We start from the raw sequence: 267,687 nt of genomic DNA on the forward strand, positions 1-267,687 counted from the left end.
TATATATTCCACAGTCACCTGTATTATATGAAAATGGTGAAATATATAAACACTTATATTAAAGTGTTTGGGAACTACAGTAACTCAGCCATGAAGTGGTAGGCCACGTAATCTAACAGAGCAGGGTCAGCAGATGCTGAAGCACATAGTGCAAAGAGGTCGCCAACTTTCTGCAGAATCAATCACTACAGACATACAAACTTCATGTAGCCTTCAGAGTAGCTCAAGAACAGTGCGCAGAGAGCTTCATGGAATGGGTTTCCATGGTCGAGCAGCTGCATCCAAGCCATCTATCAGCAAATGCAATGCAAAGCATCGGATGTAGTGGTGTAAAGTACACTGCCACTGGACTCTAGAGCAGTGGAGATGCATTCTCTGGAGTGACAGAATCGTGCTTCTCCATCTGGCAATCTGATGGATGAGTCTGGGTTTGGCGGTTGCTAGGAGAACGGTACTTGTCTGACTGCATTGTGCCAAGTGTAAAGTTTGGTGGAGGGGGGATTATGGTGTGGGGTTGTTTTTCAGGAGCTGGGCTTGGCCTCTTAGTTTCAGTGAAAGTTTCTGCTTCTGGAAGAATGGATGGTTGAAAAAATTTTATGCGTTGCGAATGGTCAGATACCTGAGGAATAGCTAACAGTTATAGGAACAGTTATTTTTTATTATAGAAGTGCAGACAGTAAGCCAAAAGAGACCTACAGCCATAATAGAAAAGACCATAAAAGAATCACAAACCAGAATGACAAAAGGGAGAAACACAAGTCATCAAAATCCAGAGGACGAGTCTCAAATAACAAACCCAGAAAGGTAAGCAATAAAGTCAATACACAGGAAGACATAAGAAAATGCTCAGTAAACACAAGAAAATTAAGTGACAAAAATTTGCAACAGAATAGTAAACAAAATAATGTGCTTTCGGATAAGAAACGGGCAAGTCCCCTCAGTATGCAGGGGAGGACAATCTGACATAATGGATTCCTGGGGATTCTGGGATGTGGAGTCATGCTCTGCAGCGTTTTGCATACCAGGCAGACATGTCACAGTTCACTTGTACAAGCCAAGTTTTACAATACAACTGAAAAATACGATACAAGGAAAAAAGAACTGGGGTGCAGAACAATGGCAACAAGTGTTCTGGAGTGATGAATCAGAACTTGTAACTAAAGGCAGTTTGTTTGCCAAAGGGCTGGAGAGCGGTGCAATAATGAGTGTCTGCAAGCAACAGTGAAGCGCAGTGAAGGTTCAACAATGAAGCATGATGGAGGTTCAACAGTGAAGCACGGTGGAGGTTCAACAGTGAAACATGGTGGAGGTTTAACAGTGAAACATGGTGGAGGTTTAACAGTAAAGCATGGTGGAGGTTCAACAGTGAAGCACGGTGAAGGTTCAATAGTAAAGCATGGTGGAGTTTCAATAGTAAAGCATGGTGGAGGTTCAACAGTGAAACGTGGTGGAGGTTCAACAGTGAAGCATGGTGGAGGTTCAACAGTGAAGCGCGGTGGAGGTTCAATAGTGAAGCATGGTGGAGGTTCAACAGTGAAGCACAGTGAAGGTTCAACAGTGAAGCATGGTGGAGGTTCAACAGTGAAGCGTGGTGGCGGTTCAATAGTGAAGCATGGTGGAGGTTCAGCAGTGAAGCAGGGTGGAGGTTCAATAGTGAAGCACGGTGAAGGTTCAGCAGTGAAGCATGGTGGAGGTTCAGCAGTGAAGCACGGTAAAGGTTCCCTGCAAGTTTGGGATTGCATTGCAGCAAATGGAATTGGGGTTTTGGTCAGGATTAATGATTTCCTCATTACTGAGAAATATAGGCAGATCATTATCAAACAATATCATCAGGGAGGTGCCTGATTAGCTCCAGATTTATTCGACAGCAGGTCAACAACGCCAAACATACAGCCAGTGACATTAATAACCAAACGTTTGATTTGATTTAGTGTTTTGTTCATTCACTTTTTTGTTCATTCAATTGGCATTTTGTTAGTTGACAAAAATAAACTATTCACACTTCTTAGCATTTTTAGAATTCTTAGAGAAAGCGTTTTCTTTATTTTTTCCACTTTTGCACAATAATAATTGTGTGTATGCTTGTGTCTGTGCATGTGTGTCTGTGTGTGCGTGTGTGTGTGTGTGTGTGTGCATGGAAATAACCGTGGTTAAAGATGTTCGAGATGATCAAAAGAAGCAGCAGGCATCCAGGCACCTGTGCTGAGTCACCTGGAAACTTGAACGTAATGGGAGTATGGGTTCACATTAGGCAGACATACACACTTAGGACTGCATAGAGTTGAATTACCTGTGCCTGGATTACACACCATGCAAGCCTTGATGTGTGGATTAAGGCCCCTACATGGATGAATCCCATTATTAGGACTGATTGTTTGAAATTGACTTTAGGCCCTTGTATGCTAGTGTTTTTGCACTATGCTGTCATGGTAGTCTGAAAGCAAAACCCCCTGTTGGATATCCTGCGTGTGTGTTTATGGGCTATTTTGCCGACTGCATTATTTAGGAGCCTTTTGGCACATCTTCTACCTTTTTCATGATACGTAGTGATAGATAGCAACAGCAGTCTCATTTAAATGAAAGACAATGCGCAACCCAGTTTGATAGCCAAGCATACTCATCTCTGTAATTACAATTCATAGCAATTGTATAATGGATTACAAAGTGAAAGTAATTTTAATACCATGAAAGGATTTTGCTGGTGACAGTTCGCATGTTATGTTAGCCTGCTGTCTGACTGTTTCCAGTGAGGATCAACCTAACCCTTAATGAAGGCCAGTCACTTCAACCATCTGAACACCTTGCAACTTCAGGTTTTGCCATTCACAACAATCATGGTTTAATTTTTTTGGTTACGATGCTAGCATACGTCTTCTCAAGCCCAGAAATTCCCCAACTCCCGGGGCATGAATATACATGCAATAAACTTTATCTTCCGAGGCAAGCCGTGATGAATGTAGGTGCTCAACCCTGAAAACAAGGAATATCAGGAAAAGCAATCTTCTTGCAACCAAGTGTCCAGTCAGATCGAAAAGCCCCAGAGGCCCTTGTCTATTGCTATACTACTTTTTAATGGGCAGTATTGTGTATCTTGTGCTTCCTTGTTGTTTGTGTACTTAGATAATGAGATTGTGTAGCACAGCAGGTATGTATATAAAGGGATTGAGGAACTAACCACATATTGAGCACAAAACCCAAAGGGGTCTTATTGTGCTGTGACTTGTAGTGCTTCATGTTTGGATGAATTATGCAAGATTTGCTCAGTATTGCTCCACGAAACAGAGCAACATACAACTGCTAATGAACTACAGTTACAGTTTGTTAGCAAGAGATCATCTCAGAGGCTGAGTTTCCACAAATGTTACATGCTAATCTAAAATGGTGGCAGATAAAAATATCAATGGATGCATGTGCTCATCAAATAAAGTAATGTGGAAAACCCTCATGATAATGTATAGTGGTCACAGTTAAAATTCTGGAAGTACCTGCCAGTCGTTGATTTGTGAATGGGAAGTAGGAACAAGCTGCATGATTCAACCTTTTACCTTGTGTTTGCTCTTAGCAGAGCGGTGTAGTTCATATTTAGGTGGAACAGAATCATCATTTTTTTTGCCTTATTCAAGAAAATTAAATATTTTCACACTTGTTTTTGACATTCTGATGTCCAAGCATCTCATCCAAGCATAACATCTTTTTTTATTTTATTTATTGATTTTTGCAATATTCCTAGACGTGGATGGAAAATCCAGAGTCTTAGGAATGATGCAGAAAAACAAACAAAAGCCCAAGGAGAATATAACCCCAATCGCCTTTGATCGTGAGCTGATGTTGGTTCTGCAGAGTGCTGCTTTCTGCAGAACTGCACTCCAAAATCTCTGGACCGAAATTGGTTTTTGGGTAAAGGTCCATCACTTAAGCCTGCCTACTTTGAAACAAATATCCTTTTCTTAAAAAAAAAAGATTCTTCTGAACGGTGGACCACACCAACATTGAGAGTTGGGTGTTGTCACATACAGCCTAAAGGCCAGCTGGGGGCACAGTAGTAAGTCATAAAGAAAAAAACAAAAATATGTTGTGGGTCTATTTTGGTTCTTTTGGTCAATATTGGATGTGACATACCAGCAGGATTTTGTTCAAAAGACAGTAAAGTATTTCTGCTATCATGCAATATAGCCTCCTAATGAAAACAAAAAAACTATATTTTTACTCAACAGTGTCAGTGCAAACCTTAAGAGAGGTCTAGACTACAGAGCTACACACAAATTAGTCTCTCCATCATTTGACCAATCCTGACATCCCTACCAGCAACCAACCCTGACATCCCCACCAGCAACCCACCCTGACATACCCACCAGCAACCAACCCCACCCTGACATCCCTACCAACAACTCACCCTGACATCCCCACCAGCAACCAGCCCTGACATCCCTACCAACAACAAACCTTGACATCCCTACCTGCAACCAACCCTGACATCCATACCAGCAACCCACCCTGACATCCCCACCAGCAACCCACCCTGACATCCCTACCAACATCCCTACCCTATCTCCATGTGCCTCAACCCTGTCCCTATTGTATCTCTTAGCCCCAATGGTCAAAATGTTTTATCATAAAAATGTAAATTATATTAATATATTGTTGCTCATTTGCCAGACTTTAGTGATGTAAAATATTTTTAAGAAACTTGTTTGGTGGCCACATAACTTTTTGCAGTGACACCGATATCATGAATTATGTGGAGGACTCTGAGGCAGTCCCATAGATAATGGAGGGGAGATTTTGCGAGCCACACCAGAACAGTGTAAATGCACAGTGAGAGCACCAGCGATGGGTTGAGTGGAGTCCAGCAGTGGCTGATTACCACCTTCACAACCTCCCTGGTGCTGCCCGCCTCTTTTGCTGGGTTGCAGACGAAACAAAGTGGGTGTGCTGCTGAAAATGTCACCCGCCTGCTCCTATGCTGCATGCCAGGATCCAATTAGCTGCGTCATGACTGCTCCTGCTGCTGGTCCCCCCCCCCCCCTCCACAGGCTGATGGAGGTAACGAGGCCCCCTCCACACAATCTGCAGGATTACTGTGCAGCCCTTCAGAGAGGGGCTAGCAGTAAAGGGTCAGGAAAACAAACATCATTAGTGCAATGTGACTTGTTAGCAAGTGCAAACCCCAGCTAATGTGTGGGCCGCCCCAGCTGGCACCCTGGTGGCAGCCTCGGAGATGAGTGGAGTTAGGAGGTGTGAGCTCCACTGGACCCAAGCCTCATGCACCACTTCCTGAACACTGGCCTCACATGTGCAAATGCAATGAGGTGGCAAGCACTGGATTTCAGGGTGTTGTAGGTGAGGCAGACCATAGACCATAGAGGCAGCGCTGACTGGATATGCTTAGTGAAAATTCTTGACAAAAAATCAGTTCCTACATAAAGTGAGTGGAGATGGAGCTGCAGGTTTGGAAGGGAATGATAAAGTAGACGTCCCTGATGCAATATTTACCGAGGTTACTGAGGCAAGGAGGCCTTGTGTGGCGTGCATGGGTTTTATACAGCTTGACTTTAGACATCAAAAACACACTTTGAACTGGACAGATGAGCTCATTTCATACAGTAGACCTGTTGAAAATATTAGAGGAGTAGAAATATTACATTTGAAAGAAGACTAAAGAAGACTAGCAACTTCACTTAACTGTAGAAAAGCGATTACAGGTCACACAGTGTATATGTAATTTTATAGTTCATTTTATTCATTCTAGTCAATTTGGTTTTGCTGAAATTGTGCTATAAAATCAGGAAATGGTGGTTTAATGACTCAAATGTGGGCCATCTCATGCAGTGGGGGTCCATTGGAATGAGACCTGGGGGGCTATGAAGGCCATTGCTGTAAACGCAAATCATGGCCTTGTTTGGTGGAACCAGTTTGGCTGCATGTTTGTGCAACATGGTGCATTATTCAGCAGGATGTGTCTGTTTGACAAAGAGCTGGGGGGCCATGAGGGGGTCTGCATGCTCAGAGCCAGTGCTCAAATACACTTCTGCTTGGTGCCAAAAATTATTCCCCACATCATAACATCGGCAGAGGTGGCCTGTACCTTTGATACAAGACCCAAGGTTTGATGTGCTGTGTGTTGTGGGAGTTTTACTGCCATACAGGGCTGTTATTTGAGTTTTTGTGGCCTGTTAGCTTGAATGGGCCTTGCTAGTCTCATCTGACTGCTCTCATCAGCAAAGCCTTTTCAGCTATAGAACCACTTCTCACTGTTCATTTCTTCCTCCCATTATTATTGTCTGTAAGCTCCAGGACATGAAATCCCTGGGTCAGCAGCTGTCTCTGAGATGCTGGAACCACCACAAACGATCACTTCACATCTGAACTCCAGTCCTGGATATGTATTGCCCTGCAAAGTATTCCTCCAACACACCTGGTTCTCAAATCCTGATGGTGCTGCATGCTTTGATTAACTGGGTCAACAATGCTGGATTGGGGTTGGATCTGAACTCCTCGAGGTGGTAAATCTCCAAGACTGGAGATGAGCACCATGGCTTTATAGACCCTGCTGCAGTCACATGATTGGCTGCTAGTAAGAGCAGCTTATTGGTGTTAAAGAGCAGTACCCACAAAAGGCTACTAAAAAGATTCCCCAGCAGGGTTGTTGCAAAGTTCATTCTGAAGAGTTCTGGACATGAGATCAAAAGACATCATTTTAGCAATTTAATCAAACATACCTAGGTAAATTAAATGTTTGAATTAAAATGAACTCGGCCAGTCCCTTAAGTTACTTCAGCCTTACCAGCTAGTATCACAACAACAGAGCCAAGCATCAGATACATTGGTTCAGTAAATCTGATTAATAATAGCTATGCCCTATCACTGTTTGTCTTTAAAATTGCACACCTGCAAACCTAGTGTTCCCAGGTGTTCATACGGGTTTGTACTTAACAAAATCCTTCCTTTATTATGAGATTGCTTTAATGCATAGTAACAGTGCAAACTTTGTTTGTTTTGTTATCTCTGGAACTTAAATAATAACTTTAGAGCTGCTGTATAATCCTTTGAAGTGTAATCGTTTATGACTTCTAATGTTTTATCTTTGGCTCCACGCTGCCTGTTGTTTATAATTGCTTGAGTCGATCGGAGTGATGTGGCTGTTTGGCTTCGATTGCTTTGATGATTGGACACCCCTATGAGTGCTGAAGGGTACACGCGTGAATCATAAACGTAGTGCCAGTTAATCATCTCAATGGCTTCTGTTTTCTTTAATCCAATCAAACTGCATCACAATCAAACCTCTGCATTCTTATTTTGTTTTGTCTGCAGCACTCAAAAGGGCTGCTCATGAAATATTCATAAGGGTTTAAATAATTTATCTTTCATAAATTATCTTATTTTGTTGTAGGACACTCACTAGAATGACTGGTAAACATCTAAATGAGTGCTGTATATGTAAATGAGGTTAATGCTCTCGACTGCAGGAACAACGGCCTGTTCATATCTGGCAAATCTTTCAAGTGGAGTTAATCATGCACTGAGTGTCGTATGGACACTGTTTCCATCATCTTCAGGCCATGTCACCCCCCAGGCCTACTCACCATTCCTGATTCTACCTGCCAATTTTCTAATTGATTGCGTGAAACTGCAGTAGCGGTTTGATTGTGCAACTTTGTCCATGAGCTGCAAAGTGCTGCACTTGCCAGGCTGGAGTGTTAATCTCAGAAAATCGGACTTGTAAATCTGCTGTGTGAGAGTCTCTCCTACAGAACCCTAGATATCCTGCATAATGCATGATGCTCTTGGTTATCAATACATGCTGCCAGAGGAGAGATAAATTTGACCTGCCCATCCTGAGGCTGCATCTCCCACTGTTACCCCAACAGGTTAACCACGATGAAGTTTGCCCTTTACCTCTTGTTCGGAAAGGACAAGCACAATACGCCTCCTGGTTACCAACAGCACTGATCGCAAACAATCTGAAAAGGTCAGCGCTTAATCTGCTGCTGGAGCGTTTAAAGCTACCGTGAAGTGAAGAACTCTTTCACGTAAAAAGGGTGTGTGCTCAGTTAGTCCAGTGCTTGTTTTTGTTGTGTGCTAGTTTTTTTTTTATGTTGTGTGCTAAGTGCTGTAATTCAGCACTGAAAAGGAAGCTACAAATTAGAATGTTAAAAACACAACAATGCAAGACGATAAAGTGGGGAAAAGTGGGATAAAGTTTGATCAGCTGTGAAGAGTAAACACATCTTGAAAATGTGTACCTAGTAGTGATTCATAAAGTTGTTTTTCATGAATGAGCTGGTAACAGAAGAGTTAACGCCTCAGACTTTAACCATTTAATGGAATGCTTCACTGGATCACTCAAAGAGCTTAAGTAGTTTTGTTTGCTGTTTGGCAGCACGATACTAGCTAAAGGCTTAGCATTCCACCAGCGGTCCTGGACCCAGGGTTAAAGCAGATGCTGCCTCCAGAATTACAGAATTTTAAACAATACATTTCTTATAAATCCTGGCCAGGAAGACTTATTGCCAGACATGATAAAAGCAGGAATCATGGGGGTTCTGTGACTGTCCATAACCACCGGGAGCCAGCGTCAGTATCCTTAAACCCACAAAACAGAAACAGCCCAATGTCCTTTCAGAACCCATTTAAGGGACAACTATTCATATTCTGAATATATCAGTATATGGCTGTATTTCTGCAGGCAGTGTGTTCTACAGACAGGTGTTCAGACTATCAGTACAAGCAATTGTGGTAAAGAGGCAGTTTCAGTATGAATGTATGTCTACAGTATCCACAGTATTTGTGCAGTAATGGATTGTGGTTTATGTGGGTGATGAAACCTACAAACAGTACACACACACACACACACACACATACACACACACACACACACACACACACACACACACACACACACACACACACACACACACACACACACTCTTTTGTATTACTTTTCTGTGACTTTGTATCTCTTCAAATCCACAGTGTTACACTTTCTCCACAAGCACCTAAACACTCCATTACATTTATTCCTGTGTATTATTTGTCTTTTATAGTGTATTTGTCCTCCAATGCGCTCAAAAGCCACCTAACTCGGAGCCATACGTCTGTGACACGCAACCATTTTTACAGCAGTAGTGACAACTTCCTGTGACAGCTGTTTGTCTGAGCCGGTCTCTGTCTCTAATAAGGCCTCCCGTACAGTAGTGCTGCTGCTATATCCCAGAAGCAGACAGAATTGTGCTCCATGAACACACTTCACTAGGCCCCTGCTGGCATTTGGATGCTTCCAGTCCAGAGAGCGCTCCAGAGATTCTTTTAACTGTGCTAGCTGATTAATTACTTGTGTTTTTTTTTCTTTTACTTTCCATAAACGTGAACCTGAGGGAGCCATTGCAGCCCAAATTAATTGAGTCGGATTCATAAAACGAAATGGAGTCATGATCCAGATCCAGAATGGCATGTGGGAAATGATCAGGCAGTCTGGCGATGGGCAGTTGGCTCCCCGCCAGCTGTGGACCAGGGTACTGGGGTTCATCCTTGTGCAAGACAGGGTTAGGACTGCACTGAGACTGGAGACAAGTCAAAGTCACATTTATTTATATAGTGCTTTTTACAACACATGTTGTCACAAAGCATCTTTACAAGTGAATGGGTCCAGATCCCTCATGAGCAAGCCAGGGGTGACAGTGGCAAGGAAAAACTCCCTAGGTGAGAATTAGGAAGAAATCTTGGGAGGACCAAAACTCAAAAGGGAATCTCCTCCATTGGGCGGCCCAGCTAGTAGAAGTCCATATTTATAGTTCTATTTCTAGGCCAAGCAGTCACGGTCCCTCCCATCCGTGGTATCGGCACACCTACTGGCAATCTTCTAGTTGCTTTTATGGAATTGTCTCGGTAGAAGGCATGTAACCAAGATACACAATAAGACAAATGGTTAAGTATGCATTCTCAGATGCATTGCGATCTCAGACTGCATTGAGACTGGAGGCAGGGTTTCGACTGCACTGAGAATGGAGTATAAGACAGGGTCAGGACTGTTACCACAGGAAACAATACAGTCCTCCTCATCTTCTCATTAGCATTCCAAATCATTTCAGTTCTCAATCTCTATAAGAGACATGGGCTGATTCTTCATTTACACTCCCTCTGTGTGTGTGGTGCCTGTGTGTGTGTGTGTGTGTGTGTGTGTGTGTGTGTGTGTGTGTGTGTGTGTGTGTGTGTGTGTGTGTGTGTGTGTGTGTGTGTGTGTGTGCGCACGCAGGTTTCCACCCGTCAGTGAGAACGCTCCCGTGGGAAGGGTGGTGGGAGTGATTCTGGCGGCTGCCATAAATCAAAGCATCGTCTACTCCATCATCGAGGGCAACGAAGGAGGTGGGTGGGCACATCGCCGTGGCGATGCAAAGCGCGTCTAGCTCAGCTCCTCCCCACCCTGGGTGGCGTTACCTCAGCATTAGCAGTCTGCAGAACAGGAAATGCCCGTTGCTCCTAACCTTGGCACTGCCGGTTCTGCACAAGTGTCTGGGCTTAGTAGCCACAAAAATGCAACAATCCCATACTGTACAGTCCTTACCTTCGCAGGTTATAATCTAGTGACATCTCATTTACTTGCTGAATAAGTTATTTTTAAGTTTGATTAAGATCACAGAATAAGATTTGTTATACTTTTGTCAGGAAAGAGAGAGAACAGAGGAGAGAGAGAGAGAGACAGAATAGGGAAGACAGTACAGACGACAGAGAAAGAAAGAAGGCGGAGATGGAGAGACAGAAGAGGGAGACTGAGAGAAGGGGGAGAGGGATAGAGTGAGGAGAGAGACAGAGAGAATGGGGAAAGGGAAAGATAGGAGAGAGATAGAAAGAAGGGGGAGAGGGAGAGAGAGAGGAGAGATGCAGACAGAAAGTGACACGTCACCAGTATGATTAAACCTCATGTTCTGAGTGTGCTCCGATGAAATTGCCTGCCATATTGGAAGTTGCATTTGAATGCATCTGGAGCCTTTCAGAAACAAAAAGGAATTGGTTTTGATTCTTTCTCATCAGGGGGAAATCAGAAAACACAGGTAATCAAAGTGCTGTTTTCATTAGAAAGCATAAAAGCTTCAGCATAAGGTAATCAGCATCAGCCTTCAAAATTGCTGAATCCAAGGTGTTTGACATCATCTAAGCAGGAATAATCCTTCATGAGCACTAATGAGCTTTCTAATTTTACCCAAAGCAGTGCAGAGGGCTTTTAGTCCCAGAAAAAAATAAAATACTTATTTGTCTGGGACTAAATGACAGTTTAGTTAATGACACTGAATACCATTAATATTCCTAATTCTTAATGAAATGTACTTGGGTGCGGTTAGCACTGCACATATTAGCCGGTGAGATCTGGTTCCTGGTTCCATTCATTTATTCTTAGCTCAGTTAGAGCTTGTGTCAGACCTTTGGGTTTGCGCCAAGGCCCGTTTCATTGGATTGGCAACGTGCTGTAGAACCGAGCCGAGTGCTCAGGCCCGACAGCGCCAACATGGACTGTTTTGTTCATGCGCCTCTTCCCCGTTTTCCCCACAGGCGAGTTCGCCCTGGACAACCAGACGGGTCTGATTACCACCGCCAGGCCACTGGACTACGAGACCAACTGCAGCTTCGTGCTCCGTGTGGAGGCCGACTCCATGCGAGTGGTCTCCTCCAACCTGCGAGCACCGTCGAAAAGTGAGTCAGCCAGCGTAGAGTCCTGCTCCACATCTCGAACAGAAGAATCCGGATTAACACGGCAGCCCCAGCAGGGCCCTCGGATTGGGCTCAGCGGGCAGTCCGACTAATTGGAGTGTCCTGTCGCGTTAGTGTGTGCCGGAGTTATGACTGTAAGAGGATTATTTGTCATTGCGTGCGGGACGGTGAGTTGTTTGCTCTCATGCTTCACACGGATTTGACCAAGAGGAGCCGCGTCATCTGAAGACGAAAATCTCAACTAATGCTCTCAGGCTGCTGGAGGCATTGATTCAACTCATTCATGCCAGTTGGATAAAAGTCCAAGCTGTGAGGGTGTTTCTTTTATTTTTGTGGTTTCTTTCTTTCATTGTTTTGATCATCGGTTGTTAGATCTCATGAGATGAAAACTGCACAATCTTCAAATAGCACCTCTGCTGGTGAATTGTGACACCACGTCTTCTGACGGCAGTCACCATCGATCTGCACTTCTCTTCAGTGCCCCAGCAACTGATGCGGTCCCCCGGCAACAGCGGGCAAACGTCCATCTTGAAAGGTTGAGTGGCCTTCAGGGACCAAGCAATGGTTCATCCGGCCAGGGTGAGCACACACGTGTCAGCATGACCTCCGGGGCCTGGAGGATGGAAGGTCCATGGCTCGGGTAAAGCGAATGTTTCCAGAAACAGCCCAGATGACCCCGCAAAGAGGGCACAGTGCTCTTCAGCTTGGGTGGGCCATGGACAAACAATATTCCAGATGACCCCCACTCTCCTCCGAGCAACATCGAGACGTATGGGCAGACGACGAATAACACTGTTGTCTACATCATTCTTCTCTCCAACATGACATGACTCAGCAATGGACTGTGCGATGGAATAGGGGAACAGCCAGTCCTCAGTTCAGAAGCATTAGGCTTTCAGATTCTCATATCAAGGATTGAAAAAAACTTCAATTCATAGTCGTCAATCAGTGCTGTTTCAGTCCGTTAAGTAACACCTAATGACGAGATACAACGGTCCACAGAATGCCGTGATTTAAGCATTGTCAAAGAGAATGTGTGTTTGTTTGCAGGTAACACAGCCAAAGTGTTCATCGACGTGCAGGACGAGAATGACCACCCTCCTGTTTTCACCAAACTGCTCTACCTGGCCGGGGTTGCAGAGGACGCCAAGACCTTCACGTCCGTCCTCCAGGTCCAGGTACAGAGAGAGCAGCTCTCCATAGGAAGCTCCTGGAATGTGTGGCGTCCTGACCGTGCGCTGTCTGTCTAGACAGAAAACTGCCTCCGATGCAGGAGAATGGGCGTTGCTCTTGTTTGTTGACGGTTCCGGTGTGGTCGGTTTTTTTGGCGGCGGTAGACGTGGGTGTGCGTTGTCTTCAGAAGCAGCCTTTCAGTGTGCGGGGCTGAGACTCATCCCTCTCAAAGCTACGCTACCCCAAGCCCTCCTTATACGGCTCTCCCCCAATGATCCTCATAAATCCACTAGGCTCAGGACATCTTCATTAAAGATCTCTCCATCATTATTTCTCTCTCACACATACGCTCGCTCCATCTTCTCTCCACCATCCCAGTCTCATAGGCTGGTATCTTGTGCCATGTATGAACATTACTTCTGGCTGTTCCAGCTCTGGAGATGAGGGGGAGATCCAGCCATGCTCAAGGTCAACCCTGATAATGAACCTCATGCATCTGAAGGTATCTTCACTGTCAGTGCTGTCTCCCCTCACTCTGAGCATGTATTGTCCAACTCAACAGAGGTCGCTGTGTACACAACATGATCAGTGGAATGGCAGGATGACATTTGAAACCACTTCCCTGTATTTGTTTCCTAATTTGTGAAGATTTCAGCAAGCGATAATCCACAGAGTATGAGTTGCCAGTGCTAGTAAATCATAGGCCTGCCACCTGTCACAGAGGGGTTTCTAATAGTTGTGAAGGATTCTTATAAGCAACAACAGTGTGTGATACAGTGTTTTAACTGCTAGTGGTAGTTTCATGCCCCCGTGTTGGGAACTTTGCCTGGTTTTGTAGCTTGTTTTGCACTGGGTTTGTTCTACAGCCTTAGAAAAGATGAGAGGAAGTCGGAATCAGGCTTTACTGAGGTCTCTAATCTCTGCATCTTCTGTTTGTTAGAGAGAAATAGAGTGTGTATGTATGTGTATGCATGTGTATGCATGTGTGTGCATGTGTGTGTGTGCTCAGCCTGTGAACAGTACCAAGACTCAGGAAAAATCGAGTAAATCAGAAAGCTCGAAACATTTGCGTAGAAAATATTGATTGATGCCCTAACAACTCCTGAAAGGCCCTGTCACGTTAATGTGAAATAAATGATTTATAAACATTTGGACTCTGACAGGAAATTGTTTTGTACATTTGTACAATCTAGAAGCCTTATGAATTACGATCTCATATCAATGACACGGGATGAAAATGTGCTCTGGATCCAGTGGCCAAACTTGTCCCTCTCGAAATGCTGTTTATATTTCAGTTGACTATGTTGCAGTTGTGTGAGATGTGCAGTATTTGCAGCCTTAGACACAGAATTTGCGTCAGACATCGAGCTCCTACCTGGAGTTTTTTGTCTTTTCTCCTTTTCTTGTCTCTTTATTTTCAAATGAATTTTGTGTATCACGCAACTAAAGCAGGATACAGCAAATAGTGAGATGGGAGTGTGGCAGCAATGGCTGAATATTGGAACATGCACAGATGCAAATAAAAAAAGTCAGAGCAAGTAAGCAACAGTTAGCTATAATTCTAGTGAAAGCATAGTGTAATTAGAATTTAGTTCTGTGGTGGGAAACGGACACTTGATTGAGTCAGTCTGTGGGGGCCTTGTTACCAGGGCTCCAGCAATGCCTTGATATATGCACAGACACAGCTGTGTGTGTGGGTGTGTGGGTGTGGGGGTGTGTGACTGACGCTGAAGTCTTTCTTTCTCTCGCACACACACCTGAGAGTTGGTGCAGTGGGGGGTTGCTGAAGCACCTGTGTAGATTGTAGATTGTCGCACAATTGTAGATTGTCACAATAATCTATTTTTGAATCCTTTTTTTTCTGGATGGGAGACATATGCTGCTTGTTCTGTTAATTGTGAAACGAGATTGAGATTTAAAAACAAGGCGTGTTTAAAAACAATGCGTGCCTTACGAATTGTTCTGCTCCGCTCCACTAATTATCATGGACGTGATCCGCCTCTCTGAAGCTAAAATGAGGTCTCCTCATGGCTTTGCCTTTCCTCAGTGCTCCCTCTACTGCAGCAGTGGGACGAAGCAGGAGAATGCGGAGCAAGTGAGGTGTAGCACGAGGACGGCTCATGGCCACTTTGTTTCCCAGGCATCCCCAAGACCGACCGAGGAGGTCAAAGGTTTCCAGGTGCAAGCTGTATGTGGAGAACCCAGTGGGTTCTGGGATGTTCGTCCCAGTGACACCACTGGAAGTCCTGGAGAAACCTTCCATTTGCTGTAGAAGGAGCTTCAGAACAGAGCATGTGAATATGTGGTGGAGGGTCTCATTTGCATGGCCATCTCAGAGGCCCTCCCACAATGACACACCCATAAAGGGCAATCAGCTTCTTCGAGCAACCTTGAGAATGTGCTGGCATTAGTGGAATTCTGGAACTCCCCGATTTAAAGTCACCCTAAAGGCCAAAGTGGGAATCGCAGGTGTGCTTCAAGGAGTGTTGCATGAAGCTCATGGTTGGTGCTCTGTGTGTGTGTGTGTGTGTGTGTGTGTGTGTGTGTGTGTGTGTGTGTGTGTGTGTGTGTGCATTGCAGGCACTGGACAAAGACACAGGGAATTACAGCGCCATGCACTACAGGCTCACGCTCCCCCCGAGGGCTGATGGGAAGGACAGCTTCGTGATTGAGCCCTACACCGGCATCATTAAGACAGCCATCATGTACCGGAACATGCGACGCTACTACTTCAAATTTGACGTCGTTGCCACCGACAACTACGGACAGGGCTTGAGCAGTAGTGCGCAAGTGGTGGTGAGTGTGGGAATGAGTGCTTGAGAGAGAGAGAGAGAGAGAGAGAGAGAGAGAGAGAGAGAGAGGGAGAGAGAGACTCAGAGAGAGAAAGAGAGAGAGAAAGAGACTCAGAGAAGCAGAGAGCAGGGAGAGAGACTGTACAGACCTGAAGTTTTTAATTCTTTTCACTGTTCACAGTTCCTTGAATATCTATAACGATTAAATAAGGATAAAATCAGCCAGTTCTCTAGCCAAATGAATTCTAATTCTAAAATGACATATTCAACACCACTGGCCACTAGAAACTATTTTTAATCTAATTCATTTTTAATTAGACTTGATCCTTTTCCCTAGAACTCTGGACATGTGCCATATTCTTTACACAGCATGCATCTTATCTTTGAGGGCAGCTTAGACCCTAAACCTGTCAAATGCTCTTACTAAGCATCCTGCCAGGAAGTGCTCAAAACACCCAGGTAGGCAGCTCCACACGATCAGCACTGATTGAACCCAAAGGGGCAGGGAGGACTGTTCATGACTCCCTCATCTGCTGGAGCCTCAGCCCGTCACTCTTACACACACTCATGCCCGGAACATCACACCACTCTTAACACACACTCACACCCGGAAGATCACACCACTCTTACACATGCTCACGCCCGGAACATCACACCACTCTTACACACACTCATGGCCGGAACATCACGCCCGGAACATCACGCCACTCTTAACACACACTCACGCCTGAAACGTCAAGCCACTCTAACTCACGCTCACGCCCAGAAGATCACGCCATTCTAGCACATGCTCATGCCTGGAAGATCACACCACTTTTAACACACTCACGCCCAGAAGATCACGCCACTCTTAACACACTCACGCCCAGAAGATCATGCCACTCTTAACACACTCACGCCCAGAAGATCACGCCACTCTTAACACACTCATGCCGTAAGATCACACTACTCTAACACACACTCATGCCCGGAACATCACACCACTCTTAACACGCTCACGCCCGGAACATCACGCCACTCTTACACACGCCCGGAAGATCATGTGGGCAAGCAATGGAGCTCCGGGTGACGGGATCTGCTAACAGCATTTTAATGGCGCCGTAGAGTCCAAAGCAGCGGGGCTTGGCACTAAATGTGAACACCCGCACTCAAGCCAGATCTAAAACTGCAGACGCCTCGTTTTGTGCTGCGCACACACACACACACACACACACACACACACACACACACACACACACACACACACACTCACTGCCCGTATGGCTTGTCACACCACCTAAATTACTGGCCATTAAAAGGTGCACACACACATGAACAGAATTGTGGGCTTTGGACCAGGGAAAGGCACTAAAGAAGCCATTCACTTTTCTGGGTGGTTTACATTCACGCATCAGTCACTTTATTAGAAATAGCTACCTAGTACCTGCACTAACTGTCTACTTTATTAGGAGCCTTTTATAACGCTAGAATGGAAGGCTATAGCCAGTTCCATCATTTGTTATTTCGATATAGTCACATGTACACTACAGTACCAGCTGCCTTGTTAAACGATTTCATCACTGGCCAGTTGCAAACCAGATGTCCGCTGTTGGGCAGGAACATTCTCAATATAGCATCAATACTGCCACGTGGGGTCCTCCTCAACCAGAGCTGGAGTCCTGTGTCCAGAGACTGTCCACTGGTGCAACACTAGAGGAGGGCCCATGTGAGCAAGAGACGGGTGCTAGACTATTGCTCCAAGGTGCTTCTAATGAAGTGTGGTTGGTATGGTGTAGAGAGTAGCCGTGGGGGGGTTGGGGGGTTGGTGGGGTTCCGTCCTCCATCTGGGCTAGTCTTCCATGCCTGTCCTTGGGGAAGACTCTTAACACTACATTCGCCTAACTCTGTAACATGACTAAAATTGGAGGTCGCACTGAGTCAATCCAAATGTAAATGGAAAGTTACTGATAAAATGGCTGGTGAGTATTTACAGCATGGAGTGCGTGACTAGCAAGTGCATCCTACGTGGGCAGAATACATGAAAGCACTAGCAACATACTTGCCTAATAACGTGGACAGTGGAAGTATATCAGTTGTTTTACTCCTTCATTTAAAATGAGTAAATGAATTTAGTGAATTGATTGAGTCTTCCCTCCAGGTGTCTGTGGTCAACCAGCTAGACATGCAGGTGGTGGTCTCCAACGTGCCCCCCACTGTGGTGGAGGAGAACAAGGAGCAGCTGATTGGGTAACGTAGCTCCAACCCCTCACCTCATCCTAGCACCACCCTAACACCACCCCAGCACCACGACTGCCATCAGATCATTCAAACAATGCAGAGTATCCAGTGAATGGTATTGATCGAACGAAGCCGTTGCATTGGAATGTTGTAGAATCGTAGAGTTACGGGGGTCAGAGTCCTTTCGCTCTGGGATGGATGGGTGAGAGATGGGGCACAAGTGTTTGCGTGTGAGAGTGAATCGATGGACCGTTTGATTCCGTTGGCCACCTTCGCTCCTGAACCGTGCCTCCTGCCGTGGGCCACTGAGGAGACATGTGGAGAGCAGCTCTCCACTTCAAAGACAGCTGCCCGGGAATCTCTCTGTTCTGCTAACGGCGAGAGTCGAGACACTTAGCACCCACCGCCGTGATCAGAATGATTCTCGGCTTTGACGGTCATCCAGACTCCGGGAGGCTTGTCTGTCAGTGGTGTTCAGAGAACAGCGAGGCGTGTTGGAGACGTGTCTTTCAAAAGACAGCAATAATAAATGAGAGTGGCACACACACCCAGACACGCAGACAGAGTCTCGCCCTCGATGAGGCCCGTGTGACAGACTCTCTGGTATCTCGGGGATGGAGCTGTAGCACTCCCAGACGTTCTCGCGCTTTTGTCTGAGGGACGTCTCACTTGGGAGTGAGGAAGCCCGTTTGCTGCTGTTCTCCGAGGGGAAACCCATCGATCCACCTACTGTCCCAGTACACTAAGCCTCCAACACCACACACAGACAACAACCCCAGGATAAGTGGGTATTCAGAGGATCAATCCAAACACCAACCAAACACACACATACACACAAACGTCAACCCCCCATACACTCTCACACACACAGATATAGACACCCACAAGGACATCAGATTTGAAGTGGTAGCATGTGTACCATCTCTCCTTCGCAGCACACATGTGAGGAGTGACCTTTTGAGATGAGATGTGTGTCTGACCTACCAGACTGACGGGGGTAATTGTTGCTCAGACTGCTACTGTCTGTGTTTGGGGTAATTAACACTTTGTCCTGCATGTTATTGATGACCTAGTGTCCCTGAGATGCTTCTGCTACAGCCTTTTTCTCCAGATAGCTACAGCAGGGTTGCAATTACTTACTTTCTGAGGTGTATGCAAACATACTATCGACGCCCCCCGAACGAAAGTTGTTGAGCGGGGGGGGTGTGGCAAACGTAAGATGGACACAAATTCAGTATTATATCTCATCGATTTGGCGCCCCCTCTAGTGCAGCGCCCCTATGCGTCGCATACGCTGCATACCCCCTTTTTGCGCCACTGAGCTACAGGATGGCATTGGAAGTGAACTTTGGGAAAGACGTGGCCCCAATACACTACACTTTCTTTCTTTCTTTCTTTCTTTCTTTCTTTCTTTTACTTTTGCACCATAGTCAGTCTGTCAAACACTCTTATTTTGTTTTTGCTCAGTGCATGAAGCTGTAAGGAACTTGGGGCTGGATGGCAATAATAATGATTCTCCAATGAGAAGTTACTCGAGATGAAATACCTCTCGTCTGTGTCTGTGTCATACACCTCTCTCCATCTATCTCTCTGTCTCTATTGCTTTCTCTTGCCTCAGGATTCTAGAGCAGTATGTGCAGGACCAGGTCCCGGGTGCCAAAGTGATGGTGGAGTCTGTTGGGCCACGCCGGTACGGAGACACCTACAGTCAAGACGACTATTCCAAATCGGACCTCACGGTCTACGCCATCGACCCCATGACCAATCGTGCTCTCTCCAGACAGGAGCTGTTCAAGTGAGCCCCCTGATCCCCCATCACCCCCACCCTCTTCGAGTATCACCCGCCTCTTCCCGCCGGATCTGACTCCGGCAGGCTGGGGGCTGCCGTCACTCTCCGGATGAGCCCTGCGGGGCTCGTCGGTGCCCCCTTGTGACAGCAGCCCCAGTTATGCCACTCAGTCATCCGAGAGTGTAAGATCTTTCCTGAAGGCCCAGCCCCCGACCTTCACACGCACGCCTAGCAGCACTCGTCTCACACAGTAAAGCTCTTTCTCTCCAAAGCTGTGCTATAGAGCTTCCTAATAGGAATGGGGATCTGACTAAAATGTCCCTGGGCTGATGTAAGTGAATTATGGGGTTTTATTATCCCTGCCACAGTGCGTTTTACTGACGTTTTGTGTGTTCTTTATTACACTTGTTTGTTTTACTGAAGGGATGCAAGCATTGAGAAGTGTGTTTTCTCATGTAAATGCTCTATAAGGACTTGTGATTTAATCCATATAAACTTATAGCTTATGTTGGTTTCTTAACTGTCTGTGAGCTCGGGGTCTCCAAATGCACCGGCCTTTTGCTGACGTAGCCCGTCCTCTGACAGGTTCCTGGACGGGAAGCTGCTGGATATCAACAAAGCGTTCCAGCCATACCTGGGCCGAGGCGGCCGCATCCTGGAGATCCGCACTCCTGACGTGGTGCAAAGCGTGAAGAAGGCCGTACAGGCCGTGGGCTACACGGAGGGAGCCCTGCTGGCCCTGGCCGTCATCATCATCCTCTGCTGCGTCCCCGCCATCCTCATTGTCATCTTCACCTACCGACAGTGAGTATCCACCGGGCAGACTGACGGTCTTCACCGGCGTTGGCCATTGCATAATATTTGGGCAAGCAAAAAGCTGTATGTAAACAAACAATTAGCGATTTTTCCTATTAAAGTCATCCTGGATCTGCTTAAACAGCCTTGGTGATGCTTCAGTGACTAGATGATGCTGCCTGATTTCATAGGGTAGCGTTTAGCGTGTGTCTAAGGGACCCTGCTCTATGAGGCCCTGGTCTAAGGGACCCTGCTCTATGAGGCCCTGGTCTAAGGGGTCCTGCTCTATGAGGCCCTGGTCTAAGGGACCCTGCTCTATGAGGCCCTGGTCTAAGGGGCCCTGCTCTATGAGGCCCTGGTCTAAGGGGCCCTGCTCTATGAGGCCCTGGTCTAAGGGACCCTGCTCTATGGGGCCCTGGTCTAAGGGGCCCTGCTCTATGGGGCCCTGGTCTAAGGGGCCCTGCTCTATGAGGCCCTGGTCTCTCTGTGAGGGAGCAGTATGAAATATCCTAACCGCAGGAAGCGTAGAGAAGAAATTGCCCATGGTCTGCTGCAGCTGTGTCACTAAAATATACAGCAGTCAGGCACCACATTCTGCCAAGAGCCTTATTTTGTTTCAATGTGGTTGATCTATTTTCTGTTTATTTTTTTAACTTTCTGTTGTTGTTTGTCTTCCTTTGCACCAATGCATTTTCTGCAGATTTAAAGAGTAAGTACTTAACAGTGCATGCATGCATCACTATGTTTCCTCTCTCTTTACTCACCAAACAATGCAGTGGCTCACCATTAAACACAAGTATAGACTCCACCTCATCCACTGGCTATCAGAGGCACCAGCGTACCTGCTCAACATTGCCCATAAATAATATATGGATAATAATAAAATATGAAATATGTCCACCAAGCAGGTTCTTTAAAACCATGTCCACAGTGTGCATGGTGCATTACGAGTGCGTGGCTAATTTGCTGGTCTCTGTGAAGATGAGTCAGTGCTGTAACTGTGTTGGTCTTGTGTCGACCCCCCCCGACCCAAGGCGTCAGACGGAGTGTGCCAAAACTGCCAGGATCCAAATGGCCCTCCCAGCTGGAAAACCCGGAGGTGCTGCTACCAGCAACCTGTACGAGGAGCTCGGCGACGGCACCATGTAAGTTTTTCTGACATTAACCGCTTTCCCAAAAGTCGCTGACGCGTTCGATCCAGGTCTCGGCCGGTTGGTTCGGATGGAAAACAAACAGCTGTTTTCCCCCCTACGTCCCTAAAAGTGCTATTGCAGATGCGTGCGCTGCAGTTCTTGTAGTGATGTAAATATACTTCTTTTGTTGTAAGACCTTTTATTCAAGAACCAAAGTGTTCTAAATAGTTTTAATGGCCGCACTGTCAAACGTGCTCTTAAGTCATCTAAAACGCTGCCATTTTAACTACCTTCCACCCAGGTTACCGAGCAGGAGATGGGCCTTCATTAACATAATGGGATTTCGTATTCAGAGAAAACACAATCTCATGTTTAAAAATTTAATTTCCAATTAAAATAAAATGTCAGTGTTTAAAATTATGGGTAACTTAAAACACATCAACCTGGTTTCCAAAGATATAGCGTGAAGTGAATGCAAAAGTTAAGTAATTGAAATGCAATGAAAATAGCTGTTAGAAAGCCTAATTAATTTTGTTGATATGCTTCTGAGTGGCACTGCAGTAGAACGGAGTTAATTTAAAATAGGACTGTTAATGACTACATATGTCTGAATGTTTTGATTTTTTGTGTCCCAGTTTTTCAAATTGAATGTAATGTTTGTTAGACAGAAACTTCACCCACCTGACTGCGACAGACAGCAACTGCCTTGTACTAAAATCAATACATCTTTAGCTCGCGTTAGCCAGCGTGTCGTTAGCAGGGGCTGAAGGTAAAAAGGAAAGTAAATAGTCTCCTCACAAGATGGACCCAAAAGTACTGCATAGGTACTGCAAAGACAACAATGAAGGAGCCAAGTCCTGAGAACATCACAGATTGTTCCAGAAACACAATTTTATCTTTGTTGTGGTTAGCTCTTATCTACAGCACTGCAAATACAGCACCAGTGCCATTTTAGACTGGCTGTACCCTGCCTTTTCTGAACATCTCATTCTTCCTTTTCTTTCTGTCATTCCTTCTCTATATTGGATATCAGGCCTAAGTAAGTGAACCTTACTGTTGTTTGCTAGCTGTGGATCCTGCCTTAGTACTGCTATCTGATTGGTCCCTTGTTGCTTCTGAGTAGGCTGATAGTTAATAGATAAGATACATCCTCTCTTCAAAAAAGCAGTAATTTGTTACATAGTATAGATCAAATTCTGCCATATTAGGACTTGTTTGATTGTGAATGAACATGATTTGTCAGTATATGATTTAGACACCTCCCTGATATGCTGTAGTGCGTTTCAAGTAGTGCATTATGGGTACGCAGTGACTGTGGTTCATTTGGCTGTAGCTGGATCCCCCTTGGTCTCCGCGGGGCCTGTAGTGGTGCTCAGGGCGCCTGTGTGTGTCTGCCATTGTGCTGAGTGCAGGGGTCAAAGGTGCGTCGTGGAGGAGGGCGACCATCGCCGCCTCATCGGCTCGTTGGCCTCACGAGCCATCGCTGCCCACAAGCATACGGCGGCCAACGGCGTCCTGCTCAACAACCTGCCGCGCTCCGAGAGCAGCATCACCTTCCTGTCTGATGAGAACCCACTGACCACCATGAACCCTCTTTACCACGATGATGACGACGGAGACGGCAGCCCCGAGCGCTTGGCAAAGGTTTCAGGCAGCAGCAGGGGCTCTGTCCCGCTCTGCTCCGCCCACCGGCCGAGACACTCGTGGACTCTGCCGTCCAGGCTGCACAGGCGGGAGGCGGGAGGTGGGCGGAGCCGGCGGGTGGTGATGGACCCCGTGCAGCAGGAGCTGCAGCTGCTCGGGGAGCTGACGGAAGGCTTGGGTGAGCGGTGGCTCTGCAGGCCCAAGTTGACGGTGAGGGAGCAGGCCAAGAACTTCGAGGCCATGCAGGAGATGATGCAGAGGAAAGGGCGCGACTCGCAGGGCTCGCTCTCGCCGGACCTCGCGCCCTCAGCCCCCGACGAGACGCCGCGGCCTGTCAGGGCAGGATCAGGAGACAACACCTTCCCTCCAGCCATTGTCATCTCCCAGAGCGACTGCACACCTCCACCCAGCCGCAGGCCGACCCCTCCGGCCACGTGCAACTACAGATTGGCTGCCTACCTCGAGGAGGAGGCCTATGAGGTTAACTTGGAGATCATTCCCGACCCTCCCGATGGTCCGGCACCTCCACCGCCTACGGACGCAACCCTACCTGCCACTCCCACTCCCCCACCTCATCCTTCCAGCCCTCCTCCTCTATCACCACCCACTCCACCTCTCCCAAGCCCTCCACCCCCTCCCCCTCTCCCACCCTCCTCCTCACCTGCCCCCTCCCTGCTCATCCTCCCATCCCTGCCTCGGGTGACGTCTCTCCGGCCCGTGTCCCAACGACTTCCTCCACCGCCCCCCCCAGCCGAGACCGAGCCTCCCACAAGAGAGCTCAAGGGGATCCTCAGAACCATCCGGAACATAGCAGACATCGAAAAATCCGTCGCCAACATGTACAGTCAAATAGACAGAAAGCAGCAGCCACCCAAGGTGGCACCAAAGCCACCAGCGCCCATAAAAACACAGACAGGCGGATCAGAGACAGAGACGGTGCTGAAGGCGGAACCTGTCCAGGAGGCAGGGACCATGCAGGAGAAGGAGACCATGCTGGAGGCGGAGCCTGTGCAAGAAGCACAGAATCAGAAGAACCCAAACCTGTCTGTCTTGGAAGAACTGGAGTCGAACTTTCCCTCTCAGTCCACTATGTTATGACTCCGCCTTCACTCCAACATTGCTTTCTTCTTTTTTTTACCTGTCTCTCTCTATCTCTCTCTCTCTCTATCTCTCCCTCTCTCTCTATTCTGCCATCTCTCTCAGAGACCCCTAATTTGATATTGTTATTTTTACTATCTCTTGTCATGTGTTCACACTCCCTGTAATACTGTAAATCTGTAGCTTAGAATGTCCTTGGTTTTTGGGAGCAGACTAAGAGAAGTGAAGCTCAGTTTTTCTGTTTCATGGTTTAGATTTGAATAGAATTATAAAAGCTGAATTAGTTTGAACTCATTCAACTTTTTTCTTTGAATCAGTTCTTTATCCATTGGGCTTCTTTTATTGGGCAATACATTCTGACACAGAATAAAGCTTTGCACTGGGTTCACTGCATGCTCTCTTCCCTGACCCCTTCTCCTCCTTCCGTCTCTCTCTTTTCCTCTGTCTCTTTCGTTCTCACTTTTCCTCTCTGTCCCTCTTTCTCTTTACTGTTGGCACAGCATGTACAGGTTTGCTCCTTCATCCATTATGGAAAAGCCTACCAAACAAAGTCGTACATCTCTCACATACAGGCCAGAAGAACCTCAGGCGCGCAGCCCCCGTTGCTGCCGACAGGAAAGTGGGGAAGCGTCCCGTCATTTTGAATGGCAGAGTAGCCCCCATCGGCTGGAGCTGCGGTGGAGAGGCTGCCAGTCACGCACATTACCCTGCCCTGGCTTTGATTTACCTCTCTAGTGCAGCCATTACAGAACACGGCAACTGTCTCACAGACACGCCTCGTCTCCCACTGGGAACGTCTGCTCAGGAGCAGAAGTGTGAGGTGATTGGGCGAGGTGATGGAGTAGGCTCGCCTCCCACGCCGAGTGCTCCGTGTCTCGGTACGGCTTAATGCTTTTGCAGGTGCTGCCGGCTTCAGCGCGTCTGCTCGCGCAGAGTTTTAATCGCAGACCCCATCGATTGTGCGTAAGGTGCGTAGGGTGCTTGCGTGCGCGCTTGTGTGTGGATGCGTGCGTGTGTTGTGTGTTGTGCGTGGGTGTATGCGTTTGGCCCCACGACCCCTAACTCGGAGTTCGAAAGGAAACGTGTTGCTTTCGATTCAGCTGGTTTCCTCTTAATCCCAGCTGTGATTATCGCTTTGTTAATGACAGAATCCCACATTATGGCGACCAGTTGTTGTCATCTCGCATGAATATGCCTCCTCGCCTGACAGAAGCGCATTGTGCGTTTCGAGGTGGCAACGTTAGGATCTCCTGGACGACCGCGTTGACTGAAATGGAAAGGGCGGGGCTTGCACAGCAAGGTGTTTGAGTGATGTTCTGTGTATTGTAATCTTTCTGACTCAGTGGTCTCTCTTTGTTTGGTGCACAGATTCAGTCATCCTGCAGCTCCCTGAGCTCTCGTCTCTGTGCTCTCTCATCATTCTTTTATAGGTCATCTAGAGCTCTGTTCTCAAATACGAATCAGGCAGAGCTGCTGTCATAACATATCTGTGGCTCGAAGGAATAAACGCCATCTTTATTGCATTCTAAACAATGCGGGCATGTCTTCATCACGTTTAAAACAAAAGGGCGTGAAGACAACCGGACTAAACTAGGCACTTACGCATCCGCCAGGAAGCTGTGGTTAGTCATCCGAGTTTGAATGTGCAGAGGCACCTAAGCTTCAGAGAGTTTTACAACAGGCCAAGTCTATAGCCCAGTTTTTCTCCATATGTTGTATAGACTTATATACTGAAATGATGGGCATTTTGGACGCGATTTACACTCTTTACAGCACTGGAGAAAAGCCCGTTTCATAGCCAGACTAGCAGTCTAACTTTGTTTGGGCTGACCCAACTAAGCCGAATGGGGAAATGGATCCCACTGCTCCAACGTGTGGGCTGTGGGTTTACACACACACTTGCGCACACACACACACACCTACTCATGCGCACACACACCCAGACACACATGGAAATCACCCATGAAGACCCTTGAAATCCATGGATAATTATCTAGTGGCGAGTCCTCAAATCAATCCTTCACTACTCTCCCATTGTATAGCGATTATGGTGATTGGCTACCCACAGTCAGCTGACCAGAAAGGGTTCCAATCTGTGGCCTCCCCTTTCGTCTGCACCCCCACCCATTCCCCTCTCCTCCCGTCCGGAATTGAGCATATTTCCAACCCTATTTCCCCCTTTCTGCAAGGCTAAAGAGAGCACAGACCCCCTCCATCCTCCACCTCATCTGGACGGGCATGTGCCGGGCATAGGTGCAGCTTGGCAGCTCTTTCACAGATGCGGCGGGCACGTGCTCCTCCAGTTCACAGTGTGAAGTGGTGCTAATTGAAAGCGGCCGGCCTTCAGCCTTCAGGCACGGCTCCCCCGGGCAGCTGGTGCCTTTCGACTCCAAACCCAGCACTCGGGCCCCAACTACAACCAGACTTCCATTAGCCACCGACGGCGAGCCGCACGATGAATCATAGAAAACAGCACTTAATCATTTAAACACAAGCTGACGTGCTCCTGAAATTAATTTTAGAACTTTGGTAAAATTTTGGCCTGTGATTAAAATCTACCCTTTAGTAATGGACTTTTAAATCCAGCTCTATCCACACTGCCTTTTTGTTTTCTGTCTCTGTAACACTTCCTCACCGCATTTTTGCTGCGTTTGATTCCTCTCACTCACACATACACACCCACACACACATGCACACACACACACACACACACACACACACACACACACACACACACACACATCCACAAGCGCACATTTCCTTGTATCTCCATTATTAAACAGAGTGAAAAAGCCATAAAAAATGTAGGCCAATAAGAATTATTCTTGTCTCTACCACGTAGTTTTATAAGTGATCTCAACCTCATGAATTTAAATTGGAAAAAAACGCCACGTCGTTCCAGAGCAATACCTCAGCTTCAGATGCAGAATGAGGAAATAGTTTTCAGACGTTACACAGAAGTGGTTTGTCGTGATGATCTGACTGATGTGTTGTTATCTCCTCACAGGAGAGGGTACGGACATCAAGAGGTATGTACTTCCATTCCTTTCATTTAAATTACGCTGAATGTGTGGCCCACCTCCACACAGTTTTGTTGACACTCATTTTTATCTGTTGATGGGCTGATTCTGAAGACAAGCATTTACTTTTAAATGTGCTTTGTCATTTTTTCGCTGTTTAAAACTGCTGGCAGATGAATCTGTCCATCCTCAACTTACACTCAAAAAACCACCTATTGTTATTGTTAGTCGTGACATTTCTTTTTGGAACTTCCAGGCTCAGAAGAGCAATGTACTTTAGCATGTAGCCACCTCACAAATAAATTCAGTTGTTCTTTTAACAAAGCACTGCCTAAACAGTAATGATTTTTAGCACTGCGTCTACCCTCTTCTCTGTCTTGTCTTCCCTGCTCCTGAAGTCTGATATTTCCTCTTTGTCTTCCGCCCCTCCATTCCACCCTGATTTTCCCCCAATTTTACCCTGATTTCACCCTAATTTTACCCTGATCCTGCCCTGGTTCATGCCTGATTCTGCTGCCTGCCTGCAGCTGCAGATGCTCCGGCCCTCTCTCCTGCGGCCTGAGGTACCGCACCCCCTCCTCTCCTCCTTTGTGGGCTCCATCTTCTTTACCAAGCTTCTCCAGACGTGTTCAATTTCATCCTAATGCATGCTTACAAACACCGGTCTGGGTCACAGAGCGTCATTTTATAGCAACATTAAAGAGAGCTTTGATATCATATTTGCCTAACGTATCAGCCTGAACGGATGTTTATGTTCACCTGGGAGGGTGAGTTAGACATTTTAGAGACCTCACTTACTATAAATGCTGCTCAGTGCTGCTTGAAGTGAAAGTTGCCTTTCAGATTACTGCACACAATGGCGTGAAGGCTTGCCGCTTAAGTCTCGCCGCTGACCCGTCTTCCTCCTCAAGGATCTCTGCGCACTGCCTGAATAATGACTCTCACTCTGACCGCAGGAGCTGTCTATGGAGTCCGGTATCGACCCAGGCCAGGACTATTACACGCAGGATTACTATAATTATGACCACGGGTGAGTGTGTGCGTTCATCACGCTCCTACGCACAGCTGCCCCACACCCGTGTGGGGTAGGGGACCGTGTGGGGTGGGGACCCGTGCCCATCCCCAGGCCTCCACAGCTGTCACAGACACCCCTCCTCCTCCACCCACACACCTCCTCCGCCTCCCCCTTACCTGTCTCCGCTACGGAGCTGCAGTAGAAGTGCTCCCACACTGGAGCTCCGAGCAGCGCAGCCAGTATTATTGACAAGGCTGCTCCACCTCACCCAGGAATTATGGATCCTGTCATTTTACCTCAGAGGGCTGCAGCAGGCGTCTTCTGTGATAACAGGCGAGCTAATTATTCACCGAGCCGCTCGCCGTGAGAACTGCCAGATGGCGTCGTGCTGAAGAAGAGGAAGAGTGCCGATGCAGATTAATTCATACGCTATGAATTAAGGGCTGGTCCGTTCCCAGTAGCTCCCTGAAGGGAAGGATAATGGCTTTTGGAATCTGGAAGATATGTTTTTTTTTTTTTTTTTTTTTTTTTTTTTTTTTTTTTTTTTTTATACACACAGTTACCTTAAATGAAACTGAATACCCTGTTTTTTTATTTTGATTGTGCGTTTCCACCATTATTATTTCATGTCCTTCATCTTGAGGCGTAACCAAATGTGTAACCGGTGTCCTTGACATTACCTCTGGGATGATTGCTCTCTGGAGACGCAGTTCACCGAGTCTCTGCTAGCTTGCGGGTGTCATTATGCACAGTAAATCCTTCCTGTTTCTCCAATGAGGCCACGCTGCCTCTGCTAATCTGCGCAAAACTTGAGTTCAGTTGGCTTGGAGCTCCCCAGGATCACACGGGTCCTTTAATCAGAGCCTGATGTTACACTGGCCCATACAACACACATCTTATTGGGAAGGAAGACGAGTGAGAGTGAAACCGTACAGAGGATTTAGCCTAAAAAAAGATCATAACTAATCAGTTTAGTAACTACCACAACCTAGAAACATGGCCCCTCCCTAAGCTGTTTATCAGTTCTGTGCCCCATTTACACATTAGCAATTCAAATGTCAAGGGCTGTGGTGTCTAGAGGGGGGTAAAAATACAAAATGCCATTGTTTTCTGTGTGTGCCAGGAGGCATGATTGTCACTGCTGTTGTGAGTGTTTGTGTGTGTGTGTGTGTGTGTATGTGTGTGTGTGTGTGCACGCATTTGCAATAAGTGTAAAATTCCTCCATTTATGCTTTTCAGGTATGAGCTGCCTCAGTACGGTAGCCGGAGGAAGCTGATCTCCCCGGCCGGAGCCTACGATGAGTATGGGGAGGTGATTGTGGAGGATGATGGCAGCTACTACTACAGCCCCCATGAGTCTGAGGGAGAGGTAGCCACCTGTTCTCACCATTTCCAAATGAATATCGAGCACTTCAGTGGGAGTTTGTTACCAGTTTATGCATGTGTATTGATGTGTCTCTACAATGTGCACTCCATATTCAACATGTGCTGTTAAAGCGCCCACATTTCCCTCAAGGATCAATAAAGTACTTTCTGTCTAAGTTATTAAGCCTATAATAGAGATGACATTAGCAGTAAAGCTAAATGACAAATGGGTGAATTGATACATATAACAATCAAAATGTATTGCTTTGCAATCAAAGTAATAGAAATTTGGACTATAACAGGTTTCCAGACATGGTATAAGGCTGGCCCCACCTCCTCCCAACCCTCCCAAACTTGTTCTAAGTGATGAGCTTCCCAGGCCAGTGCAGTCCCAGCCTGGTCCAGCAGAGTGCGCAACGCCTCCTCGCCACTCAAAAGCTGTGACCAAACTCAAAGCCGTGATGCAGCTGAGTAAACTGCTTGCCATTGGCAAAATGGGGTCACTAGCGCCCCGGCACGCTCCATGGAAGAAAGCTCGGATCTATCCAGCGGTGTTCTCCAATGAAAAGACTGAGGATGCCAACGGCCCAAAACTAACCCGAGACCACAGTACCGACAGGCTGCATAACGGCGTGGTTGATGGCAGCTACTTCCAGTTCAGGGAAGGAAAGGGCACAAAAATGAGTCTTGGGAAAATGCGTAGGCGGGCCTCCATCTCCAGGAAGATACACGCCCGCAGGAAGTCTCTGGGCAGCACTAGCAAAAGCGCCAGATCAAGTAATTCAACCAGTTCAAGCAATGGGATTGATTCGGTTTCCCAGGCAACGAGTGATTCGGAGAGGGATTTAGAGTTACAGACTATTCCCAGTGACTTTCTGGAGATGGGGCACAAGGAGCAGCTTCGCAGAGGAGCTGCTGTTTGCAAAATCTCCTCCGACAGAATCAGTGACATGTCCACACATATGTATCCACAGAGACACCAGGAGAGCTCCTATATGAGTAGCTTAGACTCTGATGAGGAACAGGGAACGCCTAAGGACTCTGGCAGAATAAGCCGTTCGAAGGCTAAACAGGATTCCTCCGGAGGTGAACCACAGCCAGATGGAGAGTCTGATATGGACCGGGACTCTGAGACGGAGATGGAAACGGAGCAAGAGACAGAGGCCGAGAAGGAGTCTGACAGCGATAGAGAGTCTGAGATTGAGAAACAGTCCGAGTCAGAGAGAGAGACAGAGACCCCACAGGAAACTAACTCAGAGACTGAAGGAGAGACAGGAGCATCTGAAGAGACCAAAGCGGACATGAGCGAAGAGGAGGATGAAACATTTGAAGAGAACAAGCAGGAGGTGAGTGAAGAGGAGGATGAAGAGAAGGACAAAGACTCAAGCAAGGAAGAGTCGGAGGAGGACAGTGACTCTGCCTCATCTACTGACTTTGTCTCAGCTGGTGTGAAACGGTCCCTGTATTCTAAGAGGGGTGAGAGCTCTAGAAGCCAAAGCAAGAGCAGTTCCTTTGAATTAAGCCTAGATGGCGCCAAACTCTCACCTATATCTGAGGATGAAGAGGAGCATGTGTCAGACAAAACTCGCAGTAGGCCTTTTAGTGACAAATGTCAAGTCTCTACAGATGGAACAGGAGAACCCAGAAGTCTAAAAGAAAGTGCAGAAGAAGATGGGAGCTGATCCAGGTTCTGATGAATCTTCATGAGCTTCAGGCCGACTGTAAGCTGTAACAACCCTATGTTTTTGGTCTTCATACGAGTGTATTCAATGTCTTTCCCCACAACGTTTGCTTTGAACTTCCTGGCTTTCCTGTGTGCATACACTATCCTCTGTCAGCCATGATCGTTTTGCTTCTCTCTGGTCAGTCTGTCCAACTGAGGTTTTGTTCATTAAGCTGGAAAGAAACTATTGAGAAATGGCACTTATTTATTGTTATGAGAAATTGCACTTATTATTTATTTAGATGGCATCATGAACCTGCATATTCATGGGCACAAAAATGAGCTATTGCTGTGTTGTCTAGCAGCAGTTTTAAGAAATTACACCAGCACCACCTGCTGACCAAAATCTCCCCTGGGCACCGGTCTCCCCTCTCAGCACTGGTCTATTTCCTGGTTTTCAGTTAAGAAAACCTGAATCCTGGTTTCCTGGTTTTCAGTTTAGAAATCACCTGACAATGACACTGCATGACATCCATTCAGAAATTATAAACACTAGATTGATGCTGCAGTGTTTCTGAAACCGTTTCTCAAGATTGTGTGCTGTGTGTTGTGAAAGGTGCTATATCTCCCAGCACAAAGTAAACAAAATTTTGAATCAATTTTGAGTTAAGCTTTGTAAACGAGCCCCAGGTGGTGTCCATCACGTCTCTGCCTTTTATGTCTATACTGTTTTCCCTCCAGTATGCCAGAAAGAAGAGGATCAAGTTGGTAGTGGACCGGGAGTACGAGACCAGCTCTACGGGGGAGGACAGTGCTCCAGAGCCTCACCGCAACCGGCTGTCCAGTGTGAGCGCCCACGGCAACATCAACGGGAGTGTGTACCTCGCCCAGAACGGCTCCATCTTCCGCACGCGGCGTGCCGCCCACGGCAACAACGTCAAGCTCAGCTCCCCCATCCGGCTGGGGAAGCACTTCAAGAAACTGGACAAACTAGCCGTGACTCAAGAGGAAAGGGTTCCTCTCAACAGCCCGGCAGCCACGGGAACCGCCACCAGGGGGCAGCACACTGACCCTAGGCCCTCTGGTGGGTCCCAGGCCTCCGGCACCGCAGGCCCAGAGGACGTAGGATCCAGTGCGAGTGTTGCGCAAGAGCGGGAGCAGGCACAGGAGGCAGAAGAGCGAGAGTCCACAGTGGACAACGAGGAGGTGAGGGATGGGCTGGGCTCGCACAGCGAACGCACGCAGTCTGACGAGGAGGAACTCTGGATGGGGCCGTGGAACAGCCTGCACATACCAATGACCAAACTGTGACCTGCCTTGTTATGTAATCCAACACATTCAGTTCTATTGTCTTAATAACAAAACCACATACACAGAGAGGGACTAAATTTGCCACATTACAATTAAAAATTGCACTTTTACATTCTTGCTTTTTCTCAGCCTTCTGAAAGTCATTGGTGAGCTTTGCTCATTCACTCCAAAGTTCATAAGAACACTTGGCTTCTTGCCTGACTGATTAATATCCATGAACAGTTTTTGACAGTTGCTGAAAAACTGTATATGCAAATATTTATTGTTTTTAAAGTTTCTATAGCAAAAATCAAACATATCCACTGAAATGTTATTTTTTTGTAAATGTTTACCAATGAGTGTACTCAGTCATGTATGTACTTTGTGCCACATTAATTTGATGGAGAAAGAGGTGAACATGTTTTTCTTACACAGCGCTGGGAATACTCTAATGTATGCCAATGTTTTGCTGATTTTGTTTTCTGTCTGATAGGATGCAAATGTCAACAAAGCTTTGGTTTATTTCTTCAGGTCAGAAAAAAGGCACATCAATAAACATTCCTGGTCAAGAATGACATTTTCTGGCCTTGTGTGTGTGACAAAGAGAAGCTTCTGTCTTTAGAAAGATCTTAAATTGAGTTATAGCCTACTATTCTTTATTATGAGGTCTGATAACACAGGACTTTATCAGACAAATACCTAAGGGCATATCAATTCAAATTTGTGTGATGACATGCAGTGGTTGATTTATGATCTTAATATTTCTGCAACCAAGGCTTTATTACCGTGATCTTGGGAATCAATGTGGATTTGATCAAATGAATTCCAGTTTTGTCTCATCTACATTTGTGTATCTGTAGGTGATTGCTTCTCAAATCATTTGTTGTATTTAATCCAGGAGATAAATCCTTGTAATATAGGCTTCCAAAGTTTTGACCTTACACAGAGGGTTTGTTTGTTTGTTTGTTTGTTTGTTGTTAGTAGACATGCACACAGGCGCTGCTATGTCTGCATCAGTCTCCAATATTCGATATCTCACCAGAGGGGATATGGCCTGAACCAAGGAGCCATGTTTTCAACAGTCATTCCCCATAATGTGGGTAGCCCCGCTCCAACGCCGCCTCCACCGCTGGTTCTCTGAGCACCACTCAGCTACTCAAATGAGTTTAATCTGGCTGGAGTGCACTGCACTCTATTCCTTTAGTTATTTCTTACATTCATATCACGCCTTGCTCATGGTCACTTAAGACGAATGTTCATATGAATTCAAAAGTGCTTCTATTCTTTATTCCCTGTAATCACACTAAATCTACATTTGCCTAAGATATCCACAAAGATATCACCATCTGTTCATTTGTGGTTGTAAAAAATTACTGATTTAATGTGGACTGTACAGAACAGCTGTTCCTATATTTTCCACTAGGTGGCATGTTCTTTCTTTGCTTCCTTTATTTTTACATTCTCTGTTCTTGTCTTCACAGGTTGTGGCCATCGACTCTAATCTCAACATTTTCAAAAGAGGCCTCCAATCGAGACATGATGAACTTCAAATTAACTATTTAGGAAGATAACATTTTCTTTTCTCTTTCTTTTTTTTTTACATAGCCTAAACCAACTCATGGTAGTCAAATCTTTTTGAATCTGAAATTTTGAAGGTGGAAAGGTAGTTAATTACATGTTAGAAATGACATGGTTACCATCCCTGATGAGCAAAAAAAAAAAAAAAAAAACTTCTGATCTTCAGATGAAGGTACCACTGAAATATTTCAAACAAACATGTCAAAAGTAAACAACCGAGTACATGGTTACAGTACAGTGATTACAGGTATCCTAGCATCGTGGTAATTTTAAATTCTATAATTAACTGGCAGAGCAGAGAGAGAGACGCAATTCAAAGTGCCAGAATGCACATCCTGGAGCTATTGTGCAGTGTTAGGGTGTTAGCGCCTCTTTTAGAAAGGCAGCCACGCATACACACGTTAACTTCTGCCTTCCTGGCCCACGTCCAAGAAAGTCAACACAGCCTTCATGGCTTCAGGTGAATAATAGGTTTGTGGTCATGTCTTCAACTCATTTAAGCCCACTGCTTACAAATGTAGAAAGTTGTCTCAGGCAAAAAGTCTCAAAAAGAAAAATGTTTTTGACTGGAGAAAAAATAATAATAATAATAATTTGATGTGTTTTGATATTACAGGCAGAAAAGTGAATACATAATCCTACCAATCCTCATAGCTCTCTAAGAATACAGAAACGAGTTATTTGAATACAGAAACAAGTAATTTGGTCATTTTGAAGAACTGTAATATGAAAGCTGTATCTTTTTTGGTGTATATTTGCAGCTCTGTTTGATTTCTATGCTGAATGTTCCACATGCTGTGTGATTTATGTCCATAGAGCACAAATTAGTATTTGAAAGATATTTGTGTGATCCTCCTTACAAAAAAAAACACAGAATCAGACGCTTACAACATACCACATGCGTACAGGGTAAATAATACCAATGGCATCCCACCCCAGTATTCGGCTCTTTCTGAAAAGCAGTCCAAATAGAAAACTACAAGCCTGGTAGTCTGGCCCTCATAATGAGGGGTTGCACCAGGCTCTGCTCCAGGGCAGACATCTGAAGATACGCCTGGGCCATCAGGCCACCAGAACCAGTAATATGGCATGTCACAGGGAAACAGAAATGGCCGGCATAATCCCTCATTTGCTGCGGAGCGTGTGTTTTTGTACCTGTGTGTGTGTGAGAGACGTTCATGATGTGAAGCTGGTGCACTCTCAACACGAACTGCTTGGCAGCCAAAGCAGGTTTTTTTTCCTCCTCTAAAAGGAAAAACCTCACTAGGCTTCATGCATCGTGCATGTTTTTTATTAAATGGTACATTAAACATCTCTGCTTCTTGTATATGGTTATTCATTATGTTTTTGTGGGTTGTAACAAACCCGCTGGTTTTGAAGAGGCCGGCTGAAGGAGACTCTGGTCATTACTCCAGTTTTGTTTTCCATGGGTTCGTGTTAGCATAAAAGCTTCTGTGCATGTTCAGATTTGATGAAAGTCATTTGAATCCACAAGCTACCGGGTGTTCCCTGTAGTAAGTCAATCAATGGCTTTGACACAACCATTCCAGCCTGCTGGAGAACATTTTGGCCAGTGTTCCTGTGGGCTTTAATACACAACATGGCATCGGTGGGGCTTCTTGTTAAAGCTGAGAGGAGCGGCATGATCTGTGGTCGCAGCGCCTGCTGGACTGAGGCTGCTGGACTGAAGTGTTGGACTGAGGTTGCAGGATTGAGGCTACTGAATTGAGGCTGCTGGACTGAGGTTGCTCAGTGGGAATGTGGCTGTGTGCTCTCATTAGGCCAAGGACGCGAGAAAACCACGGCATCTCACTCTCCGCACGCTCTATGAAACCTAACAGATCTCTGCCAGGTCTCAGCTGGCTCTGCTTCTCTTGTGCTCTTTCTCCCCAGCACTGAATTTATCCATGAGAAACTGTTACAGCGCCACTATTGCCATTCTGATCTTACAGTACAGAAACCAGACAGACAAGGCAGCACGGCTCAGTAGAAACCATCTGTAGATTCGCCGCTACACTGCAAAATTATGCCAGCTTTGCTCTTTTCAAGCATACATGCCACTGTACATTCACTGCCCAGCATTTGAATCAGGTGTAAAGGTTCGGACCTCCCACAAGCTGTCATTTCTGAGATTTTGAGAAAGATGGGATTTGGGCAGTCTTACTTAGAGGTCTGTGTGTGCCAGTACGATGTGGTGGATCCTAAACTGTACAACACCAGTTAAACACAGAGCGGTCAGTGTGTGGTGGACCATGGGCCTGTTCTGGTGCATGAATCCATATCCTTTCCTTCCCATGGCCCTAATGAGCCTGGCGCCATGAGGCTTTTAAAAGGACATTGGTTACATGACTGTACCATCTCTGTTTCTGAGGTTTAAACTCTGGTTTTAGGTATGTTGGTGTGTTTTGGGATTTTGTCAGCTGATCTGGGATCAGGCCTTTTCCCAGAGAAGAAGCTCCACTGAGGGTGTGCAATGATGGAAAGCACTGCGAATGTTCAGATGTCTTCTGTGAAATGTCATTTTCCATGACAACCGGGACAGGGGCAATGATGTTTTCTTCTGGTAGATGGTGACTTCATCCAGAAATAGATTATATGCTGAACCCACCAGCATTATGCGGGTTATAAAGCATTATAAAATGAAAAGACCCAGAGGAAGCCCCCTTGCTCAGTGATATTGTTATGAGACCCAAGAGCAACACCTCTGCCTTCTAATCCTCAGTTTTCCAAAGAAACATCACATCAGCTCTGGCCTGCACTGGTTTCCGTCAGTGACCAAAGTATTTCCAGCAACAGTGAGCCCCATCCATCAACCCGCTGATGGGCCAAACAAGTGTGGGTTGTGCTGGCCATCATCAGCCGTGCTTTGATCTCTCTGTCATGCTAATGAAGTCATCTCTTAGTCCTAACAGATCCATAGCCACTTCAGTGCATATTAAACCAGCAAACGTGTTTCAAAGCAGCCTTCTTGCTTCACTTCAGAAGCAGTTGCACGTGACTGATTTTGTTAAAGGTACGGCTGGGAAGTGATCACCTGTAGGCCAGCCGGAGTTGGCACACAGTGTGTACACCGTCAGTCCTCCACCAGCACTCAGTCAGAGCTCCGTCTGGGCTCTGGGAGGGGCACGGCGCCAGCGGGGTGGGAGTTCCTTTCATTGGTGACCTCTCCCAGGTTAATTATAAAGAACACGTCCATTCGCTGTAATAATGCTGCTTTCTTCTTCTTATCTTCTTCTTTATGCCATTCTCAATTATTTCTCAGCCATTTCTCAACCATTTACCATCTCAACTATTTCGCATGGCGTTGTTTTTGGCCAAACATACTCTGTGTCAGACAGACAGGCTTTTCTGATGCGCGCTGGGGTTAACGGATGGCTCTGTGGTGTCAGGGTTGGGTTAAGTGCTATTACTTTCCCATTTTCCTCTTACTTTTACCTTCTAGTGGTCAGTCTGCACTGACAGGACCAGCCTATCTGTTAAACGTCTTTCATCATGAGACTAAAGGGAGGTGAAAGAAGTGTAAGTTATAGTTTACAAAGATCATGTCGAACATATGAAATACCTGAAAATGTAAATTATGTAATAGAAAAATATTTAGTATAAAGCATTTTAGATGTTTTCAAAGACAGACAGACTATTATTATCCTGCTTGACTGATGACTTTAATATAAATTTGCTAAATGATTAAATCAATGGGGTGGGCGTGGGGGTGGGGGGTTTGGTATGTAGATATTTGTGTTTTCATGACAAGACTTAGATACATCACCAGACATTATCCACAAGCACAGTTCTCATGGTAACTTAAACTTGTTATTCAAGTCTTCCTCTTGCTATTTGTATTTCATCTCTAGCTTCAAAAGTCCCTAATGGATGTGTAATTACACACTTTGTCATTTATTTTGTCAACTAAACCTCATTTCCCGCCATTAGTCCCTCCCAAAAGATGCCGTCACGATGCCATCATGCTCCTCATCCTGCAAAACTCCCACCTGTTTAAAAAGATCCGCCAGCGTTCCACCCCAGACTGTGAACAGGCGCTCGACGTGTGGGTGGTGGGGGCAGCAGCGGCATGTTAGCAAGCACAGCTGTGTTTGGAGTGCCTCTCCATCCACTCACCGCTGCATGAACAGAACCCATGTCTGCACCAGGACATTCGCCTTGGCCCAAACGTTCATCATGAATCCACGTTCAGGTCATTTCTGCCGATTACTCACCCGCCTGCACATGCCGGGACCCTGTAATGCAGAATGAATGCCAGGCATTTTAAACATAGTTTTGGGAGAAGGTGGTTGCGTTTGTGGTTTGAGACTCATGTAAACTGAACTATGTCCGTCTGGCATTCCACAAAGACGTATCGAGATAAGAGACGTGTTTGAGAGTGCCCTAAACACAGCTCCATTTAACAGAGCCTGGCACTGCGATTGCTGGGTTACACAAGACTGGACTCAGGCTCTGATAGGCTCAGAGCAGATGTGGAGCCTTGAGAAGACTCTTCTGTCACCATGAGGCTCTGACCCCGATATACAGGAGTCCCAGCAGAGTCATAGTCAAGTAGATGCCGACAGATTTATTTAAGTTTCCATATTGCCAATTGTGATTCTGTGGTACACACACACACACACACACACACACACACACACACACACACTAGTGATCACCATGGTGTTGCTGGAACCTTGCAGTACATGCTTTATGAGACGAGCTACAGAAGATCCCACCCACAAGCCTGTGTGGGGCCCAGCCTGGCCAAAATCAGTCAGACTTGCTTATGCCATAGCACTTCTTGCATGTGCTGCAGGACCTAATAATAAGAGAAATTGCATGGAGGGCCCAAAAAGTGGCGACGCTGCTGACAAGACACTCCAGCTGACACTCCAGCTGACACTCCAGCTGACACTCCAGAGTGCAGCTCATACAACAGCAGCATGGAACCTTGTCATTACCCTCTTTACACACACACACACACACACACACACACACACACACACACACACACACACACAGAGCAGCCACTACTCTTACGGGAAAAATTCTGACTGCACAGTCACTCCTTGAGCTGTTGTGCAACCATTTTTGTTTTGTATGAGCCATTAGTGTCTCTGTGCCTAAGTATTGTGAATCACCAGTGTGTGATAGAGATTTTAGGGATTCCTAACTATTATAAGAAGTGTTTTCTGTGACCAGCATGACTAGCAAGATATATATGTCCATGACTAAACAGTCCTGCACCTTCCATCAGTTCAAAAGTATCTCAAATATTGAGGTGGAATTCCTAGAATGGTGCTTGCTTGGAAGTTCTCTGCAGGGAGACAGCTTTTGAGGGAAGAGGGGCTAAATTACAAGGCAGCAGCCAGGAGTGTAATGAGTCTGAGGGAGCCTGGCTGACCCTGGGCGGCGTGGAGGACAGGGAGAAGGGGAGGGAGGGGGAAGGCAGAGCAAGGTGTGAGGCTGGGCCCCAGCCATGATTAATTGCGCTGTTTAGAAGTCAGCTCTCCTAATGGCAGGCGTGTCCAGCGGCGCTACCCACTCCGGTGCCAGAAGGTCTGCCACCACACGCAGACTGGCTCCGGCTCCAGTCCCAGCACAGCCGCACCACTCGCAGGCCCTGGACCACTCGCACCAGCCAGGCCCGCTTTTTACAGTGCGAACAGACATCTTTTGTTGTCCGGATGTCAGGGTGGGAAAAGAAGCTGTCATGTTTACATCATCATTACATTTTTGGCATGTAGAATCTCGGCTGTTTTTAGCAACTGTATTATTATGAGACTATTATGGACATATTATGGATCATGATTATATATTATATGGTGAGTGGTGGATGTTTTTAGACAAACCTTAATCTCCTTGTTGTGAACATATTATTTTCCAGTAAATCCCAGTCTCCTTTAACATTCCATCATGTCTACCTGATTCGCTACTGCAAAGTGTGAGTTTTGGATCAGTGAACGACGACCCAAACAGTTTTCCACGCTCTAGATTCGCAGGCCCTGCCTGGTCCCTGAACTCATAGCTTTTTAACACAGTGATGAGATCTGGAGATGCATGGCCTTGATTTGTAATCGTAGATAAACTCATTAACATTCATTCAAGTGAATGGACCGGAGTCCGAAAGATGCAGGAAGCATTAAAACTTAAAAAACTGCGGGCTTCACCGCTAAATTCCCATGACATTTAATTAATGCCAGGTCTACATACTGTAATCCCTCGTTAATCTCTGTGCTTTTATCATCGGTCACAAAAGGACTATGAATTACCCGAAGACACCGATGTGGAAGTCAGGCAGCGGGGCCGAATAAATCTGGCTTTCTTCCTTAAACTTGCATCTCCGCGAGATGCCGCAGGAAGCATCTGATATCAATTATCATTAACATTGCGGTCAGAGAGTCTGGAACCATACTCTAGGAACAACCATTATCATCCTGTCGCTCTCTTTTAAGTAACACAGATTGTCTAGGCTATCAGACATGCTTTCATGGTTATCTTTCACGGGGGGGAAAAAAAATTCAGTGACTAAACCCAGTTGTCTATTTGAATGCCACAAGTGGACTGTCGTTTTGCACTATCAAAGAATTCATTGAGTTCATAAAAAGGAAATGTGATATGTTAGTGATGACGAATCATCACTGAAATGTGCTGTGGTATGAGCCATTTCAGCTAGAGTGCTCACCTGTTCCACAACTGTCCCAACGTGTTATGAATATTGTAACATAACCCTGGTGTGACTGGTGCACGCCATCTTCAGCCCAGTTGCTTCTTAGTGTCTGCAAAATGTCTGATCCTTTTTGTATTTGTGAGGCCCGGATGTCTTTTTACATGTTTATTTTACTTTTTTTTATTTAAAGCCATTAAAAGTTATGTTTGTATCCTTTAGATGGCAGGTTGAAGGTAGCTGGGAGTTATAGGCAGGTTTGCAGATAATTGTCCTGGTCAAATTCTCGATGGTTCTTCCAGCTCTTTCAAATAGCCAGCCATCAAAGATGATGACAATTGTATGAATGCAAGTGAGCAGAATGTCTGTCAATACAGATTACTGAGTGTATAAATGGGAAATGTGCATGTCTGCTGTGTGCAGCATTGTCAACAGAAAATTGCAAATAGGTCATACTGTCATTCTGACATCATGAACTTAATCAATCCAGCTATAATAATATTTTACCTCACCCTAAAATAATCAGTAAAATAATTCTTTATATTATCCAAAAAAAGCCAAAAGGAAACATAGAGTTCTAATAAGATAACTTGATGTGCTGTAAGTTGCTGTAATGTTTCTTCTTCTCTATAGCTATATCTGACAGACTGCCTGCCATATGACTAATTATTTCTATCTATCTATCTATCTATCTATCTATCTATCTATCTATCTATCTATCTATCTATCTATCTATCTATCTATCTATAAATAGCACATGCAGTGATCTTAACTACGTGTCATTTTGGTGCATTGCGGATCATCTACAAAACCTCACTTATAGTAATTGAATAGGATGGCTTGGTTCCACCACTTCAACATTCTGAAGAAAAGCTCGTCTGTATACCTCCTCCAGGGAACACAGAAACCACAGGAGCTTTCCTTTGTTGGCACACAGGCTTGGAGTCTCCTGAAGCCTTTGGCAGCTTGGCCCTGCCTGTTTGGTCTGCTCCGTGGCACTGTGGTTTTACCAGTCATGCTCTGTCGCCCCTGGGCAATGCCGCGGCGTTCCTGATTGCCCCTTAATTGGCCCTTAAGCAGCACGAGTGCCCCAGTTTGGCGGCCCATGGGTCGGGGAGCTGATGAAGTGATGATGGGAGCTGCAGAATTACCATAGCGACTGTGGAGTGGGTAATGTGCACTGAGCTGCCATAAATACTGCTCATAATGACCAATGACAACTGCCTGGTGAGCTTAAGAAACTTGTAATCCTGCCAAAGTTCTGCACTTATTCTTGAATAATGTCAGAAATCCTGGTTTCAGCAGTTACTGCGCCGGCAACACTGTGTGCTGTAGCCTCATAATGCTTTTAAAATTATGTATTTAAAATTTATGCATTAAAATAACAAATGAAGCGAAATGAAACTAGCATGTACAGCTATGGTATGTTAAATCACATTAATATACAATATTAAAATGTATTTTATTTAATTTCCTCTACCTCTAACCCACGTCTTTGGTAAAGTATTATTTCAGCGGATATTCTTCACTCAAAGTCGTTTTTGCCTAGAACAAATGTAATATGTCGGGGGGGAGCTTATACGTCGGCCAATTTACCCAAGTGAGTCAATTATCAAGTAATTCAGATCAGTCATTCAGTTTGCTGTATGTTGTTCAAGCTGCTTGTCGGCTCACAAACTCCGTCTGGAATCCACATCGGTCGCCGTTAACCTTCTCTTGTCTCCGGGAAGATCCTCCTTTAAAGTCCACTCTTTGTAAACAAGCTTGTTTGGATGGGAAACACCTGTGCTTGGAGAGGAGATTAGGATGCCTCGAGAGGCCTGTTTTGGCCTGATAAGTGAATGTGTAGCGACGCCGTCACCTGTGCGCGGTCTCTGCTCTTCACCGGCGCCACGCCCGGCCGCTCGTCCACCGCTAATAAACAGAGATTATGTGCCTCCCTTAAGGCTACGGATACCTCAGACACGTATCCTACGTTTAACTCAGCCACCACCCTTATATCTATATTGTTGTGGCCTGCATAGTTGGCGCAGCGCCCTCACCACGGGAAAAGGCTCGTTCCCGGGTTTAATGCACTCAAAGAATTGCTACTTGTGAAAGTAGCATTAGCTAACATAAGAGAGTGTTTGTGTGTGTGCATGCATGTGTGTTTTTGTGAGAGATTGTAGTTTTTGAGATAAATTAGGTAGGCTATACTATCTGTTATCAGAATGATGTTGTAATGGAAGTGCTACATCTAATACATCTGTACCCATCGCTAATGATGCTTATGATCAGCAGAAATGTTTAGTAATACCGTTCACTTGTAAAACAGCAGGCTTTTAGTTGGCTTGGCATTTTTCATTCTTTATTTCTGGCTCATTCACTGAAGTGTGTAGAAATGATTTAGGACTACTTTCTATTGTGTATATAGTGAAGTAGGCTACACCACTTTTCCAGAGGAACAGAGTGCTTCTGAATTTGTAGGAGGAGGAATCAGTTTATATTAGAAAAAGTAAAGGTTTAAATCACAGCATTCATGGTGTTCTAAGTTAAGTCAAAGTCAAATTTATTTATATAGTGCTTTTCACAACACACGTTGTCACAAAGCAGCTTTACAATCATATGGGTCCAGATCCCTAATGAGCAAGCCAAAGGCGACAGTGGCGAGGAAAAACTCCCTATAGGGTGGGGATTAGGAAGAAACATCAGGAGGACCTAGACTCAAAAGGGAACCCATCCTCCATTGGGCGGCCCTTTAGCACAAGTCCGTGGTCGCTGGGTGGTTCCACAGTTCCATAGCAACAGTCAAGGCTCCTGTTCCCCGGCCAAGCAGTCTCAGTCCCCTCGGTGCAGGCGGTGGGCCTCAGGCAGGAGCCAGCACCAGCACGACCCTCCATGGCAACAGCACATCCACCGACAAGCCAGACCATCCCCCAGGTGCCTGCAGGTGCCTGTATCCAATCGTCTTGGGTAGAGGCATGCAAAAAGATGGACAATACAGACTGAGTGGACATCAGTTTAAACCACCATTGATATAAATGTACATAGCTCACGTGCCAGTGATCAGCATGTGGCTCCGGCAGGCTAATCTATAGCAGCAAAACTAAAGGGAGGGGTTCAGAGGTGACCACAGGCATGAGGGCTCACTGAGACATTGCTTTCCAGTCAACTCATTGTCATAACTAGAGTGATGCCACGACACAGCTGGATGACAGCATCAACATCTCAGATTACCAGAAATCTCAACGTCTGGGGCCCTCCGAGCCCCTACACCTTACAAGGGGAATATTAGCTGAAGGCTTGATTAAATAGGTGAGTCTTAAGTCTAGATTTAAAGATTGTAACTGTGTCAGAATCTCGGATTGGAGCTGGAAGGCTATTCCATAATTGAGGGGCTTTAAAGCTCTGCCTCCGGCTGTAGTCTTACAAATTTTTGGAACTAGGAGAAATCCAGCATTTTGGGAGCGCAAAGGGCGAAATGGGTTGTAGTAAGCAATGAGTTCACTCAGATATTGTGGGACAAGACCATTTAACGCCTTATAGGTTAACAGAAGAATTTAAAATTCAATGCGATATTTAATCGGAAGCCAGTGTAATGCCGCGAGAGTGGGACTAATATGATCGAATTTCCTAGCCTTAGTTAGGACTCTAGCTGCAGCATTTTGTACAAGTTGTAGCTTCTTTATGGACTGTTTAGAGCATCCAATTGGAAAACTATTACAATCTTGATGAGAGAAAAGCATGGACCAGCCTCTCTGCATCAGCTAATGAAAGTAAGTGTCTCAGCTTGGCGATATTACGTAAATGGAAAAAGGCAGCCTTAGAGACATTGCATATACTGTATGTGTGTCAAATGAAAGATCCGAATCAATAGTGACACCTAAACTTTTTGCAGTAGATTTAACCATCTAGGGTAAGGGGAATATCAGCCCAATTGCTCCTAGCAGCTTTAGGCCCAAGAATCAGCACCTCAGTCTTATCAGAATTTAGTTGAAGAAAATTTGATGCCATCCAGTTTTTAATGTCCTGGACGCAGTTCTCAATCTTGAGAGTTGTAGTGATATCACCTGGATTAGAAGATATATACAACTGAGTATCTGCGTAGCAATGGAAGCTAATACCATGCCTACAAATGATGGTGCCCAGTGGTAGCATATATAATGAGAATAATATGGGGCCCAGCACAGATCCTTGTGGGACACCATACTTTACCTTAGAATGCTCTGACCATTCGTTATTTACTAGTATAAATTGGTAACGATCTGTCAGGTAGGACCTGAACCAGGAGAGTGCTTGACCTCTTATGCCAATGAGTGTCTCCAGCCTATTAAGTAGAATATTATGATCAATGGTGTCAAAAGCAGCACTGAGGTCTAGCAGTATGCGAAAAGAAATGTGTCCTTTATTAGATGAAATTAAGAGATTGTTCAGTACTTTAGTCAGTGCCGTTTCAGTGCTGTGATGAGCTCTAAATCCAGACTAAAATACCTCTAAGACATGTTCTATCTGTAAGAAGGAAGAGAGTTGTGAAGAAACCACTTTCTCTAAAATTTTGGATATGAATGACAGATTAGAAATTGGCCTATAGTTGGACAGTTCCTGGGGGTTAAGACCAGGTTTTTTAATTAGCGACTTGATGACTACAAGTTTAAATGAACTCAGAATGTAGCCCAGTCTGAGAGAATAGTTAATTATAGTAAGCAAAGGTTCTACATTGCTATGCAGTAATTCTTTAAGTAGATGGGTTGGTACGGCATCTAGTGTGCATGTGGAGGGTCTAGCAGATTTCACCAGTGAAATAAGCTCCTCACGACCAATTGGGGAGAAGGACTCTAACAGGGCATCAGAGCTGACCCGACAGCTGTCAAAGTACATTGGCATGTTGACAGGCTCTGAGATAGCACTACACATTTTATCCCTAATTTTATCAATCTTATCATTAAAGAATTTCATAAAATTATTACTGCTACACTCTAGTGGAATTAGAGAATTGATTTGTTCATGACTCCTCTTAAGGCTGGAAACAGTTTTAAAAAGGAGTCCTGAATTGTTTTTATGTTTTTCTATTAAAGCTGATAAGTATGAGGACTTTGCCATATGGAGGGCATGCTTATATTCAATAAGGCTGCTTTTCCATGATAGTCTAAGTTCAAAGAGTGTTCACTTTTCCCCCTAATTACATTACACTTGGCATTGCAAATAGACATGCCATTAATGCTATGTTCATTAGTATTAACCCATATGTGCAGTTAGAACACACACACACACACACACACACTAGTGATTACTAGGGGGCTGTGGATCACACGTGCCCAGAGCGGTGGGAAGCCCTAGCCCGGCGCCCGGGGAGCAGTTGGGGTTAGGTGCCTTGCTCAAGGGCACCTCAGTCATGGCCTCACTAATGGCCTGGTCTGACTAATAAAGTCATTATCCGTAATAAAGAAGGTTTGAAGGTTTTAAGGCATTTTCTTGATGCATGACATTAGATTCCTCCCACAGATTTTTTTTTTGACTCAAAGACTGTTTACCTGTTCAGACAATAGTCAAACTGACCTATAACTCTACTGTTGAGAGAAGACAAAATCCTTTGCTGCTCACATATTATGTTATATTTCAAAACTTCAAAAATCTACCAGGACGAAGCAGAGACCACACCCCTTATTATGGATCCTCCTCCAATCAGTGAAGACAAAAACATCAAGACTTGAGATAAATGACCATTCAGGTATTTAACTGTGGTACTGTAGCCTGTTTGTTGGACCATCCGAATTAAGGTTTGTCATTTCCAGTGGCAATGCATTTTAAAAGCGAGGACAAATTTCGATTGCGGTGTAAAAATCACAATTGACAAAATATGGCACATTTACATTTACATTTAAAAACATTTTTTTTTGTATTTTTTCTAAAGTCTAATTGTACCATAGCCAAAATGCAGTGTACACATTTCTAGTAAAAGTGTAGTTAGTTTTCATATTGTGTTTTTATAATGTTATGGAATGTTCTTCTAAACTTGTCTAATAACAAAGTACAAATACTTACATTACTTAAGTAGAGGCTTTGGTTATCTATACTTTTCTGAAGTAATTAGATTTTTACTTCTACTCCTTACGTTTTCATACAATTATCTGTACATACTGTATCTATACTTTCTAGTAGTGCTGTAGTGACTGCACTGTTCAGCCTTTTTAAAATTTGAAGTCATTACTTTATTATTGAAAAAATTCAGATCTTCTATGCTGAATTAAACATAATGATTAAGACATAATAGTTTCTATTACATACATCCTTTTATTTTAAATGATAAATATTACTTTGTCATCTTACTTCAGAAAAAAACTCAGCAGAACAATAATTAAGCCTTCTGAACACTCAAAACAAGCTAAAAATGTATTTCAAATATGAACAGATTGTTGAAAATTAGGCTTAAATCTGTATTGATGAACAGTTTACATTTTCAACGATTGCATGCCCTTTTTATACATATGCTGACAATTTCTGCACTAATGTATTCTGTCTCATCTCCAATTTAGATTTTCACACACTGCTATGAACACACTTGGCCCGTAGTTGTATTTTTTGCAAATGGTGCATAACTGTGTTGTGAAAGAGAAGGATTTTTTAAATATGAGCATGTTTATATTTAAAAAATATAATGTTTTTGTATAGCATGTTTTTGTTCTTGGGAACACTTTGATGTCAACTTCAGTCTCAACCTCAGTTTCCTATATTGTTTCTTTTATTTTCTGCACTGATGTTTGTGACTTTCTGTAAACACACCTCTCTCGTGTGTCACGTTGAGGACCCCGGCCCCTCCCTTTTGGGCGTGTGTTTACATAGTCTACGTGCATCGTCTGCGTCTGTGGATATCCGTGGTTATGGCTCTGTCATGTGATAATCTGTCTCACCTGTGAATCGTCTCGTAATCACGTGGGGCTAATGTGGTTTGTCTATTGAATGTGCGCTCGCGCAGTGTCCTGTGCTCATCGTTGTCTAGAGTCTACACGTTTCTGTGTGTATGTCAAGTGTTCCTCGTGCGCTATTGCGCAATCTCTGTGTGGAGATATTAAAAGTGACGTCTGTAGCAAGGATTCTGTGTCTCGTTTTTCGCTCCACCCCGTTCGTCACATCGTGCACCTCTCGATTTTTGTAATTTCGCGCGTTCCGCTCTTCAGTGCTATGTTTTGCGAACCCTGTGTTTGCAGGGTTCATACACCTTTATAAGGTGGAATTCAAGCACTTGTAAGGCACTTTCAGGGTTCATTTTCAATATTTTCCAGCACTTTCATCTTAATTAAGTTACATATTTATACAAATACACATATGGGCGAAATTATTTCAAATAATTAGCCTTTCATTACATTAATAATAATAATACTGTCTCCCCGTCTACTCGTCTACCGTCTAACATTTGGCCACTGTTATTATTTATTTGTTAACATTTTTTTATTTAAAATTAAAGATATTTGGGACTTTTTAGTACAATACAACTATTGTCAAAGAGCCTTGTCTACTTTATGTCTAAATACCTCTTATTTGTTATTAACAAACTGGTGTGCAATTTATATTACGTGTAGCTGGTTCACATAAGTTGTATAAACCTTATGTAAAGTGTCTGAAAAAAAAAGGTTTCGCATTTTTACTGTAACTGTCATGCTATATGATTCATTCACTACTTTAGTGCTACCATTTGAAAACTGATCATGTGGGGCCATGCAAATCTGTATTACATGTAATACTTAGGTGGAGACATTTTTCTAATAGTGGAATAGGGTACTCTTAACCACTCTACTGCAGTAATTCTTTTCGCAATCAATGCAGTTAACACATCATGCTGTCAAAGGGAAAAACTGTCAAATACCATGAAACTGATATAATATCGAAAAATACCGTGATATAGAATCTTGGTCATACCGCCCAGCACTACTGCCGCTGCTGACGAAGGCGGCCAACAGGGGGCTCCGTACCGCAATGTTTCCTTCTTCCTTTTGTTTCTTCTTTCTCATTCCTTTCTTAAGTAATCTTCATACCTCGCTGGGTCGTTTCTCCATCTTTCTTTGTATTGAACAGTTTTACACACATAACATCATACTATTTTTCATTATAAGAAAAACAATATTTTATTGGAGAAAATATGTGTTTGGTAGTGACAAAGTTACATCCTGAATTTTAAGATTTTACAACATATTTCCTTAAAAACGATGAGAAGCAACTTCTCACCACCTCATCATGAAGGACATGTATGCTGTTTCACTTGTTTCAGGGGTGTGGCCAAATCAAAGGTCTGCCTTTGATCTGAAATGCTTTGTGTTTTGGTGGTGACATTAAAAAGTGGGACAGCATTTTAAATATAAATTTTAATTATTTAAATATAAATGGTTTAAATAGAGCATGCTAACCATGGAGTGATGTCAGAGCTGTTCTGCATCCAAAATGTCATATTAAAAAGCTGTGCGATGGCTTCCATTTTGTGATGGTATTTTCTCCATGCAACAGCAGGGCTTTTACATCTTTTACAGGTATTAATAAAATTATGTTTGAAATTCTCCTGTAGACCACAAAAACCCTTTCTGCTGAAACCCAAAATTGTTTCTGCTGTCCAGTAAGAATAGGTTCAGATATATATGTAGAAGTCCAGGTTTCCAGTAGTACCAGAATATGTATGATGTATCCTGACCATCTTTAATAAATTTAATGTAGATATACTGGAAAAGTTTTTAGTGTCAGTAATGGACTTAAATTTTTGAGTACTTGGGGCTACAGATCTTAGACCTTTTGATAGTGCAGATTGCTCCAGAGAATTTAATTTCATATGAGTAGGAATAATGAACCTTTCTGCAGTTTAAATAGGAAGGAGTAATCACAGAAGTAGAAATATATTACTTTCACCAACTGCAGTGAAATACACAAGACTTCCAGTTCAATTTATTTGTATGTGTGTGTGTGTGTGTGTGTGTGTGTGTGTGTGTGTGTGTGTGTGTGTGTGTGTGTGTGTGTGTGTGTGTGTGTGTGTTACGATGCAATCCATTCTTCCAGTTATGAAGGATTCACTCAAATTATTTTGGATAATGTCTATTTTAAAATGTACGGTTTGTCTGCTTTCTATCAAAGTTCTTAACATGTTTTTCAACCATGGCAAACCACTGTGCTGCCCCAAAAAATGCCACAAACAATTTTAAAGGCAGTATACTGGCACAGTGCACTGTAAGGGTGGCATACGCATAATTGCTTGCATCCATAATGACTGTCATTTGCTTACCAGAAGCAAAAATGTCTGCATCTCGGTAATGAAAATAATCGCTCAGCAGAAAGGGTTCTTGTGGTCTATCTGTCATATTTCTCTGTTTGACGTAATTGCATTTGCCAGTAAATTAATCGCTGAGTTAGTTGTTTCATGCTATTATGTTCTTACAGTAAAGCTGTAGCTCTGTTGCTGTATGTTTGGAATCTCACTATGCATTTTTCTACATATTTCATGTTTAATAACTAAGAACATATTTGTAAACTGGTGAACATAGTAAAGTTGCAACTTGAATCCAGTTTAGTGCAGTAAAGCATCAAAGGCACATTTTAATTTTCATACATTTTCAAATGAAAGAAAACAACATCAGTAACAATAGTGAATTAGTGGGTTTTTTAACCATCAGCTATTTTGACTTGCAGATCAAATACAAAACAGAGAAAAATGAGGCTTTCCTCATCAGTGTCTTCTCTTTGTATCTCACCTGTGTCACATTTCAGACATGTGAAATGAAACATGTTTAATCAACAAACACTCAATCTGATAAGGTGTGATGGTAAGAGCAAAAGATTGTCTGGCACCACAAACAAATGTGACTGATGGCATAGTTGTCATAGATACCATCTGTTATTTCAAAGGACTGAAGATCAAAACAGTCTAGTGGGTCACTTCACTGGCCCTAGTCTGCATGTGCTGCTCTGCATAGACGTGATGGTGGCACTACTACAGTGCATATTACATAAACAAATAAACATATACACTACATTTGATTCCGCAAAATGTGTATTTCCTATATTAGTCACTATAAACTAATTAAAGTAACATTTTGGCAGCAATAAAATAACATTGCTGTTGCTTCATTGCCTTTGATTTGAGAGCACACAGTTGTTTTTATGATGTCATCTATACCTCTGTGCGAGCGTGTGACTTTCTTACAACTGTGAAGCAGGTTAATTGATACGGTCTACAGGATGATGTGAAGTCACCCCTGGCCCTAAAACCTCCTGCCTGTCAGTCTCAAGTTTTGTTTTGGCCCTCTCGTTGTCTTCGGAGGAAGCCACTCAAGTGTGCTCAGGTATCGCTGAATGACGTGTCCATGGGTCTCTTTCTCTCTCCCAATCCCCCTCTCTACTCTCTCTCTCTCTTTCTCTCTCTGCACATGAGTGAGCTCCTTGAACATAAGCGTGGGGTTCTGGCTCTTTGGGGGAAGACTGAGGGTGGACCTTTGAAGTGCTGTAATGTACACCCGCCACTCCCACTGCCTCTTTACTTTATTTATGGTATTTGTTTCAAGAGCAGTTAAGAAAAAAAAACCCATTGCCCTCTGCTCTACTGCCAAGTCACTGTTTTCATATTTAGAATGATAGGAACCTCAGCAATAAGACAGTGGTGATTCGCAAGGCTCCTCGTATGAGATAGGCAACATTGGGGCGAAAGAAAGTGTGAGGACGAGGTCGCCGAATAACTCATGCCAACATCGTGACCCCTTCAAGTCTGTCTGAGGGCCTTGTTTGTCGTTACCAACAGGCACCGATGTGCTAAATGTTGTTTGTTTTTAGATAGCAGCCAGCCTTGTGAAAGCAAGGCCTCTCATTTTGAAGTGCCTCACCCGAGGCTAGCAGAGGGCCTTGTTGGCAATTGGAGATAAACCCCAAGGATTTGGGGGCATCTGTCCTGAGCCCTACCCCCTAACCCCACCCCCAACAACCCCTCCCAAATAACACATATATTCTTTGCCCCCTAAACACTTGTGCAAATGAGCAAACACACTGATAATCATGTGTGGGTAATGGCTAGAATCAGAGCTGCCATTGTTTCTGGCCAGCTCCTCACACCGTTCCACTGCGACCTGTGGGTCCTCTGAATCCAGCACATTTACACCTGACTAAGATCAAAGGGTCCTGGGTCTCTTTCTGGGGATGCAATCACTTAGGCAAATGAGATTTTGTGCAAACTCTCTTTTGTGTCAGCTAAGTCAGGCTTTTGTGTAGAACAAATGGGGGTGTTATGGGTCTTGGCGAAGGAAGAGCCACTATCAAAGCAAAGAGACCAGGGCCTTATTAAGTCCCGGCAGACTGTACTAGGCACAAAGGAAACAATTGGGAAGGATAAAATGCTTTGGGCTTCTCTGGAGGGGAGAAAACGAATGTGACATGATGGCCTTTTAGAATGGGCATCAGTGGATTGAGTGCTCTGGTGGAATGACATCGTCCCTTTTCAGAGGCAAAAAAGAGCGTTGCCTCGTGTGAAGCTGTGCACAGAATCAGGGTGTTATCTGGTTTCAACTCTCCCTGACCCACAGAGCTCAAAGACAAGGAAGAGAGACAGAAAGAGAGAGACAGAGAGAGAGCGAGAGAGAGAGAGAGCAAAATGCAGCTTCTCTTTTTGACAAAGGTCAAGTCCAGTTTCAGAAAAAAATTACACATTGCATTGCTGACCTTCTCTTGATTTGTTTACTCACTACACCATGTATGGAGCACATGTTTTCTCCTATGTACACCATGGTCATTTCTATTGTGTGTGTCTGCATGTGTGTGTGTGTGTGTGTATGTGTGTGTGTGTGTGTGTGTGTGTGAGAGAGAGAGAGAGAGAGAGAGAGAGAGAGAGAGAGAGAGAGAGGAAGCAGTCTGACAGATCGGAAACCCTGATGATTAAACACAGCGCCATGGTGACGACAGAAGGACTACTGCTGGTTGTCAGATGACATGACCCTGCATTCCCCCAGAGCCACAGCAGTGTTTTACAGTGTTCTACCTCCCACCCATCACTGCACAGTGGTGTGTGTGTATATATATATATATATATATAGATAGATAGATAGATAGATAGATAGATAGATAGATAGATAGATAGATAGATAGATAGATAGATAGATAGATAGATAGATAGATAGATAGATAGATAGATTAGATGTAGACATAAGGATATATATAGATATAGATATATAGATAGTCAGTGCAGGACAGTCAAGTATAGAATACATTTGATACATAGTAACACTGTGACAGTGTGTTATTACATTCTATATAGCGTATAAAGCAGGTGTTCACTGCTGTAGGCATGTTGTCCTGTGTGTGCATAATCAGCTCGATGCCCAAGTGCTTTCAGTTGCATCATAAATAATAAGGTCATATTTGTAGAAAAGCCCATGAACATGGCTCTGTAGGCCCAAGGAGAGTTTCTTAATACATGAGGTCAGTGATCAATTTGGAAGCTTTGAACTTTTAACTTCTTCAAACAAATTGTATTATAAACATGTTGTTTGGACAGCGAGATGTATGAGCTTTGGTTATTTAAATTGTGGTCAAATGAATGGCCTTGCTTCACAGCCATGAGATGTTCATAACCCATTGGCATTTACATCCCCTGCAGCTAAGTAAGGCTGCAGTTCAATGCCCAAGATAAAACCAATTGAAAAAAAAACAAACATGTGTTTGTGTCTTCAGTGTCATCCTCCTGAAGACACAGCCAGCACCTCCATTCTCCGGTTTGTGTGACAGAGTTTTGTCATTGTCCTTGATGAATCAGACACACCATCTCTGTATTGAACTACTCAGTCGAAATAGTTACAGCCAGAGTGATGAGAACATGTCCATACATATCACAGCCAATTTCCCACGAGGTGTAAAAGCCACATCGAATTGTTCATCAAGCAGTAAATGTGGCAAATGTGCTCAGTGATGTCATTCTTCATGAATCACATTGGAAGACACTCGTAAGAATCCAGAGCTTCTCAACTGCGTTCGGAATTTCCATGATATGTGGAAAACATTTGGTTTGATTATAGTGTAAACATTGAGATGACATGTCAAAGTGATGTCTAAATGGATTATCACATCAACTTGACAAAAACGGGGAAGTGACATCATTTGTAACATCTGAAGTAGATCAAAGTGTGTGTGATTCAGTTAGTCGCTGATTGGGCCATGTCACTACACCTTTAGCATTTTCCTCTGGAGTTTGTTTGTCTGTGTATTTGTTTGTTTGTGTATTTGTCTGTTTGTGTATTTGTTATGTTTGTTGTATTTGCTCTATCCTCTTTTTCATCTGTATTTGGTATTTCTAATTCTAAATTAATCCAACAGCTATCTAGAGTTTCATTCTTCCGTGCCTAGACTACCCACCTATGCTAATTCTGTAACAAGAATGCTCTCATGATATGTATATGCTACACTTGAAAGAGTTTGTAGGGAAATGTATGTAGTACATTGTACTTTGTACATTGTACACAGTTCTTTGGTGTCCATGTTAAAACATTTTCATTTCCATATTACATTTTGTTGCTTTCACTGCAAATATCAGCTTCCCTACCAAAAAATGCTGTTGAACACGATTGCTTGCATTGATGCTGCTAACTGACCATTTCTTGTCTTGGTTTGTGACTGGGTAAATGGAGCCTCACTGAAGCTGGTATGCAGTTCTCCACAGCTCTGGGTCTTCTCACACTGCTGATCCCCCACCCAACCTGCCGTGCCGGCACGACTCACCTCTGCGACGCCTGCCGTCATTACCGTCTCCTCTTCCTGTCTGTAATTTTCCCCAGCATGGCCGTTAGACAGATAGCAAAGCAACTTGGGTAACAGTGCATGTTCATTCTGTGTGAATGCACGATGTTCCCTGACCCACATACCTCTGCTCTGTGAAAAAATATATACTTATCTCACCATTAATGTCTATGAATGAAAAATAAACTCAGCTGTTTAGGGTCTGTTTAGTGTGAATGCATTCTTTTCAAGATGTACCTAGAAATGTACTTAGACATTTTGATTTGGAAATCTTGCATGTCTACAGTAGAAGAAAGGTATTTGTTGCCTGTTTAGGTATAAGGCTTGTAAGCTCTTGGGATTACATGGGAGGACTCTAATTAGAAATTGTGGCTATCTCCTGTGTTTATCATAGTGTCAATATTTTCACCCCTTTGATGGCAACATCTAAGAGAAACTCTTGTGATAGTTAACCTCTCACCAGCAATTACATCCAGTCTCCAAATTAAAGACACATACACTAACGTCCCTGTTTATACCAAGCTACTTACTGCTAAAAGGGCATCTCCATTGAATAGCTATTTAGTTTTGTATCTGCAGATGTCTGTCCTCCACCTGCATAAGGTTAATTGAAATGAGCTAATTAGAAGCTTAGTCATTTCTTAAATGAAAACCACTTAAATGGAAGTAGGAACTAGTGGAAAGACATCTGGAAACAGAAAAGGTTTTGATAAGGAGAAGGGCTGTGGACTAACAGGTGGAGAAACAGACTGCACCCTTTTAGACTGATAGGGACATGCTTCATCTGTTTTCCTCTGTCCGTTCTGCCTGATGTTTCACAGAACATATGTCACTGGACTTTTGACCAACATTTGAAATGGAAACCCCTTTCAGGCTGGTTTGTTTTCAAACATGTTCTGCAGTAAGACTGTGAAATCACCAAACCTATCCTTCACAAAGTCCTCATAATTATATGTCAGTCACATTTAGCCATTCAGACTGCTGGACTGTCCTCTGATGGGAAAATAACATGCTTAGCATGCTTTAAAATATATAAATATAACCCTCACATTAATGCGTTCAGTCTCCTTCTAAGACCCTCAGATGGCCTCCCTTCCTTACCTATTTGTCGCAAAATAGCTTTGTGCCACAAAGCTGTTGACTGATCTCAACTTCAAAGTAAGTTAGGAGCTGGCCTGCAGACACTCACACCGCCTCCTTCCAGGTTCTTCAAATGCTGTTTTATTGTACCCAGCACAAAACCAGGAGGAAATCCACTCTTCCGCAGATCAACACTCTTCGGCGTTTGCAGATTAATTCTGACTGCATGTCAGAGACATCCTTTAATGGCCTCTTATTCCCTTAAGCTAAGAGCAGATCGAATGGCCATGACTTGCCAAGAATTCACCACCTTACAGTATGCCTTGCTTGGAGGTTTGAGTTTCCCTTTGCACCATTGTGAAGCCTCTGACTCCACGCACAGATGTTTCTGCTGGCTAAGCTGTTGATGGTATTGACTAAAGCTGGGGGCAGGTCTCTCCAGCAGTGGCCCGAGCACACGGATGGGACAATTGCCACATGTATATCCTGTGCTTTGAAATGCCTACCCCAACGCTTTGTCTCCTTTGACAGCTCAGAGTAAAGACGTCAAGCCTTTAGTTTCCAGTTACTCTGGAGGAAATGCAGACACTGTGTTTAAAGATGGGAGAGTTCTCAAAGGAGCCTGTGTTTTGAGTGGCAGGATTTTCTGCTTTTGTGACACTGTCACATTCTCTTTGAACATACCACCACTACCTTAGCCCCCAATCCATGAGATTCTGTCAAGTACTCCTAACTGTATAAAAACTGATTTGACATGCACTGCTCGATTCATCTTTAAAGCTTAGTAAAAACACATATTTCATGTTTTGCACTTGTTACCAACATAAGATTTTTTTGGATCCTTGAACTTTGAAGAGTTTAGTTTTCCATATGCTGGACCATATGGATTCACCAGAGGATGAAACACTACATCTAAATCAATGCTGAAATATGCAAGAACTCTCACCTAGCAAGGATCTCTCTAGTATAGTTGCTTTGCAAAGCAGATAAATGGGGAGAGATGGAAAAAGACAGAGAGCTAGAGATAAATGGAGAGAGAGAGAGAGAGAGAGAGCGCACATAAATAGCATGTGTCTACTAGATATCTATTTGCCTTTTTTGTAATGTGCTACATATTATTAAAGAGACACTATTGTTGAGAATATTGTTGAGAATATTGTTGAGAATACTGGAAAAACAGACATGTTCTATTCTTAGCACAAACCATGTGGTTTTAGCCTACATTACTGCTTACAAAACGAGTCCATTTTCTGTGGCATTTTTTTCCTGTCACAATTTTATTTTATAGCATTTGGTTGACCAGCAGCTCATAAGCTCTTACTTTGAAATATATTTATATATGATTATTACTTATTATAATAAATTACCCTTAAAGTTTTAGTTGGTATTTGTAATAAATCTCAACATATAAACCGTCATAGCAAAGACTAATAGAAAGTGTTTTTAACAGTACATCAAATATCATTATCTCTTTATTTAAAATAAAAATAGACATATATGACTGAAAATCTGTATATACATTTACAATTAAGTGGTAAAGATGTGAGGCATCCTCAAAATCATTGTGTTGACAACAAGCTGCCAACTTCCTTATAGTATCTACAAGACAGTAATGTACTGCAACCATCGTATGCCTAGTTCCATAGAGAAACATTTACACTCTGCAAGAATGACACACGAAGTAGAGACAGAAACAAATGAAAACAGAATCTCATCCGATTCTGCCCCTTTTCCTTCGCTCTGATTGGTCGCACTCCCCAGGAGCTTCCCGAAACCAAACCAAACCATAGCAACAGCAAGAAAACAATCTTCGTTAGGAGTGTGTCCTTCAGTGTCTCTGGCAAGTGTGGAGACTTCGAGAGGACTTGCTGTGTTCTCCCCTTTGCATCTTGCAGGACAGGCCTTCTCCGCAGTCACACCGCTGGAAGATCTCCAGCGCGTGCGTTCCCTTGCGCTTGTGCTTGGTGCAGACCTGGCCCTCCTTTAGGACAGGTTTGCAGATCTTTGACCAAAAATGACGGGCGCAGCACAGACCATCTGCACAGTCTGAAGACCTTAGACAGTTCTCCCCCTCAAGACCTGTGATGGTGACACAAAGTTAGAGTAATTAACTTGAATAAATTAATTAAAATGAAAGATTAATGGATGAATGGGAGATTAGTTAAATGAGCACAAAGCCCATTTATTAAACACTGATTAGTAGCTTCAGTAAGCGTTCATTAAGAGAAGGTTAGTTACCTTTCATGTTTTGAGCTGCTTCTGGCTGCTGTACCACAGTGATGTTATCGTCTTGCGGGTTGCTGACAAGCACGTGTCCTTCAACTTGTAGAACAAAGTCATTTGGTTGGCACACTCCTGTCGAAAGAGAAATGTTTAAGCCACGATTCAGCTGCGTTGTCAGTTTAACACATTCTTCTATAAACCATATTTTGATAAACTGATTTACTCCAGTTGTCACTTACCATTGTTGCAGTGGTTGCCAGTGCAGCACATAGCATCCCGGATGCAGCGCTTTCTGCGCTTCTTGCACTGGAGACAGGCGCCGCGGGACAGGAAACAGAACCCGTCGTCCCCGCAGTCCTGATCAGCCACGCAAACGAAAGGCTGTAATACATGCAGATTGTGAATAAGAGAAACATAAAACATTCTTCACTCAAATAACCTAAATTGTAAAAAAAAAAAAAAACAATGAAACACACATAAAATTAACTATTAAGTAAGCTTACCTGCATCGTATCAATTGCAAAATTCTGAATCCCGCTGTCAATGAGTAATTCGACAGGGCTAGCGCTGACTGCGTGATCGTAGCTCGCCACAGCTGGACCAAACTTAATAGCGTTTGAATTTGGCAACATAGTGTCTGCTGTGGTAAGTTCAATGCGTCTCACCACTGCGAGGCACACGGTGAAAAATAAGAGAATCATAACAGCGCGTCAAAATTAAGCGTAGCTACAGCAGACTGATATTCCTCAAGGCGATATTCCTTGCCAACTTTCCGAGGCGACTCGATCGCTTTTTAGCAGTCATGAGCCCCTGTCGCTCCATTTATACAGGAGGAGAAGTTTGTATTCCCGCCCCTCGCTGTAAGCAACAAAGGGAGGGATGAGATTTCAAAGCGCTGCGTCACGACGCGGCCCACACCGGTCCCGTGTTGGCAACTCTGCCTTAAGCCCCGCGATGTTTGTGTGCAATTGTCAGCGAGACATCATGAGCTGACATCAAACACAAACCGAAAGAGTCTATTAAGTGAGCTGTTATCCCCGCTTTAACTGGAATCAGGAAAATGTGTATTGGAAAGGCTCCATAATCAGGCAGGGTTATTATGGAAGTTACGCAGAAACACTCGTTGTCTTTTTCGGTATCAGTGTACTAATTTGATTTTGATTGAGTTTTTCTAAGTGCTCCGTTACCTCGCTGCAAATTAGGTCTCCTTTAGTTTAATGTTAAAATAAACAATCCAGTAATAGATACTTGAATATACTCTAACCATTGTATTTAAGATGTGTTCACCTGCCTCTCCTTGCACCAGCCCAATAATATTTGGTGTAACGCATCTCCACCCGTTTTTGTTGTTGTAGCCCTGTACATATCCTTACACGCCGCTGTCGCTCCATTAGCTAGACGTATTTGATTATCTGGACCTAATTGTAATGGAAGGACTTTGAAATGCAGTTCATAAAACAAGTGGTAAAGATCAAAGGGAACATGCAAATTAGAAGGCGGGAAATGTTTACCGAATTAATTATCATGCAGTCTATGCTGTCGGGTAAATAGTGGCCGATTAACACTACGGTAAGTAAGTGACATAGGCCCTTGTGAAGCACGGGGTGCCGGTCCTTATTCCCATTAGCTCTGCTGATGTTATCTTTCACAGAAAGAAAGAAGAAAGGTGGGGGGGGAAACCTAAACGCCATCTTCTATACATTCTGGCTTAGAACTATTTCACATCTATATTTTGTGAGACGGAATATTTGCAAAGCAATTGTTGCATTGTAAATCATTACATTACAATGCATTTTCACATTTGCATGCTTTGTACGAAGTGGTGTTCCTCATAATACATTTTCTACCGACCTAATGCGTTCAACAAGTGAGGACCGTTTTTTACGCGCCTTTATGGAAAGATTATTATTTCATACCAAACATTAAAGTAATGCACAAGAGAAACGTTACTTGACAGTTTGGAAATAGTTTTATTATGTTGTTGCGTAAAACTTGTTCCGCTTTTTTAGAATTCGGCTCTTTTGGTTGTATACGGATCATATGCTTTTGAGCGTAAAATTTATTTACGATTTAACAGTTTCAAAGTGTCTCTCAGTACTTCGGGATAAGCTTCCAAACGAGAGCCTTTGATGTTGTTAACAGAGGTTAGTTATAACAGGCGACAACAGGACAAACGCTCAGTTCACTTCATTAAACGTGAATTGGCAGCATTCTTTGGTGGTTTGCCTTTGTTTTAATTGTACACCCAAAGCCTACAGTGGTGTAAAATGAAGCCTGCGCAAAGCGCCCTTTGATGAGGACACATCAAACAGGACGGGACCCTCGCGTCTTAATCAGACTTCATCAGGCACAGCGCTCCGCAAACGATCCATTTGCTCTGCTTTTAGCAGACATTGTGCTTAGCAAATTCATTTAGCGCTCGGACAGGTAATCCTGTTTTTAAATGCCTGAACGAGGTTTAGCGTAGTCTCTCCAAAGGCATGACTACTGCCCGTGCCACCATTCACGTCCCTTTAGTCGAACTGAATAATTCCCGCCGTCATAGAACAAGCAGTTAATGTAAACTTTATCTCAAGTTCGCCCTATGAGGTTATGGATGCATAAAACTCCGCTTATATTTTCAGGACATCTGTCCCGATTTTTGTAAGTGTGCTCGGCCCGAGCAGGGGTCAAGATTTCTCACCCTTCTTTGTTGATACGAAGGTGTGCAGCAGGACTTCGTGTTCGCAGCGCAACGAAGAAAGGGCGCTTGTTTCTCAAATGGGCCCCATACATTTTGGTTAACACGAACTGACTTGCGTATCACAATTTAGGCACAAAACGACACTTTCCAATGTACCGAATTAAGATTAGATCATATATGTGGATTAAGTCCAGTTGTTTGAAAGGGAAAAAGAAAGATCAAACCATTGGGATATGGCAAAGGAATTGTTTCTTAGGAAAATGTGGTTACACAAATTCTCAGCAAGGATATTATTATCAATAATGTATTTAAATAATAATGTATTTAAAATGTATATAAGCACAGAACACCCAGAAATAATACTGTACTTTATGCACTGTATCTTTTTTCTTTTCCTCTCTATTATTGATATATAACCGACAACTATATATTTGAGTTATGGGTCAATGATGTAATCTGCACTGAAATGATGCCTTCTTGATTTCGCATTGTGTTTGGTGAGGAGCAGGCAATTTTTTCTAGCAGCCAAGTTTATCTGTTGAAAAAGGGAAGAGACCTGTTTACAAAACATTATCGCCAACTGACGTGTCTCAGTACGTTATCAGAGCACAAACCCAACACTTGGGATCATTATGAGTGGAATATTTAGAAGTGGTCATGAATCATTAGCATAAATAATTTGGATCACAGCAAAAACACTGGAAAACTGGACATGCCTGTTAATACACTTTTAAACATCGAGAACACTGGACATGACTGTAAACATACATCAATTTGTTTGGCGCTTTTATTGTAAGAAAAGGGCATATAAATTGCTGAACCTTAAAAAAAGCCACAAATGACTAAGGAACATTTTTGAGGCGTTTGACCTGTTTATGCAGCTTCAAAACAAAGGTGGGGTCTGTGTTGAATGCCGTTGAGTTAAGGCACTTCCAATGACTCCAGAGATACAGGGGCACAGTCTCCACCACGGAGAAGAGGGGGCAAAAGAAATCAACCAATGCTACAAAAGACCATACATAAACATATTTCAAACAAATTAAATAACAGATCTGGGTTTTCTCTCACACAAAGTTTTTTTCCCCATCTACGAGTATCACAAAATATTAGCACTGAATATATACACAAATATTTATCTCTGGTCCTACAATAAATAACAATCCATAATTGGTTTTCCAGCACAGTTGTTTCTGTTCAAGCCATCACTGGCCCTCAGGAGGCAGTCTTCTAGTCATTGTTTATGTGGATAGGGCTGGAACTGTGATTCTGTTTTAGGTCAAAGGTCATGATAAAAAAAATGCATGACCAGCAATGACAGGGTGGGCAATATAGCAGAGTGCACAACATACTCGATTGTTTTGTGTTTCTCTGTTCTCTCTTCCAACTGCCACCCTGACGCTGACATACTAGATCACTTGTGGTTATCACAGCCTGCCCCCTGGTGGTGTGAATTGTGTAGGCAGGAACTTGCCTAAGTATAACACTAAAGTGTTAATGAATGCATTGTGTTTGCATTGTGTTGCTGTTTCTTTAAATCCATTTGTAAAAAGAACGAAGTGTGATCTGAAGCATTACAAAGTGTCTAACTGTTAAAGGAAATTGATTTAAATAAATATCAAATAGTATGTCTTCAAGAACAACAAAAAAGGATGAACATGGAAAGGCATTTCATCATATTAAGGAACTTTACCTTCACAATGCATTGTGTACAGTGCCTCTTTGTGTATTATCTGATACAGCTTGGGGGATCTTAAATTCCAAAAGTCATAACCACATATACATCATATATTATTACAATGGCCAAACTAAAATTCAAATAGGCTAATGAGCATGGACCTTTATCGGAACCAGATTTATAGTAGGAAACTGGACATTTCCACTTCTTACTCATTTAAGTGCAGATCAAGCTCTAACTGATTTCACTGCTTGTGCAATCAGTTAAAAAGTATGTGAAATGTATGGGAAAGGGCACAGTAACTCAAGAGAATGAGAAGTAAAGCTATGTTTTATGAAACTAGCAAGCAGTCTGCCTCTAGCCCTGTGCGGGAGACCTAGAGTACAGCGCACAGCAGGGAGTGGGGCTGGGGTGGTTATGTGGGGGGGGTGAGCTGAGCACTGCAGGGAGCACGAACATCCAATGGCAGCTCCAGGAGGGGGAGCAGCGTTGGGGAAGGCATCACGGTGACCCAGAGCTGGGCTGTCTCTTTTTTAAATATATTTTCCACCTCCTTTGAGCAGCAGTCACTTCGAACTGAAGGGTGTCCTGAAGACCCTGCCCATGCCCTGATGGGCCAGTCGGACCAGAACACGGGCAGGCACACGACCCGAGATTAGAAATCATTGTCCCATCCTGAGTTATCGTCAGGTGGTGGGTCCTCATTTTCCTCAGGGAAACTGTCAAAGTTACTGGTGTCGGTGGGAGATGACACCTAAGGAGACAAAGGCACAAACAGCTCAGTGCTGGTTTCAATATATGACTGATGAGTGTGAAATCATCGTCATTAATCCAGGCTGCCAATGACAGATTACTGAACTTACATCAGGGATGATTGGGGGGGTGAGGGTACCTTTGCGCAGTCCTTCCCAGTTAAAGCCCTCAAACCATCTGGAGTACAGAGATTCAGGATAAGCACAGCTGAAAAGTAAACTGTACTTTTTGCAGCAATCTTTACATATTTTAACACCACCTACTTGTGCTTTTGAATATCCTTCACCCCGTTTTTCAAGTTGCCTAGTCTCTCTGATGGATTGTCCCTGTACAGTGAGGTCACATTTATGTTTAGGAAATCATTGACTGATTTGCTGTTATATGGAATAATATGTTGAGGAACATTTACCTGCATAGTTTCTTTATTAGGTTGGCAGCATTTTTGGTGATCTTCTTTGGGAATTCTATCATATCAATACCTCTTAAGATTATATTATATGTCTTCATTGGGTCCGGCCCTGAGAACGGTGGGCTGGAAGAGTAGTAGATCTGTTTGAGCAGACTCCTTAAAACTCCTGTGTCTGATACAGTAATAATTCAGTTTAAAAGAGCTAAAATGTCTTCTCAAAAATCTTTCTCAATAGTTGTAAAACGCTCCAAAAAGGTGTCATTACCTGCCAGTTAGGAGTTCGTACATCAGTATACCCAGTGACCAATAGTCTGCAGAGATGTCATGGCCCTTGTTAAGAATTATCTCTGGTGCTACATACTCCGGCGTTCCACAGAAGGTCCATGTCTTCTTCCCAAATCCAATCTTTTTGGCAAAGCCAAAGTCCACCTGAATCGAAACCAATATATGAGATCAGGCTCCTACATAAAAGGTCCTGAAGTCACCACACAAATTTAGTGCACCAGTGAAAAAGAAGAAAATCAAGGTATCTGATGACTGCGACCTCACCAGCTTGGCATAGCCTCTGTGATCTAGAATGAGGTTTTCTGGCTTAAGATCCCGGTAGATGATCCCTTTGGAATGCAGGTATGCGAAGGCTTCCACCACACAGGCTGTGTAAAACCGTGTAGTGGAGTCTTCAAAAGAGCCTCTGTGGGCAAACCACTATGTCAGAATCTATGGCCATTTTAGACAGAATATCAGCTGCAGCAATGTCACAGAGTCATTACCTGTCTCTAAGAATGGTCCACAATTCTCCCCCCAAACAAGCTTCCATCAGCATATACAGGTATTTGCTGTCTTTGAATGTCCTGTACAACCTGTATCAGCACACAGCACAGGAACTTGTGAGAATCTTGATTTGTTGAAAGCAATTGTCTCTTTAGTTATCAGTTTTGCCTTTGATAACATACATGTGTGTGGGGCAGTCATGATCTGGTGGTAGGGAACTTGTCTTATGACCGGAGGGTTGTGGGTTCAATTCCCAGGCCTGAGGCCATGACTGAGGTGCCCTTGAGCAAGGCACCTAACCCCAAATAATCCCTGGGTGCTGGGCTAGGGCTGCCCACCGCTCTGGGCACGTGTGCACCACAGCACCCTAGTAATCACTAGTGTGTGTGTTCTAACTGCACAGATAGGTAAATGCGGAGGACAAATTTCGATTGGGGTGAAAATCACAATTGACAAATATGGCACATCTACATTACGGGAATGTTAGTATTGCTATTAAGGAGTGAACACTTATCCAAATCAAGCTAACTGGCTTTCAAACATTTCATGTACTATTTTTGTGTGAACCAATCATGTGGATGCTTGTGGTGGAGTCTGGAAACTACCTCACTATGAAGTCTGAATGGGCTTCCTGCATGATCTGCTTCTCCGAGCGGATGTGTTCCTGCTGCCTTGTGTCCACAATGTGCCGTTTTTTCAGGATCTTCATGGCAAACGTTTTGGTCTCCTCACTTTTGAGCTGCACCTGTGGTGAGAACCAAGAAGACTTGGAACACGAGCGCAGACGTGTAAACGCTGTGCAGCACAAACAAACCGCATTTACACGCTCGCAGTGGTGTGTGCCGTGTGCTAATTCTAGAGTATGACACACAGTTTATTCGTGGCTCTGGTAACCTGAATATAGATTGCGAGAGGGCAGAGATTCTTCACATATTGGAGGGAGCACTTGCTCTACTGGAGAACCTGCTGCAGTCCACCTAAAGGCCAGTGTCATTACCACAGCCTAAAATAGCCCAAGGACATGGGGATTCCTCTTTAGGCCAGACTACCAGTGTTTTTCCTCACAGCACTGATGTACCTCAGGATTTTCAGGTTTTAATTGTTTATTCAAGCCACTGCAAATCCCCTTAATGGGTTTTATGTCTTAATAATAGCTTATAAATCAAGATTAAGATTTAATTTAGATTTAATGTTGAGGGGTGCGTAGCTAAAATAAAAACAGAGTGAGGGTAATTCAAGTCAGGTAATGGACATCTATACTGATATGGAGCTCTATACCGATAGTGGAAAATTACCCTGACTAGCGCAGCTGCATACTTAGACCCTGACCAGCACATTACCCCAGCATCTGCTACAGATGCCACATAGCGCAAACTCATAAAATCTTTCTCATTAAAATGAAAAGAGCATGTTAGTAGTTATAGAACACTGTGTATAAATAAAGATGTTTATTCATGTTTTATTCATTGTCAGAAGTAAAACTATATAACAGTGGCACTGAAATCCATTATCAATTGGTCAGCAGTTGGTGTCAGTAAGATCTGGTGATAATAGTAGATAAGCTGAAACGTTAGATTATTATGAAAAGTATAGAATGCGTTTGGTGGTTGAAATGAGAAATAAAGCATGCGCATGTAGCCATCCTACCAGCTCAACTCGTCCAAATCCTCCCACCCCTAAGGTGTCAATGATGTTGAAGTCCACCAGCTTCAGGCTGGAGAAGAAGGCGTTTTCCGCCTCGTATCTGCATTTTTTGAAGTGAAAAAAGGGGAACTTCTTAGAGGTGTGAAGGGAATACAAGACAGGCAATGTCAGCGGAGTGGGAATGGAGATGGGCAGGCTGTTGACGCGGCCCCTCTCTCTCCGCTCCCGGGCCGGGGCAAGGAGTAGCTCACGCATCCGCCCTCCTGTCGCTCAGACCAGGTAATGGAGCACAGTCCAGTAGAGCCTTCTTAAAAAAGCAGAGCGACACTGCAATGAGGGTCTTGCAAAATATGGCATGCAGAGCACCTTCGACTCCCCGTTTCAAGAGCACGTTCGACAGAGTGTTCGTGACAGGCCCCGCTCAAAGGTGGAATTAAGGCGCCATTTCTGGTTTACATTTCGAGCGCTGTACCGCTGAGGAGTGGAGTGGTCTGGCTCCTGGGGGTATCTCTGCATGGAGTTCACCCTCGGATAACCCTCACTCGCCAGATCTGCACCGGGGTGGCGAAACGCAAGAGTGATGCGAGACTCCCTAGATGGACATCTTTCTTGGTTAGACAACCCCCAAGCAGACGGAAACACAGCAAAAGCAAAGGTAGGTTTGGGAAGTTCCTCCCCTGAAGAACGCTCGAGGGCAGGAAACCTTCACTGAGTTGGAGCTTCAGCCTAAGCAGAGGTGAGAGTGCTCTGAGTGCTGTCTCTGCTTGTGTGCTGTGAGACCAGCGGCATCCTGGTGATTAAACGTCAGTCACATGCCACGTAGGCGGGTGAGTGTCCCCCCCGTGCTTAGGGCAGTATTTTTAGCCCATGAACATGGGTCATGGTTCCCCCAGTTAGTGTCATTCACACCTTGGGCTTGCTGCAGACAACTAGTGTCAATCATCAGCTCTGATTTCCCCTCTGTGCTATACCACTTATGAGACTGGTCATGGGTATTCAGGTAGGTACACATATCCTTCATGATCACCTTTAGCCAAATAGATATAAAATGGCTAACATGCTGGTACGGTCATGGTACGGCTGGTACGGACAGTTTGCTGTCAGATAATTATTGTGATCCTGAATGCACATTTCTAATCGAGGGTCTGTAAATAAGCTTCCCTTCCTCTCCAGACTCTCAAGAATAATTGTGTAAAAGTTGTTAATAAAGCACAGCAGTTAAGCGGTGTGTAGCAGTGAAGTACTCTGTCTTCCAGTAGGTCCAGATTTGCCTAAGGTACGCTGCACCAGGGCACATATAAGGACACAGAACACTCCCACCACACTTCAGGCCGCAGAAACCACCCTGAAATCAGATCCATCTGAAATCAGACCCAGCAAGGTTATGACATCAGCAACACAGGCCTGATGCTCGAGTGGGACAAACATCACCACACATGTAAAAGCCCATGCTCTCTGCTTTGGGCAGTGGCGGTCAGGATGTGTAGAGACACTGACACATGCAGGCAGTAAGAAAGAGAGTAGTAGGTGGTCAGGGAAGGAGGCCCTGTCCACTGTGCAAGTCCATTCTGGGGCAGCCGCGTCCTGCTTGCTCTGCCTCTGTCAGAATGGAGGGTTTGGACAGACTTGCCCCTTGAATATCCTGACAAACTGTCAAACTCACACTTTCTTGTGCATTTTTCTGTCAGGTCACAATTCACGTATCCCCCACAGGCTATGGATACTTAGTTTAGCAGTCCCAGACTCGCTGGCTGGACTGAACCTTTTTAGCGCTCCATTGGCACAAAATGTAGAAATATTCTGTGGTCTGAGGCTTCTGATACCATCAGTGCTTCTAAACTCATAGAGGTGGACTGTGGGATACTCTCTGCTATGCTGCATTCCATAAAGGACTGCACATCCACTTATCACTGTCCCATTTCAACTGCATATAATAAATATTTGTGTGTATATAATAAATACTAATGTATATTACATTATGAATAAATTTAAGTCAACCATACCAAGTTGTTCAGATAATCTAATATAAACAAATCAATATGATTTGCTTAGACCCATTCATAAATCTTTATAAGTCTTAGTAATGCCACATAGGCAATTCCTCATATTAGTCACCATTCTACGGTCGTTTGCTAGGCTGGTTAGCCATGTTTACCGTCACCATGGAAACCACAGCCACAATACCTTGAAAGGTGACAGCTTGAATGTGGATTCTCTGAAGTCCGTAAGAGGGAAGAGGATCACATGGCGCAGGCTTTGAGCTGATGACAGCTGATCTGCAAGGCGAGGGCTTTGAACAGAGCTGCTGATGGCTGGCGTCGTGATTTTCCACTGAGTTTGAGGACAGCACGGCAACACCTCCCCTGGGAGGCTGGCACCCCAGCGACACTTTAACACACCAGTAAACAAGTCTAGCACACTGAGGCAGGGGCCCGCACCAGTGCCATCTGGACAAGTGTTTGAATCCAGCTAAGGCCACATATTTACTATCAGCTCCCAGCACACCTTGGTCGGCTAATCAACCCATACCCATACCATGACTATAGTTTATAGTGTTTTTAAAATATTTATTTTATTTTTCTTAATGCACACTGCTCTTACTGATTGATCAGGAGAGTGCAGGTATATTGCAGAAGATGCTGAGAAGAATTATGTAATGTTCTGTGTCCTTAGATTCACTCTGCCGACAGGCTTTACGCAACACTAAAACAAAACAGCTCATGTTAAACCCCAAACACAATACTCTCCAGAGGAAAGTTCCTTACGTGGCCTCTAAAACTCAGATAGAGCCGAGGAACATTTGAAGAGCTGTGTGAGGGGACCATACCTGGGCACGTTCCTTCGTCCCCAAGTGTCCACCTCTGAGAGCACAGCTGTAAAAACAAGGCCTGGGTCCTGCCCCATGTCCTGGTCCTAGCCTGGTGAGGCCAGCTTTCTTGCGGCTCAGTGAGTAGATAAGCCTGGCTTTGGCACCCACTCAGCTATGAGAAGATGCATTAAATGGCTGAAGATATCATGCAGCTACAGGCAGCATGGCTAGGTTTCCTTCAACCTGGGATGACAGCCTAGGTCAGCACATAGTGGGTTAGGCCTTGTCACATTAGGTTTTAGTTGAAGCGTTTGGAATTGCGTTGAGATGGAGTAGCCGTAACACTTTGTGCCAGGAATAAATGTTTGAAATGTAAATTTGACACCAAGCACTACATGAACAGTGTATGCTACTAATTAGCATCAATATTAGCACTTTTATCAAAGGGGCTTTGAAGCCACTTTTCACTGAGTGGCATGTTCATCTTGTACCTTCATGTAGGTTCATGGAGTTTAACAGTGTGGATTTGCTGTTTGATATCTTGTCAGCAAATATTGTGCTCCACCCTGATTTTCACTTTGCTTCTGTAAATATCTTCTCAATCACTGCACAACATCCACACGTCCACACATCCAGCATCTTTAACATCCAGCACATACAGCAAATACAGCATCTTTAACATCCAGCACATACAGCATCTTTAATGTACTGCACATACAGCACATATAGCATCTTTAACGTACTGCACATACAGCATCTTTAACGTACTGCACATACAGCAGCAGACGATGACGGCGAGGATCATTAACATGCTAATTCAGTGCCCATAAAATGACCTTTTCTTTACAGTTGGACTGAATTAGTTGGGGGTTACTCTTCAAAGATGTCTTTCAAAAATTGTAGTAAGCTGAAAAAAAAACATTGCTAAATCTGAGCATCAGACCTTTAGAACATTAATGCCCTGACATTGTACAGACATTCCACCAGTTTTAGCTTTGCTGTCTCTGCGTGGTACTGTTATTCTGGTCATACCTTTTGCCATTGGACCACTGCACATAGTTGAGCTGGATTTGGGCTTTAAACAATACAGACGACTAGACTTGCATACTCATCCAGTCCTGCTACACAGGTAGAACTGAAATCTTGAAGCTGTTACTCTGAATTACACACACGAGGCTATTGATTTCAGTCTGTCACTTATAGTCAGTTGGCTGTGAGTACATGCTTAAAGACGTACTGCCTTTCTTTGATCTCTATATAACAACACTAAAGTACAAGCATAAAACGTGGGATTTCCTGTCCACTGCTTAAAAACACAATTGACCTTGTGAAGAGTCTGTGTGAGATGAGCTGAGTGGTCAAATGGATTTCACTTGAGCAGCTAAGGTCAGGCACAAAAATAAAGTTTACATAACATGCCGAGAGGATTGTGTTTCTACTGTCAATAGATTCTGGGGGCTTAGAGATCTCAAACAAGGCAGTGGCATTATTGTCAGCACTTCCATGAATTATGGTGGCAGAATACTCTGCTGAATAATGCTGAACTAACTAAGTCAATATCCATTGCTGTCCTTGCAACATAACTTGTGCAGGTAACCAATAACCTAAATGCGTGCAGAGATGTTAAAATGTCGAGGGAACACGCCTTTGCGTGCCAAGAACACTAAACATGAGTATGTTGTTTATGTCTCCAGGGAGTGCACCTGTGGCCAGCCAACCACAAAACAGCATTTGGGTCACATGGTTTGTAAGGTTGGCTCACTTTTGGAGGTGTCCTCTGTTGCTGCATATAGAAGGTGTTTATGCTTGGTGATTCCGGGAAGGAATGGCCTCTCGCATGCCCGTCCCTCTTCATTTTAAAATCATATCTCTCACTCTTAAGCTTTAGCCTTCACTACTTAATCCTTCAGGATAACTCCTTTTCGCTGTCAAGCAGAAAAATTCCCAAGAACATTCCTAACTTTTAAACTGTTTCACCTTAAAGAACCGCTCAGATGAACACCTTTCTAAAATGTAAGCCAAAACTGGCAACTTCTTCAGACCACAAAGGAACGCTTGATGAAGCACGAGGATTTTTTGGAAGCAAAAAGTTCCTCTGTGTTTAACTGGCCCATCAGCAAGAAAAACCCAGGCAGGCTTGTTTCTCTAAGGCCATGTTCTTCTGCAGGGTCAGGATCGAGGTAAGCCCCTAGACCGAGGCCTGGCACTCAGAGGGCAGGGTACAGTACAAGGTCTCTCCCCTGTCTGCATGGATCCTGGACAGAATGTCTCCGTGTCTCTGCTGGCACTCACAGGGTGATGTGATACGGGCCTCTGCAGAGTGCTCAGCTACTTCTGCGCAGGGCCAGTCAGAGGTAACAGGAAGTCACTGACAGGATTCACCAGAGAGCTTTTCTCATAAGGATCCACCATGGAGCTTCTTCACAGAAATGCCACGCTGGTTAGGTGATCACGCCTGTGTGGAAATATTTAGAGGTGTCAATTCCAGGTTCAGAGATTAAAAGTCCTCACCAGGATTTTGCTCAGGCTTCCTGGATTGTGTTGATTCCACTAATTTTACCTGGATTGCTAATTAGAAAATCTAGCAAGCTTGAGCAAAATCCTGGTGAGGACTTTTAATCTCTGAACCTGCAATTGACGCCACTAGAAATATTCAAAATAAATCTGCTGAAAGCCGCTCCCCAATTTGGAAGCATAACATACATAGCTTCTCTGAGTCAGTGGGAGATAAAATTCTAAAATTGACACCTAAAAAAAAATCAACAATAACAAAATTAATAAATAAGCATGTAATAGGCCAATAGGCTGGTATCCTAGTAACTAAGCTAGGAAATTGGTCAGATGTGCTCTTGAGCCCTGTTTAGCTAGCTTAATGGGTGCAGGGTGTTTTATGAACGCTGTTCTCATCTCCTGCGTGATGCAAGCCCCCTCGAGACGACGGGAGCTGATCTCAGACAACTGCGGGCCCGGCTCATACGACTGATCGGCCGCCATGGCAACGGGACTCACCCTTGGACCAAGATAGTTAAAGTGAAAGAGGCTGCTTTGGGAAGACTGCATAGAGCTGTGAGTGGCTTCATCACAGACACAGGATGCTTAAAGACTGTCCACACAGCTGGTAAGAAAGGAGGAGAGGAGAGAGGAGTAGAGGAGAGAGGCCAGAAGAGAAGGCAGTGTGTAAGAGGTAACTCCCCTGAGCGTCAGCATGAGCCATGCCGTTCACAGAAAGTATATGTGTATAATATATTCAATAATTCATACACCTAAACTACAGCATTACCATAACAACCGAATGATAGTAAAACAGAGAGTGATAGTGCACATGCTAAGACATTATTAAAGATCACAGGCAGTTTCAACATACCACTGCACTATACCACTATGTATATAAATGGCCTCTCATGCCATTACATCATAAGTAACCAAGGAAGGTATTTTGGTTACACAAGGAAAGTCTATATTTACTGGGCCATCACTATACATAAATATCTGAAACCACAAGGTGGGGCTCTTGTACCAGCATCACTGGTTTTAGTCACAAGTTGGAGCTCTTCAACTTGTTCTAGGTGCATATTAAAAAAGCAACACAAAGTGAAATGTGTATGATTTGCCATCAGCAGCACCATGGATCCATGCAGAAGGATGAAGACTCAACCTCAGCCCTGGGCCACCACAGATGGTTGAAGGTCTCCTGGACACCACTGCCTTTCTCACACTGCTCTGTGGTGGCGAACAATTAGTCTTTGTATATCTAGGACGTCTGTGTGTTTATAGGATTACATTGCTCAAGTTTATAAGAAAAATAACAGAAGCTGGATCATTCTACAACCTCAGGGACTTTTGCTTGATTTTTTGCAGATTTCATGGCCCAAAAATATGCAACAAAAACCTCTCAGATTTTATGATCATCTGCATGGAAGAAAATTCAAATATAAAATCTCTCTACACAGCAGACAGTCTGGTGTTAACACGGACAGAGCACTCTCCTGTGGTGCGTGATCATAATAATGTAGAAGTTCTCTTCACTCACAGAAAAACTGTAGCAACTCAGCACTGACAAATGTATTGTTCCACTCCAGATGAGACCTGTCTCCGACTGATCAGAAAAAGAAACATTTTATTTCTCCGCACTCTGCTCAGAGGCTTAAGAAAAAGGTTCATGAAGCACGCAGTCAGATTGTGTTACTCCTTCCCGAAAGCCTCCGACCAACAGATAATTATAACCATGAGCAGGTCAGAGACTTAGCCAGACACGCAAATCAAATGAGAAATGCAGACCAATTAACTCATGCCTTGTCTAGAAACTTAAGCATATGCCTCACAGACAAACTCATTAAAGGAAAATTATTAATAGTCTGATAACAGGGGAAACAGGTGATCTTGTATTCTGGTAATGAGATGAATGCATGTAAGTGCACATTGTGTCTGTATATTTGGCTGTATGGTTATAAATGTGCAGGGGGCAGCTAGTGAACATGAATGGGTTGGGGTGTATGGTGGCTCTGTGGAAGAGAGCTGGGTGAAAGGATCTTACTTTGCTTTGACTCCAGCGTCCTCGTAGCCTTTGTTTGAGACGTCTTCCAAACCTCCAATCAGATGCTTAAAAGAACTGCAAAATTCAGAGCAGACAGAATTACTCCAGCACAAGAGTTCCTTTTTGTTAAAAAAAAAACACTCAGGTCAAATTCTTGACTGCAATAATAATACAGTACATGCCAATGCTGACAAGTGTTACAAATACAAGGTTGTTTATCTGCCGGTGCCCTTTCAGAAGGTTTTAGGGAAGATTTACGTGATTTGAGCCCACCGCCGTTAGTCTTGGCGAATATGGCTGCTTGTATAGTGGAGATGGCCTGACTTCCCCACTTTAACACAAACCTGTACAAGTCCTGCGCTTGCATAATACATCTGTTAAACATTTGTACATTCGTCGTTTTCAGACTCAAATGTTCTTATTTGCCTGGGCTTTTCATACCAACTATTTAGGAGGCATACCATGATATTCCGTGATATATTAAACAGGTGTGGGTGGCTGTTATATCAATGCCTTCTCGTAAAACTCTAAGTCAGGTTGGGCATCCTTCAGAATTACACACTGTGTTCTGGCTTAAGTCCCCTGCTATCAAACATCACAATATAACGTTTGTTGGTTTGTTATTTATTTAAAGAGGAAAACACTTTGGGCACCGACATCATTGCAGATTCTTTAATTGCGATATTTGGTTTTTCCGCTGATTTGTCTTTGCTCAGCAGAGCTCAGTCTGATATTTTAGTATTCACCTCTCTATTGGCGAGACGGTGCATAGTGCTACTGTGGAAATCCTCAAAACCCCCTTCCATTTCAAGGTGGCTCCATGATGTGATGCACTTCCTTACTATGGAACAGGTACGATCTACCTTAAAAGGCAGTACTGTAACATTTTTTTTTTTTTTTTACATATTTTAAATCTCTTCAGGTTATACCAGCTGACTGGGGGCTTTGTTGTTTTTTTATATATTTTTTTATTATTTATATTTATTTATATCTTTGAAACTGCTAATTTAATTGCACTGCATTTTACTGTCATCATATTTGTATAATTTTTAGTTACTGTGACGGGCAGGGTGTGCAAACTAAAAAGGAAGCGATCACGCCAAGTCTTAGGGAAAAAGGATGGTTTAATAGAAAGTGTGCAAACCAAAACCCGTGCAATAGATCCAAATTAAGGATACAATGACCAGCGGTCAACTGGTACAAAGACAAGACATATATAGGCAAACAAACGACCCTCAGGTGAGACGGATCACGGGCTCCGCCCACCTGAGGGATGCACACGACGTCACAAAACAACAACAACAACAACAACAACAACAACAACAACAACAACAGCTGCTGTGGAAGGAGGCGACCAGTAGGGGGCCGCCTCACCGTGACAGTTACAACTTGTTTTTGTGTGTGTGTGTGTGTGTGTATGTGAATGTGAGAGAGATTTGAGGGTTTTTGTTTGTTTTTGATTGAAAATAATCAAAAATTGTTTGAGGAAAAGTTTGTATCTGTAATGATATATGCACATTTCAATTTTTCTCCTCAATAAGAATAAATAAATAAATAAATAAAATAAAGAGGAAAACTCGCGTGATGCTGGTGTAGAGATTAAGATTATTGGACAAACATTGGCATGTAGATAATAATCTTTGCTTCCTTGCTTAATTAAGATGGACTAGACTGTATTTTTAAACTGAGATATAGACCAGACCATTTAAGCTGCCATATTTTAAATAGCGTTGATTATCTTAACAGGACTAAAATTCCTGAGGTTATTGCATCATAGACGCTGAAAAGGTAAAAGACGGATGGAGTTTTTAATTTGCTTTCCCAGTTAAGATGAACTTGGCCCCTAATTTCATCAGACTTTTTCAGTCTAGTCTTTTGGCCTCAATACCAATGGTCTTGTAGTTTGCAAGGGTCGCTGTCAAGGGAGTCCTCTCTCATATTATAACAAATATCAATATGTCAGGTATAACAGGGGGCAGGTAACACCATTATATTTCACCGTTCACTGATGACATATTATTGTATTTGTCAAATCCACAGATGTCCAACCACAGCCATTTTAGATATGACTTTCTCAATGCAGGAAATTTCAGGTTACACCAACTGACCCGCACAAATCCCCAGTTTATATTACTTTAAATGAACAAAATTTAAAATTAATTCATGATATTCTCCAACACTTCTAATTTATGCTTCAGCTGCAAGGTTAAGAGAATCTTTGTAATGCATACATTTTGAAAATGTGAAAAGATTCACGCTGTTTTAAAGGGCTTTTAACGGTGCCACCCTCATCTGTGCCACCCCCTCTGTTCTCCTTTATTGTGGTAGTCACATGCTCTCTGTGGTCCTTCTCTTCTGCCAATCCCCAGCCTCATCTGTCCATAAATATATATATATTTGCATCAAACATTTTGTACATTTTTAAACACCTGGAGTCCTTTCAGACTACACTTACTGTGACGCTTGGGGCAGGGCGAAGGACGAGGCACGAGTCCCACGGTTTCACGAATGTCACTTTTAATAGTACACAAAATAGCGCAGACAGCGCACGAAGAACACGTATACATAAAGTCAGGTGAGACAAAGATGATCACGGGACACTGCGCAAACGCACATTAAATAGACAGACTACATAATCCCCGAGTGATGACGAGACATGCCACAGGTGAGACTGATGAACACACGCGGACACATCCACACCCATGAAGATCCACAGACACAGACGACTAGACGTAGACAACGTAAACTCATGCCCAAAGGTCAGGGCTGTACTGTGACACTTACAAAATGTAGTGTTCATGTATTTATGGTTATTTATGATATGACCTATGATATGATCCCAATTACATAACCCAGATTTGCTCTTAATGTTTGTTGTATTTGTCTTCCCTCCCGTGGGCTCTGCTGTGTTCCTGTGTGTGGAATCAAATCTATACTAACTGAGATTACAAATGAGCCATATACTACACAACACACACAGATATACACACAGTACTTACTGTACTACCCAATATAAAAGATAGCAGTGACATGCTCTTCGTTTTGTTTTACACTCACCATCTGAAAATATACAGACATCTGGAACATTTTTTTCCCTCCAACTGTCCTCCTGTGTAAAATACTGGTGATGTTTCCTGTTTTAGTTTGTGTTAGTAATGCCACATCTCAGATTGTAGGGAAGGTAACCTGACTCCTGTTCAGCCAGTGGTTAGACTTTGTTTATTTTTAAGGCATTCTTGTTTTAGTAGCGCAGAGGCTAAGTGGCATTCACATTCAAGACCTAGTACATAAACATGAAATGTAATGACATATCTGAGATTTTCACTTCAGTATTGAATACGAATTAGATCAGATCATATTATAAATATATTTCCCCAATTTCTCAAACACAGAGTACCGCACTCAATGAGTAACTGGCTAAAATAGGTCCCCTCCTGAGGGCAGTAGTGCCCCACAGGACCCATGTGTGAGTGTGTGAAGATGAGTGAGTGTGTGAGGATGAGTGTGTGTGTGAGGATGAGTATGTGTGTGTGTGTAGATGAGTGAGTGTGTGAGGATGAGTGTGTGTGTGTGTGTGTGTGTAGATGAATGAGTGCGTAAGGACGAGGGAGTATGTGAGGACGAGTGAGTGTGTGAGGATCAGTACACACTATGAACATACATTTATGTATAAACATACATTTATACCACCATAAATACTCTTTATACCATATATACTATATCTGGTGAACACTTACTGAAATTTGTTACTAACAACACGACTGGTTTGCCTAGCAATGCAAGTCTAATACTGCAATGCAACCTCACTGCCTTCTGACTAATAACACCAATCCACAGTTTCCTGAGACTCAGGCATAGGGTTAGACACCAGGCATGTCATTATTAGCTTTCACTACTGCTGGGCTTGATTTACATTTACATTTACATTTAGGGCATGTAGCAGACGCTCTTATCCAGAGCAACTTACAAAGTGCTTTGCATCTGTTCACAGATGTTGATTCCACTACACATACAGTCCAGCTAAATTACTGAAACATTCCAGAAACGTTTTTAAGGTATAAAAGGTTAACTGCACTACAAGCATTTCATCATTAATGAGCATTACTTTGTGGATGACACATTTCATGAGACCATTTAAAGCTCTTTTCTTAGCTCCTGAAGCTACATGTGAAATGCTGATGGGCATTTAAAGGGCTACTTTACAGCAAGTCCCGCCCACCCAGTGGCATTCTTAGTAGAACTTCTCAATCAGCCACTGGTTCTGGAGCAGAACCACATGACAGGCAGCTGAAATGTCCAGTGAACATTTACCCTCGTCTTCTGAACGTGCTGGCCAATAGCAAAATCTATTTTGGAAAGCAAGCTTGCTCAGGTCTGATTCCTTAAACAATCCACAGATGTGAGACTGGAGAATTGAGCCATGCATATAGACATCTGGCTGTTTTATATCAGTGCACTGTGGACATGTGTAGACATGCATAAGCTGTTGGACTTTATCTGTCCTTTCCAAAGCCTGGTGTCAGGCTGGAGGTACTTCACGAGAAGTGCTGAGAAGTAGACAGAATCAGACACATGTCTGTGGTACTGGGAAGCAAACCGAATCAGACATGCGTCTATGTGCTGGTTTCCTGTTGTCACAGAATACACATGGCATGGACACTAGCATGGACACAGTCTTTACTGTGCTGCTGTGATGTCATTACAAATTGGAGAGAGCAACTTGGCATAAACGGACAAACACTGGTAGGACAAAAGTTTTATCACGTTTTTTTTTTGGCATTGGCAACCCAGAACCAAAGCCAAACAGACAGACACACAGACAAGACATGAGGAACTCACTCTCTGTCGATGACGAGGCAGGTGACAGCTTCAGCTGCGATGACATTGGCTGTCCTGACGTCTTCTCTGTGGACAAACAAAACAACAGTGCATCAGTTGCTCCGAGCCAAATCCTTTTGGCATTCCTGATGAATTTCAGAAGGGCGGTACCAGGTGGGCATTTCATCATGGCATGAAGAAACCAAAGGGCTTTCAACATGCCTGAGGACACTGGCTGTGGTCAATAAGCAATATTGCAAAAAAACAGAATAAGAATTGTTAACAATAAAACAAATAAAAAATTACAACACTACATCTAACAACAAATAATAATCTCAGTATTTACTAAGAACCTTAGCTTATTAATGTTATTATTGTTTCTACATCAGGAACCTTCTATTTCAGCATGCATACAAGTACCGAACACTTTGCAGTCTCACGCAGAGCCTTGATTGACACAATATAAACAAGTGATCAATTGATCTCCAACTGTGTGGAAAGTGAACCAGTTGCAATAGTTGTAACTGTGAAATTACTCTGTGAAGCTCTCGTCTGCGCCCCTGTCTCCCCTGCTGCAATCAGATGAAGAGTCGCAGGAGCTGAATTGGGGTTTGAACAGATGCCCCACAGATCACGGGAAAGAGCGACCAGCCTCCCAGGCTGATCTAGAGCATGCCATCAGTCTGTGTACCGCAGCCTGCTGTGAGCTGAGCTGAGTTGGGCTGGGTTCTTGAATAGGAGCTGGTGGCCTCTCTGGTCCGGATGAAGTTTCACCGCACCAGAGCACCACTCAACCAGGTGGGTATGCAGGGTACGCTCAGATAAACAGTGCTGGGGGGCGGCAGGCTGATGCCGAGACAGGCTGGACCACCAGCAGTGCAAACGCGGGACCGTGGGGGGCATTCCGTGTAATAAGATAGCGGGGACTGACTCCCAGTAATGAATCAGTTCAGAACATGTACACATGTTCGTCAAATTGAGTCAACAGCAAGCAAGACGTCAACCAAAGTCTGTGATGAGTTTAAGTAATGACTGCACTTGTGATGAAATAACTGCACTTGTGATGCAATGCTATCACAGATATTTAGTTGGCTGTTGGACTGTTGCTAGCACTTGTGTCAGTACAGATGTCACGGTGACAGCTCCGGACCCTTCCCTGTGGGTGTGTCATGACGTCGTCTGCGTGCTGCTATGTCCATGTTTGTACTTCCGTGGGTGTGGGTTGTTTGTGAGCGTGTTCGTTTGTTACACCTGTGCCTTGTCTCGAGGTCACGTGGGTCTGTGTAACTCACTTATTTAATGTGCGTTCGCGCAGTGTCGTGTGCTCGTCTTTGTCTAAGTTTCATGCCAGTGTGAGTGTCACTTGGTTGTGCTTGCGCCACCGCAGTGAAGCTACGTGTTCAGTGTCAAAGTAAAGTTCGTGTTTGCACCTTCTGCTACGTGTCGTGTCCGTTCCTCCGCACGTCACAACAGAAGCAACTGCTCTATTGGGAAGGATGAAAATTCATTCTTTGTTGGGAAGACACATAGACAAGTGGCAATTGTATATATTTGTTTATATAAAACAGGATATATAAGAGTAAAAACATTATACAGACATAATGTAGAGAGCCATTAAAATGTCTGAATGTATTTGTAACTTTTCATTGATACTGTAATAGCCTTCATAATATTCATAATATCTTGCTACCTTTGGTAAATTGGTATATTCTGATGGTCACTTCACCTCCTTTTGTACTTCAGGTTTGTTAATGGAGAGTGGTGGAGAGCTGATGCCCCAGAGAGCCTCATGCTCCTGTTACCTTCTGGCCCCGCCCTTTAGCTGCGCTACCTTCTGGCCCCACCCTTTAGCTGTGCTGCCTTCTGGCCCCGCCCTTTAGCTGTGCTGCCTTCTGGCTCTGCCCTTTAGCTTCGCTGCCTTCTGGCCCTGCTGCCTTCTGGCTCTGCCCTTTAGCTGTGCTGCCTTCTGGCTCCGCCCTTTAGCTGTGTTGCCTTCTGGCCCCACCCTTTAGCTGTGCTGCCTTCTGGCTCTGCCCTTTAGCTGTGCAGCCTTCTGGCTCCGCCCTTTAACTGTGCTGCCATTGCTAGACCTGCCATTGCTAGATCTGAGTCCAGCTTTGCACACTACAGTCCTTTAGTTTACACTTCTCTGTATTTAGACTAATTTTGTATTTAGATTAGACTATGTCTAATCATATTTCTCTCTTTCTGCTGAGGTAAATTTACTCCTGATGTCCTCTGTTCCTGAGTCTCAACCTGTCTCAGCTCCTATGGCACCTCCCATCACCCCCGATGCCCCCCGCTGTGACCCCCTCCTTCACCTCACCTCCACTGCCCTGGTCAGATGTTCATGTGCCAGATGGGATTTGCACAAACCTACACCCTGTGAACCATGACCAGGACTTATAGAAAACTAAGACTGGACTCATACTGGACTCAGATCAGATCTGTTCTTCTGGGATTTGTAAACGTGGACATTGTTAACACTTAACATCATGTAAGATTAAAGGAACCTGGAGACACATCCTTGTTGCCCTCCATGTCAAAGATCACCCCCTCCAGTGTTTAGTTCCTGCTTCAACTACACACAAAGCAGATTTTATAACCTGGATTCTTTGGGTTTAGGATTTTTGTGTTGAAATTGATCCTGGCAGGGAAATGCATTTCACATAGTCTAATCTTCTACAAGGTCTTCACAGCTCTAGGGAAAGCTCTACAAACATCTAAGCTGAAGCTTAGCTGACTTGGGAGGCAATTATGAAATTGCTACTATTTTCAGACATATCCTCTGTGACCTTGATGCCCAAATGGGAAGTAATCCTCATTGCCCGTGTGAAGGCAGGGGAACCTCATAAGAGCATTCTGATAAGCATGAATTAATCGCCCAGTGGTCAGATGTCAAGAGAGCAAGGAATGTGGCGTGGTGAAGCGGCCCAGGGAGAGGCGGGGCCAAGCTGCACATGTCCCGTCCTGCATGCAGCACACGGGCCTCCAACGCAAGAAGTGGAGAGAGCAGCTGTCTTCCCCGAGTTGCCTCAGCTAGGGCCCTCTGTCCGCAGACGCATCTTCACGGGGTGCCGTAGTGAGCTCCACTGCCTCACGTTGCACCTCCTGGGATATCACGTTTCCTCGGGCGCGCAGGGTGCGACGGCAGTGGTGTGAAAACAGATAGCTTCCCGCAAGGAGGTTGCGCTAATGTCAACACCCCCCCCCTAATGGGGTGCAATCAGTGTCACCTGCCAGGAGCATGGCGTTATGCGCATGGTCGACAAGCAGCCCCCCCACAACGCACATCAAGCGGCACGGACAAACGACCCCTCCAACCTTTCAGTATGGAAGCTTTTGGAAGAGAATGAAAGACTGCAGCTCCATGGCCCTGTGCCTCAGAACATGCCCGCCTTCCTGGATATGGAGTTGAGAGCAGAGGAAGAGGTTTCAGAGGCAGCTGATGAGGAGAGAGGAGCTGTTGAGTGAACCTGACCTGAACAGAAGCACCCACTGGCCATCAGTTAAACGCACCCGCACAGCGGTTCAGAGCTGTCTATAAAGAAAAGGTCAAACCTGCCAGTCTGGCTGAAAAAAAAGCGTGTGTGGAGAGAGAACAGAGGTTGAAGACAGAAGTAACACAGTAACACAGTAACAGATACTTTAAGCAGTCAGAGATTAAGTCTTGAATGTGCACAAAAGGAAGATATGCCAGGTTTGAACTGACCTTGATGTTATTCATATCCATGGATAGAGGAAGTGGAATGTTAATCGAGTAATAGAGTTAGGCCAAGAGCTCAAATTACTTTCCCTCTCTCTCACTCTCTCTCTCTCTTTCTCTCTGTGCGTATATGTGTGTCTAGGTTCTGACTGACAACTTAATTGCCAACAATTAAATCAATATGACTGTACAAAGTGTTTCACCATAAACCTTTACATTGTATAGAAAGATGTTTAACATCAAAGGGCTGGGAAACCTTTTATACACAACATTAGCTTTTCTTATGTCTGCTTCTTCTTAGCAGACATAAGCGAGTCTGAATAACCCCCAAAACACAAGTCAAACACAGGTCAAACAGAGCTGCATTTAATATTCTTGTGATGGTCTTCATGAGATTTGGTGCTGGCCCTTCACATTTTGACAAAGCCGTAGTATTTGCAAAAACCTTGTGGCATGGTCAGGTGCGATCTCTGAGTGGCAAGACACAGCCACTATCAGCTGCATACTACAGCCATGTACTACAACTGTGTACTACAGCTGCATACGACAGCTGCATACTACAGCCACATATTACAATCATTTACTGCAGGTGCATAATACAGCCACTACAGCAGTGTACTAAAGCTGCATATTACATCCACGTATTACAATCGTTTACTACAGCTGCATGCTACAGTTACATACTATAGCTGCATACTACAACCACGTACTACAACTGTTTACTACAGCCACATCCTACAGCTGTGTACTATAGGGGATCCAGCTCTTCACATATGGAAGCCCCTCCAGGACTGGATTACGGATCCTGGGTTCATGTTAAGTTTTATTATTTGACATATCACATAGAATTTCCAGGCTTGTATAGAACTTCTGGATAACTTTGTAATGAAGACAATCTTGCATTTCATGTATTGTTATTATTAGTAGTAGCAGCAATAGTACTAATAGTAGATTCAGTCATATTACTGGTGGTGGTGAGAAAATGAAAAACTAACTTGGACAAACAGAATGGAGACCTGATTGATCTACTAAACGCAGGACCACAAACAAACAAATTAAATGTGCCAATTAAAACACAGAGTGAAAGGTGAAGATCAAAGGGAAGGAGATCAAGAACACACGTCCAGGAGAGCAGTGCCCCTTCAGCCCAAAACTAACACACCACACAGCGTATTACTGTTTCCTCATCATCAATGGGGCTGAGGTCCACATCAAAGGGCTAGAGCCATTACAGGAGAGACAGCAGCTCGCACTCAAACGCCCGTCAGCTGTGTGACGGGAACAGTGGTGCCTACAAGTGCTGTCAGAAATATTGTAATTACACGTTACGAGTGTATGGATGCGTCTCAACGGTTGTAATTATCCCTGCAAGATTCGTACGTAATTACCATGCGTGCTTTAGAAACACGTGGTGTTTCACAACAGAAAAAAAGATGAAAACACGGACCGACGGCAGGAACTCCTGGCAAACGTCTGCACGCTGACAGTACTCCACTTATTTATAATTTGGCACCCATGCTAGTCTGCATGCCCTTCAGGAGCAGCCCAGTTTATCAGAAAACCAAATAAATGTGTTTAGTTAAGCTTGCCTAATCACTCATTTAGCCAGTCTGCTATGGCAATAAAACATGCAGACTTTGATGGTGAAATTGTACTTTGTACATGGTGAAAGACCACAACCCTAACTCAATTTCACCTGGTGTGAGTGCCTGAGGTTTCAAGAGCACAATAACAACTGTCATAGTGCATTAAGGTAGCCTTTTAAAAGTAGCATTATTAAAGTACATTATTAAAGTAGCATTATTAAGGTAGCATTTTTAAAGTAGCATTATTGAATCAGCATTATTAAAGTAGTATTATTAAGCTAGCATTATTAAGGGAACATTATCAAAGTAGCATTAGTAAAGTACCATTATGGGGTTTTGGCTAAAAATTGGTCTAATTAATAACTCCAGTGTGGCCACCAAATATCACTTTGGGTAATTATCCAATTTTATTACTTTTATTTTATTATTTCCCATTGCTTATCACTAGTAAAAATTATTACCATCACTGCTGATAGCAGGTCTGAAACTCTGCCTGGCTGTATGCAGTGGACAACGACACACTACTCCACAAACACAATCTCTTCTCATAAAGAGTTCTCAGCCAGTCCCTGGCGACGGTGTGGTGAAATCGACATGGTGCTGCGCAACGTGCCAGGCATCCATGCCTGATGCTATCGTGTTCCCTGGGTGCGGCTCGCAAGACGAGCACACTTCGCTGGAGTGCACACACATTCCGCTGCCTCATTGCTCTCGTTGGATCTTAGCAGGTAAAGAGGGGCTTGAAACGTATCTTAGGTGAACGCATTCACACACACACACACACACACACACACACACACACACACACACACACACACACACACACACACACACACACACACACACACACACACACACACACACACACACACACACGCACTTCTTATCTTCTCAGATTGCTGTCTGCTAACACAATCGCTTGATCTAGAGGGATTATAGTGCACTAGTAACATAGAGTGCTTTCTTTTGGGAAGAAAAATTATATTGGGTTTGTGCTCAAAGTAACCGATTCCACTCTTCTCTTTTGTCTTGAGTCAACGACAACAAAATGTAGTACCTGAAGGAATTAGAGAGCTGTAATTTAAAAGTTTAGTTATTTAGTTATTCAAGTAATTAAATAGCTAATTTTGACCACTAGTGCTCTCTGTAGAACACCAAGCCTGACCAAACAGTGAAGGTAAATTTGGGTGTCTTCCTACTAACTTGGATTAAGAGCCCTTAGAAATGAGAGTGATCTCTTCTCGAAGGGTCCACGGGGCTGACGGCTGTATTGGCTCTCTGACTGCTGCTTTTATCCCAAATTACTTCTCATCCTGCCTGTCCACTAGATGCCACTCAGAAATCAATATGGCTCCTACAATGACCAGAGGCCTAGTATCTTTTTCATTCAAAGAATTGCTCAGAATTAAACCTGTGTGTGTGTGTGTGTGTATGTATGTGTGTGTGTGTGTGTGTGTGTGTGTGTGTGTGTGTGTGTGTGTGTGTGTGTGTGTGTGTGTGTGTGTGTGTGTATGTAAGAGAGAGAGAGAGAGAGAGAGAGAGAGAGAGAGCGAGAGAGAGAGAGAGCATGTGCATGTGTACATGTCTGTATCCTTTTTGCTCCACTTAACTGCATTAAAAGGCTTGTCCTTTAGGGTCACTGATTTGTTGAATCACAACAGAGCAATGCAACATCACTCAGGTGCATTACTGGATAATTAAAAGAATGTTAAAAGCCTTCATCACCCATGTTGACCAGAACACAAGTCCATGGAATTCATGTAATGGGGTCAAAACCAACACTAAAGTCACTGTTGCTGCCATCAGTATTTGCATACACCACTGCTATCTTCCACTAGGTGTCTCTACACATCCGCTATCTCATGCAGTACATTTTACATGCAACACAAACCCAAAGAAAAACCACCGTACATATACATGGCAGCCTTCCCTGGACATTGAGACTAATCCTTGGGCTAATGGAACGCCTTCGGCTGCATGAGACGTCTGTGCACCAGCTGAAAGCAGCATAACTTTGTGACGAAGGTCACTTTCAGAACTGGTCTGGTGAGGAGATAGACAGGGTGATGATTCTACTGCACTTGTGGACACCTGCATCACCCAGCAAAGGAAGCTGCTGCTCTTAAATATTTAAAATGTCTAACTGTAATGCTACAAACAGCAGACAGATGCTCAAACATACAATTGAATGATGGGGTTCAATTGAACGGTAACTGTAGTCAAAACAAAAAAACATGTGGGTCAACAACCAGAGAGATCACAAACAAAACATAAGAGTTAGGCCACGGTGTAAACGAGGGAAATGTCCAAAACTTACAAAAACCAAGAATCAGTTCCAGAAGGCAAAGGGTTTGCGACAGAGATGGTAATCAATGCACAAAACAGGAAGTTAACCAGAAAAACTGGCAGAGAGGATGCATGAGATAAGACTGCCAATACCTCACAAAGACAGAGTGCAAACAGACTAGTATAAGTAGGGGAATAATAATAGGAAACAAGTGAAAGTGATCAATAATCAAAAGATGCGGAGGCGAGGAGATTGAGGTGATTGGTGGAACTGGATGGAGTGACAGATGAATTGTTGGAGGGTGAGTGGAGATTGTGGTCTGGACCAGGAAACGTGACGCTGGTCTTCTTCTGTTTGATCCCAGGTTGAATCTCTTGCTGCCAGGACCAGGGATCTTTAAAAGAAGCTGCTTCATTTAGTGATGCATATGATGGTCTCCACTTAACAGGCCATTATGCTTGCACCAAGAGTTCAGGTCTATTGAACATATTGATGGCCCAGCCTTCCAGTGAGAGATACGTATTCTAACCATCTCAGTGTTTCAAGGGGTCGATGAAGCTCTGGGTGGGTGAAGGTTTACACAAGGAATCATATATCAATCAATAATTGCACTCCACATCTGAGGTGTTTCATTGAGTCGGTAGATCACAGGCAAGCATTTAGACACAAATAGCACTACTCAAAGGAGCATTCTGGTAACCTACAGAATCCTTCATGTTTGTCTGTTTTTTTAGAGCACTGACAGGTCCAAGACAACCTCCTGCCCCATAAGGTGCTAGCAAATCACTCACAGGTGTTCGCCCCGTAAATGCTCCAACAAATTATGGGAGTTCATCACAGCTGTTTCTGCAGAGAGTTTTGTGAAGAGGTATGGACATCCATCTAAACATTCTTAATTTGCAGTTAAGTTAATTAGTGAACTTAATTGCAATCTCGGAAAATACTAGCACTTTTAAATTTAGTCACAATCCCATCTCTGTGAGCAGGGCTTTTTTCAGTGCACACTAACTTACCCTTGAAGGGCTTTCTCCCCGAACCAATCACCTTTTCCCAAGGCTCGAAGATAAACAGGGGTGTCATTGCGTGAATCCTCCTGGGTAACGTTCACCTGTCAGCACAACAGCATCACATATCACAGGAAGTTCTAGAGTAGAGTGCTTTTTAAGTCTAAGTGAGCGAACAAAATTTGAAAATGGTGTTCTCAGTCGATATAAAAAAGTATTTTATATGATCAGTGATAGTTTTCTGGAAGAACAGCAGGGTTATACATGCAGCACTGTCAAAGTCTGTGACAGGAAGCTTACTTTTCCTTTACTGATGATGAAGAAGGTGTCTCCTCTAGCCCCCTGTCTGACGATGTATTCTCCATCGCTGTAATGGGTCTGAGAAGAACGAGAGAGAGAGAAAGAGAGAGAGAAAGAAAGAGAGAGAGAGAGAGAGAGAGAGAGAGAGAGAGAGAGAGAGAGACCAAGGTAGGGAAGAGACAACGGAGGCAGAGAAACAGATTGTGAGAGGCAGAGAGGAAGAGGGAAAGATTGGACAGAGAGAGGGTGGGAAACAGGAAGGATTGAGAGTGGGAGAGAAAGGAATACATAGAGAAAGTTGGAGAAGGTATAGTGAGAAAGGTGACAGAGGGAGAGAAGGAGTGAGAGTGGGACAGAGAGAGAGAGGGAAAGTGGGATAGAGAGAGAATGAGAGAAAGATAGAGCGAGCACAAGTCACCATACAGGGCCTCTTGAGGTCGATTCATGCCCATGTAAAGGCACAATGACTCTCCATTGCAAACAATCCATTGTTAAAACCCATAAACTGCTAAACAGCCAAACATAAACCAATCCATTAACAGGAAAAACCAAATGGAATGCTGATAAATTGACTCCAATGAATTCCTAAAGGTCCTAGCATTGGACAATTGAGTTCAGGACTATCATTGAGCATCTTTTGCTGCTGGTGCTCTAGTTGAAGCCAACCCTCAGCCCTTCTGTACCACACATTAAACAATGCCCTTTATTAAGCAATGCCCTTCATTATACTGAAAAAGCCAGAAAACTCCTAGCTCTCTTGGCTTGCTACTGTCAACCTCAGTGATGATTCCAGTCATGCTTTGGAATGAGTATTTGGAGGGATTGTCTGCACACAGTCTAATTTGATTGTTAGAAGCTAAGAGTACTGAAGCATCACAGGGAGTAATCACTGAGTAATTTGGCAGATGCACAACACCTTGTCATAAATGCAGAGCCTCCAAATCTTACCTAAAACCCTTCCTCAGGTCACCATTAGATATGGAAATGGATTGAAAAGAGAAAATACCTAACTGCTCTTCAGCACATTAACGTACGCTGAATGGGTATCTGGGAAAACAAGTGTTTATGCTGTACAGACAACATGAGGCCATAACTGGTACTATCCCTTCACCAGCACTGTACGATCACTTCACCAGCACTGTACGATCACTTCACCAGCACTGTATGATCACTTCACCAGCACTGTACGATCACTTCACCAGCACTGTACGATCCCTTCACCAGCACTGTATGATCACTTCACCAGCACTGTATGATCACTTCACCAGCACTGTATGATCACTTCACCAGCACTGTACGATCCCTTCACCAGCACTGTATGATCACTTCACCAGCACTGTACGATCACTTCACCAGCACTGTACGATCACTTCACCAGCACTGTATGATCACTTCACCAGCACTGTATGATCCCTTCACCAGCACTGTATGATCACTTCACCAGCACTGTACGATCACTTCACCAGCACTGTATGATCACTTCACCAGCACTGTATGACCACTTCACCAGCACGGTATGATCACTTCACCAGCACTGTACGATCACTTCACCAGCACTGTACCAGCACAGAACTGAAAACCAGAGCAGGTAAGAGCCAAGGCCTAAATCTCTTGTTTGTGGGCCCTGCCAATGTATCTCTTTTTTGTCTGTGTCCTGTTTCACTGGCTTAAAATTTTCTTGTGTAGGTGGCATGCAAACAATACCATTGGAAACAGCAGACAGTAGAAAGCAATCAAGCCTACTGGGGATGAGTCTATGCCAAAAGAAATGTATCAAATTTTGCAAAGGCTACAGAGCCCCTGTAACACGTTACACCTAAAACACTCTATGCACCCATAGGAGAACAACAAATGACAATGGGCTGAAGTGTTGTACAACACAGTAAATAACCACAGCAACTCCTCCACACATGAGACTTTTCATAAAACAAGAGAAAACTTTTATTTCAGCATCTAAATAACCCCAAATGGAATATACAATCTCATTCTTACTTGAAATAGGCTATTTCAAGACAATGGCTGGAAGAATGTGTCTCTCAGGGTGAGATTCCTCTGTTAAACACGGACACCTGGTGTCATCTACCCAGTACGTTGTCGGTCCTCCATTACTCAGTGGTCCAGGCCCATCTGCTGGGGTCAGTAAGGGGTCATGCTCTCCAACCGACAGAGTCACTGCTGGGAACGCGGCCCAGCCATCTGAATTACCACCCCTCTTATCATCATTATGACTAATCAGTGACCCTCCCCACCATTACCGACACAGCACATGTAAATGGCCTAGGGCCTCCTTCACAGATGTTTGGTGTGAAAAATTCCTTCAGAGGAACCAATAAGCCATTGGTTGCTTAACTAGCAAATCCCCAGTTAATTCCCTCTCACGCACATCTCTCTCTCTCTCTCTCTCTGATTACTGTCGCTCTTATTCCCTTATCTCCCCCCCCTTGCCTTGCCCGCACTGCACAATCATTCCTCACACATCAGATGGAAAATGCAGACCTGACCTGCACTGCTCTTAGCTGGTTAGGTCAGTGTGGGAATGCCTGCCCACTCCGACCCACTGCCCGCCCACTCCCATGAGCGTGCGCATATGCTAGGGATCACGACTAAAGATCTCACCATCGCTACGCAGCACGGTGCAAACAGCAAGCCCTGTTTCAGAGCATGATTTATTTGACACGGCTCGGGCAGCCAGACGTAAACCCTCATGTTTATACTAGCTGACCCGACGTCCTGCAGTTTTCTGTCTTCAGTGCTAGAGTGGGTGAAACTGCCCAGATGCTTCAGTTTTAGTGGGTGCAAGTTTATGTCAGGCAGCATTTACCGCACAGGCTTGAAGCACAGGGCCAAACACAAATGTTAAATGTCATTTAAACAGCTTTCATCTGCTTCTCTTCATTTGGTGGCGCTCTTGTACTCTCAGTGATTGACAACATTGCTGCCATTTTGGGGGGAAAAACTAAACAATTAAGAGAGTGGAGAGAGAAAACATGAAAGACTCCTCCCAGGTCATTGCAAAGGCACTGAGATAAATGGAGGTAAGCTTGCCACTGAAATATATGTAGCTAACTGGCATTTGGCAGGATGCATGTCACATGTGTATATATAGGATATAGGTTTTTATATAGGTATTTATAGGACATAGGTTTCTCCATCTTTGCTCTTTCTAGTGTCCTTGTACCTGCTGGTATTCGTAAAACTTCATAATTACGTGTCCATTTTGCTTCATTTATTAAAAGTGACAAAGCAATTTTGTTGCAATTTCCCTCTCTCCCTGGGTGTTGGTGATGTCATCTTGAAAATCAAATGTGTTTATACAACACCATACAAAAAGTGGCTAGCCACAACCTCGAAAAACACAAGTCTAAGTAGTCTTAGTCTACTTCGTAGCAGCAACACAGTTCCATGTATAGCTTGGCACAAACTGCAAAAACATCTTCACCAACATTCTCTTCAGACATCACACACAGCAGCACCATCAGCTATGTTGGACCCACCAGTGTTCTTCCGTTTACTATCCTAGAATATTCCCTCACTGGTACAGCACAGCGGTAGTACTCTGGATTTTTTCTGATGGTTCTATCATACCTGGCTCAGCTCTTGTTTTTTTTAACATACCATTGTTTTGTAGAATAACCACAGATTTTAAGCAATGACTCTTTCACTGCACATTGATATTTAATAGTGCAAAACTGGAACCCACATGGCAAAGGCAGACATGGCCCATGGTGAAACGAAACCTGCATTGAAAGGGCCAATGACAATGTGATAAATGTCAGACAAATCTTATGTTGGCTTTCTGAAAAGGTTCATGTCCTGTCATTTGTGAAAGGTTTAATGTCCTAAGACCACCTGTTGCTCTCAGACACTGACTGAGGTGTATTCCAAGTGAGTAGACCTCAACTTGAGTCTTCTGTGATTTATATGGAACTTCACCTAAAACATTTTTCAAAAAGATGGTAACCCCAAGGAACAAAGCACATTATGTTTCAAATGCTGCATGCACAATATAAAATTCATATTAGGAATTAAGTTAAACAATATCCCAGAGTCTGTTTTGTTATGACCATTGTTAAAGGGTGTTTTCCCAAAGATATTCCTGTCAGATTTCAGGTGTTTGTGATTACACCACACATACTCCAAATGCCACAGGACAACTTATGAAAACCCAGGCTCAGGAGATATACTATAGGACTTCATGCTTGGCAGTAAGCATTATCATTACCACACATTAGAGGTCACGTTATTTATAGTCAGTTGATGGTTGAAAATGTACTAGTCCATCATAAAAATAGTGTGTATGAATGTGTAGAGTATTTAAGTTTATTAAAATTTTACATGTTGATAGATGTATTTTTCTACATCCATTAATGTATGGAATTCCAGCATTTATTCACAGACCACATAAAGTCTGTGACTTCTGTGAAGGTGGATTTCAGAAAAAAGCTGACCCTGAATTCATATATATATATACATTGAGGAGCCTTCCAGTGTAAAGGATCAAGACAAAGAGAGGGAGAGGGAGAGAGAGAGAGAGAGAGAGGGGGGGAAACAGAGGGAGAGAGAGAGAGAGAGAGAGAGAGAAACTAACGTGAGAGTATGTGAGAAAGAGAGAAGGAGATAGAGTAAGAAAGAGATAGTAAGAGAGAAAGAGAGTAAGAGAGAGGGAGAGAGGAACTAACAGAAGTGTCCATGAGTACAGGAGACACCAGACTACAGGTGACTCACATGGCCCTCCACAGCTCCCATTAATCATTCCTACTTCAGTCACTTTTCAGGCCACCCCAATGGCTTCATATTCCTTCAATACATCACAGGTTTAGAAACTCATTTTCCAAGCTTAAGTAATCTGGATTCAAGAAAACCTGAGCACATGTCACAGGAAAAGGCTGAGCGTGAAGGCTAGTCCTGATTCAGCGTTCATACAACATGTGACGTTTTAGTCACAGGACTCTGTAATTAAGGTCTAATATAAAAAAAAAACATTCCTGCTATTTCACAACTTTTTTGAAGTGGCTTTCTCAAAACCTCAGAAAACTTCCATCACCCTATCCGACGGCAATCCTGCCTGAGAGGTGAGCAGGAGAGAGCACAGAACACACACCCGCAGTGTGCAAGCCGCTGGGGAGCCGTCACAGAAGATTAGCCATCAGGATCATGTTTTGGTTGTATTGGTGCAATAGTAACAATTTTTCAGAAAGTATTTCTGGAATTTTGAATTCCTTTCTAATTGCAAAACAGTCCCGGCCGGTTAATCTGTCATAATAAATTTTTAATCCTCTAGGCTATTAATCACATTTTCGTAGCACATCACACAATTATCATTATTAAACAAACCACTAGTTTATTTTATCTCAATTCTGTGAGGGTAGATGTGCAATTTGTGAAAGAAATGAGCATATTGTTCTACTGCAGAAAAGGAAGATATGCATCCTCAAGGATACAATAGTATTATTAACACCCTTGTTCTGTGCACATGGACTCGCAAGGCATTTTATGTGGTTTATGGAGACTTTTCATCTAAATGAGTTGCTGAAGAAGCTCAATGTCTAGGTTCGTTGTTTGAACCCCGTTCCTCGGCCTCCAACCGTCTGCTGAATATAACAGCCACTACCCATCAGTCTACAGTCTGCAGACTACAGTCTAGTCTGCAGTCTGTGGTCTACAGTCTGCAATAATTTCTGTGTAATTTGCATTAGTATATTACTAATATTACTTCATTAGTGACTGTGTGAAGTAATATTCAGTTAATCCATATTCCTGGATAGACATATCCCACAGATACAGTATTTAATATACAGTATTTAATCTGAATCTTATTCAGCATTTCGTATTTAAAAACCACGTCAAATAAAGAAGATCTCCAGCACGGGCAGTAGGCATTCTGAAATCAGTTCTGAACAAAGACTACATAAAAGACTGTTTAAAAGTCTGCTTAAGTGCTTTTTTGTTCTCACCAGTCGCTTTATTACAAGCCCGTGCCTCGCACCTACACCCACCACCTACGTTTCTAGGTCCATTATTTTACAGGTGCTTTTTCTACAGGCCCAGCTGCAGACTACAGCCCATCTGTTGGCTTTCACAATTCGTCAGCCACCATCTGGCTCATATATTACTGTGCGGTTTCTGACCACATGATCATTGCTGTCCTATTTAGGCTCCAGACATTTCTCAGCACAGCGCTGGGACTGACGTGGGGCCGGCGCAGCTGTGGGCGTTGAGCTGGTGCAGGTATATCTGGCACAGCGGTGAGGCTGAGCTTTTATACCACTGTCACTCCTGAGACAGCAAAACAATCCAGTCAACAGCTGCCCTGTGGTCAGGAGCTGATCATTACTGAAGGACGAGATGGACAACTACAAATTATGCATGATAGCAGATGGGATGGAGAACATTTCGCTAATGAAGGCTGTGGTGGAGAGAAGCCCTCATGCTGGAGAGCTTAGTTCCACACCAGATCCAGCTCGGCAGAATCTTCCCAAAGCTACTGATTAGCTGCACTAGGTGGGTTAGATTAGGGCTGGATTAGGACATTTAATCTACCAAGAAGTCATTTTGGTATTCAAGTCTTGTGGTTACAGACTACAATACCACCTCAACTAGTTCAACTTCTCGTTGTTTAAATTGTTTTGCTATCATTCCTGTACACATGTGAAAAAATAACAAGGAAAACAGGTTTGCACAGGCTCCTCTTAGACAGCCTACAACTCCATCACAGCTCCTCAGCTAACTGTGTGCAAACCTTAACAGCCCAAAATAGCAGCTTCCTGAACAGCCCTGATTGGACCTTATAAGATCCATGTCAGTCTCTCCTCTGCTCTGCAAGCACCAGTGACACTAGCAGGCCCTGTTATGACAGGCTGCGTCAGCATGACTCTACCTAAACATGGGGTCTGTGCGCTACGACTAGGAAAACGCATTTCACCATGTCAACTTTATCTAAATGCACAGAACATGGGAAATATTATTAAATATGAAATGGTGGCAATCGTCGTGCTTTTGATGAAGTGAAAAAGCTAGAGGCAGTGATGTGGTTCATCACTGGGAACAGTAGGAAAATTGCTGCAATTGCTCACAGTTGCTTTCTAATGGACTGGAAATGCATGGCACTGCACATGTTTTACAGCCTTTTATGAGATGAATGCGTCCCCCAGATGCCAAGAGTGTGCAGAATAATCCGTGTGGCCTACAAAAGATAGCACACTAGCATCATTGTGTCAAAGCGATGAAATGCAAGCTAATACACTTAAAAAGCTTCCCAAAGAGCATGTTCTGTTCTTATTAAGAAGCATTATTCAACTTTAAGAACTGCATGTTAAAATTAATTATTTTAATGGCATTCAACCAAGACGATCCTTCGTTTTTTATCAAACATATCAAGCAAGCACTTTGCCTTCTGTCTGTCGAGCAGGAAGAGCTTTAAAAACCCCTACCTCTTCCAGCACATCTGCCAGTTTGCTGAGTATTTCTTCTGGAAGACTCTGGAATGTTGGAACACTGTGGGACAGAGAACAGAGCAGGTGTGAGCTCTCTGGCCGAAACACTGTGCTACGCTTGCTGAGTGGCACTGTTCCACTAGGCACTGAACTCACACATACCCCAGCATTCATTTCAGACCTGTGGTTTCATACTTAAGCAGTCGTCATTTCCAAGCACATTTTGCAGCTACGAAATCGGTCTGTTTTACACGCACGGATTACTAAGACAGAGCGATCGTAAATGCACAGCAGTACCATTTTTCAGGTGTGAGGTGATGATTCCGAGATATTAAGGGTGGTTACATGGAGATAACCCAAGACAAGGAGGGAGGAGGGAACATGCGGCTTCTGTGTTCACAGGAAGAACACCGCCATGCTGTTTAAGGCACTCTTCAGTTCAACAGCACCTGCCAATCGTCCTTAACAGCCAGGGCTGTCAGAGAGACGTTCCTTTGGCAGGGTCCTATTTACATGCCACAGAGATTTAAAAATATCTCTCAGCAACAACTACATGAATTATTGTCTGCCAGTTTACCCTGAACAAATGGTGACACTGAGAATATTTCCTAATTACAGGAGAAAAGCAAAGTCAAAGAAGATATTGTATATCTATTCATGTTTGCTTTTCTGCTCTAATTAAGAGAATGTTCTTATTGTCCCTTTTTTCTTCATGGTTGGGATTACACTGAGGAGGACTCTTATTCTATGTAGCTGGAAGCTACATACAGGGTTTATAACCCCATAAACCAACAGGTTATAAGATCCATTTGTAAAACTTAAAACACGATAGAATATTAACCAATAGAGGACATTCAAATATTAAACCAATAAAACAACTACACAATATTAAAAGATTACCGTCTTAAAATGCAAATACAAAATCATAACATAAACAGGAAATAATAAAAAATAAAAAAGAAACATTCAACAGAACAGCAGTTGCAAACAGAACTTAAATAATCAAAAAATAGTCTGAACCTCACAGGAGGAATAGGTGAGTGCTTTAAGTACTTTGTGTTGTGTTCCAGCTCACTGCTACACCACTGCTCAAAGCAGCCTCAACCACCCAGTAAAAGCTCAGGGATCCTTGGGGGTAATAAGATCACTTGATTGGGTTTGATAGAGTTCATCTTTCACACTGAGCACAAAGGTAATATACTGGCACCTGACCAAACAAGAGTGCCAGAATGAAAATGAAAAGTAACTAGAGTGATTCCCTTCTGGAGAGGCCCAACCCGCTCTCTCCTATAAAATGCAGTGATGAACACTGCACAGATCTCCAGTAATAAAACCCAGCGCTTTCCAGGGCTCACATAGGCATTTGTGTACAGGACAGAACAAACAACACAGCTGGCTCTACCAGCACTGTCCTGGTGTCTAGAGGGAAACAGGAGTCATTTCTGTGATAGAAGCTTTTGCTTGTTTTCGTTGGTTAGCGTGCTTCCAAGTCCTGTTGTGTACACCTGTGGGCACTTAGGAAAATTCATGCTCTATGAGAGTAAGTTATGAGTGAGTTGTATTTATGAAGACTCTTCAAAGAACATGATGCAGCATATTTCAAAACAAGGCATGCAGCATATGTCTGTAACCAGGTCAACACAATGCAGTATCTGAGGATCACGGTAAAGCCTAACTGGACTGAAATGCATTATGGGGGAAATGCTACTGCCTTTCAGTAAAACTATTCAGAGATTCTGAGAGGCATATATTTTAATCCCAATGGTCCTATTATGTTATGAAGCTGCAATCTTATATCAACCTAATGTCTGAATTGATTTCAAATGATTGAGTATTCAATTTAATGAGACACAGAATCGAGTCGATACTCACTAGCAGGCATAATCCTGGAATCAGCGAATCACAGTGATTCACAAGAGAACACAAGTGATGTTCATTTTTTTATTCAAATGAAAAGAAATATACTAGAAAGAGAAGAACAAAACCACCGGATGTTGGTCCCACAAAGACTTGGAAAACTGCTGAGAAGCTCTGAAGAATGAAGAATGGAGCATAGCAAATCAGAGCTAATGTTAACATGAAGCAGCTAAATGGAGAAAAGGAGGGGTTTAAATATAGGAAGCGGAGCTGAGCAGCCAGTGATGGAGATTAGTGCTCAGAAGATGACACCAGGAGGTGGTGAGTGTGTGTGTGTGTGTGTGTGTGTGTGTGTGTGTGTGTGTGTGTGTGTGTACGAGGAAGACATGTCTGAGATATGGTTGGAGAGGGATCCTGGAAAGGTGAATTCATGGATATGGCCTTGTGTGGTGTAACCAAACCAAACAAAACAACAGAATGAATCACTGCACACAAGAATTTATACAAAGACTCACACTTTGTGTTATATGATCAACTTGTACACCACATGAGTGAGAACCACAGGCATCAAGAAGAAAATTGGCCCACTTTCTAAATTGTTATTATAAATAACTAGATATCAATATTTACTAACTCAGTGAGTGGTTAATGTGACTCAGATGAGTAGAGTGAATGTGTGGCTATCACTGCACTGACAACAATCATCACCTGCTGTGTGAAGGTCTAACACACGTACAGTGGTCCCCCCCCCCCCCCCCCAACAGTGAATGCAGTTATAAATACAGCAGAAATCATCATGATGACAATCAAACAATAAAAATACATGTACAGCACAGGCTTAACTACTTTCAAAGGTCTAAACGTTGAACCTCGGATCTCAGAAACACCAGCAAAAAAAAAAAAAACAGCAGGGCTGTCCAATTCTTTGGCTTCTAGTGTTGGTGGACACCTGGTCTGTGAGACATGAGGAAAACTCACCTCTTCAGGAACTCCATGTACTCGGCGTGTTTGATGAGACCGGTCCTCATCATGATGGTCTGGAAACACTGGCGATCGATGGCCCATAACTTCACATTAGTAAGAGCTGAGAGAAAGATTTAGACAAGAAAACACATACTGAACAAGAAAATACGTAACTCAGGAGAACATCCCTGACTTATAGTATTTATATAGCCAGTATTATACCATATTAGATATCTATATATAATCTATGATTAATGACTCAATGTATTTTAATGTTTTTAAAAAAACATCATATCATTCTAGAAAACAGAAGCTGTGTGTGTGTGTGTGTGTGTGTGTGTGTGTGTGTGTGTGGGTGTGTGTGTGTGTGTTTTGCCTCACAAACTTCAAAAGTCCTCTCTCCCACTTCAGCCAGCCTGAACTCTTAGTCACCTGCTTTTACAGCCCTTGTAATTCACTTAGATTCAGCTGAATTCATTCTGCTGTCTGGGATGTTAACGGAGCTCTAGGAATTTGATGGACTTGTCTCAGATGCCATGAAAGTGAGTCACAAATGAGCTGTCTCCATTCAGCATTATTGTGAGACCCTAATGGACCACTCAGATGTGCTTTTTTGGAATTAATTATTTACCAGATTTTTAGATGAACACCACTTGGGTCCCTGCTAGTCTCTTGACATGACGATTGCAAGACAGAAATTCCGTCAGAACCCCCGCGTTGGCTTTCAGCTCACCCATGAGGTCTTGATCTTTGACCAAAAATATCACCTTTGTACACCCCTACTGTCATTTATGAATGATTAACTGCTTAAGGATAAACAACAACGGTATCTGAACACAATTCCTAAAGCTCTGTTTACACACTATGCTTATTTTAATCCATTTCTATTCAATATGCTAATAAAGCTAATGTTGATTAATAAATAATGATGATCTAATAAAGTTCATTTATTTACTTGTATATATTTCTGCATTCATTTTTTATTTGTTTATAATAGAAATTTTCCCATTTCTTCACTATCAAATCTTTTTGTAGTACTATATTTATAGTATTTTCACTTATGTGCAGCACATATACCTGATAAACCTAACATACACAGAAACACGTTAATAAAGACCACTGCTGTTCAGGACTAGGCTGAAGTTTCTAAAAGACAGCTTTAAGCCATATAGCCTCATAGAGGTTCTGACTGCTCAAATCTGAGATTGTCTTGAAAGTTAGTGGGAGGGTCCATAGAGAAAACGGTTTCATAATGGCTGTCAAGTGTTGATACTTTTTGAGGGAAAACAGGGGCTCCGTGTAATGGCTCCTTTGATGGGAACATGTTGGATAAAGGCAGGTGTGGCGCTGGTGAAATACTGCAGTACTGAGCCAGCACATGCCATTGAGGTTGACCTCTGAGGTTGACTTCTACACTGAGGATGACCACTTCTACACTGAGGATGACCACTTCTACACTGAGGCTGACCACTTTTACACTGAGGATGACCACTTCTACACTGAGGCTGACCACTTCTACACTGAGGATGACCACTTCTACACTGAGGATGACCACTTCTACACTGAGGCTGACCACTTTTACACTGAGGATGACCACTTCTACACTGAGGCTGACCACTTCTACACTGAGGATGACCACTTCTACACTGAGGATGACCACTTCTACACTGAGGCTGACCACTTTTACACTGAGGATGACCACTTCTACACTGAGGTTGACCACTTCTACACTGAGGATAACCATTTCTATAACTATAACTATATATAACTCGTCACCCCAACATCCCCCCCCCCCCATCCCCGTCCGCCACGCCCTCTCGTTTTTTTCACAGCCCTCGTTCTTAGATTTCAGATGTTTCTAGTTTGTTTGTTTCATATATTGTTCCTTGTTTCCAGTGTTTCTTAGTGGGTTGTGTATGCGAGTGTGTTTCTCTTACTGTTTGATAGTGTGCTCACCAATGCTATGTATATGGTTTATTCTTCATTTAATAAGTACGCTTTGTGCTTTAATGTTCATTGGTGTTAGACGTACCTTTCAGTCGATGGTAATTGTATGGTTTTGTGTGTCTCTGACAATATCTCAGTGGCTCTATGTTTTGCAGAGGTGTCAATTCCAGGTTCAGAAAGTAAAAGTCCTCACCAGGATTTTGCTCAAGCTTGCTAGATTTTCTAATTAGTGCAATCCAGGTAAAATTAGTGGAATCAACACAATCCAGGAAGCCTGAGCAAAATCCTGGTGAGGACTTTTACTTTCTGAACCTGGAATTGACACCTCCGATGTTTTGTGTTTCTCAGTTCTGTCGATGTTTGTTTATGAATGTAAGTCATATGTTCTGTATGTTTAGTTCGCCTGTCTACTTGCTTCTGTGTTCATTTGAGTTCAACATGTGTTTCTCTATCCTGAGTCTATTAGCCCTGCCTTTTGTTTTCCTGTTCCATAGCTCGTTATTTATTTATTTGTTTGTTGTGTGTATATCTCGTTGTGTATATATCTCGTGGTGTGTTTGGTCGTTGTGTGTATATTCTATTGTGTGTTTGGTCATTGTGTGTATATCTTGTGGTGTGTTTGGTTGTTGTGTGTATATCTCGTGGTGTGTTTGGTCATTGTGTGTATATTTCGTTGTGTATTTGGTCATTGTGCCTCGCCATCCTTGTGCTCTACGTGTTCGTTCTCTTATGGTAAAAGAGAGGGTAAATGGAATGTGTCACCCATGTAAATAAACTCAGCTCCCTTTTGCAAGTGTATCCACACCCTTGTCTTGGTTTAACCTCCATGTTATATCTGATAAGTAAACCAATGGTAATTATCTCGATATACACTATAGCTCAGTGTCAAAAACCCTGATTTCCATTAGATGTGTCCTTTTTTGATGTGGATGTTCAGTTAATACTGAGTGAGCATACTCAACTCAGAAGTTTATGCATCTGAAGGAGAGAAAGGCTAAGGCATTATCTCCAGACTCAGTCTGGAGATTATTCTGATAGTGCTTCCAGACAAGATTAATCTGTGAGAAGATGATATCTCTTGTCAGCTCATACCTCATCTCTGGACAGTGAAACCCCTTCAGAAACAGTCACACACATTCTGAATCCTTAAGACTTTCTGTGAGGTGAAAGGTCATTTACAGGACATTAATATAAAAGATGTAAGGAAATAACAGCACTAAGCTAGCACAACAGGTCAGATACACTTTCAGGTAGCCCACAGTATGATGCCATTTTGATGGATGTGAAGTTCAGTTCTGGTCAGTGTCAGCCTGATTTTGAAACAAAGTTCACTTCTTTGATAGAGAGCAGCTATGCTAGTGCTTAACCCACATCATCACTCAGTAAATCAACTGCCAATTCACTCTTACGCTTACAGAAAAACACAGAAAAGAACCTGATCAAGCATGCTCTCTGTGGAACAGGAAAAGCTAGAACAACATTAACAAAATAATAATAAAAATCTATCTTTAATGTCTAATTTATGTTTCTGAAACATTATTCATCTCAAGATGAATCATTTCAGGAATATTTCTTCAGTGTTTATTAATTGAATAGTTTCAGATGTGAAGGCATGTTTTTATTGTTTAATTTCTCCAGAGCAGGGGTTTGATTTCTCAACAGCAGAGGTGTGATTTCTCCAGAGCAGGAGTTTGATATCACCAGAGCAGGGGTTTGATTTCTCCAGAGCAGGGGTTTGATTTCTCCAGAGCAGGGATTTGATTTCTCCAGAGCAGGGGTTTGATATCACCAGAGCAGGGGTTTGATATCACCAGAGCAGGGGTTTGATATCACCAGAGCAGGGGTTTGAAAGATTGAATGTGCACTCTCCTCTTTTCAGGTCTGTATTCATGCTTGTTTAAAACAGACTACCATGACAGCGGAGGCAGCCATGGATTTTGAAACCAAAGGTCAACTAAAGTGTACTTTACATTTACAGTAATATGTTAAATGGGTTCAACAGAGATCAAACTCTAAGAAGTACAGCCAAAGAGATCAACTTGTTTTAAGATTTGTTGGTGAGTGATGGTCATTTAACATTTACAACATATGAATGCTAAATAATGATCAATAACACAACATTTGTCTTAAATACAGATGTGAGTCCAAAATAAATTAGATGTATCCATGTTTAAAAAAGGAATATATTCATATTGCATGAAAAAAAATCATATTTAGAGCTGGTTGTGTTAATACCACCCTCTACTCTGCAACTCTTTAAACCAGCAACAAAAGCAAATCAATTATTTATACACTTTAGCATGGCAAATTAATACCATAGAAGATTTGCTTGATCTTTTCATGCTAATTTCTATGATTGTGCCACAAAATTGATGGGGGCTGTGCCATTTCATATTGGTGATTCAAATGGCAGGAGACAAAAATATTGATCAAAGTAATGAAATTGGTATCGACTGGTATTCTTCTTCTGCTGGAACACTGACATTGCAATGTGAGAAAGTGTTTAACAGTACAGATTACATTTTACTGATATGTAAATAATCACAGCTGTTGATATCCAGCAGATCTATGGCATAGTCACAGCATCTACTCTACAGTAGTGAATAATCTATTAATTAGAAGAGATGAAGCCAACTTCAATACCCCCTCATACTTTAACAAAACATTCTGCCTGGAAAAATGATACGAGACCCTGTCACAGTTTGACATCATTCAATATAGCTAAGCTGTCAATAGCGACCACACTATCTTCAATGGTTCCCGCTTCATGGGTAGGCTATCAGAAAGGCCCGGTCCCACCGCGGCTGCCGACCGAGTCATCAGGCCCTTAATGTAGCTTACTGACTCTGTCCTGATGCAGGTTAAGTCCCACTCCTGTGCTCACGGAGGAAGCACTGTGGGACATGTGGCTGGCCCTGCCTATCCCGCAGGCTTTATGAAAGTGTGATGTCTGTCTCGCTGAGGCTAAGAGAGAACAGTGCTGATTTAATGATGACCACATAAATGGAGACAAAGAGAGACAGACCTAAAAAGAAAGAAAGAAAGGTGGTAACAGAGGGATGAAAGAGAAAGAGAGAGACATGGAGAGGTGGTAACTGAGAGATAAGAGACAGAGATAGGAGAGATGGTAACAGATAAGAGAGAGATAGAGAGGTGGTAATTGACGAATGGGGAAAGGTATATGTCTAAATCGCCAAATAATGTTTTTATTCCCAATAAATAAATTCCCAAATAATGTTTTTATTCCCAAATAATTGAGAAAGGTTTTGTGATACCAGATTAAACTGAATTCAGTAGCTTGTCAATTATAATTGTAATTGTAATAATTCTGCTTAACTTTTAGCTTTGATCACAGCTATTTAATTAAGAAAGCCAATTTGAGCCTTAATTTGTTTTTGCAAAAATAGAAGCCTGACAGTATAAGGCAAAAAGTCACACTTCCACTGGTATGACACAAAGTGTCACCTTGGCTTGTTGTAATCTGCCATCATACCTTTCAGCCATGAAGTCATTAACGTCACATAAAAAAAATAAAATAAAATAACGTCACATAAGCATACATGGTACAGAGATTTTCTTAGAAACCAAACTCCAAAAACTTGAATCAAGCCATCCAATCAGCAAGCCTGACAAAACAATATGTGGAACTGTCAGATGTATGTTACTAAACAACTGCTAATCAAGATCATTGTTACAGGGTAAAAATCACTTTGAGCAATCTCGCTGCCAATACAACAATGATTTTAAATGCCGGAAAGTGCTTGGGGAATGCAGCCCTGGTTAGTTATCATGCAGCTAATTTTCTATAATTAACCTGGCACAGGGTTTCCTACAATTAACCTGGCATAGGGTTTGCTATAATTACCCAGGCACAGGGTTTACTATAATTACCCTGACACAGGGTTTACTATAATTACCATGACACAGGGTTTACTATAATTAACCTGGCATAGGGTTTGCTATAATTACCCTGACACAGGGTTTACTATAATTACCATGACACAGGGTTTACTATAATTACCCTGGCACAGGGCAAAGGGCAACGTCTCCACAAGCTTAGCTTATGCACGATCTCTGTTCTACTGCCACACGCTCACAATGCTTCTACTGGGCCTCCGGTCCCATATCACATAGGAATCCAGCTGTAGTGGCTGGCATAACTCAGAGCCTTTGTATTAGAATTGTTTTCCAAAGAAACATCTTGGCAAGCTGTTCCTACAAAAAAAAGGCCTGTCCATGAAGCATACTTCTAATGAAGCTGGGCAAGCTGGTGCAGTGGAGAAACGCATGAAGGCACCTGATTCGTTCACTGTTAGAATTTGCCTAATTAGTCTGCAGGGCATGAGAAGCCTAGAGCCAGACAATGAGCACCCAAACTGCCCTGGGAACAGCAGAGATGGGAGTGTTCATGTAGAGCTTTCCAGAACTAGTCAGTGCAATTTCCTGCCAAATATCAACTCAGATCTTAGCCCTGATGATATAAATACCCTGGTGGATTTTAATTGTGTCTAAATCCATTGATAGTCACCGAGCTATCATAGAATAAGAAATCTGTTTAAATGCAATTCTAAAGTGAGGAATGGTTGAGGAAGTAAGGTTAAGGTTAAGTGGGCTTCAGGAATCCTAGCACTAGTGACTGTGATTCTCTTTCAGTCATTTAAGTCTCACATACTGCAGCTATCTGTGAGTTACATCACATTTGCACGAGATCAAGAAACACCCAAAGTGAGTGGTAATATTAGCATGCTGACTACACTACACCGTACGTTAAGACTAGCCAGTCGTTTTGGTGAATAAGACTGCAAGATGCAGTGAATGTGCAACAGGCACAACGCCCATATCTTGACCACACCCACGAAACATTCCCTCCAATTTTGACCACGCCCACAAACCATTCCTTCCACTCGACCATGGCCATGTAATATTCCCTCCACTCTTGACCACACCCATGAAATATTCCCTCCGCTCTTGACCACACCCACAAAACATTCCCTCCGCTCTTCCGAAATCCAATTTGCCAATAATTACTACAGTCTTGTGAAAGATTTAATGACTAGATCCTGAATGATAAACATGTTTACCAAGACAATAATACAGCTGGTATCATGCCACTGCTAAGCAGATGCTCTCCACTGTCACAAACACCAATCCAAGCTAATGAATATTCAGTGTTGATAGTGAAACGAGGTAATCTTAAAATTGCCATCGAGAGATTACTGCGCCGCCACTGGGTTACAGCACGTAGCAGTGGCGACTGGGGGTGTGGGGAACACTTCACATTTACTCAGTTGTGCTAGCTAAGGATACTCTGAGCAGACAACTAAAGCACGTTTGTAAGCCGATCTTGATAGGCACGTCTGATAAATGCCATAAATATAGATGAAAATGGATATGACCACCCCAGGCTGAACCATTCGATGCACAACGAGAAAGAGACAGCATGCTGAAAAAAGCAGGGCTGCATGGAACAAAGAAAGTGATCAGTCAAATTCAATCAAGTCTCATCCCATTATTGATTAGCCCATTTAATATTATTGAAAGATGCCTTGGCACACACTTGGCATGCCTTGGTGTGTGTGTGTGTGTGTGTGTGTGTGTGTGTGTGTGTGTGTGTGTGTGTGTGTGTGTGTGTGTGTGTGTGTGTGTGTGTGTGTGTGTGTGTTTGGATGGATGGGGAATGAGTGGGTGAGGAAAGAGACTTACATGAGAGGTAATTAGTTGATTAGTCAATTAGAGGTATTAGTTGATTCCAGTTTGGAAGTTGTTAGAACACTGATTTTTTTTTTCATAACTTGTGCATCTGTTATTCTCTGCCAGCTGTGTAGTGGATGCTATGGACGTCTCGCAAGAATATGAACATGGTGAGAAGCTAAGCAGGATCTCAGGAGGATTTTTAGAGATTTAAGAGGAACCTAAAGTGAACAGTAGGTTTCGCTGTTTCATGTTGCCTTGATCTACATGAATTTATTTGGCAAAGGTTACTCTTGTAAAAAATCTGCATTTGAGCCTATTTTTGCACATTTTAATGTGATGAAAGAATGGATTATCATGTTGTACTTTGCCTTTCTTGGTGAGCAGAGTGCAATGTGGGATTATTTATTCATTATGTTTACTTAGTTTGGTAATTTCATGCTTAAAGTCTCATGGACGACTTGCAGAGTACTTAAATTACCACAGAGACTGACACTAACACTGCAAATATGGAACTTAGCACTGCACAGTAAAACACCTGCACTTATATTTTGTATTGTTGTCACTGTACTTTCCATTGCATGATATAGTACCTATGTTCATTTGCCCTTCTAGGTGTCGGTTTTAATTCCTGTAGTTTTGCTTTTGTCATTGTGCTTTTCATTGTCTCATATTGATAATATGTTTCTTTGCACAAGTTGTGTAATTTGAAGTTTGCTAAACTTTATTCACATTTGAACTGTGATGAATTTGTGAAAGTTAAAGGTTTGTGCTTGTATGTCTTGATATAGCTTTCACAGTGCTGAAATACATTGTGAACAAAAAATAAAAGAGGCGAACGTAAAATGTTACCGGAGGGGTTTAAAATGGACACAGCGAGACAAAAAACTGATTTAAAGTGTGCAGAAACAGTCTGAATCGTGGTTTGAACTAACCCAATTTTTTTGGTTAATTAGGTTCATCGCTGGTGGTGGAAATGACCCATTCGCATAGAGGACTAAGCTAAGATGGAGTATAATAGGAGCATCTAATTCTCACTCGGATGGGTGGGGATTAAAGTCAATCATAGTGAACACAGAGTTATGGTGAATGTTATGAAATAAGAAGTTGGCAATGAAGCATTCAAAAATATAACAATCACTATAAATGTTGCATGGAGATTGTAATTAACAGGAGCGATGGAGGGTCAGCCCGAGTATGCTTGGTTCATACCTCACAGCAGTGTATAACATCCAAGGAGACTTGACAAATTAAGAGCTGTCTTTAACTGTGCAGCTAAATTATGTGGCACACGTAACAAGGTATCTCTGTTGACAGTTCCTGACCTGAATAATTCCTTAGTAGTCATGGTAGAGTCCTCTGCCTTTTTAGAGAAGCAGCTGTGGTCATTATCTTAATGGATATTCCCCCTTTTAGGCCATCCATGAACTATGTAACTAACTATGGATGTAAAATTGGACCAGGAGCAATAACCGTCACCAGAGATCAGTTCCTACATTGAGATGAATTCAAGGAAACCAGAAAGCTGATTGTGGAGGCTAAGGATGTACTGTATGTAGAAGAGGAGACTTACACAATGCAACTTGTAAAGTCTTTTGTGATGTGGACTCTGCAAAATGAGTGACAAGTGTCAAATGCCTTGACACTAATCCAGACTTTACATCAGTAGATCCTGCACTTTGCATTCAGAGGAATATAGAAATATATAAAAGGCCAGCATGATACACATCAGGGCATTATTTCAATCATATACTCCTTGTATGATCCACTAGGGTTTTTATGATATGAAGTTTCACTTATATAGCACCTTTCTTGGTAGGTGAGGACACTATACAATCAACACAGAAGTGAAACGCAGCATGCTCTCAGCTAGAAGCAGCAGTTGCCTGGGGGACTGCACTAGGCAAAGAAGGGAAAAGAAGACAAAACACAGGACAGAGTGCCATCCATCACTGGGCATTCAGGCATACAGTCATTCCCACACACACACATGCTTTTTACCTAACCTCCACGTTTTTAAACTGTTTGAAGAAGACAGAGACCCTGGGAGAAACCACCTAGACACAGGGAGAACATGGAAAATCCACCCAGACACATGAAGAACATGGATACTCCACCCAGACACATGGAGAACATGGACACTCCACCCAGACACAGGGAGAACATGGACACTCCACCCAGACATGGAGAACATGGACACTCCACCCAGACATGAAGAACATGGACACTCCACCCAGACACATGAAGAACATGGATACTCCACCCAGACACATGGAGAACATGGACACTCCACCCAGACACAGGGAGAACATGGACACTCCACCCAGACATGGAGAACATGGACACTCCACCCAGACACATGAAGAACATGGATACTCCACCCAGACACATGGAGAACATGGATACTCCACCCAGACACATGGAGAACATGGACACTCCACCCAGACACAGGGAGAACATGGACACTCCACCCAGACATGGAGAACATGGACACTCCACCCAGACATGGAGAACATGGACACTCCACCCAGACACATGAAGAACATGGATACTCCACCCAGACACATGGAGAACATGGACACTCCACCCAGACACAGGGAGAACATGGACACTCCACCCAGACACAGGGAGAACATGGACACTCCACCCAGACATGGAGAACATGGACACTCCACCCAGACACATGAAGAACATGGATACTCCACCCAGACACATGGAGAACATGGACACTCCACCCAGACATGGAGAACATGGACACTCCACCCAGACATGGAGAACATGGACACTCCACCCAGACACATGAAGAACATGGATACTCCACCCAGACACATGGAGAACATGGACACTCCACCCAGACACAGGGAGAACATGGACACTCCACCCAGACACAGGGAGAACATGGACACTCCACCCAGACATGGAGAACATGGACACTCCACCCAGACACATGAAGAACATGGATACTCCACCCAGACACATGGAGAACATGGACACTCCACCCAGACACAGGGAGAACATGGACACTCCACCCAGATAGGAAGACAAACCCAAGACCCTGTGTGATACCCAGGTACAAACTCGACAGCAATGAAGCAGCCTTGTCATGGCTATGGCTGTGGTTGTGCCATCAATTATTCCAAGTCTCTGTTTAGAACTCTCAGTTGAATTGATTGTTTTGCTGACGGCTGAGCTCAATATGAAAATTGACGAGGCGTTAATGGACATATTAACGGAGGACATGTTCTCACATCACTCTATTATACTTTAACAATGACACACTAACATTTCATGTATTTGCAGAAAAGCATGTCCAATTGATGAGAAAAAACACCAATTGCAGCCAGTGGTATTACACTTATACAACTAAATATCCAGCTGATCACATCTCCAGACACTTAAACAATATGCCCTTAAATGGTGCTCTTCTCAGTGAATGTTTCCGCCTCATGCTCACTCCACACCACAGCTGACACCTCTTTCCACACTCTAAAGACACGTTAAAAACATATACATAGAACTGCATCCTAATTTTAGTTGGAGAAAAGGCAGGAATGTGAGAATATTATTTGTTGTCAAATATTATTTATATCTGTCTTGTCTTCCTGTCTATTGACAGTATGGTTTTCCTGCCTTGTGTCTCAGTTCTTTTCCTTGCCATTTTTACGGAACAGCTCCGGACCCTTCCCTGTGGGCATGTCGCTACGTTGTCTGCATGTCGTTTTGTCCATGCTTGTACTTCTGTGGGTGTGGGTTGTCTGTGAGCGTGTTCGTTAGTTTCACCTGTGCCTTGTCTCGAGGTCACGTGGGTCTGTGTAATTCACCCATTTAATGTGCGTTCGCGCAGTGTCGTGTGCTCGTCTTTGTCTAAAGTTCCGTGTCAGCGTGAGAGGTGTTTGTGATGCTCGCGCTCCGCTCGGAGCTTACACGTGTGAGTCCACAATAAATGTTAATTGTTCACATACAACGTCGTGGTGCCTGCCTCCTACACCCGCCGTTACATAAAGACGAGTCTAATACAAGAGGACGTATGCCAGGATACGCCACCCGGGCACCGAAGGGGAGAAGAAAGAGCCGGCGTCACCACGGCTCTTCCCCAGTCCGGCGCCGCGAAGTCTCCGTCACCGAGCAGGAGATGAAGCAGGACCCTTTCTGCACTTACCTGCTCTGTGCAGCTCGCGAGACGGAGGACGCAGAGGCGGCGGAACATTTCCGCCGATCCGCGGTACGCGCATGGGAGGAGAGACACCCCCACGCGTCCCTGGAGCTGCCGCCCATGGCAGTGGGCAGCAGTGTCGAGGAGGAAGACAGCGCTCCGCTCCTGGTCTTCTCCGAGGAGGAGGAGACCAGTGAGCCTCTGGTGGTGAGCGTAGGCGCCCTTGCCCTCACTCCTGAAGAAGAGTTCGGGAGTGAGAAATCCGGAGAGGAAGAGAGTCCCCCCCCCCCCTCCGTGTTTTCCGACGAGGAGAGTGAGGGCGAGGTCAGCTGCCCTTCCCCCACGTCAGCGGCTCCCCAGGCGTCGGACGAGGAGCAAGAGACCAGCCTCACTCCACCGGGCTGCCCCGACGCCAACGAGCGCCCCGAGAAGGCAGAGGACGACATCAGCCCTCCCCCATCCGTACACTCCGAGTCTACGGTGTACTACGGAGAGGGGGAAAACGTCAGTCTCCCTCCGTCCCTGTACTCCAAGACAACGGTGTACTACGGGGAGGGAGGGAGCGCCAGCCCACCTCCGTCCGTTGGTTCGACCCCGTCCGGGTTCGACAGCAGGAGCGAGTGAGAGGATAGCGCCTCGGTGGGTTCGGCAGACACCGTGCGAGGAGAGAAAAGGTGTCTGCTAGGCAGAGAAGCCTCTCGGGCTCCGTCGGAGAGGAGCAGCATGAGCTGGTCACGCTACCCAGCCTCGGACGAACCCATGTCCCTGGACCAGAGTGTCTCAGACGAGGAGGAGGAGCCCATGTCCCTGGATCGGTGTGTCTCGGAAGGGGAGGGGGAGCCCATGGACACATCGAGGGACAAAGCGCTGGTGACCCCGGTAGCGCGGAAGGGATCCGGCGTGGTCGGCGGTCCAAGGTTGGGGTTCCGCTCGCCTCAGGAGAGGCCACGGCGGTTCGCCGGCGCGCGGCGCCGAGTCCCGGTTCCAGTGGCGCCCAGGAGGAAAGCCAAGGCTCCGCAGGGGAAGCTCTCGGGCGCAAGGACCAAGGGCGCACCGGGAGGAGCTGCGCACGCCGGAGGCGCGGCGCCGAAGACCGAAGGGACTCCGCCGCCTGTTCCGCCTTCTGCGCCCGCTCAGCCTGCTTTCCCTGGAGGGACAGCGCCACCACTTGCGCTTTGGCAGGCAGCCCAAACACTGTTGTGGTTGCCTGTTCCTGTTTGTATGTCTGCCTCTGTGTTTCTCCCGAACCCCCTGTTCCCTTTTGTGCCCTTTATGTTCTGTGTTCCAGTGTGCGTGTTTGTGCTTGTGCCTTTGTTTAATGTATTTTCCCCTGTCTTCCCAGGGAGGGTGTGCTAGAGCTGGTCGCGGCGGTTCCTGCCGTCGGGGGTGACGGCTCTCAGAGGCTCGTGATCCCAGCGGCTCCGGACCTCCCCGTCGGTGTTGGTTTGGGGCTTTCCAGCTGTGCGGGACGCTCCGGGAGTAGCGAGCCCCTGGCGGGGGGTTCTGTTACGGAACAGCTCCGGACCCTTCCCTGTGGGCGTGTCGCTACGTTGTCTGCGTGTCGTTTTGTCCATGCTTGTACTTCCGTGGGTGTGGGTTGTCTGTGAGCGTGTTCGTTAGTTTCACCTGTGCCTTGTCTCGAGGTCACGTGGGTCTGTGTAATTCACCCATTTAATGTGCGTTTGCGCAGTGTCGTGTGCTCGTCTTTGTCTAAAATTCCGTGTCAGCGTGAGAGGTGTTTGTGATGCTCGTGCTCCATTCGGAGCTTACACGTGTGAGTCCACATTAAATGTTAATTGTTCACTATTCACATGATGGATGGGTGAGATGGATGGATAAGGTGGATAGGTGAGATGGATGGGTGAGATGGATGGATGAGATGGGTGAGATGGATGGATAAGGTGGATAGGTGAGATGTATGGGTGAGATGGATGGGTGAGATGGATGAGTGAGATGGGTGAGGTGAGATGGATGGGTGAGATGGATGGTGAGATGAATGGTGAGATGCATGGTGAGATGGATGGTTGAGATGGATGAGTGAGATGGATGGATGAGATGGATGGGTGAGATGGATGAGTGAGATGGATGGGTGAGATGGGTGAGATGGATGGATAAGGTAGATAGGTGAGATGGATGAGTGAGATGGATGGGTGAGATGTGTGAGGTGAGATGGATGAGTGAGATGGGTGAGATGGATGGGTGAGATGGGTGAGATGGATGGGTGAGATGGATGGTGAGATGGATGGTGAGATGGATGGGTGAGATGGGTGAGATGGATGAGGTGAGATGGATGGGTACAGAGTGCTGCAGATGGGGGTCAGATGGGAGGGGGTTTGGGCACCTCATCATCTTTATATCTGTATGACTCTTCTGTGACGTCATGGGTGCTTAACCCTTCAATATCTAGTGATGGCATGAAGGATCAAACTCAATCGAGCCTTTAACATCTGATTTTATTGAAGTCGAAAGTTGCCTTTGTGATTGTACACTGTGATTGTACATTGTGACTGTACATTATCGTGACCAGAGGTTAAAAAAGAACATCACAGCACCAGCTGAGGCCTTCATCTCAGACCTCGAGTGCTGCTACAGGCCCATCACCATGCGTACGCAACAGGCATTTCAAATTAGACAAACTGGGAAGGTATTCAGTGGCCAATATTAGTAAGATTTTGGAATGTGCTTTCTTCCCACCGCAACACATTTTTCAATTAGTAGAGAGGAGCTGAAAATATTCGTGCTAGATTAGAGCTATCACTCAAGAGCGGCTGCCTCAGGAACAATAAGCTATGTTCTGTGAGGTGTGACAGAAACTCTGCAGTTACTGCTCCTGTGTCAGGGAAACTGGTAACCTCCCTTACGGCACAGAAACATGATCCCACCGGCAAATGGGTAACATTTACCTGAATGTGACAAGAAAAGCTCTGATATAGTGCGTTGTGTATATTCTGACCGCAATACACGGTGGCGTGCCATTGAACAACAGGAGAGAAACAGTGAAAGGATCCACTACTGCTCCCCAAGCACTGGTTGTCTGTGAAAATGGTCAGTTTTACAGTTTAGTGGTCCATTATCCAAAAATAACATGCGTCTGAATGCCTCGGCTGAACAATCAGAGGTGAATATTCTACAGAGCCTTAAAATGAAGTGCAATATGTTACCTCTTAATCAGTTAAAATGACTCCTACATGTGCAGCCCCCTGAGAGCTGTCTTTGTTAGTGTTTATTAGGACTCTTTCATTTACTGCATATCCTATAAAGGTTCTGTTTTTATTTTATTTATTTATTTTTCTTTCTTTTTACTATCTATTTGGTATTCATTTAATTTTAGCTTGCTTTAATTTTACATGTTCATTTTATTTCTAAAAGTTCTAAAAGAAACAAATGTTAAAAATGTGAACAAATGTTACATTTAAATCACTAAAACTAATTAGTTATAAAAAAGCATGCAAAAGTAAGTATGAACTTATGTCTGAAAATGTCCTGTTCCTATTCCCAAATATGTCCGGTTCCCAAAGTGCTACTGGCCTGTTTCTAATACATTCTCACTCCTACCAAGTCCATAAAGCCATTTGGTTGGCCAGAAGCACAGTTAAGTCACCTGGCAACAGCATAAGGTGCGTTATACATGAAGACTCACACCTCCTGGGCCAGAAGTCAACAAGTATTGCTATTCTATTAATAATGTAAATGCATTGTATGTTTAGGAAGAGTCTCTGTTGTTTTGCTTTCCTTCATATTCATATTCACATATATAACGAGCTGAGGAAATAATTACAAGTTAGGGACTTTGTTACTCTATGGTTCTGTACTAATTGAAATGAGTGTATGTGAGCTCCACAAGACTGAGGTTTTCCCTCCTGAAATGCTCGTTTGAGGCTCCCTGCAGCACACGCGGGAGCTATAAGTGAGATATATTTAGTAGCGCGTGAAACCCCGGCAGCTGGATGGTATGTGACACGGGTGACGAGCAGATATGTCAGTGTTCTGCTGCTGCCAGGGGAGAAAATTATTATTATTATTATTCTTGACAAGGAATGATCGTCTCATAATAACATATATTCTGTATAAGATCGTTGTGGTTGAATTTTAGCAGATGAAGTAAATGGGAACATGTCCAGGGGACATGAGGACAGCGGAGGGTCGAGTGGGGACATCAGATCCCTGCTATTCATTTCAGCCCTCACTGGATCACTTCATTACGCACAGCCCTCCACCGCAATGCATTCACATCAGAGCAAGAAGCAACTTAACCTTAGTAATTCAGTTTATGCTGCCAGATTGGTGCTAGCACAACTTAAAGCAAGGTAAAGAGTATAACACGGCAGAGTATAAACCAGCCATCCAAAGTCACAAAAAGTTGTGATTTGATCAGAGTGGAGCACCTGTGCAACCTGCCCAAAGAAACGGCGGGATGCCATGAGGTCGTAAAGCGCTTTCACTGCAAGACTCCCTGTAAATCTGGCTCTCAAACTAAGTGGTCGGGTCCCAGGTGCAGCTCTCCCAGACTCGCCGCTTCCAGAGCAGCACTGACCCAAACCCCTTCCAATCTGTTCTTTGGTAAAGGCAACTCCATCCCACTATGAGTCAAGCATCCCTGCTGTAAAATGGTGCCTGATCTCTGCCCAACACCTGTGTCCAGAGAAAGAGGTAAAGAAGGCCAGTCAAAGACTAGTAGCAGGGCAAATGGCAATTACATCTGTGTTGTTACTCATGAATGGGTGAAAAACAGAGAATGTGTTATAATCAGATTGAACTCTCCATGTCTCCAACCCATCAAAGGAAAACCTCCATGCCTTTCATCTCTCTCAGGCCCAACAACAGCATACAGGTCACCATGGAGACTAATTGACACATAAGGGGGTTTTCTGTGCCACCGGTTGGCTTCATTCAATTGGCTCTCAAAAAGAGATATTATTAAACCGCTAGTAAACATGACAAAGGCCTAGCGGTATATATGTCAATGCAGAAATCAGCAAATCAGGTGTGCTGCACCAGCACGGTGGCTGGGTTAATAGGATAAAGGGGATTCACAGATAAACAGCGAGTGCAGGCTGAACAGTGTCTTGAGGACACTGGGCACAAAAAGAACAGAGACATTCCAAAGGTCAGACGCTGTAAGCAGAACGTCTCCTGCTGGCAGAGGTGTCGTAAATCATGACCCAGAGAGAGCACATCTAATGGAGATTTAGAGACACGTGTCTGTGGGAGTCATGTTTGTGTGTGCACATGGGCAGATATTGAGAACAGGTCCTGACTCTGCCCTGGAATGTGAGGACGTAGAATACAGTTAGCTCATATCCAAGCAGAGATCTTTTTACCTCTGGCTTCATGAGAGCCATGATCACCTGATGGAGAATGCCAACCACAGGATAAGCTCTCCAGGTTCTGATTTATACCAGCAGGGGTGAGGTGTACCTAGTCTCCAGAGTTAAAAACAATTAAGTTGGTACTTTCTCTGTGTAGATGCAACTTACAAAAAGGAAGAAGTCTGTCAAATGTTATTGCGTTAGGCCATGACGAGGCCCCTGGGCTGTCTTCACCAAAACCATCCACTCAGCATCCTCCGCTGAATCCCAGTTACCACATAAAAAGTGCAAAGTGCAGAGTTAAGACTACGATTGGCACCCATATGACTATTGCAGTGGAGTGAACAATAGCACTAGCAAGGTGTGCCCTCCTCAGAGAGACATTCCTAGCTACAGACACTCCTACCTTGTCTGTTAATGTTGCTTAAGGCTGTTTATGAATACCATCATAAGAATGCTACATGATCCACACCTGCTCACGTTCCTGCTCATGCCAAGGTGACGTCTCATCTGTGTCACGCTCCATTTTAATATAGCTCTCACAAGTAATTGTGTCAGAAGAACAAAGGCGTCTCTGCTGTGTGGGTCCATCCATAACTACAGCTGGAGGCCATGTCTCCAATGTGTGCGCTTGCAGGGGCGGTGAACAATTATGAAAACAGACCAGCACTAACCCTTCACAGTAGTCTGTGCTGGAAATGTGTCTGCACAGACCTGATATTCTTCACAACCCAAGTCTGCACTTTATGACCATGTAGGAAAATACTGAAGCAGCAATGTATCCAGAGTATAAAGACTGAAAGCAGTCAGTAATGATACACAGTTTCTTACATATTAACATTAATACTGACTACATTAAAAGCACCAAGAGCTGAAGGTGTCAATTAGTTTGTGTTGTTTTTAGCATTAGCAGAAATGGGTGGCTACAGAGAGAGAAGATTTTGTTACATTCCAGGTGTTTAATCATAAAACAAAATGCAATGCTGGTTGGCTATATTTCTAGGTCATGTTTGCAACTGGAGGCAAACGTTGTTGCTATTATTTGGCGACAAAAGGAGGATGGGTCCATACTTTGAGTCTTGGTTCCTCTCAAGGTTTCTTCCTCAGGCCCTTATGGTGTTTTTCCTCACCACTGTCAACTTTGCAGCTTGCTCACTAGGTACTTAGACATGTGTAAAGATGCTTTGTGACAATGGCTGTTGTAAAAAGTGCTATATAAATAAATTTGACTTGACTTGACTATTAGTGACATTAGTGGCAGGTAAACACTGATCACCATCAGCGTTAGCTAAGAACTCTGTCAATGCACTGCGCCCAGCCATAAATGACAGCATCGTTGCTTAACAAACACAGGAACAAGTTTACTAAAGAGTCATCTACATGAAGCAGGCAGCCCAGAAGGGATGTAAAAGAAATGTCCTGTATGCCTGAAAGTCTTTGCGCCTGATGCAGGGGGAAGCCGAATTGGAGACAGGAGCTTTTCCCAGAGCGAGTACACCCTTCACTGAGCCCTTAAAAATGCCTTCTCAGTCCCACAACCACCCCCCCCCCCCCCCCCCCCACCACCACCACCCCTCAACACCCTGCCGGGCCCTGACTGTCACTCACTCTGTTTGAGCGCTCTGTGTTCTCCCTGTTCAGACCCTCTCAGCTGGGCTCCAGCTGCCTGTGTTTACACATGCCGTGACCTGGGGAGGCGGAGCCGGTCTGCCCTCTGTTGCAGGCAGGTGGGGCGGCGTAACAGGGCCCCAGCTGCTACCCAAACATTACCGCCTGCCCAACGAGTTGACCTAAAAAAAACACGTCGGGCCACGTCGCACGCGTGTGCTTACTGTAACACAGGTGAGGTGGCCGACGAGGGGGAAGCAGAAGGTGTAATTACCATGGCACCGTCAGCGGCCGCCGTGGCACACGTCCCTAACGAGGACAATGCTACACCTGTGAACCTGCTGAATGTGGGTGCTGCCTGGTCTACTGCCAGCTCACTGTTACATGGCGTCAGCTGACAGTTTGCGCAGAGAGGAGACAGGGTTACAACACATTCATGGAGCATCTGCATTTTGGAGGAAAATGAATTATTCTGAGTTGGAGTTCAGAAGGAGCTTTGTCTCTGGTACCTACTGTGGAGTCTCATTAGGTTGTTTCTACGGGAAGGTTCAAATGAAGCCATGCATAGTTAATGTTGCTGTCTGTGCTGTACCAAAGTAAACCATCGTGCTGTGTGATTCACCTGTGATGTGGGGGACTGCTTTTGTCTCCTCTGACAGCAGGGAGAAGGGGTGTCAAGACAGCGGAGGGGTGTGTGTGTGTGTGTGTGTGTGTGTGTGTGTGTGTGTGTGTGTGTGTGTGTGTGTGTGTGTGTGTGTGTCTTAAAGTGTCGGCCCGATGCAGAGAGAGAAGCTTCAGGCAGTGAGCTTCAGCAGAAAAGCCAGTCAGGACATCCCAGCAGAACGTGGCTTATGGTTTATTTTTCCATGTTCAGTAAACACGCTCATTTGGTACCTTCCTCAAGTAAGGGCCACTGTCACAGGCTCACAGTCAGCTGCAGACCTCAAAGCAGGTTCAGGTGGCACCGGTGACACTGTGTGGGTGCAGTCAGGATGGGGGGTGTAGCTCATTTTCCGAGCACCAACGTGGAGGGACGGGGATCAGGACATATTGGCTTGACTCAGGCACAACACTGGCCGGTGTGAAGAGGAGGTGTGAAGCAGCTCAGGGCCATGAAGGCGGACAGCGGCGAGGGGGGCGTGTGCCATAGAACTGATTCTGTGGTGTCTGTCATGCCATAATGCTCGTTAGGAAACAGGTGGTTCCAGTAACATGCTGGTTTCAAGATTTCTGAGGTGGACACAGTGCTCTGTGCCTTTAGAGGAGGATGGTCCTTGGAGACACTGGTGATGGATGTCCGACTGACAAGGACATCCCTTGTTAGCCTTTGATTAGCCTGGAATCCCAGCTCAAAAGTACTTTTAGGTGACTGAGCTGAGCTGAGTTGTTATAGACTGAGAAAATCTACAATGAGCGAGGAAGGTGGTTTTCAAAGCTGTTTATGGGGAATGCGATCAAAACACATTTTCCAAGAGCCCAATTAGACTGTGGTCTGTTTCGTGAGGGAGTGTCTGGTTCCTCGTGCAGATTTGTAGTAAAAAAATTTACAGGAAATTACATGTAAATCTGGGACAGTAGTAGGATGCCTCATTAAATCAATGGCTGACAGTAGAAAAAGGGAGAAAAAAGGAGAAAAGGCTTTGCAAGCTACAGATGAACTCAAAGACAAACTTCTGAAAGCTCGTGTTGCACTAGAGCAGAGCAGGAAAGCGCCTAATGTGCGTGTGAGTGGAGAGACAGCACAGCTGGGAACACGCGCTCGTGGTCATGATCCACTACAGTGATGTACAACAAAACAAAGCAGCTGAGGTTTAGAGAGCCCTTCTCTTATTAGCTATTAGGAAGTGCACGCAGCTTTGGAATGAAGAGGCAGATGGTTTCAACAATGCTTTCTGATATTACAGTCATAATTATGCCCCAGTGGATGGTTTCATTTGGGGGTGAACATAAGGAGAACCAGTTCAGAGGCAGGATCCCAACAACACACTCCAGTGGAGATAATGGGAGAACATTCCCCTGCCCAGATAAACCCTAAATAAATAAACCATTTTCTCTCTTAAATTACTTTGCATTTAAAAGGCAAAACTCAAAATTCTTGCTTGAGTGGCAGCCGTAGTTTTTAAAAAAGGTGGCATTTATTGAAGTAATATTTACCGTGAAAAAATGGACTCCATGGAAGGGCACTGTGTGAAAGTGGGGGCATTCATTCTCCCCTGAGAATTTCAAAATGCTCTGGTCTCTATGGCAACAAGGCACTTGCAGCACTTAATATGTGAATGGGTGCCAGCAGGTGCCGATGCCTCTCTCTGTCTGTCTGTCCCTCTCTGTCTCACTGTTCCTCTGTCTGTCTGTCTGTCCCCCTCTGTCTCACTGTCCCTCTCTCTGTCTGTCTGTCTCACTGTCCCTCTCTCTGTCTGTCTGCCCATCTATCTGTCCCTCTGTCTCACTGTCCCTCTCACTGTCACTCTCCCTGTCTCTGCCTGTCCCTCTATCCCTTTGTCTGTTCCTCTGTCTCTCTGCCTTTCTGTCCATGTCTGTCCCTTTCTGTCTCTATGTCCTTCTCTCTGTCTCTCTATCCCTCTGTCTGTCCTTCTCTGTCTCTCTGTCCCTCTACGTCTCCCTGTCCTTCTCTGTTCCCCTCAGTCTGGAACAGCTATCCCTCTTTGTCTCTCTCTGTCTTTGTCTCCGTCTCTCTCTCTCTCTCTCTTTCTCTCTCTCTCTCTCTCTCTCTCTCTCTCTCTCTCAACTTCACTTCCTAATGCCTGTAATGAGTGGCAGGGTGGAAATCAGAGAGACACAGATAGCGCAGCTGCTCCTGCACTGCTCAGTGACGCTGAACGGCCTCCCTCATGTCCCAGACGTAGGAGGACCTGGTCTGACAGGGGAACTCCAGGGCAGGCAGAAGCCTTGTCTAGGGTCTAATCACTGTCTCCATAGCCAGGTATTCTTTCTCACTTGGTTAACCTGCTGGGTTCATTCATTTAAACAACAGAGACCCAGAGTGTAAGTTCTCCTTCTGCAATTAACCTGCCACACAGGAGCTTCATCTTGGCTGGCTTGTTTTTGAACAGCCAAGCTAAGACACTGCTGAGGTTTGTCAGTGTTGCACAGTTATCAGAGTAAGCATCTGACTGTCATCCGAGTGACAGTATAACGAAAGCGCAATTATGACAAGCGCGCGAGTATGACGAACTCACGACTTCGCAGACAGCCACACATGCAAACTGAAACAAAACACAAAGAAAATCCCTCAGCACCAGCCAGTTAACCGCTGTTAATGCTAATAACACCTATGCACACTCAGCCTACAAAAGGATTAATGAGGGATTGTAGTATGGGTGTTTTTAGCATGTATGTAGGTTATCATAATGCCTCTCAGATTATAAGGGCTCTTCTCTTCTGCACATCTTCACTTTTCTAACAGGAGCCACACTATTCACTTGCATGTGCTTTAAAAAGCAGCGCCCTTGATACAAAACTGCACTGAGAGACCTGGTAACTGTTCAACTAATGCAAAACAAAATCCCAACAGGCATCTCTCCTCTTGCGTCGTGCCTAGTTTAATGTCTGTGTCATGCTGATCCGTTTCTCTCCCTCTCTTTCTCTTTCACTTCCCCCATGTTTCTCCATCTCTCTCTCTCTCCTCCTAAGACTTATGACTTGCTGAAAGCATGTGCAAATGTATATATAGTGTGTGCATTTTTACAGTGTTTCAAGTATTTTTTTGAAAAGGTGAAATAAAAAACGGATTTCTTTAAAATGCAAAAACAAGCAGGTCATAAAATAGTTTGATCACATTTCCATAAAGTAACAGCTACGACACAAAGGGAGAGAGAGAGAGAGAGAGAGAGAGAGAATAGCAAGCAGAATGAATTGCCTTAGCAGTGATGCGTCGAATGACAAAAACAATGAGATTTGTCTGTCGGAGCACTCTTCCAGAGGAAGAAGGGTGGGGCACTGGCTCTGGGCCATAACAGAGTGTCCTGGGAACACAGAGGGTCCCTGGGAAGACGGGGGGTCTCTGGGAAGAGGGGGGGGTCTCTGGGAAGATGGGGGGTCCATTTCTCTAGTCGTGTTTAGGAGCTTTCACTATCATTCACAACTGTTCAGAATAAGTGCTGCAATGGATCGAAATTAATTGGCAAAACAGAGGCTCAGATAATAGGCTGAGCTCAGTCGCAGTTCTAATCTCTGTCTAGAGCTCAGTTATGTTTATGTCTGGTGTAACGCGAGAGGGATCAGAGCCGTTCTACATTGTGATTTTTAATAATTGATTTAAACAATGCTGGTAAATTAATGCTCTTGGCTAACGTGCATACAAATCAGCTGATCACGTTTTACGGGTGAATCCACGACTCTGTGGTACTTGTTTCAACATCTGAAGCACGGAAAGCACTAAGAGGAAAAGCCCTTTGAATTATTTATTGCTCTTTCCCCATATATGTTCAATTTAAAGACAGATTTGCATTCATGTTTGGCAAATAAGCAGTATTTGTATCTTCCTGAAATATTTATGTCACTGAGATCAATTTGGATCAGTAGTTCATTCTTCTCATAGCTTGTCCTGGGGAATTTGTAACCTTTTAGGTTATATATTGTTATAATAGGATTATCTGTCTGTGCGAGTCTGCGCGCGCATGTGGGTGTGTGTGTGTGTGCGCGTGTGCATGCACATATGTGTGAGCATGAGTACATGTGTTTCCACGGTTACTACTTACTCTTGAGAGTAGCTGCCCTACCTACATTAGCAAAAGAATACCAAAAGAAAATCTGTGTGTTTCCATGGTTACCCTTTCTTGACAGAAGCTACTGTATTCAGGAAGTTGTAGGGGGTTTCCAATACATGTGTGTGTGTGTGTGTGTGTGTGTGTGTGTGTGTGTGCATGATTGTGTGTATGTAATTGTGTGTGCGTATGTGATTGTGTGTATGTAATTGTGTGTGTGTGTGTGTGTGTGTGATTGTGTGTTTGTGTATGTGTGAGTGCATATTTGTGTGTGCGTATGTGATTGTGTGTATGTAATTATGTGTGCGTATGTGATTGTGTATATGTAATTGTGTGTGTGTGTGTGTGTGTGTGTGTGTGTGTGTGTGTTCATCTTGGCGATGAACACTTACCTTTTCTGAGCTGTAAGTCAAAGCTGCACCTCTGCCTGTAAGGATGATACCATGCCCTTCAGGCTGCCACGCTCCAGCGGCCACACGCCTACATGGCTACTGAACAGGAGTTTGAGAAGAGACAGTCACTCACTCTGCACAGTGGCGGTCCTGGTGCAGTTGTAGAGGATGGCCAGCTCCCCGAACACCTTGCCTGGTCCCATGGTGCACAGCTTCATCCCCTCTTTGGTCACCTCCACTTTGCCATCTGAAAGTAACCAGAGGACACCATGCTTGAGGCGGCTGTGGAACCCCGGGCTGTGACAGCCAGCACAACAGGCTGGGATCGGCTATCCTGCGGATCGGGACACGCTGGGCTAATGCATCCAAACAAAAGTCTCCTGTCATTAGTCCAGCTGCCATCAGCAGGGGCTGTGCGGGTGGGGGAGGGGGAGGAAGGGCAGGATGAGTGTGCAGTGTGAAAGCGCACACTGACACAGGTGAGCAGCAGACAGCGCACTTACACTAGGCAGTCCTAAAACAGAAAGCAGATATGTTTTTTGTTTTTTAAACAAAAAGTTCAAGCTGATTGTTTACCTTTAGGGTTTAAGGAGTCCAGTCACAAATCAATGATCATGTAAAAACTGAAAAAATACTTTGATTCCTCAGGAAGAGTCACTACACTGTCTTCCCTGTAAACCGTCTTTGCTGAAGCAGTCTCTTGGACACTGTTGGACCTCTCAGCTGTCAGCCAGCCAACGATGAAACAGGAAACACTGTTTTCTTGACAGTGCCACTCTAACCAGCCACCTGCAAGCTGTCCTCCCATCAACACCCAGCAGGTAAATACAATAAATGCATCATCTTTAAAGCGCAAAATAAACATTGCTATAGCAAACTGTGGCGATAATAGAGCTCATCCATCAAAATGTCACGACCCTCTTTTTCCCCCACCTGCCAACCACCTTCAGTGCCAAACACATTTATTACATTTCTGTCATCAGCTGAGCGCTGACAACTTTATCTCTGAAAGAGTTGACAGGATAATATGAGGTGCAGGACAGACCACAAAAGAAGCAGGTGACTTCATCATGCAGATCTGGTTATCGGCCCGATGCAGTCAAGTCCGGTTCCTCTCGCTCCAACGCGTGTATTCAGACCAAAAGACACAAGTATTGTGACACGTGTCCTTTTGATTTTGTCCTTCTCCAAAAAGCCAGGAGGTGATGCGTGCACAAACACGTGAACACATCAGTTATTATGCAGTTCAATATTGGGGAAGAGCAGCTGCCAGCTAACAGCGTAGTCACTATGGCACAAATTGTGTGTGCTCCGTGAGAGCCTTTTTAAGAGTATGTTCATCCATCTCATGCTTTTCTTCTGCCTAAAAAGAAATGGCAAAATGCTTCCTGAACAGCATCAGTTCGAGACTGGCATGTTCGTATTTTGTAACACAAGTGTGCCTCAACAGACTGCTAGAGCTGAAAGGCACCATCTACTATCCCCCATCCTACAGCAACCACCATTCAGCCGGACACGTGTGCTGGTGACACGTGCTGCATGGGAGTCGTGTGGAAGACCATCAATGTTTACATGTGGTGTGCGGTGAGGCCGAAGTTGCCACGGCACCTCCTGGGCCTCCCATAGAGCTCCCTGTCACCACCACGATTTAGAGCAGCCTGCGTAAGTTCAGGAGGAGCGACTGTGGTAGTTGAAGCAGCCTCTCACATTCACTGTGTGAACTCAATTTCGGCTCCCCAGAGTATGATGAACTCACAGCATATAAACTGCCTTGCAAACATGCGCACACAAACACCCATGCGTGAATGCACAAAATTCACACCAGCGAGCACCCTCCTGGTTCCTGTAGCAGTAGGGTGGCACTGCTTTGGGGAGAATTGAAAAGACGTGGAGAAGCTACCAACCTGCCTGTGCAGAGAAGACATGAACCTGCGTGCATGGGTCAGTCATGGAACCATCACGCCAGGGACAGGCCTGTGCTCCTAGGCCAGGACACATGGCCTTTCAGCATGAATAGGAGAATAATCACTGAAGAAACCCCAAGCACAGTCAAAGTCATCCTCCTTTTCAAAACACCCTTTCACCACAAACATGACATCTGCAAGTTAATGTCACACATTAGACAGGTTGTGTGGTGAAGGCTTCATTGTGTCCCCAAGGTGGCGCAACATGTCTGGTTCAGACAGCGAAATGAAGAGCAGTCATGCAGACTCATGTGGTATGAGCCCCTAACACCTCTGCTAATTCCAAATGGTTCTGAACTGAAGTTCACTGCATTTTTTGTGTAATGTTATTATTTCACTACAAGGCAATTTTATGTGAAGGAGAGCTTTTGATTCTTAGTGGAATGCATTGTACAGTTTACATATTTACCAACAGAATGTAATATCAGAAAATATTTCAAGGTGCCAGTGGGATTAAGTAATTTTGCATACTGATTAATGGCAGAGATAACTGGACGTGCCCCAATTGAACTACTGCAGCCTCCTGGAGTCCCAGATCACGGCAGCATGATCAAATCACATGACTGGGGTCCCAGATCACGGCAGCATGATCAAATCACATGACTGGCATCCCTGATCACGGCACCATGATCAAATCACATGACTGGAGTCCTTGATAAGAGCAGCATGATCAAATCACATGCCTGGAGTCCCAGAACACGGCAGAATGATCAAATCACATGACTGGAGTCCCTGATCACGGCAGCATGATCAAATCACATGTCAAGTTGCACAGTTAAGTTGAACATTGCTGTCAACCTGCAAAATGAATTCCAGTCTAGTTTTTGTTTGCTGCAAACAAACCAATTAGAAACTACAATATATACAATGAAATAGATGTATAAGGTTTGGTTTTATCTCATTATACATTTACAAATTCGCATTTGGGCAGTCATGGTCCTGTGGTAGAGAACTGGTCTTGTGACCGGAGGGTCGTGGTTTAGATTCCCAGGCCTGAGGCCATGACTGAGGTGCCCTTGAGCAAGGCACCTGCTCCCTGGGCGCCAGGCTAGGGCTGCCCACGGCTCTGGGCATGTGTGCACCACAGCCCCCTAGTAATCACTAGTGTGTGTGTGTGTGTGTGTGTGTGTGTGTGAGTGTGTGTGTGTCTGTGTATGTGTATGTGTTTGTCTGTGCATCCTTTGTTTTCATTCATACATCATTGAGGATTTCTGTGCTCTTTAAAGTAAAATAACAATTTTTCAAATCTGATTTTTGTGTTTTGTATTTTTTTTATCTTATCATATAGCTAATGATGTACTGTAAAAATATACTTAACACTAGCATAGTGAACATTATTTGTTTGAATAGTTTGGTTTGAATAGTGTGCTATCAATTGGGTTTGCTACACTGATCACTATGGTACTGATATTCTGTTGATCGTCTGTTGTTTGTTCATCATTACCATGTCCAGTTTGTTAGCCATGACCATTTCTCTCAGTAAATGCTACAGCAGGGGTGCTCATTACGTCGATCGCGATCGACCGGTCGATCGCGAAGGAAGTGTGGGTCGATCGCGAAGGAATGTGCGTAGATCGCGTCACATAAAATAGTAGTAGATGAATCGCACATCTGCACTGACGGTTGTATTTTGATTGACATTCACGGTAGCCAATCTGCAATCCACTCAACAAATTACGTTCGCCACCCCCCCCCCCCCCCCCCCCCCCCCCCCTCCGGCTCAACATTCGCCACACACACCCCCCCCCCCCCTCCGCTCAACAAATTACGTTCGCCGCCACCCCCGGTAGATCTTTCTGACTTGGTCATCTTATAAGTAGCTCGCAAGCTGAAAACTGTGGGCACCCCTGTGCTACAGAATCTTAGCTTGGCCACACTCTTCCATGTTTGGGGGTGTATCCCCTTTGACACCAGAACTTCCATCCCATGCTCGGCATAGATGTTCTGGAATTCTATACCAGCCACTTGGTCATGGCATTCCATGTACCCCCGTATCAGTTAGCATTTTGCACCCCCCTGTAATGTGTTGGATTGTCTCAGGTGCATCTCTGCACAGCCTCTATTGGTGTGGTGTGGTAGATCCCAGCCTCTATTGGTGTGGTGTGGTAGATCCCAGCCTCTATTGGTGTGGTGTGGTAGATCACAGCCTCTATTGGTGTGGTGTGGTAGATCCCAGCCTCTATTGGTGTGGTGTGGTAGATCACAGCCTCTATTGGTGTGGTGTGGTAGATCCCAGCCTCTATTGGTGTGGTGTGGTAGATCACAGCCTCTATTGGTGTGGTGTGGTAGATCCCAGCCTCTATTGGTGTGGTGTGGTAGATCCCAGCCTCTACTGATCTAATATTATGAGCTTTTTCCTGTGCTGCCTTGATTGGTGCATTTGTGTTGCTTTCCAATCAAGCCTTCTCCAGCCAGTAGAAGGAATTTTCTATATCATCCATTTCCATTTGCCTTTGGGGTTTATGCTCCCATGACAGTTCCTGCTCCTCCACATGGGTTTCTACTGTGTGAGTTATTCACTAAGCATTTTCCTGATGTACTCCTGGATCTTGGTTGTTTCATCCTGGATAGTGGCACTGATGCTCACTAGACTTCTTCATCATTTCCATTTGCCTGTGGTATTTCAAGTGCTGCCCTCAACATCTGTGATGTTACCTTCTGTCAGTATGATCTTCTCAGTACTAACCACCTTTCCTCTCCTTGTAACCATCTGATTACACTTATCCAGTCCGAAATATATTCTATACCTACAGCTCCAGACTCTGACATGGTCCACACCTATTGGTTGAAGAATCTAACTGCATTCTATCAGTGCCTAACAGCACAAATGAACCAGCTGCTAACGGATGAAACCCACGCACATGCACACTGAATAATCTGCAATGGAAACCAAACATAACATACTGCAGCTACCTAGGGTCAAAAAGGGTTCATGCTTCTTGTGTCATCTGGTCAAGCTTAATTACTGAGATAGAGGCTATGTCCTCCCCAAATGTTTGATCTCAAAAACCCAGCCAGGAGATTCAGGTATATATGTGTGCCACTGCACAAGCTGGCCCTCAGCCACCAGGTCACGAGTCCCAGCTCTTTTCTAGGAGTCAGCTCCCCACTGGAGTCAGCTGGAATCAGCTCCACACTGGAGTCAGCTGGAATCAGCTCCCCACTGGAATCAGCTGGAGTCAGCTCCCCACTGGAGTCAGCTGGAGTCAGCTCCCTACTGGAGTCAGCACCCCACTGGAGTCAGCTCCCTACTGGAGTAAGCACCCCACTGGAGTCAGCTGGAGTCCGCTCCCCACTGGAGTCAGCTCCCCACTGGAGTCAGCACCCCACTGGAGTCAGCTGGAGTCAGCTCCCCACTGGAGTCAGCATCCCACTGGAGTCAGCTCCCCACTGGAGTCAGCAACCCACTGGAGTCAGCTCCCCACTGGAGTCAGCACCCTCTGACAGGCTTTGCATGCTTTCCTGACCAACTGCCAGTCATAACACTGGTGTCATCCTTGGCATGGCAGCCATGTTCACCTCAAGTCAGCTTAGATACAGGAACAAATCCTGTATCTGCGGGTGTCAATCAGATCTCCTATCAATCAGATCTCCTATCAGACCTCCTATCCCTGGTCCTAGACAACATTCCATATACAAGTAATTTTTATAAAACCATGTTAATTTTGCATGAAAAAAAAAACCTTATAGATTTGAAAATAGATCTACTTGAGCAATCCCATTGCCATTTTGACAATATGACAGTTTACATGTCTTGTTGGTTTGCTAAAGAAATTAATTCCGATTGGATAGAACTAATGTATGCCACTAGTGAAGAATTTCCTTAGCGCTCTTACTAAAAAGGCTCCTCAGCATAGAACACATACCATCAACATACCAACATATAATCAACTCTAGTGGAACATTAAGTGGTTGAGTAGATTTGGTTAGACATTCTAATGAAGGTGACAAAAATATGGTGCATATGCTCACTATCATCCAACTCTTCTTTACAGTTTCTGATTACAAGAATGATGTGGAATTGCTGAGACTTTAGAGGCAGATCACTGTTAACTTTCATAGATGAGATGGTCCATTTTGTCACGGTACAGCTCTGACTCCTCCCCTCATGTGATAATACCACTGTCACGGTACAGCCCCTGACTCCTCCCCTCGTGTGATAATAACACTGTCACGGTACAGCTCCTGACTCCTCCCCTCATGTGATAATAACACTGTCACGGTACAGCCCCTGACTCCTCCCCTCATGTGATAATAACACTGTCACGGTACAGCTCCTGACTCCTCCCCTCATGTGATAATACCACTGTCACGGTACAGCCCCTGACTCCTCCCCTCGTGTGATAATAACACTGTCACGGTACAGCTCCTGACTCCTCCCCTCATGTGATAATAACACTGTCATGGTACAGCCCCTGACTCCTCCCCTCGTGTGATAATAACACTGTCACGGTACAGCCCCTGACTCCTCCCCTCGTGTGATAATAACACTGTCACGGTACAGCTCCTGACTCCTCCCCTCATGTGATAATAACACTGTCATGGTACAGCCCCTGACTCCTCCCCTCGTGTGATAATAACACTGTCACGGTACAGCCCCTGACTCCTCCCCTCGTGTGATAATAACACTGTCACGGTACAGCTCCTGAATCCTCCCCTCATGTGATAATAACACTGTCATGGTACAGCCCCTGACTCCTCCCCTCGTGTGATAATAACACTGTCACGGTACAGCCCCTGACTCCTCCCCTCGTGTGATAATAACACTGTCACGGTACAGCCCCTGACTCCTCCCCTCATGTGATAATAACACTGTCACGGTACAGCCCCTGACTCCTCCCCTCATGTGATAATACCACTGTCACGGTACAGCCCCTGACTCCTCCCCTCGTGTGATAATACCACTGTCACGGTACAGCCCCTGACTCCTCCCCTCATGTGATAATAACACTGTCACGGTACAGCCCCTGACTCCTCCCCTCATGTGATAATACCACTGTCACGGTACAGCCCCTGACTCCTCCCCTCGTGTGATAATAACACTGTCACGGTACAGCCCCTGACTCCTCCCCTCGTGTGATAATAACACTGTCACGGTACAGCCCCTGACTCCTACCCTCATGTGATAATACCACTGTCATGGTACAGCCCCTGACTCCTACCCTCGTGTGATAATAACACTGTCACGGTACAGCCCCTGACTCCTCCCCTCGTGTGATAATAACACTGTCATGGTACAGCCCCTGACTCCTCCCCTCATGTGTTAATAACACGGTCACGGTACAGCCCCTGACTCCTCCCCTCATGTGATAATAACACTGTCACGGTACAGCCCCTGACTCCTCCCTTCGGGCGTGTCCGTGTGTTTGTTGTTGCATCTATACCTGTCCATATATGTACCCCTGTGTGTGTGTGTGTGTGTGTTATTCGTGTTATCTGTCCCTTATTGTCAACTTGGTATTTAGGTTTGTGTCTCGTCATCATCAGTTGTCGGTTTGTTTTGACTTGCGTGAGTATTGTGTGTTTAAGTGATAATGCGCTAATAAGCTAATAAACACGGCAAGCTGCTCTCGCCTGGAATCCTGTTCTCCGCACCTCCACATAACACTTCTATGTTAAACATATAATATGTTTAGTGATGGGTAGATGTTTCTTAAATAGATAGATGTTTCTTGGGGACTAACTTAAAATGGCACCAGACCAGCACTGGGAGGCTTCCAGCTGAACACAAGCTTCAGTTCTTATGATGTTGGGTACACAGTGAAGACGTTATCGTGAGATAGATAGATACTTTATTGATCCCAGAGGGAAATTCCTGAATTCCAGTAACAAGGTACATGACAAATTACAGCAGCAAAAAAGGTACATGACAAAAATTACAGCAGCCAAAATTAGTAGTGGAACAATGTGCAATAATGTGTGGAAGTGGAAGTATTGCAATAATACAATAGTACAAGTAATCGTGATAAGTTGGACACCTGTCTCTTTCAGACAGCACTCCAGCTCTTCCCTTCCATTTCACTATCTTGCATTTATTAAGGCTTGTTGCATGATTCGCACGGCATGGCTTTTCAAGGTAATGAGGACTCTGCACTTCCTCATAGACCCGGGGAGTTGAAGGATGGCCAGTCAGGCAAAGCCTCGCGGGGTCCATTTGCACATTATCTGATCTGCTAAGAAAGAAGCTGAAGCTGATCCACTGTGCCATTGTCTTGCGTTGGTAAATCATTACCCAGACGCTGTGACACGCCCCCTCCTGTGCCTTTTACTATTGCAATGTGCAAAACGTGTGATCAAAATGATGGCAAGACAGTCTGCAGCAGTCTTACCTTCCTCACATCACAGCTTTTAGGGCCACGATTCCTGAAATCATCATAGTGTTAAGATCTTAAATGAGAGAGAGGATGTTGGGTAATACTCGCTCTACTACTGAAAGATGATCTTTGTTTTATGACGCTTTGGGGAAAACCAGCCGTGAGCAATTGGGCAGTGGGAAACGTATGCTGAACAGATGAAACAGCTATCATATCGACAGATGAATATAACAGAAACAGTAAATGCATACTGTAATATGCCTGTTTGTATGCTGCGGTTTTTTTTTCCATTTCAATGCCCACGTATAAATTACAAACTGCATCTCATTCAAGAAATGATAAATGACAAAATAAGGAGTAATAATTCTTCACACAAACCCAAACATATTTCATCTTTCTGGTTCCTTTATATGAAATGGGATTCTTTCCTTGCCTCAATAAGGTTCTCCAGAGCATGTTGTCATGACAAAACATTTATTACTTTGTTACCACAAAGCAATATGCATAGCATCTTACAAGAGGCCAAAACAATAGTGAATGCACATGAATAGACAAAACGCAAATGGGACGTGGCTCGGAACATTCATCTAAAGATAAAACATTACTTTGATGGGTCTCTCTATTCAGTAATCAAAACCTTCATTCATAATGCGTTGACGACACATAGGAAATGAATATTATCATGAGGCTCTTTTATCAATTTATCTGAAAGCTTAACTTAGCAAAAGCATCAAGAGATTAATGTCAGTACTAAATTGCACAGCTGCTACAAATTATGAGCATAACTGGTGACATTAAATAGGCTTTGTTTTCGTAATAATCAGTCTATCTTACTAAAATGTCTTCCTCCGTGGTGCTGAGATATTGCACTGGACACAAATCTATGGTAAACTATGTAATTCAATCTAATGCATTGCTGCAATGGCACGCCAAGGTCAAACATTTGCATGATTTTATTGATTTGTAGTGTGCTGAATGTCTGGATCCTTTACAACTACAGGCTGTTTGCTAACACCATTATAGTCTTGCTTCCAGATTTTACATATACCATTGAAACTAGGTAGACACTGCAACAGCACACCTTCACACTGTATCTCGCTAGTGAATGACAGCACTTGCGTACAAGCAAATGGTATACAACCAGCACAGATAACCCATACATACTACCAATACATACAACCAGTACATTCAATCAATACATACAATCAATACAGATAACCCATACATACTACCTATACATACAACCAATACATACAATCAATACATGCAACCAACAGATGACCAATACATACTACCAATACATATAACCACTGCATACAACCAACACAGATAACCCATGCATACTACCAATACATACAACCAATACATATAACCAATACAGCTAAACTATACATACTAACAGTACATACAACCAATACATACCACCAATACATACAACCCATACACAACCCATATATAGCTACAATCAATACAAATAACCCATACATACAACCAACACAAATAACACATACATACTACCAGTACATACAACCAATACAAATAACACATACATACTACCAGTACATATAAACAATACATGCAACAGATGCATACAACCCATACATACAAACAACACATACAACCAATACAGACAACCCGTACATACCACCAATACATACAACCCATATTTGTCTTATATTATTTTAGCCACTATCACACAGGTGGGTTTAATATGTATAATTTGTTGCCATTTTGTATGTTATCCTCTACCCTGTTCATCACTGGTCAGTTTCTGATCACAAAACCACTGTATATTATTTGTACTACCAACTTTTGCAATGACACTAAGCATTGGCTCAGTTTAAAAGGAGTGTGAGTGATTGCACCCAGCTACCGAAATCATATGAATGTATTAGGCACAGCAGTGCTGCTGGAGTTTTCATAAGTGCCAGTGTCCCCTATAGACTGATAAGCTATCCAGACAATAGTCCCCTGTTCAGAAACTGACCAGTGAGTTGGAGGATGGCTAATACAAATTGTATATGACAGAATGATATAGCACCTATGTCAGCACCCAAGGACACGTTACTATCATCACACCACACGGCCAGTTGTGCATAGTGCAGTCTCAACCAGGAACCACAGCCCCGTGGAGGACCGCCTCAGGGAGAGGGGACTGCTGCCAGCACAGCACAGAGCGCAGTGGCCACTCATTCACACCAGAATATTTTGAGGGGAATTTTTCTAGCCAATTCACCTAACCTCTATGTTTTTGGACTGTGGGTGGAAACTAGAGACCCGGGAGGAAACCGACACAAACAAAGGGTGCACATGAAAACTCCAGCAGGACCCTAGCGCTGACACGCAGCCACGCTAACCACCACACCACCGTGCCCCCCAGGCCAGAAGATTGGCAACCATCCCTATTATTAAAGCAGGCAGTGGTGGTATATGATCATGACTGCCACCTGCGATGGTATTCTAACTCTAGACATTCTACACGTACACTTCCTCACAGGTTAGACTACCAAACGAGGTTCTTTCTCATTCTAAAGCTGTTTTCTCAGTGGATTGGACCCCTAGGTTGGAGAGGCATATTTTTACTGTAGACAATCTAACATTAAAGATTTAAGTAAGAATGTTGAGCACATTGGACCCAAGTAATTAAGTGAGACCCGGTGATTGGAGTGGCGAAGCACTGGACCAGGTCCAGAAACAGAAGTGGAACAGAAGTCTATCTAACTCCTACACTTAACTCACACCGCATGCCAAACACTGGCCATGAACACATTTCAAACCCAGTATCACTGGGTTCGCGCTTTGCAGCTACGGAAATCGCATGTGAATCACTTTCACATCAATTCTAACATACAGGAATTCAGTGCTTCTTTAAAACTTTCATAAGCATTTGGGTATTATTTGGGAATTACAATAAAGCCATGTTGAAATAATAAGCAAAAACACCAGTGTTGAAGTAGCCCCTAATAGTAGTGAGTAATGTAAAGTAACGTGTGTATGCACTCAGATAAATGCACATGAAAACTGTAAGAGTTAATTGAGGCTTTAGTTGGGCAAGTGCACATCCGTACACAAAGGCCTAATCTGGAGATTTTCACACATCTCATGTGTGAATGTAATATATAGCTTGGCTTCTCATTAGCCTTTTTTTGTAACTCCCTTAATTAAAGCTCCATATCAGATTTGTCTGACTGAGCTCATTATCGTGTTATCTGAGCCGAGACACTGTGTCCAGACGGAGTCGTTTCAGAGTCCAAAGTCACATTTATGAAACTGTGGGCATTTTTCTTTTGGAAAGTTAGCACTGTATTCACACCGGGGCGACGCTCTGATTAGCAGCACAGGGAGATGCAACGCCTTGGACCTGAGAACTTCCACAAGACCCTGAAGCTTCAATGGCCAAAGGCCAAGTGAACGGAAGAATTTCACCTGTGCACCTGTCTTCACCCAGACTGACTCCCAGTAACAGATTGTCATGGCAATCCTGATGTAGGACAACGTCTCTGTATAACTTTAAAAAGACAAATATTGATATGATGGAAAGTGAAGCTGAGATTTGTGCTGGTTCTGCTGAGGGGGTGGAAGCAGCCTTGCTGGGCACGAGCTTTACTTTATCCCCTGACTGATCCAGCTTTCACATGGTCAGAAAAACAGCTCTCTGTTCCAGACTGGATTCATGGAACAGGACAAAGTAGAAGCTCATGATATAGAGGCTGTTTTTGAGCAGGCCAGTGTTTGTTTGCTTGCTTGCTTATTTGTTTCGTGAGGTTTGTTTGGGCAGACAGGCATAGTCACTGGCCCAGCTGTCCTCAGTCTAATGTTGCTTCTACTCTTCTATTACCACAAACAAACCCTTATACGATATATTAGTAGAACAAGAACAAGAGTTTTTTGTGGCAGCTGTGTAATGACTGTGGCATGTAATTTGCATCATGTTAATTGCAGCCTGTTAGCTTTCACTTCTTGTTAGCACTGTTAGCATTGTAACTGGAATAAACAGGGATGAGACGTTGAAGGACCTCTGAATATGTTTTGGTTGATCAGATAAACATTCTTTATCAAAACATTAATAAAAAGATCATTCAACAGCTTCAGTGTTAACTCCTAGAACTTCAGAAGTGCTTTGCTTTTCTTTTATTACAGCTCAAAAGTGCAGAACACATATCCAGAAAAGCAGAATGTTTTGGTACAAAGGTCCAGAGTTGCTTATCGTAATGTGAAAATGATGATCCAGTGATAATGATAATGATCCAATGTCTTTTTCTGAGAGGGGATGCTATATATATAATTTGATGTAAATAAGTTACCAAGGATGAGCATTCAGCAGGTTGCTATGCAACCATCAGCATGCAGAGACAGTGGCAGTTTGGCAAATGAGCTGTTTGAACTGTTACACTCTTCCAGAGCTCAGATCCAACGCATCTGTGCTTTTCCAAAAAGAAAATCCAACGACTCTCACATTGGCCTATTTAAAACTCTCACGCGGGTTAAACGTAGCCCAGTTTCATCATTAGAACAGCAGATGGGGACACTGGGGGAGGATCTTCTTCTGTTTAGATCACACAATCTAAAAGCATGCAATAAAAGGATCCTCCTGTGATTGAGGTCTAACAGTATTTTGTCACCATTTTACCACATTATCTAATTCTGTCTCCAATCAGCAGTGTCAGCGGAAGCACTTAATTAGACAGGCACGGAATGATGTCAGGATTGTACATTTTACACAATTCTTCCCCCCCCCCCCCCCCCCCCATACAATTTCAATCAACTGCGCGCAAACACAATTGTCAGTTCATCCGTGTCAGTATTAAACCTGGCGCTGCTAACCTGTATGGTGCTGCCTGTTTTGTCAACAGCATTCTTCGAGTCACAGAAAAACTGAATTCCTGTTGTTACCAAAAAGTCTGAGCTGCAGCACCACAGATGTGGTTCAGACTGACGGCTGTCAGATTCCCTAGTTTCTCAGAACTTAATTAGAATGCGTGCAGAGCTGCCAACAATTTGGTGCAGGCGAAATGCCCTAATTGCATATCCAATAAGTCAAGCGAAAAAGCCAGAAAGGGGGACAGTGTGAGCAAAACAGGCTCATTAGACAGTGTGCTCACTTTCCCACACATGCCCCTCTTCCTCCCCCCAAACGCTCAAACTGAAGCACCCCGTTAACACCACACATGAGAGCAGCTAGCGGCTACAGTCTGCTGCCTCCACCTGTCAAAGCCAGGGCACGACACAGAGGAGGGAGAGGAATCAAACACAACAGCACAACGGCCCGTTATGGCCACGGAGGTACAAAAAGCCTTTTCTGACAGGCAGGAAAACTAGCCTGGGTGTGTGTGTGTGTGTGTGTGTGTGTGTGTGTGTGTGTGTGTGTGTGTATGTGTGTGTGCGCGTGCGTGTGCGTGGGGTAGGGGGGGGGGGGGGGGGGGGGGTGTCGTCTGACACAGCAGTACGGGTCTGTCAATTTGAGTCCATAACACAGTAGTGGCTGGGACGATAATCTTACAGGCTTAAACAATAGATGGGGTGGGGAATAAGGAGCTGCTTGGAAGAGGGCTCGTGCGGGGACGCCCTGGCTGCTATGGGAAGGCAGGCAGAAGGAGTCTGCCGCGTCTCTAGGGCTCCTGCGCACCTCCCCAGCACCCCGAGCTGGGACGTCTCCTCCGCCGCAGGCCCAGACGCTCCGCAGGATGCAGAGACTGCGTCTCACTTGGTATTTCGTCACGCAGCTCCTTGCACTGCCCTCTGGAGCTTCAGAGCTGTGTATATTTCAGACTGCCACAGCAGTGTGGAGGGGGAGGATGCCTCAGTAAGAACCAATTTCTGTCCTGTGCCAACTCCCTCCAAGTGACCCTATAGGGACCTCCAGGCACAAGCAGTGGAGGACAGAGGACAGAGGAGCTGAGGTGATACCTGAGCTTCAATTGTTTGGCTTGCTTGTGCGCAACCCATGACAGAGCAAAACCAGACAGACAATAATGAAATCAGCACAAGGATGTGCTCCTGGTCCTACTCCGAGCTCAGACCACAACAAGGAATGCTAATAAGTCAAAAACAAAAATAATATCCCGTTGATTATTTCTTGCATTTAAAGACCTTTAGATTCCAGACACGGCTGTGTATTTCAAGCACAAACTGCAATAATGTGAAATGTTACGACTTGGCAAGCGCCGGTTGTGAGCGTGAGCGCAGGGCCACACGGACGGCACCTGTGGCACAGAGGAGGCTCGTGGTGAATTTGAAGTTCTTTGCAGTCAAACGTTTGTGCACATCTGAAAGTCTTTCCAAACCTGCAGGGAAGTGCTCGCTATCAGCCCAGCTTATGCAGAACAAAAAAAACAACCTGGAAATGCTTTTTGAAAAAAGGACAGCTTTTTTTTTTTACCTCAGCCCACTCAAAATCCGATTGAACAGCATGAAAAAGGAAATGTGAATGATATTTCTGCCACAAACAGGAGCAACAGAAAATAGTTTGCTGTGTAATTGTGTCCAGGGTCACCATTCAATAGCAGCATTCAAGCCTGGCATCTGAAAATGACATGTTGGGCTGAAAGCGTCGTAAGACAGGGCGCAAAAAGATTTTATAAATAACACTGAAATGAATTGCAATGAAACATAATACTCAGCAATCAATAGTATTACAGATTGAATCTAACAATTATTGATTAACCATGGTAGAAAGATTTCAATACCGAAATCAGTTTGTAAATGCCCATTACCTTAAACTTCTGTGTCTATAATGCATGACAGATGAATACTGAGTACTGACTTCTGAAAACATGTAAGGAAATCACTGATATTCCCTCAGTAGTGGACCATGTCTGGCATTACCCTTAAATAACTTAGAATGTCGGTAGTGCAGTTTCCAATAGCCATGACTATGCCAGGATTAATTCGTGCCAGGGACACCAGACCTTAGTATTATAAAACTAATAACTGGAGACTGAAAAAGGTATTTGAAGGAAGTACTAATAATTTTGTTTTATTTTTTATTTATAAATCTATGTTACAGTGCCTGCATGTAAACGTTTACCTTCCATGACGTAAACGAGAGATCCCACATCGCCCTCTTTAATAATGCAACTCTCCTTGTCATACTCCACAGGGTACATGCAGTCCACGATCTCCTGGATCTGAGAAATCTCCAGGTTCTTCATGAAGTCATTGTCCAGAATAGCCTCCTTGATTAACTCCTTGGACCTGTAGATGAAAAAGGTCTTAAGTGCTGGAAACACACCAAGTATATCATTATATAATTATATATTATTGTTGTGGTTATAGATGTTGATAACAACAATATAATTAATACATGAGAAATAAGGAATATAATAAATAATAGAAATACATACAAAGACAATAGAGTACATTTACATCGAGGAAAAAACAAATGCAACCCTTATGGTTTAGCGCAGCACATATGGTCCCTCTGATGATATTCAAGCCTTCTTCTCAGACAACCAGCAACACAGCTCATGGCACAGATCCTCAGAAAGGAGGCTCTCATTCAAAAGACACTAAAAGCGGCTCTGTGCAGCAGATTCAGACCGAAACCGTCTCAAGGCTGGGAGACAAGCTGACCAAAGTGGCCGTTTAAGGGAGAGCCATCACCCTAGACTGTGAATGCACTCAGAGAGGCCAGTGGCAACACCGCAATGTTTCTGACCACGCTGCCGATTCTGTTGGGCATAAGAGGCCTTCCCATTACCACGGCCGAACGTCATTCAGAAGCACCATTTAGGAAGCTGTTATTCCTGTCCATGCTACGGCTGACTTTAATTATCTTATTACACTGATAACGCAGGCGAGAGACATTCTGTCTCCTTGAGAGGAATCAAACCACTCTCCTTCCATGGTAAGGAACGAGTAAACTTGTCACCCCATGGTGGGTGTGTGGTGTGTGGGTAAGTCCTACATCCCTCACATTAGGATATTTCCACCCTCATACTGGGCATCAGTGCGTGCTGAACGGTACAGATGAGAGGGAAATGTTCCAAGACACAAGGCTAAGTGCTCTTGTGTCTCTCTTTCCCTTTTTGTTTTTATTTTTTAATTTTTTTATGACCTCAAGCTGAACTTTACACCATCAATGCAAAATTAGAAAAGCCACCATGTGTTAACTGTCAACGCTGAACTGCAGTTCTCCAACCACAGATCTAATGAATAGGCCAGTAATGAGTCTGTTCGTGTCATACCTCAGCCTGCAGTGCCAGTGAAGCACAGTGTGATTTCATACAAATTTCCATGAGATATACTCATAATAAAGATGTGATTAAGACAACATACAATTGACTAAAAGGATGATAATCGCACCTTTGTAGACCGATTGTGTTACCTTAAAATGATATTTTAAGCCCAGCAGTTCCTTTGCTAATATAAGTAGGTGAATTTGAAATATGAAATGCATTACCCTCCAGTTGTTCTAGATAAAGATCACATTCAAACAACCTGCTGTTTCCTCACAGAGATGTGCAAATAACAACAGGAGCCATGAAAAGAAGATCAAATCCAAAGGACAAGGATTCATGAAGAGCTTCCTCTAGAACCTTATATAGGGCCACTGTGCGACAAGAATTTAATCACATTTTCACTTTCATTGAGCCACTGCACTGGGGGCCACTCCAGTGTCTCTGCTGGTGGTATTACAACATCTCATCTACAGTTTCCAGCATGGATCTGAAAGGTTTTAAAGCAAATCTGTTTGAGTCACCTGTAATAGTTCTCACTACGCAGCAAAGTAAGTTCTAGTAATAAATATAGTACCAAGTCAATACTCTTTTGTGGATGTTGAGGACTGCTGTGACCTCCTGTTCATTAGTGAGATCAGAAAGGCCATCACAGCTGAGTGTCAAAGTTCCTCTTTGAGCCGTCAACCACAGGTGACAGCTAGCATTTCACGACCAGCTCCCTCCAAGGGTGTCCAAACCACACACTGCTTTGAAGGGGGGGTCACCATGGTGACAACAAATGAAATGCCACCTTTTGTCAGGCTTCACAAATTGAATCTCTGAGTCTCTGATATGAGGGACAACAGGCTGGCAGGACTTAGAGGAATGTTGGTGTGATATTTAGCCAGATGGAGCTTGGCTTTGTTAAGCTTTGTTAAGACAAGCTGAATTTTCTCAAGACAATCTGGCATACAGTGTAGGTCAGGACTCTTGTTGTAGTGCGTGTTGCAAGTGTCCTCAGCCAGGTCGTTACCTCTCTCCCAGTCCATGGTTTACAGTGTGTTTCTTAGCCCCCCCAACCTACCCCCACCCCACACTCTTTTGTTTAAAAAGATTTATGTCTTCGAGGCCTTGGAGACCAACGCCGCACAACTGCCTTAAAAGGATAAAGTATGCTCATGCTGATGGATACATTCCGGGAAAAAGGAGCCTTCATGGGGGCCTTGCGCAGAATATGTGCAGTTAATATTCATTTGCAAAACCTCAATGCAAGCCATTCTTTTTGCTGCCGTTTGAATAGCGTGTTGCTGAAAGTCAGCAGAAGGACATTTTACAGTCCATTGACAAACAGAAATGGAGGAAATATATGAAAAGTTCAGCATGTGACAACACCCTGAGGTACTTTGAGAAGTCTGTCTGGGACAAACAGTCGTCTCTGAAATGCTTAACAGTTCTGCCCTGTGTGTAGCAGTTGAACGCTCTGACGTTAGCCAAAGAACATATTTTGACAGCTTTCAACCCACATGGTTTTAAAAATAGTTTCTAAGACAGACCATGGCTGGACATACAACAACCTGTATGAGGACCGCTATGTAGAAATAGAAGCCCAGTGACAACTGAACAGTACCAGTTACCATACAGACATCTAAAGCCCTCACTCTGGATACAAGCACTGCTAAATGCCAGTAATGTAAAAATGTAAATATACAATAAAGTCATGCATACATGTGCCTATTGCTATATATAGTACATTTTATAACATGGACATCCCCCATGTCTTCCGAAGTAAACTACATTAACCAATGAAATCTCTTAAGAGCAGAAGATCCAATACATTTCTGTTAGTAACAAAGTAGCGTCATCTTCTACCACATCATGACAGCACCAGTTTCTGCACATTCAAGTCCTCACTCTAGACTGAGAATTCCCTTCCTCTATGCAGTACCCTAGCTGTGTGGGTACCTTGTAATAATACAGACTCTTGTCAACTTTTGTCAAATTAATATGGCTAATATTTGCTTTCTTTTCACCATCCGTATTCACAACCTGGAGAATGAATGGAAATACAGAAGTAAATACAGAATACTTGTGATGCACACACATGCAGGCAAAAAGTATAATTCTCTAGGCAACACACACACACATACACACACACACACACAGAACAGGGAGTGAGAAGGTGAGAGAGACAGACAGACACAGAGACTGAGACAGAGATGGAGAGAACAAAGATGGTGGAATGAGGAAAGCACAGGTGGAAACCAGTAAAACTGTTCCAGGAAAAGGGACTCCCTTCCAGTGTAAAAACACTCCTCACATTTTATTCTGAATATACTCTAGGTAAAAGTTTCCCAGGGAAAATTGTTTCAATATTTACCAATTTATTGAAAAGGCCACTTTTTAATTAATCAAAAAGGCTAGGATTATGTTCCATGGACAGTTATCCATGATGATACAGTACCATAGAGAGTCTATCACATGAGGTGGCACTTAAGACCTGTGTTTAGACATTCATTCTGGGTTGACTGTGCTACTTAGCCATGAGCAGAAGCAACAAGTGTGAGTAAGATACGTGCTGGTATCAGTGCTTTAAGGGCTACCCCATGCTTCGTCGTGTTATGTAAAGGTGTGCTATCCACACTGGGTCACAATCGCTAGCAATGACTGTCAAGTATGCTGCTACTATCCAGTGACCAAGTGTGGAAAGACTACAGAATTAGTGATATGTAAAAGAATGTTTTGATTTTTTGTACCATGCCAATCTCTCTAAACTCCTTCAGGCATGTTAACACGCCAACTAATTAAATCTCTGTAATATTAGTAAGAATTGTGCTGCTATAATAACTTGTGCATTGCCATTTATTAAGTGTCACATTGGAGACCTATGTCGAAACGACAAAATATAAATATACACATCTGGAAACCTACTGTGGGCTCTTTGGGTAGAAAGGAAGGGTAACTTGGTTAAGATCCTGGATGTCTAGGGCTGTGGGCTCAGCTGATATCGCCTGCCTCTTGGTCCGGTGATGCTCTTGTAGCACGCTATGCGTGTGGACTTGTTGAGTTGCCGGTCTTATTACCGAACGGTATTTGTCCAACTCGTTCTGAAGCTTTTGGATCAGCTCGTCTTTTTGGTCCAGTTCTAACTCCAGCTCGTCGATAAGCGCGTCCCTCTGTCTTAATTCCTCAATCTTTTCTTGTAACGCATACTGAAGATCACGCAAAGTACCCATACCTCAGCGGAGACGGATCGCAACGTCGCGACAAACTTACAGAACAATTAGTCATGAAATGAACAGAGATCGTGTTTGTCCCAGTCCTCCGGATGGTGCGGGTAAATAAAGCCGCAAAGCCTAACCCACTTACTGTTGGCCAAACAAGAAAATTATTAAAACAAATAAACAAAAAAAGCCTCAAGCGCATACGAATTTCTGACACATCACAGCCGGAAAGCGAAGTTTTTACAGAGGACGCATTTTCTTCTCCAGAGACGCCAGTCAGCGCTGAGTGTGTGGCGCGCCTGCAGGATGCCAGACCAGTCGCTCCTCGCCGTGGGAGTAAGAAGTTCGCGGCTCTCCTCCGCGCGGGGAGCAGCCAATGGCAGCGCATCAGCGCACACCTTCACATTGGTCAACCACTCAGAGCGCTCAAGCGGTTTAACCTGCCAGAAAACCTGTTAGAATTCATATCCTCCTTACATCTCTTCTCGCAGCAGCTGCTAAAAATCCTGAAGTTGGCACTGTGCAGCAACTGGCTGTTATAGGAAGCCTATTAATTACAAAGGCTATAGATTTGTTGTCTTGCTTTGTGTTTCTGGGTTTTTTTTTCTGAAATACCTTCATTATGTTATTCTAGGACTTAAACTCTCTTATATGAGTTTTATACTCTACCAGAACTAATATGAATGGCGAGGAAGGCCAAATAGTATTTTGCGAGCACTCTGATTATATAGATTGGGTTTGATATGTTGCTTACTGATTAGTGTTAATTAAAGTGTCAAAACATGATGTAATGTGACATACAGTTCAATACTTCTACACTACATATGGCAAAAAAAAATTTCTTCCAAAGACTACTTCTTGTGATAAATCAGTGTTGTAAAAAGTACTAAGTTACCTATTAGCGTACGATGCTAAATCAGGGCAAGTAATTCGAAAAAAGGACCAAATGCTCCCTCTTGTGGTAAGACTGCAGAATTACAGCTCCAACCTACTGAGATCATTAGTAGAGGGCAGTTAAATACTGTTTACCTTCAAACCAACTAAACCAAATCCAATGTAGAGTAGATTAATCTTGTTCAAAATGTCCACATTAAAACTTTTATTTTTCCCACGCCTCATTTTCACAAAAGGTGAATTCGAATTTATTCTATTTGTCCTTTCGAACAGATCCAATTAAGGGGCCCTGTCGTCTTCGCCAAAGAGTTACAAGATACGGGGGAGCGGGTGGACATCAAAGCGCCCGAGTGAGCGTGAGGAGCAAGAGACATGATGCTAATGCGGGAGAGACGACGCGTAAGCCAGTCGGGGGCACGAGGCACGGAGAACCAAGAGCCTTTTATCTGTCCGAGCAAGATAACACACTTTCCATGCTCAAGTGTTTTTCAAGGAGGTTGTTGATTATATAGTGAGTTCTAAATTAGACCAAGCAAGCCAGGTGTGGGAGGCTGAGTTTGTCAAAGCACAGGATTAGATATTCATAGATATGCAAGCATGACTCTTTTCCCCAGGGCAAAGTATGTGTTTACATGTGAAATTGTATTATTTATACTTATTAAGAATACAAACCCAAATGACATTTGAACTTTATTTATGATGTCTTTTACTGGGGACGCCGCATGTAAAGAAAGCTAAGCTGTTCAATCTACAATTTAGATTTTCACTATCATGGTATTTTAGCGGCATCTAGTGGAAGAAATGTTAACGTTTATAAGTTCATATATATATATGATGAGGAAGGTGAGGGAGAGATAGAGGAGAGATGAGGAAGGTGAAGGCAACAGTAGCATTTCGGAGCACAAAGTGGGAGAAAACCCCCTACATCTACATGCGCTAATAACCTTTTAATGTATCACGTGCATTATTTTCATAATACATAATATTCAATACCATAGCCATGCCTTTGACAAGCTATTTTTAAAACACAATGAAAGTGACATGAGACAAGATTTTTATCAACTGAAAGTAAAACCTGGAAAATTGCATGTCTGCGTGCGCCCTAAATGTCACTGTAAGTTCCTGTGAAATAAAATATTTTGTAATCGTTAAATATTCAACAAGGTTGGGATAGAGCGTTTCGGGGCAGTGAAGAAAGGGTAGGACTGCACACGTGCTTTATAAACAGGACCGTGTAAGGACAATTTATCAAGTATTCCGCTGTAAATATGCTCCCTTGTCTAATTATATATCCAATTGACCCATTTAATTTATTCAGACTAAAAAAAGAGGGGGGAATGGGAAAATCACCCCAAAGCACTTAAGTGTGAACGCAAAGTGACAGAAATCAAAGACAGATTAGTATTCTTCACCACGTTCATTCACTAAAATGCTGGGTAACCACTTCATCCCCACCCAAATTCCAGGGCTTAAACGGTTCTGACAACGAAAACAAGCATGCCTGATTGTCTTATATCTTTCCGTTGTTGACAAATTCACCAGCCGGCGCAGAAAGTAACCGCGCAAGAGAAACTGTCGTCTTCTCTAATACCTCTGCAACACTCACAGAGTAAGACTTTTCTAAACTACAAATGTCAAAAAGCTAGATGTGGACACGTACATATAAGAGAATAAAACAGATTTTACTTGCCTGTCAGACTTGGTATGTTTCCGTAAAGCTTCTCTTGTCAAGTCCTGGAAGGATCTGAACGTCTGAGGTTCTGCCGAGATGCCTTGAGCTCGTCTCGTCCTGGGTCCAATGATCTGCGCGCTCGGCAACACCGATTGGCACTTGTGTAGTTTTCTCTTAAGATCATCTATCTCCTCTTCCTTCTCGACAAGCCGCCTCTCCATTTCTTTAATCCTCTCCTCTTTTAGCAGAAGAATCTTGGCGAAGTCTTCATCTAAATCGTTCATTTTGCCACACAAGAGAACTTTGACCTTGCTCTCGAGTGATGCTGGTGAAGTTCTGAGTAGATAGTTCGAACACGATTCTCTGATTTCCGGTGTGTCCAGATTAATTTTAACGGTAACTCAACAGGAAATGAAACAGCTCAATGGTAACCCTCCCAGGCTAATGGTTATATCTCATTCAGAAGGCACCTAGGCTCGCCTCTCTTCCCGTAGAGGGACGTCGCCACTCTGCTCCACAGCAGCACGCGCAGTGCGCAGCGTTCAGTCTTGAAACAGTTGGCGAGTGGGTAAGGTCTGAATGAACTGACCGGAGACGAAAACTACTTGAAAAGCATTTTCTAAAACCAGACAGGACGCCTAAAATAGCGTCATTTACCATATGATGTGATTGGTGACGTAGATTCATGTAACCTGAGCCAGTGCTTCAAGACAATGCTGTAGGTCTGATGGTATAGCCTCTTCATACGCATAACAGAGTCGATAGAAGGTTTATCGCAGAGCGCTGAAGCACCCAGCACATGAGTGCAATCAGTGCAAAAATATCTACTGCCTCTTAGATACCATTGAAAGCAAATATTACTCATGGACAACTGTTACATAAATAAATACACATTCATTCATTTGAACCTAATTCAGTGATGGTCTGAGTGTTATAGAGCAGCCATTACTGTTTTACAGTTTACATTATCTGGTAACCCACAATGATTTTGTGTTTCAACAAACTGTCTTTGTTCAAGTAATTGAATGGTAATGTATCACATTTCATACAGTGACTGCTGAGGGCTTATGAGAGTCCTATGGCCATCCAACTCCAGTTAATCTTTAAAAACCCACTGGCCTGGAATATGGAAAAACTTCTCTCTTCTTGTTCCATTTCAGTGCTCACTAACAGTCCAACACAAAACCTGAAGCTTGGGCTTGCAACACCCAGGACTTCAGCTATCAGTTCCTCTACCCATCATGCCATTTGCATGTGGCTGCCTGTCATTGGAGGAATGACCTGATGTTGCCTGATGACTACATGTCCCACAGAGCAGGTCACCTTGACGCCACCTGATGGGTTACCTCAAGATGATGCTGTGAGACAATGCAGTTCTCAAAATCTGTGTGGATTGTGGATTGGATTGTGTCTCGCATCCCAGTGATTGTGTGTGTGTGTGTGTGTGTGTGTGTGTGTGTGCGCGCCATCCACTGCTCTCCAGGGAGAGCTCGGCTTTCGCTGGAGCCCTGGCAGACATTAGTCACCAGCCTTCCTGTAATGCACACAATTTCTCTCATCGAAACTGTAGAGGGCCTCTAATATGAAGACAGGATGTTGCAAAATCAATAATGTTTATCTCATATGCCTGTCCAGCAAAAAAGGAGGGGGGGAGGGGCCATTAGCTGGTCTGATGCAGCAGAGAGATTGATAGAGGGGTATTTTTTGAGTAAAGCTTTAGAGCTTTGGTTCAATACCATGAATGGAGTGGAAATACCGTACATGGTCATGGCCATACATTAGACAGGAAGAGAGGGAGAGACAGGGATGTGTAGACAAACGCACATATTTATTATTATTATTATTATTATTATTATTAAAAATAATAATAATATATAATCTTTATTTTATTTATATTCCATTTGTAGAAACTGCTCTAGTTTGTCAGGATATGACAGCGATTATGCGCATCATACACCTGGGTGTGTGTGGTAGACATGGACATTGCAGTCTTTCAAAGACAGGTGTTTATTTTTAAGGCCACAGCCCCCCCCCCCCCCCGTGTAATAGATTACTTCTGCACTTGCTCTAATTACCATGGGAGCACCCTCCTATTTTCCACACCTCTTTCATTCATAAGATCCACATACTGGATTTGACACGTGCCTGACTGCCGCTCCCAGGAGCCCTCCTAGTTAACGCCCAGCGATGGGGTGCTGCTGGCGGATCACCCAGGGAATGACACCGCGCCGTCTGTTTGGAGTCAAGCCATGTAAACACTCCACTCCACTACTTGACGTGGGCTGTGTTTCTGAAAAAAATTGCCAGAGCTGAAAAAGTATGTGCAGAACACAGACAGCACACCAGATGTCTCCAGTAACCCAAACTCCTCGAGGACTAGCTGTAACACAATGTAAACCAACCCATCAAACCTTTCTTCAGTGAATTATTTCTGTATAGACTTTGTACAGAGTCTGACTCCTCCTATATTGTTAGGTCTCCCTCTTTGTTCTCTCAGCTCTCTCAGCTATCTGTTCTCTTTCTCTCTCTCTCAGTTCTCTCTCCCTTTGTCTGTCTCTCCTCTCTCTCTTGCACTGAATGTCCCTCTCTCTTGTTCGATTTCTCCTGTTGTACTCCCCTTTTCCTGTTGTCTGAACTCATGTGAGTCCTGGCGCAAGCATGAAAACTCACAGAGCTCATGTCCTTCTCTTTTTTAAACACTGCAGTATAAACGTGTCCAAAGCATTAATCTGTTACTCTGGGGCAGACAAGCCAGGCTGAGACAGAAGGCAACCCTCGTCACGGTGTGTTTGATGGAATTTTGGATGTCTGTGTACATTTCTCAGAGAGACAGAAACAGAATGGAATAATTGGAGTTGGTTTTGGATTTTACATAATGTACCTTTCATGGATTATATTTTCAGAAAATCTCATGACAAATTGAGGAGTGCATCCGAGTGAAGTCATCTATTGCTGATTCTTATTGATTTGTTCTTTAATCGTTGGCAGATATCATATGGCAGGAAATGTATTTGATGTTTGTCTTTTAGGAAATACTGTTTGCGTTTCTGAGGACAATGCTGGGTCTGGTCCTCCATGAGGTTGCAATGGTTCTCCAGGTAGATTTTTGAGCACATGAGGTATGATAAATATCATTTTCTGCTAAGAAAAACAATGTTAAATGGTTGTTCAGACTGTCAAAACAGAAAGCTGAATTTGTAATCTTGTTGTCAGAAAGCAGGCTTGCCACCTGAAGATCTTGGATTGAGGCTGGGTATAAGTCATATATAACAAGATATTTTTGAAAAATAAAGGAAAAAATATACAGCTTTCTTACATAATGTTTTTCAGATAGATTTGATTATTTATGTCTGTTACAGTAGTCTAAATGTAAATGTGCCATATTTGTCAATTGTAATTATTTTTCTCCACAATCGAAATTTGTCCTCCGCTTTTTACCTATCTGTACAATTAGAACACACACACACACACACACACACACACTAGTGATTACTAGGGGGCTGTGGTGCACACGTGGCCAGAGCGATGGGCAGCCAGGCGCCCGGGGAGCAGTTGGGGTTAGGTGCCTTGCTCAAGGGCACCTCAGTCATGGCCTCAGGTCTGGGAATCAAACCCTCGACCCTCCTGTCACAAGACCAGTTCCCTACCACAGGACCATGACTGCCCCTAAACAACTTTAAACAAAAAAATATCCTAATAACATCATCTTGTAAAGATTTATGGTTTAAATAAATATATTTGTATCACCAATGTGAGGAATCCAAAGTCATGCCTGTTATCAAGTTATAAACAAGGTCTTATTTAGTCTAGTAATTTTTCGTGAGCGTTAAATGACACACCAAAATCTAAGTATGTTACTGTTCAGAGTAGAATATATATATTTTAGAATAGAATAGCTTATTTCCCTAGAAATAAGAGTTAAATAACTTTTTAAAGATGACTTTATTGCATCTGAATTTTCTGTTGTGCTCTCATCCCCAGGTGCAGAAGCCCAATGTAAGGATGTGGAAGGTTAACACCAAGGTCACCCCAGTGTTGATGGGGCACTGGGAGCCCTATGCTGGAGGAGTGGCTCCAACAAATCCCAGGAATCACCATGTCAATCTCAGTCCAGCAGGCAGCAATCCCAGGAACCTCAGCAAACCCTCAAGCTCTCAGCCTCTGGTAGTATGAGCAAATAGATATGACCTCCCCTGGAAAGGTGAGACAGGAACTTGACCTTGACCTTCCAAAGTGACCTGTTCTTCCACAACAGCAGCCATTCTGGTTTCTTGTGATTGACTATTTCTCGCCAAGAATTAATGTTAGTTGGAAACATTATTTACCATTGTTTTAAGAATACCACAAATATTGATCAAGATACATCATATGTACCATATGTACCAGAGCCACTTCCATATATGCTGTGCACTGTAAATATATCACTGATCATTGTTTAAACATCAATATAAATTTTATTTATATAGCTGTGCACTTTGTTTGCAGAGCTTATGAAGGACCTCTGTCTGTCTGACCATCCTATTTCTCTGGAAATGTTGTGTACTACACTACAATTTTGAGTCTCTGTGCACTGCTGTGACTCACCTGCTGTGACTCATCAATTTTCTTTGGATGAATGGATGGATGCACGGACGTAATTTGGGGGGGGGTACGGGGGGGACATGTCCCCCCCACTTTTTCAAAAGCCGGTGTTGGTCCCCCCCAGTTTTTACGGTTAAAACCAAATATTTAAATAGCGACGAATCCATGTCCCCCCCACTTTTTATCACAAATTACAAAATTACGTTCATGGATGAATGGATGGATGGATGGAATCAAACGTGCAATGAAATATACAAATGGAAATTTATTTGGATGCAATGTGTACTTTGTATAGAACATTTTAAAATCTCTTTTAATGTATCTCCCTACATATCTTTTTAAAGCTTACTCACCAGGAATCTTCTTTGGATGTATGTCACCTTCCCCCCAAGCACCTGTTTGTAGTGGTCTGATCCACCACGTGTGTTTGTTGTGTTTGTTATATGTTGCCACACCCCCTTGTTAGCCTGCCCTCTGTCAGTCTGTTTCACCTGTCACTAGTTACCCCTCATTAATGTTAGTGCATTTAACACCTCATGCTCTGCCCTCCATTGTCAGTCATTGTATCTGTATAGTGTCAGTTGTCATGGTGTCTGTGTATATGTTAAATGTAATAAACGTCTGATTGTGTACCGCTCTTGCTCTCTCTCATTTATGACATGCACCTTGCATAACTTAGATATTATATATTTATAGGAATAAACTACCATTGAATTTAACTGAACTGAACTGACAGAGAGACAGAAAAAGACAGAGAGAGAGATAAGGTGGGGTAAAAAGAGGTTTTATCATCGAGTCACATCCTCTCATCCAATCAATACACACAGCATGAAGGACCTGTTTTTCCATTCTGACACATTAATATTCTTTGCTGCCTGACACTACAGCAGTAGGGCAAGAATGGTTATTGGAATTCCTTTTACAGCTACATTTATTTCCAGATTTGACTTATTTTTCCCAATAACACAATTTTAACATGATCAAAAATCTAAATTGCTTGTATGCAAAGATTTACATTTAGTATTAGCACCAATTAGCATTACTTTGAGCATTACTCAGGGTTAACTTATGCCACATGGCACTGCTTAGCTCAGAAAAACACACGTCTGAATAAAAGACAATGGTGAATGTCTTCTCCATTACACAGCAGGGTAATACTGAAGGTCAGTTCTATTTGTGATCTCTGAATGACATGCAATATAACTACAGCACCATATCTTATCAGTGGAGCCTCTTATGTAAGGAGCTTTCCTCTTGGAGACCACAGCGCTTGGTCAAATACCACCTTCAACAGGATGGAGACATTGTGGTGGTGACACACCAAACTTCCTCCTGTAAAGATATTTTTAAAACCCTTGTGAGAAACAGGCGCTTTTTTAAAGGAAAGGTTGAGCAGGCTGTTCTCACACTGTGCATATCACAGGTGGAAACCCAGGCTGTCCCTAGACTTGGGCCTAAGGCTTTGACCTAACAATCACCCACTGATCTGAGAATAAGAAATAGTAAATATATGAGTAAACCTCTTATTTGTTCTAATGTAAGATTATGTCTTGTACTCTCAGTGATGAAGCAGTGGTATGAGTCTCTTGACTTTCCAATGTTATCTGTAAGGAAACAGGTCACACAATTCCCTAAAGTGCTCATATTTATTAATGTGTTATTCTAGATTTCAAACAAAAACAGTCTAATAACAATAAGTCTGATGTTGTCTTCATACTTAGAGAAGTTATACGATGTGCCATGTGGACAGTGGACACCTGGTCAGTTAAACATGACCTACTCACATAAGTACTCACATATGTTTAAGTGTGTGTGTGTGTGTGTGTGTGTGTGTGTGTGTGTGTGTGTGTGTGTGTGTGTGTGCGTGCGTGTGTGTGTGCGTGCGTGCGTGGTTATCAGTGATACTGTTTTGGAATGCCCAAATTATTATTAATATGCTACAGCTATCCACCAATCCCCCACCTCCCTCCATTTACATATGAAAAGGCTCAACACTGTATCACTAAGTGAATTACTGATTAGCGAGCTCATCCTTAGTAATAAATGTAATATCAAAACTGATTGTAACCCACTCTTCAAACATTCCCAAGCAAGAAACCTACTCAACAGCTGGGGGCGCTAGATTCCACAGCAAGCGCCCCATCCTTGCCATGTCCACTTGAAGAGAATCACTACAGTCCATTAGCCTAAAATCCTGACCCTTAACCGACATCCCATCACACACTGTACACAAGCATTTCATCTGCAGGTCTCCCGATACCTGTTGATACACTTTTAACAGACCCTTGATCTGCCTCTGTGTGGGGTAAGGCAGCAGCTTTACTGCTGGTGGTCTACCTGAATTTGCACAACAGGGCTTGAAGACCAGAGATCAGCAGAGCTCAGGTACCCTCTGGCCATATCTAACTCAAACAAACAAGGAGGGGGAACAGCAGAGTTTGCCTGGTCAATAAAATGGCTAATGGTATAGAGTGGAAAATACAATGGCATTATACCAAAAATATCATATGCTGCAGGTTTGCTGCATTTCTGTCTGTGTGAAGAGGATGAAGGGGGGGGGGGTCTAGTAGAATTAAAGCTGTAACAATGCAGAATTTGACCCTTGATCTAATTATGGGAAAATATGTCATTTTCAGCATTATCAGCATGACAGGATATTAACTCTTTCACCAACTCAAAGGCACAGAGCTCATTTCACTTTATTACTAGCAAGGAATCAGAACTCCAGTTCATAGGAAATCTAGCTATGAAGGCTGCAACTGAATGCATCAAGACCAAAGAAAAGCCCTTGGTTGATGTTGCTAAGCCACACACACTATATCATGATAAAATATGTGTAGGGAGAACTGTAATGCCTTTGGTGGCTTTTCTTCAAAGTGATTGGGCTGCTAGTTGGAGGCACCATGTTCGTGCTGTTCCTGGTCAAAGGGCTTCTGCCTGGAGAGGGAGAGAGAGAGAGAGAGAGAGAGAGAGAGAGAGAGAGAGAGAGAGAGAGGCAGGGAGATAGGGCTGGTTAACGATTAACCCTCCCAGCTTGTAAAGCTGCTCCAGGACAGTGAACCTTTGGAGTTTGATATGATGTGATTATAGAATCACCCCCAGTGACACGTTGCCCAGTTTGCCAGAATGAAGGTCTGAGTCTTCCGGGTGGTGATCTCTGAAATTGCTCAGGTAAGTTCCCCTCTTTTTCACTCTCGGGCCTGAAGCCTCATGCTGAAGGGGCTGATGTGTAATCAGACATCACTGCCGCTGCTCCAGACATCACTCTATTTATTTACATTTCCTCAACTGTGATGATGGTCTGTTAACAGCAATATGATACTGCAGACACCATCAAGGCAGGACATCAGAAAAGAAGGCATTTTGATGACTCACATGCTTAATCACCCTGAGTGACAATAACAGATGTGATGTTGAGAAAAAGAAATGAAAACTCTGTAGGAGAAATAATTGGTCTGCTTTTCACGCAAACTGATGCTGGTGAACACATACTACTTTGCCTATTTGACTCGCTTCAGCTGATAAAGGAAAACTGAGCCACTCGTCACAAACTGCTGCTCGTTGGATTCTGAAATGTGTGTAGCTACCATATGTATGCTGTCACCATATGTTCTCAGAGACATCGGTTAATAGTGCTAATAGCTGTTGTTAGATGCAATAATGATGGGGTATGGCTGGCAACATATGGTGCACTTCACAACTGTGGCGCCAAGACGTCATTTCTGGCACTGTCATATTCAGGCAATCATAACATGCCATGAGGTCTGTGTTTTACATCGAAAATCGATATTTGCAGGTAATAAATACACTGCAGAGGTGAGAAATGCATTTTTCCTTATGTCGCTACGATTACCAACTGGAGACGTTGGAGGCAGTACAGGCCAGCAAGACGGCCTTCACTCCCGTGTGTATTTAAGCTTCAGTCAACAAAGCCCCAAAACGCAGGTACAGATCCGGGCCAGATAAGCCGCAGTCTAGTTATCTTGTTTATGCAAACGGTAACCAGGTCGGCCAGGAGTGTGCGTCCCGAGAGCCAGGAACTTACTAATGGACCTCCCTCCCTTATGGATCTGCCTATATAGTTTTACAGCAGTCTCCATAATGGACTTGCCTATACTGTATTACAGCAGTCTCCATAATGGACTTGCCTATACTGTATTACAGCAGTCTCCATAATGGACTTGCCTATACTGTATTACAGCAGTCTCCATAATGGACCTACCCATACTGTATTACAGCAGTCTCCATAATGGACCTACCCATACTGTATTACAGCAGTCTCCATAATGGACTTGCCTATACTGTATTACAGTAGTTTCCATAATGGACCTACCCATACTGTATTACAGTAGTTTCCATAATGGACCTACCCATACTGTGTTACAGTAGTTTCCATAATGGACTTGCCTATACTGTATTACAGCAGTCTTCATAATGGACCTACCCATACTGTATTACAGCAGTCTCCATAATGGACCTACCCATACTGTATTACAGCAGTCTTCATAATTGACATACGAATGCTCAGCCACAGAAAAGACGGTCTGTTCTATCTCACGTTTGCCTACATTTCTTTCTCCAAACATAATGACATGATGGCAACAGCTGTAAGGAGTTTTCTATCACTTCTTGTGAGACATTGAATAAATAAGATGATTCGGAAAGCTTAAACTAATGGATAATTTCTTTGCAAGTTATATCATAGTCAATCATTTTCTGATGTGAAACTTGGATGTCGCTGCCCTTTGTGGGCAAATGCCCCGTGGTTGCAGAGGGCAGGGCAGTCACCCGATTCATTGTTGGCAGGATGAGCAGATGTATGGCATTACAGAACCAACATGAAATATGCTCTGTTCCCTGAGCTCTGTGCAGGCTCCTGAAAGGACACCCGTGTGTGCTGAAAGGCCCCCTCTCATGAGACTCACCACTGTAAACTAGTCAACCTGCACCCAGATGGCTTGGGGCCTCAGGAGGCTGTTATACTGGGCCTATGTGAACCTCAATAAGGTAGCAGTGGCAAGATTTTCCACGGAGTGCCATGCAACCATTTTGGACACTCACAGCAAAAAGACAATAGGTGTGAGATTCCCTGTTCCATTGTGACTGAAGATGGGGCTTAAGTCTGATTGAAGATGAACGGTAGTCTTGTCCCATTTGACCTCTGCTTTAAGAAGTGTGGTTCTGTTTTCATGTCCCCTCCTTTGATCAAGTGAAGTTTAAAAGAGACAAAGACAGATGCCCATTGATTATTTGAAGAGCCCAGAGCTTCTGGTCATCTATCTTTTTTTTTCTTTTTCTTTTTTTTTTTTTAACAGTGATTCAATCAAGCTTGTTGCACAATAGCCTCATCATCTGCAGGATTGGTGGGTGAGGTTTGGACTGATTTGCTGAGTGAGCACTTCTATCACTGATTTCAAGGCTGTTTTGCAGCAGGGGGGTAGATGCACTTGTGTGATGTTGATTGGAGGGTCTGGGTGAATCGGGGTGTGCTTTTGCTCAAATTTAAGCAAATACAGTTGCCTGCCGCCCTGGATCCCTTCAGTTAATAATTACACAGTGGTCCTTGACCTGGAACTGAGAGAAATTACTTTTTCTTTTTTTGTCTGTCTGTCTCACTCTCTCGCTGTATGCATTCATATTGATGAAACTACCCATTATGGAAAAAGAGGCACATAACAGACAGGTTTTGTATATCTTCCAAAGAGAGAGGTGGCTTAAAGCAGATATCAAACAATGTCAATTATTTTTGGCAAAGATGAGAAGTTCAGACGTTGACAACGTAACATAATTGGGATATACTTTGTAAGGTGATTCAGCGATATGTGTTGAAAACGTGAGACAGACAGAAAACACTGGTAGTGAAAACACTGGTGAAGTTTTTTTTCCCTAAGTGCTTAACTGTGTAACACAGTCACCTCTCTTCACCACCTGACGAGGCGAAACAGAGCAGCCATGGCCTCTTAGAATGAATCAGCTGCCCTGCCTCCTCATTCACGTGTGTTTGAACTTTGATTTAATTTCAGTGAGCACCCCTAATTTTGCTGATTTATTGCTGATAATCACTCACAATGGAAACCAATCAAAAATGCGGGGATGGACTGACTGGCATGCAGAAAGAGGCTCCACTGCGTGCTCTCATCCAGCGCACAGGATATCAAATACACCAGGTAGGAGGCATCATCCACAGCAGACTGAAAATCCCAGCATTACCCAGCACCCACAGCAGACTACAATACCCAGTATTACCCTGCATCCACTGAAGACTACAATACCCAGCATTACCCAGCACCCACAGCAGACTACAATACCCAGTATTACCCTGCACCCACAGCAGACTACAATACCCAGTATTACCCTGCACCCACAGCAGACTACAATACCCAGCATTACTCTGCACCCACAGCAGACTACAATACCCTGCACCCACAGCAGACTACAATACTCAGCATTATTCAGCGCCCACAGCAGACTACAATACCCAGCATTACCCTGCACCCACAGCAGACTACAATACCCAGCATTACCCTGCACCCACAGCAGACTGCAATACCCAGCATTATCCAGCACCCACAGCAGACTACAATACCCAGCATTACCCTGCACCCACAGCAGACTGCAATACCCAGCATTATCCAGCACCCACAGCAGACTACAATACCCAGCATTACTCAGCACCCACAGCAGACTACAATACCCAGCATTACTCAGCACCCACAGCAGACTACAATACCCAGCATTTCTCAACTTGGGGCAAAAGCCAAAAGCATGGAGGGCACCAACTGAGTTTGGGATAGACATGGACACACTTTTTACCATAAACATAAAGAGGATTTGCATGTTAGTATACCTACTAATGTAAAATTTGTGTTACAATACAGTACCACCATGTGGTAAAAATTGTGCACCGCTCTGTACTATCTCTCCAGAGCAACTACGTTTGTGCAATGTATAAGAGCCATTAGCCTGGCCGTACTGCGCAGAGAATTTTGCATATGAATAGGATTTTGTTCAAATGAAAACATAAATGAACCGGGGTAGGTTTAGCAGTTTTATGTTTCCTTCATTTATACAAAATGCAACAAACCTTTGCCTAAATTATGAGACAGTACAGACCTGTACTTTCAGTCCAGTAAGTAAAAGTCAAGCCTCATGACTAAAAGTGAGAGTGTAGAGAGTGTGAAAACACAAGTACATGCAGGACAAAGGCACCCAATTGGTAGAATTGAACACCTCTGATTTAAAGCATCCTTCATCACTCCATCCTTGCAATAAACTAATCACTGCACTCCAGGGTCCTCATGTTGGTAGTTCATTGGCCATCTGATCACTGTGGCTGTTAGATGACCTTTGCCACTGATCCTTGCTTGCATTACTGTCCGTCACCAATGTTGTCCTATCCTGCAGGAGAATGGCCAGAGGAGATATGGAGGTCCGCCTCCAGGCTGGGAGGCTCCGCCCCCCGAGAGAGGCAGTGAAATCTTTGTGGGCAAGCTGCCTAGGGACCTGTTTGAGGATGAACTGGTGCCTCTCTGTGAAAAAGTAAAAAAGTTGTGATGATTGGCAAATCTGCACATCATTTCTTATGTTTAATTACACATATTGGGATATTTAAGTGTAAATACTTACTAAAGGACAAAAAACTATGATATGGTAGACATTTTACCACCATTTAAAAACATCATAATAAGGTACAAAATAATAGGACATTATCTTATGTTACTGGTAACAACTTTTCTTTTCTCTGTCTATAGTTTGGCAAAATATATGAAGTACGAATGATGATGGATTTCAATGGCAACAATCGAGGTTACGCCTTTGTTACCTTCAGCACAAAACAAGAGGCCAAGAATGCAATGAAGCAACTGAATAATTATGAAATCAGGTAAAGCTGTCGCCATACCCATCACTGAAAGTAGCACATCTATGAATCCGACAGAAGGCAACACGTCTATGATTTCACTTCAGGAATGGCCGACTCTTGGGGGTTTGTGCGAGTGTGGACAACTGTCGCCTCTTTGTGGGGGGCATCCCCAAAACCAAGAAGAAAGAGGAAATCCTGGCTGAGATGAAGAAGGTGACGGACGGTGTGGTGGATGTGATTGTATACCCCAGCGCGGCAGACAAGAGCAAAAACCGCGGCTTCGCCTTCGTAGAGTACACGAGTCACAGAGCCGCTGCCATGGCCAGGAGGAAACTGCTTCCAGGTAAAAGGTCATTTTTTGAACTACACCTTTCATGCTACCTACAGTACAGTGTTGGTCCAGCATGTCAAATAGCAGACTCATACCTTTGGTTCTTTTGATGTTCGTGTGTTGGCACGATGAGGTGTGGCGTGGTTTATGATCACACGCATGAAAGATGTACATGTATGTGCAGGAAGAATCCAGCTGTGGGGTCACGCGATCGCTGTGGACTGGGCAGAGCCGGAAGTGGAGGTGGATGAGGACACCATGGCCACTGTGAAGATCCTCTATGTGAGGAACCTAATGCTGGCCACATCTGAGGAAACCATCGAAAAGGAGTTCAATGCCATCAAACCTGGTAATCCTGTTTCCTACTGAAACAAGTAAATGTTCCAGGTGATCTGTCAGTCCACTCTAGATATTATGCCAAGGTGCAAATATGCATCAAAGAAAGTTCTTGGTGCTCAAGTCAAATGAGAGGACGGCTGAGAAAGGGAACCTGAAACTAAAGAAATTAGCGTTTGTTGATTTCTGATGGTATATCCCATGCAATGTTGTTTGACTTTTTTGTGGCATCTTAAATTATTCTGGAGTTTTACTGGCAAATATATGCAACAAACGTTCAGGTGCAGTGGAGAGGGTGAAAAAGATCAGAGACTACGCTTTTGTACATTTCTCCCAGAGAGAGGACGCAATCACGGCTATGAATGCACTGAATGGAAAGGTAAGAAAATCAATTTGTCTTCACAGCTTCCACTTCACATATTTGTAGAATTTGTGTTCTACAATTAAATAATTGATTAGTGTTTATTCTAATAACAGGTTCAATGTCAATCACTTTGATATTCCAGGTTGTCGACGGGTCTCCTATTGAAGTGACTCTAGCTAAGCCAGTGGATAAGGACAGTTATGTTCGCTACACTCGGGGCACGGGGGGGAGAGGTGGGGCTTTGCTGCAGGGTGAATATACGTACACACTAGGCCAAATGTATGATCCCTCAGCTGCCTACCTGGGTGCCCCTGTGTTTTATGCCCCCCATGCGTACACGGCTCTCCCTAGCCAGTTCCGCTTCCCCACTGCAAAAGGTCACGTGAGCACGCGGGGTCTGGTGCGCTCACCTTCTGTTCGAGGTACGTATTACAGCCGACGTTTCGGCCTTTTCTAACCATTCGTGAATCTCTAAAGATCAACAGGCAACCAAATTAGAGGAGTAATTAAAAAGTAAGGAAAAATAAATAATGAATCAAGTGTGCAATAAGAAGATTTATCTTATCTAATTTAATACATGTATATCACCTTTGCCTTGCTGTAAGAGTCTTTAGAGCTAATATATGCAAAATACACCAGTCTACCATTTCATACTTGCTTGAAGTTTTAGGTACAAAACAAATTGTTACTAGTTCTGCAGCATTTGTGTCACGGTCACAGCTCCGGACCCTTCCCTGTGGGCGTGCCACTATGTCGTCTGCGTGTCGTTATGCCCATGTATGCACTTCCGTGGGTGTGGGTTGTTCGTGAGCGTGTTCGTAGTCGCACCTGTGCCTTGTCTCGAGATCACGAGGGTTTGTGTTATTCACCTATTTAATGTGCGTTCGCGCAGTGTCTTGTGCTCGTCTATGTCTAAAGCTACGTGTCAGCGTGAGTGTTTGTGTGCTACTTGCGCTCCGCACCAAGCTATTTCGTGTTGTGTCCAATAAATGTTGATTGTGCACCGTAATCGTCGTGGTGTCTGCCTCCTGCACCCAACGTTACAGAAAGACGAGCCGAATAAGAAGTATGCCAGGATACGCCACCCGTGCCCCAAAGGGGAAGAGGAGAAGCCGACGTCACCACGGCTCTTCCCCGGTTCGGCGCCGCGAATCCCCTGTCACCGAGCAGACCATGCAGCAGCACCCCATGTGTGCGTACTTGCTGTGCGCGGCTCGAGAGACGGAGGACGAAGAGATGGCAGACGGTATCCGCCAATCCGCGGTCCGCATATGGAGAGAGTTGCACCCTCCCGCGTCCCTAGGGCGGCCACCCAGAGCGGTGGGCAGCAGCGGATCGGAGGACAGGAGAGCACCGCCCCTGGACTTCCCAGAGGAGGAGTCCAGTGAACCGTTCATGGTGGGGGTAGGTGCCTTTGCCCTCACTCCCCCCGAGGATGAGTTCGGGAGTGAGGACTCCGGAGAGGAGAGTGAGGGTGAGGCCAGCTGCCCTTCCCCCACGTCAGCGGCTCCCCTGACGTCGGACGAGGAGAGGGAAACCAGCCCCACGCCATCGGTCTGCTCCGATGCCTACGAGCACCCCGAGAAGGCGGAGGGTAACGTCAGTCCTCCCCCATCTGTGTGCTCCGACTCGACGGTGTACTACGGAGAGGGGGAGAACGTTAGTCCCCCTCCGTCTCTGCACTCCGAGACAACGGTGTGCTACGGGGAGAGAGGGAGCGCCAGCCCACCTCCGTCCGTTGGTTCATCGTCCTTTGTGAGCGAGGACGAGAGCGAGGAGAGTGAGGGAGAGAGCCTTCCGTCAGTGTGTTCGCTCCCGACAGTCTACAAAGGGGGAGGGAGCGGACCGGACAGTCCGCCCAGGTTGGAGAGTGGGGAGTCCTGTGGGGAGGAGCCCATGGACCACTCCCGATGTGAGACCCCCGCACGGTCCATGGACTGGAGCGTGGCCGAGGAGGTGATGCCGGCGATGGACACCACCCCCGATACCGGAACCAGGGGAGGCTGGCCTGGCAGAGGAGGGGCTTCCTACGGGAGGTTCCCAGAGAGGGTGGAGGAGCGCCAGCAGGCTTATAGGGCGGCAAGCCCCTACGGCACTCCCGGAGGAGGTAGCCGCGGACCAGGGAGGACAGTTGCCGCGAGACACGCTGGTCGCACCGCCTCCAAGCGGGAAACAGGTCGAGCTGCACCTCGCGCGCCCACCGATAGTGCTGCCACCAAGCGGGCGACCAGTCGCGCTGCACCTCGCGCGTCCGCCAGACGTGCTGCCCCTAAGCGGGCGAGTAGTCGCGCTGCACCTCGCGCGTCCACCAGAAGTGCGTCCCCCAAGCGGTCGGCCAGTCGCGCTGCACCCAGCGCATCCGCTAGCCGTGCGGCACCTGGCGGTGAACGGGCGGAACAGGCGAGAGGTGTACCGCCTTCTGCAGCACCCCCAGTCCCCGGAGCTTTCTCTTCGCTGCAGGCTTTGCCTAAGGCGGGGAGCTTGGCTCCGATGATGAATGTTTGTGTACCGGTGTTTTTGTCAGTCCCAGTGTTTCTCCCTAATCCACTGTTCCCGTTTGTGCCCTTTGTGTTCAGCGTCCCTGTGTGCATGTTTGTGACTGTGCCATTGTTTAACGTATTCTCCCCTGTCTTCCCAGGGAGGGTGTTCTAGAGCTGTTCGCGGCGGTTCCCACCATCGGGGGAGACGGCTCTCGGAGGCTCGTGAACCCGGCGGCTCCGGACCTGCCCGTTGGTATTGGTTCGGGGCTTTTCCAGCTACGCGGGAAGCTCCGGGAGTAGCGAGCCCCTGGTGGAGGGTTCTGTCACGGTCACAGCTCCGGACCCTTCCCTGTGGGCGTGCCACTATGTCGTCTGCGTGTCGTTATGCCCATGTATGCACTTCCGTGGGTGTGGGTTGTTCGTGAGCGTGTTCGTAGTCGCACCTGTGCCTTGTCTCGAGATCACGAGGGTTTGTGTTATTCACCTATTTAATGTGCGTTCGCGCAGTGTCTTGTGCTCGTCTATGTCTAAAGCTACGTGTCAGCGTGAGTGTTTGTGTGCTACTTGCGCTCCGCACCAAGCTATTTCGTGTTGTGTCCAATAAATGTTGATTGTGCACCGTAATCGTCGTGGTGTCTGCCTCCTGCACCCAACGTTACAATTTGTAATCTGTTCTCCATGCCTGCAAAATACAGTCATGTGATATCAATCAAACATTAATGGAAATTGAGCTATCGGCATTGTGACAAAATCTATCAATTCAATGACATAAAAATCTGAGCTTCTTGAACTGGAAATCAGAAGGAATCTGTACAGTGCTGGCTTGGAACACATCAACATGATCAGTTGTCTGTGAGATTGATTGACACCTGGGTGATTTCTGGTGATTTGATTCGATTTAATGCCTTCTTGCATTCCTAGAAATGTACATGAATGTGCCTGTAGGGGCGGCGGGTGTGCGTGGTCTGGGCGGCCGAGGATATCTCGCCTATGCTGGCGTGGGGCGCGGCTGCCCCACCTACCAGTTAAAGACCGACAAACGCCCCGAGGACAAACTCTACGACCTGCTCCCTGGCATGGAGCTCACGCCCATGAATACTGTGACCCTAAAGCCCCAGGGCATCAAGCATTCTCCGCAGGTACACAGTCATAAACTTCACCAGAATGTCTCCAAAACACACCACTACAGCATCCCTGTGGTTCGCATAAAGGATACAATAACACTTGTGATTGGTAGATCTTGGAGGATATCTGTCAGAAGAATAACTGGGGCCAGCCAGTGTACCAACTCCACTCTGCCATTGGACCAGATCAGAGACAGCTGTTTCTTTACAAAGTCACTATTCCTGCACTTGCCAACCAGTATCCCAGCATGTGAGCTGATTTCATATCTGTTTTTGTTTTGTGTGTTTTATCCTGAAAGAATCTTGCACCTGCCTTGTATTTTAAGTCTATTTAAGTAAAATCTGAGCTTGTCCAAAAGAATCCATTCATAAGGGCAAAAAACAGGCTCATCAGCAAAATGTAAGTTTTAACCCTTAATGTTCTGTACTTGTACAGACACCCAACTAAGCTGTGCGCAGCAGTGGATGAAGCTAAAATCCACGCTGCAGAGCACGCACTGCAGACCCTGGGGCTACAGACAGAGGGCGCCGATGTGTCTGCCGCTACTGCTGCAGCATTCCCAGGTATGTGAGGTCTGTAAGATACTTATTATAACTCTATTATGGCTGGTTTTAGTCTGAAAGCACCTTAAGAAAAAATTCCAATGCACAGTCTTACTGAGAGACTGAAAGGTAGACAGCTATTATGTGCGCATACCACAGCCGAACGGACGTGTTGAAGCAGATGTGAGTGTACATTTACACTATGATGCCTTGAATACACGTTGGCACTTCAGCCCACTCTAGTTTACCGCTAAGTGCCATTGGACGGGGCAGTTTCCTTCCAAAACCACTACTTTTGTTGCTCAATAGAGAGAGTAATGAGAAAAGCCATGATTGGTAGAATGAGTGATGGTCTCTATCACAAGATCTATGCTTAATAGACTCCAGAGGCTCCAAAAATTACTACATCAGTAAAGAGGCATTGTAAAGCAAGGGGTAACTCGGTACCACTAATATTAGCATTATTAGTTCACATTGCTTTAAAATAAACTGTCCTACTCCGATCTTGGTCAGGAGACGAGCAAAAAGAGACATAACACTGCTAAGATCTGGACTAATAAATGAAAGATGACAGATCTAAGGCAAGCAGTTTAATTGAATGTTTATGTCTAGCTAGTTTAGGTTGCAGGAAATGCCACTTGTGTTCAATGTCTAAAAGCTGCCCTGTGCAATAATTGAAAGAAGTCACATTACTGAATCAAGAGCAAGAACAAATGGCAGCTGAAATGTGGTGTTCTTCAGTGGCCCCGAATCACCCTGTGCGGCACGGTTAAAGGGCCCAAGCTAAGACTAGAATAAACACTTTTCACAGTTGATGAATAGCAGCACAACCTGAGGGAATTCAGTAGTGTTGGTGAGTTATTACTGCTTAACAGGTTTTTTTATTGTTGTGTTGATGTGTTAGGGTTTCAACAGGACTGTATGAATACAGAGATGTTTTTTTAATGAAGCTTGGAAGAATTAATCAAAAATGAAGCAAAAAAGATATCTAAAATAGTAGCTGCTGGTGATGGGTTTGAACCTCTAATAAATTTAGAGGTTCAAGACTGCGGGCAGTCATGGCCTGGTGGTTAGGGAACTGGTCTTGTGACCGGAGGGATGTGGGTTCGATCCCCAGACCTGAGGCCATGATTGAGGTGCCCCTGAGCAAGGCCCTTAACCCTCAATTGCTCACTTGTATATAAAAAAAATGAGATAAAAATGTAAGTCGCTCTGGATAAGGGCGTCTGCCAAATGCCATAAATGTAAAAGTGTAACCTAAGGTTCAAAAAGATGCCCTGGTACTCAGGGACGGAGACAGGCAACACCAAGCTTTGGTCAGATGACCGACATGTCATTGAAAGGATGGGTGAATGAATGAATGAGAAATTATAAAACAGACTTCAGACAGGTCTGAAACACTGGTCAAAGCTCTGCCCAGCACTGCTAATGTTCAGCCTTCAGTAGACAGAAAGCATTGAGCGTTCTCCTAACATGGGCTAACATGGTGTGGTGCACATCGGTAATTAGAAAACTATCGGAACCATATCAAATGGGTCTTGGCACGTGGCCCTACAGAAGGCCATTCTACATTGGCAGAACTGTTTCCAGTTGGTCCAACCTCCTACACTGGGAACAGGAAGAACACAATGAGAAAAAATGAGAACCATATAAAGCCAAGTGCATACATAGCATGTTGGAGAACTCTTCAGATAAAGGGTTTAAATAATTGTATAGGACATTTAAGTAATAGACTCAATCATTACTATTCACCCCATGTCTAACAGTTAACACCTTGCCTCATGTTTCCCTATGGTGCTCCAGGTTATGCCATAGCCAACACCGCTGCCACTGTTGCTGCTTCCCAGCTCAAACAGACCATCTCTTTGGGTCAGGAGCTGGCAGCGTACACCACCTACGAGGGCTATCCAGCGTTTGCTGTTGCCACCCGTGGAGATGGTTACGGTGTGTTCTAGACAACCCTCCAGTGACTGGATCTCTACAGCCATTGGACTCGACATCACCACCTTCTGTATGACAGTGTTCCTACACCTTAGCCTGCGGAAGCCTGCTCCACTTAGTGAAGATGGATGTTAACATTAGCGTACAGCTGACTGCCTTCATTGTTTAGCTTACCTTCCAAAAATGTGTCTTTTTTTCTATGTAACTCAGGAATTATGGTATTCTAAGGGCTATTAACAACAGCATTTCAGCCCCATCACTAAAAGGAAGTCCTTGCCCTAACCCTAAACCTCACTGTTCATAAGATACTGTTCTTATGACTTTGATATATGAGATAATGAAAAACCCATATATATTGTTTTATTGGGTATGAATACATTGGTAAAGTGAATGGTAATGTCGTTATATTATTTGCCAAAGACACCCTGTAACAATGAGTTCTGTTTTTTACATATCCTCCGAGATCAAGATTACATTTGGCCCTTTTCTAAATAAAAGATTATGACTATCAAAATATCCTCAAAAACCAAACACTACCCCCAACAATAAGTAGTTCTAGCGAGGTCATTTTATTGTCAAAAAGAGTGTTCGTACTTTTTGGTATTTTAAAATAAATGCGAGTTTTGTTTCAGTATTTAACAAGTAAGAGATTGGGAGTGTTTCATATAAGAAAACAAGCATAAATAAGCTTTCATATTTAGCTGTTCATATTGTCTTTTTTTTAAATATATGTAACACTTGTCATTTAGTTCTTAAGTCTTTTCCTTATACCATTACATTTTATCATAATAGTTTTATGCTTTCTACCTATGAAAAACCTTGAATGTCCCATTTCATTGCTTGATGGGCAATGTGAAACTGTTCTCGTAACATCATGACACCTTTTGTCAAATACAGGAACGCTTAAGCAGTGACAGTATTAAAGTGTGTGTAGCACTTAGAAACTTATTTTTATACTAGAATTCCAACATTTGTATTAAGGTGTTTTAAAATACTATAAATCATCTGTCTCAGTGATTGGTATTAGAATCAGAAGGAAAATCATAAGAGGGCAATGGGAGGGGGTAGTTCAGTTTAGACTATAATTGTGCTACAAACACAAAAGAGAGATGGAAAAATTCAAATCTGTCATTTTGCCATCAATAAATTCAGTTCAATTCTGAGTCCATTGTTTGTTTTATTAAAATGGTGAATACAACACACCCACATTTTAAGAGCCATCACAACTCCTAAACAAATCAAAACACAAGCACACATTCACAAGCATCTTTCAGCATCTAATCATTAACTCACATAAGCACTGAAACATTCAAGCACTACCATAGTATTCTGTCTCCAATACATGGAAGCTGCTTACAACAGCTTTCTTGTCTCATTCAGAGAGGTATGGCTCCTTCAGAAGGAATAGAGTGTTTTGGCTCCTTCAGAAGGAATAGAGTGTTTTCGTGACTCTGAACACATCGGACGTGCCATCATAAGCAGTTATCACAGGCCTGGTGACATTGAAGTGTTTGGTGTGACCGAAGTGTCGGATCCTGTAGGTGCCAGACGGTGCTGAGAGAGGGATGTGCCACTCTACTGTAGCATTGCTCCGCCCACCAGAACCTTTAATCCAGTGAAATCTGGACACACACACACACACACACACACACACACACACACACACACACACACACACACACACACACACACACACACACACACACACACACACACACACACACACACACACAGTTCTGATAGGTCAGTCTTGAACAAATCTCTGAAAGCACTAAACAGCCAATATAGTTTAGTGTAACCCGTGTAAGGGACGTGCTGTGTTCTCTAACAGAAGTAGTTATCTGAACCCATGCAGAATTGTTATCCTGATTCACCCATCATATTCTACTTCAAGATGGAGATTGGAGAAGTACACTGTGTATAATCAGTAATATCTGTAATGACTAGTTGTGTAACCATTCCAGATAAAGAACCAAAGATGAATTATACCTCTAATCAGATGTTTTGTGGACTTTAGAATTCTTCTACAGATCATTCCTGAATTTGAGCCTCTGTGGCCAAGTGTACAGATGGAAGCTCAAAATCTGATTTCATGTTATCTATATCCATGTAATATCCAATAGATGTTCATTATTGTTAGTGGGTATCATTAGGAAGCTACCGTAGAAATGTCTATCAACACGCTCACTTCTGGTTACTGAAAGTCACTGATGATGAACTAGGCAACTATGACATTATGGAAAATGTTACGATTGCTATTCTGTAACACAAACGGAGCCTGTTGGGCACCTTCCCAGTGGAATCAGTTTTTAATAATATTAGCATTAGTTATTAGCATAACAGCATTAGTTTCTTAAGCCAGTTGTACTCTAACTTCAGAAACACTATACATGTGATTACTTTACTGACTGCATGCAATGTCATATTACCAGGTTAAAAATTACAGAACTTAAGCATGAGATACAATATTCATAATGCATGAATAATGTATATAAGTCATATATAGGCATCTGTGAATGGTTAACTGCAAGGAGTTGACTGCAGATATACGAAACTGACACTGGCATTCATAAATATTCAAATAGCACTGAAGGTTGTGATATGCTCATATTATCAGTGGTTCAACATGACAAGAGTAATCTATAGACATTACTTCAGATGACCAAGGCAGTAAAAGTTAAACCTTCTCAGTTGAACTGGTGATGAAATGATAAAATATGATAAGGTCCTTAGTCAGCTTCTGCATTATCAGTGGATACAGCTCAAGAGATAGCTCAGTCTGAGAGAGTGCAGATCACTCTGTATGTGGCCATAGAAGTTGAACCGAGCCACAGTTATATATACATATGCATAAAGATTCCATTATAATGTCTAATCAACATGCTGATACAGCTATGCATAAGAATAATGATGATTAGATACATACCTCGTCTCCCATGATGCATCTGTATGGACCACCACCCATGTGCCAGTGTTGTTCTGAAACCTCTCCACTGTGACAAAGGTCTTGTTTCTCTAATAGCAGAACCATAAGAGATTAGGAAACGCAAGAAAGCAGGTTAATAGCCCTGAAGCTAAATCTATTTTAAATTATATTTTGATAATACAGGTTAATTGAGGTTAATTGCAATTTAATCTCCATTTCATGGTGCCTGGCTCTTTCATCCTTGTACTCTAAATAAGTAAACAAAACATATATTACTTTGATATATGCACAATGTTTAAATGTGTATTGTGTATGCCACTGTTGTTTATTCCATCTGACAGGAGGAAAATGTCTTAGTTGCCTGTAATGCTCTGATAGTGTTTCCCAAATGGAAGAGGCATTGTGGGTATATTTATACTGCTAAATAACTAAATCTCCTAGAGCTACTGCAATGTTTATGCTGTTCTTGGTCTTTCAGTTGTTTGTGATCCTTCTCAGGTTTTGTTTTTTTCAGACTTTACATATTTTTGAAGACGTCTCGAAAAGCCTCTTTTGAGATCAAATTGATCTTTAGTGTACCACAGACAAAAATCTTGTTCATAGCCTCTGCAAACTCAATTTACTCAAACAACTCAATTTAAGCATATTTATGACAATAATGGGAAACAATGAATATTGAGATTTTACTGCTATAATTAACTTGGATCATTAAACTTAAATGCCAAATTTAAAAGAATCTCTTGTCAATAAGGTTTTTGTCATTTTCCAAGTTTGTAGAGAAAGGTAAACATATGTGTGTGTCTGTGGTATTATTTGCACACTTGTGATAAATGAGATTAAGTTAGTTATCCTGCTGTAGCGCTTTAACTACAGGAGCTCACCATGTCGCCAGAGTTCCGGGGGTTTCCAGCAACAAAAGTGACAGATGCAACTTCTCCCTGCACAACGGGGTCAAATCAATTAACATTATATAAGTAACTAAGCCAGTGCTCTGTATAATTAAAATAACAAAATAAAAAAAACACTCACCACTTTATAGCGAGGATGCACCTGTTCCAGGACCTGTCCGAAGGTGGTGTTAGCTGGCCGCTTATCCACAGGCACGCCGGGCAGCAGAGAGAAGAGCTGGCTGTCTTTGAAGAATGGAGGCTCAGGACCTTTGGGTAATTCCCCCACCTTACCCTGGATTCAGTAAAATGCATTCCAGTCAGTGAAGTGAAAAGCAGGCACTAGAAAACAACATATCTGAACAGGTTAATGTGCACCTGCACAATGGCTTTGGCAAGGCCTCTGAAGTGCTGGATGTACGCGGAGAGGGTGTGAGGCCCATAGATGGTGGAGGCACCTTCATACCGCTGGATCTGTGAACGCACGATACAAACAAGATAATGCCAATATGTGCCTCAGGGTCCAGAAGCCATTCAATGTGATATTCAGTGCTCATAGTGTCTTGTGAACTCCAAACAGTAACCACTTCAACCTGCCAACTGTAGGCCAACTTTACCTAGTACATCAGATACTTTTGAACAGTAAATCTAAACCTGGACCCACTGAAAAACAGAATATACACGATCATCTTCAAAGTCTCATAAAAGATGACCATGATTAATAACAAAGATGGTTACAGTTACTTACCTGGTACTCTTCATAGGTAGCAATGTAGTGTGTGTAGACATTGCAGAGACCAGCAATGACAACTTCTGTGTTGGTGAAAGTGTTTTGCACCTCCAGCTCCTAATAAGTCAATGCAAAACATCACGACCCTAATAAGCACTCTGCACGTGCCCTACATGATGCTTGGTTAAGCCATCCGCTAACATTCAAACCTGCTTGTTATTACCTCATTAATCAATCAATCAATCAATCAAAGTTTATTTGTATAGCGCTTTTAACAACTCATGTTGTCGCAAAGCAGCTTTACAATGGACACTATGAAAGAAGCTCATAATTGGACTAATTGAATGACCTTCCCTACATTCTACTGTGTTTTGTATATATTCTCACCTGTTTGACAGCATCTCTGATCCTTCTACCTGACATAGTTCTAGGAAAAAATGGATCATACCTTTTGATTCTCATCAAATTCAACAATTTTCCTGTTTATGGACTGATTGCAGCTTTAACACAATTTGAAGCAAATTTAAGGTAGACGTGTCTAATTACAAACACTTACGTCACCTCCCCTGGGACGGCCACCACAGCCACAGAGCCGATGGTGATGATCTGAACATCCACTACATCTGGGTGCCAAGGGAGGGGCCAGTTCATCTACAGGTACAACAACACTACTGCAGTTCCCAGCCAACAATATGCAGTTCTCAGCCAACAATCAGAAACTTAAGAGTCCTGAGAATGATCTGTAAAAGATAGTCATGTAACCTGCTCTCACCTCTCCAGTGCTGAAGAGAATGGGTTTGGGCTCGTGACAATCCTGAATGTCTTTAGAGGGGGCATTCAGCAAAATATCCCTAATACCATCCCAGAATGGATCCCCTTCAACTGCCCCTGTGCATTCAGGTGTTATTGAAACAGTTATAGACATATAAATCACGCTTAGCATCTTCACACTGTTGCCCACTATTGTGGGCAATATTGTTGTTACCAAGAATGAAAAATAAGCAACCATTTACATTTACGGCATTTAGCAGACGCAACCACACTGCTAACGGGGTGAGAATGCTACTTTACTTATTGACTGTAATTTGGTTTTTTTTTTATGTGGTTACATTGGCCCGCTAGATCAGTAATCTCCCTATGCTTCTTCATTTAATTGCAGTTTTTAATTTAATACTCCACTCCTCCACTTCACCTCCAGAGGCAGCACATTAATGAGCTGCAACCACTACACTTTAATAGGACTCTAATGCCCTGCAAAAGAAAATGTGTACTGCTGGAATAGGCTGGACTCAGCGGGCTTCTGTTGGACTAACCACTATCACCAAGCTGCAGATTCATTCAGCTTATTCCAGACCAGAGACACCTACAGGTCCCTCTACAGTTCCCTCTTTCTCCTTTGCAATATCTGTTTACCTCTAGGGTCTTGAGAACCACATCAAAGGCATGACATTAGCAATGGGTTTTTGTTTACTTGTTGCCATGACTTTCCAAAAACTAAAAAGGTGCATGTAAAAAGAAAACAGTTTGTTGAAAATTGGTAGGTGCTCCTCCTGGTGCTGGGTAAACTGCTGTGCAATGCCAAAGGGTTTTAGCAGTTTGGGAATTCACCCAGACTGTCCTCACATCTGTTTTCACCCAGGCACCGAGGGGCACCTACTTTGCTTAGCAGATGAATGTAGACCATGAGAAGATGATTACAATCTATAATAGTAGCAAAAACATAAACGATGCTGCGCTTTGGTGCATGGCACTATAGTCAGCTATTTTTAAAACAAGCCCGCGGGCAGTGATGGCTAAGTTACCTTGAGAAAGTAATCCGATTACTGATTACTGATTACTCCTTTTAAAAGTAACTTAGTTACGTTACATATTACTTGATTTTAAAAGTAACTACGTTAGATTACAAGTTACTTTAGTAGTTACATTCAGCAGCAAAATACATTTTTCCAATACTCACTTTATTGGAAGTGCATTTTTAACAGTAACAATGTATTGAAGCAGGTTCGGTAACCGAGGCAGAAACTGCTTAATCCAAAAATCCCGAGGAGGGAAACTTTATTGATAACGCAACCCTGGCGCGCGCAGGCTCCGCCCCCCAGTGTCACTTAAAGGGCAAGACTCGCCGTGAGGAGTAGGAGTCGCTACAGTATCTCCTGACATTACGTTTGTGTAGCTGCGCGGTATTATTTGTAAATTTATTTGTAAACGTAATACAAGCGAACTGGGGTGGGTTTCCCGAAACGTTCGTAGCGCCAAGTACTTCGTAACCTCGTATGAGGTTTCAAGTGCACTTTGCATAATTATGCTTTGTCTATTGTACTTTATCGTCTCTTTCCTCAGGTATTGTGCATAATTGGGTTATAGGAATTGTTTACTGTCTTTTTCCTCAGGGGATGTGTATATTCAGGTATAATTGTTAGGTATCATTTGACTTTCGTCTAGTGGTTTTTCCAGCTTAGAGTACCTTGTGTTCTGGACTATCTATTCTACCTTGGAGATTCCAAGCTACTACATAGCACTTTTGTAAGTCGCTCTGGATAAGAGCGTCTGCTAAATGCCATAAATGTAAATGTAAATGTAAATGTATGAAGCTACGAACGTTTCGGGAAACCCACCCCAGTTCAGTCAGACAGCTTGTGAAACGAAATACCATTACAATTTCAAGCATTTTAAAGTAGGCGACGTTAGTCAAAATTCCAACACTTTTCAAACGTGGAACACAAAGCAACATTAAAATTCATCAGGTAAATGTTCCTTCCCCTGTTTTTGAGGGGTGTTTCTTTATACTACCACATATCGTTACGGGAGGACACTGCAAAAAATGACTTGTAAAACGTGCTCGCGCTCTCACAGGATCGCGCGCAGCGTGCGGAGTCGAGCGCTACGGTCAGACTCAAAAGTAGAACAGAGCCAAGAAGAAAGCAAAAATATATATTTTACTAGGGAAAATATAAATAGTAACGCACAGTTATTTGGATAAGTAACTTTAATCTGATTACTGGACTGGAAATAGTAGCGCGTTATATTACTCGTTACCGAAAAAAGTGGTAAGATTAGAGTAACGCGTTACTAAGTAACGCGTTACTGACATCACTGCCCGCGGGCGACTCGTGACGTCCTCGCGGGCGACATGGTGACGTTGGTGACCCCTGCTTTAGAAAGAAAGAACGTGAGCATACTTTCCACAAAGACATTCTTTTAGCACATTTTTTTAAATGCCCACTAAAAACTGGTCATAGATGAGCTGGCTCAAAAAAACAGAGGCTAAGTTACCTTGAGTGAAGTTTAGGTCTCCCCCTCCATCTATTGTACCTGCTGCAAAGCTGTGGCCAAGTGCAGGTTTACATGTCTTAACCTGATAAAAGGATCAATCAAATTACTGTACAAACTTGGCACATCACTACATTTGTTTTAGGGGTTTATAGTGATATTGGAGATTTAAATACAGACACCATGCCCTAATTTATACTTCAAGTATAAGTATTAAGGTTATTATTAAGGTCAGTGTCCAGTCCTTTATGTAGTTTCATGGTTTCTTTGCATGTTCTTATGTAGTTGCCTTTATCTCCCCATGCCTCCTCTGAGCATGCTGATTTGCTGAGCATACTCACACTGTGGGTGGAGTTAAAGTGGACGGAGACATCCGTCATGTTGACCCACTGATGAGCAGTATGGACACGTCCATGCACCTCCTGTTCTGCAGTCCCATAAAGCTCCTGTCCATCAGATCACAGTGTCAGGGACGCTGAAGGACAAATCTGAATGCTACGCAGACCATCAGCATGTAGTGAGATACCTTTGCCTTTCTGTAGATGTTCTGTCCAATAATTTTGGTGCTTTCAAACATGTCTTTACCCGGTCCAAAAGCAACACACATTTTTGTCTGTGAACACATTCAAGAAGAAAAGAGACTTGGAAAACAGAAAAAAATCTATTGAACCTGATTTATTGGCCTGAAATTAATTTAATTAACAGGCAAGCAGTTTTTGAGAAATTTATTTTCCTGACCTGATTTATGAATATTTTAATGATTAGCAATTAGTGTGTACATGTATTCCCTTTGGTTAAACATAGTACTCAGCATCTATCCTTAAAACCACTTCAGCCAGTTACAAAAACCTCAACATGATTTGCAAGCCTTTAATTATGGCTCTGTGGACACAGCACTTTCCAAACTCCTGTCTTACACAGCAAAATCTTGACTGTGGAATTTACGCCTACAATGTTGAGTTAAGTCATGCTGCATTTATTTGCACACTGGAGGGATTTCTGTGGACTCTGCTAAGTTAGCATTCTCCCCAACTCATCTGCTTCATCTAAACAATCATCTTTCATAAGCTGAACCAGATATGTTAGGACAGGGTCAACTGTGCAGGCCACAGACTGGGAAACTTCCAGTGACTGAGGGACCCTGTAAAAGACTACATATAACTCACCCCACCAATGGGACAGGAGCTGTTGAGGTAGTCACACTTCTCTCCTGTGTTCACACAATATGGGCCATGAGTGTTGGGAGACGCGTCTCCGCTGTTACTGGTGCAAAATGCTGCTACAAAAGGTCCCTGCAAGGTGATGAGACAAGAAAAGGTTACCATGGAAATCTCTCTGTTTTTTATTATTAACATCTCAGACCGTAAACTTTGCAAGTAAGACTGCTATAAAGCGGTAGGATTCGGGAGGGAATCCACCGCATGGTTTTTGCGATAAACAAATCCAAAAGCCTTTCCACAGAAAACAAAAGAACTAAAACCTCCACCAAAAGCACTGTGGGAAACACACCGAAAGAAAACACCGGAGTATGGGGAATAACCAGGGCAAACTAAAGAATGCGAAATACTCAACCAGAGTAAATGTGCAATAATCAAACTGAGGATGCCAGGGGAAGTAAGTAACAAAATCCCTTCCCAAAATAACCAACAAAAACTGAATAGAGAAACAATAATAAAGAAAAACTTTAGAATAGCCAGATCGACATAGGAGTGAATGCACTCGAACAATAGATTAGAGAGAGAAAGCATGGTGAAGAGACACCAGGACAACGCAACACATTTCCGATAAGAGAGGTTGACTACATGCACGTAGCATAGGACAACAAACAACTCATCAGTGAGGCACTGCAACTGCCTTCCTTAAGTAAAGGGAAGGACAGCTGCAGGTCATGATTGCGACGACTTTGATGAGAGCTGAGCTCCCCCTGTGGCAGGAGGTGGAATGCCCCAGGACCCAGGCGTGACAGAGCCCCCCCCTCATAGGCCCGAGACCCCACGGGCCCAGAGCAGTCACCTTCTCACGATGGAAGTCCCGGATCAGGGCAGGGTACAGGATGCGAGAAGTGGAGACCCAGCAACGCTCCTCAGGCCCACGCTCTTCCCAATCCACCAAGTACTGCTCACGACCCCAAACTTGATGGACGTCCAGGAGGTGACAAACCATGTAGGCTGGAGCCCCATCAAAAATGGGGGCTCACAGCAGGCCACACAGGACAGGCCAGAGGCACGATGCATGAAAAACAGGATGGACTTGAAGAGAATGAGGGAGAGCCAGGCGGTAGGACACCGGATTGATCCACTGACTACTTTGAACGGGCCTAGGTAGCATGGTGCTAACTTCCTGATTCTCCCATGGACCTGCAGGTCCTTAGCAGTCAGCCATACTCTCTGCCCGGCATGGAATGAAATTGCAGGGAGTCTGCGCTTGTCCGAGTTGCGGCGATGGAACACAGAGGCCGCCAGCAAGGCCTTGCAAACCTTGAGCCAAGCCTGACGACAAGGCTAGGGTTGTCCCGATCCGATATTTGGATCTGATCGGCCGCCGATATTAGCAAAAAATGCGTATCGGTATCGGATCGGCAGGCACGAGAAAATGCCGATCCAGACTCCCGATCCAGTTTTTTTTTTTAAGATCCGGGTTTTCCAGCGCACCCATTTAGATAATCCATTCCAGTTTTTGCTGTGGTTTTGCCAGTGAGAGTAAAATCCGGTCCACATTTTCCAGCACACCTTCAGCACACGAGCCTAGCGTCTCCCCAATTTAGCTCCGCGGCATCTCCTAACCATTACGACCGCCGTGTAAATTTGAAGTTATCGGTAAAAATGTCACTTGTGTGGGATTATTTTACCTTAAAGGATGACAAAGACAAAGAGGTAGAGTGCAACATATGCCACAGTAAAGTCAAGCGTGGTGGTAAAGCTGTAAGAACTTTTAATACAACCAATCTAATCAAGCATTTAGCGAAATACCACCATAAACAACATGACGAGTTTCTAAATAAAACTGAAGACAAAAAGAAAGGCCCTACACAACTAACACTGGCAGAAACGTTTGAATTGAAGGGAGTGTATAGATGGGGATGGAGCAGCAAAGTGTGGAGTAGAAGGCATTTTGCTTTTAATTAGTTTACGATATGTGCACAGATTTTTTTTAAGCTTTGGTTTACACTTGTTCAAGAGCACTGATGGATGTTAATGTTAATAGACTATTTGTTAATAGACTATTTTCCACTCAGGTTGTGTGTTTTGCTTTTTTAATATAATTTACAATATTATTTGCACTTGTGGCTTTTTAATCCTTGGTTTACTGATGCTATTTCTGTTTGTTATTTAATATTTTGTCTATTTTGAGTTTATTAATTGCTAAATAAACAGGTCAGTTTCTCCTTACCAACCATTGTGTATTATTCAAACACACCTAATTCAGCTGGCTACTTGTTATCAAGAGTAAAACGCTTTTCAACATAAGTTTGACAACAAAGTAAGTTGGCTAAATAACTTTAAACTTTAATACATGCTCGGATAGGCCGGTATCGGTATCGGCCGATATCGGTATCGGATCGGAAGTGCAAATAAATATCGGTATTGGATCGGAAGTTCAAAAAGCTGGATCGGGACATCCCTACTCCAGGCACTGCCATCTTGCCCTCCTGGTCTGTGAACATGGGTGGAGCATACACATAGAGACACTCAAATGGGGATATCTCCAATGATGAATGCCAAAGGGTGTTGTGGGCATACTATACCCAGATCAGATGGTTGGACCAGGAGGAGGGGTTGGAAGAGGCCAGGCAAACGAAGGGTCTGTTCGAGGTCTTGGTTGACCCATCATGTCTGGCCATTAGACTGGGGTGGAATCCCGATGACAGGCTCACCTTGGCCCCCAAGAGACAGAGGAAGGTCCCCCAGAACCGTCTGGTGAACTGGGGCCCCCGGTCGAACACCACGTCATGGGGTAAACCGTATTGGTAACTCGTATCACATGGTTTAAAACAGTACTGCTGTTTCCCAAGCCATGGGAAGTTTAGGTAAGGCTATGAACTTGCTTGCCATCGAGAAGCAGTCTACGATCACCAGAATAGTGGTGTTACCATGGGAGGGTGGCAACCTGGTGACAAAATCCAAAGACACGTGTGTCCAGTGCCGGGAAGGAACCAGGACCAGATGCAGCAGGCACAAGAGCTTGGAACAAGAGGTCTTGTTGCACAAAAATACACCTCCAAACGCCTCCACGGGTTGTTCCATACCAGGCCACCAGAACCTCCTTCTAATGAGCTCTAGAGTGCATTGTGCCCTAGGGTGGGCCGCAAACGGCAAGGGATGCCCCAATTCCATAACCCTCTTTTGTAACCACATGGGAACATACAATCGCCTGGCCAAACCCCCTCCTGGGTCAGGTTCATGTGCAAGGGACCGCTTGATGGCTGCTTCAATGTCCTTTTGATGGCTGCTGGATAGCCACTATTTTAGAAGCAGGCAGCACGATGTTAGGGACTTGGGTGCTAGGGTGGCTCCCATTGGTGGGAAAGGGCATTGGGCTGGATATTTTAGACCCGGGCAGTATGAGAGGGTGAAGTCAAACCGGCCGGAAAATAACGACCATCTAGCCTGTCTGGGATTTTTTTTTTGGTGAGGGCAAAAAGCAGCGCTGCCACCACACTGAAATTCTTTATATAGTGGTGGCAAAAGTTAGAAAACCTAACTTGGCGGAGTGAGGAGGGGATGGGCCATTGGGCTACAGCCCAGGTCTTGGCCATGTCCATGGCCAGCTTGCTTTGGGACACCCTGAAACCCAAAAACGATATCTCCTCAGCATGAAAAACCAACTTTTTTCATTTAACGTATAAGTGGTTCTCCAGGAGCAGTTGGGGAACCCATCACACACGTTTGAAATGGTCTTGGGTGGATCAACTATATATCAGGATGTTGTTGAGGTATTGGTCTAACGCCTCATGCAAGACCTCATCAATATACCACTGGAAGACGGCAAGAGTGTTCATGAGCCTAAACGGCATGACTAAGTATTCATAATGACCTGAAGAGGTTATGAAATCGGTCTTCCATTCGTTGCCCTCTCGTACTCGGACGAGGGTATAGGTGCTGCGCAGGTACAATTTGGTAAAAACCGTGGCCTGCTGCAATGCCTCAAACGCCGTAGCCATGAGTGGCAAGGCGTGGCGGTCCTTGACCATTATTTTGTTCAACCTCTTGTAGTCGATGAACAGCTTTAAACCTCTGTCCTTTCTAACAAAGAAGAAGCCAGCACCAGCAGGGGAGGTAGAGGGCCTAACAAAGCCTGTGGCCAGGAACTCCTGTATATAGGAGTCCATGGTCTTACGCTCGGGGGTTGTGAGGGAAAAGAGCAGACACCTAGGAGGACTGGTTCCAGGCAAAAGATCGATAGTGATATCGAACAAATTATGGACTTATTATCGAACAAATTACCAGCTTTCTATTTAGTGAACACCTCCCGGAGGTCATGGTGTTCAGCAGGCACAACACCTATAAAGAGGGGTTCCCGTTGTTCCCTTGATGTGCTGGGTCTGGCAGCCTTAAGACAGGAGCCCCAGCACAGTGCCCCCCATTGTCTGACTGTGAGGTTGAGCCAGTCAATCTCCGGGTTGTGGCACTGAAGCCAAAGGAACCCCAGGGTCAGTCGAGTCTTAGGGGCACTGATCACATATAGTGTGATATGCTCAACATGACCCCCTATCTTAATTTCCAGGGGAATAGTCTGATTAGCTACCACCCCTGACATCAACCGTGAGAGGCAGCAACCGTGAGAGGCATCTGCAGGTGCACTAGCAGGAGTGCTGTAGCCAAAGACACATAGATTAATGTACCTGCTGTGCCCAAGTCAAGAGATGTGAGTAGTCTGTTTTCAGCTACTCCACGCCATGACGTCACGTGGAGCGTGAGACAACATAGATGGGGAGGACCTGCCAGGGACTCCCCTCCTACTGGCGGGCCTGTCCCTGTAGGTCAGGGCAACTGGCACGCTTGTGTCCTTCCTGGCTGCAGTACAGACAAAGAAAAACTTGAGAATGGTCAGAGCAGCACAGGAGTGAACGCACTCAAACAATAGACTAGAGAGAGAAAGCATGGTGACAAGACACCAGGACACCACAACACGTTTCCCATAAGAGAGGCTGACTGCATACGCATAGCATAGGGCAAGAAGCAACTCAGCAGTGAGACACTGCAACTGCCTTCTTTAGGTAAGGGGAAGGACAGTTACAGGTCATCACTTCTGATTGTGATTACTTTGACAAGAGCTGGTTAGCAAGCTCCCCCCTGTGGCTGCAGGTGGGACAACCCTGGAGCCAGCCCTGACAACTGCTCCAGAAACAGAACAATAAAGAGACAAAAGAGGCTGCATTAATAAGACATCTCACCTCACCAGGTAAGGAGTTGGGGTTCTTCTCTTGTTCAAACAGATAGGAGGCATAGCCCAGGTTATCTGAGCTCACCATGCGATTGGTGTAATTCATGCTGACTGCATGAACAGCAAACCAGCTGAAAGGAAGGTGGGCATGTTCAACGATACCATTCATTTTCATTAAATTATGAAAATAGTTGTCATTGCCATTTCAAATAATGACATATAATATATATCATCATATAAAACATTTTCTATTCCATCAAAAACATCCTGGAGGACTCGAAGGATAGTTTGCATATTGGTTTAAAGCTGGCATACCTGAACATTCCTATTCCATTCCCACTCAGATCTGTGAATTTAAGGCTCACAATCTGTTCATCTGTATTGGTTTTGTACCTGGATGAGAAAAACTTAATCTTTTCAGTTTAATGCTGTCAAGCATTAATAAATGTAGTATGAGGCACCTATTTAAAAATCTATCAGGACTGAAGCAATCAAATCAATCATTCTCAGTAAGTAACTGATAGAATAAATACTGAATATATGTATAATTTGCATAATTTTTAATAGAAAACATATTTACCTGTTTCTTTCCTGCTCAGGGTTGTTCATGTATGAATGTGGACTCCTGTTAAGATTACTACCCACAATTTCTCCTTTGTTCATAAAGATTCTACCAGGCTTCATGGATTTATGTGCTATATCAATGCTCTGATAAATGACATAATGGACATTACAATCAGTGCATGGCATTCTGCTATATTACAGATAATACAACTATATATTAATACCAATGAGGTGATTTGATGCCATTATTAATAATGCTGGGTGATTTACAGTATTCTTAATAGTAGAATATGAGGGAATGTGGGTGGCTTCACGGACTAAGGAAAATACATCATATCTTGGAGATGACAAAAAAAAAAAGTATACACACATTAACAATCCCACTGACGATGGCTTGAGTGGCTGGCTTGATGTAACCTTTACTGGTGATCATGAAGAGGGTGTACTGGAAGAAGCCTGCCAGGCCGGAGTGAGTGTGTGTGCCACTCAGCACCACGTTGTCCTGCCGGTACAGGTCTCCATACTTCAGCTGGAGCTCCTTCAGCACCTACAACAGGCAGGTTAGCGTGAAATACGAGATAAACGCTCCTCGGCATCACTAGAGGGCAGAAGGAATACAGCCTCCATTACCTCCAGCCTCAGTCTTTGAGACATCATGCCTATTTCTGCACTCACAAACACCACTCTCTGACTACCGTCGTCCACGATGAAGGCCCTGCTGAACAAACGAGTGTGGATCCCTGCTGCAGTCTGCTTCGGGTTGGCATAGCCCATCTTATGCAAAACAAACACAACACAATCCTTGGAGCTCTGATAGCATTTTGATCAGAAGTCCATATCACATCAGATAAACCACTGATCATAAATACTGTCGCAGTGCACTGATAATGTTTATATAATTTCAGATAGCCTCACCCATAATAGAGTCATTTTATACCAGAGCTGAAATTTGGCTCGTATATAACCTGGAGAATATGTTGGTCAAAAATGCCAAAATAGCCCTCACCAGGGGTATGTCTGCCACTGGTCCAGTGCAATCAGCTCTGCCCACTCCTATCAGATAGGGCTTCTCTGGAGGCTTCACTGTAGGAATGACCTCTTCCACTTCTTCTGCATAACAGGTTCACAGTTGTATCGAACAGTTACATGCTACATCAAAACAGGAATGTCTCTTTAAATTCATTGATTACACAAACCTACGATAAATGATCAAAAACAAACATAAGCTAGCAAGTGTGACGGCGTTTGAGGCATCGCCAAAAATATCAGAACACAAATATTATTGTTAAATGGTAAAGGGAGTATCCCACAGAACACCCTGGCTCTTATTTAAGATATTATCTATGACGCTTTGTTGCACATACATCTACATCAGGAAAAGCAAATGCTGATAACATGAGTGATTACGTGTAGGGGAGTTCATGTTGACGGCTATGACGGTGACAAGCCCCACTGTGACTCCAGTCATCAGCAGGAACAGAACCATGAGCAGCACCTCCAGACTGCTGAAGCCACAACACAGAGCCTTACGAGCCATGATCCTGCCCCACACACACACACACACGCACACACAAATGCACACACACATGCACACACACATGCACACACACACACTCCTCAGGATGCTGTGCAGACACTACAACACTAAGGGATTTAAAGGGTCTACAAGAGTACACAAATGTCTATCTAAGGGATGGTGTGGTCAAATGGATTGCTACACTAAACTACAGTGAGCAAATATTTAGTAACTATAAGAAACCAATTCATAGTATAAACACAATGAAAATAACATTTCAGCTTGATTTCTGATTGGACACTGATATTTCACTGAGCGGCTGTGCATTGAATGGTAATGTTACATACATACATAAACCTAAGCAATGAGTCCCTAAACAGATTCAACAGATGTATGCTAGTTAAAAATACAATCAAAAAGGCTGAACACATTTACATGACTTACGTTTAACAGACAAGCTCCGTAACAACTTCAAAACCTCTGTTGGGTTTCAAATAGAACCTGTCTTAACAGATCAAGGCACTTATAGTGTCCAGGGTCAAAGGTAGCTAGGAGACTTACTGTTTTACAGCCACTGTTCAATGCCATCTAAATGTAAGTGTGCTTACTTTGCTTGCTTGCTGTATACATTGCTGTAAACTGTAAATACATTATATGACAAACACATGATCGTGAAAATTCTTGCCATTTTCACCCAAATGTAAAGAATGATGTTTTCCTGTGAAAGAGAGAAACCCTTTTCAGTTTTACAGGCTCAGAGGCATTACGGGTAGGAGTGGTAAAGTATTCATATAACATAGATGTTATTCCTAAGTTTGCCCATTTGAGTGTTTATACTCTGATTGCTCTGTATGTGGCAGAGGCTGCATCACCAGCAGCTGTACTAGGAGCTGTCCATAGAGGGCAGTAATGCTCAACTACTTCATCACAGCTGCTCTGTGCACATGCACCTCTCACCCTCACCATCAAGCCTAGATCCAGTACACAGCTGACAGCCTTCAGGAATACAGGGCACCGAGGGAGCTCATTTAAGGTTGTGCACAGATCTAACCCATTTTATGTGGTGTGCTTTGGTGTTCACAGTGTTAAGGGACGCGAGGTGCAGGTTAAGTATCTGTACTGTGCTTTTTTAATTAGATACATTAAGGGAAAACAGGTAGAGAGTACTAACAAATAGTAGATATTCAATAAAGCATTGGTACTAAGATCTGAACCTAGAATCTAAATCCAGCCATGATTTTGTAATGATTGGCCACTTTGTCATCGCGCCAACACAGGTAAAGTGAGGAGGAAAATCTGCAGGACCTGGACCTTGAGGACTGTGATTCAAGCCTCTAGTGTCAGTTCAGAAAGGAGGGCAGATGTTTACAATGCCGTGTATCTGTGTCTGCTACTGCTGGAGCAGGCTGTGACTCGGCAGGGCGGGCTGTGACTTGGCGGGGCGGGCTGTGAGATGAGGCTGATCACTTTCTTGTTGCAGGTGTTTTGCAGAGTTCAGGAAGTGGTTCTAGTGATGTACTGAGCAGTCCAAGGAGGTGGATGTGGTTCTGTGTTATGGTTACGTTGGACCTTAAAAGGCCATTTCATACCACACATCATGGTACTTTGTAGGATACATGAAAAGGGACTCTTTCAAACAAACTGTACATGGCGTACCCCAGGGAAGCATTCGAGGCCTTTATTTTTGTTCAATATTAAAGATTTGATTTGATCATGCAGTCTTTGTGCTGACAGTGCTGTGCTAAGTTGTTCCTTCATCTAGTAAGAACACTATTTTGGCTATTGCTTGGTTGTCGAGGTAGGTGACTGAAATCATTGGATTTTACTGTGAAGATAGGTCAGGTTTCTATTTCTAATGAATCAACACTAAATTATTTAGGTTGTGTTTTAAATAATCAATTATCAGGGGAGGTAATGGCCCATTAATCATTATTTATTTAGTTCTAGCTAGTTTTAGCTAGTAATTCTGCATTAGCAGATATGACATCTTTAAAACTTTGCCATCTTAAAAACTTTTGATGCACTAATTCAAGTACATTTTGATTATACATCACCACTCAGTCTTTTAAGAACAGGCTTTAGATGGCTCAAAACAAGTTTCGAGTACTGAAAATACTGTTCATATGTGAAGGCAGAAATTAGAGTACCAGTAAATTAAATAGTTTAGACTTACCCACAAAACTCTGAGCAAACTAGTCCAGTAAAATCTGCTTTAAAAAACAAAGTAATTCAGTAAAATCTCCACAACTCTACAATTACGGAACTAGAGGGAGTACAACTAACCTTTTCCTATTTAGATTTAGAAGTTATTGAGCAAAAACATATTTTCAATACTGTGTCAGTCACGTGGCACAACCATTCATTTTGTCAAATAAATCTATCCACCTAAGGTCTCGCTTTTACTGATATGTCTGTTAACCTCAGGTTTCTTATTAAAGAAGAAGCACGTGTGGATTCATTCCTGATATACAATCGCATAGGTTCATATTGGGTTCAGATTCAGTTCACACTGATTTTAGCTTGTGTGACATCTGAGAAGCATTCAAGAGTTCATGGCTCCGAGCTCATGAGCGAAAGCAAGTGGCAGTTTTGAAAATCTGGTGAGGAATATTTGGACTAGTAGGAGGTTGTTGAACTGTGCAGCTGGTCTGGACTTCGACTTTCATCTTTAGATATAAATAGTCAAATGACAAAGTGAAATAAGTTCAAAGGAAAGAAAAACAGGAACTTTACAATGAATGGTGGATCATTACGAAAAAGAAATTAATAATTACGAAAGAAACCAATAAACAAATGAAAGCACACACATCTACACACACGCATAAAAAATACATATACGCATAAAAAATTAAAATAAAATAAAAATCATAATAAATCAAATAAATATTTGGGTGGTTGGACAATTTCTTCCATTCTTCCAAACAAAAGTGCAAGGTCAGAACATTCATCAGTACATTCATTACTGAATACTCTAATGATAGAGCCCCACAATGGCTGCAGAGCTTCGTCAGAAGGAATAGAGTGTTTTCGTGACTCTGAACACATCGGACGTGCCATCATAAGCAGTTATCACAGGCCTGGTGACATTGAAGTGTTTGGTGTGACCAAAGTGTCGGATCCTGTAGGTGCCAGACGGTGCTGAGAGAGGGATGTGCCACTCTACTGTAGCATTGCTCCGCCCACCAGAACCTTTAATCCAGTGAAATCTGGACACACACACACACACACACAAAATGTTCAGTCACAGTTTTACATTTTCTACAATATCACTTCATTGCTATGATCGTATTAATACTACCAATATGTATACAATACTACCAATATGTATATAATACTACCAATATGTATATAATAATGTGCAAAAAAACCTTATAGCGCTGTCTCCTGCCATCTGAACTTAAGTGAACTTTCTAAAGAAGATCTGCCCTGTAGTAACACCTTTCCCACTAATTCACCCTTAAATGTTACTACTATTTAGTGCTAAATATTACTTACTACTAATACACTTCAGCACAACATGACTACAAGATTGCCCTTCCAATACAGTGCTAACCAAAGGCAGTGTGCACTCTGCTGAGATCAAATGGAAGGTTACTGGAATGTTGGAAGTATATTGGAAGTATTCAGAAGGTGGATTCAACTAGCCAGGTCTGGTTGGAGACTTTGTGTTCAATTGCTGGTGAAATGATAACACAACCTGAGTCAGCTTTATCCTGAGTTATCAGTGAACACACCTTGAGAGATCACTTGGCCTCAGAGTGCCCCATAAGCACTCTGTATCTGGCCGTGAAAGTGTTTTACACCGAGCCATGGCTATACCATAAATATACACAGACAGGCTGCTAAAAACTTATTACCTCGTCTCCCATGATGCATCTGTATGAATGACCTCCCAAGTGCTGGTGCTGTTGTGAAACATCTCCACAGCAATGAAGGTCTTGTTTCTCTGACATGAGAAGACTGACAGGTTAGGAGGAACTGTAAGCATCCAAAGCAAGTGTGGTACGAACTATGAAAAAAGCTCACCATGTCCCCAGAGTTTCGTGGATTTCCTGCAACGAAAGTGACAGAAACGACCTCTCCCTACAACATCAAAAAGTGCTTAGAAACAGAACTGCGGTCACAGAACAAAAGCGGAACAACAGCTCCATGATTCATCCTATTTTAACTAGATCTGTTTGGCTCACCACTTTATAGCGAGGATGCACCTGTTCCAGGACCTGTCCGAAGGTGGTGTTAGCTGGCCGCTTATCCACAGGCACGCCGGGCAGCAGAGAGAAGAGCTGGTTGTCTTTGAATAATGGAGGCTCAGGACCTTTGGGTAATTCCCCCACCTTACCCTGGATTCAGTAAAATGCATTCCAGTCAGTGAAGTGAAAAGCAGGCACTAGAAAACAACATATCTGAACAGGTTAATGTTCACCTGCACAATGGCTTTGGCCAGGCCTCTGAAGTGCTGGATGTACGCGGAGAGGGTGTGAGGCCCATAGATGGTGGAGGCACCTTCATACCGCTGGATCTGTGAACGCATGATACAAACAAGATAATGCCAATATGTGCCTCAGGGTCCAGAAGCCATTCAATGTGATTTTCAGTGCTCATGGTGTCTTGTGAACTCCAAACAGTAACCACTTCAACCTGCCAACTGTAGGCCAACTTTACCTAGTACATCAGATACTTTTGAACAGTAAATCTAAACCTGGACCCACTGAAAAACAGAATATGCACGATCATCTTCTCATAAAAGATGACCATGATTAAGAATAAAGATGGTTATAGTTACTTACTTGGTACTCTTCATTGGTAGTAATATAGTGTGTGTAGATATTGCAGAGACCAGCAATGACAACTTCTGTGTTGGTGAAAGTGTTTTGCACCTCCAGCTCCTAAATTAGTCAATGCAAAACATCACAACCCTAATAAGCACTCTGCATGTGCCCTACATGATGCTTGGTTAAGCCGCTCGCTAACATTCAAACCTGCTTGTTATTACCTCATTAATAAATGGACACTATGAGAGAAGCTCATAATTGGACTGATTTAATGACCTTCCCTACATTCCAATGTGTTTTGTATATCTTCTCACCTGTTTGACAGCCTCTCTGATCCTTCTACCTGACATAGATCTAGGAAAAAATGGATCATACCTTTTGATTCTCATCAAATTCAACAGTTTTCCTGTTCATGGACTGATTGCTGCTTTAATACAAAATGAAGAAAATTTAAGGTAGACGTGTCTAATTCCAAACACTTACGTCACCTCCCCTGGGACGGCCACCACAGCCACAGAGCCGATGGTGATGATCTGAACATCCACTACATCTGGGTGCCAAGGGAGGGGCCAGTTCATCTACAGGTACAACAACACTACTGCAGTTCCCAGCCAATAGAACAACAAGTGGACAAGTACTGGAATACATGTAGACCTGTCCCCACCTCCCCAGTGTTGAACAGGATGGGTTTGGGGGCGTGGCAGTCCTGAGTCTCTTTGGATGGTACACCCACAAGGACGTCCCTAATGTCATCCCAGAACGGGTCCCCCTCAATTGAACCTGTCCGTGCAGGTTTTAAATAAACACTGCTAGAGTAATATACAACTATAAAGTTATATACTATAATATATATAATATATATAATATAATATATAATATACTGCAGTTCACTAAATTATACATTTATATGCTCAGATTTTAGTATACCAATCATTAAATTAAAGTTTGTGTGCTGTCACACCAAGATGTTTCTTTCATCTATGATGTTTTTCCATTGTAAAGAATAGATGTGAGAATAGTGGTAGAGGTGAGAGTAGTGTACAGAACCTTTAGTGTTTCACATTAAAACCTCCCATAACCTCTTGAGTGTTCATGCTTGCCTTGTGTGAAGTTGAGAGCACCACCCCCATCTGTAGTTCCCGCTGCAAAGCTGTGGCCAAGGGCAGGTTTGCACGTCTTAACCTGTCAGTGGCATAAATCAAGACAGCATTACAAACCACTGTACACAGACCAACTAGCTTAGATACAGTCTCCAATGACTACAACAATACACATTTTATTGCCTCTATAGTGTCTACGTGGTTATGTCATTATAGCCTAACCATATGACATACTGACATACGGAGGGTACTGTCTTTATAAACATGCAATGATCTGAACATTTGCCATGTTGATATATTGGTAAAAAAGAGAAACATGATTTAATGTTTTGATGTTCTTGGTATGGCCATTGTGTGTCTCTCAAGCTCACTTACACTGTGGGTGGAGTTAAGGTGGATGGTCACATCCGTCATGTTGATCCACTGATGAGCAGTATGGACACGTCCACGCACCTCCTGCTCTGCAGTCCCATAAAGCTCCTGTCCACCAGATCATAGTGTCAGACAGAGCGGAGGACAAACCTGAAGGCTACACACAGCATCTGAGAATACAGCACACCTTCGCTTTTCTGTAGATATTCTCGCCAATGATTCTGGTGCTTTCAAACATGTCTTTTCCTGGACCAAACGCGAGGCACATGTCATTCTGTGAACACACAATTGGAAATCAACAGAAGATTTACAAACGAAAACCATTAAAAAGTGCAAGATGTTTCTTCTACTTTATAGCTTGTACAGAAATAGATATGGACAAAGATGTAGTGTTCTGTGTAGAAAGGTCACCTACCCCACCAATGGGACAGGAGCTGTTGAGGTAGTCACATTTCTCCCCTGTATTAATACAGTATGGTCCACGAGTGTTTGGAGACACGTCTCCGCTGTTGCCAGATGCCAGTGCTGCTACAAATGAACCCTGAGGGACACAGCAGTTGGGTGGAAATTACTCAAGATGTAAACACCATAATATGGTTTCAAGTGGAGAGGTGGATTTACAGCTTTCTAAAGAATGAACAAATAAGGAATGAGAAATCTCACCTTGCCAGGTAAGGAGCCGATATTTTTGTCCTGCTCAAACAGATAAGCAGCATAGCCAAGGTTGTCCGCGCTTACCATTTGATTGGTCTCATGCATACTAACTGAATGAACAGCAAACCAGCTGAAAAGAAGATTTGCATGGAAGGGGATGTACATTCATAAATACACAAAAACTGTTTATTCAGCACATTCTTATGGAAAATCACACGTTTCATGTAAAAACTGCATACAGACCTAAAAACTCAAATACTGTTAGAATCTAAAGACAAAGGAAAACATGACATTTTGAATGAAATCAAGACTACCTCAGCATTCCTATTCCATCCCCACTGAGATCTGTGAACTTCAGGGTCACAAGCTGCTTGTCTGTCTCATATTTGTATCTAGAAAAAAAAAATCAATTAATCAGATTAAATCTAATCTGGAATTCAGACCTCAAGTCAATCAGTAAAAAAAATAATAACAATTTACCCTTCTGGGGTTTTTTTTTTTTACCCCAGAAGGGCAAATAGTTTACAGTACTCATGTTCTCCATGGATTCACTCCATGGATTTAGTCAACCAGTAATTCATTACTGAGATTTAAACATCAGCAACGGTAATGGCTAGTAAATCATGCTCTTTCCGAAGAAGGAGAAGATAAAAAAAAATATCTCCATCAATAAACCTCACTGTCACGGCTTCCAAATCCAGGAACTACACTTCCCATCATGCCCAACCACGCTGGCAGTGATCCTCCACTGCAGATTATTAGGCACCTGTCTCATTATCATATCCTATGAGACCTCCGATCACAATCCTTGTTGCAAAGTATTGCCGACATTTATGAAAGCAAACTGAGCGTTATACATGTCTGTTCTGGTTCTCTGGTTCAACCTGGTTTGTTATTCTCCGTTTTCTCTTAGGATGTGCCCTCTGGTACCTCTGCTTGCTTTGACCGTTTCTGGTATACGGTCTCGGCCTGCCCTCGAATACTCTTTATGACTACGTTTGCTATTGTTATTTACCGCTGTGGGATTGAGCCATGCTTCGATCTCAGCAAATAGAGATAATTGCATTGAAGTCTGCAAGGATCTGTGTGTGCCTCATGTACGCCATGTCACACTCACAACATTGCTGTAATCAATAGTGTTTAAAGGGACTGGGAGTGGAAACAGTGAGGTGTTTCTGTGACAGTATGGTGTGATTTTTGTTTCAATAGTTCCACAAAAGCAAAAGTAAATCCAAGAGCAGAAAGTATATGTTATGAATGCAAAACAGAAAAATATATATCAAAAGTATATTTTTTAAATATAATTGGTAATTTGAAACTTATTTTCGTTTGCATTTTGACAAGTTTTTGGTTCCATTGTTTTTGTTTTTTTGGATATTTCCCAGTAAGGTCTTTTGCTTCTGGAATCTCTTTGCTTCTGGTTCGTTTTTTGCTTCTGACTTTTGGAACACATTTCACGTGTGGGAGGGTCTTAGATGAAGGCGTTCCTCTGCAATCTCCATTGGTCACTGATTCCGGACTGACACAGAGCTCTGAGACCGCCTCTGGGACCAAGCCACGCCCACCCCACCAGCCTCCCAGCGTTTTCAAACGTGGCGGAACGCGGTGGTTCTGTTTCACAGTAGCATGTAAACTAAGTTTTACCATAAAAGTTTATACAAAGGTTATAATTAATTGGTAAATGGTCTGTAGATATTGCAAATGTACACTGTATAATAACTACATTAAGCATGGCAGTTAATATTTAGCACACTTCACCAGCGCGAGCTTTTTAAAATTTTAGTGAACTGGATGCAGGCATGAAAATCTGTCACCTTGCGGCGAAATTCGCCGTTTTTGAAGTATTTTGCGGTAAAACAAACTCTTATGAAAAATAGGTAGATAGTAAAATAAGAAACAAGATTTTTTTGTAGTTCTAAATGATGAACCCTGGTATTTTTTACACTCATTTTTGCCGCTGATGTATTTATTGGTTCATTAAGATGTAATGGTTTTGACTGAGCCATCTGGAATGGCGAAAGCGGCTCGCGTTTACGGATCTGGCTCCATATATTGACAAGACAGGTCAATATTTTTCAGCGCGACATTACCGTGAGAGCAGTCAACAGGGAAGAGCGTGTTTAAAGCTAGCCTTTAAATTATTTTTAATTTAATCGCTGCTGTAGCTTCTGTCACCGTTTTGCTACATTCACAATAGTAGCGACTAGTTACTCGCTCCTCCTGGATCATTCGCTAGCGTCCCCGCGGGTCTAAAGTGAGAAGGAAACTAATCCGCACTCTGCGTTTCAATGGACTACTCTTCTTACTCGCACCCCTCCAAGTTAAAATCTTTTTGTTTTTATCTCTGAGTGGGACAGTGTCTGAATGTCATGTCTGACATGTATTATGTTTAGTATCTCTATGTTCAATGGTTCAATGAATATTGTTCACTTAATAAAATATGGACAGCACAAGATGCATGTGATGTGTGTTTGTGTGTGGTACCTGCAGAACACTGAAAAACAGTGTGAGTGAACAAAGCTGGTTGTATATAGGGTGGCCACTTTTAAGTATTGCTTTAATTTTGGTATTTGGCTTTAATTTTGGTATTTTTTACTATTATGGATTTTACTATATTTGGCATCACCTCTCGTACACCAGCTGCCCCCCACCCCCCGTCCGTCGCCATACCAGATATTGCAAATACTCATATTTCTTCCACACATCAATGTTCTCTCCATCCAGTTCACTAAAATTTTAAAAAGCATATCTACAGACCATTTACCAATTAATTATAACCTTTGTATAAACTTTTATGGTAAAACTTAGTTTACATGCTACTGTGAAACAGAACCACCGCGTTCCGCCATGTTTGAAAACGCTGGGAGGCTGGTGGGGTGGGCGTGGCTTGGTCCCAGAGGCGGTCTCAGAGCTCTGTGTCAGTCCGGAATCAGTGACCAATGGAGATTGCAGAGGAACGCCTTCATCTAAAGCCTGCTTTATACCTCCGGACACGGACGAATTTCGTCCGTCCGTACCAAACGTAGCCTCCATAGGGGGCCACTATACCTCTTTCCGGTTCCAACGTTGTTATGATTTTTTAAAATACATCCTCTAGAGGGCAGTATAGTCAAATTTCTGGCACCGGCGCACCAGCAATCTCCTCCCAGCTGTTTTTGCATCGCTGTTTATCGCGATGACCTGGCACCGTAGCATCATAAGGGTTTTCCATCCACCGAGTTTTTGCGCATTTTGAAAATGCGCATGAAAAAACCTGGATGGAATAAGACCAAAATTCGAAAAAAGCCCCAAATATCGCAAAAAGATTTTTACGCTGGGAGGAGGTGGAAAAGTTAGACTATCGCATCGCCAAAATTCGGAAAAACTGGATGGAAAAGGGTTTTTCGCATAAGCGATGACGTATCATGCCTCAAGTCATGTGGTTCTGTACATGATCGCGATGTAAAGATGGCAAATGCATACAAAAACAGTTCTGGAGAGAGCAAAAATTGAATTTAACTTCTCCATGTATAGAAAAGAAAAATAAAAAAATGTTTCAAAACCTCAAAGTGCAAAAATGCGTAACTGCCAGGTGGACGTAAAACCACTATTGTTTGACGTCCTCTCACGTGATCTAAAGTTTATTCGCATAACTGTAATGAATGGAAACAAGGCTTAATTCGCATTTTTTTTTTCTGCCGAAACTTGGAAATTGCGCATTATTTTTTCGAAAGGTTTGGATGGAAACCCAGCTGCCTCTAACCAACTCGCAAAGTTTCTCTTCTAACTCGAGCGCCATTTTTAAAAGTCCAGTACTCTTCTTCATTGATTTTCCCGAATTGGTGTACTTCCGATGCTTCTGACTCTCTACTGCCCCCTGATTTCCGGTTTATATTGCTCCGTTACTACGGATTCGTAAGCGCTCTGGCAACGGACCCACTGACGGATGAAACGACCCCCGGAACCGGACGAAAGGGTCCGTATCCGTAATTACCGTAGGGTGTGAATGGGCCTTAAGACCCTCCCACACGTGAAATGTGTTCCAAAAGTCAGAAGCAAAAAACGAACCAGAAGCAAAGAGAGATTCCAGAAGCAAAAGACCTTACTGGGAAAATCCAAAAAAACAAAAACAATGGAACCAAAAACTTGTCAAAATGCAAACGAAAATAAGTTTCAAATAACCAATTATATAAAAAATATATACTTTTGATATATATTTTTCTGTTTTGCATTCATAACATATACTTTCTGCTCTTGGATTTACTTTTGCTTTTGTGGAACTATTGAAACAAAAATCACACCATATGACAGTGGAGACGTTTTCTACACTGATGTGAAACTGCTCAGCAGCTGCTTTGTGACCCTCATGGCCTAGAACCTAGAGGTACTGCCAAAAAATAAACAAACAAACAAACAAACTATTTGCATTAATAAACCTCACAACATTGCTGTAATCAGTACAACCACTACAGGAATATAGAACCATGAACACCAGTTTAAACAGCAGTGTCACAAATTGCTTATTCAGTTTCCATGTGTTTTATGCATGTATTCAGATGTCAGTGAAAACTGCTCCTTCATCATATTTTAACGGACCACACACTGACTGGTCCAGCTAAATAAACACCAGAGAAATGACTTATTGCTGGGTTGATGCCAGACTGAATATGTTGTACAGTATCCCAGGGTTTGGGGTGATACGTCTCCCAGGTAGGTCCCTCATACCTTTTTCGCTCCTCCTCTGGGTTGTTCATGTATGAATGAGGACTCCTGTTACGTGTATTATCTACAAGATCTCCTTTGCTTATAAAGATTTTACCAGGTGTCAGGCTCCTGTGTGCCTGATCAATGCTCTGATGGAGAATCAAGGATCAAGAACAATAATTAAGCTCAAACAAAAAGCGTGAATATTGTAGAGACAGAACAAACCTTGGCTGCTGGTACAGTTCACCCCCCTATCAAGAATATCTGCTGTTACATGTGGTCCTTTACACGGTTCCATGATCTGGTGGGAAGACCTGCTCTTGAAAAATCATGCTTTGTCCTACAAGTTCTCTGCAGTTGCAGGAGGAGCTTAATGAAGCTCATGATCAGGCCTCCAAACGTGACCTCCTGACCTCTCCCTTTTCCTTCCTCCTTCTCTCAAGGTGGCCTGAACCGAGCTGACATTACGTAGACACACCAGATACATTATGACCCGTGGAAGTGGAGAAAAGAACGATCAGGGATGCCATGAAATAGCACTCAAGCCATGTCAGTTCTTCCATACAGCATGCCTTCATAATATTATATCACACTGACTGAGTTTTTTTTTCTGGGAGATTATTAGATATTCTGTGTTAAGGGATTAGCAAAGAGGGAAGATTGTCCAGGTTAATGTATACCACAGTTCCTCCTCCTCCCCTTTCTCCTAAACACCAAACTGGAATGGACACGATCTCGGTCCCTCTTGAGACCCAAACATCAGGCACACAAGTTGAGGACTCGGAGAAAGCAGAGTTATTTTTGCACATTTCCCTTCAGAGAACAAGTCTGCACTCCAGGTTCTCATGGATGTTTAAGGGACTGGGAGTGGAAAGAGTGACGTGTTTTCTGCTCAGATGCTCAACTGCACAGCAGCTGTTGTGTGCCCCTCTTGGACTAGAGCCTCATCGATACTGCCTCAAACAAACAAACAAACAAACAAACAAAAACAGAAAAACAGCTGCTGCTCTTCTGACAGCACAGTCCTGTGGGTGTGATGCAGGTTGATACTGGTGATGAAGTGAAGTATTTAGTGAAGTACTTAATGAATCAGGTACAAATCTTTTTACCCAATTAAGATTCACTGATATTATATGATGCAAGAGAAGCCCGTCCTTTCTGGTTTCTTCTCAGCTGACCCACACTGTTAGATTTTGGAGTTTAAGTATTTTTACATATTTCCTCATTCTTTTAATGCATTAAAAACTAATTTTGAACCTACATGATATGGCAATTTACATTGTTTTAAAACAGGAACCTGCTTTGAGTAAAAAACAAACTGATATGTACCTCTACAATCCCACTGACGATGGCTTGAGTGGCTGGCTTGATGTAACCTTTACTGGTGATCATGAAGAGGGTGTACTGGAAGAAGCCTGCCAGGCCGGAGTGAGTGTGTGTGCCGCTCAGCACCACGTTGTCCTGCCGTTACAGGTCTCCATACTTCAGCTGGAGCTCCTTCAGCACCTACAACAGGCAGGTTAGCGTGAAATACGAGATAAACGCTCCTCGGCATCACTAGAGGGCAGATGGAATACAGCCTCCATTACCTCCAGCCTCAGTCTTTGAGACATCATGCCTATTTCTGCACTCACAAACACCACTCTCTGACTACCGTCGTCCACGATGAAGGCCCTGCTGAACAAACGAGTGTGGATCCCTGCTGCAGTCTGCTTTGGGTTGGCATAGCCCATCTTATGCAAAACAAACAGCATGAACTTTAAGGGCCTTAATGTAGTGTTTGTATTATCTATCATGTACATAAATTACATGTGATCGCAGGGTTTAATATTATCAGAATTTCATGCAGTCTCAAGAGCAAACATGAAATGTTGTGAAAGATTTATTAACATTTTTTTTACCAAAAATATAAAAATAGATCTTTTCTGGGAAGGCAAAGTCTGTACTCACCAGGGGAGCATCAATCACTCACCAGGGGTATGTCAGTAACTCACCAGGGGTATGTCTGCGACTGGGCCAGTGCAATCAGCTCTGCCCACTCCAATCAGATAGGGCTTCTCTGTAGGCTTCACTGTAGGAATGACCTCTTCTGCCTCTACGGTATTTGAAATTCCCATGCATATGGAAGGGAAGATCAAAATGATAGGCAGTAAAAAATAAAAATAATTTTTTTTATATATATATATATATATATATATATATATATATATATATATATATATATATATATATATATATATATATATAATTTTTTTTTTTTTTTTTTACTGTCATGTCAATGCATAATTCAAGAAATCTGGGCTGGGTCCCCCAAAAGAACATCATCCAATGGTAAAGGGACTGTCCCACAGAACACTCTGTCTTATTTAAGATATTATCCATGATGATTTTGGAAATCCCTGATCTACAGTGTTGCACATACATCTACATCAGGAGAAGCAAACACTAATAACATTACGTGTAGGGGAGTTCATGTTGACGGCTATGACGGTGATGAGCCCCACTGTGACTCCAGTCATCAGCAGGAACAGAACCATGAGCAGCACCTCCAGAATGCTGAAGCCACAACACAGAGCCTTACGAGCCATGATCCTGCCCCACACACACACACACACACACACACACACACACACACACACACACACACACACACAGCCTCAGGCTGGTGCAACCTGAGCAAAAGAGCTGAGCCACAGCTGGATTCCTGAAAGCGTTCGGCGGACATTAAACCAATGCTGTGACATTATAAACAGCAAAGGACTTTCTCAATAAATCTGAAGTTCATAGTTGCATTCAAATGTCCCTCATATAAGTGATATGGTCAAATACAACTGACCAATACAATAAATGACCTTTGCCACATGCTGTAGACACTCACACACACACACTACTTACATTTTAAGCACAAGCGCCACACCAAAACCAGTAGCTTTTGCCCAACACAAATGGGTCTGGACCTGCTGAACGTTCTATGATCCAAACGCACTGTTTGTTCTTGCTCAGTTCAGATATGCTGCTGGGTTTCCTTTGCTTATCAGATACAGATTAGTTAACTATGCAGCTGATTGATAAAGGAAGAAACAAAACACATTTAAGGGGACCATAAAGCATAACCAATGAGCTTTGTGATCACTACAGGAACGCATGTTAGCTTGTTAGCACCATGATCGTGGTCTGATTGGCCGTTATGAAAGTTTAAAGTACAGCATCTTCCATAAAATTCCCTCCATGGTTAAATTTTTCTTTTGCTTAGAGATTACAAGATAAATATCAGTTATAAGCAACTATGTGTCATGTATGTTTAAACATTTTGAAGTGACATCCGTTTTTGCTTCAATCCTCCAGTTATAGCTCAGTACAGTGAAATTTTTAACAGCCAAGATGCATCAAGCTAACCTTGAAGCTAAACACAGTAAGGCAATGTATTCCTATTGGTTTTATCACTATTACCATTATCACCCCTATTACTGTATCATGCATTATTGCTTGCCTTTCTACTGACTGGAGAGAAACAATGTGAATGAGTGTAAACGACTATACATGGAACAGCAAAATAAAAAAAACATCACAGAACAGCAAAATTATTATACTGTGTACATCCTCCACTTATTTTTCCCAAGTGAAGTAAAACCCTGCATTTCACACCCAATTTATCTTGTATTACATTTTTATACCCCTACTCCAGAAATACAGCATAACTCATAACGCACAGGACAATCTGTCTGGGGAAGGAAAAGAAGAAACTGAATTAAAAAATCATTTCAAACAGTTCTGTGCTAATGGCTTATTTATTGGCAAATTATTAAAGTGTTAGCAGCTTTTTCATTGGATGTTTTACAGAAAGGGCCCAGGGAGAGACAGTCATATTCTGCTTTTTGACCACACAGGTCTGGGTGACATGGTTGAACAGGAGTGATGGTCAACCACAACCACAACCACACACAGATGCTGAAAACTCATGCCCAGGTTTAGAGTTAAGGCTGAACCAACAGAATGGGCTGTTTGTCAGACAATACAACATCACACTTGATCCCATATTCCCTTCCAAAGAAACAATGTAATAAATAAATTAAACACACAACATGAAATGGCTAAGGATGCTTGAGCTAGCTTTCTGGTCTGCCTGGCCTGAAAAGGACAATTTTGGTAACTCTTCCTTTTATAGCTCCTTTTACAGAAGTTTAGGTATTAACTAGGACAAATATAGGGACATAACTGTTGTTGGTTTAAAAAAAGATGGCAAGTACAAAGACAGTATATCAAATATTCCACATAACTGCCTGTTATGTTCATACATTTAAAACTTCAGTTGGTGTTGTTCAGGACTGCCCACACTTGCTCCTGTATGTCTAGTGCCCTGTAGAGTTCAGCTTCAACCCTAACACAGATCCTGTTAATCAAAGCCTCCAGTAGCACACTGGAGCCAGGTGTGCTGAACTCTTCATGGCAGTAGATTTATCCAGGGCTGCTGTCATGTAGCCCTAGTGTAGAATCTAAGAAATGAGGCACAACTCCCCTTCAATAACCCAAGATCTGTGTTCAGCTAAGGACAGAGATCACAATATAATTAATAGGTAATAGGATTAATATACAAGTTTAATACGTCTTTGTACTTATCATCCTTCCGGTGAGCAATACTTAATCAGGTTTCTTTTCAAGAAAATAGTTTGGCACATACGTTATACCTGAAATTATATACAAGGAGGAGGAGGTACCAAAGAATCTAATATTAGGATGAAAGTCTTGGTTGTGCCAAATCATATACAATCCATCCTGTTCTACCGCAAAGACGCACATGGACACACCAATGTACCACAGACACTGAAACACAATGTAAAAATCAAAATGGAGGGAACAGAATCACATGACCACAGACCACTGCATGGCTGTACAATCACGGCGAGAAAGGCACTGAGGAACTTTAGATCACCAAAACAGTATTTTGTCTCTTTTTGCTCTCTGTAACAAAAAAATAAAACAAATCAGTTTTAAAAATAATTTTTGTCATAGAAACTGCTTTTGCAAATCTGCAAGAGTATAGCTACAAAATCACATCAGCCCTGTCTCGCACCCGCTGCAGTCCTCTGCAGAAAAACGCTCTGCAAAATTTCATTTCAAGGGACCCACAGGGTACTCTGGTCATGCTGAACAGCATGGAAACACTTCATCCACTGAACGGTGCAAGTGGTTAGATTCTTCTTTGTCCGGTCAGTCACAATTCCTGACCAGTGGCTCAGTTATCTGTACGCACACAGAAATCCTACACTGACCACAACAAGCCCATCTACTTCAGTCTGCAGACTCAATTAATGGATCTAGGTAAATCCTAGCAAAAACACAGAGGGCAGCACTGTGGAGAGACATTGCTCACCAAGTGATTGGCGGTTTTTTGGCATTCCGCAAACAAACTCCAGACGTTTCGTCTGGATCTCAGCATTTACTACACACTATAGCTACAATCCCACAACACATCAAATCTGAAATAAAGAGGAATGAAACACTTTGGACGGGTTCGGTTCATTGCCAGTCAGGTGGCACCGTGTGACATAGCTGAGCGCGGAATGGGCCGGATGGAGTTCATTCTGAGGTTGTCGGGTGGCTGAATCGTGGCACTTGGGGCGAGTCTTTCGAGGGTCCTGCTCCCCGGACTGGACTCGGAGCAACCCAGTGGTCAGTCCAACTCGAACCTGCTGTACCTCACGTGGCTCCATGACATGGACCGCCAAGTCAAAGGGCTCTGGTAGCTCCGGGGTACGACCCCCTGAACGTTATGCTCCAGGTACTGGAAGAACCTGAACCACCAAGCACGGGCCAGGAGGTTGCTCGAGGACGCATTCTTGAGATCCTGCACGGTGAGGAGACAAAGACACACAGATCCATTAACATCAGAATCCACCGGGCACTTGTGGACCAACTGTGAACCTCGCGAGGTTACTTGCTGTCACAAGGTTACTTACTGGCTGGTTGGCCATCGTGTGGTACCACCAGAAGAGGCGAGTGGTGACGAAGTAGGCGACGATGACATCGATGGTGTAGTGGTCATGGGCGAGCAGGATGCAGAACACGCCCACGGCACAAAGCACACCACAGCCCCAGTGGTACCACCAAAACCGTCTGGGGGAATCTGCAGGACACACACAAAGACACTGGAACAAAATGTCTGACCTTTCGGTTTAAAGGACAAGGTGTACACAAGCACATTATTTTATTGACATTGTTGTTTTTCTACGCATGTCATATTGTACTGTGTTTTCTACATTTGTGTTATATTAAGGGCAAAGCAAACAAGCAATCCCAGAGCTGCTTCCAGCTTTTCAAAATGCTCAGGCTGTATATTTAATGTGTCCCACAAGGTGGCAATGTTGCTTAGCCCGAGTTACAACACATGGCAGACGAGTAATGATCACTTACACTCTTTCATAAAGAGATAGGTGAGGGTCAGCATGACTGTGTGGCCGCTGTACAGGTAGTCTCCGCACATGTTGTGAGAGCCCGTGATGGTCAACCCACCTCCAGCAATCATCTTCATCACCCGCCGCATCTGGGACTCCCAGTCGCCATAGAGCTGCAATACGGAGTGGACATGGGGGGACATGGGGGTTGGCTGTCTGCTCAGGCCAGTCTCCACACGGCCTCTACACTCATTCACATATATTTCTGCACCGTGTTAATGGGTCTGTCCTTCAACTGTTTTCTTTTTTTATAATAATAGATGAAAACAATTGCATGCCTTGTAATCACACACACACACACACACACACACACACACACACACACACACACACACACACACACACACACACACACACACACCATGCACTCTCTATTTCTATTTCTATTTCTCTCTCTCTCTCTCTCTCTCTCTCTCTCTCAGCTATACTGGACAGGAAGGCAGATCTGACATGTGAAAAGGGCATCTGGCCAGGCGTGGCTCGTGATGAATGGATCCCCGTGGGCCTGGCGGAGAGGATTTCCTGCCCTGAGTAGTGCGTGTGTGGTGTGCTCGCGCACCCCGCCCCAGTGACTCACTCTCTCTCTCACACACACACACACACACGCGCACACACACACACACGGAAGAGTGAAAGTGCTAGCCATGGGACTGCACCATGGAAACGCGTTCACACTCCAAACAATCAGACCACTTCTGTATTTTTTACTCATTCTTATTCTTTCTCCACTCTGTACTAATCTAATGGTGTGCTATACATATAAATACAGATCTGTAATGGCATTAGGCACCACACATTATCTGTAGAAATAATATCAGAAATATTCAGTAGTGGCTGTTGGAATTCGAAATCCCAAAGCCTGTAAAGGGATTTCAAAATGTGGAAGTGGAGCAACCGAAAAGCACATACTAGTGCTAGTTTGCACAAAAGAGCACATACTAGTGCTAGTTTGCACAAAAGAGCACATACTAGTGCTAGTTTGCACAAAAAGGTCAACTTGAATGCATTCCAAACGCATGGGGCCTCTTTTGGACTTTTGCTTCATTTTTTGTTTTTTTTTTTCATCATATAGTTAAGATAAAATCTTATTAAAATTTTTGTGCCGTGGTCATAATAAAGGCTGAACGAGGCTCAAATCTGTACTAAAACTTATGAGATTAATCTTAGGCTTTTAAGAATTTATATCACCCAAAGGAAAATCAGCATTCATTAGTAAATGTATATTTGAAACCCTTATTACATTGCCAGAGTTTGAACATCAGTATCGCTGACACAACAGCAATAAACTCAGAACACAAGCTATTGATGGTCCTATTACAAGTGTCAGAAGTGCTGGTTTTTAGCACATGCTCTTGTGTTTGTGTTTTTCTTCAAACCATACACGCGAGTTCCTACCTTAGGTGAGCACTTAAAGTGTAGTCCTGGAACAGGCAGAGTAGTGACGTACATGGTGATGCATCGGTACAGGTACAGTGTCCCTACAATAAACAGGAACCGCCGGCCAATAATGGACCTGTCAAAAGAAAAGTTTCATGTAACCGCATCACAAAGAATGCAATCTAGTACCAACAGCTACTAAATGATTGAGAATTCAAAAGAGTACACAAAAGCTGTCCACTCACTTATGTTTTAAGAGAGTCCACTGTATGATCCACAAGATCACCAGGACCATACCATTAATCTCACATATGGAGAAGGCCCACTCCACTCGGTTGAAAATGTCAAAGAATTTGTCAGGTAATGGAGGGGTCACCTCCTTAGGAGGTACACGCTCATGGACGATGGAGATCATGATGGTGGTGAAGATGAAACAGGAGATGGCGTACAGGAAGGCCACGGCAGTCTTCCCCCACTCAGCGGGGAAGAGTGGGCTGCTCGGCTCAGGTATGGGGATTCGCACCAGCTCCTTGTGGTAGCCATTGGCGAAGCCATTTCGTTTGGCCTCACCGCGAACACCTGCGTCTCCGTCATGTGCCAGAACGGCGTGGCCGTTGGCATGGCCGTTCTTGTGCGCGTCGATGTGGTGCTCAATGCTGAGGGCCTTGATCCTGTCGAGGAGCTGCTTCCCACCGTCCGGCGCGAGGCGGGACAGCGGGGGCTTCTGGAGGTCCGTCCAGGATAGCTGCAGCAAAGCACGTCCGTCCACGTGGCACAGAGCTTCGGCGTACTCCTGCAGGTCCTCCTCGCTCAGCCAGATGGCAACCTCTTCCTCGGACCACTGGGCCACTCTCTTCATGACCGTCCCTCAGCTCGCGGGGGTAACGAGCAGGTTCGTAAGGAGACCGGGGCGAGGGGGTCACAATGATGCTCGCCTGCTACTGGACACACGGCTTTCCTCCATTCACGACCACCATGAGGTACGACGGCGGCCCAAAGTGGTAAGAATGGTAAATTAGCTCCAAGCTTCACAATGGTTAATTGAAGCAGGTTTCATTTCCTGTTTCACTGTCCGGCCTGAAGACAACAAACACTGGTTGAGACAAATGATAAAGCGTCGGATGCAGCGATATGTGAAAACGTAAATCTGCTGTAGATGAGTTCTGTTTCTGTCATGTAATATGTGATGTACGTGTTATTATGAAGCATTAATATTCTGTTGTAAGTGTCAGCTGGATGTGCATTCATATTTTAGGTTGAGGTGGCCAAAACAGCCTTTTATATATATGATCTTTAGAGTATGAATTACTGAAACATGCAGGTTATACATAATTTCGCTGCCTTTGAAAAACAATGATTAAACAGTTTCTTTACAAGCCTGTTACCATTCAACTGAAATCATATACACCAGTCAGCGAAACTGTAATGAGACGTTATAACATACATGAAATTTATCACAAAATTTTCTCTGAACAGATGCCCATAGCAAACACAGAAGTGCAACAACACAAAAAACTTGAAGTGAAATCAAACAATTAAGGATTTTATAGACTTTAAAAGTGTGTTAAAAGGAAATAGCTAGAAGACGTCTGACGTAACACCTAATCCTTATAACAAAATCAATAGGTTAACCATCAAGTCACTGGCCCGTCCAGAAGTATGACTGTACTGTAGTGACTACAGTTTAGACAACATGAGAAATGTCTAACATTAAATCAGGTCCATTTTTAAAAAGCTCATTTAAAAGAGGAAAATGAAAAGAAAACCACAAGTTGTACATTCATTTCTTAAAAACCAGTCCTGCTTCTGAAGCTCAGGAGAAGATTGCTCACCAGCTACAGCGCATATACTGTTTCCACTCAAGAATTCAAAGAACTCGTGAGTGTGATTGTCGGGGTGTGGCATGTATGTTTACAAGTGAGTTCTTGGAGCAGGGGGATGGGATATCTTCCCACCACACATCTGCTTTGGATTACAGAAGGGACCTTACGGCACCACAGAATCATTACTGGCTGTGAAATCTACAAGACGTGTTAACGTCTTGAGACAGATACACAGATACGTTTTCAGTTAGGTTTTAAACAATGAGAAATGCTGCGGTGTTGCTAAGATACGCTTTTGTAACCGTGACTTCCTGCATGACCCTAAAAGTGTCAAAGCTAACCCCATCTCTGTAAGCCTTTCCTGTTAAGGGAAAGACTTCAAGGCCTAACTAACCTTCAGATTAAGAATGCATACTGCCTATTTTCTTTTCCAAAATTAAAAAAAAACTTCTGGTTCATGAAGGTGAACTCGGCTGAAATGTAAATAAGTCAAAATAGTCAAAACTGTTACCTGACAGTTACCATTGATGCCATATTCAGCCACACTCCAAACCACTTAAAAGACAAAAGAAGTGAAGCTTAACCCAATCTGGAGCCTCAGTAAACAGGACAAACATGGGATGGGCTAAACTTAGCAGTAAGTGGTTAGATGTGGATCACTAGTCATGGGTATATTGTACACACCAGCAAAAGCACATAACTACATATACACTAGATATACAACTAGATTTGCTTACATAGGTTTTCAGGTTCACACGGTTAGCTAACAGTCATCTACAAAACCTACAACACCTATGACAAATGTGCGTTTGTTTTAACGTACCTCAGTGCTGTTCATAAGCAGCTCTTAGCATGACTACAGCTTCCTTCATCTGTGTGCCCACCCCCTCTCCCCAAAACTCACTCCTGAAGTTTTCGGTCTCTTTCAGAGCCCTCCCACCCTCAGATTGACTCCGCCCAAACAGACATCCTTCCCTCCCACTCCTGCACGCAGTGAACATTGACGCGCTCTGTAAAAATGCTGCACGTTAGGGTGTTAGGCTCCGTTAACTAGTTGCCTAGCAACACAAAAGAAATAAGAGAAAACATAAGTAACCAAACACAAAATAAGCAACTTAACATTTACTCACTTCAGTGGTTCCATGACGATTTTACTATGGATATGTCCCAGAACCACTTCTGCGTGGATGTGTTTACAGTAAGAGACCACTGGCTGTTCTATACATGAGCACCCATACCTGAAACTTTAACCACACTCTTTGCGAGTTGCACACTATGTCTGAACCCTAGGGCCCTGTTTCACTGTACCTGCCTCCATGTCTGAACCCTAGGGCCCCGTTTCACTGTACCTGCCTCCATGTCTGAGCCCTAGGGCCCCGTTTCACTGTACCTGCCTCCATGTCTGAGCCCTAGGGCCCCGTTTCACTGTACCTGCCTCCATGTCTGAGCCCTAGGGCCCCCGTTGCACTGTACCTGCCTCCATGTCTGAGCCCTAGGGGCCCCGTTTCACTGTACCTGCCTCCATGTCTGAGCCCTAGGGCCCCGTTTCACTGTACCTGCCTCCATGTCTGAGCCCTAGGGCCCCGTTTCACTGTACCTGCCTCCATGTCTGAACCCTAGGGCCCTGTTTCACTGTACCTGCCTCCATGTCTGAACTCTAGGGCCCTGTTTCACTGTACCTGCCTCCATGTCTGAGCCCTAAGGCCCCGTTTCACTGTACCTGCCTCCATGTCTGAGCCCTAGGGCCCCCGTTTCACTGTACCTGCCTCCATGTCTGAGCCCTAGGGCCCCGTTTCACTGTACCTGCCTCCATGTCTGAGCCCTAGGGCCCCGTTTCACTGTACCTGCCTCCATGTCTGAGCCCTAGGGCCCTGTTTCACTGTACCTGCCTCCATGTCTGAGCCCTAGGGCCCCGTTTCACTGTACCTGCCTCCATGTCTGAGCCCTAGGGCCCTGTTTCACTGTATCTGCCTTTAAAGGGGTGTGAGTGTCTATAAACAAAGGAACCAGCAGAAGCAACAGAGCCACGGTGAGTGTGTCAGGTTCCATTCTCATACTGCCATTGCCCAATTCCATAGAGGACGCCCGTCTTCACCAGAGTGCCATTCAATTACAGAACCACCTTAATTTTGCTTGGCAAACAAAGGGGTGAAACCAGGGACCACAAAAGACATCCCTCCATCTCTCTCCATCGCTCTCCTAGATTAGATTTCACACAAACTACATTCACTGCCCTGTTAGTGAAGAGCCAAAAATACAAGCGTCAGCGGTATAAAATGTCCTGATTCATGGATTTATTTATTTTTTTGATGAAACATGGAACAGAGCTAAACTGGGTAATCCAGGACACGGCACAGAATGGCAGCCATTCTTACACAACCACTGAGTTCATAAGGATTTAGAAGAACATTACACCTTTCATTAGCAGTGGGAAATAAGAGAGCAGGTACTAGGGAGCATCTTGTGAACCTAGGAGGAAGAAATGGAGGAAATCATGCACCTGAAATGGTGACCTCATAGCAGAGTGCTGAACATGCCCGAGGGCTCACGCTTGGCACTCAATGAGGCAACACATTCAATTTCAAGGCAGCTTTGACAATTTAATCATTACACAGAGGTGCTTTATTTGAATACCAGAGAAAGGACAAACAGAGGTACACGCAGTCTAGCCTATATTCCAGGAAATTCACTTCCATTCAAAAAAACACAACTGAGACAAATAAACATGTTTTAGGCTAATCAATTTTTATTATTAGAAGCGCTGTCATTAAGCAGTCGAGGACTTTGTAAAAGTTGACTATTTTCAGAACACTAATGGCATGATTACACCATACCATGACGAGGAGGTTGAGGGACCATCAACAGCCGTTTACCTCCTGAACTACTACTACTACTACTCAGCGAGCAGTAAACGCCTACCAGCCTATTCCCTTTCAGCCCTGCACTGGCTAGTGGGCAACTTGATGCAATTAGGCTAGCAAGACCATCAGAGAGTTAAGAGAGAAGGGATTAAAAAGTGTTTATAGAACTGTCTCTGGGCCACATGATTAATTGGCCTATTTCTTTGCCTTTCTTCCACTTGAAGAGGAGCTAATTCCCCACTGACCAACAAGCTCACGATGCTGGCTCTATTTAAAAGCTACATTCAAGACAAACTAGCTAAGCATAAACACAAGCAAGAAGCAAGCCTACAATTCTTGTGGAAGGTACCTTCTTAAAGGAAAGACCAGGTGATATTTGCACTGACTAGCTAGAATTAGGTGGAATCCTTTATGTCTAAAACAGCTTTAAACCAAGCCCCTTAAAGCCTCTGCCGTATTATAGGATTGCACAGTGCATGCTAATGTTTCTTAATTCTTGGTGCTGTACTAACATCACAGAAGAGCACCACAGGGAAACGACCATGCTAACAAACTGAACACATTTTACTTATGTGCTGTGAGCTTAAATGATACAAAATTCCCAACAAACATAAATGCCAGTACAGAACCATGTGACAGAGTTCAGCATTGTCTTTTGCAAATAGTAATATAATTGCAATACAGCCTGGTATTTTTTCCACACAGTGTAAATTCACCCATTTTTTAAGCCTCTATAATTCATATGCTTCAAAAGCTGTTTATTTAAGGAATGGGATACTGGGCAAGAAACAACCGGAAGTTGTACCAGGTCAAGAAGAGATTGATGACCCCGTCACAGTCACCGTCAGGCAGAGGGCAGGCCACAACAGTCCTATTCACAGACTGAATCACTCTCTGTTCTCTAAGAATTCCTTAACACACACATTCCATAAGCCTGAATCCAATTACATAGCCCAGCTAAACCCAAGTTCAAGTGACAAACATACCAAGCCTGTGTGTCCTAAAGTATTGACCCCATCACCCAAAGCACTTTGTTTCATCAGGACTAACACGTACAGATAAACAAAGGCTGCTTTCCAAGGCCTTTCTCCCAATACATTTACACCATCCAGGTCTGCTTTAAAAACAGTTACATCAAGCAGAGTCCTTCACAAAGGTTATGAGCATGAGCATCATTTTAGCTTGATTGCAGTTACATATTCAAGCAAAGGAATGAAGGCTAATACAGGTCACATTTGAAAAGATGCAAAGGAAAAAAATAGGCCACCGGGGCAACAAAGATTCCGTGCCTCGCCCAAATCCCTGTGAACTGAACACCAAACCTTTCTTTGCTCAGCTCCCTAATTCTGGATGTTTTTTGAAGTCTGATTAGTTTAACTTCCTTTAGCAAGACACCAAGATCATTTTAGCAAGTAGTACATAAATCTCCAGGAGCACATTCAAGTATCACACAGACCTTAATATTCAAGTTATCGCAAAGAGCTCAATAAGCAACATGCTAACTGCATCTCTCAACAATTAAAGAACAATTATACAAGATTTCCTACTTTCTCCCCACAGACTGGAATTAAATCATTTTACCTGGTAGAACAGAGTGATCACACACATCCAAATGAATTCTAAACATATAAAAAATAAAAAAAACTTAATAATATTCAAGTGTGAGAAATTCCATGTGTGGCGTGAGAGCGTGTGAAATCACTAAAATGCGTGAGTCTCACGCTCAAAGTGTGCATATGACCTGCATATGACCCTTACCAAGGTCAGCACGTGATTACGCAGGTTTCCCACTGACTGTAAGTCACATTTATGTGCTCTCTGTCTTAATAATAACTTTTTTTGCTGGCCGGGAGATGGTTGCAGAGAGTATGTTTTCAGGGTTGTCAACTTTCACGCATTGAGCGTGAGACACACGCATTTGACCGTTTTCACACGCTCTCACGCCACACTTCCGATATCTCACGCCGAAAAAAAATCACATCTATGATTCAATGAGTTACTAGTTCGCCAACCACCTCTGGCGCCAACCACCGGCGATCGATAGATCGCGATATAACACTAAATTTGCGTCCATTTTACGTGCCCCCCCCCCCCTTCCCCCGCATTGTACACTGGGGTGCCTTAAAATTTTGCATGCATTTAAAGGGTGCCACATCTGAAAAAAGGTTGAGAAACACTGGTCTAATGTGTTACATGCGGTGCTTATTGTGTGGTTAGTATATATTGTGCATATATATATATATATATATATATATATTATATATATATTGTGTATATATTGTCGTCTTTGTGAGTATACGTCATGTCTGCATTGTTGGGCTGTTTTCTGGTAAATGCTGTGTATTTGAAGATTACTCATCTCAGCATCCTGCCACACCTCACACGTTACAACCTTTTTATTTTTAATGGTGTTTATTGCATCATTTTCTCTTAACTTAATAGCTGCTGCTACCCAAACCGGGACCAGAGTTCTTCATTTTGTTCCCTTTCATGTACACATGTTCTGAAATTACATGTTCTTGGAAACAAAAAAAAAAGTAATTCAATGCATCATGCATTGTGGGAGGGATGTGTCTGCCAGAGTCTCTGTGGATGGGTGGGGTGGATGGGCGAGGTGTATATCCATGTATCCGTCACACATCAGTCAGGTATCCATGTCGAGCGCTGCTGCAGGCCATCACACATGTTCTTATACAACACTCCTAATTCCCAACTTCCTAATCCAATCTAATTTAAGAGAAAACTCTGATGAAGGAAGACATTATTCACGAGTTTCAACTGTAAGGGGCATAACAACCCTATCAAACAAAATCTGCCAAAATCTGCTCCCTTTGTACACTGAAATGTTGTTTCTCATCCTAATGTTGAGATAATGAAAATTAATCTAGCCACATTAGTAATTCTAGAGTGGTTTTGGCTAATGTTTACACTTCTAATTGGGACGATGGCTTTTTTAAACATATTTTCTTATCAACGATACATCTTCACACTAATTAATATTAGTGGGAGGCATTAACTGCTGGCTTAATCCTCATTTAGATCATTCTTCCTCCAATGCACGTACACTTTCCAAGTCTGGCAAGGCACTCTAGTTCTTTATGAAAGAGTTTGCTGTTTCTAATGCCTGGCACTTTAATGCTCCATTTATTCTCAATTTCGTTGCACTTTTACCAGTATTGATTTTTTTTTTTGGGTCACAACAGGCTACCTCTGTCTGTGTCTCTGCATGTAAATATGATGCAACTAATCAAACTCCAATTTCGTTGAACATCCTCCTTATGTTTAGAAGGGGGCAATAAACAGGAACGGAGGTTAGTAGGCTGCCCAAAGAATCTTCTCTAGTGCACAAAGGTACATTTATTTGCAAGTAATCAACATGTGAACTCTAAAAATTAGGGGACCATTACCTCACCCATCAAGCCTCTCTATGGCATCTTAATACAAACCTATTTTCAAGTGAGGATTTCGCTGACTTTGTTAACCAGAACAAAGATTTTTTAATGTTAAGACATCCGATGTGTCCATATAGGCCACTCAGGCATATATGGATATCCTATATCAGATATGAGAAAAACAGATGCATAATGCATATGCCGCAATGCATATCTCAATTTGATATCACATATAGGCCTACTACCTCTCAGTCCTCAGGAATAGATAAACATCTCTACTTACAAGCAGACACTGGTGTTCTTATGATACAGTATACTACTGAGCTTTTGCTCCAAACAAGATCCAAGATTTATGAACATGGTGACAAGGACAACAAGCTACTGACCTCATCAAATTCCCAAGATAAAAACCAATCCAGATAAAACTACTGAACCTTTGGAAAGTATATGCATCTCTTAACTAATCTGATCAGGATAAGCTCCTCTTGACCAGCCTGTTGAAAAGGGACTAGGGAAGTCCATCACTGTTGCGCAACTCAACCTAGTTGTTGTCACTACAAAGTGGAAAATGTCCTGAACCAGAGGGTACAAGCTAGCCCCTCTATTAACAGACATGTTCAGTGTTGCCTTCCTAAAATCGAACTCAAGCCTCAATTTCCCATCTCTTGAAAAAAAAAGGGTAAAGATCTCTCAGTCTGCACTTCCAACCACCCTATAAATGTGTTAAACCTTAACTTTAATTGTAATTAAAACGGTCCATGTTATGCCTGGAATCCATTCTCTCGATGTGAGTCTTTGAATGTGCAAAAAAATAAATAAATTCCCGGTTTTCAATGTGTGTGTGTGTGCCATATTTTGTCAATTGTGATTTTTACACCCCAATCGAAATTTGTCCTCCGCTTTTAACCCATCTGTGCAGTCAGAACACACACACACACTAGTGATTACTAGGGGGCTGTGGATCACACATGCCCAGAGCGGTGGGCAGCCCTAGCCCGGCGCCCGGGGAGCAGTTGGGGTTAGGTGCCTTGCTCAAGGGCACCTCAGTCATGACCTGTCTGGGAATCGAACTCACGACCCTCCGGTCACAAGACCAGTTCCCTAACCGCCAGGCCATGACTGCCCATGGACTGCCCTTTCACTAGGTTAGTTCAAACGACTATTTAGACCGTCTCTGCACACTTTAAATCCGTCTTTTTTTCTCGCTGTGTCCATTTTACACCCTCCCCCCGTCAACATTTTACGTTCGCCAACCCCCCCCCCCCGTCAACAACTTACGTTCACCCCCCCCCCCCCCCCCCTCCTCAACAATTTACGTTCACGTATGACAGAGTGTCCTTGTTTTTTGTCAGACCTAGGTGGCAACCCTAATAACAGTACCATGAAATTGTTGGAACGGTGTAGCCACAAAAGCATGACAAGTATTAAATAATTCAGCATTCTAGACGTTATGCAAATGTACTGATAAAATAAATGATTTATTATGAAATATCATTTAAAATTATATTTCAAATATTGTATTTCTAAACTAAGATTATATGGGTTTTTGGTGTACTGAGCAAGTCAAAAAGCCATAGACATTAATGTTTTCTCTCGGATCTTGGGTCAGTTGGTTTAAAATCATTTTAAATTTCATTTTTACAGTGTAATAGAGTGCTAAAATCATTCATAGTAACCTTTTTGTGCAATATTAGATTTTTATGAGAAACACTGGTTACACCAACTGACGACAATCAAATGACAAACAAATGACAAAGTTGAATAAAAATTCAATAATTTTAATAAATGTGATCACAATCTAATAGTTTGTTTTAATACCATATAAAACAATACCCTTAACAATGAAGAAACGGATCGATCTCTGATTTCAGTACAGTAAGAAATTAAATACACCTTATTCATCATATTAAAACAATCAAATCTAAGATGATATTTAACAAAGAAGAAAAACTAAAACTTAGAAAGTTTCTCACATTCACTTTCATTCTTTTCTTTGCTTTGAGTTAATCAACTTTCCCTTGCAACTTTTTTGCCTTCATTCTTAAGTTCCTTATTTTTATTAACCTTAGCTTCTCCCTTTCCTTCAGCACTGTTTGCTGGTACTTTTCTGCACTGCCCTAACAGCATGTGATCTCTTTAAACTTGGCTGCACATTGTCATGCTCAGCAACATACACTATGGGATCTGGAGGACCATCAAAAGCTGCTCATCTGCTGTTGAATTCAGTGATGAATTCAGGAGGAGTAAGGTTCAAACCTTCAGCAAGCACATTTCTTCTTTTGTTCTCTCTGTACTGCCTCTGATACTGCGTCCACTTTCCCTCATCTGCACCTGTGTTTCCCTGGACAGAACTGTGACTGGATGTTTGTGATATTTCCCTGTCTCTTTCTCTATGATATCTAAAGTACAGAAGATGACTAAAACTGTTAGTCTAATGTCCAGGGCCTTAATTCCTCTTCCATTTTGACTTCAAACCTCTCAATAAACCTAACTCAAAAAAAAACTTTTTTCACTGATTTTACTTTCTCATGAAACACTAGCATGTGTGTGAGGGTGTATGTAGTGTAATATTCTGAGAAAATTCTGTAACCTAAAGATTTAGATTAGACACAATATGTTAAAAACAGGCATAATTAATTATTTATTCATTACTGTTAGTAAATTATAGGATACCAGACAACTCAAAGAAATTATGCAAATAAAGTTTAAAAGAATTACAAGTATTATGATTATAGTTTTTATATATAAAATTTAATAAATTTAATAAATATTTTGTGTTGGTTTATTAGGACATACATTTTGTGCTTTTGTTCATATATTACACCTTACGCCGTAAGGCGGCCAGGATGAACCAGATCGTCTGACCACCTTTACCGGCTCAAAAAAAACACTCTTATATTTCTGATAAAAATTTAACTTAATCAGAATAAAGATAAAATACTGAAGTTATCTTGCATCTAGCTCTGAAGCTCTTCCGATGTCTGAAATACAGGCGGTCCCCGGGTTACGAAGTTGATCCGTAGTAAATCGATTTTCGGTGTAAATCGGAACATACGTACATGTATGTACGTAAATAATGTACTATACGCAGTTATCCTATCCTAAAGCTAGCCTTTTGGCATATACCTTTATCCATAGCTGCGTTTAACTAATCCTGACGCCACGCACACCAAACACCAAGTTCCGTTTACGACGCAGAACCATTTAGGTCCAAACAAGGCTTTATACGGTAAATGGGAGATGTGTAGTAACCACGAAAAATCGTAACTTGGGAACCTCGTAAGGATCATATTTCGGCCTCAAAACAGATAGCATGCGCGCACGTGTGGTTTATCATTATGATTTGACAGATTTTTCCCCCCCTCAATTTTTTTTCTCGCGGACATGTCGGTACGCCGGAATTCCGGCGTGGCTCCTGAAAACTATCAGGCCTGGGTGAGTCACTTTCTTTACTTGTAAGAGGCATCTTTTGTTGTTTGCATACACAAGTTTCCACCTAAATACCTATTGTTTATGTGCACTATCCTATAGAAATGTGAAATTAAAAACAGATTTCATTTAGAGATTTTAAAATTCTTTTAGACTACATTTCAAACTACACATTATGGTATATATTATATAATAATAGCAACAATAATTATTATTATTTATAATAACAATGATTACAAAAGTAGAAATTGATCAAATTTGTCTCATAAAGGAAATAGTGCAAGGGTGTAACCCAGTTACAGGACATTTCAAATTGAAATCAAACTTGACCTTGGTTTGAATATTTCAAACTATTTTTCATATTAACTTGAACATTTTATGATGATTTATGTTTATTAACATTTTACTGAGGTTATACCATTTGACATGTATTCTAATCATACCTGACCATGAAACTGATTTATGTTTGTCAAATTTTACAGAAAGTTACTAATCTTGACTTTCAGAGGTCCTTCTGTTTGATGGCACATTCTGTTACATGATCTTCTGGCTCAAAATGTTAAAAATGGCTACAAAAAGGGTGGTTACACCAATAGACATATCAGACGTTTGACTTCAGACATCTGAATCAGACACGATTCCCCATGTTAATGGAAATATTTAGAACTGCTTCTCTGTTATTTGATATTAAAAATATGTGTTTAAGATTATGCCAGTATGCCAAAGGTTGTTTAGAACGTCATTACACATTTTTTCAACAACTTACATTCTTGGTGCTGCATTTTTATGGTTACACCATTTAGACAATTTTGCCCTTTTTCTCTCATTATCATCTCAGAACATGATAAAATCAGGCATGTCAAAATATGGGCCCAAAGAAAAAGATATTTCAAAGTAAATTATAGATTTACTTTGAAATGATCACATTTTAAGTTATTCAAACCTCAGAGAAAGGAAGAAATGAGCGGTACGTCTTACACCCTTTAATGCAGGAAAAAAATACAGCACACAGGATTCAAATCCTGAACACTGGCAACAAGAAGGAGCAAGAAGCTTACACCCATCAGTGAACGGCTACATCTCTAAACTACCCACTCAAACTAGCACCGTTAGCTAGCCATGCTGAGAAAACCGCGTCGTGTTTATTAGCATTCTGTGCCGATCCGTAATCTTGTGAAAATGCAATTGGAACAGTTACTGTCTGTACTGCTTGGCCCCAAGGTGGAAAAAAAATTATTTTGTATCATTAGAAAACCTTGGAAAAATCAAAACACTCTGATATTTATCTTGATATTATTCTTTTTGCCACTTCACTCATCTCTGATGACAAACCTTTAGAATGCCCCGCCATATGGCCTTAAATCAAACTGTCATGTCAATGCAGTTAAGCTTACTTTTAGATATCTTCTCACTAATACATCTGTGAGACCAGTACAACACACCTCATAATTCTAAAAGCTAAAAAGCTAACAAATACAGCTGTTTTTTATTCTCTTAAGAGAACAAATTTTAGCATACATGTAGTTACATAGCCATATTCTCAAGGTGATACAACATGTGACAAAGGATGTTTAAGCAAACATTAACTTTACAGAAACAAAACGCTTGTCCCCAGTACTACACTACAACATATGCTGCTCCTTACCACTTAAACATGTATTTCTTTACAATGAATTCTAAGCACTTTTTAATTTAACTTTATTTCCATAGGCAGAAAGGAAATCACATTACTGATTCTCAAAGTCAAAGACATTCTAATAATAATTATTATATTTAAAATAATGTTAGGCTCTCCATTTAAAGAACATGTGACTTCTTTACTCACTACTCTCTCACAGTATTTAATCATGACGAGCCTAAATGAAGGAAGGAAAAATTATTCTGACCCCTCCCCCACCCCCAAAAAATAGGAACCATGATACACAGGAAACATTACACAATGCTGAGGTCAGAGATACTTCAGACAATTACACAAAAGAAGAAAAACTTTACGAATTATAATCGAGTCATTTAGTCCGAAAGGAATCCGTTAGCATGTAAGAGTGAGAAGATTAAACTGAAAGTCTATCACTGGTCTCTGTTCTCTACTGTCAAATACTAGCCTATATTAGGACCATGTGCCCCTCATGAGTGCATGTCTCACATTTTCCATAGCCAGCTCAGAGAAACTGATGCGTTTATGTAATCGGAAAAAAAGGGACAACAAAGCACAGACCACACATGAGCGAACATTTATGAGAGAAGTGACTCAATTAAACAGTTCTGCAGGATTAAACGCATTGACACAACAACATATCTCAAACTGTGATTGTGGTAACTAAGGTGGGCTAAAAGTACAATTACCAGAAGCTGTTACTGTGGTAAGATTTAAGATAGATGTCAGTGTCTCAACTCCTGATATTAGCAAACATGTTTGCACAGTAGGCCATCATTAGTTTTTAATCATGATTACTGATAATATTGGTGCTATATTTAAATAAGACCTCCAACAAATATTGGATTGCATGTTGTGATGGTAAGTTGCCACAGAGATGAATCCCATCAAAAAGTGCTAAAAGTTAAAACCTAGGTATGCTCCGAGCAGTGTCTTCACTGAACTATAGACTATATAACACACACAGACACAAAATATTACATTTCAGAGCCTGGTTAAACACACTGGATAGAGAGTCCAGCTGCTCAACTTGGTGCTCCCTGGATGTCAACAAGAGGCTGGTTAATGAAAGATATTTCAGCAGTAAATACAAATACCTGAGTGGTTGCTTCATGAGAGAGATTTCAGCAATAAATCGAAAAACATGACAAAGTCAAAACTAGCACAGGCTTTCCACTATCAAATTAATGCCCCCACTTACAAAACCACTAGTAATAGAGCTTACATATCAAACCAAAAATATGAGTGGGGAAACACAGGTAAACAACTACAGCTGTGGGAACAGTTGGTGGTAACTTATGTGGAAAGAGTTACACACACAGATGTCGTCCAAGATAAATGATTTGTAGCTGACATTCCAGCTTTCCCAATAGCCTACAAATAAAGCTGATAGTTGTTACCTACGATACCTTTCTGTAGATTTTCCTTAATTAAGGCTGATGTCTATCCAATTACTAAAACGTTCAGTTTTAAAATTAGCTCCTAGCTAGCTAGCTGTTTGCTTTGATACAGCCATGTATAGCAAGCCAACACTATGCAACAAAAACTAGGGGAATACTAACAAATAGTCTTCATGCAATAACTTTTCCTGATTGCATTAAGCCAGGTTAGCTATCCAAGGCTATTTTGCTGTATATACAGAGGTGATCTAAGCTCTATTATGTAACTTAAGCAACATGTTACGAACGTACAAATGATGCTCGATTTAGAAAATAAACGTTACCGTTAATAACCATTAACCGCTTCAGCTTTTCCAACCACACACGTTTAATGTTTCCTTCACACACGTTAAATTGTAAAAATGTGGCGGGGTAGGAGAGAGATAGAGATAACATCATCTAGTCGCACGTAGCTAACAGGCTAACCAGTGTACCTGCACTTCAACATTAGGAGTGGAGGAGCCCACACAAGACCTCCATCGCGCAGGATCTCCTGTCTGGACGACACGATAGCTACTCTGTGTTTTACTTGGTCTTAAAAGACGCGTTCAAACAAATTTAAGCGTGGAATTTACATTATGTAGCTAGCTATATTTCTGGCGAAAAAAGTTGTAGCGTTAATGATCAACAGATGAAGAGTGTGAGGTAACCGTTATAGCCAGTTAAATATGGTTAACCAATCTAGTTGCTAGATCTTCCTTTATACCTGCTGCATCTGGATCAGAAAATACTTACTTGTGTTAACCCTTCAAACACATAAACACTGATCAGCAGGAACCTACCGGCAAGTAAATATTCTTCTTTGTAGTTTTGTCAAATATTATAAACATATAGGACAAGATCCTTTTCTTCAACTTGCAGGAGAGCAGATGAAGTTGCTTAGAGGTCCTTGCTCAGATCTACTCGACGGGCCCAGAAGGCGACTGGACCAGTTATTTGAGTCCGCAGCATGTTCATCGCTCTCTAGTCTACGAGCACTAACCCCCCCTCCAAGATTGGGGATCCGGAGGAGGCGAAGGATCCGGCAGGGTGGGGGTGATCTAACAGACCACAGCTCCTTCTGCAACTGGACCACCTCACGAAAGTGCAAGCTACAAGAATGCTGCGCTACTGCACGATTCCCTTCACGGTGACACTTACTGCAAGAAAAAAATATTGTACCCTTCTTTCTAATGCATGAATGGTAAAATATCGTGTTATTTCACACACCCCTCGCTAGTTCGTTCATGCGATAATGCGATAAAAACAAAGAAATAAAGCACAAATTGCTAGTTTAAACAGCCAAATAAATGCTAAGTATTTGACACTGTAGCGTTTTTTTATTAAATGATCTCAAGAGCACAGGTAACAATAAAAGAATGGCCTCTAAACGTTCAGATAAGAGAAGGAATTGTTGCCACACTGAATTTAAGCATGTGATGCCATAAGGTTTCACATGTAATTGTGTGTGAAACGGACCCCCACATTTAATACCTCTGAAAAAATACCTGTTTGTTAAATACATTCTGCAGTTAAGCCGCTTTTGCCCTAGTCTACACTGCATGAAATTATAACATTATCAATATGTTCTCTTTCGATAGGCTTAGTTAAACACGATTAACATGTGAAAATAATTCACTGGAACTTCTACAATGATTCTACTATGACAATTCAACGTAGCACACCTGAACAAGGGGAGGGGGAAATAATATCCTGCACAACAGTAAATAACAGAAGTGTAACTGCACATGAATGTGCAGGCAAGATTTTTCTGTCTTGTGAGAATAGACAAGAATATAACTTACTAGAAGAAAGGCAACGATAGCACAAATAAACATATTCACTTATATTTCCAATAGTACAAAAACGAGAAAGGATATATGTGTGAGTGACACAAATATGACACATGGCGCATACAAGTAAATGTAATGTCAATGTTTTCAAATATAATTTAAACAACTTCAAGACAAGAAAAATGGATTTAAAAATGCTAATGTGTTGAACTCAGATCCAGATTGCACTGCTCAAATCCTCCATAAGTAACAGAGGGAAATGTCACAAAAAATATAAACATAATTAGGACAGTAAATAATTTTAATTTGTTACATTTTAAATAATATTTAATAACGTTTACAGGATACTGTAGTTCAGTACAAAAATGAAAATGAAGCCTGCTCCTGAGGCAACAGGAGACTTTTATTTTGGAAGTGCTGCAGCACGTTGACATTTTTAGTTTCCCTTGCGCTTGTAATAATGGCTTTCCAGTGTCAGAGGGATAGTTATATGAAAGAAGTATGTGAATATCTGTTGTATGTGTTATGCATGGAAGTGGGATAAAATATATCAAGTCTTGATTTCCCCCTGTTGTAACTAAATTAGCTGGGTCACAGTACCCAACAGATACCGGCGACTCTAGCTAGCGAGTTAATCTACTTACCTGCCGTGTATCTCTGTAGTTACCTCACAACCCTAACTAGTTAACCTAGTCTGCAGCTCTAAATGTCTTTGTGTTTTCAACATCCGCTTTTCGTGTCTATGCTGTTCAGTTTATCACGTCTGTGGTGTCCTGCGCTCCTGCCGAACTTAAATTAGAGAGCAACGGGAAGAAAGAAAAGGTGAAGGGCTTCAACGTGGTACTAAATGATACCATTCTGTTCCCCGAAGGAGGAGGGCAGGTGAGTTTCTGTCATTAAGCTAACCTGAATAATAATACATTACCATTTGTTTTTGCCAGCGATGTAAAATGAAGATATGAGCATGATATGATTCATGCCGTGCCCTTAATTTGAATAATAAGCGCATCCTCTTTTTAAGTTCTGATTTATTTAATATGACTTATATGTAGCCCGATGACCATGGAACAATTGAAAGCTCGCTGGTTCTACGAGTTACGAGACAAGGGCCCGAGGCGCTGCACTTTGTCACCTCTGCATTAGAGCAAGGGCAGGAGGTGCGGCTGAAGTTGGATTGGGAGCGGAGGTTTGATCACATGCAGCAGCATTCAGGTGGGCATCGACTGGATGGGTGTGTTTTTGACTACTCATGAGGAATTATCACTTTCAAAGGTTTTGTCTCTTCTATCATTTTTTTAAAACAGGGCAACATCTGATCACTGCCTTGGCAGACGCAATGCTTGGTTACAAAACTACTTCATGGTAAGACCCTTGATTATTATCTTCTGAATATAATAAATAGTGATGTGATGGTTTCTGTAAAGCTTCAGCTCACCGCATCTGTGTGTTCTGAATGTCTTGTGTTGTAGGGAGTTAGGCAGACAGCGCAGCAGTATTGAGCTGGACACAGCCACTGTAAAACCAGGAGAGATGGAGGCCCTGGAGGCTGCAGTCAATGAAAAGATCCGTGCGCACATCCCAGTCAATGTGCAGCTTCTGTCTAAAGATGATCCTGCTGTGGAGAAGGTAGGTGTTTGTGTATGTGTTGGGGGTGGGAGGTATGGAGGTGTGTGTGTGTGTGTGTGTGAGAGAGAGAGAGAGAGAGAGAGAGAGAGAGAGAGAGAGAGAGAGAGGCCTCCAGAACTAATGGGAGTGGATGGCTATTCCAAATATGCAAAATAAAAGTGTGTGGATGGCTGCAAGTTTATAGATTGTTAAAAGATTGCTACAAATGTTTATTGATTGGCTAGTTTTCGTAGCCTTTATTATGCTTTGACAGAATGTGCATGTGGGTAAACAGGTAAGAAGCAGAGGACTCCCAGATGACCATGCAGGTCCCATCAGGATCATTGACATTGAGGGCATAGATGCCAACATGTGCTGTGGAACCCACGTGTCCAATCTGAGTGATCTCCAGGTGAGGCGGGTATGCTGAGACAGTTTAGGCCCATCTCAGTGCCACTGCTCAAGATCACTTATACTACGTGTTACACTGAGACTCCTAAGCATATGTCAAACTTGCAAAGCTGAAACCCTGTGCCAAGGCTCACAGTTATAAACACGTAACTTGTGGCTTATATGAACGAAAACACATCTAAAACCATATTATTTGTGGGTTTTAATAGCAGGTGATGTGTGTTGGTATTGTTGTGGCATAAAGGCACTCTGTCTTGAGATGTGCTGCTGTTTACCTGCTCTACTACATGATCACACGCAATATTGTTAACTGTCCAGTTTATTTTGATGGGCTCTTATTGCTTTATATAATCAAAAGGTGATTAAGATTCTGGGGACAGAGAAGGGGAAGAAGAATAAGACCAACTTAATTTTCATAGCTGGGAACAGAGTATTGAAGTATGTTGAGAAGAGCTACTCCACTGAGAAGTCCTTGACGGCCTTCCTGAAGTGAGTTGGCCAAGAAGTGAGAAATTCCAATAGCTGGTTGTGATTCTCGTGCTCTGCACACACACACTCATTCTGATGCCTGTGATCCCTCAGAACATTGCCAGAGGAGCATGTCGACGCAGTGGACAAACTACAGAAAACTGCAAAGCGTCTTCAGAAGGTAAAACAAACTCCCATGTACACTGTCCCATGTTACTGTTTACAGTGTAATTTCACTCTGTCACATAGTCAAAAGCCAGTTTGACACATAGACACATTTTCAGATAAGCACACATTTTCTTTGCAGAGTAACCTCACTATCCTCCGCGACATGGCCGTTTTGATAGCACAGGACTTCAAAAGCCGCCCGGACAGAGGCAACTTCTTCAGCTTTCATTAGTGCGTTTGTGCTTGAAATGGCCCTTAATCCTAAGAAACCACCTAAATCAATTACCAAGATGAATATTTTAACTGTTTATTGATCTTTTCCACAGTAAAGATGGTGACAATGAGTTCATGAACATCATTGCCAATGAAATTGGCTTTAAGGTGCTTTTTAAAATTATTTATATAGAAATTAGCTTGTTTATCTATATATTTTATGCCTGTGTGTGTGTGTATAATAATTTGTATGAGCTTTACATTAGCATTAAGTAATTAAGTCTACATGTTTTCATAATGTGCATATTCAAGCTCCAAAGAAAACCATCCAGTAGCATGGTGTAGGTTTACAGTGTCAGACAGTTGTGATGTGTTTATCTACAGGACACAGTCATTTTTCTGACCGTGGGAGAAGAGAAGGGAGCAGGACTCTTCCTGCTAGCAGGGCCTGAGGATATCATAACCGAGTTTGGGCCGCGGTAAGGACCATGGCTGTCGAGCTTCATTAAGTCACACTTAAATGTGACTTTACTAGGACTTGATAATGCACACATTTTCCCTGACACATTACCCTGTGACTACCTCAGAGTATTCTTAATAATGATGAGTTCAGTAAAAGTTGTTAAATTTTGCAATACATGGTTTCCTCCACTAGGTGTCACGTGTGAAATAAAGACACATTTGCCTCCCAAGTTAAGTGCAAATTTAGGAACAACAAGTGGGATTTCTCAACTAGCTGCCTGAACCGAACGGTCAAACTGGAAGGCAGGCCTTTGTTCTCCTGTTGCCCTTTTGCGTGAGCCATCAGGCTGGCGGAGAAATTACTTGTGTGCACCTGTGTGTGTGTTGGTGTGCAGGGTGGCCGAGCTGCTGCAGGGAAAAGGCTCAGGGAAGAGCGGCCGATTCCAAGGCAAAGCCAACAGCTTGGCTAAGCGAGCGGCAGCCGAAACCCTGGTGCAGGAGCAAAGCCGCAGACGCAGTGCAGGAGAAGAGTGAGGGGGCGGGGCTCAAGTCTGGCACTGCCCACACACCCCCACTTTCCTCATGCTTTGGTCAGAGTTAATAAAGTCAGAGGTTAATTAATTGGTCAGATAATTATGTTTTAGGCACCAACAAACTCTTTAGCTGGCTGCCTTTGGCAGCAAAATTTGTTCTGCTGACCAGAAATCATTTTAATCAAAATCTGTCTAGTATGTGTTTTGGTGGACTTCAAATTAATTAACAACCTTTTTTGCAGGGTTTTACATCTGTGTATCAATTAAAAATCACACAAGAAATGAAAAGTAAATTTTCATGTTTTATGAAAAGGAATTGTGTATATTATTTTAAAATGTTTTGTTGTACAGTTTGAAGATGAATTGTGTACCGGTTTAATTTATAATAGACAGAAGGCACCATTGTTGCATATTAGTGTCATTTGTGTATCTTGTTTCTAAAAATGAAATGGTAGAAGAAAAGAAAAATAATTGTATATTTTAAATATTTTATTAAAAATGAAAATTTCAAAAATAGAATTTTACAGAAAACACATGTAGCACTCAGAACCATACATACAGAGACAAAAATACATAGTCTTTTAGATTATTTAAAAGAAAATGCTTTCACCTCACACAACATCTCAGTTCTCAAAAATGAACCTCACTTTAAACAAAATCTTTTGTATGCTTGGTTTAGTTGCCAAGCCTATTTTCTGTACACCTAACAACACTAAGACATAAGTTATGAGATTAAATAAGACCACCATCATCATTTTCCAATGCTTAACTAAGCTTCTGGAAGGATAACAAAACTTGTACATATACACAATGCAGCTGTATCAAACAGTAATGCATGAACAAACAAAGTATGTGCAAATGGACAATGAAGCACCTGGAAATACCGTTTATAGTTTGTGTTAGCCTTGTCAGTCTCATTCTTCTTAAGTTCTGTCTGGTCTTAGAGCTGTTTCTTGCTCGGTAAAGTCAGGGCTCCAGACACGCAATAGGGGATGATGCTGACGGTGGCCAATGGAACCGTGGCACTCTTGCAGAAGGAGAGCAGGTAGAAGAGGGCGGCCGTGTGGGTCGGGGGCTTGATGGAGTCAAAGAGGTGCAGGAGAAGAAGAGAACTGACGATGCAGCCGATCCTGAAGGGGGTGTTGCTGCTCTTCTTGGTCTCGGTGTAGAGAGGCGAGTGCAGGCCCAGGCCCAGACCAAACAGCGTCCCCATGTTGCGCAGCAGGCTGGCGAAGGGCGTGGTGTCCATGTGGACCCAGGCTGGGTTCTCACACCATTTCTGGGCTTTCTCTAGAGTCCAGAGCAGATCCACTCCCACAGCTTTCAGGAGCACGTAGAAGCCCACAGCAAGGGACAGAAGTAACAGAGTGATGCTGAAGTACTTCTGTAAGTTGGCATGGTAGATCCACTGCTGTCTGTTGAAGGCTTCAGCCACAATCATGCCTGTGAGGTAAATTGGATTGGATTTTTATACACCCAGACCTTAAACTCGCTTTGCTTATAAGCTGTACGTTACTGCTACAACTCTTTTAAAGTTACAATAACTGACCTGTTATAACACCAGCGATGACTTGATGAGGGAAGTGAGCAGCAATGAAGACCCTTGAGAGACAGACACAGATCTGCACTGTCCAGAAGAGAGTCCAGAGGGAGCCTCTCAGGAACCTGATGGTGGAGGGAGGGCAACATAAGAAAAAAAGTCTTCAAGATTCATCCAAATGTGAAATAATTATTGACACGGTTACTGATATTTATCGAAGCCTGACATACATTGCCCTCGTGGATGAAGTCGTCTTTTTGCTCAGCATGATGGTGAGGATTGATGTGATCATGGCATAGTAGACGCCAGCAGCACCCATCGCATGACCAGACGGACTACCTGCATTCGCACAACAGGCCACCTCAGTTCTGCGGTTTCAATCTACTATGTCTTGTTACCAAAATGTTAAAGTGTGTTCCATATGGGATACGACCGTAGATAAGGCCTGTTTGTGGTGCACCATGTGAGTTAAGAGGAAAGAGACAGGGACATGCAAGTGTGATATGGACGCACCTGGTCCCGTCTCACAGGTCATGGGGAACTGTTCAATGTCTGGTACAGATGTGTTGCTATAGTAGGGTGTCTCATGAACCCACCAATAGGGACGCTCGCCAAACAGGATCCTTAGACAAAATAAAAATAGAAGTCTTTTTACATTTTGAATTTCATGCTACACAAATAATATATTTTCTAATAAGAGCACAAAATAATATCAATAAAGGCGTCTGACATACCATTTGAAGACTAAGTTGAGCCAATCTCCTACTACTGCCACCCAGATGAGCTTGATGCCTACAGATTCCCTCAGATGGAACCAGATGGGGAAGAATACAAAAAAGGTGTTGCGTAGGTCTGCAGCAAAAGAAACGAAGAGGAACCATCCCTGGGCATCCCTGTAGTGGGTCTGCAGATACTGGGTGGTGCTCACCCCATAGCCATGCATGGCATCCATGAGTGTATCCATCCTCAGGATCCTCTCGTAGGAGAAGGCTGTCGGTTGATTATTGAGACTAAAGTGATTATCTGAAGCCCATAGGCTCTGGTTTTTATACGGACAAGCCCACCACTCGAACGCATGGACAGGACTGATCTTTGGACCTTGCACATGTGTAATAAAACAAGGGAGGGGGGAGACAGAAAAAAAGTTAACAGCATGTTTGTGGAAAGGAGATGGAACACAAACAAGCTTAGAGAAGCAAGGGTGATGGTGGCAGGGTTCAAACTCACGCTGAACTCAAAAACAAGGACAGTGAATGTTTTTATTAGTTACTATTTTAACTAGATACATGTGAAAGAGAAAGCTTATTCCCCTCCCAAATTAAATAGGAGACGTTGCTCTGCAATTTACTTGAGTGACATGTAGTAATAATATTATATGTTATATATAATATTATTGCTGTTATCATTATTGATGCATTCTGCAGTAAGAGTTTTATAGTTTCAATATCTCCACTTCGCTACTTCCCTTCTGCGTAATTTCTGCTTGACAAATATGAATAACTGAAATTTAAGTGAATTTTGTCAGTGTTCACAATTTTGTACAGACCTAACAATGATAAAAAAAAAAACAGAACAGAAGTATGGTTCTTTGAAAATCCGTTTCTATTGATTTTCATTCTGTTTTGTTTGTGGGTGGGGGAGGGGTATAATAAAAAAAATGTTTACTATACGTCAACACACTGTGGAGTTCACTAGAGCAACAGATTTTGCAAACAATACAGAAACAATAGTATTTAGTATTGTAAAATACTTACCCTTTAAACTGAAGCATTGTCATACACAGTAAAATTTTACATACTGTTTATGGAGTAGTCTAATATACTCACTACACTGTGGTCTTCCCATGTCTCTTCACTGCCCCATTCAGTTCACGGCTTCGTGTAACTGCTCATATCAGATTTTATGTTCCGATGATGGCCTGAGAAGCCAAAAATGGCCCTGCTCCCTCCTACTTTATCGCAACAGTCCAAACCCGATACTTACCTCAAATCTTTCAAGCTTCAAGTTCAGCCTGGCTTCACCCACCATCCTTCATGATTTGTGGGAGTCAGGCATTAAGACTCATATCTATCACAGCAGCCAGTGGGTGGAATGACTTTCCACTGCCTGTCCAAACAGCCCCAGACTGTCTCCAGACATTGGCAGAAGACTCATCACTTTGGAGAACTCTTTAATGAACCTTAATCAAGCACTTGTAGGATGTTATTTTTGCACTGGACCTGTCATGCTTAGTAATTGTTCTGGAACTGTGCTTAGAATACACTGCATTGTATTCTAATGGGAAGGCCGTGTATTCTAAAGGCATTGCAGTGTATTCTAAGGCACTGCAGTGTATTCTAAGGGCATGCAATGTATTCTAAATGCACTGCAGTGTATTCTAAAGGCACTGCAGTGAATTCTAAGGGCATGCAGTGTATTCTAAAGGCATTGCAGTGTATTCTAGGGCATTTCATTATAGGTTTAAGCACTGACGCTTCTGGCATGGTCTTGGTTAAGGATATTTTTGGACTCTAACAATATTCCTAACTTAGAATACTTTAACTAAGTAATTAAAGCAGCATTGTAAGTAGTACTAAATGCTGTAAATGTAAATATAATTCTATTGTCATTATTTAAAAATAAACTCAGATTTAAACCTGTTTACTATAGTCGTTTACTATGCCTGCATTGATGACATCATCCTCTGTGTGTTTAAGCTCACAACCAATCACTGTGTTCTCTGATTTGCTATCAGCGTTTGCCCCATCAGCGTCACGAGAAGCAAAAGGTCGCAGGCCCCAAACGTCCCTGGTGAACATCCGCAGGAGTGCAGCAAACAAGAACGCCCAGCGTTGAATAAAGTCCGCCGGAGGGGACGTTGAGATCTGAGCAAGAGGCAAAGCCACGCATAGCTGCCAAAGTGCCCACAGTCTGCCCCCTCAGAGCCCGCCACCCAACGGTGGGGCCACCCCTGCACCTGCAACCCGTGTTGGGCTCTCACTATGGATCTGCTCCACAGTTGGGGAGTTAGCCTGGCTATCCGTTTGCAGACAGAGTACAGCGCCTATGAGAGCTGGTTTCAGCTGGCCTCTTCTGTGGCTGATCTCCATACCACTTTCTTCATCTTCTTCCCCATCTGGTTCCACCTGAAAAGGGACGTGAGCATTAAGCTGATCTGGGTGGCTGTGGTGGGGGACTGGTTTAACCTGGTGCTAAAATGGTAAAATGGCTTTATGCATTATTGCTTTTGATCGGCCCACACTATTCTTTTATCTTAATTTAAGTGGCTTACATTCTAACAAGTGCAGGAATTCTTCAGTATGTGTTACTGATAAAGTTGTTCTTAAACTGTGACGTGATTAAAATAACATGCATGAAGACAAAAGGTCACTTTTGTTTTTCATGTTTCAGGATTTTATTTGGAGAAAGGCCTTACTGGTGGGTTCATGAGACCAACTTTTATGGCACTGAAGGAGTACCTGTACTCAGACAAGTTCCTATCACATGTGAAACTGGACCAGGTATAATCTTTATGAATGATAGTATTTATTTACACTGATTATATGGATTCATACTATATGTGCAGTTGAGTTCCCATGTTCCATGTTCTGCACTGGATATATCCCTGGATTAATGTTCTAAATAAAGGGCTACATTTGTAATTAAGCCACTAAGAAGGGATTGATAAGAAGCAATTCTCAACCTGAATTAAACCACTCTGAGCACAACGCCAACCTTTGCCCTTTACTATTGATTTTTTTATGCCTAATCTAATCCTAATAGATGGTAGTATGAGGCATTTGTTGTTATATTGTTTACTTGATTTTTACCTAAATCAGAGAACTAACTGATTAATAATCTATTTTCTCACTCCAAAACCACTTTTACATTCTGACATGTATGTCTAAATTACGATGAAAATACACTAACTAACCATTTGAATATAAAATATTAATTTTTAAGGTTAACAGGTTAACAACTAGCCTGTGGCTAATTTAAAAAACACTGGGATTGCTTTCCTCTCTTCAGGAAGTCCCTCAGGTCATGCGATGGGATCTGCTGGGGTTGGATTTGTGATGGTCACAGCTCTGCTGTCTACTGCTGCTCTTAGAAAACCTCCCACTGTACTCTTTTGGTGAGTTTGCAGTTAAGCAAAGCGATACCAACCTAATATAATCTAATAATTGAATTTGGTACTAAAAATTGGTTTTCCATACACACAGATCATTTGGAGATCTGATACCACAAAAGTATTGCACTGAATGGACACATCTAACATATTGGTTTGGATCAAATGTTGTACTAATCTGACTTGTTGTCTAACCAGGTGTTTACAGATGGTGCTGTGGGTCCTGTTTGGTCTGGTGGAGTTACTGATCTGCATGTCCCGTGTTTATGTTGCTGCCCACTTTCCACACCAGGTTATTAGTGGTGTAATCTCAGGTGGGTTCATCTCCATTTAACAACGCTATTGTTTTTAAAGTATTTGGGCTTTGCGTCTTTTTATAATTATTATGTGTATCACTAAATAGATGCTTTAACTTCAACCTATTCTTGATTCTGATGATAGGGATAATTGTAGCTGCGATATTCTCAAGACAGCAGTGGATCTACCGTGCCAGTCTGCAGAAGTACTTCAACATCACTCTGTTCCTGTTAGTTTTTGCTGTGGGCTTCTACATGCTTCTGAAAGCTGTGGGAGTGGATCTGCTCTGGACTCTAGAGAAAGCCCAGAAATGGTGTGAGAACCCAGCCTGGGTCCACATGGACACCACGCCCTTCGCCAGCCTGCTGCGCAACATGGGGACGCTGTTTGGTCTGGGCCTGGGCCTGCACTTGCCTCTCTACACTAAAACCAAGAAGAGCAGCAACACCCCCTTCAGGATCGGCTGCATCGGTCTGTCTGTGTTTATTTTGCAGCTCCTGGACTCTATGACCTTTTCTTCCCATAACCAAGTATTTTTCTACCTTCTCTCATTCACTAAGAGTACTGTAGCCCTGCTGGTTCCCACTACACTTGTTCCAGGTGGCATATCCTGGTTTATACTGGGAAGGAATGACAAAAAGAACATATAGCTAGTGTTTTATATATTGCAATGGTGCAACTAAATGGGAAGTGATAAGTATTAAATCTTAAAATCTGACCTGTATCACCACTATTGTTTTGAGGTCTTTAAGTATTGTTTTAAGAGTATTGGCTTTAATCAGGAAATTTCTCAGATGACACATGCAGGAAGAAATTGGGAGAGTGATTCAAAAATCACTCCTCCTTTTTTGACAAACCTTTGGAGCTGGTTGAGGCTGAAGACTACATCAGTGATACATATTTGATCTTTGTCTTGGTTTTTGACAAACACACGCCATTAATGTTCACTGTGGCTGTCTTACTTCGAGATAACTTAATTTCATGCCTTCATCTTGTCATTGGAGAAAAGTCCTGTTAATGGAGCTCCTCCTCTATGTTGCTCTCTCTCAGTAGTTCTGAATGAGACTGGTCCATTCACTACAACATGACTCTGTCATTCAGAAAACATGGCCAAAGGTCCTTCTATCAGCTCTTGGACTCTGTACCACATGGTGTTCTATACTGTACTCAACTGTTGAGTTACTGATTGTTGCCAAGACCATGAGTGTCCATATGTTACAGCTCCATTCACTGCTAGATTTTATACAGCACTCAAGGTTACTAAAAATGTCTTATTGTGTTTTTTTTTATCCAACTTATGGTAAATTCATGTGGAATCCTGATAAATAGTTTCTAAGTTTCACAGTGTCACCAGGGTTTAACAGGTGAAAGTTTATTTTATGTGGTTTAAAAACACAGAGACTTTTTATTTTATTTTATTTTAGATTTTTATGAATAACAGTAAACATCCTAGCCATTTTCAATGTTACATTGCAACGTTTTTGCGTTAATAGCAATGTCTTGTTTTATCCCTATTGTACAGAACATGAAACTGCCAGGAAAACAAGTACTTCTAGGGCCACTGAGTGAATGATGGTCATACAGATTTGTACAGTTTCTTCCTGCAAATACATAGATATGTATGTCTGCAAAATACTATGTACAAATTGACTGGTTTGATGTTTGGTTTACAATTTTGTACTCTAAAGTAAAATTAAAAAATTTAATACACAACATAGGCAAGAACTGTTATTCATTCTGATTCTGAATATGTGTATGTATGTATGTCCTAAATAGAAGCAACTCATATGCCTCTATATAAAAATTGGGGGGGGAAAAATACAGAAATAAGAAGGAAAAACAAATCAGAGAAGTATTTAGATCAGTATTCACTGATTTTATGAATATGCACACCTATATCAACATTTAGATAACTTATACAAATGCATTCAGTCTTTTGTGCATATCAGCTATATTCTTGACTGGGAAAACATGCTGCTATGAATCCATACATGTTTTTGCTCTCTTGTAAACCCTCTCTGTGTTCAATCTAATGTTGAGCACAATTAAATATTAACCAAAGTCTTGTCGTCTTCTACCCATTTAACTCCACCTTCACGGTGTTCTACTACATGGGGGCGCAAGTGAGTGCTGGGGTGAGGGTTGTCTTGGGGTCAGGGCTTATCAGACCAAAGGGCAGGACATTTTGTTTGTCCCGCTGGGGGCCTCGAGTACCTGTCCCCATGCCAAGTACTCTGCAACGTCATGAAGTGCGCAAACAAGCTTATCAGTGTTTTTCACTTCTACATGAAGGTTACATGGCTAGCGTGAATTGTCCAAAATCCACTGCTTTTGCTTCAAACATACAGAAATGATTATTGGGTTAGTGACAAAGAGATAATGTATGTCAATGAATATGTTGTGGTTGGAGGTACTAATAGCACTGTAGAATTCACCCCTGGTTTAACAGAATTCCCTATCATTAGTTCCTGTAATAAGAGGATGGTTTAGACAGGTCATATGATTATTAGGCATGTATTAACCAACTGACATGTACATCCTCCCCATTCTCTCCATATGATTTAAATATCGCCTTTGTGGGTATTTCCTCTTTGTGTACCTTATTACCATAATCAATGAACAATGAACTCTACCCTGTGGAGTGATAAAGGGGACCCTTCTTCTCCTCAATTGCATTAGCAGTGTAAATTTACACTTGACACACTCCAACAGATCCACATGAACATGCTCCAGCCCTCGTCAGGACATAGGGAGGTGGGTCACCCTCATGAGTTGACGTATTTGGAAGCATGACGGCACGATCTAAGATACTGAAGGGCAGTTGAGCAACACGGGCCCATGCGTCAGACTGCTGGATGCTGAGCAACGCAGACTTCGAACATGGAATTATGTTAGGATAAACTTTTTAGGACAACAAAGGTAGGTGTTTACTTTCATCATTTTTTATGGTAAAACACAATACATATATACATACATAAAATTATGTTATTTTACAAATCCTGGGATATTTTCCTCGTTGGGTTGGAAGTTGTAGGCACACTTAAACAGCAATTTCACATCAGTTTGATTACACAAACCAATTTTCCATACAAAACTGGCATACAAAATACACTTAACAAGTGATCAGATATACATAACAGTGACAACAAAGCAAATTATACGTAGACCTTTATTATGTATTTTCCAAGCCAATCTGACCTTTTGGGAGGGAACAATAAAGATTCATAAGCTACATGAAAATGTTCCCAATTAAGCCAAGAAATAATGAATAACACACTGTAGATTTACCTTGGGAAATGTTCTTTCTCAATCACTCTGTAAAGAAAACCACACATTAGTAATGCATGAAATAATTCATAGGAAGCTCTAGAAATATAATGGGTGTGTTAAGTCATCATCTAATATACTTACAAGGTCATCAAGGTCATCCATGCTGGGAGGCTCGCCTTTTGTTTTCATATCAGAAAGCATCTACATGTCAAAGAGAGAAATCCTGAAATTTGCTATAGTGAAATAAGTCTTTTTGTTAGATTATAGTCTTTTTGTTACTTGTTATTTCCTGTTGGTGGATTTTTTAAACAAGTACAGACTACAGATTATCCATTGTACCATGCTGATACTATTTGGGTCATCCTGTGGCCATTCATGAAGTATAGGAAAAATGCAAATACAAATGATTCAAGACAATGATTCAAGATTCAAGGCCACACTAACTGTACACACTGCAGTTTGGTCCTGTTCAATAAGTGGGTGTTGAGTGTAGTTGGTGCATTAGGAAGGACTCACATCCATATACTCTTCATACTCGGCCATGCCATCTTCCTCTTCATGTTCCCAGTCTCTCCAGTTATCAAAGTCTACTGATAACCAGGCTGGCTGTAGGGACGAGGAGAGGAGAGGAGGGTGAGGGAGGAGAGTGAGGAGAGCAAGGTGAGGAGAGGAGGATGAGGAGAGGAGGGTGAGGAGACGAGGGTGAGGAGTTGAGGGTGAGGAGACGAGGGTGAGGAGAGGAGGGTGAGGAGAGGAGGGTGAGGAGTTGAGGGTGAGGAGAGGAGGGTGAGGGAGGAAGGTGAAGAGTGGAGAGTGAGAACAGGAGGGTGAGGAGACAAGGGTGAGGAGAGGAAGGTGAGGAGACGAGGGTGAGGAGAGGAGGGTGAGGGAGGAAGGTGAGGAGAGGAGGATGAGGAGAGGAGGGTGAGGAGACAAGGATGAGGAGAGGAGGGTGAGGAGACGAGGGTGAGGAGAGGGCTCCATGACTGCTGCATATGAAGAGTCTTTTGCAGTATTTTAATCAGTTTGTTTGCAAGAAGTACATCTTGATTATTCTGAATGTTTTTCACTGGTTATATTGCACATATATTCAAATATTCATATTCAACTAACTGCACAGTATTAATCATTTCTTGTAGTGTGGCCCACTAAGATGTTGAAAAGTAAAATCAATTCATCAAAGCTCTATATAGATAGAGAGACCACGTGCACACTAGCATTTGTGATGATCAAACGCTGTAGGAGGCAGACCCTGATCATTCAGGTTACCTTAGCTGTGTCTTTGGTGAGACGAGGCCATGCTACGTTGTCCTTCCATTTCCGGATCAAAACATTAATAGTGCGATCGAGTACCTTCTCCCTGGAATCCTACAGACAGGAACACTGTAGGCTGTTTAACTCAGCTGTGTAATAGCAAAGCACTGTGGCTGACCTGAACAAAAGCCAGATGTTTTGAGAGCCAAAACTACCTCCCTATCTATCTGGAGAAGCCAAGCAGCTAACACATGACTAACAATGACATTGCTTTGTGTGATTTGTGTAAACTTGCAGGAAGCAGCATTACCAAAGTAAAAATGAAAGTTCGGTTATTTCTGGAGAGAGTTTGTGCATAACCAATGTCACATGAAAAACAGACGAAACAGCATAACAAAAGCTCCCTTATAGCACTTAGCATCGCTTATAGAATTAAGTTACATGATGTATGGTCAGATTCCACAGAGCTGTTAAGCACAGTAGCAGCAACTTACGTTTTTGTGCACTCGATCATAAAATTCAATCTCATTATAGATGTTGTTGTCATCAACATCTTTACAGCTGCAAAACAAAGAAGCAGGCGATTAAGAAAAGCATCACAAATGGAACTGTGATTTTACAAACTACAACCTATGTGGTAATAGTGAAAATAACAAGAGTTTCTCACCTTAAGATCATTTTGGTGTCCTGAATGTCAACTTGAACATCCTTTGCATTCTGAACCACGAAGTTCACAGTAACATACTTTTTGCGGTCAAACCATAGTGTTCTGGCTGGTTGACTTTTGAAACAAAAAGTCAAAACCACATATAATTGAATACATTCAAGGAACCAATCAAAACAGTATGCTTTCAGCTCACATGCAATGTGATGTCATAACATTTATAAATTAATTACTCTAGTCAGTTCATGTGTCCCTACACTTCTTGTAGGGAAAGCACATGTTAATCTGTAAGCATGCAGTGCCCTCCATTTCAAACAAGAAGCTGCACGGTCACCTACCACTCATTGGGTCTGACTATCTTTGGCATCTCGGTTCTTCAGGATGGAAGCTTTTGAAGTAAATGTTCTTGGTCTCTTTGTTGTGTGATTCAGTTTTCAGGACTTGCTGTACAGTGGGTGCTGGAACAGTGGGTGCTGTAAAGTGGGTGAGTGCTCAGGTTCTGCATGTATTTGTGTGTGTGTGTGTGTGTGCGTGTGTGTGTGTGTGTGTGTGTGTGTGTGTGTGTGTGTGTGTGTGTGTATGTGTGGGGGGAGCTCAGTGACTATTTTTAGAGTGGATGGTATCAGCTGCTGGGGAGGAATGCCTTCCTCACCCCCGCCACCCTGTTCCCATTTTAAGGTTGCCAGTGGAACACTCGGGAATATCACAGCCCTTTCCTCCTGCTCTCCTCCTCCCTACCAGCAGCTGTAATGAGTGATGAGTGGGGGATGGAGATTCTTCCTGAAGAAACCCACCACTCAAAACAGCCCACCCAAATCACAAAATGTAGCACAAACACAAAAAGATATCTTTACACACACACACACACACACACACCATATATACTCGCACACATACAGTATATATATATATATATATATATATATATATATATATATATATATATATATATATATATATATATATATATATATATATATATATACATACTGTATATCCTTATATAATGTTAATAGTTAGTTTGATAACAAGTAGTCTTATACACACACACACACACATATATATATAGTTAGTTTGATAACAAGTAGTCACACGGACGTAATTTTGGGGGGGGGGGGGCGGGGGGGACATGTCCCCCCCCACTTTTTCAAAAGCCGGTTTTGGTCCCCCCCAGTTTTTACGGTTAAAACCAAATATTTAAATAGCAACGAATTCATGTCCCCCCCACTTTTGAAATCAAAATTACATCCATGAGTAGTCATATATATGTGTGTATGTGTGTACGCACACACACACACACACACACACACACACACACACACACACACACACACACACACATTTCTTTACTACCATCTAAAACGTCTAGATGTTTCGCTAAAGCATCGAGAGATGTTCTCAGTACTGCTCTGTAAAAAGTGAGCAGCCCCATCTGCTGGTTTATGTATTAGTGTTTTTGTCTAACGTCACTTCCTGCCTTGGTTACGATCGGAAAAATGTGGCGCGCGAGAGAGACCATTGTTGTTCAAACTAGCTAGCGTGGCTAGCTGACTTTGGGAGCAGTGTCTACGTATTTATACAGCTTATACGCTTTTAAAACAAGTCAGTTTCATTTAATAGTGCGCTTAATTTGTTACTGGCCGCAACCGGGATTTACTTCAGTGAAGTATGCCCCGTAGAAAGGTAAGATATTCTAGAGAGGGGTAGAGGTTAGCGACCACCTAACAGCAGTGAAGTCCGTGTCGTGTAAACAGTGCTAATGTAGCCCATTAGCTGGATAACATGATTCGGCTTTGCTAATAGTATTCTGATAACAACCATTTACATTTGTCCCCTAAACTTTCACGAAATGCTGGTTAGTTAACTAGCTGCTTTTTCAACATATTTCCCGGACTATATTTTGCTAGCTAGCTCATAGATGGAAGCGACGAGGTGTGAGGGGGCTGTGTAGCTCAATATCCGAGTGGTTTGCTTCTTTAGAAAAGCCCAACGGCCAAACTCAGGGCGGCTGATGCAGTCCACAACTAGAGTTAGAGTACGGCTATGTAGCTGGTTAATGGTTTTATAAGACGAGCAGTAAAGTATTGAGTATGCTTTTAAGTCCTGGAAAGAGCGTAGCCAGCAACATGAAAACAGCTACGTTGGCTAGCTAGAAGTGCTTTTCAAATGCAGCTAGCTAGGTACCTTCGTTTAAAGTTTACATTAACTAACGCTAGCTAGTGAAATATCTCACAATGTTAACCGATATTGTGGAGCGTACATTAATAACGTCGCTCACACTGGTACACTGACAACAAACCTTTAAGTAGCAAACCTGGATCACTGGTGGTGCGAGCAGGACCCATAACGACAATAATAATATCATTGGAGAAGTTGGAGAATTCATTTGTAAATAACGCTGTAGATATTAAACTGACGAAATGATCACACTTCGTTGTTTGTTTCCAGAGAACAGCTGGGAGCAGTTCCGACGGTACCGCAGATTCGGATGATTCTGCGGACCACGAGAAGACGGACAGCTCCTACAGCGATGCGAACCTGCGCAGCAGTACGAGACTCACCAGGGCTTCACTCCGCCTCAGCCAGAGCTCGCAAGGTACACACCACGGTTACACACTAATGCTAGATGATCGTGAACAAACATTAGGTTTTTGATTTGTTCTTTACAATAGCTTTTTTGAACAGTGTTTCAGATATAGGTGTACATATATTGTGTACTTGTCTAAGATACAAGTTTTGGATTATGATGATTTTCAGTTTATTCTATTTACAAAGCCTGTATTTATTTATAGTGTGTATTAAGCATCAGTCTAGTCAGAATTAAACGCTGTTAATCATTACAGTATAAGCACCAAGTTAGTTAAACTTCACAGATATCAGTCTGCCCATGTAGAGGAATCTATTCTGAATCCATTTCACCTGCTTTGGTGCAAATGAAAGTGATAACAGGTGCACTGCAGGGGCAGCAGCAAGAGAACCCCTCCAAAGGGAGTGGTTCTGCAGGTGATGGCCACAGACAGTTACTCTCTCCTTATCGTATTTGTACCCTGACTGCTGTTAAGTACCAGGTTGAAATCCTCAGAGGCATCATCAGACCTTACACTGGTGCAATGGGCCCTACCTCTTTCTAGGCAGGACAATGCCCAAACTCATGTGGCCAGAGTGTGTAGGCAGTTCTGGATAATGATGGCATTGACTGGCCCTCATGTTCCCCAGACATGAATCCAATTGGGAACCTCTGGGACATTAAGTATCAGTGCATCTCATGCCAACAAGAAGCACCACAGACAGTTCAGTTGCTGACTGACGCCCTGATCCAGGTCTGGGAGGAGCTCCCCAGGACACCGTTCCCCATCTCATCAGGAGCGTGTCCAGATGTTCTCAGGAGTGCATACAGGCACGTGGGGGGCATGCATACTACTGAGTCACATTGAGGTGCCATGAAGATATTCATGCAGACGGGTTCAGACATTTTGGAGTCCTGCCTACAATGGGTTGATGATTTTAGTTTCCACTGACCCCTATGTCACACAGTCGACAGTTTATATTAGTAAAGCTTTTCAACTTGATTAAAATCTTTTGCTTATCAAGATATATGATTTATGTGTTCACCTAACTTATGGAGTAGTGTAATTGTGAAAGTTTTATGCTAGGCATAATTAATAGAAAGCTTGTATAAATTGTTTTAGATGTTTCACTGTCTTTAAGCCCTCTTGTTGAATTATTTTGTATCTGTTCCCAATGTAGATGTTCCACCAGATGTGAAACAAATAGCAGAGAGAGACGAGTCTCCACCACGGACTCCTACAGGAAACGCTCCCTCATCTGAGTCTGACATCGACATCTCCAGTCCCAATGCATCCCACGATGAGGGCGTGGCGAAGGAGCAGAAGGACTCGGGCAGTGATCCCTCCCACAGGCCAAAGCGCCGCCGCTTCCACGAAAGCTACAACTTCAACATGAAGTGTCCGACGCCCGGCTGCAATTCTCTGGGTGCGTCAAACTTTTGAGAAATGCATGACTTTTAAACAATATTTTATATGAAATATACATGTGTATGCATGTGTGTGGGCTTTTTTAAACAGGACATTTAACTGGAAAGCATGAGAGACACTTCTCGATATCTGGTTGTCCCCTGTACCATAACCTCTCAGCAGACGAGTGCAAAGTATGTTTGTTTTTTTTCTTTTTGGTGGCAACGACTTGTATTTGGATCTGGCCAGGTCAGCTTCAGCTAGTGTTCTTTGTTATGTTCCAAGGTGAAAGCCATCGAGCGGGAGAAGCAGGACGAGGAGCGGAGCCAAGGTCAGAGTGAGGAGAGCAGACACGCTACACGCCACCAGGTACCCAGGCTCCTCCAGCATGGGGCGCTTTACCACGGGCCAGTATATGTATATATAGGTTACATCTGACATGATATCTGTATCTAGGCACCTACTGCGAGGCAAGTGAAGTATAAGGAGAAGGTTCAGGAGATGAGGAAGAGGAGAGATACAGGCCTGACTAAGGAGCAGAAAGAAAAGTACATGGTATGGCCATTTTCACTTTTCCAAGTAATGATGTGAATATGAACAGGTGTTGGTGTGTGTTTCGTATGCGTAACTTAGCAGTGTGTTTCCTTACTAGGAGCACAGGCAGGCTCATGGAATGACCAGAGAGCCACTCTTGGAGAACATCACTAGTGAATATGATCTTGAGCTGTTCAGGAAAGCACAAGCAAGGGCGTCCGAGGATTTGGTGAGAACAGAGCTGGCTCCCCTCATATGTTCTCTTCATTCCCCTCTATAAATGTGCTTTAACAAACAAGACAGCAGATCCATTTTTACTGGTACTGAGGTATCATGGATCATTAATTTAATTACTCCCCCCCTGGATTTGGTGTGTGCGTGTCTCATTACTTTATTCAGGAGAAGCTCCGCATGCAGGGCCAGATCACTGAGGGCAGCAACATGATCAAGACCATTTTATTTGGTCGCTACGAACTGGACACTTGGTACCACTCTCCGTACCCGGAGGAGTACGCTCGCCTGGGCCGCCTGTACGTCTGCGAGTTCTGCCTGAAGTACATGAAGAGCCAAACTATTCTGCGCAGGCACATGGTACACAGCCCCCTCCTTACTAAGCTTTAGTTTGGCTTTCTTAAACCATTCTAATAAAATACTGTGACTGCTCTGGAGAACAGTGATTCGTGTTTGCCTTTGTAAAGGTCCCTGGAGGTTGTCTGTAGCACAGTCTTATTTCTTCCTCTGCACATTGGCCGGTGCTTCAATAGACCAGTCCTGAATGGGATTTTTTTGCCAGTGTGATGCTCCCATATTCTGCATGAGGTTGAACTGCCTCTTCTCTTGGATTTGTTTGAACCACAGGCCAAGTGTGTGTGGAAGCACCCGCCAGGAGACGAGGTGTACAGGAAAGGAGCCATCTCCGTGTTTGAGGTGGACGGGAAGAAGAACAAGGTGCGCACTGTCCAACACGTCTGCACGGCACCTGGTCCTACTGAAGAAACAAACGTGCTGTTGGTCACATGCTTAACAAAAGACTCTTTTGGATTCCCTCTTGGATAGATCTACTGCCAGAACTTGTGTTTATTGGCTAAGCTGTTTCTGGACCACAAGACGCTGTACTATGACGTCGAGCCCTTCCTTTTTTACGTAATGACTGAAGCTGACAACACCGGCTGTCACCTGGTGGGATACTTCTCAAAGGTGTGGAGAATTTCACATGCTGGCCCATATTTGATATGACCTGTCGCATGTGCTGCTTTGGACCTCATTAAACCACTGGCTCTTATTGTCTATGCAGGAGAAGAACTCCTTCCTGAACTACAACGTGTCATGCATCCTGACCATGCCACAGTACATGCGGCAGGGATATGGCAAGATGCTCATTGATTTCAGTGAGTGTTTTAGCTGTTTCTGTTGGTTGATTATCTTGTTTCCACTCTACATGATTTTAATTGTTTACATTTCATACTTTCAGCTAGGCTTCATTGTTTCAGTTTTATGTTATTCATGTTTTTAGCTACATTTTAAAAAGGTGTTTTGCGGTTGTGATGCATGTGACTGATTGCTTCAGAGTTTTGTAATCTCTTCAGTGCCACCTTCTGGGCACAAGTTGTGTTTGCAGCTTGAATGACTGTCCATGTGAATCTGCATACATTAAGCCTGTTTGTGTTTGCCATAGGTTATCTGCTGTCCAAGGTGGAGGAGAAGGTGGGATCTCCAGAGCGGCCTCTGTCTGATCTGGGCCTCATCAGCTACCGCAGCTACTGGAAGGAAGTGCTCTTGCGCTACATGTACAACTTTCAGGGCAAAGAGATCTCAATTAAAGGTAAGGGCAGAGCAGGTGGTGGCCGGTCTGCTACAGTCCCCTCAGCAAACACAGAGTAATGCTCCAAGGTGGAACTATGACAGACACACTTTTGGAAGCACAGGCACCAGGGAATGGGAGAGCATAGGCTCAGAGCTGACAATAGAGGAAGGAGCAATTCAGGAACATCTGACTGTGATTCTTCTGTGAGTGGCCCTGTGGCTTGAGTGCTGTAATTTCAGTGAGCTCTTCTTCTGTTCAGAAATCAGTCAGGAAACCGCTGTGAACCCCGTGGATATCGTTAGCACTCTGCAGTCACTGCAGATGCTCAAGTACTGGAAGGGCAAACATTTGGTTTTAAAGAGACAGGTATGGTCTAACATTCCTGCTTCTCTACCTGCTTCTATGGCCTAATGCTTCTCATGGGATTGTCACAGAGTAGCTTTTAATATATCTATTTAAGTAATCATTCTTTGAACTGTACTTTCACAGGACCTCATCGATGAGTGGAAGGCCAAAGAAACCAAAAGAGGCACAAACAACAAGACCATAGACCCCAGTTCACTGAAATGGACTCCTCCCAAAGGAACCTGACAGACTAGTTCTTTAAGACTCTTTCTCCCATTTCAGCCTTTAACTTTGTCATTTTCAGTGAATATGCAGTCTTCAGTGTTATTTTGGTCTTTTTGTGAGTTTTCTATACCTTTGTGCAACTGTCATTTTAGTGTTCATTCATGCAGCTGTTCTCACTGGAGCACATATCTCTGTAGTCCAAGTGATTTTTCCCCTGCCTAAAATGTTCATTGTAATGCTTGAAGTGGTCAGTGAACTCTACTGGGGAGTCAGGGAAGAGATAAAACTCCAATACTGTGGGCCTCCTGCACTGGAGCCCGACCCCACTGATTAGAACATCGTGTTATGCTGAAATAGGGTTAGTTTGATCATAGTGAGCTATAGCGGGCAAAGACCAATAACATTTCATCTGTTGATTTACATTTGATTCTTTTCATTTTTTGCAGATTTTATAGCATATTCTGAAGCTTATTTCAAAATAAAGGGAAACAACCAATACTTGTTTTGATAAATCACTTGTATTGAGTTACATGTTAAATCTGCATGCAAAGGATTCCAGTTTCAAAATGAGTATGGTTCATTTCAAAACACGGTGGTGGTTTATTCATTTGTAAGGATGCTTATGAGAAGGACCTATTTCTTAAAATTAACCAAAACTTAGAATATTGTTTCACCCAGTATAAATAAGAAACTTCTCAAACATCCTGACCATCATCAGTAGTACTGAACTTTGTCCCATTCTTCTTGCAAATCTGCCACAAAAACGAAAGTACAAATGTCAAGACCTCAGTACTTGGCATTTACATACTTATGAAAAGGAGCGAGAAGAGCCTGTAAAATGTTGCACCTGACTGCTTGTCAGATTCCATCGCTGTGTCTATGGCTGTACTCGTCTCTGCTGGGATTATTCTCGTGAATGTATCTGCAGTTTGAAAAGAGTTGGTAAAGCCTTTTTTAAACCTTGAAAAGTTTTTGGCATTGCCCTGGTTTAGGAGAAACTGAAAGTCAACAGGCCAAGCTCTGTTTTATATATTTAGATTAGACAAGACTTCAGTGTAAATGCTTACCCCCATAACGACATGCAGACAAGACTTCTAGGGGACTGCGGTGTGAATGCTTACCTCCTCTTAACGATCTCCGTCCCATGAGTCCAACAAACATTTCTCCTTTATTTCCTGGAACGAGTGAAGGCACGAGAGACTGCTGTTATTTACATGCAGACTAAGAAATGTGTTTATTCATTTGCTGATTTGTTTTAGTGGGAATGTATAATGTGAGGCATTAACAGGTTCAGTACTGATTACTCACGTCGGCGAGCTACTCTCACAGGCTGGGGAATGTCTTTGGGGGGAAATAGCAAAAACACGTTAACCAGTTCTCTACATCTCCGTATAGTGCAATAAGATTACCGTAAAAACATGCAGCATACGGGCCCCTGTAGTTGGAGGAGTGAACTACACTCTGGGAAAGTGATCTTTCCTTAGTTCTAGTTTGAAAGAAATTCTCACCAGTGCGCTTCCCCATAAGCCCATAGAACTGGTGCGCTTTGGATCTCTTGATTAGACTGTCCACTTCGCTGGCTATTTTTTCCCCCAGAGGTTCATCCTTATACATAATATAAAAATAAAAAAATGGTGTGTAGCACATTTATTTTTGAAGAGTCTGTTGATTTAATTTGTATTACAGACAATCAGAATAGATGTAATTTGTTTCTTGAGGATGATGACCTAGCTGTTGATTTTGGAAACAGAAAAAACATTAATTGTTTATAAACCACATAGATTAAAGAAGCATCTCAGATGTTACATCTTTCAGTGTTTAGACAAGTATTGGTATTAAGCATTAGTACCAGTATTGTGGCTTTAACAACATCAAAACATCACATACCTTTTACCACATTACAAATGTTAGAAACATTCAATGCATACACACACATAGTGACAATGTAAATAACAGATTCAACACAAATATGTATATACACACATATACCTCCCATTTCTTAGAAATCCAGTGTTCCTTGTCGAGATCAAACGACAATCCATGAGCGCTGTAAGAAAGGGCAATCATGTTGATGATTACCATCACCAGTTTCCAAATCTCCATTCTTCAGAATATAGAGTGGAGGATGTCCGCAATAAATGATTTTTGAACTGACTGAACCAGACTGGTGTCAAAATTCAGGAAAATAACGATGGTTTGCTGGTTAACTCTTCTTTGAGAGGAAAGAGTGCCTGGTGTCTGGGGCTTGCACATAGTGGAGGGAGCATTTATACACATACGACTACTAGTCTCCTCCCAGCTGTACAATATCTAAATGACCCTCAAAGCCACCTTCCCACTTGCAGTAACGTGAATCAATTAAATGGAGCTGACTGCCAGTTGTACAAAGTGTTCTTTAAATTCTATTGGCAGGTTTTTAGTTCCCTCACTGGGCATCATAACCTGAAAGAATGCTGATGTATTCAGTGATACCTAAGAAATGAAAATGTATTTGCATATATGTTGTTTAAGGTCATTAACCTTTAATGAAATATTAACATAGATGTATATGTAACAGTTTACTGAGGTGGCTGCATCGTAAACTGAAGAATCTGAAGAAAATATATAAAGCATTAGCATAACCAATGTTAAGCTTCTTACTGACCAAATATTGACTTGCTGGGACATCAGTTTGTCTTTCACTGTCATATTGACACATCTTTGATATTTTTTCTTTGATTCCAGAGCACAAACAGGCATTGTTTAGTCACCAATAATACCATTGCTGCTATTCTTGGCCTCTTGTTATAGTAGACTTGGTAAACAGTTCCTTCTGCTCAGCTAGATTTCATATTGACTGTCCAAACTATGGAAGCCTCTAAGCATCACCAGTAGGAGGACAAGAGTATGAAATGGCAGGCTGTTCTGCTATATGAGGCTTTTAGCACTCATATAGTCATATACTTCTGATGGTTGCTCATCATAGACGTGATAACCAACTCACCACTGTGAAGATCAAAGTAGGTCTGTCTTGCTTTAGATGTACTATAAAACCTTCCTTGATTTTAGATCCTTTAGATGGATGGGAAACATATGAAGGCCATAACATGGCTGTGTCAACACACATTAAATGACTTTCTGTTGTGGCCATATTTTATTAGGATCAGTTAAGTATAGGATTGCATGCCACAATGTACCTTGCTTTTGTGTTTATGGATGAATTAAAACAAGGGCCTTGTTTAATATCCCTAGTAAAAGTCAGGAGATATTGAAGACAAACTAATGAATCTATCTCATATGCAGCTGAAGTTCACAACAGCTTGTTATAAGATTTTGTCGCTTTAGTCACTTAAAATGCAGTTCTGTTGGTCATAATTAAATGTGTTTGAGCATCACAGCGCAGTGGTGTTCCTGATGACTACTACGTCCTGCAAAAGTTTTCACGGGGTCTGCATGACTAACCAAAAACACCTCCGATGGAAATCTAGATGACACATACACAGTCTGTTCTTTGATCTTACCACAGGTGCTTAACAAAGCAAGAAACCAATTTTCAGTAATTTCACCTGAACGGCACTTGTATGTTCCCAAGCCCACTGAGGTCTAATGTTGAGTGCTGAATCAAAAGGAATCAGAGGCTCCACATTTGCATGTAAAAACAACCCCGTTCAAAGGGGCCCACAATGCTTAGGCCATTTTACAATGTCATGTCTAGCTACTTTGGTGCTCTAGGACTTAACCTGCATTACAAAACGAAATTGTTCCCTTTTGTGTTATCTTTGTGTGAACATAAATGTATAAATGCACTACTAAATGGCCCTGAATATTTGTGTCTTAACAAACAAAATTAATTCTGCCCTGTTCATTCCGGATCTATGGTTCATAGAAGCCAAAGACTTGGTTCAGTATTAAAGCAAACAGAGAACTGAGATCCTGTGGTTCTCTGAAAACCATCTTGAACTTGAACAGCTGTTCAGTTTCTCTCTCCTGACGGGAGCTCAGTGTTGGGAGTGGTGGCTGAGAACTGTGTTGTGTATAATTTGATTGCATCCAGGTTGACCCATTGCTGCTGCACAGGTGTCTGCAAAATGCCTTTATGTTGGGCATGATGGCAAATGCTAATCATATTGTTGCTTGTAATAGATGTGAAATCTGCTTTTGCACTAAAGGTTCAGCTTGTACTCCTGGTCGGCCTTTGAGGTTTGAGATGCCTTTTCATCCTGATAAGCACACTGAGCCATTCCTGGTTTAAAATCTATTAAAGGTTTGAAAGAAGGAGCACCATTAAGGTCTGGGCTTGGAAGGGCAGAACATTCTGTGCTTGAACGGGGTTTGGAGATATCTATAGGACAATCTATGTTCCATTTCACCAAGAAACTAAAACCATTGTAGGGGTCTCAAGGGGTCTTCAAGATATACTGTCATTCCCTGATTTTACTGCCTTTTTTATGACAGTAATATTCATGTAAGTGTAACCTGAAGTGATAAATCACATGACTGCAGAATTACTGCCTGTTCAGTCCATTAGCTGTTTGTTGGCTTTCTGGCTTTAATTGATTATTTATTGCCTGTTTGTCTGCTGTCCAGTGCCACGTGTTTACAGTCCCTAATCTAAACAGCAGGAAATCTTCAAATGAAAAGACACTGGAATACATGGATCTTATTTAAATAAATTACATTTTAGGAGAAGTATTTTTTCACTTCAGCAAATTTCTTCTTACAAGGGTCTTTCAAGATTCCTTCAAAAGTCTGAAAAGCATTGATCAAGTCAATTGAAATTTATATATTTAACCTACATTCTGCTTTGTGTCAACATTCATCGTTACAAAGCAGCTTTACAAATGTTTGGGTCCTAATGAGCAAGGCAGTGGCTACAGTGGCAAGGAAAACTCTCTGGATGGAATTAAGGAAGAACCCTTGGCAGGACTAAGACTCGAGAGGGGGTCCATCCTACTAATATTCTATGCTTTATTACATGATACTATACTTCAGATATACATATTACATATTTGATTCTCAGCTAGGCTATGACTGAAATGCCCTTGGACAAGACCCTTAACCCCAACTGCTCCCTGGGCGCTGGAGCTAGAGCTGCCCACCATTCAGGACATGTGTGTACCACAGCCCCCTAATGATCACTAGTGTGTGCGTGTACCACAGCCCCCCTAATGATCACTAGTGTGTGTGTGTACCTCAGCCCCCTAATGATCACTAGTGTGTGTGTATTCATAGCACAGATGGGTTAAATGCAGAGAATTGTGAATTTCTCTGCTGTGGGGCTAATGAGGGTTTCTAAATTTCAAAATATGAAAGTGCACAACTATGCTTCAAGTTTTAGAAATTCCAAACTAATACATAATGAAATTATTAATAATTTTAACAGTACAGCTGAGCTCAGCATTTTTAGATTATTTTCAAATTTTTAAAACAGCATGGACAAATTGTCTGAGATCTCTGTCATAACAGTGTAAGAAAATGTTTAAAGAACGCGATGAAATGTGAGAATTTTGGAACATGGACTTCAAATTAAAGGTGAACATCTCACTTCCTAAATTTCTTCATATTTTTCCATAAACATGTTTATGTTGTTTATGTATTTATTTTGTTCCATGTTTGAGAGTTAAGTCTGTGTATGCCTGAACATAAAATATATTTTGTGATGCATTCAAAATGTGAATTCCGAAAAATTTACAATCTACAAAAGTTATTTTCAAATCTTTTTGAATGGAACATGTCATGGAAACTTTCCAATTCAATTCCTGCCTTCAGAAGGATGCTTGGTAGTGTTGAGCAACTGTGAAGTGTAAGGACTGATGTGTACTTGTGAGACAGCATGTATAGGGTGTTAGTGGCACAATGAGAGGACGGACATGTTTACAGTACAGTGTGTTGTGTAAATGGAGTGGGCCCTGAAGGCAGGTTCTACGCTCATGCACATCTCTTTGTTATATGACTCTCAATGTTAAATCTTCCTGCTCTAATCTGTTGCTGACAGCATCTCCTCTGTCACATGGGCATAATGCCAGCATATGTGTGTGTGTGTGTGTGTGTGTGAGCATATGCACAGGTGTGTGTTAATGCATGACTAAAGCATGACTCTGTGGTGCATAGAGACCAGAACCCCCAGTTCTCCCAGGATCCAGCCCTTAAGGGTGTTCAAGGCTTATCTGGCAGACATCTCTGTTATCTTAATGAAAGCAGGTCTATCCATACAACTCTAAATCACCTTGTTACAGATTTATCTGATGCTGGACGGGGGGCGGGGTTAGTGGTGGTGGTGGTGGTGGGGGGGGATTGGGGGTCTGTGCAGGCAAGTGTGACCTTGTGCACTGCTGAAGCTCCGACTTCACACATGCATCCGAGCAAACATTTGCATGTAACTCAACCCCAATACATTAAACCCATCAAACTGGTATTAGAGAATATGAGAAGTTTCTCAGGCTTTTGATTTGATTTTGCCATGGCACGAGGCTCTTCTCATCTGACACTCAGCCGTTGCGTGTGAAAGGCTGCTCGCTAAGCCTGTGCTTGGGGACAAATCCAGTCTGACTGGCTGTTTCACACGGTTCCTGACCCTCCCACTGCAGCTCCCCCACGCTCGTGGCATCCCAGGCCTCTGGCCTGCTGCCTCCGGGGCAGTCATTCCATGGGCCACCTGGACAGCCCCAGCGCAACCTTAGCCCAAGCCTCTTATCTCAGGTGCATTTTGTCTGGGCGAGGTCAGTTGCTCACTCTCTGTCTCTCTTTCTCTCTGTCTCTCTCTCTCTCCCTTTGTTTCTCTCTCTCGGTCTCTCTTTGTTTTTCTCTCTCCCCCTGTATCCCTCTCTGTCTCTCTCTTTCTCTGTCTCTGTCTCTCACTCTGTTTTTTTGTTCATGTTTGTCTTTAATTAGTCATGCCCGAGGAGCACTAGCTTTGTCTCAGGTCCTTCTAAGACTCTTTTGTCTTTTAGTGAAGTAATAAATAACCCCCCCCACACACACACACACATACACACACACAAAGTGATTAAAAATCCCTAAAAGCTTCAAGTGCTCAGATTTTACAGGTGATTTCAATGCAGCAAATTCATTATTACAAATTATTCATTATAAAAAATTACAAATTAATTATTTATTACAGATAATGAAATATTGCACCTTTTAATTGATAGATTGCCATATAGTAGTTTTCATTTTCACCACGTGAGGGCAGTATTGTCTTTTTGTCAACTTCAGTTTCTGAGACTCTGCATGTTTTCTCTCACGGACTGCAGTGTTGGCTTGGACTGACCAAACGGTAAATTCAGCAGCAGCAAACTCAGTGATACAACTTCAGATATGGAAGACTTCATTTGGCACCTGAAATCTTCTCTCTCTCTCTCTCTCTCTCTCTCTCTCTCTCTCTCTCTCTCTCTCTCTCTCTCTCTCTCTCTCTCTCTCTCTCTCTCTCTCTCTCTCTCTCTCTCTCTCTCTCTCTCTCACTTTCTATCTCTACAACAATAGTGAAGCATAAAGTCTAATGACACATTTGGTGTATTTGAATTGTCACTGCCTACAGAAATGATTATTGTATTGTTGTTGCATTTATTAATGTTATCATTAGGTCATGTGTTTCTGCCAAAGTAAGTCACATGGCAGTTTCAGTGATAGTCTTCCTTAAGCAACATGAGCACACCACTTCCTCCTGGGAAAACAGAAATGTTTTCACCCCTGGTGCTCTCCACCCATAAATAATTTATATTAACTAAGATAATTGTTCATTATGTGTATATTAGATATCCAGCATGTTTTGCGCATATTAACTTGGGCTACTTAGGACAAGAAGAGGTGTGAACATCTTCATACTCACTATCTCTCACCCTCATTTGTGTTTAGTTAGATTGTATATATGTCAAGGAACAAGTGTACACACATAGCACCCACATCTTTGCCAAAGTAATTTCACACCTAAAGAGAACAGTTTGTATTTCATTCTTGTGGTGATTAATTGCTTCGGTTGACATCTGCTATATTACGAAGTAGTGCCAAGGCCTTCTCACTGTGTTATATAAGATGTTGCTGATCTGGCGTGGCACAGATGACACTTGAAATAAAGTCTTGATTTGTCACAATAGAGGGTGTAGCATCCAAACTCACACAGAGCCATAAATGACAGTATCAAGTACCCTGAGGCACACTTGACCCTGTGCCCCTGTCTCTCATGTTCCTAGAGCTGCTTTTCAGGTTCCTGGACCAGCGGCTCCTTCTGTCGGCTACTTAGGAGACCAACAGAGATCCAAATATATACACGCGGAAGTTTTCTCTTTTTCTTGTTCCGGTTTGCTCTCACTCTTTTTAACTTTCTTTTGTTTTTTTTGTTTTTTTGGTTTGTTTTTGCCGACAGCTCCAACCGTTTGTTTGTGGTATAATCTGTTTTTCATTTTTGTTTCCTATTCTATCATCTTGCTTAAAATATTTGGCATGTGAGTTAGATATCTAAACACAGATAATTTTGGATAGCATCCAGATGTTGTCAGATCCAGAATGATTGACTAGTGTAATATTTCTCTTGACAGTAATGCAAAGGAGAAGAAACATATGTCAATGAAACATGCAGTCAGTATTTACAGTTTACACTCAACAATGTTTTGTTTGCATATGTAAATAGAAGAGACACATCATAATGTCCTGTTTGCTGGGAAACTGTAGATATATCAGTACTGTTCTGAAATACTGTAGATATATCAGTACTGTTCTGAAATACTGTAGATATATCAGAATTGTGCGGATATACTGCAGATATATCAGTACTGTTCTTATATACAGTAGATATCAGTTCTGGTATACTGTATATATATTAGTATTGTGCTGGCATACTGTACTTACAGTACAAGTATTGTGCCATTACTTGGTGATACGAATTTATGCAATATGACTTGGACCACTACAGCCAACCACTACCAATGTCATTTGCGATCATGAGGCAGAGACATTATCTCACGTGAGCACTCTGATATGGACTGGTGCCATGGCGACACTCTAATCACACGTGTTGTCTGTTTTTGTGACTTTGGCAAAATTCTGTCAGTGCTTCGTAGACACAGGGCTATCAGTACTTACTTCTCATGGTCACAGGCCAAAAGACTTCAAAGGTTTCACAGAGTATATTTGTCTATGCTGCTCGGTGTAAAGCTGAAGGGTGGAAACAATGACTGTACACAGTTTTTCATTTTGAGGTTTGCCCTTGTTTAGATATCTTTCAGATTTGCAATGTTTGATTTCAGAGATATCTTATCCTGTCATATGAAGAGATGAGAACTGCCTTGTGCTCTGTGGTGACCCTCGCTTATTTTGTGCACCAGCCAATCACAAGTCTGTTTGGTGAACCACAAACTGGCAATAGGGGCGTGAACTTGGTGGACTCTCTAGCTGGATATGTAAGAATATCACAGTCCAACATGCAGATGCTGTGTCTGCCTTCAGATCAGGAGGCTGTCACTCTTATTATAGGTGTCTGACATCTGGTGTCTATATTAGATGCAGTCTGAAAATATGTGTGTATTTTGAATTTATGGAACGTTCATCACAGATTAATTTATTTGACACACATACGGACATGTTGAGCTCAAGCTGAACTCTTATTGAAGTAGCGGCGGCAAAACTGGAGGTTGTTTTAACAACTTCTCTTCTTTATACTTGACGCGTCTGATGGTTATAGTTCCTATTTTTTTCTAACTTGATTAATACTTATCACTCATGCACACACACACATACACACACACACTCAAACACAGTTGACTGGTTTAGTCCAACTTTATGAGCCTTGTTTAATACACACTGTGTATTTTGTCTTTATTTTTTTTTATTTTCATTATTTTTTCTCTGGCTCCTCCTCGGCCTGCTGTGTTTGCAGGCAGCGTTAGTGCCAGACACCCTGAGGCAGCAGTAGCGCCAGCAAGTCTTCCCACCTCTGTTTTTGTGGTGGGAGATGACATGTTGAAGCTTTGAAGGGCAAGAGAGGGAGGGAGAGCGAGGGAGAGAGAGAGAGAGAGAGAGAGAGAGAGAGAGAGAGAGGGGGAGGGAGAGAGAGTGAGGGAGAAGAAGAGAGAGGAAGAGAGAGAGCAAGGGAGAGAGAGAGAGCACATCACTCTACAAGAGCACCCAAATGTCATGTGGTCTGCAGTCCGCCCAGATTCCCTCACTGTCTATGTGGGCCAGCAGAAATGGAGACAGGAAGCGCAACACATGTACACACACACACACACACACACACACACACACACACACACACACACACACACACACACACACACACACACAGAGTTCATTTTTCACTAAATCTTGAAATGCTCAAACTTCTTCCTCCCTCCATTTTATTTGAATTCTTCTCATCCTGAGGCTTCATATATTCTGTTTTTGCCCAACATGAGCAACTACGTGTAAAAGCTCAGCCTGTCCGGAATGGTCTCAGCCTAAAGCTATGTGCTTCACCCACACCTACGGTACTGCACTGACACTTCAAAGTTCTTCTAGAAACTTCTTTGGAATGTTGAGGCACTTTAAATACACCAACAAAAAGGGGAGACAGCACACACCGACCCAGACTATCCACCTACCCACAACACCTACACTGAAGTAAATAAAGACACCAGTACACAAACAAAACGATGCAAGTGCAGTATACACACACAGCACATGTTCCCATGTGTGTAGGTGCATGTACATTGTAGCATCTTTTCAAAGACGTTTGAATACATACTTATTTGTCTATGCATATGTACAGTATATGCCTGCCAGATTCTGAAGTATATGTATGGTCAAAAGAAGCGCACACACCTGTGTGTGTGTGTGTGTGTGTGTGTGTGTGTGTGTGTGTGTGTGTGTGTGTGTGTGTGTGTGTGTGTGTGAGACTGTGTCCAGGGCCGCTCCCAACTTCCTCACACACTGCCACTGGTCCCGTCTCCTCTGGTGTTTATGTCCCACTGGAGCTCCTGTCTGAGGAACTGCCCTTCATTTGCAGACAGAGAAGATTAGAGAGGAGACGTTCCCAAAGCCTCCTGTGGAGATCAAACGCCTCCACAGCCAGGTCTCTGCTGCACCGCTGCACTCTAGGTGAGGGATGTGTGTACAGTCTGCTCCCCCTCCCCCGACAGACACACGCTGACACACATAAACACACACACACACACACACACACACGTGTTGCTTTCACGAGACTTGTTGTCCATTATTAAAAGAAAAATGTCATCTCGTTATCTGTTCTTTTGCCCTCGTTTATTGTCATGTAGTTCTGCACAAGATGTCATGCTTTATGAGCCACACAAGTACCTGTTTGATTAGCTGTGGTTTAGTCGTGAGATCACTCTGGTTTGACAGCTAATGATTAAGGCCTTTTTTTTTTGCTGGATGGCCTCCAAGGCTGTGTTAATGAGATTTTGATTGCCATCGCTGAAACACTTTGAGAAGCTGCCAAGACGTCGATGCAGGCTTTTGACTTTCGCCGTGGTCCCGTCTCGCCGGGAACATGCGCGTCTTGCCTCGAAAGTCAAGAGAGCAGTGTCGGGTGCGTGGAGCCATCCTCTTATTCCACCGCCTTGCTACGCCACTGACCAATGAGTCCTGGCCTCCCTTGTCTACACCCACAATTAGTGTGTGCTGGGAGACAGGCGTCATTGTGTGTTAGCAGAGCAGGAGTGACCTCATGGATTGGACCAGTGCCACGCCACAGGCGAGCTTCACATTCAAGTCGCTTCTATTACTCTTTATACAACTGCTCTACATGTCACATAAACTATGCCAGCCATTGACAAGCCAAAGCTACAGACAAAGATCACAAGGATATCAAATTATCAAACTGTTGAGAGCTTAGTGGACCGTTCCCAAAACAGGGCCCTGTTTCGACACGTCTCGAAGACATTTTATAATTACCTGAATGACAAAAGGGCACGTCTTAAGGATACAGTAAAGAATATCAATAGCGTTCAGATCTACCGATAGCTCAGAATCAACATTCGGTGTCAAACTGCTTCCTGAATGCGTTCGGCATTCTGTATTGCAGCTCTGATGGCTGTCTAGGCATTCCTGATCAGTTATAATGCCACACTGGAGTTGGAGTGCTCTGTCATTACTGCTGAGTGAAAACCATATGATTATAGGGTAAATAAACACATTAGACACATCAGTGGTGGGACAACCTATGATTATTCAGCAGAGCCATCAGGTGAGATGTCAGCAGCGTTCCGCATCTGTGTTTGCCACTCACACCCTTCACCAGGTCAGCACCATGTTAATACCAGCTAATTGCATGGCTCAGGGCTGCTCTAATAACTATGTCAGTATTATCCAATACTGTGCCAATCAATGCAGGGTTTCCCTCTATATGGATTTCTTTCAGAAATATAAAATATACATATAAGCTCAAAGCTAGCCATTATAATAGCTACACACACTTAATACTATTTGTTTTTATACAAATATTAATTGGTTGTTTATGTTTTAGTTATATTATATGTATTTTCACCCCATCACCAATCGATAGCCATCCCCTTGAATTTCTCCCGCTCCAAACCCCCATACCTCCTCCTGGCTCGGTTCCTAACCACACTGTGTGTGTGTGTGTGTGTGTGTGTGTGTGTGTGTGTGTGTGTGTGTGTGTGTGTATGTGTGTGTGTGTGTGTGAGTTTTCCATGGTGCTGCTGCCAGCTGCTGAGAGTGCTATTCCCCAAAGCCACACTGGATTCAGCAGTGAGGTGGCCTCTGGGGTGGAGGCTGGGGTGGCCTCTGGGGTGGAGGATAGGGGGGGACGCGGCTCCACACAGCAGCCACTGGCTTCGCCACGCTGGGTTCAGGCTTGGCAATGGACCCGACCATGTGGGCAGCCAGCCAGAGCTCCCCACCACATATGGGAGTCGCCAGACAATGAGCTGTGTGTGTGTGTGTGTGTGTGTGTGTGTGTGTGTGTGTGTGTGTGTGTGTTTGTGTGTGTGTGTGTGTGTGTGTGTGCGTGTGTGTGTGTGTGTGTGTGTGTGTGTGTGTGTGTGTGTGTGTGTGTGAAAATGAGCAAGAGTCTGTCTCCTCAAATACAGTAACTTGATCATTTGTATATGCATGTGCATGTGTGTGCATGTGTGCATGGGTGTGTGTGTGTGTGTGTGTGTGTGTGTGTGTGTGTGTGTGTGTGTGTGTGTGTGTGTGTGTGTGTGTGTGTGTGTGTGTGTGTGTGTGTGTGTGTGGTTTTGTGTGTGTGTATGTTGCTTTCCCAGCTGATCAGCATTTCAGTTCAATTGACTGTCCCACTTCTTCTGTGTAGACAGTGTACTTTCTTCTCACACTTTATCATGAAAACGTTTCTATGGCAGCGTTTGTTTTGGCAGTGTGTTTTGTTTGTAGCACATATACCAGGGATTTTCATCCCACTGAGATCGGTGCCCTATAGCCTACAAATGCATTTCAGGCAGGATCGTATTTTTTGCCCCACGTTTAGACTTTTGTGGTTTCTCAGTTTTTGGTATTTAATCTCATTCCTCCTCCACCTCCCATCATGATGGAGGAGGGACTGAGCTGGAGGCGGGCCCAGATGTGCACAAATTGGACCAATCCACACAGGAAGAGAGGGGAGCATTTTTAAATAGGTTCCAGATGCTTAGCTGACAGTGAGGTCATTACAATGGGAATCGTTTACATGGGTGACAGCGAGGTAGCGAGAATATTATGGTCATGCTTTTAATGTTCATATTAAATTTAACAAGGTTTACTAGAGATGTTTTAGCACTAGTATTTTCCTGATATTTCTAATCAGTAATATGGTCAATTCTCCCTGTTTTATGTGTTTATTATTTAGCACTGTAATACTATTTTTACACTGTGCATGACTCTTCATCCACATGGAACTGACATTAGGCCTTCGTGTACTCTAAACGATGCCATCAATAGCAAATGCTTCATCCTAGTCCTAGGCAGAGGTCTGGGACGCCAAGCACAAAACCACTGGGAAATATAAATAAATGGCCAGAAATGGGGTGGATTTGTGTGCCGTATTTGTGTCTGTCCAGAGCACCGGGCTCCTTGGCTGGTGCTGGAGCATCTACATTTGGGTTTGGCTGAACATCCCAGTAAAAACCACAGGAAAAGGAAGCTTGGAGCCCTCCGAAGGCACAGAAACAATGGAAGGGTGCAGATTTCAAGCAAAAAGAGTCATGATTCAGCACTTGCTTAACACTTTCTACAAAGAAATACATAATAAAAATGCATAATTTTTCTTATAGATAAAGAAGAAGTATACATTTTATTCTGCAATTTCCTTCTAGTGGCATGTAAGTAAAAAGCACAGTCTTAGCCAGCAGAGTCTTAACAAGCACAGTCTTAGCCAGCACAGTCTTAGCTAGCACAGTCTTAGCAAGCAGTCTTAGCAAGTGCTATCAGTGGAGCATTGCCTTCTTCATTTTTTAATTTTCTGTCCCTCACTAATAACCCTGGTGATTTCTATATTCCAGTATGAGGAGAGGAAGCTGTAGCTGATGCAGCACAGCATGGAATGTGTGGGGCTGGGACACAGGGTGGGGCTGGGACACAGTGTGGGGCTGGGACACAGTGTGGGGTGTGTGCGGCAAAGACAATGCTGAGTGTGTGGGGCTGGGACACTGGATAATGTGTGTGGGACTGGGACACAGTGTGGGGCTGGGACACAGGATAGAGTGTGTGGGACTGGGATACAGTGTGGGGTGTGTGTGGCTATAACACAGTGTGGGGGTGTGGGGCTGGGACACAGTGTGAGGTGTTTGGGGGCTGGGACACACTGTTGGGTGTGAGGGGCTGGTACACAGTGTTGGGTGTGTGGGGCTGGGGCACAGTGTTGAGTGTGTGGGGCTGGGACACAGTGTGGAGTGTGGGGCTGGGACATAGTGTTGGGTTTGTGAGGCTGGGACACTGTAAGGGGTGTGGGGCAGGGACACAGTGTCGGGTGTGGGGCTGGGACACAGTGTGGGGGTGTGGGGCAGGGACACAGTGTGGGGCTGGGACACAGTGTTGGGTGTGTGGGGCAGGGACACAGTGTGGGGGTGTGGGGCAGGGACACAGTGTGGGGCTGGGACACAGTGTTGGGTGTGTGGGGCTGGGACACAGTGTGGAGTGTGGGGCTGGGACACAGTGTTGGGTGTGTGGGGCAGGGACACAGTGTGGGGGTGTGGGGCAGGGACACAGTGTGGGGGTGTGGGGCAGGGACACAGTGTTGGGTGTGTGGGGCAGGGACACAGTGTGGGGGTGTGGGGCAGGGACACAGTGTGGGGGTGTGGGGCAGGGACACAGTGAGGGGCTGTGGGGCTGGGATACAGTGTGGGGGTGTGGGGCAGGGACACAGTGTTGGGTGTGTGGGGCTGGGACAGGGGTTGGTGGAGGACACCCCGGCAGGCCATCTGGTCACAGCCGCCAAGCCCTTGAAGTGTTTGTGCGAGAAGCCGCTGCGGTTTGCCATGGCGACTGGAAGCTCACAGCCCAGCACTTCCATCCCTGCCTGACCTCAGAAAAGGAAATCTGGGCTGGAGAAATAGAAGGGCTGCTCCTGATCTATTTACAGAACTGCCTGCCTCTCCAGAGCCACCCACGTGTGTGTGTGTGTGTGTGTGTGTGTGTGTGTGTGTGTGTGTGTGTGTGTGTGTGTGTGTGTGTGTGTGTGTGTGTGTGTGTGTGTGCGTGTGTGTGTGTGTGCACGTTGATATATACAGTTTCATATGTACCAGTCCTCTGTAGATGTGGAAGTGCACCAGCTTGTCTCCCCATGTATGCGAGCATTCGCTATGATGATGACATTCACTATGATGATATTGCTGGGTGCTTTGATGTCCTGCGTTGATTATTATCTGTAGATATATTTTACTTTGTGTTGGGCTGAGAACTCCTTCATATTAAGTAATTATGTAAACATCTAATAATCTTTTACAGTCGACCTGTCATCACCTGTCATCACCACCTTTAGTCACTCTGAGAGTTGAACATTGTCATGTGCTACATGTCACACACACACACGCACGTGCACACACACACGCACACACACACACACACACACACACACACACACACACACACACACACACACACACACACGCACACACACATGCACGTGCACACACACACACACACACACACACACACACACACACACACACACACACACACACACACACACACACGCACGCACGTGCACACACACACACACACACGCACGCACACACACACACACACACACACACACACACACACACACACACACACACACACACACACACACACACACACACTGAGGAGCTGTCCTCTTCAGTCTCCTGCAGGTACAGAAGCACACATGTCTTAACAACAGTCTCAATACAGCAATCTCAACAAACAACCATGAAGCATAAATCAGTTTCTTTTTGATGTCAGACTTTTAGTCTTCATACCTTTGCTGAGATTTAGCGGTTAATATTTTCCTTTCCCTGCTTGTATAAACAGTCACCACTTGCTACTGTTGAGAGATATATGCACAGGGAGCCCAGTGAGGGAATCGTGGGGCCGCAGTCTGTGCACTGTATTCAGGGCACAGCAAGGGGGACTGTACTTTCGGAAACTTTGGTTCAAATGAGATCATGGGCATCTCAGTTTCAGCAGACATCAGTCGTTTTCTGTGGTTTTGCAGCTATAGTTCAAAGCTGTCTGTAAAGCTTTGACAGAGGGTTTTTGAGGGGAGGGGGTGACCTCTTTGAACTGACTTTATCAGCTTTATCATGCTCCTCCTGCTTTTTATATTGGTTAATACTGGAACTTGGTTGTGATGTTTAATACACCTGGACTGAAATTTAAGCATGCACTTAAAAAAACATGTCTTCTTATGTTTTCTGCTTAATATATTACATGAATTAGGAGCAATATGTTGAGGAGCAACATAAAGTAGGAGGCTACTTTAAAACTATTCATGTGATTTATATACCCATTTGTGAAGGCTTATCCTGATCATTGTGGATACTATATGTCAAGTTAGTCCTGAGTGCTAAATAGGTTTTGCAGGTGGGTTTTTAAGAACTTTAGATCCTTCAGAGTGAATTCAACACTCTTCTCTGCCATAGGCAGTGATAGCTGGATCTTCCTACTACTTACACATTTAGCTTGGCATATCTACACCAAGCACAAATTTTGGCTTGTTGAGTTGAAGTCAGCATCCCTATCTATATGCTTTTGGCAAAGTAACAGTAAGTTGTTTTTACGTCATTACGTCAGTTTAGTCGACTGCAGCAACGTGTGTCTGTAAAATGTGCAATATGAATCCCTGGCTCATGTGTTGTGTCGATATATCTGTTACCAGGGCACATATCCTTGTCTCATTCACTCTGAAATCTGCCTACATATAGCTAGTGCTGAATCAGGTTGATAGTCAGCAAAAATGTCTCCCTTGGTGCTCCAGTCAGGAGTCGGACTTTGGGAGGGTTTGTATTTTTTTAGGCTTACAGTATGTAAAAAACACGAGGAAGTAAAATATTAGAATATACTACATCTACGGTGCTGCATATTTCCAAACATTTGGAAATGTTAGCCAATATTTCACAGGATCTTAAAAAGATCTCTAAACTGTGTTGACTAATTAGTCAAGGACGAATATTTTGAAATGCCTTATTAGAACATTTATAGAGCATTGGTAACTCATTGTAGTCATGCAAAATGTTCAGTGTATCCTTCACACAAACTTTAATTATTGTTAAAATACTAGGATTCCCCCTCTTAAGCTATGTGACACACTGGCTCCAAGGCATGCAGTATTCGATGTTAAGCGGTCTTCGTGAAACACCTCTCACTGCCTAAGCACGTGTGTCCTCCCATAACCGTCACCTCTATCAGTGGAGTGTTCTCATAGGGTCATCCATGGTAAGGAAGTCAGCAAACATTGCCCCAAGTGCAAATGTAACCAGGAAAACCACCCAGAAGGACCTCCAGGAACTCTTGTATGTATTTTGGTTGGGATTATTAGGTTAAGGTTATTTTAGCTTTGCCTAAGTGGAAATTACAGCAGTAGTAAAATGAGGGAAAAAAGGTAAAGGGGGTCTGTACAACATATAATTTAGTTGTTTCTCTTTCAGAGGGTGAGGTGTTCCTCGTGAAGCTTCTGTCAGATGTACGAAGGCACGGCTCTACCTGATGACCCCAGATTAGCCGCCTCAGCCTCTATTAGGTTGAGGAGATAGCAATAAGAGTGCATGCAGTACTGGGAATCCCTCTGTAACCCTCTCCACACACTCACAGATGAATTATCTTCATGCTGGCTTCTGCTACAAGCCTGTCAGCACTAATTCCTTGATGGTTTCCAACTCAGAGAGCATGACAGTTGGCCGTTGGCCATTGTTTCTTTTACACAGTGCCATTTCAGATATTCAGTTAACCTGCTAACCTCCTTAATCAGATTTTCTGTTATTGTACACCAAGAGAAGATGCCTTCAGGTCTCAATGAGAGACCTTTCTGTGTTTATTATTTCAAGCTTTGAAGTATCAGTATCATCAGATACTGTAATGTGTATTTAACTTCAATTATACCTCTTAGGGAATGGGAGATATACCTGGTATCTCTTTCACTGAAAAGCAATGAACCACCTGTTAATTAAGAAGAAAGTTGTTGCGTTTTAACTCTGAAATTTAACCCTTTGATCTCAGTGATGGCTGCAGTCAAGTTCACCAGTCTCCCAAGGTTTATTTGGAGTGAATCAATCAAATTTTTTAATCATTGGAATCGACTTCTTCCTAACCAAACAATACTGGTGTACTGGTGTTCATGCCTAGTTTTCATTCTGCTGTTATCTCATGAGTCATATCTTAAGATTTTATTTTATTCATACTGTATCAAGTTTCATTCTTTCAGGAATGTGGCTTATCCATTTTAGATGGATCATTTTCAATACATATACCACATGGCATCTTCCTTTCCTTTCCTGTCTAACAACATTGTGCACTGTAAAGTTCACCGGTAGGTTGTGTATAAAACTTTACTGAGTGTTCAGCAGGGCTTTGTGCTGTATGTCTTTTCCTAAGAAGGCTTCTGCTATAGTCTTAACAGTGGGAGGGGGAGGGGGACAGTGCGGTGTAATTATGGGTCCCGGGTTGGAGCTAAACTGGCCTGGGCGGGTTCTGGAGCCAGCAGGTCTGGCACAGGGAGGTCTGGCCACAGACCCCAGTGGTGACGGCACAGAGTCTGGGACGAGTCGCAACACCAGCCCGGGTTTGGAGCATTCCACGCATATCCCGCCTCCTCTTCCTCCTCCTCTTCCTCCACTTCCTTTTGCAGTCTTTCATCCCAGCCCTTTCCCAATCTCCGCCCGCCAAGACAGGGATCTTAGCAGGGATCTCTGAAGTGTGTGTGTTTGTGTTTGCATGGTTATGCGTGTGCATTTATGTGAATGTAAGCGCGTGGATTTTTGCTGTTACGTTTGCTTTGTGGACTGTGCTTTTGTTGTTTGTGTAAATGTGAATAACTGTGTTCCTGTGCAACCTGGGCTTGGTCTGACACGTTTGCTATTACTGCTTGGTTTGTCAGGACACTGGCGGTGCATGAAGGCAAATGCAGACCTACATTAACCAATAAATTGCCATAGTGGTAAAAGGCAAATCTATACATGTACACCCACATGTGAGTACACCTACATGTGTGTACGCCTACATACATGTATATATACAGTGGGGAAAATAAGTATTTAGTCAGTCACCAATTGTGCAAGTTCTCCCACTTAAAAAGATGAGAGAGGCCTGTAATTTACATCATAGGTAGACCTCAACTATGAGAGACAAAATGTGAAAATGAGAAAATCATTTTGTCTGACTTTTAAAGAATTTATTTGCAAATAATGGTGGAAAATAAGTATTTGGTCACCTACAAACAAGCAAGATTTCTGGCTGTCACAGACCTGTAACTTCTTTTTTAAGAGGCTCCTCTTTCCCCCACTCATTACCTGTATTAATGGCACCTGTTAGAAGTTGTTAACAGTATAAAAGACACCTGCCCACAACCTCAAACAGTCACACTCCAAACTCCACTATGGTGAAGACGAAAGAGCTGTCGGAGGACACCAGAAACCGAATTGTAGACCTGCACCAGGCTGGGAAGACTGAATCTGCAATAGGCAAGCAGCTTGGTGTGAAGAAATCTACTGTGGTAGCAATAATCAGAAAATGGAAGACCTACAAGACCACTACTAATCTCCCTTGATCTGGGGCTCCACGCAAGATCTCAGCCCGTGAGGTCAAAATGATCACAAGAACGGTGAGGAAAAATCCCAGAACCACAAGAGGGGATCTAGTGAATGACCTGCAGAAAGCTGGGACCAACGTTACAAAGGCTACCATCAGCATCACACTACGATGCCAGGGACTCAAATCCTGCAGTGCCAGACGTGTCCCCCTGCTTAAGCCAGTCCATATCCAAGCACGTCTGAAGTTTGCTAGAGAGCATTTGGATGTTCCAGAAGAGTATTGGGAGAATGTCATATGGTCAGATGAAACCAAAGTAGAACTATTTGGTAAAAACACAACTTGTCGTGTTTGGAGGACAGTGAATGCTGAGTTGCATCCAAAGAACACCATACCAACTGTGAAGCATGGGGGTGGCAACATCATGCTTTGGGGCTGTTTCTCTGCAAAGGGACCAGGACGACTGGTCCGTGTACATGAAAGAATGAATGGGGCCATGTATTGTGAGATTTTGGGTGCAAACCTCCTTCCATCAGCAAGGGCAATGAAGATGAAACATGGCTGGGTCTTTCAGCATGACAATGATCCCAACACTGCCAGGGCAACAAAGGAGTGGCTTCGTAAGAAACATTTCAAAGTCCTGGAGTGGCCTAGCCAGTCTCCCGATCTCAACCCCATCGAAAACCTTTGGAGGGAGTTAAAAGTCTGTGTTGCCCGCCGACAGCCCCAAAACATCACTGCTCTAGAGGAGATCTGCATGGAGGAATGGGCCAACATACCATCAACAGTGTGTGACTTACAGAAAACGTTTGACCTCTGTCATTGCCAACAGAGGATATACAACAAAGTATTGAGATGAACTTTTGTTATTGACCAAATACTTATTTTCCACCATTATTTGCAAATAAATTCTTTAAAAGTCAGACAAAATGATTTTCTCAAATTTTTTTTCACATTTTGTCTCTAATAGTTGAGGTCTACCTATGATGTCAATTACCGGCCTCTCTCATGTTTTTAAGTGGGAGAACTTGCACAATTGGTGACTGACTAAATACTTATTTTCCCCACTGTATATGTACCCCACATGTTTTTTTCTATGTATCACTCTTAGTAATGTGTATATTGGTGAGTTAGAATGTTTAAGACTGTAAACAGTACAGTACAGTAATTATGGGTAAGGAAACTAGATGTTGGTCAGCCACAAGTTTCAGTGCTATGTGTGAGTTTGTGTGTGTGTGTGTGTGTGTGTGTGTATGTATGTGTGTGGTCAGATACAAGACAGACACGTTAAACACATAAGGCAGGTGTGTGGGCTGTAGCCAACCACAGGTCTGGTGACATCCTACACACTTAAAACGTGGATCAAAGGAAAAACCCTATCAACACGTGTGTGTGCACAGCCCTCATCAATACCTCAGAACCAACAGCTCCAACAACACACGAAGGATGAAGCACAAAGCCAGAAACATTCCTTTATGTTGTGCAGTTGACATGTGTCCAAGGGCCTAAGGCTCGACTGAAGGCTGTTTGGATCATGTATTTGTTTACCAGAAAGGTGCAGTCATTGATCCATCTAATGTCATATCGTTGTGTGGCTGGGTGGATGAGTCTCTCACATGTCCTTCCACAGGAGACTTTGATGTGGACACGAGACACCTACACTTCACCTTCAGATAGTCTGTTTTATTATACCACTGTATAGTGTAAACACTTGTCTCTGCATAGTGAAACCCCATGTCTTGAGTCTTTGCTCAGAGACACTGATAACCGTAACTAGCATACTGTTCTGCAGAGTGTTTGCTGGTGTTATAAAAGACTTTTACAGCTTTTAAAGTTAAAGGAGTTGTCAACCACAGCATTTCTTTAAAATATCTATAAATTGTTGGAGCGTGATTCTGTAAAAAAAAAAAAAAAAAGACCACCCATAGAGTCACGAAGCTACATTAATCATGCTTGCCACTTTGGTGTTGGGTGTAGGCACACACCTAAGCAACTACATCCCTTTTAGAGAGGCAGCTCACAGGATGCTGTAGGTGCTCGGCACTGCAAATAACTTGAAACAGACCCAAGCACGGGCAGGCCCGGCCACAAAAAAAGATCCCAAGTTTCTTTTTTCATAGAGACCTTTATTTTGACAGGCACGGAAGAAGTGGATATTTATATCCAGGGCTGTGTGCTGCGGCTGCTCCACAATTGCAGCATGTGCTTCCCCAGACCCAGAAGAGGGAGGGACAGAGAGACACAGGAAGGCGTAGTTGGGCGGAGGGAGGGACACTACAAGGACGCTGGGAGAGCAGCCGGGTGGAGGTGGCCGTCTTAGTTCATGTGGGACACAACAGGAAGGAAGAAACCTGGAATACATCAATGTCCAGTGTGTCCCACTGTGCTGCACTTCCTGTCACCTGTAAAAATTCAGGGATTCACATTTTGGCATTTGAACCTTTTCAATCCAGGGTCTGGGTTTATTACTAATCGTGTTTCGTTTATTTTATTAATGTTCTGTTGTTAAAGATGCTAGCTTTAGCAAAGCAGAGAGAAACAGTGGAGATGTGATGCATGTATTTATCAACACACTCAAAGAAATGGAGAAGGAGATGTGGTAAATGTATTTATCATTGCACTCAGAGCTTGTGTGTTTACCCCATAAATTCTTTACAACATTGGCTTCATCCTGATGGATAGGACAACTTCCAGCAGTAGAGTAGAGGTAGACTGGAGCGAAGCTTTTCTTAATGTACTGCAGTTTGTGGCTGTGTGGGGGTCCTGAGACAGGGTGGTGTCCAAGCCTCCACCCCACTGCTGGTTTGCTGTCTGCACACCCCACCCTCCCCTCCCTCCACCACTTCTCCACCTTGGCTGCATCACCAGGCCGCCAGGCTAGCCTGCCTCTGCCAAGAGGGTGACGTGCTGAGCAGCAGGAAATACAAGCCGGCCTTGTTTACAAGCACCTGGACTGGACCGACTAGTGCCTGCTAGGCGGAGGTCCTGTAAGGCCTTCCACTAGCAGAACTCAGTCATCAGTGCTCACTACTGAATCACTGGAATACTGAATAAACAAACTGTAAAAATAGAACCAATATTGCATAAAGGTTGTTTGTACTGGAAGTGTGGTTGTAAGTTACAACGTGTGTGAATTTCTATTGCTTTCAGTACTATTTTGTTGGTAATGCCACCATCATATAAAGAAAACATGTTGATGCTGATGGATGTTTCACCACCGCCTTTGTGATGTGAGAAAACATAGCAACATGCTGCTCTGTCATCAGTAGACACTCGCGGGGATGCGCTGACACACTGTTTGAGCTCTTGCTGTTTTGAACCCCACACGGAACTTGGTCAGCAGTAGTGCTCTCCCTCACAAATAACTCTGATATAAATGGTGGGTTCATGAATTTGCCCATCACTGAAAGATTTACAGCTTTCTGGAATGAAATAGATGCAAGACGGTGTCCTGTGAGAATGGCACGTTCCCGAACTTGGTGTGGTATGTCATGGAATGTGGACCACAAAGGCCTTGGACTCAGGAAAAGGGGGAGTGTAATTCAAGACAGGGGACCTAGGAAGGCAGAATGGTCCATCTCTGTTTTAAGATACTCCCATTTGTAAATGGATCGCTGTCACTTGAATTTTCAATCAAAGTCAGAATTATTCAGCGGCTCAGGTTACAGCGCAGTGTCGGTTGTTGGGCCTTGTCATGCGAGGCCTGCGAGTCACCAGGCGAGTCAGCCCGTTTTGGCACCTTGATTTTTTTGACTACTTGGTGTGACGACAGAGGACACCTAACCTTTGGCATGAGCCCTGTCACCTCCGCTTTCTCCGTCTTCCTGCTCGCTCCGCACATAGGGAAGATCAAACGCTCCTCGCGTCCGTCACCTGCCCAGAGAATCTAGGCTCTCGTCCGTCCGTCAGCGGCTACGCCTCCGCGGCTATGGCGGCGGGCCGGGCCAGATCGGGCCTCGGGGAGCTGACTGAAGGACATGTGACGGTGCTGACGCCGGTTGAGGTGTGTGTGCGTTCCTGCGCGGGGGCGGGGAGGCGGTGTGTGCGTGTGTGTGAGCCCACGCTGCGAGGCAGTGCAGTCAAACAAGCCTTGGCTTCTCTCGGGCGTTTTTTCTGATGTCTGCGGTTTAGACAGGGCGTTACACGACGTTCACGAGAACTCGCAGCAGAGGAGGAGGGGAAGAAAACAAGAAAGAAAAGAAGAGGGATTTGGCATGTGTCAACAGGCATACCTGTTACCGTAGAGACAAGGCCCTGGAGGCATTCTGGGAGTTTCTCATGAGCGTGATGGGCAGAGACCAGACGACGGGTCTGCAGATGCACCGCCCCAGCCGTGCCACATGGGCTTATGTTGGCGTCAGCCAGCAACACCTTCGCATTGTTCTGCACTTTTTTTGGCCTTGCGTGTGGTAGGGGAGCCGCTGATCGTGGGTTTCTGCAGATGTCTTGTTTTTCTCATGAGTTTGTGGGTGGTGGTAAAACAACCCATATGAATAAACTGCACTCCATACAACAGAAGGGCTACATATAAATTAGCTACCAAATGTTTATCCTGGTAACGCCCTAACAACAACTCCAACTGACCTGAGTGAACTTGTTTTTTATTTGCCGAATTGGTGATTCATTTTTATAGTAATAATGAAAAAATAATATACTTTTTATTTACTTTTTTCTGTGAGTTCCTTGGATTAAGACATGACATTTAACAGTACAATTACTTTACAACTTTAAGTTTTGACTTCTTCTCAAAATGTGTTTAACTTTTATCGGCACAAGGAGTCTTTTCTTTGAAAGGTAAAACTGGGAGGGGATTTTTTTGATGTTGATGGTGCATGACACAATGAGAATGATTGCTGGCGGCTGTCATGGCAAAGAACTTGAAAATGTTGCACAAGACAGACGGAGGGAGTGAAGAGGCGGCACATTCCAGTGCCTCTCTCAGGTGCACCGCCTGGACCGGGCCGTCCCCCTTTCACACTGACAGCTGTGCCTGACAAAAAATATGCATGAGTAAATAAATAAATATTCGAAAAGAAATAAAAAAGGAAGTGGCGGTAGTTGCAGTGGGTGTGCAAGGGGGTTGGGTGGAGTAAAACTTCGCTCTAGGTTACAGGCCACGTTTAGCAGTTGTGTCGTTTGCTTTACAAAAGCTGTAATTATGCTGTAATTGCCTTGCTGTAAGGTGTCAATAATTTACATTAACTTCTGTTGTGCCTCATGTTCGTGAATGTAATGGATGCATCTATTAAGGTAAAGCCTAATTGAGGAGAGTTGATATGACTATTAAGATAAGCTGGGTGTGAGGCCCAGGGTGTCTGTGCTAGTGTAGCAGGGATAGTAGAGCTAGCTGAGAAATCTGCTGTCATGATAACTGCTGATACAGTTGATAAGGCTTCAGTCATTTTGAACCTTGCAGAGAGCACCAGACCTGCATCCATTTACCTGCCCTGCACACCCTACGGCACGACAGGTGTAAATGTAAATGTTCCATATTTGTTAATTGTGATTTTCACCTCCATCGAAATTTGTACTCCGCATTTACTCATCTGTGCAGTTAACATACACACACACACACACACACACACACACACACACACACACACACACACACTAGTGATTACTAGGGGGCTGTGGTGCACACATGCCCAGAGTGGTGGGCAGCCCTAGCCCGGCGCACATGGATTAGTTGGGGTTAGGTGCCTTGCTCAAGGACACCTCAGTCATGACCTCAGGTCTGGGAATCGAACCCACGACCCTCCCTAACCATTCATTGTCCATTCTTTCCAGAACCGGTGAATGTCCAGTCCTGTACAGGTTAGCTATAGAGAACACCAAGATGTGTTGATCCAGTTTACTGAGGCAGTCAGCTATATTTAGTCTAAGTCCTAGTTTTATTAGGGCAATAGGTCTGTCTTAAAGAACCAGCTTTTGGAAACCCTTAGGGCATCTGGTTAGATCTAACATCTGCTGTAATGAAAGTGCCAGTGTAGGTAGTCAACAAAGCCTGTCAGTGGCATCACTGTCAACGTGGTGTCTTAAGTTTCCTGTGTGCCAAACCAAGGCATAGATGGGCATTCCGCCACTGACTTCTTCTCACGCAAGAGGCCTGCTATTCCACACGGCTCACCAGGTGAGAAGCACCAGCAGGCTGGTGTGGAATTAACCGTCTCATCGCTCTACGCAATCAATTGGCCACACTTCCACACTGCTGCTCCATTCACCGCCCAGGTAGATTCTCTCCATTCGTTCCTCCTCGATACTACAGCCTCATCATAAATGTCGGCATGAGGGACTTTGGCATCTCAAAGAGAGGATCACTGTTAAATCCTCACATGTCCTCTCCAAGAACAGCAGAATCAATCAATGGATCTTTCTTCTCACTTTTGTCAGTGGATTCTCCTGGTCCATTTGCTTTCACCAGAAAAGGTCCGGTCCTCCTAATCATCTGTGCCCAAAACACACCCCGACTTCAGGCCTGCAGCATGGGAACAAGGATCTCTGGTGATCAGGCCCAGGCTCAGTCATCTCCTGCCCTGCAACCATGTGACACGGCGGGGCAACCATGTGACACGGCGGGGTAACCATGTGATATGGCGGGGCAACCATGTGACACGGCGGGGCAACCATGTGACACGGCGGGGTAACCATGTGACACGGCGGGGCAACCATGTGACACAGCGGGGCAACCATGTGACACGGCTGGGTAACCATGTGACACGGCGGGGCAGGACCGGGCCTTTGCTGTGATGCAGTAAAGCAGGCAATGTGCAGGTATTAGTCACGCACACGGTGCTGGGATCCATTATTGATGGGCAGTTTGCAGCCGTGCCAAGACCGCTAAAGATTTATGCCCTCCCATAGTTGAGCAGTAGCATCTTGGCTTAATTAAGGAAATGGATGCCAAGCAAACACATAGGGATGCGTGACTATGACCGAGTCCTGCACACTCATGTATGCCCTCATCTCCCACTGACCTCCTCACACTCGCCTCTTATCTTTCCTCGCCTCGGATTTCCAAGCCCAAGCTCACACCTCTCTTTTACCTGACGAGGAGGAAGGCTTGTGTACCATCTACAACTAAGTAATCAACGAGTGAACGTGAGACGTCCAAGAGGCTACCACAGATTTGATGTCACTTTCACAATAACCTGTACTGACCTGCTGGATCCTGGGCTGTGATCTCAGAATCTGACAGAAGCTTCTGTTTAATCTAAGAAACCTTTGTCAGGTTCAAAGGCACAGAACACAGCTTTGGAACTCAGTGACTGGCAACCAAGACACAGACAGACTAAGAGGAGTGCTGCCCAGATAGATTAGTGAGACAGACACAAGTATAGTGCTACTTCATCCTCTCAGCTAGAGGTTAGAAACACTGAGACAGGCTTTGACAGGAGGGGGAGGAGGGGCCCGTGCAGGATTTGTGGGTCCTTGCACAGCCTGCGCAGTGAGTGTATAAGGGAATCTTAATGGAGACCGGTACCTCCTAAAGGAGAGGCCTGTGTGATGGAGACTGGTATCTCCTGAAGGAGAGGCCCATGTGATGGAGACCGGTACCTCCTGAAGGAGAGGCCCATGTGATGGAGACCAGTATGTCCTAAAGGAGAAGCCTGTGTGATGGAGACTGGTATCTCCTGAAGGAGAGGCCCATGTGATGGAGACCAGTACCTCCTAAAGGAGATGCCTATGTGATGGAGACTGGTATCTCCTGAAGGAGAGGCCTGTGTGATGAAGACCAGTACCATCTAAAGGAGAGGCCTGTGTGATGGAGACCAGTACCTCCTGAAGTAGAGGCCCATGTGATGGAGATCGTCATATGTTAAGGCTGCTGTGGTTGAGAGCTGGGCCTTTGATCCAGTGGTCAGAGCACACATGTACCACCAGGGAGACCTGAGTTTGAATGTGGGTGTGGTTTCAGCACACAGCCTTCATCACAGGGCATCTTTGCACAGCCCAGAGCACTGGATCCCAGCAGCTACACATCAGAGCATGACTAATAGGGGAAGAGCACTGTAAGGGTCCAGTGTTACTGTGAATTATTGAGCGAGATCAGGTTTCCCGCAGTAACGTGCTCTTGCACAACGGAAAGAAAGCCAACACCAATTATACATGCACTTTGTGCGTCTGTTCGCACATGTGAGATGTTTTTGTGTGAATCTGTATTTCTCTGCACACCTCCCAGGTAGGTGTTGTGATCAGGTGTGTAGTTTCACTGTTTCCATATTTACTTTGTGACTATGTGTAAACATGTATATATACTGTAAATATGCCGTATATTTAAATATATGCTTACAAGCATATAAACAAGACTGTTGAGCGAGGCCCAGGTTTGAAGGGGCTCCAACGATAGCCGCAAATCTGCCTGAATAATTCAACCTTGTGCAGGTGTCAGAAGTCCCACCACAGCAGTGATGCCCACACTCACACTCTCCTTCCAGCTCCCGTTTCCCCAACCTACAATTACACTTCCAGAGACACATGAGAGTCTTAATGAGATCGCCACTGTTAGCATAATCGAGCTGTTATACAATTACACTGTTAGTATAATCCAAAGCTCTTTTTAAACTGACATGCTTAGCTGATATGTCCTAAATTAGTCTAAGTGTGTCCTAAATGTATCTGCACTCTGCGTTTCTGTATTTCTCTTTGGCCTATTAATTGCAGTTAAAGGGGAAGGTATGAATTACTTTGAAGTTTGTAGATATTTCACTCTCTGGTCACTGATGGTGGTTACTGCTTCATGTTAAAATATTATTTACTAATCTATGACTTATTTAATGAAATTTAAATAAGTTATTATTTTTGAATGATTCATAATTTTAAATTGTTTGATTTTTAACTAGACTTATTAATAATTAATTGGTGGACTTATACCTGTAAATTGTATTCAACATTTGGTTATTTTTCAGCAAGGACACTTGTACTTGCACACTTGAACGTCTCATATCGGGTGTTTCAGGGTTAAAATACTAATTAATTTAGCAAAATATGTATCTATTTACTGAAGTAGAAAGCTGATAACTCATGTGCAATATAAATCCAGCGGAGCCAACTCTTCAGCAGTGTTTTGGTTAAAGAGGGGGTGTGACCATGTCAGAGCTGTGTAGACATAACCACGCCCCCGCTAAACTAAAACTGCACAAAGGAAGTCTGGGAAATGTCAGTCATATATTATGAAGCCTGAAATAAACTATAAAATAGTTCCGTCTTCCTAAATTATATATTTATTTTTGTGATCATTTATGTGTGTAATGTCTGCTGTCAGTGCCCCTACAATATCAAAGATGGATGACACTACAACTACAAAGCATTTGACTGATAGAATTCTGCTGCGCTGTTTATCAGAACTTTCTCACATATCCACATAGCCCACAGCTCAGTTTGTGTGCCACCTGCTTGGATATTGGAATATTTAGAATATTTCTATGAGTCTCAACCACAAACAGCTCACAGCCCAGATAGTGTTCTCAGTAGTAAAACAATCATACATGATCTCAGTGGTGGCTCTCACCCTAAGATAATATTAATACTTAATCCACTTGGGGTGATATTTTCTACTCTGCATTGTTGACACTGGTTGATAAACCCTAATGTTTGCTAACTGATTAGTTGTCCTTAGACATGAGACAAATTTGACTAAATCGTTTTTCGTTCTGTAGCATTCTTCAACCTAAAATATCCCCAGCATGTTTATTTGAAACTTTACAATTTTAGATATTACAAGTTTCCTATTGTAACACAGTCAGATGCTCCTTTTTTATTAGCTGGTGAGGGGGTCTTTATGTACCCATAGTGCAGTGCAGTGGAAAATCCCATCCCCTTCTGTGTGTTTCCCTTGCAGTGAGCTCATCCCACCAACTTAACCACTGCTTACTCACTCCAAGAAGAGGTAAGCCAAGGGAAGGCTGAGCTTACAGTGAAATGAACCACTTGGGGGCAGTGTTGAGTCAGGCTCTGTTTGAGCTGTCCACCGTGCAAGCGTAGCCAAGCAAGAGCAAGAGCAGACCTCTGATCTTGATAAGACCTGGAAGATGTGGAATATTTACTATGAAATATTTACTGTTTATTGTTTTGTTGTGATTGTTGAAAACAAATCATCACAACATTTGTTCGAAGGACACTTCCCATGGGTGTGCAGTTTCTAAAATGTTTTTATTTTGACCTGATTTCATTTTGTTTGTCCTATTAAAAAGGTGGTGCCCAGTGTGTTTACCGATCTACGACCTTATGCCTCCCTGCTTTAGCTGTCGAGCAGCAGTAAGACTGTACCACCGTCCCACAGTCGGCCTTCAGCCCGGCTGCCCGGGATGACGGATGAACCTTCTCAGCACAATCACCTCGAAACAGATCAACGATCACTTAACAGACCAGCTCAGTGGTCCTGTGAGGGCAGGAGGTCATGAATGGGCTTGATGTCCTTCTACCCTCTACTAACCTGACATCAAGTGTCACATTTTACATGCAGTTAAACAACACACACACACACACACACACACACACACACACACACACACACACACACACACACACACACACACACACACACACAGTATTTACACATATATAAAAAATATAAACAGATTTCAAATTAATTGAAAATTTTTGTATTACTGATTTTCACTGTGTATTGAATAATCAGACAAATCAACATATCAGTAGCTATGGACTGTTTGATATCAGTGTCTGTATACTTTTAAATGGCCTCTTGGTCATTTTGTGACACGTCTCAGACTGGGACCCGTTCCCACCACTCTAGGAGTCCGTTTGCTCCAGAGAATACATCTCCTCCTCAAGGGCCTTTTGTTCCACCTGGGAGCTGTGAGTGTTGAAGGTCT

General features: G+C 43.3%; 14 protein-coding genes and 1 long non-coding RNA gene across 36 annotated transcripts in view; 7 read left to right on the forward strand and 8 right to left on the reverse strand.

Moving 5' to 3' along the window:
- Nucleotides 1-33,411, forward strand: part of pcdh15b (protocadherin-related 15b) — a 139,680-nt gene extending 106,269 nt beyond the window's left edge. For 2 of the 4 annotated variants that reach the window (XR_013130091.1, XR_013130092.1), the window contains 10 exons: nt 10,253-10,362; nt 11,545-11,685; nt 12,754-12,881; nt 15,457-15,672; nt 17,806-17,894; nt 19,504-19,680; nt 20,260-20,478; nt 21,504-21,614; nt 23,015-27,373; nt 27,892-27,924. Coding sequence is in view for 2 of the 4 variants with exons in the window: in XM_077000627.1 (XP_076856742.1) it covers nt 10,253-10,362; nt 11,545-11,685; nt 12,754-12,881; nt 15,457-15,672; nt 17,806-17,894; nt 19,504-19,680; nt 20,260-20,478; nt 21,504-21,614; nt 27,352-27,373; nt 27,892-27,927; nt 28,321-28,394; nt 29,619-29,748; nt 32,149-32,718 (2,023 nt within the window). In the remaining 2 variants the exon portion in view is untranslated. Of the gene's footprint in view, nt 1-10,252; nt 10,363-11,544; nt 11,686-12,753; nt 12,882-15,456; nt 15,673-17,805; nt 17,895-19,503; nt 19,681-20,259; nt 20,479-21,503; nt 21,615-23,014; nt 27,374-27,891; nt 27,928-28,320; nt 28,395-29,618; nt 29,749-32,148 lie in introns of those variants that run through there. The other 2 variants (XM_077000627.1, XM_077000628.1) reach the window with 2 other exon arrangements.
- On the forward strand, nt 29,765-32,139 carry LOC143510838 (uncharacterized). Its single transcript, XM_077000629.1, has one exon. It carries the CDS (start codon nt 30,206-30,208, stop codon nt 31,424-31,426), a length of 1,221 nt encoding a protein of 406 aa, XP_076856744.1. The 5' UTR covers nt 29,765-30,205; the 3' UTR covers nt 31,427-32,139.
- A 23,629-nt stretch (nt 33,412-57,040) lies between the features above and the next one.
- On the reverse strand, nt 57,041-58,805 carry dkk1b (dickkopf WNT signaling pathway inhibitor 1b). The gene is made up of 4 exons (XM_076998610.1): nt 58,456-58,805; nt 58,192-58,333; nt 57,968-58,084; nt 57,041-57,808 (listed from the first exon to the last, which is right to left on the reverse strand). Exons 1-4 carry the CDS (start codon nt 58,651-58,653, stop codon nt 57,558-57,560), a joined length of 708 nt encoding a protein of 235 aa, XP_076854725.1. The 5' UTR covers nt 58,654-58,805; the 3' UTR covers nt 57,041-57,557.
- Nucleotides 58,806-61,404: 2,599 nt separating this feature from the next.
- On the reverse strand, nt 61,405-143,797 carry prkg1b (protein kinase cGMP-dependent 1b). 4 transcript variants are annotated; one of them, XM_077000632.1, is made up of 18 exons: nt 143,251-143,797; nt 136,314-136,480; nt 121,142-121,255; nt 97,200-97,305; nt 94,362-94,425; nt 86,932-87,009; nt 86,641-86,735; nt 78,070-78,135; nt 73,231-73,305; nt 65,891-65,987; nt 64,849-64,988; nt 64,243-64,332; nt 64,022-64,163; nt 63,738-63,901; nt 63,473-63,595; nt 63,327-63,389; nt 63,174-63,240; nt 61,405-63,064 (listed from the first exon to the last, which is right to left on the reverse strand). In XM_077000632.1, exons 1-18 carry the CDS (start codon nt 143,514-143,516, stop codon nt 62,966-62,968), a joined length of 2,016 nt encoding a protein of 671 aa, XP_076856747.1. In that variant the 5' UTR covers nt 143,517-143,797; the 3' UTR covers nt 61,405-62,965. The 4 variants fall into 4 exon arrangements, 3 of the variants coding, with proteins under 3 accessions (XP_076856747.1, XP_076856745.1, XP_076856748.1); XM_077000630.1 differs by lacking the exon at nt 143,251-143,797 and adding an exon at nt 140,374-140,959; XR_013130093.1 differs by lacking the exons at nt 61,405-63,064; nt 63,174-63,240; nt 143,251-143,797 and adding an exon at nt 140,374-140,963 and having other exon boundaries at nt 63,473-63,644.
- Nucleotides 143,798-145,878: 2,081 nt separating this feature from the next.
- Nucleotides 145,879-148,443, forward strand: LOC143509792 (uncharacterized). The gene is made up of 4 exons (XR_013129778.1): nt 145,879-146,015; nt 146,262-146,351; nt 147,214-147,433; nt 147,718-148,443. It is a non-coding gene; the product is annotated as an uncharacterized LOC143509792 (long non-coding RNA).
- Nucleotides 148,444-150,908: 2,465 nt separating this feature from the next.
- On the forward strand, nt 150,909-163,943 carry a1cf (apobec1 complementation factor). Of its 5 annotated transcripts, none has more exons than XM_077000639.1 (12): nt 150,909-150,984; nt 153,837-153,980; nt 155,218-155,352; nt 155,565-155,695; nt 155,779-156,017; nt 156,190-156,354; nt 156,623-156,720; nt 156,848-157,127; nt 160,107-160,324; nt 160,423-160,559; nt 160,746-160,873; nt 162,656-163,943. In XM_077000639.1, exons 2-12 carry the CDS (start codon nt 153,882-153,884, stop codon nt 162,805-162,807), a joined length of 1,782 nt encoding a protein of 593 aa, XP_076856754.1. In that variant the 5' UTR covers nt 150,909-150,984; nt 153,837-153,881; the 3' UTR covers nt 162,808-163,943. The 5 variants fall into 5 exon arrangements, with proteins under 5 accessions (XP_076856754.1, XP_076856757.1, XP_076856758.1 ...); XM_077000642.1 differs by having other exon boundaries at nt 160,131-160,324; nt 162,656-163,942; XM_077000643.1 differs by having other exon boundaries at nt 160,746-160,882; nt 162,656-162,775.
- Nucleotides 163,944-163,958: 15 nt separating this feature from the next.
- Nucleotides 163,959-182,042, reverse strand: LOC143510840 (neutral ceramidase-like). Of its 5 annotated transcripts, none has more exons than XM_077000638.1 (21): nt 181,244-182,042; nt 178,962-179,095; nt 178,561-178,664; nt 178,185-178,328; nt 177,925-178,101; nt 177,571-177,698; nt 177,306-177,383; nt 177,001-177,121; nt 171,773-171,898; nt 171,133-171,219; nt 170,948-171,052; nt 170,610-170,691; nt 168,109-168,224; nt 167,893-167,987; nt 167,724-167,763; nt 167,355-167,453; nt 166,985-167,080; nt 166,749-166,901; nt 166,601-166,657; nt 165,720-165,808; nt 163,959-164,415 (listed from the first exon to the last, which is right to left on the reverse strand). In XM_077000638.1, exons 2-21 carry the CDS (start codon nt 179,089-179,091, stop codon nt 164,217-164,219), a joined length of 2,226 nt encoding a protein of 741 aa, XP_076856753.1. In that variant the 5' UTR covers nt 179,092-179,095; nt 181,244-182,042; the 3' UTR covers nt 163,959-164,216. The 5 variants fall into 5 exon arrangements, with proteins under 5 accessions (XP_076856753.1, XP_076856750.1, XP_076856752.1 ...); XM_077000635.1 differs by having other exon boundaries at nt 178,962-179,788; XM_077000637.1 differs by having other exon boundaries at nt 179,515-182,042.
- A 23-nt stretch (nt 182,043-182,065) lies between these two features.
- Nucleotides 182,066-193,174, reverse strand: LOC143510842 (neutral ceramidase-like). The gene is given in 20 exon segments (XM_077000645.1): nt 182,066-182,276; nt 182,928-183,016; nt 183,097-183,153; nt 183,258-183,410; nt 183,494-183,589; nt 183,858-183,956; nt 184,157-184,196; nt 184,326-184,420; nt 184,507-184,622; nt 184,943-185,024; nt 185,318-185,422; nt 185,502-185,588; nt 185,730-185,855; nt 185,978-186,098; nt 186,283-186,360; nt 190,673-190,800; nt 191,981-192,157; nt 192,241-192,384; nt 192,646-192,746; nt 193,110-193,174. Coding segments are annotated over 20 exon segments (2,154 nt in total). The 5' UTR covers nt 193,171-193,174; the 3' UTR covers nt 182,066-182,077.
- A 1,246-nt stretch (nt 193,175-194,420) lies between these two features.
- sgms1b (sphingomyelin synthase 1b) lies at nt 194,421-214,000 on the reverse strand. Of its 3 annotated transcripts, XM_077000654.1 has the most exons (7): nt 201,127-201,178; nt 200,815-200,858; nt 198,726-199,557; nt 198,499-198,616; nt 197,063-197,216; nt 196,609-196,775; nt 194,421-196,496 (listed from the first exon to the last, which is right to left on the reverse strand). In XM_077000654.1, exons 3-7 carry the CDS (start codon nt 199,337-199,339, stop codon nt 196,323-196,325), a joined length of 1,227 nt encoding a protein of 408 aa, XP_076856769.1. In that variant the 5' UTR covers nt 199,340-199,557; nt 200,815-200,858; nt 201,127-201,178; the 3' UTR covers nt 194,421-196,322. The 3 variants fall into 3 exon arrangements, with proteins under 3 accessions (XP_076856769.1, XP_076856768.1, XP_076856767.1); XM_077000653.1 differs by lacking the exons at nt 200,815-200,858; nt 201,127-201,178 and adding an exon at nt 213,861-214,000; XM_077000652.1 differs by lacking the exon at nt 200,815-200,858 and having other exon boundaries at nt 201,127-204,772.
- A 67-nt stretch (nt 214,001-214,067) lies between these two features.
- Nucleotides 214,068-219,127, forward strand: aarsd1 (alanyl-tRNA synthetase domain containing 1). Of its 3 annotated transcripts, none has more exons than XM_077000649.1 (12): nt 214,068-214,207; nt 215,604-215,732; nt 215,903-216,062; nt 216,155-216,212; nt 216,320-216,476; nt 216,751-216,867; nt 217,225-217,355; nt 217,449-217,515; nt 217,642-217,733; nt 217,829-217,883; nt 218,100-218,194; nt 218,573-219,127. In XM_077000649.1, the coding sequence occupies exons 1-12, from the start codon at nt 214,178-214,180 to the stop codon at nt 218,709-218,711; spliced, it is 1,230 nt and encodes a 409-aa protein (XP_076856764.1). In that variant the 5' UTR covers nt 214,068-214,177; the 3' UTR covers nt 218,712-219,127. The 3 variants fall into 3 exon arrangements, with proteins under 3 accessions (XP_076856764.1, XP_076856766.1, XP_076856763.1); XM_077000651.1 differs by having other exon boundaries at nt 214,126-214,261; XM_077000648.1 differs by lacking the exon at nt 214,068-214,207 and adding an exon at nt 215,239-215,349.
- Nucleotides 219,128-219,189: 62 nt separating this feature from the next.
- On the reverse strand, nt 219,190-221,516 carry g6pc1a.2 (glucose-6-phosphatase catalytic subunit 1a, tandem duplicate 2). Its single transcript, XM_077000655.1, has 5 exons — nt 220,985-221,516; nt 220,764-220,873; nt 220,481-220,589; nt 220,260-220,375; nt 219,190-220,153 (listed from the first exon to the last, which is right to left on the reverse strand). Exons 1-5 carry the CDS (start codon nt 221,212-221,214, stop codon nt 219,651-219,653), a joined length of 1,068 nt encoding a protein of 355 aa, XP_076856770.1. The 5' UTR covers nt 221,215-221,516; the 3' UTR covers nt 219,190-219,650.
- Nucleotides 221,517-223,231: 1,715 nt separating this feature from the next.
- On the forward strand, nt 223,232-225,584 carry g6pc1a.1 (glucose-6-phosphatase catalytic subunit 1a, tandem duplicate 1). 2 transcript variants are annotated; one of them, XM_077000656.1, is made up of 5 exons: nt 223,232-223,449; nt 223,641-223,750; nt 224,259-224,364; nt 224,557-224,672; nt 224,800-225,584. In XM_077000656.1, exons 1-5 carry the CDS (start codon nt 223,232-223,234, stop codon nt 225,303-225,305), a joined length of 1,056 nt encoding a protein of 351 aa, XP_076856771.1. In that variant the 3' UTR covers nt 225,306-225,584. The 2 variants fall into 2 exon arrangements, with proteins under 2 accessions (XP_076856771.1, XP_076856772.1); XM_077000657.1 differs by lacking the exon at nt 224,259-224,364 and having other exon boundaries at nt 223,641-223,756; nt 224,547-224,672.
- On the reverse strand, nt 223,238-230,694 carry ptges3l (prostaglandin E synthase 3 like). Of its 2 annotated transcripts, none has more exons than XM_077000659.1 (8): nt 230,182-230,694; nt 229,847-229,960; nt 229,674-229,740; nt 229,195-229,293; nt 228,442-228,531; nt 228,067-228,126; nt 227,944-227,970; nt 223,238-223,375 (listed from the first exon to the last, which is right to left on the reverse strand). In XM_077000659.1, the coding sequence occupies exons 1-7, from the start codon at nt 230,208-230,210 to the stop codon at nt 227,962-227,964; spliced, it is 468 nt and encodes a 155-aa protein (XP_076856774.1). In that variant the 5' UTR covers nt 230,211-230,694; the 3' UTR covers nt 223,238-223,375; nt 227,944-227,961. The 2 variants fall into 2 exon arrangements, with proteins under 2 accessions (XP_076856774.1, XP_076856773.1); XM_077000658.1 differs by lacking the exon at nt 223,238-223,375 and adding an exon at nt 227,576-227,853 and having other exon boundaries at nt 230,182-230,693.
- Nucleotides 230,695-231,216: 522 nt separating this feature from the next.
- Nucleotides 231,217-237,223, forward strand: kat7b (K(lysine) acetyltransferase 7b). 2 transcript variants are annotated; one of them, XM_077000646.1, is made up of 14 exons: nt 231,217-231,526; nt 232,292-232,439; nt 233,591-233,836; nt 233,929-234,011; nt 234,103-234,186; nt 234,274-234,372; nt 234,470-234,580; nt 234,751-234,942; nt 235,210-235,299; nt 235,408-235,548; nt 235,646-235,739; nt 236,027-236,173; nt 236,415-236,521; nt 236,645-237,223. In XM_077000646.1, exons 1-14 carry the CDS (start codon nt 231,512-231,514, stop codon nt 236,744-236,746), a joined length of 1,659 nt encoding a protein of 552 aa, XP_076856761.1. In that variant the 5' UTR covers nt 231,217-231,511; the 3' UTR covers nt 236,747-237,223. The 2 variants fall into 2 exon arrangements, with proteins under 2 accessions (XP_076856761.1, XP_076856762.1); XM_077000647.1 differs by lacking the exons at nt 231,217-231,526; nt 232,292-232,439 and adding an exon at nt 233,072-233,240.
- On the reverse strand, nt 237,173-239,018 carry LOC143510850 (uncharacterized). The gene is made up of 6 exons (XM_077000660.1): nt 238,715-239,018; nt 238,234-238,330; nt 238,034-238,066; nt 237,847-237,900; nt 237,573-237,647; nt 237,173-237,477 (listed from the first exon to the last, which is right to left on the reverse strand). Exons 1-6 carry the CDS (start codon nt 238,826-238,828, stop codon nt 237,440-237,442), a joined length of 411 nt encoding a protein of 136 aa, XP_076856775.1. The 5' UTR covers nt 238,829-239,018; the 3' UTR covers nt 237,173-237,439.
- Between the last annotated feature and the right edge of the window lie 28,669 nt (nt 239,019-267,687).

The sequence above is a fragment of the Brachyhypopomus gauderio genome, chromosome 3, assembly GCF_052324685.1.
Source record: "Brachyhypopomus gauderio isolate BG-103 chromosome 3, BGAUD_0.2, whole genome shotgun sequence".
NCBI lineage: Eukaryota > Metazoa > Chordata > Actinopteri > Gymnotiformes > Hypopomidae > Brachyhypopomus > Brachyhypopomus gauderio.

Coding starts and splice junctions, on each gene's coding strand:
- LOC143510838 (XM_077000629.1), top strand. CDS start 30,206: ATGCAGCTGAGTAAACTGCTTGCCATTGGCAAAATGGGGTCACTAGCG.
- dkk1b (XM_076998610.1), bottom strand. CDS start 58,653: ATGATTCTCTTATTTTTCACCGTGTGCCTCGCAGTGGTGAGACGCATT. Junction 58,334..58,455: donor TTGCAATTGATACGATGCAG/GTAAGCTTACTT, acceptor CATGTATTACAG/CCTTTCGTTTGCGTGGCTGA. Junction 58,085..58,191: donor TGGCAACCACTGCAACAATG/GTAAGTGACAAC, acceptor CTCTTTCGACAG/GAGTGTGCCAACCAAATGAC.
- prkg1b (XM_077000630.1), bottom strand. CDS start 140,678: ATGGGTACTTTGCGTGATCTTCAGTATGCGTTACAAGAAAAGATTGAG. Junction 63,902..64,021: donor ACAGAGGCTATGCCAAGCTG/GTGAGGTCGCAG, acceptor GTTTCGATTCAG/GTGGACTTTGGCTTTGCCAA. Junction 63,241..63,326: donor AAGGATATTCAAAAGCACAA/GTAGGTGGTGTT, acceptor TCTGTACTCCAG/ATGGTTTGAGGGCTTTAACT.
- a1cf (XM_077000639.1), top strand. CDS start 153,882: ATGGAAACCAATCAAAAATGCGGGGATGGACTGACTGGCATGCAGAAA. Junction 160,560..160,745: donor GCCAACCAGTATCCCAGCAT/GTGAGCTGATTT, acceptor GTACTTGTACAG/ACACCCAACTAAGCTGTGCG. Junction 160,874..162,655: donor TACTGCTGCAGCATTCCCAG/GTATGTGAGGTC, acceptor ATGGTGCTCCAG/GTTATGCCATAGCCAACACC.
- LOC143510840 (XM_077000635.1), bottom strand. CDS start 179,154: ATGTGTGTGTGCATGTGTGTGTGCATTTGTGTGTGCGTGTGTGTGTGT. Junction 167,454..167,723: donor TCAGAGATGCTGTCAAACAG/GTGAGAATATAT, acceptor TTGACTTATTAG/GAGCTGGAGGTGCAAAACAC. Junction 166,902..166,984: donor TTGCCAAAGCCATTGTGCAG/GTGCACATTAAC, acceptor TACTGAATCCAG/GGTAAGGTGGGGGAATTACC.
- sgms1b (XM_077000653.1), bottom strand. CDS start 199,339: ATGAAGAGAGTGGCCCAGTGGTCCGAGGAAGAGGTTGCCATCTGGCTG. Junction 196,776..197,062: donor CTATCTCTTTATGAAAGAGT/GTAAGTGATCAT, acceptor TGTGTCCTGCAG/ATTCCCCCAGACGGTTTTGG. Junction 196,497..196,608: donor ACACGATGGCCAACCAGCCA/GTAAGTAACCTT, acceptor CTCACCGTGCAG/GATCTCAAGAATGCGTCCTC.
- aarsd1 (XM_077000648.1), top strand. CDS start 215,311: ATGGCTTTCCAGTGTCAGAGGGATAGTTATATGAAAGAA. Junction 215,733..215,902: donor TCCCCGAAGGAGGAGGGCAG/GTGAGTTTCTGT, acceptor ACTTATATGTAG/CCCGATGACCATGGAACAAT. Junction 217,356..217,448: donor TCCTTGACGGCCTTCCTGAA/GTGAGTTGGCCA, acceptor GTGATCCCTCAG/AACATTGCCAGAGGAGCATG.
- g6pc1a.2 (XM_077000655.1), bottom strand. CDS start 221,214: ATGGATACACTCATGGATGCCATGCATGGCTATGGGGTGAGCACCACC. Junction 220,874..220,984: donor CTCAACTTAGTCTTCAAATG/GTATGTCAGACG, acceptor ATTTTGTCTAAG/GATCCTGTTTGGCGAGCGTC. Junction 220,590..220,763: donor GACCTGTGAGACGGGACCAG/GTGCGTCCATAT, acceptor GTGCGAATGCAG/GTAGTCCGTCTGGTCATGCG.
- g6pc1a.1 (XM_077000656.1), top strand. CDS start 223,232: ATGGATCTGCTCCACAGTTGGGGAGTTAGCCTGGCTATCCGTTTGCAG. Junction 223,751..224,258: donor CACATGTGAAACTGGACCAG/GTATAATCTTTA, acceptor TCCTCTCTTCAG/GAAGTCCCTCAGGTCATGCG. Junction 224,365..224,556: donor CCTCCCACTGTACTCTTTTG/GTGAGTTTGCAG, acceptor TTGTCTAACCAG/GTGTTTACAGATGGTGCTGT.
- ptges3l (XM_077000659.1), bottom strand. CDS start 230,210: ATGCCAAAGATAGTCAGACCCAATGAGTG. Junction 229,961..230,181: donor ATAGTCAGACCCAATGAGTG/GTAGGTGACCGT, acceptor TTGTTTCAAAAG/TCAACCAGCCAGAACACTAT. Junction 229,294..229,673: donor ATGATCGAGTGCACAAAAAC/GTAAGTTGCTGC, acceptor TCCTGTCTGTAG/GATTCCAGGGAGAAGGTACT.
- kat7b (XM_077000646.1), top strand. Junction 235,740..236,026: donor CAAGATGCTCATTGATTTCA/GTGAGTGTTTTA, acceptor TGTTTGCCATAG/GTTATCTGCTGTCCAAGGTG. Junction 236,174..236,414: donor CAAAGAGATCTCAATTAAAG/GTAAGGGCAGAG, acceptor TCTTCTGTTCAG/AAATCAGTCAGGAAACCGCT.
- LOC143510850 (XM_077000660.1), bottom strand. CDS start 238,828: ATGGAGATTTGGAAACTGGTGATGGTAATCATCAACATGATTGCCCTT. Junction 238,331..238,714: donor GGATTTCTAAGAAATGGGAG/GTATATGTGTGT, acceptor ATTATGTATAAG/GATGAACCTCTGGGGGAAAA. Junction 237,648..237,846: donor ACGGAGATCGTTAAGAGGAG/GTAAGCATTCAC, acceptor TTCAAACTGCAG/ATACATTCACGAGAATAATC.